This window comes from Anopheles nili, chromosome 3, assembly GCF_943737925.1.
Source record: "Anopheles nili chromosome 3, idAnoNiliSN_F5_01, whole genome shotgun sequence".
Lineage (NCBI taxonomy): Eukaryota > Metazoa > Arthropoda > Insecta > Diptera > Culicidae > Anopheles > Anopheles nili.
The window spans coordinates 63,250,905-63,530,172 of NC_071292.1; the positions used below are offsets into that span (position 1 = coordinate 63,250,905).

At 49.5% G+C, this 279,268-nt stretch overlaps 11 protein-coding genes across 12 annotated transcripts; 2 read left to right on the forward strand and 9 right to left on the reverse strand.

Moving 5' to 3' along the window:
- Window positions 1-588: 588 nt before the first annotated feature.
- Window positions 589-1,136, reverse strand: LOC128722778 (endocuticle structural glycoprotein SgAbd-2-like). Its single transcript, XM_053816459.1, has 2 exons — window positions 1,128-1,136; window positions 589-1,059 (listed from the first exon to the last, which is right to left on the reverse strand). The coding sequence occupies exons 1-2, from the start codon at window positions 1,134-1,136 to the stop codon at window positions 589-591; spliced, it is 480 nt and encodes a 159-aa protein (XP_053672434.1).
- Window positions 1,137-3,603: 2,467 nt separating this feature from the next.
- Window positions 3,604-4,113, forward strand: LOC128724803 (endocuticle structural glycoprotein SgAbd-2-like). The gene is made up of 2 exons (XM_053818524.1): window positions 3,604-3,612; window positions 3,673-4,113. The coding sequence occupies exons 1-2, from the start codon at window positions 3,604-3,606 to the stop codon at window positions 4,111-4,113; spliced, it is 450 nt and encodes a 149-aa protein (XP_053674499.1).
- A 5,454-nt stretch (window positions 4,114-9,567) lies between these two features.
- LOC128726486 (all trans-polyprenyl-diphosphate synthase PDSS2-like) lies at window positions 9,568-11,411 on the reverse strand. The gene is made up of 3 exons (XM_053820299.1): window positions 11,107-11,411; window positions 9,907-10,634; window positions 9,568-9,839 (listed from the first exon to the last, which is right to left on the reverse strand). The coding sequence occupies exons 1-3, from the start codon at window positions 11,409-11,411 to the stop codon at window positions 9,568-9,570; spliced, it is 1,305 nt and encodes a 434-aa protein (XP_053676274.1).
- Window positions 11,412-11,958: 547 nt separating this feature from the next.
- LOC128722470 (all trans-polyprenyl-diphosphate synthase PDSS2-like) lies at window positions 11,959-16,128 on the reverse strand. The gene is made up of 3 exons (XM_053816134.1): window positions 15,478-16,128; window positions 12,954-13,714; window positions 11,959-12,877 (listed from the first exon to the last, which is right to left on the reverse strand). The coding sequence occupies exons 1-3, from the start codon at window positions 15,810-15,812 to the stop codon at window positions 12,606-12,608; spliced, it is 1,368 nt and encodes a 455-aa protein (XP_053672109.1). The 5' UTR covers window positions 15,813-16,128; the 3' UTR covers window positions 11,959-12,605.
- Window positions 16,129-17,150: 1,022 nt separating this feature from the next.
- LOC128724903 (all trans-polyprenyl-diphosphate synthase PDSS2-like) lies at window positions 17,151-20,235 on the reverse strand. Its single transcript, XM_053818624.1, has 4 exons — window positions 19,916-20,235; window positions 17,966-18,292; window positions 17,486-17,898; window positions 17,151-17,422 (listed from the first exon to the last, which is right to left on the reverse strand). Exons 1-4 carry the CDS (start codon window positions 20,233-20,235, stop codon window positions 17,151-17,153), a joined length of 1,332 nt encoding a protein of 443 aa, XP_053674599.1.
- An 8,033-nt stretch (window positions 20,236-28,268) lies between these two features.
- LOC128724804 (serine/threonine-protein phosphatase 6 regulatory subunit 3-B) lies at window positions 28,269-34,291 on the reverse strand. Its single transcript, XM_053818525.1, has 13 exons — window positions 34,218-34,291; window positions 33,575-34,062; window positions 33,418-33,497; window positions 32,887-33,331; window positions 32,661-32,808; window positions 30,795-30,939; window positions 30,582-30,723; window positions 30,389-30,507; window positions 30,127-30,307; window positions 29,796-30,065; window positions 29,317-29,723; window positions 28,741-29,205; window positions 28,269-28,665 (listed from the first exon to the last, which is right to left on the reverse strand). Exons 2-13 carry the CDS (start codon window positions 33,629-33,631, stop codon window positions 28,269-28,271), a joined length of 2,856 nt encoding a protein of 951 aa, XP_053674500.1. The 5' UTR covers window positions 33,632-34,062; window positions 34,218-34,291.
- Window positions 34,292-43,255: 8,964 nt separating this feature from the next.
- LOC128724805 (protein bric-a-brac 1-like) lies at window positions 43,256-158,858 on the reverse strand. The gene is made up of 6 exons (XM_053818526.1): window positions 157,266-158,858; window positions 68,204-68,261; window positions 44,921-45,330; window positions 43,924-44,608; window positions 43,831-43,875; window positions 43,256-43,746 (listed from the first exon to the last, which is right to left on the reverse strand). The coding sequence occupies exons 1-6, from the start codon at window positions 158,856-158,858 to the stop codon at window positions 43,256-43,258; spliced, it is 3,282 nt and encodes a 1,093-aa protein (XP_053674501.1).
- A 43,933-nt stretch (window positions 158,859-202,791) lies between these two features.
- On the reverse strand, window positions 202,792-205,909 carry LOC128726277 (tryptophan 5-hydroxylase 1). The gene is made up of 8 exons (XM_053820074.1): window positions 205,802-205,909; window positions 204,676-205,000; window positions 204,449-204,614; window positions 204,326-204,376; window positions 203,832-204,113; window positions 203,395-203,754; window positions 203,106-203,322; window positions 202,792-203,031 (listed from the first exon to the last, which is right to left on the reverse strand). The coding sequence occupies exons 1-8, from the start codon at window positions 205,907-205,909 to the stop codon at window positions 202,960-202,962; spliced, it is 1,581 nt and encodes a 526-aa protein (XP_053676049.1). The 3' UTR covers window positions 202,792-202,959.
- Window positions 205,910-209,425: 3,516 nt separating this feature from the next.
- On the forward strand, window positions 209,426-216,367 carry LOC128726276 (JNK-interacting protein 1). Its single transcript, XM_053820073.1, has 5 exons — window positions 209,426-209,508; window positions 211,948-212,498; window positions 212,800-213,563; window positions 213,697-213,881; window positions 213,963-216,367. Exons 1-5 carry the CDS (start codon window positions 209,426-209,428, stop codon window positions 214,033-214,035), a joined length of 1,656 nt encoding a protein of 551 aa, XP_053676048.1. The 3' UTR covers window positions 214,036-216,367.
- A 2,832-nt stretch (window positions 216,368-219,199) lies between these two features.
- On the reverse strand, window positions 219,200-252,851 carry LOC128724807 (uncharacterized). The gene is made up of 10 exons (XM_053818528.1): window positions 252,321-252,851; window positions 243,417-243,896; window positions 224,470-224,636; window positions 224,187-224,338; window positions 221,629-221,867; window positions 221,365-221,557; window positions 221,049-221,280; window positions 219,792-220,958; window positions 219,579-219,721; window positions 219,200-219,499 (listed from the first exon to the last, which is right to left on the reverse strand). The coding sequence occupies exons 2-10, from the start codon at window positions 243,686-243,688 to the stop codon at window positions 219,200-219,202; spliced, it is 2,865 nt and encodes a 954-aa protein (XP_053674503.1). The 5' UTR covers window positions 243,689-243,896; window positions 252,321-252,851.
- A 4,284-nt stretch (window positions 252,852-257,135) lies between these two features.
- LOC128725428 (tyrosine 3-monooxygenase) lies at window positions 257,136-265,738 on the reverse strand. Of its 2 annotated transcripts, XM_053819167.1 has the most exons (8): window positions 265,670-265,738; window positions 262,672-262,783; window positions 262,206-262,260; window positions 261,680-261,696; window positions 260,564-261,050; window positions 260,129-260,461; window positions 258,554-258,680; window positions 257,136-257,977 (listed from the first exon to the last, which is right to left on the reverse strand). In XM_053819167.1, exons 1-8 carry the CDS (start codon window positions 265,736-265,738, stop codon window positions 257,576-257,578), a joined length of 1,602 nt encoding a protein of 533 aa, XP_053675142.1. In that variant the 3' UTR covers window positions 257,136-257,575. The 2 variants fall into 2 exon arrangements, with proteins under 2 accessions (XP_053675142.1, XP_053675143.1); XM_053819168.1 differs by lacking the exons at window positions 261,680-261,696; window positions 262,206-262,260.
- Window positions 265,739-279,268: the final 13,530 nt, after the last annotated feature.

Sequence of the window (279,268 nt, forward strand, 5' to 3'; positions counted from 1 at the left end):
AAGCCAATATGATGCACCAATTTGCTCGCCCAACATGTAACCGGGCCCGTTCGCTAATGCACTTGCATCCATGACGTTCGAGTTTACCCTCGGTTTCGAAGCGGTTTTCCAATTTTCCCTCCAAATTGGTCTGGCCCCTTGTTTGATCGATGCATGAACAGCAATCGCATCGAATGGTTGCGCTTTTTTTATGTTGCAGCCACTTACCGCCTGAAATAAATACTCTCCTTTTCGTACTGTCGGTGTCGTTTTACAGCTTGCGGTTGTTTAGGCAGTCATTTCAGGTTTCAAACACGATCATGTTTATTGCGTGATCCTTCAATCATATTTAACAACGAAGCTGACTTCAGCCTGATCGTGGTACTGTTAAATATCCCGAGCTGAGATTCAATCAAGGATTTTCCTCCAAGAAGGAAGGCATTTAAATTTCTCTCCGTTAGCTCGAGATCAAAAACACATGTTGTTTTAGTTTGTTTATATATCACATATATTTGGGTACATCAGCAAATAGCATGCACGGGCCACAGCAGCATCCTGCAGGACCCTTATTCAGTCAGTTGCGCAGCTCAAAACCGCTCGACCGCGACCCTAGTACGCGCTGTAACCATGCGGAGCCTGAGGCTGCGGGTAATCCGGCTCATCGTGGCTCTGAGGCTGGCTAGCGGCCTTAGCGTAGGCATCGACCAGCTCCTTCGGGACCGGTGGTGGCGTCGGAACGTGCGAACCCTGCACCTGGAAGCCGTTCTCATCGGCAACGTAGCTCAGCGACACTGGCACACCATGCGGATCCGTGTACGAGAACGATCCATGAGCGACCTGAACCTCATGATCCTTGGTGCCGGCGTTCTTCACGAATCCTTCCTCCTGTGCCGTGATACCGTTGCCCGATTCGTACGCAAACTTGTAGCTACCATCGTGGCTGCTGTACGACTCACTGTGCACGATCGGGATCTGCTTGGCCGGTGGGTGCTCGTATTCCGGCGCTTGATGATAGTGTTCCGCTGCAACCAGAGCCACCGAGGCTACCAGGACCAGAAGTCCGAACGAGGCGGTCACGTACTGGAAAAGGAGATGATCCAGAAGGTTAAAGCACCTGTCAGGAAACGCCCAGTTCCGTTCAAACTTACCATCTTCATCGTGTTGTTGGAAACGCTTGCTCAAAGGTACGCTGAAGAAAGCAAACAATCACACTCACTCTCACTCGGTCGCGCTTGCAGGTTGCTGGATTGGGTTGCTACTTTGCACCACGATTGCTGCCACCGCACTGATGGCCTTCCGAATTTTGATAGTTCTTTTTATACCACGGGCCATGGCGTTGGGCCTCCCCGGATGGGCTCGGGCTGCCCGGATGCTGCCCGAAAGAAAGCATACATACTCACCTGCGATGACGCTGACGGTGATGACGATGATGATGATGATGGCGCAGAGCTGCCGAAGAGCCAGCTTGTGCCGTGGGGATAATGAGAGCAGACTGGCCCGGGCTGATAAATAGACGTTATGCGAGCGGGGGTTCGGCCCATCGGCGAATGTGTCTTTATTATTTTTATGTTCCTACATTTTTTTTTTACTATCTGCATCAATTTGTTTCCATTTGCTGAGCGCGTGGAAATTGTGTAAACCCATCGTGGGGTTCGGCCCGTGCCGAAACGGGCGCGTGAATTCGAACCGATCGAGGTTTGGATCGATGCTCTAGGCTTTGGCTCGCGAAGGGGTGCGATCGTAACAACGGGGAAGCGAACGAAAGAGCTGAAATAAATATATACATAAGCCAAGCACGTGCGATGCAGGAGATGCATAAAAAAATAGCTGCCAAATTAAACAAGCTTACGAGGAATGCAGTTACGCTATGCTAATCCAGATGACCTGTGGCTCGCTGGCGTAGAGAAATGGGAAATGGGAAGAATAATAACAAAAGTAGGATAAGATCTCGTCGCTTTGTGGCTGACATCCATTTTATTTTTTCCTGTTAAAGATACTTTGAGTTCTACACTTTATTCGCTGCAGAACCGTGCCCGAAAGTTACTATTTCAACTATTAAAATAAAAACTAATAAGCATATAAAATTGTTTAATTTGTTTGTGTGCTTCGCCTATATCATTTACTGATTTAAGCCATTTATACTCAAAACCCTATATAATTTTCCAATTGGAATGAGTACATTCAGCTCACTTGTGTAATTTACTCGTTTAAGTGACCCCACAGCAAATTGACCGCAAAACATGCAATTGTAGGTGATAGAATATTTCGCCAACATTTTTCTCCTCTCAATATTCAAGATTGAATTTCGCCAAACACGCTCAAAGCGGCCCAACCCGAGGCTCGAGATTCGATTTCATAAATCCACTGCTTGCTTTGCTCTTTAATTGACTTTTTTGCCTTTCATTCAACATTCTTCTTTATTTGTTGGCTCCGTTTCGGTGCCGCGCTTTGTCTCAGCAACCCATGCGTGTTCGATTTGGAACAGGCAATTTTCTGCATGCCATCCTTTCCTGGCTTAATGGCGAAAATGCTCGCAAATCCTAACCTTTCCCACATCAGCTGGTTGGCGCCATTTAGCAGGTGTACGTTCCCTTCAACCTCGGGGGGCTTTTTGTGACAAAAAAGCGAGCTCCCAACTCGATCGTCAAAATTAACCAGCTCTGTCGTTAAGGAGGCAGCCAGATCGTTCAGTGAACCAGCAGGATAAGGCAAGCCCACAAAACGAGCATCGCACGTGACATCATCTAGGAAATTCGCCAATAGCCACCCCAAAGAGTGAAGCAAAAAAAAACCCACAATCCTCCATACAAACCTCGCTAATGGACAAGCAAATGGAATGGCCAAAGAAAAGCCTCCTGCGCCCAGAGATCGCTCGCACTCACGTGCTCCAGATTCTACTTCGAATCGACCCGGACCAACCCATCATCCCCGGACCGAGGGGTGGCTGGCGCAACTCTCTTGCCACACAACCGTCCCACCTGCGTTTGGGGGTGACCAACCTCCTTGAAAAAAATGTAGCAAAAAAAAATCGCATGTGTGTCTGGGCGCTGGCAAGGGGTGGAAAAATTAATTGAAAAAGAGAAAAAATTCGCACACCCGCCGGTGTAGTGTTTTAAAGAAAATAATAACTTTCGGTTTCGATCGAAATGGTTGGGGGTTGGAACGGTTTTTTTTTCGATGGCCCAAGAGAGAAGGAGAGAGAGAGAGAGAGAGAGAGTTTGCTGACGTTTCTTTCTATTATTTTTGGACATTCGCGATTCGGTTCGTTTCGTTAAAGCTGTCTCCGGTCAAGCTGTGGCTGAAGAGCTCTCTCTCTCTCTCTCTCTCTCTCTCTCTCTCTCTCTCTCTGTGTGTTTCTCACTCGGTCAGATCGAAACACCCCCAAAAGACTCAATGTGGCCACCGGTTGGGAATGGGGTGAATTTTTGGCGACTTTCATGGCGAACCGATCCTCCACAGCCAAGAGACCTTCTGGTGGCGCGAGCGACCCCTACAGGCCATCCCCGGGCGAAGCGCCCACTATAAATACCTATCGAGCCCAACCAATGGTACGCCAGTGCACCGGTAGCATCCCAAGCCGACAGCAGCTCAATCCAGCCAGCTCCAGCAGCAATCGTATCCAACATGAAAACGGTAAGCATGTCCTGGAAGCACCTTCACGCGGAACAGTGTCTCACCTAGTCTCCTTCACAGTTCATCGCCCTGTTCGCCGTTGTGGCCGTGGCCAGCGCCATCGGTGATTATCATCACTACGAACCGACTGGAGCACCGATCAAGATCGTCCACAGCGAGTCCCACCACGGGCACGATGGAAGCTACAAGTTTGGATACGAATCGGCCAACGGAATCGCCGCTCAGGAGCAGGGCTTCGTGAAGAACGGTGGCAGCAAGGATCACGAGGTGCAGGTCGCTCACGGATCCTTCTCGTACACGGACCCGCACGGACATCCGGTGTCGCTGAGCTACGTTGCCGATGAGCACGGTTTCCAGCCGAAAGGATCGCACATCCCGACGCCACCGCCAGTCCCAAAGGAGCTGATCGATGCCTACGCCAAGGCCGCTAGCCAGCCTCACTACGAGGAACCTCAGCCACAGCAGCACTACGCTCCCCAGCCCACCTACAAGCACTACTAAGCGCGGGGCTGAACAAGCGAACAGCAAACCAGCAGAGGCTAAACAATGAAATGCAAATGTGATCCAAAAAGCGGGCCGTGCCCTTCCAGTGTACCTAGCGAGCGATTGTGAAGACGAAAGCAACCGAATGATGTTTTAAAACCCGGTCCAAATATACCCACGACGTGTACCGTAACTGAAGTCTCGTAACGCTGGCTCGACGGTCTGTTTGGTGTTTCGGGGTGGTTGCAGCAGGTTGTCAGGACTCGCTGTCAGGACACGGCCTTGTCACTGGATTGCGTCACGTGCACGTGCGCACTTGGCCACCCACTTTGGTCCAGGTTGTGGTGTTTGTGGCCGCGCCTGGGACGGGCATGACAAATTGGGCGCGTTTCGTTACGCATCCCATGACACGCATCCTTGTCCCAAGGATATCGTGCTTATTCGGGACTAATCTCGTTCTAATAGAGGTTTGCCTGTGACCTACCGGAACGAGTTCCCTCGGTTGCGGTGGTTTATTTATTTTTTCCCTCCCTTTTTTTTCACTCACACACTCTCTCTCTCTCGCTCTCTCGCTCGCTCTCTCGCTCGCTCTCTCGTGATTGATTCCTAATGTCCTGTGAAGGGTGCGTTCAGGGTGGTGTCTGCCACGCAAGAGAGTGCCAATGGACGGCTCGATGCGGATTAGATATATTTTTTATTCTTTGCAAAAAATAGCGGATGGTAAACCATCCGTTTCGGTGGTGTTTAAGTTAATTTGGGCCTTAGTTGCAGCCTTAGCGGTTTGGTTGCTCGGTGAAAAATCGGTGCATAATGGAGACGCAAGTTTTCCGCGTTGATTACTCACATCATTTAAAGAGATTTCTAATTTTGTACATTCATACAACCTAAATCTGGTTCATGAGCTCTGCTTCCTAAACCTGGCTTGTTCTCGCGATGGGTCTCGAATATCCTGCCGTGTGCTTCCAGCGCTCAATGGCTCCTCCCCTTAACCGGCATTGAAATCACTCGATTGGCCCGTACCGGTTCCTTTTTGTGCCTGTATTTCGGTCGATGGGCTTAAAGAGATTGCATCTGGTCGGCATGGGTGCCGCATTTGTCTCCGCCCCTTGGAGGGATTTTTCCCAACCCCAACCAAAAAAAAGGAGGTCGAACAAGGAAAAGGCATCGCGGGTCCTGTGGTGACGCCGTTTTTCGTCCTGCAAATGCACTTGTCGACCTGGCAGCCAGTCTGCAGGCGTCCACGTGGTGCCCCGACGTGGTCCATTTTCCTCCCTCGTCGTCACGGTGACAACCGGGCCCTGGTAGGTGAATTTTCCCGAGCAGGAGAAGGTGGAAAATGATGCAGAAGAAGAAAAAAAAACCTTTACCCAACACAAAATGTAGTGATAATATTTGAGCTTTTCACGCGGCGTCCATCCCTCCAGACTCGTCCTGCTGAGTGTGCACTTTTCCCCTCGGTGAAATATATATATTATTCTCTCGATTCAGCGAGTTTTTTTTTCTTTGCTTTCCTTTTTCCCCCTCCCAGCCCGCTATGACGGGCCCCTTCATTAGGGTCAGTTTGATTTTCCATTATGAGGAGCCAAAAACATGTGACGAAACAATTATGATCGCCACGAGCGCTCGGGATGTGGTTTTTGCGTGCTATCGCGGGGACTCAATCTGCACGTCCTTGCCGCTTGAATGTGCGGGCTAATGTGCTGCGGAGCAGGGGTGGTTTTTGCGTTCTTTTTTTTTATATCGAAACATATCTAATTTTGCTTTGACACGGTTTGGCACACCCAGGCAACTAGATTGCCTTTTAGAGGCAGCGCAATTTTGCTGCGGTGGGTTTGTTCCAAAGCAAGGATATATGCAATGTGCCACGCGCGCGTTGTTTTATCCTTTGGACGTATGTTAACACACTATTCATGGTTTATTCACAATTCATAGAAAATGTGTCCTTTGCAAAAGTTTCATCCTTTAAAATTTAAAATCGATTTGTAAAAGGATACAGATTATTAACCGAGTCAGCCCGGGATAAGGCTATCTGGGACTGTTGGGAGAAAATGCCTTTCAGCTCACCCAAAATTATCCAAATCTAAATACGGCCAGGCCGTTCTTAAATAAATAACAATAACAAGGATACAGATGAAGAACCTTCATTAAAGGAGGCACGTCAATTAGAGTTCATTAATAGAACACTCTCTCAAAAAGAAAGATGAAACAATCACTTCCGAAAAGCATCAAAATCAAATACAACACTTCTCTGCAATCTGCAAAGAAACTCCGAATAATAATTACTCGCCCGGAAGTGATCTTGACCGCACCGGAAAGCAATGGCTCCACCGAAGGGAACTGATGCTAAAAATTCAATAAACCCGCTCATAAAACAGCGCAAAAAAACACAAACCCACCACAACCCTTCGCGCCCGCACTCTCTAATTGAATCGTAATACAATGTAAACAAAGCTAAACTAAAACCCTTTTTTCGCGGGGGAATCGGATTCGTCCAATATAAAACAGGGGTTTTTCCTTTTTCACGAGCGCCTTTTTCAACCATTTCAACCACCCCTTCCCCTTCGAGAGCAGAGGTTTTCCAGGCGAGGCGAAGAAAGGGTGAACCACCGCCATCATCGGGAAGCCAAAAACTAAATCCCTCCGGGCAGCTGACCAGCGCCGGTCGGTTTAATCGCAAGCCGAACCGACACCGCCACAAGCATTACCAGGCCACAGGTTGCGCCACAGGTTCTCCGACCGACCGGGAACGCGTGGCCCGAAAAACATATGATCCTGACGTCCTGCCGGTTTTTGCTCCTGATGTCGGAGGGTTGCCGGATCCGGGCCTGTAGCCATTTAAAGTGTACAAGCGTGCGCGTACGCATGTCGTCGATTAACCGCAGCGGGATAGACGCGACAGGGATACAAAGAGCCGGGAAAATCATCGCCCTGGAGGGTGCTTCGTCCTTGCGGAACTGACGCTGACCGGAAGGGGAACTACAAGCCCCGGGGACTGATCTTTATCAATTCATTTAAAAACTATTATGCGGTGTTGTAGGGCACGTCCACCCTACGGTGCGACCCTTGCGGAATGCCGTGAGATTTCTCGCACTTGTCGCAGCACGTCCTGGATCCTTCCCCCAACCCTGTGGATGCTGTCGGTCACTCTCTCTCTCTCTCTTTCACCCTTTAAATAAAGGGGCTCGCGCGTGTGTTTGTTCCGTTCTCCGGTGCGGAGTATGTCCCGCATCCGAAAGGACGGGTGTCCTTTCTACACACTTGCTAATGCGCCGAACGCTGCCAAAAAGCTACACCAGGGCGGATTTTTGGTCGTGCGAGCGCACCACCTGATCCTGATGCCACGAGACCAAAAAGGCACGGGGCGTTATCCTGGCGGCGGCCGCGATATAAAACATCCTGCCCGGGAGGGAGCGAGCAGCAGAACGAGCGGCCACGTGGCGATGAGAGGTTGTGTTGCCGTCGACATTTGCTACAAGGACATTGTGAGGAATTCGCACGGGATGTGACACGCGTCCGGTATTGCATTGGAATAGTGGACATTTAGTGAAGCAACTAGTGTGGGACGTTTTGGGATTTGGGACTTCGTTCTTCCGGGAGTGATTTAAATGTTTCCGTCGACCACTTTTGCACCGACACCGAGTGCCGAGGGTTCACCACCGTTCGTGCTCAGGTGCCGGCCTGATCTACACCTGAACCTTAGCCCCGAACCGATGTCCGATGGGTACGAAGGATACACCGAATCAACGTCCTCTGGTGCGGGCGTGCGGCGACCATCCTCACCGACCTCCACGACGTCTGTCTGTGCGCTTGGGTTTCTTCCGATCGATTCCGTCTCGAAAGGATACGTCCCCGAGGAAGTGTGCTTAAGGGCGGCCCATCAATCCGCGATCGGTGGACCATCGAACAGCCGCATCACGCTGATCCGCAAGTCATCCTCCACGGGGTTGCTGACGACGAACGAAGCCGCTAGTGGGATGAAACATTCGAGCTGGATTCGCTCAATTCGGCTCGCAAGCGATGTGCGAAGTTTCAACGCACTGCTGGAGCTAACGACGACGCAGTTGCTGCGTGTGCGATTGACCGGGGACGTGAGTAATGGCGAGGAACTGAAGCTGTGGTTCGCGGAGGACGTGATAGCTCACATGCAGATACCGTTCCTGACGCCGGTCAACATTCAGCGTGAGTTGATGTCCTAACTAACGCCCCTAAAAAAAAGGACGATCTGTGACGATTGAAGTTATGCATTATTTTTTTTCTCCCTCGTTTGCAGGACAAAACTGCTACGTGTGCCACCTGTGCCAGAAGTCGTACGAATATCCGAATCCACTGAAAATCCACCTAGCGACGAGCTGCAACCGAGAACCGATCGCGATCCTTTGGCACCGGTTGCATCAAGCATTAGCCGCTCGTTACGGTGGCCCATTCAATCCGCTGTACGAGTTCCAACCGTGGCGTAATTCCGCCTTTCGACCCGTGCTAAACCCACACGTCGTCAAGCTGGATCACATCTCACCACCATCACCGATACGACGCATCCATCATCCGGCCCCAGTGGAACCGGTGGCAGCGGACGAACCAACCGGAGCGCATCTCGTAACGGCGGCACATCTCGAGACGATCGTCAGCAACATGGGCTCCTCGAAGCAGGGCCACGTGTGCATCTACTGTGGGAAGTTGTACTCGCGGAAGTACGGTCTCAAGATACACATCCGCACGCACACGGGATTTAAACCGCTCAAGTGCCAGTACTGTCTCCGCCCGTTCGGGGATCCGAGTAACCTCAACAAGCACATCCGGTTGCACCGGCAGCACGATGGGTCACTGTACGAGTGTAATTTGTGCGGGAAAAAGCTCGCTCGGAGAAGGGATCTTCAGCGGCATCTGCAAGCGCGGCACAATAGTACGCAAATTATCGACCAGTCGACCACCTCCGAGGACGATGACGATGATGATGGTGATGATGGGGATGGTGTGAGGGAGATCGCGGGTGAGCAGCGAAGAAATGATCCACCAGGTGATCGTAGATGATCGTAGATGATCGGTGGCTCACTCGAAAGCTTGCGTGTTCTAACGGGTGTTTGTTAAGTTTGAGTATCGTTTGGTTGCAATAAACAATTGATAGTTGATCATATTGTAAGAAATCGCGCCGGAGAATATGTTGAAAGAGACATTTATTTTGCTAGTTGAGAACACATTAGCCTCAAAGAGGTTTGATAAAGAAAAAAATATTCGTTCCAGTTAGTCTCTAATCCTCTCAGGCCGTTGCAATCGATCCGAGTTACAGCATAATAACTAAAGCATTAATTTCAGATCGTTTTATCTTCGCTTAGATAACTTCCTGATTGTTTGTGCGTCCTAACATTAAAAGGTTTATTCATTAGAATCCATAAAAAAAACCCCACTCCCATTGCTAGACTTAAGAATACGGTTAACATATAAGTAAGTTATTTGAAATGTCCTTTACTCGCTTCGCTAGATGTCCTGCATGGCGAGAATGATGTTTTCCAGCGCCGTACGGGCATCAGACGCTGGCAGTTCGTTCAGCACCATCAGTGCAGCGATACTGTACTTCTTGTGCAGCTCGTGCGTCTGTTCTAACCCGGGTCCGTTCCGGACTTCCGCGTGAACCTTCGCGAAATCCACGTTTTCGATCGATTCCAGTCCCTTCTCGATTTCGTCGTACAGTGAGGGATCGTAGGCAAGATGGAACAGTACCGGTGCCGAAACTAAGCTGAACTTTTCACCTAAAACGTATAGAAAAAGAAACGTCAGCATAAACCACTTCATGCAGCGACCATCGTCGCCTCTTACCCAACGGGAGTTGAGCGCTGCTGAACGGCTCAAGATCATGCCCAGCCTGCCAGGCCAGCGAAATATGCTTCCCGAACATGTACCCGTGACGTTGCAAATCTTCCGGCTGCTTTGCCAGCATCAACGCACCCTGGCAGCTCTTTCCCAGCAAACTTCCGGTTCCAAGAATATGCCGCAACGCCCACTCATCCTCGGGATTGCCAATCACGCCCGCCACGTTGAATGGTTGCCTGTTATCCTCGGCATCACCGAAGTTCAATTTTCCATGTTCCCCGCCGGTGAATGTGTCCCTGGCTGGGCGTGAAGGCACCGGGTTGTTCTGCTGATCCCGTTCACCGAAAAAGCTCGCTTCGGTCATGTCCCGCATCGCGGACGAAATAAGCTCGAAGACGTGTTGATTCCGCAAATCAGCCAACTGCAGTAAGCTCTTCCCCAGTAGATAGTCTCCGATCAGCAGGGCGATTTTATTGCCATAAGCCATTTCGCTAGCGTTCAGTTTGCCACCGATCTCGCCTAGTGGCGGCAGGTTTACGAAACCGTGGTGCATCAGATGGCCGGAGCGCGCCATCTCCGTTATTTCTGCGAGTTCACGCTGTAATTGCAGCACACCGTCACATTTGTCCCGTTCCAGATCCGCAACTGTTGCAGCATGGCCAACGGCTTTCGATAGCAGTAGTACAATCAAACCATACGGTTGTAGATTTGTTTTGTCCGTGGAGACCATATCCCTACGGGAAGAAGTTTTTACATTTTATTAAAGCACCCTCGCCACATGGCATAAAGATGAGCAAATGGCTAACGGTTTCCTCAATTTACTGTGCAAATGCCTCAATTTACTACGTTGCAGCGGATGTTTTTAGCACGTTCTTGATCAATCCTCTTGGCAGACTTTTCTTTCCCTCGATCGCATAATGCAGCAAGCAGGTTTGGGAAATTTACGAAAGATACCACAGAGAAAGAGGTACACAAATCCCCGCCAAAAAGGGACAACGAATGCCCGATGGGCATGGGCATAGGACGACATTGGCAATGGTGAGACTTTTTGTTGTTGTTGTTGGGTACCAAATTAACCAAAACCGGTTTTGCAGTCAAGTTTCTGGTGCATTGCGATCTTTTAAACGCTTCAACCTACTTACACGCTCCGCCTAAATAAGGAAATCGGGTGTATTACTTCCACGTTCCACGATGCGGCGTACTTACTTTGCCATTTCCAGTAGCGGGTGATTAGAGCTCGCTAGATTCCGTAGATGCAGCGCAATCTCATCGCGCTGCAGCAGGCTCAAGAAGGACGCTGGATAACCGACGATCTTTACCGCCTCACTAACGGCCCGGTTCCAGTCGTGTTTGGGCACGGTTTTTGGTGCCAACTTCTCGTGGTTTGTCGTTCCGGACGAAACCCACCGTCGAGAATCACTTGCCATCGTACGCGTGGTCAGCTGCACCATGTTCTGCTGCAACTGCACCCACAAACGTGCCTGCACTCCGTAGATTCTATTCAGCGACATTTGTACCGAATTTGATCAATTATTTCCACTTTCTTCCCTGGCACACTTGCGGAACAGATTTTAAAAACGTCGACAATCCGCGCGTAACAATGTGCTCCTTCGAATTACAACCTACTCTTCAGTGCGGTAGAACACGAATGCGGTTGCCAAAAAATGTACAAGCTCTCCGGGTGGATGCACTTTTACCATTGCGTTCTTCTCACTACAGGTTTGTGACCTACTTTTTTCGACTCTCAATTCGGCGACAATGCAGCCCCAAAAGAGAAGCTGCAAAAGTGAAAGAAACATCAGCCCTTCTTATTCTTGAGCATGCCGTGGGTTCGCTCATTGATGATAATCGTTTTTTTAGTTTAAATTTAAACATAAACTTAAAACTCAAATTCCTTATGCTCATGGTCGTCCTTTGTTATACGCATATCTCTGCAACAAATTGTTTGAATATTAGATACATGAGCGTCGCTGCGGGTTTGTTATTTTAACGCTCCCAACGACAAGTAGAAAAACGAGAAGTGATATCTTCGAATGAGAGTTCTCCATTTGTTCAGGGTTCCAGCAAACGTCTGGGATTGCACACTTCTTTTTATTTGCTTCCACTGCTCCCGATAAGTCGGATGCCCTAAACTTCGTTACCCCATTCGTCTGATTGAATCTTGATCCTGAAACAGATTCTGTCTGCAGATGCCCGCTACCGCTACTGACAATATCGCTAACATTTTCAATTTAACCTAGTAACGATTCCCAAATCATATTAATGCGTATAAAAAGTAAACGTAAACCACCACATGCCCAACCAGTAGAGTACATCGTTAACAACAGATAAACAATTACCCTAGCTACCGTAGATCGCACTGTCTACATGTCTCCGCAGATTCTTGCCTGCGACACGTGATCGGCACACCTCCTTCTGGCTTAATTTACATTCTCGATGCTAGTCTCCCATCATACACCCTCTAGCTATTTTAACCATAAAAAATTCACACTCTGGACGGAATGGTATGTATGTAGTTTTGTAGCATCTTCTCCTGCCGCACGACATCTCGACCAGCAGCCTGTCCTTATCAGCAAAATCTTTTCCACGGGCGTTCTCTACCACAGTAGAAGCGATACCCGGCGCACGAAAAGAACCCTGAAAAGGTGTGCGTCGACTGGGTTTCTGTTTGATTCCTTTTTCTGTGTGATCGTTTCCGGCGTACATTAGATATCCTGCATCGCGAGGATAATGTTCTGTAGGGCCGTGCGTGCATCAGACGGTGGCAGCTCGTTCAGTACCGCCATCGCTGCGAGGCTGTGCTTCTTTTGCAATTCGCGTGTCCGCTCCAGTCCGGGTCCCGTTCGCACCTTCGCGTGCACTTTCGCAAAGTCGATGTTGTCTATCGAATCCAGACCCTTCTGAATTTCGTCGTACAGTGCGGGATCGTGGTCAAGATGGAAGAGAACCGGTGCCGAAACTAAACTAAATCGTCCACCTAAAGCATGAAAGAGAAGGGTTTTAATGCTTTTCCACTGTATGCGAACTGATCGAGGACGTTGTTGATAACTTACCGGATGGGAATTCGTCACTGCTGAACGGTTCAAGATCGATACATGCCTGCCAGGCCAGTGAAAGATGCTTTCCGAACAGATATCCGCGTCGCTGCAACGCTTCCGGCTGTCCAGCAAGCATCATGGTTCCCTGGCAGCTTTTCCCCAGTAGCGTTCCCGCTCCAAGGATATGCCGTAAGGCCCACTCTTTCTCGGGGTTGCCCATTACGCCCGCCAGACTTAGTGGTTGCATGTTGTTCTCAGTGTCACCGAAGCTAACATCCGGTTCCAATGGGTTCATGCTATCGCTGTTTCCTTTGCCACCGCCCATCGTGGTGGTATTCAACGGCATCGAAGGAAGCGGATTGTTCTGTTGATCGCGCGGGCCAAAGAAGTTCGATTCGGCTAAATCTCGTACGGCAGACGAAATGAGTTCGATGAGGGGTTGATTCCGCAGTCCAGCCAGCTGGAGGCAAGCGTTACCCAGCAGGTAGTCTCCGCTCAGCAGGGCGATTTTATTGCCGAAGATCGTGTCGCTGTCACTGCCCAGTTCGTTCCCAGCGTTGTCCAGGGGTTGCAAATTGACCAAACCTTGATGCACGAGATGGGCGGTGCGTATCATTTCCGTTATTTCCGCCAGACCACGTTGCGATTGCAGTACGCCGGCGCTTTTATCCTGCTCCATATCCGGTACCGTTGGAGCATGACCAACGGCTTTGGATACGAGCAGAACGATCAAGCCCCAGGCTTGCATGTTGTTTTTGCCGTTGTAGATCAAATTCCTAGCAGGGCGAGACGTTCATTTGTGTTAAGTTTATCAAAAAAATTTATCATCTTACGAACCATTTTTATAAATTATTTATAAAATGGTTATTATTTTTGGTCATTATTTAAAAATTATTTGGTCATTATTTTAAAACACCTTTACCGAATAAACATCATCGTTTCGCCAAATGATAGCTTAGTCGCTGATCAAAAGGGAAGACTGCGATCATTGGTGATCATCGCTGCTGCAGAGAGCATGCCAATGACGTCAACTAATGAATGAATCGACGTCAAAGGAAACAGGTTCCAGCATACTTTAGCGACCTTTTAAGCATTTCTCTTTATTTTTTCAATGCATTCGATGCGCTGATTACGACGATTGACCTTCAAACGTGTTGAAGATTTTGAGCTAAAATATCTGGGGATAGGAATTTTGGAATTGCCATTCTGAGATTTACAAATGCGCAAAATCAAGCGTCGCCATAGCAACCTAGTTAGGAACAAGAACTGCATTCTGCGTAACAGTGGTTATTGTAACCAATCATTCAAATTTAAAACTCTGAAAATAGAAATTCCTTCTTTTTCCCATATTTTCTTATAGTTTTAGAAGGCGTTTTCCTAGTAATAAAAACAATTTAGTAGCAATGAATTACAGATTGCCAATCAAATCGGTAACGGATGAACACGTGCTAACTATTACTGCACTTGTAGCGTTATGCAAGATCGTCAGTTAGCTATCAATGGTCTTTTTTTTGCTCACGGCACAATGAGCGGTAACTTACTTCGCCGTTTGAAGGAGCGGATGGTTCGTGTTGATCAACTTGCGAAGGTGCAACGCAACGTTCGCAATATCATCGGTCTGTAGCCACCGAAGGCTCAAAAGGGACGTTGAATATCCGACGATCTTCTCAGCCTCACTAACGGCCCGGTTCCAGTCATGTTTTGGCACGTGTTTTAAGACAAGCTTTCCATTGCACTTTAACCCTGTTGAGACCCATCGCCGAGGTGTATAAATTTCCGGACACCATGGAACACCCGAAATCGTATTTGACATGACACTCTTCTGTACATGCATCCCCAGACGAACCGTAGTTCCGCAAATTTTACTCAGAAACATTTTAAACTCAATTGAAACACCTCAACGCAACTGCAGCAAACTGAAATCATCTAACAATGAACGCGGATTTAGTGCGACCTGCCCGTCTTAGCGGCATCAACTGAATGTGAACTGCAAGTTTTGGCGCGTTAGCCACGTGCAGGCGATTGATCGTTTTTCGAGATTCCTCTCTCTCGATCGACAGTGCTTACTAATAAGAGGAAGTTAGAGAGTGCGAGAGCGCCCAAAGACATCTCGCAAGCACCCGCGAGACGTCCGGCAATAGAGGACTGACTCGTCGTTCTATGAGAGACTCACGCGATCCGAGGATAAGTGAAAGTTTTACGTCAAACTACCCTCGGGAAACTACTGATCTGCGGCTGTGGTAGATAGTGTTTGAATCTGTTCGAAATTTAAACATTAAATTAATCATTTTTGTTTAATGAACTAACTAATGTTGCCGATGATCTAAGGAGGTTTGATACTAGCTTTGAATGAAAATTTAGTACATGATCGCGCGTATGCAGTGATCGTGCTGGGTGATATGTTACTTTTTAAAATATCACACTTCACAGCGTATGTTGAATTCCAACATGCCAACGTCCTTCTCACGTCCTAGAAATGCCACAAGTTGCAAGATGGCTGCAGGACGAAGTGTAATCTACAACTAGGTGTGGTACTTACTTCGCCGTCCGGAGAAGTGGATGGTTGCTGCCGACCAGCTTCCGTAAGTGCAGCGCAACATTCGCAATCTCATCGCTCAGCAGCCACCGAAGGCTCAGGAAGGACGTTGGATAACCGACGATCTTTTCCGCCTCACTAACGGCCCGGTTCCAGTCATGTTTTGGCACGGGTTTTGTTGCCAACTTCTCGTGGTTCGTTGTTCCTGAAGAGACCCACCGCCGTGGGGCACTTTCCCTCGGGTTGCGATGTGACACACTGGCGATCAAATTCACTGCACTTTTTTGCAAATGCGTCCGCAATCGAGCCTGCAGCCCGTAGCTTCTACTAAGCGACATTTTGGAAGCGAATGGCTTTAAGAGGCACGTTAGCAAAACTTCTCCCGTCGATGGCTGGCCGTTGTCTGGAGCTGTACTGGCGTGAAAGTGCCTTACCGACGCGGGACACACCGGGGCTGATCGTGGAAAAATCACGCAATTTAAATGCGCACAACCGCGTGCACGTACCTTTTCGCGCTCACAATTGTTCACTTATTGTAGCGCTCACTCTCCCGCACAAGCCTTACGAATCGCACAATCACTCGTTTGCCGGTTGTGGCTTTCACTAGCTACCCCGTTCAGCGAGGCGTGAACCAACCCTCCACCCGTGGTTCGTTTAGCGCCACCCCCAGAGAAGATCGAGGCCGCCACCCCACTGCACACACGGAAAAAAAGTGAAAACTATACGAGATAAATCACTTCCCTCGTTCGTCAATTGTCGGCACTCACACACGTCTGCTTGGCGCGCGCGCGGGCAAAAGGGTCCCACGTGGCCACCTAATGCACTCCGATGCAACGCTCCGGGCATCCGCTATTCACAGTGCACTGACAAACAAAAAATCTCCCGTTTCTTTACACGACAGTTTGCGCAACACGCTTTCCAGGGCACAAACTGGACGGAAAACCGCGCAATTACTCGACGACATGTGCGCGAATCTCACCGGCACCAGGGATTCACCACGTGGAAGGCCACAAACCACTGCACGTACGGTAACGACCCACTTTTTGTCGACTAGCGCGACGAAATATCGAGGATAAAACAATTTTTCGATGATGTAATCCTTGCTCGGTGCCTCGGTGAGATGAGATGCATTCTGTTACACTGTTTTTTTTTTCTCTCGATGATGGTACTCGTCTACGGTTGCATTTAATTCACTGGCTTATCTCTGCACTCGGTTTGTTCGGTTTGACTTGTTAGTTCCAAATTATCCAGATTATGTGCAATAATCTTAATTTGAATCAGAAAATGTGTGTTTTTATCTGCCGGTGTTGACGTTTCGGTTTGTTTACATCTCGCCCGGTGAAAATGCTACCTGTCATTTTTGACACAACAGTGCCGTGCATGCTATTGCACGTGGTGAATGTAGAGTGGTGAAATAGCTGAAAAAGAGAAGTAGAGTGGTATCCTTAAGTGGTGAGTTTAAATTTCATACCTTTTCGGTTTCGCATTCACTGATGATTTCTTACCTTTGTATGGTTTGTTGAAACACGCTGCCGTTTTCCGAAGGTAGATCGCTTCGGTCAAAACGCTCAATTACATCAGCTTTGGGTTCAAACGTCTTAACATGCTAAGGCTTATGGTATTACTGTACAGCTCCCTGTTTCGCCCCTCTCCCCAACGAACCGTAAACCGTCCGTTTACAGCTCTTGCATGGCCAGAATGATGTTCTGCAAAGCTCTCCGGGCGTCCGTAGACGGCAGCTCGTTCAACACCTTCATTGCCGCGATGCTGTGCTTGCGCTGGAGAATCTTCGTCTTCTCCATTCCCGGTCCTTGCGCAATCGCTTCGTGGAGTGTCACGTAGTCGATGTTATCGACGGATTTGCGACCCTTCTCGATCTCGTCGTACAGCGAGGCGTCATGCTCCAGGTGGAACAGTACCGGTGCCGATATCAAACTGAACTGGGCACCTGTAAAACGTACACATCGATTAGAAAGAACCCTTGAGCGTAAGTTGTACGCATGCTCATTACCCAGTGGCAACTTTGGCAGCAGGAACGGTTGCAGATCGATACAAGCCTGCCAGGCCAGCGCCAGATGCTTCCCGAACTGATAGCCCTGCTTCTGCAGCGATTCCGGGTGGCCACCGAGCATCATAGCGCCCTGGCAGCTTTTTCCGAGCAAACTTCCTCCACCGAGCACGTGTCGCAAGGACCACTCCTTCTCTGGATTGCCAACGACGTTCTCGATCTTCATCGGTTCGGTATTGTCCTCCAGATCACCGAATCCCAAATCCTCCAGACTGTTCACATCCGTCACAAACTCCTTCCCGCTTGCGTTCGGTTTCGTCGGCAGCGGATTGTTCTGCTCATCACGCTCACCGATAAAGTTCGATTCCGCCAAATCACGGAACGCCGACGAAATGAGCATGTTAAGATCCTGATTCCTGTAAACGAAAGCATTCCACAAGTTTTGGAAGCTGTTCACCCGCAACGTTCAAGTACGCTTCTCACCTCAAAGTGGCCACCTGCTGACAAGCGTTCGCCAGCAGATAATCACCACCGAGCAGGGCGATCTTATTGCCAAAGATCATATCACTGTCACCGCTCAGATCGTTGCCGGCATTGTCAAACGACTGCAAATTAAGCATACCCTGGTGGACGAGATGGGACGTACGCATCATCTCCGTGACTTCCGCCAATGTTCGCTGCGAATGCAACACTCCAGCGCTCTTATCCTGCTCCATGTCCGGGATCGTGTCCACGTGGCCAGCCGCCTTCGACACCAGCAGTACGATCAGTCCCCATGCCTGCTGGTTTTTGTCGTTGTAAATGAGCGTCCTGTGGAGAAAAGGGTCACATACCAAAATTACCCATCACCAGTCGCATGGTTGGACTTAAACTTAAACGATTCATTGCACGTTGGAAGAAGTTACATCACGATCACGATTACGTGAGCTACCAAAAATTGGCCCAACGATCGGTGGTGGTGGTTTTTTTTCTCTCTCTCTCTCGGCTTGAATCACGCATTGCACGAAAATGCCGGTCAGATTACGACACTGGTGCATTTTTTAAACCGAGCTTTCACTTTCGCGCAAAATGTCCTTGAAACGTTCGGGCGTTTTGTATTACGGCCCCGGTACTCGAGCGATTAAATTTTTCGTTTTCTTTCGCTATGCTTTCTTCCCATCCCGTTAGTGGAATCTGGTTTATGCAGCTCACCGGACGATGCAGCGAATGCACGCGGAAAAAGGTGGTTGATAAATGTTGCAAAACCAGTTGGGGTAGGTTAGCGTGGCGATAAAGCGCGTGAAGCCGAGAAAAAGCCGTCGAAACACCGTCACAACGAGCGCCGAGATCAAACGAAGCCATTCTTCACCGTGCGCACAAAGAAAAGGAAATCTTTACGTTGCCGCGAAGAAAGCTTAAATTTGCTTGCTTGCTGTTTTTTGTTGCCGCGTAATTTAGTGTTATCGATGACGGGGTGGGAAAAAACGGTCCATGTTTTTTTTTTTTTCATTACAGCAACCAAACGTATCCGTATCGAGCATGAAACTAATTTGTGACTTCATTAGCGCTTCATTAGCGATGGTGCAAAACAACAAAAAAAGTATCAAATCCCGAAAGATATTAATTTAAATCACATTAACACTCTACAGCCATCACCATCTCGTGGAGGTTTAGTACAAAAAGGTTCCAACTGAAGAAAGAAAAAACGCACAGTTCCTCGGTCTTCTTCAAGGGAAATGTAACTTATTTATGGATTGTTTTTACCCTCAAAGCACTCCGCAGGCGTCGTCAATTGGCTAGTTTCGATAACGCATACGCGCTCGATATGATATGCAAATCGTTCGGACAATCGAATCACAAAGCTCGTAGGTTTCGCTATGTTACAGCTTCACCCCAGTACGCTGTATGAACGATGGAACAGGTTTAAGGTGATCGCCCTACAGCGCCCACCGAAGGACAAACGAGCCTGCGCCTGATGCCCAACAGCGCTTCGAAAAGGGCGTAAAGTTGCGCGCGATCGAAAGCCACCGGAATGAAAACGACAACTTTCGGTTCGGAGCGGTTGATGAGTCGTCCACCGGGACTGGTTTTCGTTTTTTTTTTCTGTTGGAAACCACCACAATAAACCCGTCCAGCCCTTCACCGTTTCTCATCGTTGTTACTTAACGTGACCCAATTGTTTTTATTTTCCACTCCCAAACCGTTACAGCGCCATTTTTCGGCGCAGTTCGTCATCGCGAGCTTTTACTTTTCGGGTGAGTTTCTCTCCACCTCTTCGGGCTGTAGCTAAAGCTTCCGATCACACGGAGCTGAGGCCACCAGAGACAAAAACGGAACAAAAATCTCATCCACAGCGTCATTAACACGATCACCTTTTGGAGCTGTGAAGAGGTTTCCCACAACTCATCATCATCATCTGGTCGCTTTCGACCAGGCCCGGAATTAGGTGCTTACTTGGCGGTTTTCAGCAGCGGATGGTTGCTACCGACCAGCTTGCGAAGATGCAGAGCCACGTTGGCAATCTCATCGCTCAGCAGCCACCGCAGGCTCAGGAACGAGGTCGGATAGCCGACGATCTTTTCCGCCTCACTAACGGCCCGGTTCCAATCGTGCCGCTGGACGCTTCTTGTCGCCAGCTTTTCCTGCAAGCTTGCGCTCGAGTTGTTCCGCCGTACGTCCACCGCCAAAGGACGAACCACCGCGAGGGATGTCCTCGCGCTGGACCACTGCCTAAGATGGCCGCTCCACAACCGGACCGCTTTACTCATGGCCATTTGTCACGACAGTGGGCTCTCGTCACACAGAAGGTGATGAGTTTTCCTAAGGTTTTGCGATCACACACACAGCACACTCCACAACACACGCAACGTCCGCTTGATTCGACCACCTGCACGGTACTGCTTCCTCCAGCAGACGAAGCTTTCGCGCGCCCCACCAATCCGTCCCAACAAAAGGTCGATGGCGAGGAGAACTGGTTGTGTGCCTCAAAGGCTCCCTCCACTCGATCGCTCGCAAGGGGGTGCGTACGTGTACCGAATTCTTCAAAACGGAAGGGAAACTCCACCGTGGGGTGGAGTGGGTTTGGAAAAAGGAGGTCGAAATGGAAGCCAAACGCGGACACGGTGTACGCGATTCCTAACGGTCTCGGGCAGGCGTTATTACGCGCGGAAACTGACCAACACCCCCATTGGCCGGTGGCCACGGCTCACGGCGTCCGGCGTCCGGCGTCCATCCGTCCGGCCACTGGCCACGAAGATAACATCGAAATTTCTAATGCCCACAAACACACACACACACGGTCGCTGGTGCTGATTTCTCGGCTTCACGGATCGCGCATATTTACGTAGGACGTCCGCCAGCCGTGGCCAGGTTTTTTCGCTTATCCGGACGACTGTGTGGCTTTCGCCTAAAAGCGGTTCGGTGGGTTTAGGCGTCGATTTTTCCACCCCACCCCACCACACACACACACACACACACACGTGTTCGTGGTTGATCGCAGCGAAAGTTGAATCGTTTGGTGTTGATTTTTTTTTCTCCATGGGGAGGGTGGCTTTTGGAGAAGCTTAGAAAATGCGGACACAACCCCGTGAAACAAACACCAGCACGGTCGAAAGTGGGGTTTGGGGAGGGTCTTTCGGATGACCTAATGGCAGTTAGAAGCATGCGCCACACACAAATACACAGCCGGAACTGGAACCGATACCGATTATCGCCGCGGTCACCCTTTGGGCGGGTGATATGTGCGGTTTTTCTTTCTGCGAGACGCTTAAGAAGCTGATAACGCTATCACCTCGACATTCTCGATATCTTACGGCTATCAGCGTGACGGTTCGTCAGTTGAACCCGCGGTGATGTGTGTTTAACGTTTTTAAAACTTTTTAAAACCACACACACACCCCATTTAAGGGTGGTTTCTCTCTTCGCGTGGTTGGAACCGCTGACCGCTGAAAAAAAAAACAGGGTGTCTTGCAACGTCTTCGGTCATATATGCTTTTTTTGCTTTTGTTCTTGCTCGCAGTCCACACCCTCTTGCGGATGATTAAACAAAGGCGCACATGCAAAATGCGCGCATGATCTCACTCACTCGGTGGTGTGAGCAAGCGAAACGTGGCCAAGACAAACACAAAAACCCTCCCAGCTAGATGGCCATCAATCTCGCACCATCTCGACGCCATCTTCAGCGACCGGAGACCCTGAAAAGATGGCAATCATTTCAAAAACCCACCTCGCTCACTTGCGCCAGGTGGCGGCTTCACTTCCTAGAGTCGTCGTAGATGATATTCTCCCCCTCGGGGGCCGTTTGGGGTGGACCTATGCAAACCGGTTTCCAACCACGGTTTGGATGGTTTCATTTGAAACCCACCAGTCTAGGCACCGGTTTCTTGGTGTTCCGGCATACAACCAGCACCATCCGCTAGGTTCAGGTCGTTCGAACGATCGCTGTGTGCTTTTGAACCGTGTCCGTGTTCGTGCTTCGTACTCGATCGCTTACCGTTGCGATTGCGAAGCAGTGCACGATCGTTACGGCAGCCATGGAAAGGACGCGCTAAAAGCTCGAACCTCACTACCGGGAAATTCCGGGAGGGTGGTTGAACATGACACCTCCACCCACAAACACACACGTACGCTTGGTTATTTTCCGGCGATTGGTTCGCGTGTTCATTTTCCGCTCGCGCAAATAACGTGAACAAAAAAGCGATAATCGATTCGATATTTCGGATCCACGACACGCGAAAGTGAAAAAAAAACGACACCAAATTGCATATACATATCTTTCTGCTGTTTATTTTTTGCTTTTTTGGTTTTTTACACAAACACTCCAAAAGCAAGCCAATCGTCCTGCTTGTTTTTGTTTCATCAACTTCTCCTGCCTTTCTCCGTTTACTTACAAAATAATGCCAGAAGCAAAAAAAAATGGTTTCCATGAAAGTAGCAGTATAAAATAACGTACCACCGTGCGATCGCTGCTTGTCCCACTAGTGGCTCCTGCGCTTTCGTGGCACAGCGCAACGTTCGCAAGCATCGCTAGCATTTTCCCACCCACTGGTGATCACACACCGACAACCGTGATGAAAAACGCACCCCCACTGCTCTGTTATCCTCGTGTCCTCTTTCGTTCTCGTCCTGAATAGACATCAACAATAGGTTTGGAAATCCTGTCACGAACCACAACCAATAATCTGCCAAGCTTGCTAAGCTCAACAGAACGCAGCTTTTGCTCCTGTATCCTTTTTTTTCCTAAGGAGACACACCCTTTCACACACACGCGCACATACACCCCTACGGTACGATACTAGTTACCAAATTCTGTTTATTAGAACAACAAAAAAACGAACGAACAAAAAAAAAAGAAGAAAACACTCCCAACCAAGCCATCGGCAACAAGAGGCACCGTACCACAGTCGTCCTTTTCTCCTACGTTTCTCCAAACATTCAAACTCTCCTATTGTTTCTTCCCTTCTTCTTCTGCTTCTTCTCACCAGGCACCGAAACGCATGAGCAACAATTTCATTTATGTATTTTTTTTCTCGTTTCAAAAATATAATGCGATCACAAAACCAAACGAACAAACCGATGTGGGAGGCGGTGGTGGTTTTTTCCCTCCCCCCCGTAAGCTTTCTTTTCATTGTCTTTTGTCTCAATTAGCTAATCTCTCTTTCTCTCTGTCTGATCAATCATTGTCTCCTGGTTGGTTTCCGTTTTCCCGTCCTGTTTTGAGTGTAAAGTGGTGTATGCAATGTTCATGTTCAAGCGTTTGCTTATAGGTGTAGGGTTTTTTTTTTATTTTGCTTCATTATGACATATATTCCTTTATTCCCATTTTTTTTGTGTGTGTTTTTCGGCTAGTTTAGTTTTTTTGCTTTTACTATTTACCTTCATTGTTCAGATTGCAAATATTGCTTCTCTTCGTTTGCTATTATGTTCAGTTAATTTTCTTCTAACGATACGAATTCACCCATCGTGCAACGCTTAAATTACTGCTCAATTACACGTTGTGCGATAACAACAGTTTTGCTTTGCTTGTTTAAATTTATTATTCTCGCTCAAACACACGCCTTAAGATCTACGTATCGTTTGCCTCGTGATTTTTTTTTTCCTTTTATTTTCTCACCCGTCTCAGAAACAGAACTGGGAATCGAGTAGAAAACTGCAAATGCTCCTTACACCCTGGCTCCTTTCGCACACGCTTGTGCTTGATTTTATTCTATTCCGCGCACAACAAAACAAAATGATAATCAATCGTTAAGTTCTAGTTTGGTTTAAGGCTTATGCAGCACGATTTTTAAACGTGTGTTTCGTCGTCTTTTAAAAAGCTCTGTTCTCCGTTGCCACCGCCGTGTCTGTCCGCGCTGCAGCACACTAAAGGGGATGGTTTTGGGTTTATCCTCGCGATCTCCGCTGGCAGACGGCTTTAGCTTCTTTAGCACAAATTTAACCTACTTCGCAGCGTTACACTTCCACCCCCGTTCTTATGCTAAGCTTATACCCCCGAAAACAACACGCTTTTGGATGCGAATCAGGCGTCTCGGTAGGGAAAATTGCACAACTGTTGAGCAATGTGTGGATGTTTTCCTTTATGAGGGGGGCGGCGCTCACACTGGAGCGCTGGAAATGCGTTCGCAAATTTGAGATTGCGATTGCTGCTGCTGCTGGCCGGTAACGAAAACAGCATACCGTGCTTCTTTCGCAATGTGCATCAAACACTGGCCACTAGAGCTCGAGATCCGAAGCAGCAACGGACTCACGCTTTCGAGCTTATCAATAAACAAATCGCACATGGGTACGACCCCAGCAGCTAACATGTGGCATTTTGTTTTTCATTGGCATCCTTGTAGTTTTGTTTTTTTTTCAGTTAGATTCCCTCTTCCCTAGCCCGAAGGTTGGAGATAAAAAGGATAGAATGTAAAATAGTGTCAATGTTCAGTAAGTGTGCTGGCTTGCGGATGTCCTGTAGAGGTGTATCTAAGTTTTGTACGTTTATTTTTTCGAGAATGTTTAGTGTGTTTGTCTTAAAAAATTGTGTAGCTGTCATATTTAGCAATGTAGTAGCCGTAAATAGGAATAGTAGCATTAATAGTATTTTCTTGCTTTTTTTTGCTCTTCTTCTTCTCTTTCTTCGTCGACGATTACAGCAAACTATTACACTACGTGTTCTTGTGCCGTTTTTCTGCCACCCCCTTGCGGGAGTTGCTCCGGGGGACGACGACGATATAACGTTGGTCCTTCGTGTCAGCATTGTCAACTGCAAAATGCCGCCAAGTAGGAATGAGAGGTTTTCTAATTCTCGCGACTCGAGCTTAACTTAGCCATAGTACATACACACAGATACACGATACGCACAATGTACAAGAATTGAAGGGGAGTTTTGCTAGCTGTCCATCCATGTACGCTTTCGCTTTCCTGCCGAAAAAGCTCTGACCGGAGCGGTTGCTGCCGCGCACGAGGATCACGTGCCGCGGATGTAGCTTGGCTCACCGTTTTTTTTTTCTTCCCTCTCGTCAGCTTAAAAGACACAGACTTTTGTTGTGTGAAATGATGTTCCCTCGGAAGACCCATTATTTTTTTTTAATGTAAATATCATTAATTTATATGTATACTATATATATATAAGTGTATATATGTATTTTTCCTTGTTCATTTACTTTTCTTCACAGACAGAGGCCAAGTGTTTATGTCATTACCATTAGTACTAGGTGTTATCGATATTATTATTATAAGTATTTTATCGGCCACATGCTACTGTGACAGAGTGTGAGTGTGCATAGTTTTTTGTTTTGTTTTTACAACATTGTTCAATCGGTTTACCTTCACATAATTGATAGTAGCTACCACTGTTTTACAATCGGGGCACTTGGTTTAAAAACAAAAAAACGAACGCGATCGTACGCGCGCGCCCACGTGCGTGAACAGCATGCGCACGATCAATCGATACGATCAATATGCGATTGAAACTCAAACGTGCAAGTAACTATGGAGAGCAGGAATGGGGGGCGCGAAACTAGTACTCCGGAATTCGATGGTGAGTGTTACTATTTTATTGTATTCGCTCGTAATGAAGTTACACGAATGGACGAATTAGTTGTTTTTTTTTTGTTTTGTTTTCCAAAAAGGTTGCTTTTACGACGCTACGTTACGTTTCCTTCGATTCCAAAACAAAATGAAAGACAGACCTATCTCTCCCAACGGCAACAACCAACAACAGATCGTTACGAAACAACGTGGTTATACGCAAATTGACCAAACACCTGCTCGCCTTGATTCGCATGGCAATAATAGTTCTGATTATTTACGCGCTGCTTGTGTCTCGCACTACACACCACATAACATTATCCTCCCGAAAGAAGATTCCCGCGGACGCTGCTGCTATCGTGCGGGACGATGTACGCTTACTGTGCTAGATAATGACAAATCGTGCTTCCTATTGAAACCAAACATAATTGGACGTTGCGTCATTGTTCGCGTTTTTCTTCGTTTATTTCACCGCAAATTATACTTTCTAAACACTATCATCTAGCTGAACCGGTCCGTTTGCCTTGCCGCAAACCAAATCGCATTGTACGATTGGATTCTTTACCTTCTGCTATCTTTTGATTTTGAATGACCACCTATCGGTCAGGTTAAACGGAAACGAATCAAACTTAACAGACACAGTACCACTGCTTAACAAAGGGCCATCAAGGAAGGAAGGCAGGAAGGCTGAACTAAACCCAAACGTATCCGAACTACCTTCTGCCACACCGAACCGAACTTATTGTCTCTTCTAAAGTGCTACAACGGGTGCGACGAAGTATGGCGAGCTGGACATAAAACCTGTCGAGGCATTTTAAGGATATTATTCCTTTTTGGATTGAGTGTTTTTTTTTGTCTATCGTGTGCATTTCCTTGGCTTCTCCTTCCCTGTGCATAAGTGACATTCGACTAACGTGGTGCATCTACCCTCCCACCGAATGCTTGATGGTGATACAGCAATTTTTACTCGCTTGTCTATACCAGACTTTTATTACATCTTTACGCCATCGCTAATCGACCCTACATCGTACTGTTGCTTCTTAAAAAAAATGAACTTTCAAAGCATTTTTACCGAGACCCTGTCATCATTCTCATTGCGGATTTTTTTTTTCGTGTCCTGCCTCAATAAGCGAGGATTGCGCATTTCTATTGAGTTATCTATAAATATACATATGGGACAAGCTTTTGCTAAGGTTTACGCATTCCCTATACTTAAATAATATGTTATACCTCAGTAACTACCGTTTTTGTTTTTGATATGACATCAATAGTTTTAGTTTTGGTTTGCATACATTGTGTCCCCTTTAATTGCAGCCATCGTTACTTGACTATTTGACGTGCAGATGGAAAAGGCTCCAAGCCCAAAGAAGAAACGTCAAAAAATACACGCGCGCCACGACGAGTTTCACCGTTTGCGACTCTAATGCATAGATTGTAGTAAAAGAATTCAGTTGAAACAGAAACCCCATTGGGCTAGGAAATGTAGAAAACATGAAGGCAAACATATTCGACAACGCATTCGTTTGCGTTTTGCATGTTCCTATAGGCTATTTAGGAGTTGCAACTGCTGTGCGACAACTCAGCTTCCAGACATTGTTCTCTTATCTCCCCCTGTTCCTGCCAGTCATACGAATAGATCGAAGCATATTTTCACTACAGTTTCACAGCACAATTTGATAAATTTTCTGCTAAACGTGTCATTTCTTCTGGCACTGCGAATGTATTCCGGTGCAAGTATCGATACTTAAACGACGGTACCAAAATTGGTGCCCATCCTCAAATATTACATCTTTCAGCAAATTAAACTGTCGCTAAACCTCGATCGCAATTCCAAGATAATCGGTACGAAAAATAACAGAAGAGCATCAAAAAGCAACATATGTATGTGATACCTGATACACACATGCCGAATGTCTTTGAAGGAAACGATCAGCATATGTGGGAATAGATGAAATTGCAATACTGAGAATACTGTGCCTCTTGACGCAGACAATAATCTCACTGTGGCAAGCGTAATGGCAAGCACTTCGGCATGAGCGTGGTTATGTAAAGGGTGAACCAGAGGCACCAAACCAGATTTACATTAATCCATGTTTGGGGCGGTCTATACAAAGTGAGGTAACAGATTGAGGATCTTCAGACGTCCTGGATCACATTCACATAAGGCATTAAGATGAAAAAGCCTAACATTTACATCATACTCATAAAAAGAAACTCTCACATAGTAACACCACGCTGGATAGAGATATTGTTGATAAACCGGGGGTGTTGCTGTTTGATTTTAATATCAACCATGCGGTAACAATACGAAATAAGATCTTGTCTACATTACAGAAAAAGTTATTTGATTATCTTCCATTTTGTTTCAAAGCTTGCGTTCATGTAACAATGAACAAATTCGTTCCCTTAACGCCATAATTTCATCGAAATGCGACGATTCAAACCATTGCATGCGTTTTTGCTAGTAGCCTGACCGCTAGCTGTTTGTTGTCTCTCGCGTGATTATGGTATAAGCTCTTACCGAAACCACCATTCTAGGTCGAGGTGGATTGATTAGCTTGATTGATAGGTTTTACTTGAAGCTTTACCGAGACGATGAGCACGCAGCGTAGCAATGAAGGGTAGAAGAGCTCGTGTTGACATTCGTGTGCCGAAAATGTCGCCGCTTCTGCCTTCGACGTCGTTGCCGCTGCTTTGGCTGGGTCGATTCTGCTTGTATCCTTGATTGGTGGGGAGATGTTGAGCGTGAGTGGTGCGGGGTCTGAGGCCGATGGCAACATTTGACTTGCAGACGGCCTCAATTATCTGTTGGCCCACTCGAATCACCACCACCCGCCTCGGCGCTGTTGTCGCTGGATGTGGTCGAATCGGTAGTGGCCGAATTGGCACTCCCACTACTCTCAGTAGTGTTTGAAGAACCCGACGAGTTAGCCGCACTACTGGCAGTATCATCACTTGCATTGGTGGTGGTGGTGCTGCTGCTACTGTTTTCATTGCCATTGCTAGTGGCTTCTGTAGCATTAACATCACAAGACTTTACTTCAAGATCCTTTTCTGCTGCAATATTCTGCTCGTTCTGTTCTGTGAAAGATTCATTCTCTGCCGAGTTGGCCGATTTGTTCGTTTCACTGAGCATGCTATCGTCGGCAATACTACTGCGGAGATGTTCATTTTTACCATTATCTGGTGTTTGACTAAAAAGGAAAAATGATCGGGTTACAAAGAGTCATCGCATCGGTTGGGTTAAAAAGAATACGCAACACTCTTACCTCACGATTGCTTCCTCCATAGCATCAACTGCTGGTGTTGCTGGAGCTGAAGCGGCAACTGGAGTAGTAGGTTCACCATGCTGGTCACTCGTGTGATCGACGATTGGCATCGGCGACGGTTCCGGTTCAGGAGATTTTTCCTGCAGGCTGGTCGGTGCTATTACATTTGAAGCACCTTCAAGGTCAACATCAGTTGGAGGTAAGGAGTTGGCATTGAAAATGTCTGCATTTTCCAAATCGAACAGTGATCCGTTCACATTAAACGATGTATCTGTGTTGCCTAAAAGAGCTTCGGTCGGTACTTCGGAAAGAACGGCTGTAGATGTGGGAAGGCTGCTGGCAGATCCTTGACTATCGAACAATTCTACGCCCGAAAGCAACTCTTCCAAACCGGTAAATTTTTCCTCTTGCAAAAGTTTCATTATTTCATGATTCTCGTCATCCAGTGCAGGTTGATTATTGGCACTGTTGATTATTGACAAAAAACGTGATATATAATGAAGATTAGCGAAAGAAAGAAAGAAACATCAGTATAGCAGGATATCAGTAAATAGTTTGGTTATCGTCTATACTTACAACAAAATATCACGCATCAATATATCATGCAGATTGGAAGCATTGTGCGATAAGTTACCGGCGGATTGTAAAGGCGAAAATGGATCTATACCGTCTTCATCTTCATCCGCATTTTCACGATCGTAGCCGAACATGCTGAACGGATCGTCATCATCCTTAACTAGACTGCCCGTAGAGATACCGGATGATGTACCTAACATTTCATTCCCGTACATTTCATTCCTGACATTGAGCTCAAAGGACTTCAAGTTGTTGGTGATTTGTTCAAACAACTCTTCTAATTCTGGTTTGTTATTTACTAGACTGACATCATCGACCAGCTGACGAAGGGGGAATCCCAGTCCATCACTGGGGTTATGTAGTCCGTGCATTCCGTCGCATATGATATGAGTTGGGTCTTCGTCAGCCTGCAACATTGTGGTGAAACAAACCCTGAAGATGAGACCTCTTGAACAAGTATAGAGAATTTTAAACCTTACCAAAAATTTCTTTTGGGTAGCCAATACTTCTGACAGATGATTGCCGGGTAACTCAAAGTGTACCAGCCAGGTGTTCAGCTCTTCCTGTGTCAATGTCGAATGTACTAAGGCACGGATTTCCTTCGATAGCTTCATACTGGTAATCAACGCATCTAGCATATCATACAGATGACCCATATACCCCGGATTGACACGTCTACACGGTTTATAAGTGGAATCATCGTGGAACAGATCCAGCATCTTCGGTGCTACCTTACAATCGGTAATAATCTATAAAACAGGCAAAACAATTAGTTTCATCCATCGAGCTGCTCGTTATCTTTTATCTTACGTGTCGCTGTAGATTTGAGATAACAAGATTGCTATCTCCATCAGCACCAGCTCCTTCATTCTGATCGAACGAACCGACGGCATACTTGATGCATACATTTGCACGACTATGAAGGAAATTATTCCAACAGTATTGCTTAATCAGCTTGAGCAGGATATTATAATAGTTGGTCTCGCAAATTCTGTATGTTGATGAATTAAATTAAATGAAGATAGACAGTAATGCAGTGAGTGTCCATATACGCATTTGCAGTTACACTTACGTTGTGATAACCTCTTTGTCTTCTGTTTCTATTAATACTGTAAATAAATTACAAATCTGAAGTCTCACGTTACCCAACGGTGGTGACAATGTACCGAAGGTAGTAATTATGTCGGGTTTCTAAAAGAAAAAAATATATAATATTTTACAATATCAATTTTCCCCAAAAGCACACAAAAAGATCAACTTCTTACCGCGGGTGGGTTCTCCAAAATTTCAACAAATTCAGCGATTCGCTGTTTGATAACATGCACCATGCGCGTTACGACCAAGTCGTGGTGTTCCTTTTCAGCATCGATAACAATTTGTAACGCTGTATCTGAGACAGGCTCTTGTCTATGGGTGGAAGCGAAACGTATTTATAAAAATATTAGATATTTTTTATAATGTATTATTACTACACGCACATTATCGCGTTTTCCAGCAGTCGCAAAATAATCTGAATTCCTGCTACAATTGCACTTTCTTCGCCATTTTCTTCAAGAATAATGTCCAGCAGTTGCTTCGTTGTGATTTCACTTTCCAACATATCTAAGATAGGGTCCGACGTAACTGTAAAACAAACAAAAAATATATAGAGAATAGATTAGTATGAAACGTGTCTAAAATACAAAAAAAAAAACAAATAAAAGGATACTCCGTTGTTTGTTGAACAAATTATCACCACCTGCTAAACTAATTCCATTAAAAACATTTCGCAACTGCGTTCGTATGTTTTTCTAAACAAAACTCTAGCGATAAAATCACACAGCTTTCTATCGCTGGAATGCATTAAGCTCATTTCGTTTCTCATTTACGATTCTCACTGCAGTCATCGAAATTGTAATGGATTTTAAATCCATTTACTTTAACACCTTCTCTATTCATATTTAGCTATTTTACAGATTCTTTGATCATTGTTTCTAAAGAAACTTTGACATGTTGGGCAAATGCGCAAAAACAGCGTTCGATTATGGATTGGCCTTTGAATAAAGGCATGCTTTTACAAACTTATGTGACTCATTGTTTAAACCAACTTTAGGGATTCTGATAGACTTTTTATTCATTGTCTTTGATCAATGTGGTTGTTATTTGTTTGATCTAGCATAGGCATCAATTTTATAAGTGCTTCCATCTTTAGTTAAAAAAAAACACAAAACATATAACAGGGTCAATACAGCACCGCTCGTGTACAACACAAATCAAACAATCATTATGTATAAGGCAACACCACTGCACAACAAATAATTATATAAAGAAATCACTATTCGAACTGAACACTATATCTTGCTGTTTCAACAACAAGCAAAAACAAATGTAAAACAAATTAAATAGGCAATAATTATTTCAATTCATAGAAGTCAACAAAGAACGAACTACAGACGAAGCAAAAGGACGAACTGTGACATATTAATTTAAATGAAACAGAAATTAAACAAATACTAAAGTCAATTACAAGAGAGCACGTATGGCAGCAGCAAGCACACATGCCTAATTTAGTGGCGTTCAGATCGAGTTACAAGGGAACATAACGATATTTTTAAATGGACCGAAAGTTAAGGAACATCTGTACACGTGTAAATTACCTTGAAAGCGAGACGAAATCTTGCCCAGAATCGACGGAATGGTACTGCTTAGGTTGAAGTTGAAAACATTTTTCAGTTCGTTTGGGAGGATTTTTGATTTCAGATTGTCTATCCGCTTACAAGTACTTTGCAGCTTGAGCGTCCCTTCTGGGGGAGCATAATCGCGATGTGGTGGTGCAAAGGCATGATCAGTATTGCATTGTATTTTGTTATTGTTGTGATTGAAATTTTGATGCATCGTCATTATTTGAATGTTAGTAGGGTGGTATGAAACAATGGTTCAAATTGTTAGAACGAGGGAGAATAATGGAAGACAGTGAGAAGAGAAAAGAAAGAGAGAAACGGTAGTGTTTTAAGAGAATGCAGTTGTGTCATACAAAGTACGAAGATAGTTGATTTATTGGTTCATGGTCGCCCCAAGCTTTGCGGTAAATGAGAGAGAGAGAGCGAAATGGCGAAAAAGAATAAAGGGCGGGACACTACCGACTATCATTTACTTCAACTATCCTAGTTATGCTATACCACTGGCCGACACATTAATACACACATTTAGGTAAGGATGAAACACGGACCAAGAGTGCAAACTTTACGGTGGATGGTACAAAATGGAAGCTTACATATATGCTCGCCTCTATGTTGTGAAATTGCTGCTTGTATTTTGCACACAACAGTTACGTGACGTTCAAACATTCGTCCTTTCCGACCTACCTTTGTTCTGCCGTTCATTTTGACGCTTACACCGGCTGATCTTGATCAGCTCGATCAGAAACTGCGATGCGTTGTAATGTTTCTGCACCTGGCCGTTTTGCTTGAGTAAGGCTATGATTTCGGACACCAGCTTCTGCTCATTGAGCCACTGATTGAGTAAAAAGCAAAAAGAGTTAGGTTAGATGTCAGCTAGAACGGCACAGCTCACAAACATCTCCCGGCTTACTTCGAGCAGTTCAGATTTTAACTCGGCATCCTCGATATCGGTGATGTGGGAGAGCAGTAGATCACTAATGACCTGGTTGCCGAAGTGCTTCAGGATCGTCGGTAGGAAACCTTTCTTCGATTTGATAAACTCTAATACTTGTAGGCACACAGATTTATAGGAAAAATAATCCTGCTCGTTCTGCTTCGTTATCAGCATGCCGAAAGTTTTACAGAAGAACGAGGCCAACAGTGGATTGAGCGGGGGTTCCTTGACGAGGAAACTGTACAACTTGTTCAGAAAGTTCTGATTCTCGACGAGGTGCGTTTTGAAGGACGGTACATCACTGGTAAGTATTTCGCATGCCATGTTGGAATGCATGAAGCGTATATTGTCATCCACATTAGCGGGCGGTTCCTGAATTATGAGATCGATGAGTGCATCGAATATTTCGGTGCGGTTTAAGCTGAAATTGTGGAGTAAAAATAAATTCCAAATCATTAACATGGATCGTCCTCTGGCAATAACGATAGAGCAACACCGTCAACGTACTATTGTAACAGTTTAGGATTCTGCGTTTTACATTCTTGTAGAACGTTTTCATAATCCAGTACCTCTTCAAGGGTTAAACCCTGTGAAACGTAAGAGAGAAAAAAGTTATTATACCAGTAAATTTTGTCGCTCACGTGTATAGAATGCTCTATCTTACCTCTTTGCTAAGCAACGCGTCGACATCGGACGGCGTACTCACTGTGTCCCAATACATGGTGCCTCTTTTGATTCGTATTTTGACGATACTACTGAAAACGGAGGAGATAAGATGACGATCGTCTAGCTCGATGGCAATGATCGCTGTCCAGAGGCAGTACGCACACACGTCAAGCTGTCGAAATGATAGAAATTTCCCGTAGCGACCCACACCGGAGAGCCACTTAGACTAGAGACGGGTCCTTTTTGCTTTTGCTTGTTCTTTTCCAGCAGGGTAAGATATATTACGATTCCTCTGTCTACCGCCAATAGTTACACGAAGAAGGCTCGTTATTGTTAAATGCTGCTAAAGCTGATCTCTACTGGGGATTGGTGGTATCGTTATTTTTGAGGTGCACACGGTTTGGTTCAAGTGTGATGATACAATTTTCTAACGCTTCCGCCTCAAAAGCGATCCGTCCTACGAGAGCAAACTTTGATAACACAGCACTGCAAAAGAGAAATAGAAAACAAAAATACGTTAATTATTATTCCTTCAACATTTATATAAATTATTAAAAGAATCGAAAGCAAACAACATCCAATAGGTATGTGCCTAATATAAATGCACCAAATGCAGGAAAGGGGGCACATGTTGCCTTCACCGTCAGGCCCGTCGATCGATTGTAACAGGTATCGGGTGCTAGAATCGGTGGATATCTTTTATTTTTAACCCCTAGTCCACGGAGTGAACCCTCGTGCACCTTTACCGGTGCCGATTTTCGTCGCACTTCCACGACCGGGCGCGGTTTTGGGGCTAGAAAATCTATTCCCGGGAGGACAAATACTACCACCACCACACATGATAGCCGGTCTCGTTTCGTTTTTGTTTTGCTATTCAATTAGTATTTCTGGTATGCGCGCTACCAATCCGCTGCTTCTCGTTCCCGATCCGGGTGATCTTGTTCCCTACGCTAGCCGCTAGAGCGCAGCTTGTGTCAACCGGGGCTTGTCAAATCGGATTCGCGACAAAAGATAACGTAAAATGCTGTGTACTCTCGAGCAAACATCTCAATGAACAGTGAGGGAGGAGGATATGGTTTTGTTGCCTGCTTCGTCTTCTGGTTTGGTACACCTTCTTTTTCTTCACACTCCCTGACGTCAAGGAAGCAGGACGCATGGTTCGGTGTCTGTGCAGGCCGTTTAAAATACGACATACGTTTTGAAGGGCACCCCGATTCATATTTTTATCAATCATTCAACAAACCACTTGTGACGATGGTCTTGCGCCACCATCCTGCCCTTCCTTTTCATTGACGCTTCCCAGCAATCTAACGAAGAGACAGTCCCAACATCGCAACGGCCACCACCACGTCAACCAGCAGATTGGAGAAGAATAAAAAAAAGGAAAAAAAGCAAGAAAGTGCTCCATCATCGCGCCATTGACAGTGTACTTGGTGGTCTGTTTTCAAGAATATGAAATTTGTGCCGGCACGATGCGTGAAGGAAAAGCTTTTGCAATAAGGCTAACCAGATCGCCTGGATGAGAATCCGTACGGGAAGCAATGGATGCCAGAAAGCCGGCTACTTCGATAAATGCGTGATGCTCAAAATGAGATATCCAACCGCAAAGAGGAAAACAACACGCCTGAAGAGGGAGCTCGGCTACAGGGCATACCGCAGTAGGCATTTCACGGTTGCTAGCTGGTTGTTAAGCGAATCCCTCAACCAGAACGGGCCGTCTGGATCGCGCGGCTAGCTCGGATATGCAACAGGAACCAGAAAAATCGGCCCCGGGGATGCGCGCAATACTAACCTTAATAAAGATCACAGATATTACCCACACAAGGGGCGCCCGCTGCACGCGCAAAAGTAAATCATAAGCCGGACGGTTGTCCAAGGAGTTCCAAGGAGGGCCGGTTTCCCAGGGCAAGCTGGTGTGCTGATGGTTCAACCGTTCGCCGATATGCTGAACACTTGTTGCTTACGGTATAGTTCCAATCGGAAATGATATGGAGAGCATTCGCAGGACGATCGATGATCCGTGTGGCACTGTTCTCTGTCTGGCTCTTCGCTCGTTCACCGCCCGGTTGTGATAAAAGCGTTCTGGAGGCGCCTTCGTGTGTTATGATCTTGCTCTTGGATATTGTACTGCTGCTGCTTCTGCTGCTGCTGCCTTTCCTTTAGGATCTGCCTTCTAATGGGGTTTCGCAGCCACGTGTGATAATGGTTCGCAGCAAACCGCAACTAATCAACAAACTGCACCGATGCACGAAAAGCACACACACACAAGAACACACCTTCCTGGCGGTCTCGTCGTCCTGTGCAGCTCTTGGGAGCGTGTACTTTTATTGCACTTTATTTTCGTTACACTCGGTGAATCCCGCCATCGGTGGCCAAGCAGCTAGCGCACACCCCGACCGACGTTTACACATTCGCATACGCACGCGGCACACGTACACTACGCAAACACACAGAGCTGCACGCACTTGCTCAAGCGTTTAAGACGTGATAAGAGGAGTGAGCGATGGCGCTGTGTATTCGTGTCGTACTAGAAAATAGAAAATAGACGAGGAGGGGTTTATATAAAAAAAAACATCAACCACGACGGCGACGACGAAACGAAAAACACCCATCTCTATTCGATTATGTACGGTGGTGATTCAACGGATACCCGCGTGGTCGGTATAATTTTAGGATATCGTATATATTACATTCCCCTGCCGTTGCTTCGAGAGTTCACAAGTGGCCACTATGCCTTGATATGCTGGTGCGAGAAAGTGTAGGTGTTACGCACGGCAGCCAAAAAAAACAGACCTCGCGTATTATCGGCTGTACAGTGGATGTTTTTTTTTCTTTTCTTATCTGGCGAGCCTAAAAAAGCCCCTTTGCAGCGTACCAAGAAGTGCACTGTCGTCAATTTCTTTAGCACTCGGATAGACACAACTACCGAACCCTGTTGACCTTGGGTCCTGTGTTAAAACAAAAAAAATCGATCCCCCTTTTCACTGAGCACACCTCACCGGAGGTACTCCAGGAGCACACAAAGCGCACCCAAACCAGTACGCGGCAGTTTAGGAATGAAAACCAGCTCCCTTTCTTAACTGTCGTCCCATCACCAGCTCACCACCCCAAAACCCACTTCCCACTGTACCACAATGGCCGAGTGTGTTTTGCACTGTGGAAAATGTGTTTGCACCCAAGCAGGCGGATCCATTGGATCGCGGCACACGCACGTTCCGATGGAGAAAAACGACGTTTGGCTGATCGCTTTTTCGCATTGTTCCGCCCAAGATTTGCACCACTTCACCACTGCACCATACCCAATGTGAGAACGGTTTTGAGCACGGCAGAAAATTACCGTGGTTTTCCTGGCGACGGAGCACTTGTGAGTCACAATGGAACGCCGCGCGGCATAAATAAAGTCGTCACGTCGTTCCCGTACTGCACGGGGTCAACGAAAAGGCTCCGTACCTGCACAATTTGAACCGACGGGATAGACTATCGCACCGGATTCCCTTTGAACGCGATACGATAAGAATCCTTGCACAATTCTTGCTTCTTTTGCAATTTTTTCGTTGGCAAATAAAATGGAGGAACGCACTGCTCCCGTCCGGAAGGATGACAGTTGGCATAAGGGAATGGAGAGCACGACCACGCCGTCTGGGGGATATGCACTTATTTTTCTCTTAGCTCTAATGGTGTCAATTGAATGAATTGAACGAGATTAAAGCACAAACGTTAATTCATAATGTAGTTTAAAAGCGTTTACATCAGTTTTTATGCTAAAAGTTGTGTTTTTCGCACTGAAATCTACAGTTTAACCCAAAGGATATGTTTTACCCTGTACTCCCTTAACGCACTGCACGTCATATGGTAGATGACAGCTATAACCGAGCTGCTTGCTCAAACGAACGGTATTGCTTTGTAATGTTTTGCAAGGCGTTTTGTTTAAGACCTCAGGTCCAGTACTTGCGTAGGTATCAATACGCAACTGATTTTTGAACTAAATAGATTAATTTTCATTTTAAGAGATGTCTAGTTCCCTCTAATTGCAAATAAAAAGCTGTTCAATAATTTGAATTGGCTATACTTTGTTACATTACTAGAACTTCCTTGTATCCTTGGCGAATTCAATAAAGTAGGGATGTTTGACGCAACTCTGCTAAACGTACTATACGCAGTATCGTTGTATATTTCTGACACGTGCGATCAAGTTCTATGATCTGGTAAAATATAATTAAATTTGTATTAAGTACTAGTAATTACTCAATTATAAGCCTATAACATAGCTGAAATAGCAAAGAAACAGAGACTTTATCAAAGGTTGCAAGTTGGAGATAACGAAGCATTTTTTTTATTATAAAACATCACAGTTTTCTCAATGCATGAAACATGAAACACACCAGAAGCGTGGGTTGTGTATTTTTTAAACTATATTTTATATCGAATAAATTGGTACACTGTGACAAATAGCCAACTAATGATTATGATAAACTGTTTCTGTGTGATTTTGCCAGCAGCAGGCATCTCCTATCGCTGTTTCGCTGATGAAATGTATGGTTTATTTGATTGGTTTGTTAATTCGGTTGCTCTCGGTCGTCGCATTCTTCCGGTTACTTGATTTCGCACTAGTTGCTTAACCTGCCGGCGGTGTACATTCACCATTGATTCGTTTTCGCAAACAATTTGCACACTAAAGTTCGCACGGTAAAAATAGTAGCTACCCATCGGTTGGAAAGAAGTCTCTTTAGCTGCGCATCCGTTAGATCTCCTTTCCTAGCCATATTTTAACTTTGAATGCGCTCGAAAGCAATAAAAATGTGCTCTTAATAGTAGGTCGATAAAAAAAAATACATAATAACTTAGAAAATAGAAAATAAAATTCAACAGACACATAAATAAATTCCATGAAAAGCTTCACCAGCATCGCACAAGAACGAACATCTACGGAAGGACAGCGGTCTTAGCTTTGATAACGATTTATCGTTCTGATAACGATGCCCCTCATGCACCTCATCCCGTGTAGATGTATGTTTTTATTTCTTTTTCTTTGAAACTCCAACCCATCCCGTTCTGTTTTGCTTGCGCTGTAATGCTCTATTAACTATTATCGGTATACACGTTCTCCAGCTGCTCCTTGCTTTCGCTAGTGTGTTACTAAAGCAATGTTTGGAGTTAATAAATAAACATCGTCCTACGGATTAAAAAAAAAGAACAGAAAAACGTTACGTCCTTCTAAACCATTCCCTCAAGTAAATGTGTGCTAAAAGGTGTCCCTCCGCGAGGAGCAACAAAAATCCATAGTCCCACTGCCGTAATGTTAAAAAAAAGCATAATGCACAAGGCTGCATACCAGCCAGTAGCGGGACAGCAATAGCTTAGTGTGCGACCAGCTCGTAGCGCATGATTGCGAACTACATTTGTACAATGAATGGAACAAGGACGCTGTTAGGGATAGAGCAGGGAAGGATCAAGGATTCGCGGACGTACGGTCAACTAAACTAGCATTAAAATTATATTTTTCTATTTCCTGCACGATCGCTACGCTTCGTACGCCTCTCTCTAGACTCTTGTGTTTTAGTCTGCTGCGGTGTAATGGGGGTGGTGGTGGTAATTTGTTTAAATTAACCTAAATAATGTTACGCTACTACTCCGTAGTATTTTCCTATCGCGATGACTTGCTTCGCCATTTATTACAGTTATGTGGTTTGTTTTGTGTTATGTTTGTTTGTTTTGTTATCGTATATATATATTTCCTCTCTCTCTCTCTCTCTCTCTCTCTCTCTCTCTCTTTTTAGTGCTGGGTTATGAACGCAGGCCGGAACCCTGTTGCATCGTCAATTAGTGATAGCGATTTCGTTTAGTTTCCAGCCACCGGTGAAACTAATGTACACAAATAATAACAAGATAGGGTTGGCGGCTGCTGGTGTCAAGAAATAATAGCAATTCAACAAAAGAAAAGATGGCTACACAACCCAGCCCAGCAAGGCGATTGTTCTGCAATCATTCGTTACATCGGCAAAGCACCAGCGCGTAGGAGGCTTATGAGCCCGCATTTATCCACAAGGGTGTGAAAGGATCGACGGCACGAAACGCTAGCTTCATCGACACCTATGACTTCAATTAAGTTTTCCACAAAGAAAATCCACCCACTGTGCCTCCTCTCGCCAGGTTTGCTGTTTGCTTTTCCGAGTCACTTTCCCATCGGTCAGTTTGCTTACGTGTACATCTCGCGTCTTCTCGCCCGTTTGCCTCTAGCTGCTCTATTAAGTATTTCTAGTCCATTTTACACATACATTCATGGGGTTTAGGCTAATATTGTGTGATGCGCCAAGTGCGGTGAATGGTTTGGATGATTTCTTGAGTTGCACATTCCTATCGCTTTGCTTGCTTGTGGTAAGCCCAAACCCGAGGATACTAAGGTCCTTGGTGTGGGCAATATTCAGGAGAGGTTTTTGCAGAAGAGTTTTCGAACGGAAGCCTCAACGCGCCCTTCGGTGAAGGCTTCGCGTTTTCCCGGGTTTTGAGATCATGCACGGGCATTATTGTGGGATTTGTTTAGTGGAGCTTTTTCTTCTCTCTCTCTCTCTCTCTATCTCTCGCTCTTTCTCTCTCTCTTTCTCTTATGTTCTCGTTCCCTCTCGCCTCCCTCATAGTTAGCTGGTGGCGTTAAGTGACGTGTTCCTAGTTGATAATTTTTGGTTTCCGTATACCACACCGACATCTACACAGCGGTTAATTCGTATCGTCCCGGTTTTTGTGTTTCTCGTTTTAATTAATGATTTCGTCCTGCGATTGGAGAGGATGCGTATTTAGAGCGCCATCTGTCGACTGGTGGTAGCTGCATGTCTGAGACTCAGTATTGTGAGGGAATTATGTTAAAGGAGTGTTTTCAATCATCTCATTCTGCTGGCTCTACCGTAGATAAGCCCCTGCCTCTTTTTGTGTAGTAAATTGTGTAAATTATTCTACCGCTTTATCTGGGGTGTTTTAAATCACCTCGCATCGTACCTGAAAAGATTCTGCATATGAGTGTTGATCGGTAAATCGATCAGGAGGTCACATCCCACGCAACGATCGGTGGCAACACGTTTGCGACACTACTAGGATCTTCTTCTCTTCCCTTCGCTTTACTGTCGAACAATTAAAACAACCTTTTAAAACGGGGACTCGCGGAGAGGGTTAATTTTTCTCGGAACGGTTACTGAAGCAAACTTTTTCGATACCATGATGATCGTGTGTCTTAATTTCCCCTTGTTTTTGTCTCTCCCGCATTCTCTACTTTTGTAAAGATCTCATCTCCAGTGCACTGAACAACCAACAAAAAAAATAAGGTAAACGCACCCATACACATCTGATTTGATTTTGATACATAGACTTATCCTTGCCAAAAGTTTTGTAACGTGTTTTTTTCTCTTTTGTAATTTTTTGACTATAAAACTAACAACTACTGCACCGCTGATTCGTTTTGCTGTCTATTTGTTACGTTTTTTTTTCACCCTCAGTTCACCGTTTCCGGTTTGTTTGTTTTTTCTTCTTCTTCAGTTTCTCATACGCTTCATAAAAGGAAGTGGAAGGCACTTTTCTCTTGAATTTATTCCCTCTTTTCGTTTCTCCATTGTGCTCTTTAGGCTATTCCTGCTTTGTTGTCGCTCGTTCACTCTACCTTTTCTTGCTTCTCGTTATTCCACACAATTAAATATACTATCACCTACTATGATTTTTTGCTTTTTTGTCGCAATAATTTTGTTTAATTTCGCTTAAAATTTCGTTACCATTTGTTTTGCTTAGTTTTGTTTAAATTTTTCTCAACTTTTCCTAAACATTCTTAGCGTGTGTTTTTTGTTTGTTTTCTGAACACATAGGCCGAAAGGTTTGTGTATTGTTCCTTTTTCTATTCGCTTCTTTACGATCTCTACTCATATTGGGAGGTTTTGCCTAAACGTTTTTTTCCTGAATGTGTTTGCCAAAAACGGGTGATTCCTAAAAGGCGGGGAAAACGGGCTTTGGATACTTCGGGTTAAGAGGACATCTCAAAGAGAAGCTTACATCTGGCCAGCAATGATCACAATTGTTTCCTTTTTTTTCTCTCTCTCTCTCACACACTGTCGTCTCTGTTTCTTCCTCGTGCTAACATGCTACGAAAGAGCAAATTCGAAGGTGAAAAGTACGCTTCCTTTAGCGAATCACTCGCAACCATTGGGGCCGTCCGTTGTGGTTTTATCTTCCGGTTTCCTTTAGTTTCACCGTATTCGTCGCTTCATGTTTGATTGACTTTCGTCAGCCATTGGTCGATTCAAGTAAAATAAGACTCATGTTTGCCAACATCCATGTACTCCCTCAACATACACCGATTACACACGTGTTACAACACGCATCACTACCGGTATAGAACAAATGTAAAATGAATCCGTAATTGAACGAAATGCAATCAATCAACATTTGGTTGGTTTTCACTCCGAGGTTGCTTCAGTTCACTAGCAGAAAATACAATCTAAAGGCCTAAATTGTTGCATTTTCTTAGGTGTTTTACGTTTTGTGTGTATGCATGGGATGCGTTTTGTTTCCCCGCGTTATGCTGCATCCCCATTTTTTGCGCGGTATTCAGTTTGCCTTCATCTCCGTCCCTTTGTAAGATGCCGAAACGTTTAAGAGTTAATTTAGTTTAGCCGTGGTGGTTGGGTGTCGAAAATTTGGCATAAAATTTTTCACTATACAAAATATTCCCTGGAGGTTGCGTGTTTTTTTTCTCCTCATTTTCCCACGCTCTCTTTCCCACGTGTCAAGAAGGCAATTCAACTGCTGTTCTCTCGTATCCTGGCCGTTTGGCCGTGTGTCTTTGTGTGTTTGCGTCGCGTCGTAGAGGGCTTTTCCAAATCAAAGTAGCCCAGAACGTTTACGTTGTAGCCCGCTCGATCTATATCTGGCTGCGTGCGGAAGAGACGACGCAGCCAGTTTCATCAACCACCGGAGAGAGGACATAAAGTAAATTTCCCTCTGTTTCACACGTTTCTAAACGTTGAATTTCACTTTGTACACATAGTTTGCATAGACGTTCGAGAGCCCCCGACAGCAGAGGCTTTCTTTCTTCTGCCACCATGGGCTTTTCCCGACCAAGGACGTGCATCAGCGGGCCATTTGCACTGTGCCTCCGTTGGAATGTAACATGGTCGTGGTGTTCCATTTCACTTTTTTTCCTGACCGGCTCCCCAATGTCCCTTTTTGGAAGGGCTAAACCTCACCCATTCGTTCGTTATATTGCACGCTAATAGTGTCGGTTGCCTTCCGCTGGAAGGCTTGCCTTGATTTGTGTGTACGTTCGCGGATCATCGTTACGTTTTTGCTTGCATTTTTTTTCTTCAAATAAATACTGCGTAGTACAGGTCACAAACACACACACACGCACCCGCCTGGTGGTGCTACACGTGGAAGGGAATCCTTTTTGAGATGAGGATGAGCCTCCCACCCCCTTACTCTCTCTCTCTCTTTCTCCTAGCCGGCTTAAATATATCACATATGACAAATTCACTAACTTAAAAGACCAACCGATAGATGGAGCCAGTGTTTGCGGGAAACGTGCTTTGAGCCCGTGAAACGAGTGTTCGGGTGTGCGAGTAAGTGTGTGCGTTTGTGTGTGTGTGTGGGGGGGGGGGTACTAAGGGGGTGATGGCCCTATTGCTTGTCCGGCCCTTCGGGGAGCCTAATCGCCGCGGCACTCCGTCAGCGGTTCGACCTTGATAGAGGTCGCCGATCGCACCGGGCTATCCTTGTAGTCGGGCACGCGACTCGGAGGGCAACCGCGTGTTGTCGCCACCAGCGCCGCAATGTCCTGATCCTGGAACAGGTGCTCGGGACGTGGTGGGGACACACCAACTCCACCGTACCCGGCCGAGCCACCCCGAGATGGTGGTTTGCTGCCGTAAGGTGGCGGAACCAACATCCGCACGTCCTCTGGTGGCTGGCCACCAGCTCCGAGTGCCAGATTGACGGCTGGTTCCAATCCCAACCCCATCGGGGACGAAAGTGGGCTCGCCTCATCCGGGCTGTTGCTGATGCGCAGATCATGCGCCGATCCGGGCGATCCGAGCTTCCCTAAGCTGATCCCAGCGGATCCGGAACCACCGACACCACCACCCACCACCAGATGGCTCATTCCGGCGTTGTGATGCGGAAGTCCATGGCCGTGGTGAGCCGCTACCTGTTGATGGTGGGACTGTTGCTGTTGCTGGTGCTGCTGTTGTTGTTGCTGCTGCTGCTGTTGCTGTTGCTGTTGCTGTTGCTGGTGCTGTGAATGATGATGATGATGCAGGTGTTGATGGTGTGCGGGGACGTGTGGTGGCGGTGGAGGTTGTTGCTGATGATGATGATGATGATGGTGGTTCATGTTGGACGTTGCTGCGTTGCTCGATGGTGAAGCACGATGCGCGTTGCCACCTGATGAGCTGCGGCCGGAATCGGGTCGTGACGTCATCGCTCGTTCACGGGCTCCCGGAGGGGTGGCCCGTGAAAGACCACCTGCTCCGAGTCCACCCGGTCCACCTGGACCACCACCCGCAGCACCACCGTGGAGCTGCATCTCGTGATCGGTCTTGGAACCGGATGCCGGAGAACCGAGCCGAGGCATCGGGATACCTCCGGAACCGCCATTATTGTTGCCATGGCCCGCCGAAGGGACAGCCGGGGATCCGAGCTTGGGCAGAGGGATCCCCCCGGTCGAACCAGAGCCAGAGGCGGCTGCTGCAGCAGCGGCAGCGGCCGCAGCAGCTGCAGCACTGGCCGCATTAGCTGCAGAAGCCGCCGGATGAATGTTGAGGCTCGGTGGGTTGCTGCAGTGTGACGGCAGGTTGAAACCGGCCGCTACCAGATTGGCGGCGTCCGGGTGGTGCTGGGCGGCTGCCACCATGTTGCACATTTGCTGACGAACGGCTGCCACCGTGGCGGCTGTCAGCGCATCCGGAGACATTCCATCTGGGACGGAACCGGTGGTTTGGAGCTGACCGTTCGGGGGTGCCGCTGGGGCGTAGCTCAGAGGGTTGTCTTGAAAGGGAAAAGGCTGGAAGAATGCGCAAAAATTTATTAAAAACAGTTGCTTAAATCGAGAGGATCATCGTACAGGGGAATGGTGTTTTTTCCAGCCACCGGTGGCCTTAAATGCGTTAACTCTAGTGGAAATTTTGAAATTAAACAGATAAATTAAACACTTGGAGATGTGCAACAGGACATCTGCAACAGTTCTGTTCAGGATGATCGCAAGGACACCTCAGCTGAAGTCCCAACATGCTCAGGTGTGTGTTAGTGTGCAACCATTCCCCGTGCTTCCGACAATATTCCTCGCTCAGACCACGAACGAGTCCCGGGTACTTACAGAGTGTCTTCCGTACATTATGGGCTCCTCCTTCATCTCTTTGGCATCGCGGAAGACGACACTCTTGATGACGCCCTTGATGTGATCATCCGGCCAGATACCGAGCAGGATGCGCTGGGGCCGCCCGCGTCCTTTGGGTCGTAGATCCGTGCCACCGTCGATCGAAGGACCAAGCATGTTGTGAACGCGGTTGGCATACAGCACGAACGTCGGGTATGGGATGTCGTACTTCCGGGCCGCTTGGGACAACGATAGGCCTTCTTTGAGCACGCTGAAGATGGCTTCGGCCATCGTTTCCGGGCGCCAGGACTTTAACGGGCCGCGCTCGCGAAAGCGCAGGTGGTGGATCAGGTTCTGACTGTTCCAGCACTTCTGCCACATCGACTGCAACTGATATTGGTAACTTTCCGCTGTTTGGGGGGAGAAAAGAACGAGAACAAACCATCAGAACAAACAGCTCGATTATGAAGCAAAACAACAACAAAAAATGTGATCCTTCTGAAATTGACGCGAATTCACACGGACTGATCAATTAATCACTCGATTGGTGTCAAACATTCGGTGTCACGGATGTGCATAAAGAGTGGCAAACAAACGTAAGAAAATAAACCACACAAGCTTCGTATGTGACAGCCGAACGACCGAACAAACGGGAATATCAATCGCTTGTCGGGTTCAATAAATTTTCCCCAGCAAAAAATAAAACAACGTGGTCCAGTCGGAAAAAATCGCCACAAAATCATGCGACACTTGTTAATGTTGAATAAAACAATCGATTGAAACAACAACTGAGCGCGAGAGAGAGAAAGAGAGAAATAAAATGAAAAAAAAAGGACGAAATCGGTCTACCACACGACCCACGTCAATCGCGTTTGAGGAAGCGGAACTTAAGTGGCCGCGCTTTTGACACATTAGCCGAATTAAAGTCATGAAATTATAATCGCATGAAATATTGCGGCGTCGCGAGAGTCCCGCGATATTTTGTTATTTGGCCATGCCCGTTAAGGGCTGCCGTCGTTGGTTTGGTCATTGTTTCTGGCATTTCGCTGGCGAAACGTTTGTGCGGCGCGTGTTGCATTATAGACGCAGCCCGCGTGTGTATCCTTTTTTCCGTTTCCCGTGACCGGCCGTCCGTTTGCTCCTTTTGGTGCAGCTTTTATTTTACCTCTTCTTTGCATGCCAGCCCGAAAATCACTGAAATTTGACTTTCCGCCGTTGAATGGCGAATCGGGAAGCGAGAAGCGAGAAGCGAAGTGGTGGTTGGAATTTAAAATTCACCAATAAAAGCATGTGCTCGTGCGGGAGGCGAAAGATGCTTAAACTGTTTTTGGGGAGGGTCAGGCTTTTCGGTAGCCGCACGTGCCCGTGGAGATTAAATGTGCATACGAGCCGCGGTTGTCAAACTATTTCCCGTGAAACAAACGAAAACCGCAACCGAAAAACCACAAAAACGCCGGCTGGAGGCTGGCGCTACAGAGTGGCTTTGTTGGGGGGTGAATAAATTGCAGTCGCTTGGTGTGTGTGAATTTCCACAAGGATAACGTTGCTGCCGAGCGCCTAAATTCCTCAAATAGTTGAGGTTGCTATGGCATTAACGGAGTGGAAAGTGAAGTGGATTTTTAATTAACAGTTCTAGTTTTCTTATTAACATTTCAGGAAATTAATTGCAGTATTTAGAGGCAAATTTTCATATGTTTTAAAGATTCCTTTTTTCCTATCGCTAGCACATGATCAAACACAACCCAATCTAAGGCTAATATTTTATGCAAACCCGGAAAAATAGCTTGGTCTCCTTCAGCACATGGACAACACATGCTTCTCTTATTTTATTTCCACTCGATCCGCATCTGGCCTACTGTGCGCGGTGTATGTCTTTATTTTTAGCCATCGAGCATCATCAAAGCAGGCACCCGTTGCCTTGGAGAAACATTTCGCAGCCGAGAAGTTTTGAAAGGGCGTATTTGAAAGCGGCATGAAAAAAAAACATGAGCACATATTATTTCATAACGGAAGGTCGAATTCATTCCCGCTCGCGATTACATTCCACCCTTCGCGAAAAAAAGGGTTACGCAACCGGCAGCGCCCACGATTGGACGCTTTCCACGGACCTTTTCCGTTGCGCTCGGTACCGAAGCAACGATTCCGCGTATTCATCGCGCGAATGATCATTCAATTCCGCCAAGCTCACCGGCACGATCGATTTCGCATGGCCTTACATGTTTTAGATCCCCCGGGGGGAGGCTGGTTTTGTGCGTGTGTAAAAATTAAATAATAATTAAACACCCCTGCCACACGAGCGCATCGGTGGGAAAAGCGCGTGCGGGTGTGCAGTTTCGTGCGAAACAACGTACCCGGGTGAAGCAAACGCACCTTCAACGCATCGCTGTCGCGGGATGATGCAAACCCATTCTCCCATTAGCGGCAATGTACGGTGCGTTTTCCTTCGGTCGTTCTCGCGCCATCGTTGTAAAACATATTTTACTCTTTCCATTCGACGTGCATTCGATCGAACCCTCCTTGAAAGCACCCGGTTCACCATCACCTCAACCGTGTACCGGTGCATTTTTACATTGCATTCGTTTTTTTTTGTGCTCGCTTTCCTTCTCTCTCTTTGTCTCTCTCTCTCTCTCGCACTCCTCTTTACCTCACAGACGGACGTATCGCATCATTTCTCTCAACATTATTTATATTCCTTCAACTGTAATCAATTATTATCTCTAATTGCTACATTGTGCATTGTGCAGCAATTTTGATCGGGCTCTTCAGGGTCGTCCCCGACGCTCAGCTGTGTTGGTTAGCCGATTCAACCCACAGCCACATTTTTTCGCGCTCAAGCGAGTGGGAATAACGTGTATTGGCATGTGGCGAGACGGGCACAGCAAATGCAAGTAAATGTATGCATACGTAAGAAACGGCACGAAAACCACGTGCCAACGGTGGAGTGGAATCAAATGCACGCTATTGTATGTAGTGCTCTGTGGCATTTAAACACGATCGTTATATTAGAATTAAACAGCAGTAGCAATCCCGCCACCGCTGGTGAGTCCTTGACCGGGTTGCTTTTCTTTTCGGCGGGTTTCATCGCGTTTGACAAATGGGAAAATCGGCCTACTACAGATGCGTTAGTTAGCGCACACCGCCACCGAAGGAGAACGAGTAGGAAAAGGCTCCCAGGCGGCTACTTAATGGCACCAAACGCACACGCTTTCATTGGCGCTCGAATAACGTGCCATACCGCGTGCGGACAAATTGAGGCATTAAAAGCGTTCATTATCGTAGATCGCAGCCACAGACAGCCACAAAAGCAGTTTCGTTCGTATTAAACCTCACCGATGGTGGGCAGTTGTCAATTCAACCCCCTTGCAATGGCGGAAACGGCCAGTGATGGAGTTGTACGCTAATATGGAACTGTAAAAATGAGCTTTTTACCCTCTCGCACACCGAACCCGGCCCAGCAAGTACGTTTGCTCGCATTCGGACTCGGAATTGTGGTGCAGTGTGTGCGGTTGGCCCCATCATTTCCCGCGGTCCTTCCCCTTTTACTCTCTGGCGGTCTCGGCTTGGCCCTTCGATGCACCCGTGTTGGTATGCCATGCGTGCTGGCTTTTATGGGGCTTGTATTGTATTGCTACCTCGTATTCCTCTCTCATTTATTATAAGTTACACTTCGCGTGCACCCGAGACTGGTTGGGGTTCGGGTTGGGCACTGGAAAAAGGCGCCCCTTTTCAACCCTCACACCCAAACCTCCACCCCCACGCCCACCGGGACGAGATGGACCGATAGAACGCTTCCAACTGATACACGCGGTAAATAAATATTGCGTGCAGAATGTCATAAATAATTAATATTATGAATATAGTAATGACAATGTTACTTTATGTCCGGTTGGGGGAACACGCCGACTCAAATGGCATCGTGACAGGACGGGCGTGTGTGTAACAAAGTATGCGCCATCACATCGCATCGCCGTGTATCGTGTTACGGGGTGGATTGAGGGAATAAAAACGAAACGAAAAATAAAAAAAAACACCACACTCAGAAACGCAGCACGAGGTTCGTCGCTTGTTGCCGGTTTGGTGTGGTGCAGTTTTTCGTTCCGATTGCTCGATCGCGGCGCAACGAAACGCCAAGGCGCATCGCACCGCTCGAGTGATTGATTATCCTCCCGAGTCCCACGACCGTGGGGTAGTCCAAGAGACGGCTTAAATTGGACGTCGACAAACCGACGGACAGGGTACGGGCTACCGTTTAGCTACTAATTTGCCTTTCTGCCAGCCAGCACAAGGCTCGATCACTCAACCGCAACGCTACGAAAGGGGCGCCCGGGAAGGAGGGCCCTTTAAACGCGAAGAGAGAGAGAGAGAGAGAGAGAGAATAAAAAAAAAACCCACTCCCATTACTGTCGGGATCCAAGCGTCAGCGAACCGTACCGTACGGAACGAATTGCAAGTGACAGCAAACACATGTTCGATGCGTGGTTTTCCCGATTCGCGCGCGAGAGTTCCCGCGAAGCATTGGCGTGGCCCATTATTCATTTATACACCTGAGCCACGATGTGACGCTGTAACGCGAGCATGTGGCACGTGCCGCGGCACGCAAGAAAGCCCCGCTGGTTGGGGTGAATTAAATGATTGCGATTCCTTTTAGCAAGCGTTAGACCCAAAATGACCCAGTGTGGGGGTGCGTTTTTGGGCAGGGTTTGTTTTTTTTTGGGAAGCGATTTATCAAAACCACACCAAACGAGGTCGGACGCGCTATCGTTCGATCAGTTCATTTGGCGTTCGAAATTGGATTTCGATTTTGTGCACGTGGTGAGCAGCTGATTTGAAGCGGATGGGTATGGATTTAAATTATGTTCTATTCTCTTACGGGATTGTAGAATGCAGTGTACCTTTTATGTGAAACTAATCCACCTTTTTGGATGCAATTCGTGATGTTTGACGTTATGTACCGATTGCATGGCAGCTTGAAACGAGCTCTTAAAACTGCATCAAAATCAATCGATTGACCACTGGCTTACGAGCTCTAAAAAAGGCCCATATTTTTTTCTCCACCGTTCCACTCAACCATATCAACGCTCTTTCCCCGTTGCAAATGTTCCAAGTGAAGAAGAGTGACCAGCTAGCATCCTTACGAAGCACGGTTCCGATGACATCCTTGACATTCCATCCACGTCCCGTTTGATTCGTGCCGAGCTCGCGAACGCATCGACGCGTCTCTGTGAGCCTCCGTCGAGCCGTCGGTTGTAACCACGGAAAACGCCACGGAACGGCTTGTTTTGTGGTGTTGAAAGCTTGTTGTTTGGTGCATCGACGATGTGAAAAAAAGCCGCATCCACACGCGAGCAGACCGGGAACGTTCCCTTTCGAAGCTGGTTGAGCGGCGTTGTCGAAAATGGTTGACTCTTTGGGAGGCTTTTGTGGGCATTTTTTTTTTTCGTCAATATAGCTCACAGTCGAATGGGAAAAAAGCTCTTGGGATGGCTCGAGTGTCCATGAATCGCTCCGTACACAAGTGACACAATTTGGTCCTTGTTTTTTTTTCTCTGGTATAGGAGCACCCGACGAAATGTGCAACTGTGTCATGGTGGAGTGTTGCAATTTTCGTACACGTTGTCGAGGACGAAAGCCACCGAACTTCACACACCCATCAATCTCTCTTGCGCGATGGTGGCATTCAAAACCTTGTCGGTGCATCCAAGTAACCGGGTTTGCTTTTGACAGCCAGGACATTCACACTCTCGCCACGTGTCAGTGTTGAGTGACACAAACAGCGAGACGATCGATAGCATGCCGAGCAGCTGGATTGCGTTCGTGCTCGATTCCGTACTACGTGGCGATTCGTTCATTTCTCAATTAACCAAATATACTGCCCAAAAGGACACCCCAAGGCCGGTCGGGAGAGAGACGTGGCAACAATGGGACGGGCAGTATTTTCAAACCACAAATCATCCCCTCCCGATGCAGCAGGATTTCAATTTGTGGTTTTTCAAGCGTCCCAGCAACAGGTTGGCCTTCTAAATTTGACCCCCATTGAGCGGGCGAGAGGGTTTCAGACACAGGGTGCTCTTTAACGGACAACGACAGTGCCCAATTTTCGTCCTGCGATGCAATCTAGCAGGCCGTTTCCATCGCAACCGGGCATCCATCTTTCTCAGTGCTGCTGCTGCTGCTGCTGCCAGCATTGGTCCAATTAAAACGGCGTTGGGTGGGCCCGTTACTGACCACTAAAATCTACAATCCTGCACCCGCAGATAAAGCATTGACTGCCCACTTTGGGTGGCACACCTGCGGGTGGGCTTTAATACCACCGCTAATGAACGTTTATATCCGGCGGGGTCGTGTGAGAATCGCAGCCGAACGCGAATTGATGCCACCCAAAAAGCGTCCCCGAATGCAGCTCAAACCGGAGTTAATTTACGCACACTCCCACCCAATCCCAACCGGGTAGTGTGCTGGTAGTTCAATGGAAAAACACCACCAAAACGCGTGTCCAGGACATCCGTGCGAGGCGCGAACGGACAAACAACACACGCGCACAGGATCACGGGTCGCGTTTTTCGTTTGGCTCGGTTACCGATTCCGTCACTTTTTTGCCTACCTTTTCACGTGCGAATGTGCCCCGTAACCTCATAAATCGCGCGCAGCATCAATTTTGGTCCGGCCGTGGGCACGTGGCATGATTTCATTCAATTTGCACCCCAACCCCAAAACCGGGGTGGGGGCGCAACCCACGCGAATGCACTTCGACAAATGCACACCCCAAACGCATCCCCTCCCAATGTGTGTGTGTGTGTGTGTGTACCTCGTGGGGGGGTGTGAGATGGAAAACCAGGAGACAGGAGAGCAAATAAACCGCGAGAGTGAGAGAGTGCGAATGAAAATCGTGTATTGCGCGTTTCCACGAACGTTGCATCATAATTTGTGCCACAATCTGGCCACCGTTTTGCAACGGGAGAGGGTGGCTTTGAGAGGGATGCGGGGGCGGCGGCGGGGGCGGAGGATGCAGCCCCGGGAACCCGCGTGAGGGTGTTTATTTGGCTGTGCGTTTGCGTTTTCACACTCGCGAGCGTGTGGTTTTTTCTTCTTCATGTTGTTGTTCGACCCGCTGCTGCTGTTGGGGGGAGAATTGCCATAGGTTTGGGGTGGTAGGTGGGAGGGGAGGGGGGGGGCGTAAGGGAAGGGAGAGAATGCACCCGAAGGGCTCGATTGAGCTGACCGATTGGGCGATATCCCTCTCGTTGCGGATCCCACCCACCCGGTCGATGTGCGGATTGATACGATTATCGGATAATCATTTACATGCCGACGTGGCGACGTCGTTGGGACGCAACGGTGGTAGGGCTGGAAGGGTGGGCCCTGTTTTTTTGTTACTCCACCCACGCTCTCGATTGCGGTGGCCCTTTCGGACGTGACGCGTGCTGCACTTCCGCTGCAACAGGTGGGAAATTATGGTGGATTTAGCGTCGATTACGCTTGCCCGCGGTGACGTAGGTTTTTTTTTCGTTTCTGTTCGTTTTCTGTTTGTTTTATGCGACCTATTATTTTTTTTTTGCATCCCTTTCCCCGGATGTGATGGAATTAATTGTGTTTCGCGGGCAACAATGGCGTTTACACGCAAGCCATTGTTTGCAGGTGTCCTTCCGTTGGTTTAACCATCCATTTTTAGCCGAACCATTACTCATAACGTTTTGCTCCCAAAAATCTTCACCATGACCGCACGTTACGCAAAACGCGTGCCAGCGTGTCGTAAATTATGCTTTTTTTCCTTTTTTTGCCTTGCTCTCTCTCTCTCTCTCTCTCTCTTGCCTCCGACCCGGAAACATCGAAAGGCGATCTGCCCTCCGGCCGGTCGGTGTGTATCACTGTCAGCTCGCATCACATGGATCGCACACACGGGATCGGGGATTTTATTTCCTTCGAGCGTTCGCCTTTGAAGTGTCCCGGCGATCCCGGCCAAAGCGGTGGCAGGGGGGGAAAGAAAACAAAGAACACGAACACGAAAAAAAAATGCCCCACCAAGTAATAGCAATAATCAGACACCGCGTTTATGTAACTGTCAGCAAACATATTGCACGATCGCGTTGGCCTTCCAGCTCCGGTTTCTTCGCGTCAGAAAAAAAAGGGTCAATAAGACCCGACCGTTTTTTTTGTAGAGCAAATCAGCCAAGAGCAACAACAAAAGAAGCGGGAGAGAAGAAAAAAAAACAACAAAATAATACCCCCAACACCTTTCGGCAGGGGAATGAGACATTACGCGCGGCACTAGGCGCTGGGTGGAACATAAAACGGCTTTTCTTTTATCTTCGCACCGCCATTACTCATTAAAAGCATGAATAAAAATTCATCATCACCACGTGGTTTGCGAGGGTTGAGGGTGGGGGAAAACCGGCGAATGGGTGGGTGGGTGGATGGGAGGCACTCACACGCATACGCAGTACGCCGGCCCTGTGATGTCACGCTTGTGTGGGGCCACAATTGTGAAGTAATCCAGCGCATCGGGCAGCCGCATCTTGGGGTGGTGAAGAAAAAAATACACACACACACACACGCAGACGGCTTGAAGGGCAGCCTAGCGAACGATTGGGAGGGGGTGGTGTTGCAGTTCGCAGCACCCCAACGCAACCCCCAGGGACGGGTGGAAAATTACTTTGGATTCTCCCCGCCTGGCGCCCTATTGTGTGTGAGCCTGGGGTTTCCGTCTCTCTCTCTCTCTCTCTCTCTCTCTGTGTCTCTCTCGGTACGGCATTCATCCCAGCTCGCGGATATGTTTATATGTTGTTTACCATTTAATTTTGCCGCTTAAAAAAATGGGGAGAAGAAAAAAGATTGCCTAAAACAAGGCCTTCGCTTTGAGCTCTTGCTTGGGCCTTGGGAGGGGGGAGAGGGGTGGTAGGGGTGGCCTCTTCCCCCTTCCCTCCCCCTTCCGTCCCCCCAGGAAGGGTGGCACCGAGGGGGGGGCAATGGAGCGGCTAAACATTTACGAGTTTTACTCGCTTTTGGGGCGGCAGCAGCAAAGCCGCTTGTGTTTTATTCCTATCTTTATGGGGCTCACTTTTGTGCTTTTTTTGTGGGTGTGTGCACGTTTGTTGGCAGGGCCAAATGTGTCATGTTTGATCAACGACCGACGTATGTGTGCGCGTATGTATGTGCGCCGGCTATTTGTCTATTTCCTATCGCTCCCTGCCGATCGGGCGCCCTATCTCTGTCGTGCACCAAATTACATATAATAAACAATATAGTAATTATCGTTAAATGAACATTCATCTAGAAGGGGAAACCCAAGGTGTCGGTGGAAAAGTGATGAGGAAAAAAGTAGAAAACGCACTCACACACACACACACACACACACACACACTCCCGGCAAAACTAATCACCTGCACCCCGTCGTTCCTGATGTCACGAGGAAGAGCCGCTCAGTTGGTTGATTAACGAAGGGTGGGTGGGTGGAGATGGGGCTGGTTGGAAGGAAGAGAGGAGGGGAGGTATTTCTCACCCCCCATTTCTGCCCACCAATCACCCAGCCAACCCTTCGGCAAGGGCAGCTTCTTTATATGCCGATGGCGAACAAACCATTCCCCTACGATCGCGCGTATGAAAATGGCGAAAAAAAAAACCCGGCAGTAAACAGAAGGAAGAAGAAAAAAAGAGAAGCAACAAAGTGTGTTACGATCACTCGATCTCTCGCCCTACCTTACGCCGCCGGCATGGGCTGCTAGGCAAAAAAAGGGGGTTGGCTTTTTCGTTGTGTTGTTGTTTGTAACGAACAATGTAATAAATATTCGATGGCAATGAAGATGATGATCCAACCGCACAGGGTGTTACGGTAAATGATATTTCGCCCTTCCCATTCATTTGCCACTAGAAGGGGAAAAGGATGCATGAAAAGGGATTGTTTAAGCAACTGGGCGTCGGACTGGTTAAACGATATTTAAATTTCATTACATTTTAACCGCCTTCCAACCGCCTCAAAACCAACACGATCACAACCCTTTGACGATCGCTCAAAAGCTCTCCCTTTCCCGGCGGTGATCGCGTTGCGTCACATCCGGCAGCCTCCGCCAAGGGGCCTAACTCTCGTCTCACTCTGCTGCCTATCTCCTCGCCTCACGAAGGGACGGAAATCAGCGCTCAAACCGCTAATCATTGCACCACGGCCATCATGACGACGCTTATCGCGTCCCCCACGTTCGCAGCTCGGTTGCTGTTGCTGGAGCACAGGTACGGCGTCAAATAGATCACGTGTTGCAAATTAATTGCAAATAGTTGTTATTTATAGTTGCTCGCTTGTTGCTTTTTCTTTTTTTTTTCTTCTTTCGTTTGTACGGCTTTGCCTGCACAACATCGGCCGGTTATCAGTGGAGATGGGTTTCTTTTTCATGCACGCGTGTGCACGATCATGCCTTTCGGTCACGTAACCGATCGTTTGTTGATCGGGGAGGTTTTCACTGGGGTTTGGGTGGTTTAATTGCGCTTTTACGTTGAAAGCAGTTACACACAAACACACGCAGACTAATCGAACCGATTGCATCCTCAAAAAGGAACAAAAAGGGGAGCTCCTCTTGCAAGGACACTCAAGCTCGCTAGACAAATTCTTCTGCTTCAATCCTTTTGATCCTCAACACACTTGACTCTGCAACGGTGTGGTTTGCGAGGGTGGGGCGGCGAGATCGGTGACCCAAAACCGGATGGGAGGTATTGCGGGGGGGGGGAGGAGGCAAGCCTGCCCGGGTGGGAGGTAAAAGCTTTTTACTCGTTCATTTACGCCACCTGCCACCACCGCTGCCTAAAACACAAAACCCATGGTGCACAATCATTACGGGGCGGGTTTTATCATAACGAGCCCACCCTCTCCCTCCCACCGGGCTACCCCAACCCCCCTCCCTCCGCCCACACTCTCACCCAAAAAATCATCTTATTTTAATGCGCTACCTTCTGTTTATCTGTACGCGCGCGTGCGCCCCCATTTGTGTGTGTCTCGTTTTATGAAATTGAGCCTCCTTTTCGTTTCATTTAAGCTGTACGAGGTGCGTGTGTTCTTTTTAGTGTTTTTACTGCCTCCTCCTCTGCTTTCTCTCTCTCTCTCTCTTTCGTTTTCTCTCTCTCCTTTGCTCTCTTTCTTACGCTAGCTGGCTCGTCCGATTGTGCATTTGTTTGCGCGTTTGCAATTAAGCGCTATATCGTTAATGCTTCGGTAATCTCTAACAGATAGAAATAAATATACCCCGATGCTCATTACCCTGCCGTGGAGTGCCTTTGGGTGGGAGGGGAGGGGGGTTCACAAACCCCCATCCTCCCCCTTCCCCCACGCAGGGAGTGAAGCAGATGATTGTGATGCTAGTGCGGTTTACGTTTTCTTTTTCTGCTTCGCCCATCGCCGCCGAATGTTTGCATGGTATTTTTATAATAATCTCGTTGTTTCATGGTTGTTGCTCTTTTTTTTTCTCCCTCTCTTTCTTTTTCGGACATTCTTTCCCTCCTCCTGCTGGCCAACACGGGAGGCGCGACGAGGCGAGTTGGACAAGCGAGGAGGCTCCATTTCGTTTCTTGCCGAGGTTAACGACTGCTTAATAAATGAAAGAGTAAGTGAAACGAGATCGCACATTGCCCTCCTCCGCTTGCGGTTCCAGCGGCTGATGAGGCAACGGATCTCACGGATGGCGAAAATAAAAAAAAAATATATATATGAATTTCGAAACCAACCCGGCCCCCCCCCCCCCTTTTCCTGGCCACCATCGTCTCGTGAATTTCACCGTTCGCGAAAAATCGCTCCCCCCACCGCCCAAAAAGCCTCGCGAACAAAACTCTCAACGCGCGCGGCCACTCGACGAGCGCGAAGTAATGGAAGGAAAAGCATAAAGCCAAATATATGATCGTTATTGTTATTATTATTGCTCTTATTGCTATCATAAATAAAGCGAAATAATAATCATCCGCGCCGTGTTTTGTCTCGCCCCTGTTTTCCACACCCGCTCACACGTCCCACGCGCGTCCGAGCCTCCTTTTGCTACCTATTTCTCTCTCTTTCTCTCTCTCGCTTGCCTTTTCCGTACCGTGGGGGGAGGTTTTTTTTTTTGTTAAATATATTCCTTTCCATTCTTCACCACACGAGGGGGGGAATTGCGGGAGCGAGCGAGCAGTCGGTGGATGAAATAGGGAAGTAATCCGCACACATCGCGCTTGACCGATGTTGACTTATCCGGCACTAGATCTGTAGTGCGTTTCGAGCAGATTTTCAACCCTCAAATGGCAAAAATGAAAGGGGTTTAGATACACCGACCAGCCAAAGGGGCCACGTATTTAAATGAAGGTATTAATAAAAATAAAATAAATAAAAGCATTCACCGCTGGCTTCCATTCGGCCGTGATCAGAAGCCCAGCATGCGGTCAGCTGCTGAGTGCGAAAGAATCCGCGGCCAGCGGTACGCAAAACAATCGCACCCATCTTCAAAGGGAAGCGGAGAATCGAGGGCCGCCGCAGAGTGGGTGGCAACTTGAGATAAATGTTGAAATTTTAGGCAAACAAATTCAAAAACTCCCCAAGCGCCCGATACGGCAAGCGTTATGATATTTGTTCAAGCCGTGCCGATCGCCGCGATATGTTGCGTTCGCAAGCGTCCTGGGCATGAATGCCGTTCCATTTTAATGTGCCGGCTCTCCCGGGTTCCTTTCACTCGTGATCGCGTCCGGCCGGTCGGTCGGTGGAATCGGGCAACGACCACCAGCATCATCATCATCGGCGGGCGATCGATCGTTTCATCGGTGCCACTCCATGGGCGGGCACATGATCAAAGCAGCTCGAACGCTCGAAGCAAAGGCGATCGTGTGGCGATCAAAAGAAAATTTACACCCACCCTCCCCCCATTTGAGAGTGTGTGAGAGGGTGCGCTTTTTAATACATTGGAACCTTCCCGGCCCAAAACCATGACACACCGTGCCCGAACGGAGTGAAAAAAAAACGCATCCCTTTTGATCGAGTGATTCATTCTCGATAATAAACAATCCCACCCGAACAGGTGGATTGTTTTTCCAGCATTTTATTTCCACCCTCCGGTGGGTTGGGGTTTCGTTTGAAACGCTGAAAAAGGTGCGAGTGAAGTATTTTATTGGACCGGGGTTCACCTTCACCGATCAGGGAGGAAGCAAGCGTCTCTCAATGGGGCTGGGCATTGAATCGATGGGCCGCGACAGGTGTTTCGTTTACCGCGAGCACGCCGAATATTTGTTGTGTCGAGATGAAACCCGATGGAGAATTTTCGCCACAAACGGGGCCATGTTAAATGCCATGATAGCAACCGATTCGCATGCCAATGGCTCTCGAATGCCTAGCGGGACTCGAAGCTCGAAGGGGCTTCGAAAGGGTTTTTTGTTGCTCCTTTCTTCAGAATCAACCGCAGCTACAGCCCTCGATTGGTTCTCGATTGTTAGCCAATTGCGGGGGACGGGTTTTAGCTACGGTCGGCTCAATCGATGAGCGTTCGACAAGGTTTAGCGGTTTTAAAAATAGACCCCGAAATCGATTCCGGAATGTGACAAGACTTTTACGATGTGAAGGAAAGAAAAAAAAAGACATGGAGAAATAATGCATTTTACAACGACCGTACAGCAGCTAGTCTAAGTGGCTTCCTGCTACAATATTCACCGCCATTAATTGTGGCAAATGTTTCGATCGCGTGTCCATGTTCATGCCACATGATATGCCACGGGTTCTGGGGACGAAATCCGGGACACGGTTGGAAAATCAATTAAAAGGTTCATATCCTTATGCGCTAATTACATCCCCACCGATCGGTTTGTTTCTAGACGCCTGAACGAAAGCTGGAAACAATCCAACCGGCGGGATTCCTGCGCTTTCGGCAGGCGATTTGTTGGGAAAAAGTTAATTACTTGACAAATGAATCAATCGGCGCATTCGATTGTCGGTAATTACTTGTAGGTCGTCGAACGGTTTTCCCCGGCCAGTCGGTCGGTCGGGCTAAACAATTCATTCCCAGTTTTTCTTCAGTTCAAGAGGCACCCATAAGCGGACTTCGAACGTGGAACAAGGGCTGCGTCGTTTGTCGGCAGTTGGTTGGAATTGAAATAAAAATGAAAAATTACACCCCTGACGCGTGGAAGGTGGGTCAGCCGGTGGTGGACCGGTTCCTTGCAGACGGAGAGCTGCCAGCTTGGCAGTTCCAGACACCGACAGCAGCAGTCGACGGTTGCAGCCGAGCATTCATCACCTTCCGTGCGCTTTGGTTCATTTTAATTTTCATTAATATTTAATTAAAAGTAAATGTAAAAATGGAGCAACGGTAAGGATGTGGAAAGTTGGCAAACAGCAAAAAAAAACAAAAGATCCTTCCTTAAACACACACACACATACAAACGAAGAAATAGTATGCAAAGAAAGTATAAATCTCATCACCGATGAGAGAGGGAGAGAGTCAAACCGGCACTTTGGTGGTGTAAAAGAGTATTAAATAATAAGTACATATAGTTATTACATAGAACAGGCTGAAGCGTCGAAACAATGGAAAAAGGGAAATAAAAATTGCCAGATGAAGTGATGCTGGGGGAATCGTAGAAAGGTTAATCTTGGACACGATAATGGAAAGTGCGAAAGATAAAACGTAAAACTTGGAAGAACAAGAAGAAGAAGAAAAAACAGAACCCCGCTGAATGTAAATAGAGCAACGGTAAGAAGGTAGAAAGAAAGTTAGAAAGTAGATGAAAAAAACCTCGCAGAGGAAACAAGAAATCAAGCGACAAGGAACGGCGGGCAGATTAGCGGAAACGGAGATGGAAGGAATGGTTTTTTTTTTGTTTTATCCCTCTAATTTTTTTTCCACCAGCACCGGAAGAAATCATGAATATTTTCGTCCCTTTGCTCGTCTCCGGCGACAGCCAAAGGGCGACCATTGGCTGATGAACGACGAAAGAAATGCACAAGGCTTAATGTAAATAATTGATTAATGAAAAATGAAAAATTTAAATGAAACGGATGCCGCCCGTGCCGGTTTCTCTTGCGGGGTCACAGTACCAATCTCTGGCGGGTCTTTGGTCAGTTCTGGAAGGGCCCGCCAGAGAAATTGGCCAGTAGGAATACGGACTAATTTCGTTAGGCATTCTTTCAACGCGGTGAAGGTGCCCAATTATTTGTACGTGCGGCACCAAACCACCCTTATTAAGGGGGTTGCTTCTTGGGTGCGTGCGATGCCTACTGCGATGGTGCACGCATACGAACAAAATGCCTGCAAATAGGTTGCAAAGTGCGTGACAGGTCCGTTAATCACAGCAGGCATGGCCGAGGTTGGCCCGATTGAGACATCCTCCCGTGGAGACAGCGAGTGCTGCCGGCGCCACAATGTTTCCAACCCGGCCGTGGCAAAGCAATGGCAACGGTGCCGAACCGAAGATCGGTGCCATTTTTTCCAACAATCTTCTCGTTTTCCGCTTTTCTTTCCCCCCGAACACACCGCTTATCTCTCGTTCTCTATCTCACGCGACAAATGAAAAATGCCTCCCCGACGACGGACGGAACCGCTCCCCCCGTCCGGCTGTGTGAGGGTTAGCGGGTTAATGGTCCGCAGAGCTGACGCGGAAAAGTGAGAAAAAGTTCACCAAACACATGCACATGCACATGCATTCGGCGATGCAGAACATACCCTTACGAAGTCTTGTTACACCTTGAACAATACGAGAAATAACAGAAACACGCCGGCTAACCGGCGAGCATGCAACTAACGGGATGCTGGGCAAGGTGAGGTGGAGGCGGAAGGAGCTGAAGGGAACCAAAACGGTCCCCAGCAGAAGGAAACAATCTTCAGAGCCTCAACGAAGCCCAGACGAGTCAACAAAACTGCACCACGAGCACCGGGGACCGAGGACGGGCGCAATCGAGTGGGGTGGAACCGGTGAAACGAGATGAAAGTAATTTTGAAATGACAATTGATGGAAGGGAAAGCGATACAGGACCGGCGAGTGGGTCAGCGCAGTGGGTGTGTGTGTGGGGGTGTGGGGAATGAATGTAAATAATTACTCTGCCGCGTGTTACATCAAAGTTAAAGAAACTCCGAACGTTATGGCAAGCGAAAGGGGGTGTGCGAAAGGCAACGGGAGGTGGGTGGCGCGGAAGTGGAGGAAGACAAAGTGACAAAAGAAAAATTAAAAATAAAAGAGCGAGACGGCACGAGACTTACGGTGCTGACTTACGGCAGGGCCGGAAAAGCCTAGGCAACACACAGTGAGCACAAAGAGCGAGGCGTGTAAAATGTGAACGAAATGGTGTAAGTGAAAAAAGGCACCACCCCCCTCCCCCCCTCTGTCTACTCCTTCCTGCCTTCCTCTTCTTGTCCGTCCCGCTGCACTCCCCCACAAACTGCAGTCTAATCGGCGGGAGATCACGGCGAGGACAGACCGAGATGCGGATTCGACGGGAGGAGGAAAATCTCGTGGAAAAAGTCCACCATGGGCCAAGAAAAAGGTTGCCGCACTGGGGGTGGGTGGGTGGGTGGGCGGGTGGTTTAGGTGAGGGTGGAAAACTGAGAAGGCCAAAAATAACCGTCGGTCTATGGCGCGCGAATGCAGGAAGACGCTGGAGCCGGGACTCGCGCTCGGATGAAAAATATTACCCACTCGCTTGGGAGCTCCAGCCTCCTCTCAGACACCCCCCTGCCACCCCCTTCATCGTTTGGTGGGGGTGGAAGGGATGAGGTAAGTGAGAACAAAAAGATAAACACGTGGGCTGGTCATTGTTGGCCCTGGGCTGGGAAGCGGAGGGCTGGTTGTAAAAGCGAGGCTGGAAGAAAAGGAAACGAACACAACGCCGGGGAAAAAAGTCGAGTTATGAAAAAAAACGCGGAGAGAGAGAGAGAGAGAGAGAGAGATAAATGAAGAATCCAAAACGGTCGCATACGAGGCTGAGGGGGTGGCGTTTTGAACGGGTTTGGAGGCGAACAAGTGTAAAATTTATATACACGGGACGCGCGGAGTTCCGTGAGTGTGTGCATGTGTGCGTGTGTGTATGCGCGAACGCGGCTTTGTGTTATTTACGTGAAACAAACGGAATCGACGCGCCGCCGCCCGGTCCCGGACAATGGCAGCTCATGGGAAGACGACGTCGAGGACAAGGACGAGGACGAGGACAACGGCGGTTCTGTTCCTTCTCTCACCCTCCTGGGGTGGCAACCCCCCCCCGCCCCTCATTTAGAGAGGATGCATTGGAGGATGGACGGGGGTTTGTTTACAAGAAATCATTTCGAACCGCGAGCAAACGAGAAAGCCGCAAAAACGAAACGGCGGGCTACATAAAAGGAAAATGATGAAAAATATATTACAAATATATATATACATCACCGCGCGAGGAGGTCGACCGAGGAGGATGGCCTGGGAACGGAAGGGTGGAATTTTCCTTGCCTTCCGGTCGGAGGCCCTCAGTGGAAGCGTGTTATTGCCTTGGAAGAGAGTTGCATTTTCTTATACACGCTGCATTGCGGACAAAAAGAAGCTCGTGTTATCCTGAATCGATTGCGATCGTCAGGCGTGAGGTGGTTGCAATTGCACTCAAAAAAAAAGGAAACATCCAACCGGTGCAATAAATGTAACATTTGTGTCAATAAATCGGTGTCCCATCACCGTCGACCGTCACAGCTGTCGGTGGGACGTTTGATTTTTCGCGCCCACTTTTACCGGCTGCGATGCTGGCGGATAATTTGTCATTAAACGTCACCGTAATTAAGCCCCACCCGAACGCAGTTAACGCATCGGAGTGAACGGGACACAGCTCCATCAGGAAGTCTGCACTGAAGTGACAAAATGCAAACACAACCTTGGGTCTGGGGGGGGGTTAGCGAACGTGTTGGGGGTAGGATAAATCACTTCGCAAATTTAATTTATATCATTTTCCAGCTCATTTGCATTCCAAATTGGATGTTTATTTCATTTATCGCAACCGGCGCGACGTGGCAAACCCCGAGCGGCGAGATGCACCGGGTTCCGGTTGCATTGGCTGTGCATCGGTTGTGCATTGAAATAAAACTAATCACTATAATTCTGCTCCAATTGCCGTACGGCGATCGTTCGCGGGAAGGCAGCGTTTTTACAACGCCTTTAAATAAGTGTAAAGCGTAATATGGCTGCTCGGAAGCAATCTCCCAACAAGCTGTTTGCCTCGTGTTGCATCCTTTCGAATGTCATGCTTTATACGGCACAATCAACCGATGCTGAGCCAAGCCGTTCCAAGGTCAAAAATAGTTCCAGCCACCTAATCACGGCAGCAATTGATCACAGCAAGCGGAAGAAGAAGCGGAAAAAAGTACCCATCCAAGATGGCGAGCAGGAAGCAATGGGCATGGGCAAAAAACTGCATGTATAAAAATATAATAAATACCCCATCCCCATCTTGGCGAGATATGCTTTGTGTTTGTAGCTGTGAAGCCCATGTATGTGTGCAAATGGTGGAAAGGGCACCCGCGAAATGAGCCGAGCACAAACTCAATCAATAAATTAAACATAATGAAACCGGGCTACGCGGAATTGCGATACCGATACAATGTACCCGCGCCATCACCACGTTGCCAACCATCGTCGTCGTCGTCATCATCATCACCGTCATCATCATCATCATCAGCGCAGCATCGCATTGCACGGGGCTACTTGGATGGGCGCAGGAATGCGAGCATCGGAGAGCGAGGAAGGTAATTTTTTCATCCCCTTCGCTTCCGTGCTCAAGAGGGATGCTTTTGCGCGTGGCCGTTTTTTTCTTTTTTGCTATTTTTTTTGTTCACTCTCGCGCCTCCCCCCACGGCGCACGTAATATTATATATTGTTTTGCATGAAAAGCTTCCGGGTGCCGGTGGGGCTGCGAAGGCTGCGCGCGAACTAGACGCGGCGGGGGAGTTTGTCCTAATTTTTATTTTCTTCCCCCCCGGTCTTGTTTTGGGGCGGTTTTTGCTACCGTTGTTGTTGATGATGATGGTGGTGGTGGTGGTGGTGGTGAACTTTTGGGTCATTTCGGTAGCACGGCTTCAACCTGCAGGTTTGCAGCTCGCGCGGAGACGGCAGTGAGATTTGTTTTATTTTATTTTATTTTCCCACTCACGTTCATTCTTTTCCTTTCTCTCTCTCTCTCTCTCTCTCTCTCTCTCTCTCTCTCTATCGTCTCGATTTTCCACGGGTGGATTTAAAAATTGAATCGAAGCATCAACGGCAAATGGCGGCACGGTGGTGAAAGATTTCATGGCCAAGAAGAAGGCGGGAAAAACCCCTCGGACCGGGACGGGTAATTGTAATAAGCGTAGGGATGAAAAATGGAACCACGAAGAGGGCGCGGATGACGGAAATGCCCGAAAGGAATGCTTTTCCGCCTTTCCCTTTTTCCTCCACCCCCCCGACGACTCCGTGGGTGGAAGAAAAAATTCTAATTAATCAAATATTTATTGCAAGTCCTCGGTGGCGTTTTTTTTATTATAATATTTCAACCTGCCCCCTCTTGGTTGGCTGCCCGCGTCTCTGGGCCGTTGCTTACACTGCCCGAGGCATTAATTTGGCGTCCGTCGCTTGCCGCCTGCCAGTTCCTACCGGTCGTACGTACTTTAATTGTTCCCCCGTTCGGGTTCGGGAGGGCGAAAATTAAGAACCAGCGAAAGAAACACCCGTCGCGCTGGGTGAGGCGGCGCTGAGTTCCGCTGCAAGCTGGCAAGAGGGGCGTGAGTTTCCGCGAATGGGTCGCGGAAAAATCGAAAATCATCTACACCCGCGAGATGGTAAATGAGTTTTGAGTTTTTCTGTTGTTGCCCAATGGAACTGGCGCATTATTTTTTTTTGTTTTATTGCACTCCGTAGGGCGAAGGTGGTTTTTTTTTGGTAGAAATTTATGGTACGGAACAAAGAAGGAACGAAAGGGAAATGGAATTTGTAGAAAAAGATGCAAAAAATAATACGTAAGTCAGAAGCAAAAGTTGTGTTATTTAACGAATGTTTCATTCCAATGCCCGTATTATATGTTTTTTTTTCTCTCTCGCTCAATTGAGAAGGTTTTCACCGTTTGGAAAAAAGGGCCCCTTCGCAATTAATTATTGCTATTGTTGGCACAATGCGAGCCACTTGTTGGGTGGGTTTTGTAGCAAAACACATTTCCACACATTTATGCCCACCCAGTTCAGCCCGTGGAAAACGGATGGTTTTTGAGTAATGCAATTGATTGAAATTGTTCACACCAAACAACGAAACATAAACACCACCCTGGAATTGGTTTCATCTCGTGAGGGGAAATTAACGATACATTTATGCCGAAAACAAATTCGTGCCACTAACAAGTGGATGGAATTGCACGATTCGCAATGGGGTTTATTTGTGCAACATTGTTGCGAATTTCTTTTTTCACGCACAAGAAACAAATTCCAATCAATCGATACGAACAGCCTGTATGAAGATCTCATACTGAGCAAAAAGAAAAAAAACAGGTCTCTGAAACGACGCAACGAACCGACAAACTGGACATCCTGGTGGAAAACGAAAAAGGACACAACCAGGACAAGAAAAAAGACACCGTGTCGCTGCTCGTGAGAAGAGCAAAGCTTCTAAAACAGAGTTTACTAAACGAACCGTACGCTAGACGCACGCCTTTCGGTTGGGAGACATTTTATTCCCAGCGACAGCGGGTGCGTTTTTTTTTTCGTGTGGCACGTCGTTGGCATCCACCAAAACGACACAGAAAAACACACCCCCACCCCCACCCAGATGGGGTGCAGTAAAAGGAGCAAAAATAAAAACACACCAGCAAACTGAAAGATGCAAATATGTGCAAAAGGTTTTACAATTTTCCGGCTCCAGGCTCCCCTATGCTGGCGTGCATTTTTTTTTGTGTGCTGTCAATGCTGCTGCTGTTGTTGATGCTGCTGTTCGCTCTCATCTCGGGATTACGCACACGCCCGCAGATGCGTCTCGGGTGCATCGAGGAGCAGCAGTAACGAAACAAAAAATCTCTTTTCCACCAACGACGAGCAGAGCCGCGGGATGATCGAGGTTGGCCATGGCAGAACCACCACCGAGCCACGCCTGGGTTGATGGGATTTAAAGTGAAGCTGGGTAACAACAACAACAGCAAAAAAAAACACCCGGATCCCCTATTTACACGTTACGTCATTTCAATCGGAAAAGAAAGGCCTACTACGCCCGTTACGGCGTTCGTTGGCAGGCTGTAAGTGAAATGTGTCCGTTCGACGGGTTTTCGGAGAGTGTTACCCCGTGACGCTGGGGCCACGGTCCTTTGGTGTTTGCCTCCCTTTTTTTTCTGTTTCATCCCCGGTCCCAGCCGGCAGTGCATATGGTGCAGCCATGTCATGTAACCTTGCCCGGGATTTTGTGCGTCGACGGTGGTGGTGCCGACGAAAAACGCACCAAAACGGTGGTGCGAGCGTTCTTGCGAACGGGCGGTGCGTAAGGAAGTAGCAATTAAGATGCAACGTACCGGAAGGATGCACATAATGGAAGTACAAAGCGGGCCCACGGTGGTGTTTCCGTGCAGCTGGTTGTACGTTGTCGCACGTCGGTTTTTGCGGCGAAAGGAAGATTAGTTCGGACCGGCGCTGTCCGTGTTCATTGAAGGATGTCAAACAGGGTGTGCTCTCGGGGGCGTGAGCAAAAAAAAAACACGTGCACGCGTCCGGCTTTGGAGGTCCTTTTGGGCCCTTGGAAAGGACTTTCCCATATCGCCATGTTGGCACGCCACATGAGCCTCGATTGGCGGACGAGATCGAACGTGAGCGCAGTAGGCGCTGGCTGGAAAATGCGGCCGACATTTTCGTTTTTGCCGGGTTTTCGGAAATGGGCATTTTTCCTCTCAAGATTTGCAAACTAAAACCGACCGAACTGATGGCAGGAAGCTCACCAATATCGTACTCAAAACAAAAAAAAAAGGATACCCTTTGGCGTTCATCCGCCAGCCTGATCAATCACGGGCGGGCGTTTTCCTTTCGCCCTCTTTTTTTTGTGCACAAACGAACGCAGACGTAAAAGAAGCATTTACCGCGGGCGTGTTTCCTTTACATCGATTACTTCGGGACAGCCGGCTCGATATCTATCATCCGTGCGCCACCGGTATGTACCACCGTCCCGTTTGGTTGGGTGCAAACGAAAGCACCGTCCGCTCGTCCTTTTTCCCACCCGGACAGGAGCGAGCAGGCGGGGGGCAAAAAATGCTGACCCGCAGGAACTTCACCCGTCCTTCCTAGCGGGAGGGCTGGTTGGAAAATATCGGCGAGTTTCCCTGCCGACGAGGCGACGGAATGGAAATAAAAATAGAGCAAAAATTATTTGAAATATATCTACAAGAGGCCTTGCCTGTAACAAAGGGGTAGCTGTAAAGTGCTGTTGGGTAAAAAATCTAAAAACACACACACACACACACACACACACAAGTACACAGCAACACGGCCGCTTTCCATCGTCCTGAGGACAGAAAACCGCGGACGGTTCGCGGATCCAACAAGACCGTACCAACCGCACCGTTTCGCGACTTTATTTCCACCGGCCTGGCAACCCAAGGCATGGGTTGGGTTGGGCTGGGTGGCGTGGGAGGAGTGCGGGTGGAGGGGAATTGCAAAAATATAGATTTTTTAATTAAATCCACTGCCGCGATTCCTGTGCGCGCGCGTCCGCAGCCACAGCCACAGCAGATGCACATAAAGACAAAGACACTCGTGCTCGATACATGCTCAAGCATACATTGAAAGCCTCGGCCTTGCGCGAAAGGACGAACGCAAGGACGAACCTGCGGTGCAGCGTGTGCAGGACCTGTGGGAGCATGGTCGAGGACGCGGCGCGGCATTGGCTAGTTTGGTCTTGGTAGTGGTGCGATTAACGTTGCCTACCGGTACATCTTCCGAAGGCCAGGGAAGGCCTCTGATCATTTTTGTGCGAGGTGCAGACTGAACGAACCCTTGCACCGGTGTGGGTGGTTGGGCATGGGCGAGAGGGATGGGACCAAATTTGATGATGTTTGGATTACGGAGTGCAGCTACGGACATTCGCTGTTCCGTACCGGTGAGGCTTTCTCCTTGTAATTCGTTTCAATGAGTTTTTGGTTCATTGGATTGCGAACTTTATCAAGTTGAGCCGCACATTTTTACAACCAAAATGTGTGTTTCATAGTCGAGTGGGAACCACCGAAATGAGAAGTAACTGTTCACAACTTTAGAAGTGATTTCCACAAACAAGTCATACAGTAAATATCGATTAGAGAGTGATTCAGATTGGAATATTTGAGTTTCAATTTTCTAACAGCATTGTGTAACTTACCAGCGATTGATGAAGTAGAAGCTCCTAGCCATGCCTGGGAGTTTTCCAATAGTTTAGCCTGCAAAATTCATGAGAGATGTTGTTAATTTAAAAAAAATGTATTAAAAACACAGTTTTTATTAATACAGCATTCAAATTTACTTATTATGTTTCGATTTGTACTGCTACGAACGAAATAAAAAACGTCTCACAAAATGAAATAAATTGCTTCTTCTATATATTGACCTAAAATTGCCGTTCACCACCAACCAGCAACGTGTTAGGCGCCTCACATTCATCCATGACGCGCCAGCGGAAAACCCCGTGCACTCGAACCCGTTAATGCGCGTTAATAAATAATAAAATAATCCCAAATAAGTATCATCATAAACATCGCACAATCTTGCGAGAGACAATTCCTTCCTGCCGTGGGCTCCTTGGATCCGCTCACCGAAAAGCAGCACGAAAACAATCGAAAGAAGACGAAGAGCACGAAAAAGAAACGGCCTACTCTTTTATCAAATTGTTCTACACCGTTCCGTGAGCCATTTGGCTCTTTTTCACCGGGATCTAGCCCACAGGATCTAGCCCACAGGATCCCGTGGCTGCCGGCCAGGATGCAGATTTGGGCGGCTTCGGACAATCGCACCAAAACATTATTATTATCGTGCGCATCGTTTCGCAACGCGCGCGTTTGCGTTCCAGAAGCTACACACTCTTCGAACAGTCGCCTCCGCGTGGTTTTGTGCCTTTCGCTCAATTTGACCCGTTGCCAATTTATCTTCGATCCCATGATTTATCGTCCCAATCGTCCAACGGCTATCGCAAGGAGCGCAAGGAGACTCGATGCAACATAACGGGCGAGAGATTGAAGCCAAACAAAAAAGAATAACCAGAGAAGCACTCGAAACAAACCAACTCCACCGGCAGCTTTGGTGGGGGTTTCTTCGCTCGCAACGGAGTAAATTACCGGTTTCCGAAGTGCGGGTCCGTATAATTTGCTGTCCCCGTGTTTAGCACCGAAAGTAAAAGGACTCGGTGGCCCGCGGGAAATTGGTGCATTCCGACGGCGGAAACAATACGGCTAATGCGGTGTGAATGGTACCATTTGTGCATGCCCGGTTTCGCCCTGAAGTTTTCCCCTTTTTTTGTTGCTCTTCGTCCACCCGGATTGTCAATTCCATCGATCGTTGGATCTTATTTTGGATCATTTGTTTATTTGGCACCTTTTTTTTTCGCTGCGTTCGTTTGCTTTGTCCGGAATCGGCCACTTCCACGGGGGCTGTGATGATGTCATGTTGTGGGCATTGTTGGGTGGAAATGTTTGAGCCGAATTATATTTGCAATTCTTGGTCCGCTCGCTCCACTCGAGCAGGAGCGGAGGTCGTCCTCAGGAGGTTGGATTGTCATTAAAAAACAAAGCATAAAAACAAAAACACATGGCCCACAAAAATACAGGAAATAAAAATCCACTGCCACTGCTGCAGGAGGGTAACGCCTTCTCGTTCGATTGTGACAGCGAATTTATGCCCCCTTTTTCGCGGAATGTGCAATGCGGAAAGCGAGAAGAAAAGCCACCGGGCACGGGTGCATAAAATATAGTGCAGTTCCAGCCGGCAGCGGGAATGGGCCACGGGAATGCGAACGGGAATGCGAATATAATATTATATTTTATTCGTTCGCATTCGTTTCCATCCTCCACTCCGTTTGGGCAGCATTTTTCGGGCCAATCTCTCGACGACGGCGGGTTTTTGCTTGTGCGCTTGCGTTTCGCCCCGGTGACCGGTACGTTAGGTACAATTAAACAAAAAAAAAAAAAGAAAAAGGAAGCAATAATGTATGCGGGATCAGTTTCGGGTTCCTTTATCGACGCGATTGGTCGAGCTGGCTGTATGGGAAAAAAGGGGGGCTATTTTTTATTTACTGTCCTGCGAAAGTGCCCCAAAGTGCGCCGGTGCTTGGAGCTGGCCCGTTGCAGCTCTCGGATCAAATTTATAAAAATCAAATTAAACCCAGCTCAGAGCCAAGGCCACGCAAAGCCAGCATAATTATCGAATGGTCACCAAACAAACACCATCATTACAACGGCGGCCAAATGGCGGTCCAAATGGGTTTCAGCTGGCTGGCAGGAGAAATGGGCCGGCTTGGGCTCCCTCAAGGAGCTGCGGAGTTCGTTTCATTACAATTTATTCGTTTCCCTACACCCAGCGGGCCACGTGTTGTTTTAACAGGAGCGCCCTCTAGCAGCACGGTGCATGCAAAATGCATTCTACTCCGGTTCGAAATATATTTCTCGTTCCGTAATTGCTGGGTTTGAGTGCTTGCTGTCATGAAATGGCAATAAATTACCACGTTTCTACATTGAATTGTTGTGCACTGTTTTTCTTGCTGTGCATATATTTTTCTGTGCCGCTTCCCGGCCCGTTGCTGCTCTGCTGGCCACCATACCAGCAGCATGTTATTTAAGATGGTAATGAAATTTGTTTGAAAAAGCGTTTTTAATATTACACCGGCGCTTGTACGAAATTGGCGGAACAATTAGCTCGTGACACGCTTGCCACTAATTTTCAACGAATGCAGGCACTTCGACGAGCGAGCGAGTGAGTTGAGAATTTGTACTTCCACGTTGATGATTAATTGATTGAAAGGAAAACTTTTCCACGCTCAAAATAATATCAGGCCAGACTAATTGCGCGCCTCGCTACCATAAAGCATTGCCACCGATCGTCTGGACGCGCATAAATACTAGAACCATCGGCGAAAGCCAAGCCTCGATAGTTGTGCTGGAAGGAGGGAAAAACTATAGCAAAAAAAAAGCACGGGAAAAATATGCACTCATCACCTTTCCGTGTTCCCTTCCGAGTCTCGACCGAAGGTTTCGAGACATTGACCGTAACTCGGTTTTGCACAAATATAACTTCGCCAGTGGAGAGATATGCAGTTTTTTTCCCCCTATTCGCTGTTGCTGTTCGAATGCACTTGTTTTATGCTATGGGGGGGGGCTTTCCGTTTTTACTATTTCTTGCCTCAATCACCAAAATGCAGCTCCTGTGGCTTATGGAGACCGATTCCTTTCTCCAAAAAAAGAAAAAAAACCCATCCCAAATGGCCATATCGAAGAAAAAGCCAAAAGCCAAAATGAGCGGCATGAATGCGATAGAAAAAAACAGCCACCCAGCCGACCAAAGCCAATGCACATTTTCTTTTATTGCCAGCTGCAGTTGCATACGCGGCTGTTGCAGACTCGGGGAAATGCACATTTTTCCTCGTTCCTTCGGCGAAGGGAGACGACCGAGCTGCAGACGGTCGTTCGAAGTCGAAAAAAGGAGCGATGAAGACACCAAACAATTACGAACGTAAAAGTTCGTACGTCTGCGAGCGAGGTGAATTGAATCGCACAAAAAAAGAAAAAAAATGGTCGAAGGAAATTCGTCAAACCATTCATTCGTCCAGCCCGGGTTGTGTGGGTAAACATCGGCCCCCTCGGTCGGTGGTCATTTCAAGGGCAGAGTTTTGAAGGGCCTTAAATGCGTGCAAATATGCTGTCCGAAAATGGGCGAAAAGTTGTGCTCGAGCGTGTCTGCGTGGTGCAGCTGCATAAGGAGCAAGTTTGGCTGGGGAGTTTTCGTTGGTTCATTGTGCGGAAACTTTTGCCATTGATTTTGACCGTTAAAGTTTGCTTCCGTGTGGAAGGTGCTTTTTGTGGGAAAATTTGGGAATTACATGAGCTTCATCGAGTGATTGGGGGTTGATAGGGCAATCCATGCAGAGGTTCAGATCATTAAAAATCGGGTAATTTACTCCTAATTTCAATGGTTCATAAGTTATTTATGATGTCTTCGAGGTGCTTCCGTTCCCATCGACCCTAGGCTTCGGAGTGAATGCGTTAAATGCGGCCCTAAACACCCGAGACATCGCCGAGAAAGCACTCTAAAGGCGACAACAAACAGCACCGATCGAGACACGCACCACTCCAAGCCGATGACACGCCAGTCCCATTAGCATACGCGTACCAGCGCCTGGAGCCGCCTCTTTTTCCCTGGCAAGCTATTTTCATCTCCCAGAGACTCCTTCTTTGGTCTCTTGCACCTTACGGCGCTTTGCCACGAGCGCGAAACGAAATGTCGGACAAATTGCGGATGGTTGTTAATTGACACATTTATTGAAATTAAAGGCCATTCAACGTGGCAGAGGAGAGCACCGAGTGAGCGGCTCAACCAAGTGGCCAACGTCCGTCTCGGGTCGTTTGGGTCGCTGTCCGGATGCAGACGCGTTGCACACTCGAAGCTGGGTGCCTCCTCGAGGACTACTTGAGGACATTTCACCGCGCATAAATAGTATAACGTTGGCGTTCGTCTTAAAGCGTGCCTTTTGCACGCGCTGGCAGCGATGCAACGAAGCATTATTACAGCATCTCGTCATCTCGTCGGCTTACACGTTGCTTCCGGTTCCGGTCACTCGCTCGGCCCCGGCTCGGGTGGCCAAGTGCGCACAACAATTAGTCGCACCGGGGAAGCGCCTGGGTGGCGTTTTCCATTTCGAATGATAATTGAAATTAAATTAATAATTACACCATTACACCATTGCATGCGCCCGATGGCACAAATCAACTAATGGCTTCGCTTTGGCTGCGTCTTGTGAGCATTTTCTTGCGGCGCATCATAACATCCACACCCCAGTGCGATCAGTTTTTGGGGTGGGTGGAAAATCAATTTTTAATAGCTTGAACATAATTTTCATACTAATACACACACACACACACACATACCAGCATAGCAAAAGCAAGAAATACTACTCACTCGTCGCTTGCAAAAGAATAGAAAACATGCACCCCCTCCGGTCGCGGTGGGATGAATTATTTTCGTGCATAAATCATGCGCTCGGAAGGAAAAGAGCAAGAAAACTCTCGTCCGTCCGGCCACCTTGCGCCGCGTGACGTTGAGTTTTTTTTTGCGTTGTGAATATTTTATGATTTTTTACACAACTTTCTTTGGAGTTTTGGTAGCTGTGTGTGAGTGGGTTTTTTTTTCTTCTGTTCTATAAAATACATTCGCTTCCTTTTCTTCGCTTCCTTCAACTTCCAACCGTCCGCTGCACGTGTTCCGTGGTGGGTGCCACGAGTGGTACACGGTTGGCCGAAGAAATCGAAACGCATTCATAATTAATCCCGACCGGATATTTTATTAAAACACACTTTTCCTTCGCCGTCCTTCCCGCTGAAGCCAAGAAAGTCCCAGTCTCTTTCTGCACAGGGTGAGGCAAAGAAGAGAGAGAGAGAGAGAGCGAAAGAGAGACAAGGATAAAAGGAGCCGCGTGCAATAATAGATGAGGAGGAAATTTATACATATACAACCCATAAATTATTCGCCTGAATATAAGCGGGATCTTGGAAACCGATTCCTATATCCTTCAAATTTATATGCACATGGTGTCAGCAGTGTGATCCTGCAAACACACTCACACACACGGTGTACGTGACCGGGTTCGGTTTTGGGTGAAGAAAACGCAGCCTACTGTTCAGTAATTGATGAATGTGAGTTGCGATTTTTTGTACATCCTCGCCGCGGCCTGCTTGGATTGGATTAGGCCCTCCACGGGCCAGTTGTAGCCACTAGCGAGTAGCGTGTGTATGTGTGTGCTCCCAGCATCGGTGCAATTTTCAGTGGCATGTTATTAATTATGGAGCAACACACATCGCGAAACGCAACACTGGCGTCATCGTTGTCGCCGAGCCCGAACCACGTGGCCTTCTTCTGCTGCATTTCCTTCCGCCTACTTTCATTTCTCTTTCCCCTGCGAGCCCACGGACCAATGCACACATACACACACGTCCATCCACGCATCGATTCTCATTCGCGATGCCGTTTGTTGTCTCCCGCGTGGCGAAGCGGACTGATTTTTGTTTCAGTTGATTTTTGGACCGGAAAATCACAGACCCACTCACACACACCCACACCCACACGGACGGACGTAGAGGGGGTGGTTTTCGCGAGGATATGCGCGCCCGTCCGAAAGTAAAGGCCCATCTTTCGCGGGGTTCGCGGTGTGAGGGCCCATCGTTCACCGTGTCGCGGGCCAGCATACGAGTCCACTGGTCCACGGGACAACGGCAACGGCTACGGCCTAATACATGCACAAATTCCCGTCGGCTCAAGGGCAGAAGGAAGAAGCCAGCCAGGATACGGAAATGGACCGTTCGAATCGGTTTTGCCGGCGCACACAAACGAAACGGGCCGACGGGTGGGTTGTGGCAAAAACACAACGTACGACGACGGCGTGGCTGCATATTTCAGCGGGAAAAATGTTTTTAAATATGTTTTGATGAATGATTAATGAAAAGTCTTTTCAGTGCTGCGGAAACAGCGCGAATGGGATTCGCCGTATGTGTTTTTTTTTTCATTTTTCATCGTGCTCTCTCTCTCTCTCTCTCGGTCGCTCGTGCACGAGATTTCCCGCGGCATTTCGGAGGAGTTTTCCGGGCATTTCGTTGGCCCTTCGCCGGTACGGTTGATTGGTTTGCCATGCGAACCTGACGAACGGCGGAATTAGCTTGCGTCGCGGGAAAATCGTGTAGCCTCGTCCTGATAGCGGCGCGCAATCGGTTGAGCGTATGTATACAAAATCCTCACACCCTCACACCGGTTTTTGACTCGGACTCACAGAACCCGGTGCCTAATGGTGCGAGAGCGTTGATATGAAAATGATTACAAAAACCACCACCACCGCTACCACCACGGGCGACGGCAATGCATGGTCGGCCTTTTGACAGACCTGAATCAACCCTTACCCACGGTTGTTGAGAGTGAACACCGAAAGGATGAGAGAGAGAGAGAGAAAGAGAGCGAGGATGTGCTTGTGAACGCGAATAAATAAAAAAAAACACACACCCGAGCATCCTGCCAACCAGCGCCTACATGGATCTCGACACAACCACCACACGTTGGATCGTATTTTACAAGTGCAGCGTGGTTGATGGGGGCGAGTCCTCGGTGAGCGTCCTGCGAGCCGTCCGAGCGCAGTTGATTTGCACCGTGGCATCCGCATACCATCGTCCTGGCGGCTCCTTTCGGTGAGGCACTCAAAAACGTAAAGCACACTTTGGCATAGAAATAGTTACGTATGCATGTTATGTCTCGGCGTATCAATGATAAATGAAAGCCATTTCTTATTCACAACTTCCTACCACCCACCCCCCCCAACCGGCGTGTGTGTGTGGGGGTGGCCGTTCGTTTCGATTGCGTTACCGAGGCCGGTTCAAAGCCTCGGAGGATGGTGTTTCCGTTTTCACCCCTTTCACTCTCTCTCTCTCTCTCTCTCTCTCTCTCTCTCTCTCGTCTCGCCATTCGCGCCGCTACTCTGCTCCGGGAGGTTATTGAAAGAAAAAGGCGAATCAATGAATAACGAACGAGGGCCAGAATTTCGCATGCATTTTTGAACCGAAGGGCAATTTCGCATGAAAGCGGGGGCGCGTTGTAACACGCGCGGTACAACATTTTTGCGCCCGCCGTGGGGTGGCAGGAGGCCGTAAAACGCGCTCCGTTTGCATTTTGCGTTGGGGGTTTTTGGGTGTAACGTTTTATTCTAAATTTAATCGCGCAAGTTCGTGTGTTTTTACGTGTGATGAAAGCCCCCCCAAAAAAAGCGACCAGGTGTATAAAAGGGCCACGAACGGACGGCAGGGATTTTGGGTAATAGATTTCCCCATTCCGAACATGGGGTTGCAAAAGGAGGCGCTGTTCGTTCACGGTCCGGTGCCATAGCAACGACTCTGTGGAGAAATGATCGATTCTTCGAAATCACTCGCTCGTTACTGACGGATGAACGGAGCGATCCAAGACGCGACCAAGACGCCACGTAAAGCATCCCACGGGGTGCTGCACGTTAGGTGCAGTATGGGTGACGCAACACGGCCACCAGAGTGCATCTATGCAAATGCGGTGTATGTAAATTTATTGTAAAATAATCTCCCTATAAACACATCATTAAGCAGCTGGCAAATGGCCGACCGGACTTGGGTGCGAGAGCGGTGCGAGGGATGCCCTTACGGCCTTATTATTGTAATCGGGGTTGTTTTGAAGACGGGCACCGAACGAAAAGGGAGCCATTTCGAACGCTTGACAAATGGCCGCGGTTCGTTTGATGAAGCTTCGTGGCGGCCCACTGGCAGGGTGGCGATGTTAGGGCAGGATTTAAGACAACGGCAGGCCCACCGAGGGCTGATTAGGACCGAGAGAGGGGGATGGAAGGTGGGCGAGTAGGGGGCGCGTGTTGGCAGTGATGGCGCGCGGCATTACATTATCTAATATTTATAAGCTCATTGTTTGTCTTCGAAATGCGGAGCGCGGTCGGTCGCGTTCGGTTTCGCGATTTCGCGCAAGGTGCCCACACGTGGAAGGTGCCGTTAAAGGGCCAAAGAGGGGGGGGGGGGGGGGGGAGCGGATATGGTGATGGTGGGATGGGGGGGGGAATACATTTATTATACCATTGTTGCAAACTTTTCGAATTAAATATGCACATAAACTGCTGGACCGGCTGCCCTCGAAACCGACCGGACAATGGATGCAGTTCCGGCGCGGCATGTGTGTGTGTGCGTGTGTGTTTTTGCATCGGCTGAGGGAGTCACTAGTGGGTGGAGTGGGGTGGGTGGGGGGGAGAAGGGTGGTTTGCACACGCCACCGCGAACGATTGACGATAATTTATTGTAATTATTAGCGAAATATAATTAGAACGGGGCCAACCAAGGGAGCGCTCCTATACCGAAGAAAGTATCGAGCATCGCCAACGACGACGTCTCGGTTTTGCTTTTGCATACACAACCCCGGGCTTCGTGTGTGCGGTGCCATTCTATTAGCGACCAGTTGGCCTATTCAACAAATAAAGAATGCCGGATGGGCTCACCGGAGGGTGAGTTTGTTTGCTTTGTTTGCAAACGATGCAACGGTGCCTAAAGTAATTTTTACCGTAAGCAATAGGATATTTTTTTCTGCACACTGCCCTTACCTGGGGATAAGTTTTGGGATGGGAGTATTTTTGGTAACACTATTTTCGAAGCAGTTCGACATTTTTGCCAAAATTTCGTCCAACAAAGTGCGCTTGAAATTCAATTTCCGCCGCAGAGTCACAGCAAAAGTCAACCGTTTGTTGAATGGCTGCTGATTGATGTTTTTTGTCGAATGTAATTGCATTTACAAAATTTTGAAGCGACACACACGCACACACACCCAATAAAAAGGATACTTTTCCATGGTGGGTTTTTTTGAATCGTGCAGAGAACTCAACGCAGCCTGTTACATCTATCGTTTGTGTGCTTGCGTTTAGCAGTGCGTTTTTGTCGATTTGTGTAAGCCTATGTTTCGCAATCTCGTTTTGCTCTGCCACGTCAACAAGCTCGGCTAAGAGATGCAAGCATTACATGTAATAAAAACTAAACAGAGCCCATTACCTAACCCAGGGTCCGGGCTTGGGCTCGGCTCCAACGGGTTGTAACGAACGAGCGGCTGCACTTTCCATCAAAACGCTGGTCCGGGCGTTAGGAAAGCATGCAAATTACGCCAAGTTTCATTCGCCAACGGCACGCGATGGGCTTCGGTTATCGGGTCAAATTAAATTAATTATAAAATACTTTTCGCTACCGTCTGCATCAGCAAGCGATTCGACAACGGACGGCTTTTGCGCGATTGAGATGCAAAACTAGTTCGAGAGCGTTCCAGTGATTAGATCCAGGTCCGTGATCAGGTCCCGGTGAAGGAATGCCGTTTGTGGGACGAGACTGGAGAGCTCTTCGGCAGCTTCTTCCCTAAGCAGCCTGGTGGCGAAGTATGATTTATGCTTCAGGGACAAACAAATATGACTATAATAACCACTAGCCTAGGCTGGTGGAGCGAGAATGAGCCCCGGCTTTGCAAACAGGAATCTCTGATAATGAGGCACAAACCGCCCAATAAATGTATAAAACCAGTTTACGCATCCCACGTTCCCGAGCGCTTGATTATGATTCGCTAAATAATCATCACGATAAGACGAAGCATCCCATTCTCCCCGTGTGCCCCGCGTGTTCCCGTTATCGTACGTCGTAAACGTGTTCCGGCGCGATTCCTTCCAAATGGCAAGTTCTGCCATTTCAATGTTACAAAATGAACGCAAAAACCTGTCCATGCATTAAGCATGCCGGTGGAAAGTGTTTTAAACGATCAGGTGGCTGCGAGACGCGCAGTTTAGTGGGGCACTTTTGCAGAGATCATTTGTGGAGCGGAAATGATTATTTGTAATAAAATTTACAGCAGAAAAACCCACACGTCGCCGGCTCCCTTCAATGGACCAGTTCACAGTTGAAATGTGTTCCCGTGCCGGCGGCCATTTTGTTGCCGTTATCCATTTGTGTTCAACAGAAACCGCGAGGTGTGATAAGAGCAACACGCGCAAGAAGGCGCGCTGTTTGTCGAGTCACACTTAAGCAAAGAACCGTTCGAGAGGTGGGATGCGAAAATAAAACAGCAGACTCAAAGATCTGCCGGGACGGGGATTCATTCTCGGGTTCGGGCCAACGATAAGCGGCCATTTTTCGTTCGACCAGGGTTGGGTGTAATCCATAAACGGGCAGAGAGAACCAGTAAAGTAAATAAAAGCACCCAAAAAGTGGGAAAACCAACGGGCGAAATTCAGTTCAAATGAGGCCAAAAGCGGTCATACGTTTGTTTTTCAAGGAAGCATTTCGCGTTGTCGTGGTCGTGGTGTGGAAATTCACGGAGCAAAAAGGGCCCACCCGGCGAATTGGAGCTATCCTCTCGGGTAAAAAGGACCATCCTCGCGGTTGCAGGAAATCCACGTTTTCACGTCGTAAAACACCCAAAAGGCCCACCTGCCCCCGAAGTGGTCGGTTCCGGTTCATTTGCCAACGTCACCGTGTCTAGCCGCCGTCTAGTCTTGGGCGCGATATCAGACACACGCGAGAGTGAAAACACGGGCGCGCGCGCGCGCGCTCGCGAACAACTCGTGAACCTGGCTACTTCTTCCCGACGATGATGACGATGTCTTCCGGTTGGTTCCATCCGAAACTCCCCCTCAAGGGCCGAGACAGGGCTCGCAGGCAACAGGTCCCAAACGTCGGGCCCGGGCGACGTGATCCTTATACATAATAAAATCGCTCTAGCGTTCTTTCCACCCCGGGGTTTGGGTGGTGAGAAGAAAATCCCTCCAGGCGTGCCAGGCGCTGTGGTGCCCCGATAATGCGAATCATCACAAAACGGTCGCTCCGGTGGCGGTCGATTGGTGGTTTGGCCTTTCGTCGACACCATCATCTTCAACGGTAGCATCCGTTTTCTCGTCTTTCTGGAAAGCACGCGCGAGCATGCCTGGTGTGGGTGTCCATCAAATCTCCGCCCTAACCAGCTGCGAAGAGCGCGAATATTCGTGCCTGTTAAGGATGCCAGATTGGCGTCAGTGTAGCCGCATGGGGTGGGTGGGAAAATCGCCCACCCCCGAATGAGATATAAAATGGAAACCTTAACCATTTTTATTCTCACACTACCAGGCATGTCCGACACATTTATTGCTTGTTTTTTTTTTGTCTTCTTCTTTCTCTCACTCTTAGTAGGCCGATGAGTAGCTGTCATCGGTTGGCTTCCGTGGCCTGCTTCTGGTTGCTAGGCCTTTTCTGGTGCAGATTTCTACTTCTTCGTTGCGTGACTTTTGTGGATCTGACGATTGCACAAACGGGGTACCCTGATAAGCCGAAGCAAACTCAAGCAAAGAACACATCATCTCGCCCGGCAGCGCGCGTCTCCATCGTGAGCACGTGTCGACAGTTTAACACCATTTAACAGCTGGCATTCACAAACCGGTGCAAGTTGAGCCCCGTAACCCACCCATCCCACCGTTTGACTGTCATCCCCCACGTAAGGGATGAAGCTCGATTCCGTGTATCGGTAATTAAGATCGATTCCATAATTATCGCCCCAAAGATTAGGTGCGGTCGGATGACGATGGCGATGATGCATCGACATTAAAATATTCCAAGAGAAAGCCCGGGGGCTGCTATAGTTTACCGCATGATGTGTGCTGCGGCATGTGTTAATTAAGGTGTTTATTGTTAAAAGGTGTCTGGAGCGTCGGAACGGTGGCCGTCCGGAATGTGTGAGCCGATTCAAACGAGAGCACACACACACACACGAGAGCCACACTGGATTGTGCCATGTTCCGGTGTCTTCCCAGCAGCGGGAGTCTCTGGAGACAGACTGTTCTTTTCCTGCTGCTAACCATTTCACGTCATGTTTTCTGCCCTATGGGGGATGAAACTTTCCACTCGCACTTGACGTTTGGGGGCGGCGATTTTATATTTTTTTGCTGCTTCTTGTTACAAATCACCCTCCAAGATGGTGCAACATTGGCCCTTCGGCATCTGCGGTTTGCTTTGTTTACGACGCTCCTGCACCATCATGGTTTGTGGTCGTATGTGTACCCGAGCTGGCCTAGATACAAAAAGTCACCCCCCAGCAGATTATTCCGAGGCGATGACATGATGAACCACTTCGACACGGCAACATCCTCGAAATGGAGCCGGTCCTTGCATAGGGCGGAGGTTAAGAAGGACCTTTTTTTTGCACCGGGATTATACATCGTTTGGCTTCATATGTTTCCTTCTCACCAACTTCGTGCAGCTGGCAGGCGCAAAAAAAAGGAGTGAATAATTTTTAAAGAAAGAAAACCTCCCTTAGCTACGCTAAGGGAGGTCGCCGATGGTTGGATCGAAATGGCGGGTAATGGCGTGATATTGTTTTATTTGCCCGTTCAAGCAACAACAAAAAAACGCACACGCAAGGGATGCTTGCTCGACCTGAACGGCACTGACTCAAGGCGCCAGGGTTGGCGGAGTTGAAATCCGTTAAGCCGAAAGTTTCTGAGTAAACATCTGAGCCGGTGCTGGTGTCACGGCCGATGTTCACGGCCTGCTTTGTTGCGTTAGCGAAAACTCATTGAAATCTGTTACCATGGTGTTGCGGCGTCGAAGAAAGCACAACGCACTTTCATCCCGATTTGTTTTTTCCTTGTCGCTACTCCCTGCGAGCTCCGAAAGCAAGCTGGTCGCCTAGTGGCGGCGAAAATGGCCGGTCGAAGTGAAAACGGTACGCTTTAGATTTAGATCGGAAAAAAAGTAATAATAAAAGATAAATTTGCTGCTCCCGGGCCAAACCCGGGCTCCATCGGTTCGCGGACACATACGCGAAGGGTCACGGAGGGGGATGCACATTTTAAAGGAGACAAGCTTGAGATAAACAAGAAATGGATGGGAAGTGAAGAAAAAAAACAACGATGCGAGAACACATGAAAAGAAACCGCTCATAACGTCGGTTGAAAGGGGGAAAAGGCTCATCATGAGAAAAGAGAAAGAGAGAGAGAGAGAGAGAGAGAGAGAGAGATAGAGATAGAGAGGGTAACTGAAACTGGGACGCGCCATTGTTGCCGGGGAAACGGGTTGGGATATTTTTGTTGTTTTCTTGTCGCAACACTAGCCGGTGGTCCCGGAGTCTTTGGCCCCCACCCCCCGAGTTCGGTTCGGCCTTTGTTGGGGCGGAAAAAACACCCCTTCATCCCTTCCACACACACGCGCGCGCACGCCAACGACCCATAGCTGGCGGGCGGCAGATTTTGTTTTAATATTTCAATAACAATAATCGTCATTATTATCGGTGAATTATTCAAATAACTTCTTCCATCAACAACGCCCGAAACTGTGCTTGTTGGTTGTGGTTTTGCGGAGAAAGACGTCAATGCGCGGGAAAAAGGAACGACAAAAAAAAAGTCGACAACAACGACAAAACAAAAACAAACCAAACAAACGCGGCTCGAGAAAGATAAACAATCGCGCCCCGTTGTGGGTTTCGTTTTTAAGGGGGGCGGTGGGTTGGTAGGGGGTGCGTGGGTCAGTGGGAGTCAGGGTGAAGGGAGGAAAATTTTTACTTCTGATCTCCACGACGGCGGCAAAAGGCGGCTCCAAACACCACCAAAACGTCGATGATGATGACAACGATGATGGTGGTGATGATGATGATGATGATGATGGGAGTCAAACATTTTTCTCTTTCTTCGTTTTGCGCAACTTCTTGCGGGCCTGCGTGAATGGAAGTGGCATTGCATTCCTTAAGTCTTAAGAGCCGCCGGTGGGGATTTCTACGAACACTTGCGAAAGTGTGAGCTTTCTTCCGGGAGACAAACGCACTCTTTAGGCATTGTGCCATTTTTTTTGTTTGCCCTCGATCAAGATAGCGCCTCATAACTGCTTGCGTACATTTTATGCTACTAGTGGAGTTGTTTCCGTTTTGCTCGTCGCTCGCGATCGATTTGACATGGCGAGAATGCCGTTATTAATAAACGTACACGGGAGAAAGCTCGCCATTTCCGGTTGGGAGCTCAATTTTCGCACCCCCAGAACCACACATTTTATGTTTTATTGGTTTTCAGTTCGAAATTGAAACATTGAGCCATCGAAGGCTCGCGAAACGACGAGCCGGCCACACATTCTGCACTAGTTAATACATTGCACATGCTCGAGCCGGAAAAGCCGATAAAACAACAAACAAAACTCCCAAAAAAAAAAACGGAGAAGGAAACACCTGGTGCCCTGGCCTGGGCTGCTGATGGTCGCAAGGAGTCCGAAGCGGCGGACTGCCAGCAAAAAGGGCTCGACGGTGGTGCGCGGTAATTCCGAACCGATTACAACTTCCGACCACGCCGGTTGGACGGGGAAAAGTCGACGAATTTCGAGCGAACGCACCCGGACCGGGCAAACATAAACAACGATGACTCGGCGGCTGCGATGAATTCCCGCGGGTCAGCGAGCCCATCATCGACCCAGCGGCCCTCGGCCACCTCGGCGGTTAATGATGCCCGTAATAGGGCGCGCAATTGGCGAACCACGGAAGGGCTGAACGGAGCGAGAAAGAGAGAGAGAGAATTGCTTCTGGTGGGGGTGGAAAATTATCGAAAACTCGCTTCGCCCAGATCGCGTCCCCGGAAATGGCGGAAGAACTCTGCTGACATTTTGTAGCTCAAGCCTCCGGGTGTGTGGATGAACGGGGAGGCGGTTGGGTGGTAGAAGGGGGACCGGTAATCAGCCGCGGGTAACATACGCAATTGAAGTTTACCGACCCGCCGGGGGACGACTCTGCCCAAATGCCGCAAGCCACAAATTTGTCGGTCGGAAGTTGTAATTGGCGTTGTTTTCTTGGAAGATTTTTGATCCTCTCTTGCTCTCTCTCTCTCTCTCTCTTTCTGAATGCCCAATTTTGGAGTGTGGAGTTTTGAAGGTTTACCGTTATCTTATTAGGGCGCCAGCAACGTGGGGGTGAACTCGGATGGGGGTTGTGATTTGTGAACTATTTTGTGTAATGTTTGCCTATTAATATGTCGCTTCCGATCGAGCCCCGTTAAACCCTCGTTCACGAGCAGAGGCTCAGAAATGTCAATAGTAAAAGTAAGCCAGTTTAATAGGCTGCAAAAAAAGAAAAAAAAAACCGACAAAAAATGACGGAAAATGAGATCGGTTCCTGAGTACGAGGGCACACGTCAGGTGAACTTAGTAGGCCGTGCATTATGCTCCAGTTTGAGCTCACACTGGCAAACGTTCGAGCATCACTAACTTGATGACTGATCGCGAATGGAAGCTCCATCGTCATACGCGTAGCCCTCCTAACTGGTTAGATCTATATTTCATGGTCGAAAGGCCGGTGCCATTAGTATTCCACGTAGCCCGTAGCAGTGATACCAAATTTTAATAGTTTATGGCGTTTATTTCTCCGGCGCACTATCCAGCGTTGCTTAAAGATATTGTATTACCCCATCGTGGGGGTCGTTTGGTTTCGCTTAAAACGGACATTTAGCCGCGTAGCTGGGGCGCGTGCGTGAGGAGCGTTAACAAATTGACTCTGCTATTAAAGTTTACTGATCGTTAAAACTGAAATGCCTCCCAGAGAGGCTTCGGTGCTTCCAAGCCTAGCAAAGGGATAAATTTGGGTTTTTTTTAAAGTTTTTCTTCTTCTTTTTGGATATGCAAACGGTTTTCCCTCCCCGCAGAATACGTATTTGTTTTGTCATATTTTAGTCATCGAGGAAAACAACGATCACCGCGGAGGGGCGTTCACTCACGTTCCGGTCGTAGCCGCGCTCGCTTGTGGTCAGCAATTAAAAAGTGCGTTTTACGACTTGACAAATGACGCGAATGGATTTGAAGTTTTATTCGCTTCAGCTACATAAGCACTTTGGCCACCGGGCCGAAGGGGGTCTATCGGCGGAAAAAGGCAAAGCAAATGTTCCACGCATCGTCGAGAGCTTTACGACCCATTGTACCACCGGAACGAATGCCGGAGGAAGCGTTTTCCACGTAGGAATATGAAGCAAAGCGCCAGTGTCGGAGTTGCATTCACGGACGCAAGAAGACAATCATGTTCCGCTGCACTTTGAAAGAAAACATCCATGCAATTGTGTCTCATATGTTGGATGTCGTAAAGCAAAAAAAAATGTTACCAACATACGGCAGAAGAAATGAAAGCCCGCTATGGTGGCTTTGGGGGATGAAAAATAGTGCGGTACTCATCCTGATCTCCGATCGTGTACTGCCAACCGCGAGGGCACGTTCCACCGGACGTTTCGGGTGGTTAAATTGAAATCGTCAGCGCACTTACCTGCAAAACGGGAGAAAGCGAGACGGAGGAAAACAATCAGTAGGTGAATGGAAGAAGAAGGAAGAAAAGTAAAAAGAGCATAAAATACTTGCGCCACGTCGTTCGCGGCACAGAGCAATGGCAGCAGAAATGAGTTTCAATTCAGCATTAACCCTAAATCGACCTCATTTCCGCAACTTATTTGAACCAGGAAGTGCAACGGTTAACCGGCAAACCGGAGGGAGGAGTACAATGGGGACGGGATCGGATTGACTGAGGGTGAGGCGGGAGAGGTATGGACGGTTGGCGCACCCAGTCGCCGCATCAATTTGGCAAAGCACTGATGATGATAATTATGAAGCTTTTAATTAATCATAATGGCCCAGCCCGGTCCGTTTGTGAGCAATTATGCACCGGTGTGCCCCTTTTGTTGTGCGATGATTTGTTGAGAATTACACTAGTTTAGCGATCGTCTAGCGGATGTTACATTGTGCAGTTGCGTTTGCGAGTGTGGAGCAGTGGCTTCGAAAATGGTTGAAAAGGAAAAACAAACGCCAAAACAAACCATCACGCGAATGGAGCCTCACATAGAAGCCAAGTTGGGAACTGTGAAAATAATTTCACCAGCCCTTAAGTGTCTCCGAGGAAGTGAAAACGAACAAAAATGTGGTTCCCTTTGCCAACAGGAAAACAATCTAAACTATTAATAAATCACAAAACAAGCCCACATTATTCGGTGCTTGATAATTTTGCTCGCGCGACATTCCGTCTCGTGTTGCTTAGCGTGAATTTGCGAGCCAACATGCGAACCCTGGGCATTTTTGGAAGGCGCAAACCGAAAGTATTTTATTTTTAAGCCCACGGCCACAGCGCGGGCTTGTCTCTTGAAAGCCATTACATAAATTGTTGTACAACTCACCCGGTGGGTTGGTTTTATCGATCGTATGTAGCACGAAGAAACCGTTCGCGCACCTACCACTCGTAGTAGGCTGGGATTTACATGCGACGAGCCGGGCAAGAGCAAACTCAAAGGCTACTTTGCGCATTTTGCGTAACTGATTTGACGCGAACTCACAAAGGCCCGTAAGCTGACACACACTTTTCTGCGAATGTGATGCGATTTTCATGGGGAAGATTCCGATGCAATGCGAAATACAATGCACTCCGGCGAACGAACGCAATCGATGGGTGGGGTGGAAAAATTGGAAACAATTTCCCATTGCACATCTCCTCCTCTCCTCACCCTCACTTTTCGTTGCATAAATGCATTGACAAGAGCTCACCGTGCCTCCCACCGATGCAACCGGGAGAAATGCAACCGAAACAAAGCCCCAAGAGTGGTGGATGCATATTTTCTGACAAAAAGTAAAATAAAAATAAAATCACCGTCCAGACGAAAGGGTATTCTGGGTGTGCGGGGTGCAGGGAAAGCGAAAATGAAAGACTTGTATAATTTCTTATTAAACGTCAGTCGATGATCGTCGGGGTGCATGTTTGCGCGGGCAAGCGAAGACACACCGTTCACGGTGGGGCCTATTGTCGTGTGGCCCGGTTGTGTTTCGAATGCACGCGCGGCTTACGATTTTCCATTGGCGGAAGAGGGCAAAATAAAGAAGAAAAAAAAACGAACGAAGAAGCAACGTAATACCGACACAAAACTGCAGCTGCATATAAAATAAAATAAATGCATTCCATTTTTCCTAAGACACATTTCTTGCCACTTTCACGCTCTTGACACCGGGGGAAAAGCCTGTCGTGCCAGTTTGGCTGTGCATAAGTGTGTACATTTAATACGGTAGCGTCCACTCCCCAGCGGAAGGATGTTTGATCGAAAAGCTAATTTCCTTCGCGCGCCCGAAGACACCGGAACCGGGAAATGCAGCTCTGTGGACGGATGCATATCGCGTTTTGTGCGCCACCGGATCCTTCGAGACGGCGGTGGTGGCAATGTTTAAGAATTTTTATTTAATAGAACGGTGACCGAGCGAAGGTCAAACCTGGTGCTGCGAGGTCGCCCGGGGGACGGAAACGGAGCACGAATGCCGCCGCCTAATAATATATGCACGCTTCCGGGTCATAACGATGCACCGAAACACGCTGACAGCGGTGCATCGCTGCCGTTTGTGAGGCCAAACGGTCGGTGGCATTTGAAGCGCAAGGCATTCAAAACGACGAAAAGGCGTTCCGGCCCGGTGACATAGCCTCATTCTTGGCTTTTATTCACATTTCGTAGCCCTCGCGTGCCCTCGCATCCGGGTGCTGGCGAGAGGAGAAAAAAAAACCCGCCGGTGGAAAAAATGCTGTTTACTATTGTTAGCGTTAAAATTTACAAGCATTAAATATTGTGCCTATTTGGCACACCTATTCAAGAGCATGAGCCTGAGAAGCGGTTCACTCTTGAATGGCAATGTAAATTCAGGGGGATTCAGATGCGAATAGTTCTTCTGCGCTCCTTTTTGCAGCGTCTGTAGTTTGCTGTTGTTGTTGTTGTTGTTGTTGTTGATCGCCATGAACAAAAAGAAACAACCCCCAAACAACTCACCCCACGCGTGCAACCACTAACACACGCGCAACCCAATTTATGAATCCGAGCGAAAGAAAGATTGGAGAAATATAATAATAATAAAATAAGACGATTAATGGCTGCGAACCGGTGTGTGTTTGGGGTAGGGTGAGAGCTGGAGGGAGAAGCACATTTCAATTCCGACGCTGGGACGGTCGGCCGGTGGCAACGGTATGACCGTTTTCCGGTTCAGACGTTCATTATATAATAATTTCCTATGACTGGTGATTTTTTTATGATTTTTCCCCGCGTGGTCCGCGGCGTTCCTACGTCCGTTCGTCCATTCGCTCGGTCGTCCAACACCGGCTATGAGTTTATGCTTCCCCTTCTATGTTCCATTTCGTTTCAATTCCAACGGCTGGGGAGCCATTCTTGGAACCATGGCCAACGGCACACAAAGTAGCATCCTGCCGTAGCATGGCGGTGGTGCGCTAATATAATGACAGTAAAACATTTCACTCGCGGCACAACGCCAAGCGTACTGAGCCGAAATGCGAGATCAAATGGACATTTTTGGAACGAAAAAAAAAAATGTCGCTTTCACCCACTCCAACAGTTTACAATTGTCACGAAGGAAGGCACACCGGAATGTCCACCCGGTTCCGGTTATTGTAGTATCGAACATTAATTGCTTTTCAGCGCGGAAATGAGCAGCCAAGCGCCTGGCCAAGCGCCCTGGCAGAAATCTATAAATATAATGACCAATTACGGGTGCTTCGGATTACATCCTCTTCAAACGGTCATTTCCGGTTGGGGGGGGGGGGGCCCAACACGGCCAGCGGATATTGTTTCGAACTTGCGAACTGCTGGTTTTGCCGCAAAACCTGTGGCCCCCTTGGCGATGCGCCCTCGAGCGAATAAGGATGGACCTTTGTCCATCCTTCCAATCGTAAAACGATGAACGACAAAAGAGAAGCTTCCGGTTTAGGCAAATCTATCAGAGAAAACACCGGAGGCAAGCTTCTGGGGTCCATTCGCTCGTGCATGCGTGTGTGTTTGCTTTCTTTAGTCACATTTAAATTTGCACCAACCCAGGCCCAAATCTAGGCTAGTATGGTGATGGAGGAAAATGCTGCAAAAATAAAAGACCGCAAGGCTGAGACTCACTCATTCTCGGCTAGATTTTATGGCTCACCTCTTCTCGAGTTCGCCAAACCCGTGGCCATGAGTGACAGCAACGATGGCGAGAACACGCCGAGAAGGACGGTGGAAAAAAAAATACAACAAGCACTAAAGCTCATCCGACCTTTTCCCGCTTGGTGAGGGTCTCTTTGCTGCCTGTGGCTTGGTTCCATCGGTTCCGTCTGCATTCAGCCCTTTTTACACCCCCACCTGAAGGTGTCATTTTTTATTTTTATCCATTTTTTTGTGTGCTACCCTTTTCCCTTTCCAGCGTCCGCTTCCGCTGGTCGCTCGCATCAATCCACTTATGGCGTTTCTTGCCGCCTCGGCAGGTAATTGCTTAAAAATGTATGAAATTTACATAGAATAACTATGTCGAGTGGGAGACTCTCCGCACAGCGCTGAAGCATAATGCACCCGAGTCGCGGGTTTTTGGGTGTGGGAAAAAAAACCACGGGTACCACTTCCGTTTCGGTGGCTTTCGTGGGTTCGTTTTTGTGCTTCAACCACGCCGAGGGCGCTTTTGGGCGTTTGAAAGATTGAAATTATTTGCAAAATGACATCCTTTAGCGGTGGAATGGCGGACAGGGATATATTTTAAAACGCTCTCGCCAATAAAAAAAAAACGAAGCACAAGAACGAGAGCGAAAAATAGATGCATGATAAATATTTAACAAGTCAAGTCCACCTTTCGGTAATCTCGCCCCAATGCGCCGAACCCGATGGAGCGCATATGCAGCGGCAGCATGGCAGATCCAAGCAGGCTGTGGAAAACTGCATCACAGCAGGCCGATAAAATCAAAGCGAAAAAGCCCGCTAGCGTGACATTTTATTCGGCTTCCTGTGGTTGCATCGTCGCAAATGCAGCGTAAGGAACACCGGGAACTGCACGTGGCAAGGATATGCAAGGTGCATTTTTTGTGCCACTGGGATCTACTTTGTATGTGTTTAACCGGGAGGTTTTTTTTTTGGGGACGCGATACAACACCATGAGCTGAGGTTTTTCGGCAGTTTGTGTGGTTGTTTTGCAGGAATGCAAATGATATGATGTAGATGAAAATGCATCGGGTGCATCAGTGCTGGTTTGCAGCGGAGAGAGCGATAATTTTGTGTATGATTGCAAAAATGAACCGATTTTGCACAGCTCTCTAAAAATAGCAGGATAAAATGCCAACCCAGCAATTGGCCACGGTTAAAGCAAGAGAAGATGGAAGAACTGGAGCCACCGCCACCGCGGCTCGTGGTGAAGTTTTATTCCTTTCATCCTTCCAACCGCGACACCAGTGCACTTTACACGGGCCTCCGGAATCGCGTCTAGCCGTGGTGGCACTCACACTTGAAGGGGTTGCAAATGATAAGTGGGTAGGAAAATGAATAAAATATATATAGAAGCATGATTTTCCGTCCCGCCGCATTCGTTTGCCACGGTGCCACGGTGCACTGGGCGACGAAGGATACCATAAGCCGGTGGGAAAAGGCTGGATGTGAAAAGCAAAAAAAAAAAAAACACACTACCATCTAGCTTCCACGCGACGGACGCGCGCGCAAGGGAAAAAAATGCGACGCCGCGCTTCGTGTGGCTCGATGCGCCGTGGAGAGCTCTTGGCCTAATTAAAATTAAAGATAAAGCATGCTCCTGTAGCGCCATCGTGGCTGGTTGCATTTTGGAGGATGCAGTTTATGGTTAATTTGGAGCGATCCTGTGCAAATCGCTTGTTTGGTTTTTGGCTTGCGAATTGTAGGCTTTACAAACGTGTATAAAATTAATTGAGCTTTAGTTCCAAAATAAAAATAAACTGAATACTGAAGTTGAATCCAATGGATGAGTACAAAATTTATTCTTTAGTTCTGTTAAACGTGAGATTATTTTGTTGGGGAAAAAGCATGAAAACATATTAAAATCTTATACACTCATGATGAATTGCATTTCTTATGGCTGTTGTAGAGTAAAACCACGCAGAGGAAACTGATAGAAATCAACTTTCATGGACATCAAAAATTAAAACCAACCGATTAGCCCCGTCTAAGAGACGGACAAATTCGTTTAGCTTTTCTCGATTATGGATCTCTTCATTCTCTCTGTAAGCAGCTCTCGGCGCGATCCATACCATAGCCACAAATAACGACACACTGCTTCCGGTCCGGCACGGTTTTGGGGACGGAATTATATGTTTTTAATGCGCGATAAACACCGTCAATGTAGTGCGTTGTTTTTGTGCGTCTAGCCTCGGGCTCGATTGGATCGGATATTCTCCACAACTCCCCAAGGTTCCACCGTTCGCAAGCCGAAAGGGTTGTGCGGAATTTTCGCACCCTTCTTCCAAATTTGTGCATCGCAAACGATGGGCAAACGAGACGCAAAAGGGGCCGAATATTCAGCGTGCACGAGTGGCGCGCGTTTGGCCGCGAATTAGTGGGATTGAACCACGCGTTCCGCGCCGTGGTTATGGTGGTGAACCGCCAGCTTTTGCCACACTACCGCTCGGCCAAAGCCACCCAAACGGGAAGCGCATTTTGCATTGCATTTTGTAGCGTCGTTTTTGTGCCTCCAACCACCAAACTTCCGGTGCCGGTAGCGAGAAGGTGGGCAGTTTAATTGATTGAAAAATTGAAATGCAGTTCTCTCGCGTTTTCCGGACCATCGGCGATGGAAAAGCGTACTCGGGAGTGTGGTGGGTGGTGGTTGAAAAGCCGGGAAAATCGGTGGAGGTGCAAATTAGGATGCGGAATCGCTGCCCGGATTATCGCTTAATGGTTTCCAATTAGCTCGCATTATTATAAGAGGGTGCATATAAGTACGACCGCATAAGACGCACGGTGGAAGCTTTTGAATGCGAATACATTGTTTTAGAACGTGCGTGTTTAGTGGGTTTATGGTTTTTTTTCTGCATCCATCTTTTTCTTATTTAATTTCTCAAATTCTACCATTATTCTGGGTGTGTTTTCTCGCCGTCATAATGGCGCCAGGCAATAAAAAAGAACCACTGTGTAGCCATCGGGTAGCCTGCGAAAGGCCTGGAATGGGATTGCAAAGGGCGAAGAAACGCCAAAGAAAAACTGCCACTGCAATTTACGTCCGGGTTCTGGGTTTTTCGGCGAAAGCAGCCGCAACCAGGAGGAACCGAGAAACGGCACGATAAGCGCCGTGTTGACGGGAATGTTTTCCGCGTGTTTTTCTTACGCCACTCCGCACTAGACGGGGCACCAGAGTTTTCTGGCATTTCCTCCTCCGGGAGCTGGCTGCAACGGGCTCATAATAATAAGGTTTAATGATTTTGTTTATAGTTAAATTATAGGCAAAGTTTTTTGCTGCCTTACAACTATCGTCGTCTGGATTTTCCCCCTTTGGAGGGTGGCATCATTTGCGTTCCGAGGGAGGAGAATGAGCGTGAGGTATAACAAGAAAAAAATGTGACGGTTTTTATAAATACTGCTTCAATAAATTGTCGCCAAAACGTAGCAATAAAAATGCGAAAATATCACCAGAACTAACGTCTGTGTGGCCAGTGAAGAATCTTACAATAAAGCGATGAGCCAGAAGAAGGCAGTAAAACAGGACAAACTTTGTAATTCAAAACGAGGCGCCAAGATTAAGCTATCGCTTTGGAACCGACGATTTTCCAAGGGGTTTAAGGAATCAATCGTGCCAATGGGGTGGCAAAGAAAAAGGTTACGCCCCGGGTGGTGTCGAAAGTGAGGGCTAAAATACGGGAAATGATTGTTCGGGCGGGTTTTTGGGCGCCCACTTCCGAGCAGACATTTGCATAATATTCAATCATTACGCTCGCGGCCAAACGGGTCGTAGGTGCTCCCACTTGTACACCGGGGTGCATTATCACGATGTTTAGATCCATTCGTCAACCATACTGGCCTCGAGAAGGCACTCGGTGGAGTACTTTTGTTCCCAACCCACCTAGTTCCCGTCTGGGAGGCATTTCGTTTGACGTAAATTCGAGCAAACTGCCTTCCGGAGAACTATTTTTGCCCGTTCCTGCCATGAGAAGGATTTGCACGTTTGGCAAGGCAAATTATGTGGCCAGAAAATGATGATGTAAGTGCTTCCCGTGGAGCACTAAAACCGGCAATCAAAAGCTAGCCGCGTGTTTGGGATTTGCATCCTTGCGGTGTTGCATTCGGATTTGGCTTCCGGTGTTGGGGTCGGGAAACGGGACACGTAAAATAACTCAATCACGGAAGAAGGAGAGCGTTTACGTTTGATTGCAAACGGAACGGTCGCAGTGATAAGATTAATAGGCATTTTTCCAACGTACCGTGCTACCAGGAAGGTGAATTATAGCACTCAATTTTTGGGCAATTTGAATTGTTCCACGGAAATGCACACTTTCTGATGATGTACTATTCACATATTTTCTTGAAAACTGTAGTAGAAAGAGTTTCAGGAAATGTTCAAAAAGATGGATTTATGATCGAAGAATTTCGTTACGGCCATTTTGTTCGCCCTGCCGGATACGAAGCCGCTTAATAGTAGGCGTTGAAAATGTTGATTAGCATGGCTTCGAAAGCTGACCCGAGACCGTTTAGCCTACTTCGATTGCTGATCGCAGTCATACGCTTGCAAGGAACTCGATTCGAACACAGCTCGTGTGGTAAAGCGCCCGGAAAAGTGTGACATCCATTCAATAATAGTTAAAATCAATGTTTTACTGAATTATTTATCCATCCCCCGCCCCGTTGCTCGGGAAGTCTTCTGCATAATTCCCACTGGTGGGAAAGTCCAACCGATACTGATACAGAGACAAAAACTTCGCCTCCCATCATCCGATAAGACCGACGGATGGTGGCCTAGACAAGTGCCAATGGGGCCGGGAAAACGATGCTGGCAAACGACACTACTCCATGCCGGGAAATTGCACCGGTCTAGGACGTCCTAAAGGCGCGCCCCCCAACCGAACCAAACCGAAGGAAGTCGAAGAAGTTCGGTATGGAAATTAAGTTATAACTGTTTTCCTCCGCCATTGTTTAAAGAGGATGTTCGGGGTGTCTTTACGTCACGCAAGGAGTGAAGTGAAGCGAAGTAGTTGAGAAAACACTCCAGCCAGCCAGCAGCAGCAGTACAAACACGGGCCAGCATTCCGTTCGGTTCCAACTCCCTTCCCGGGTGGCTTTTCCCTTGCTTCTGCTCAATGTGCCGCCACAAATGCGGCCGACTTCAAGTGAGTGAGAGAATGAGAGAGAGAAACGAGAGAAGCGGACTAGCAAATTCGATCCGATTCAGTAGAGAATATAATATTCCACCCCTTTTTCCGTTTCGTTTCGATTCCGTGTCAATGAAACCCTCAATTAAGTGCTACCAATTGCGTTACGATCGGGCGAACGAACGGACGAGAGTTTTCCTTTTTGCATCGCCCCTGGGTCCATCTCACCCTACGTCTCTTCCTTGTGCCGTTTGGTGCCCCCCCCTGCCGAGGGTTTGGCTCTCGAGAGGGCGCGTCTTGGCGAAAGACGAGACGCCAATTTACTGCTCGTCCCGTTTTAGCTGGTTTTGTGCGGTGAGGGGGAGGCAAAACAAACACATTTCAATCAATACAACTATTAAATCGATGGCTTAAAAGCCATGTTGAAGTCATGGGCCGCGTCGGAATGGGCAGGCAGTCCCGCGTCGGTTGGCAAATGGTGGTGATGTGAGCATAATTTTAATTACCACAACCGCAAAACCCGGGCGGCGATGAAGAAGCGGCTTGTCTTATCCACCCTTCGAGCACGTTAAACGGTACACGGTAAGGAGCGCCCCGCGAAGGAGTCTCGTTTGCTCCGGGAATTGAACGGAAAATTCGACTAGACGAACGTCGATAATTTTCGATCACTCGTTCATGCAGTGGAGTTTGCCCCATTTCTGGTAGGGGAAAAGAATGCAGAGTGAAAATTGAACACAGAAAAAAAAAACAAACGAGAGAAAAAAACATTTGCACTTCTCGACTCGATCGTCGGGACGGATGGGTCGTGCAGACCACGTGCGGACCATTCACGGGCGGTTTATTATGTTTTAAATTGTTTCGTTGCTCTAATTTCAACAACGTTATTACTCGCGCGCGGTATGCGAGAATCCCCCCAAAGCGTCAATATTTGCAATGCGCTGCGATCGAACCAACGAAATTGCAATGAACAGAAAGAAAAAAACAAAGGAAAAACGATCGCAAACACATGGGAAAGGCAGCAAAAAAGGGTACATTCTCTTTTTGAGTTCATCAAATGGATCGAACATAGGTAGCGATGTTATCGTAGCGTGTGTTCTTATGAAAGGGCCCTTTTTTTCCCCCGTTTCGAAGGGAGCAATTGAAAGAGAGGAGCAACAAACAAATAAACAAAAAAAACCCCTGCTGCACCGAACAACAACGTAACGGAGAGAGAGAAACATGACGCGAGTGTAGCAATAAAAAAATGGTACACCACAACCACGCGTATATTTAAAATTAATCATATCAATTATAAAACAATTAAACAAATTATCAGACCAAATACAATCCCCTCTTTAATTGTTTGCGCGCGAGAGCGGGAAGCCGATGCAGCCACCGCGATCAATTGAGCGAAAAGGAAAAGGGCTGGGCTTTTTTTTTTGCGGCATCTCAATCACATTTGCGGTGAGCTCGACAGAGATGGAGATGTACGAAATGGAACAAAATAGACTGCGAATGTGTGGCTGCAATGATGGGCGTTTTTCCCCATTTTTTTTTTCGTTAACGCAAACGCTCTCCATATCCCTTCGCAGGGCACCCACCTCCAGTTTCGCGTTGCAGTTTTGCATTGATGCGCAAGCACGCACGCACGCACGCACGCGTGCATGTACTGGCACTGCAATTTTCGTTTTTTTTGTATGTGTGTCCGATCGCATTCAATCGAAAAAACAGGGCACGAAAGCAAGGGACTCGCTTGTGGTAAACGGTACCGATGCAACCGATGCACCACGTGTAAGATGATGCACCGGCTGCATCCCGTTTGGGTTGGGCCACGATTTGGCGGTTCGATTGCGCTTAACCACCCGTGGGTGTGAAGGAATAACAAAGGCACGCATGCAATTGGCTCGCAAATTGCATTCAAATACGACTCCCGGGGTTTTTTTTTTGTATCGAGGACTTTTTGAACGGTGGATGAATGAAATATGAAAATCGAATCAAATGATTCGATGCCTTCACTGAGCCATAAATCATCCGCAGAAGCTAAGCGTTGATACGCAATTATGAAGACGGTGAGTTATCAGCCTAGGATAGCGGGTATCTTCTTGAGCCGTTGCTCGTGCATTGCTTCATAATCTTATCAGCCAGCTTCTGTCGTTTGATTGATAGACCAATAGACCTCCGCAAACGGGATCCAAACACCTCGAGTCAGTCGCATTAGAGGACGAGTTTTAAGAAGACATGCTTACAGAGACTTTATTCCTTCTAGCAAGTGCCGTTCTGGTGCCGCAGCTTCACGGACAAGCTCCACCAAACACAGACTGGTGGAAAACGGCCGTTCTGTACCAAATCTACCCACGTTCGTTCTACGACACCGATGGCAATGGAGTCGGTGACATTAAGGGAGTAACGGCGAAGCTGCAGTACCTGCGGGACACGGGCGTCGATGCCACGTGGTTGAGCCCAATTTTCAAGTCACCGCAGCGTGATTTTGGCTACGACGTGAGTGATTTCCTCGCGGTTGATCCGTTGTTTGGTACGACGGCTGATCTGGAGGAGTTGTTCGGTGAAGCGCGAAAGCTCGGGCTCAAGATCATACTGGACTTTGTGCCGAATCATTCGAGCACCGAGCACTCGTGGTTCCAACAGTCGGAGTTGGGAATTGAACCGTACCGGGACTACTACGTGTGGCACCCGGGAAAGCCCGTGGAAGGACAAGCGCGTCCTGACGTTCCAAACAATTGGGTAAGAGGGTGGATGGGTCATAAGCCTGTGAGACGAGCTGTTCACAAGCATTTCGTCCCTATTAGAACTCAGTGTTCTACGGATCGGCGTGGGAATGGAGTGACATCCGGCAGGAGTACTACCTGCATCAGTTCGAAGTGGGTCAGCCGGACTTTAACTTCCGAAATGCGCGAGTCGTCGAAGAATTTGACAACATTCTGCGCTTCTGGATGGAGCGTGGCGCTAGTGGGTTTCGCGTGGATGCGATCAATCACATGTTCGAGGATGCGTTGTTTCGTGACGAACCGATCAATGATGCGTCGGATCCGCTAAGCTACGGGTACACGCATCACATCTACACGAACAATTTGGTAAGTGAAACCTACGGGAAGCCGGTTTGAGACGTTTTTATTTGTGACGGCTTGTGTATTGCAGCTGGAAACGTACGACGTTATCGCCCACTGGAGACAGGTGATCGACGATTTCGTGGCGCAAACAGGCTCCGATACGATGTGAGAGAATGCCCACTACTTTTTGCTGCCTATCTGTAGACTCCTCACGCTGTACTTGTCTCCTCTTTTTCAGCATAATGCTTACCGAGGCGTATACCAGCCTGGACATGCTGGTGCGCTTTTATCAGTCCGATGATGGCACCGAACAGAGAGCACATTTTCCTTTCAATTTCGCTCTACTTGGTGATCTGAACGGGGGATCAAACGCACACGATTTCAAGCGCGTCATCGATCGTTGGCTGGAGAATCTCCCACGCGGCAAAGTGACCAACTGGGTGGCGGGAAACCACGATCAACCACGTGTTGGCAGCCGTTACGGCCCGGAACGCATCGATGGCATGAACGTACTGGTGTTGACACTTCCCGGTGTTGCGGTGACGTACAACGGAGAAGAGATCGGTATGGTTGACTACCGCGATATGTCCTGGGAGGATAGCCGAGATCCACAAGGATGCAATGTCGGGCCGGACGAGTATCGTGAGAAATCACGCGATCCTCAGCGCACTCCGTTTCAATGGGACGACTCCTACAACGGTGGATTCTCGACGGCCAACCGAACCTGGCTGCCTGTGCATCCTTACTATCGCCAAACGAACCTACGCAAGCAGCTCGAAGATCCTGAACGGAGTCACTATCGTGTGTACGTCGAGGCGGCTCAATTGCGGCGGCATCACGTGTTTCAGGAGGGTCATTTTCGTTCCCGAGCGTTGAACGATCACGTGTTTGCTTTCGTACGATATCTACCAAGCGATACCAGCACGTTCTTCATGGTGATCATCAACCTCGGGGCGCAAGCGTGCGAAGTTGATCTACGAGATCTACACGACTGGCAGGACGATGAAGACCCGTTCCGAGTGGAGTTAGTTGGATCCGTTTCACGTCACAAGATCAACGAAACGATCGATCCTTCCCAGCTAGCTATAGGGCCATATGAGTCGATCATAGTAGGCCACAACGTCTCATCGTCTAAAGGCACAAAAATCGCCGATCACCGCCTACTATTGCTATGCTTGCTGGCGCTTACCGCAGTACTGACGAAAAATATACGCCAATAAGCGAGAAAATTGGATGCGGAAAGCACGTTTCGTTCGCTAAATCCTTCCACAGGACCACCACGGTATGCATAATACACAATCGCTTCTCGTGCGTTCTCGGCGCTTGTCACAGTAATCGCTGCCAATCAGGGCACGAAGCGTTCAATTATGTATCACTCGAACTGACCGGTTGAGGCCACTAAGCTGCCATAGTTGCCGGGACCGACTGAAATTATTAACGCGGCAAAAGTCTATCACTCACCGCTGGAGCGCACATAATGCAAAGCGTTGACTTCTTTCCATATAATAATGACCTGCACGTCCAGGTGCGCGGGGTTTTTTTCGGTTTTTGAAAAGGCATTCCGTGCCTCATATGACGTGCTTCATCGGGTGGTGGTTTTAAAAATTGATAGCCGGCTCTGCACCATCGAACGCGCCTGTCTAGAAATTGCGCGGAACGCCCTGTCAACTGGTGCGATTTTTAGTTTCTTTTCCACCTACACTATCACGTGGGACGGTGCGGGCAGCGTTGTAAAGAACGCAGAAAATTGAAAAGGACTCAAACTGCACTAAATTATGCACCCGATAAAGTCATTCCGGGCGCGAGGTACCGGTGGTGCAGTCGCCGAATGACTTATTATTATTTTGATATAAATTTTCGAAACCCAACCGTCGTCGGGCTGAGTTCGTTGGAATCCTTTCGGTGCGATGCAGTAAATAGTTCAACTAGAGGAGTATATGTGTGTGTGTCTGTGGGAGGAATAATTCACTAAAAATGCCCCAGCTCGATGCAACTTTTATCAGCCAGTTCCGGTTTGACGTTCGCCGACTCGTGCCATCGTGGATCATTTATTTAGAACGCAAAATGCACTAGAATTGTGGCAATCGATAAAAGATATCACCCATCCAATCCCATTGCGCAAGGACAAGCGCACGGGCGGATGTAATTGATTACCGGGTGGAGTGATCCGTTTTTATGCCTCGTTTTGCTGCGAGCTGCATGCATTTTGAATGGACCGTTCTGGTGCGATTACTAATTTTTGCTTCGTGTGTGTAATCGTGCCGTTCGCTCGAAATAAGCATGTTTGTTCGGTGGTATTGAGGAAAAGAAAAAGAGCATGAATAAGCGTGAAACATGACGATGCTTATCCTTTCCGTTTTTTTTTGCTAACCCTCTCCTGTTTCCAATAGAAATTTCTCACCCTAATCCTTGTCATGGAAACGATTTCCAACCCACGCGTGTGCGGTGATGCTTTCCATCTTTTCCGGGCATGTTTTGTTATTTTTTTTTTCTTTATCCGCTATCTGCTCCCATCGGAAAAAAACCCGCGAGAACGGTCAGCCACACAGGAAGTGCCGCAAATTGGAATCGCGCGGGTTAATTGTGAGAAAACATTTACACAACCGATTATGTCGACGTGGCGCAGCGAAGCCGTACGTGGCAATCGCTCGAGATGATTGTTTCGTATTGTTCTTGCGCGGAAAGTTGCCCGGTACGGGTCTTCATCTATCGTACTTCCCTGCTGAACCGAAACGATGGCTCACCTGCTGGCTGGTCAGCCACGCGAAATGAAACGGTCGAACGGCACAAACCGTTGGCAAGGATCAGACCCAGGCCGTGGAGAAGAAGTTGCTCCATCCTGCCCGAGAGATAAGCAACGCGGAACCAGCGTCGGCGAGACGAGCTCTCGGGCCGGCTTGTCACTCGGTGCGATATAAATGTACGCCCTAGTTTGTTTATAAATATTAAATCCTGCTTTATGTCCCGCTTTTTTACTTTTTCTCCCACCTTCTACGGCTTCCTTTCTTCGTCCTGGCCACCAACAGCGAAGAGCGTGTGTGAAGGTGTGTTTGTGTGGGGGTTCTTCTTCTCATTCTTCTTCCTCCTTCTTTATCCTTACACCACTTCCTATCGCTCGATCGCGACAGCCTGCCAGCCCATCTGCTCCATATTCATCGTTCATCTAATATTTATGATTTTATTTCTGTTCTTTCGCTTCATTACTAAACCAGCAACTATTTTCTACTCGCTTCGGGCCACTTTGGCCGGGTTGTTTCGCGTTGGGGTTGATGAAACACTCGTTCTTGGTTTTAGAAGGAGTTTTAAAGAAGAAGAAGAAATAAAGTGGAAATATGTTTTTTGTCCACTCCTTTCTACCGCGACATCCAGTGCCACACTCGAGGCAAATGGAAAATAATTATTTTCTGTACACTGGTACAGAAGAAAGCAAAAAAAAAAAAAACGGACAAGCCCCTTTCGCGCACAAGGACTGTTTTCGTGTGTGTCTCCAAGAAAGTCCTCCAACGTCGACGACGACGACGACGACACCAGGAGCTGAAGGACAGCGTGGAAAAAAGGAAGGAAAATCCTCCCCCAAACCACCCTGAATCGCCCATCGTGGAGGCGTATAACGAACGAGAAAAGTGTCGGCTGGCAGAAATGGTCGGTATGAATGATTTATTTTCCCTACATTGTTTATGGTCACAACATACACATTTTCTCGCTCTCTCACTCTCTCTCACTCTCTCTCTCTCTCTCTCTCTCTCTCTCTCTCTGTTTGGCCGTATGCCGCCGTCAGTGGGCGTAGATGTCGGCGGACGTGAGGGTTGTAATATTTTGCCCGCTCGCCCGTCGCCATCCTTTTCGCGGTCGCAAAGTTACAATTATGGTGCCACCGAAAGGCTCCCACACATGCAACCAACCACCCGTTTGTCCCGTTTGGGGGCCGTTTGGGCCTGTGAAACTCGTGATGGAATGGTGACGTCATGGGAGCGATTGGTCATACGTTAAATTTAAATGAGCCAGCTACACGGACCGCCGTAAATGAAGCAAGCGAATCAAAAAAAAAACCACACCAACAAATGGAGAATGTAAGCATCAAGAACAGCATCATGAACAGTGTAAGAATTACCATTTTTAGCACGTCGCTGCTTGGTTCGTGTACAATCTGTGTGGAATCATTCAGCGAATTCGCCCAGGAATGGAATAGAAGAGAAGAGAGAGAGAGAGAAAAAAAAGGGATCGATGATCAGAGAGTGTTGTGGCAGGATTAAAAACATGGCGAGGAAAGGCAAGCATGTGTGTGAGGGGAATTTTCCAAAACCAAAAGCAAAAAAGCGCGGGAAAAAAGGATCCAGTGCTGGATGGGATGGATGGTAAAGGTACACGCTACAGGCCTGCTTTGATGCAGGCTGATTAATGTTGCACAAAACTAATACTCATCAATGCTGGTGTCGTTTGCATCACTTGGCGCGTGTGGTTTAAAGCTAAGGCGCGACATACCTGAAACGGGAAAAAGAAGCTCTCCGTTAGTAATCCGAGCGATATTTATTTGATATAGAGCACGGCATAAAATCAATTTATCGGCAATGTATCTTCACCAAACGCATGCTAACTGTTGGCTCAATCTACGGGCCCTTCCCATCCCAAACCGGAACCACGGAGGCACGGAACGGCACCATCGGACAGGATGTAATAAGAGCATAATTTCCAGCATTTCAATTAAAATATGTTCGGTTCATTGCGCGCTGGCCGAGCGCGAGATTCGGCTGACGCGGGCTCGCGGGTGGAAATAATTTACTCCCGCCGACGAACGTTCTAAATTTGTTTCACCCAAACCGTGCTCCAACCACCCACCCGGAGGCCCAGGTGGAGTGCAAATATTTACCGTTTGCAGAAGGGAAATCCGATCGCGGAACAGGCTCACAGGGTGGTGGACCGCGTGGACGATGGGGCAGTGACAATTCAATTCGCCCGTACACATCCGAGCAATTTCCACACCCTCCAAAATGTGGGTGCGAGCACAAGGCACTAGCGTGCCGCGCCGGGAAAGTGACACAGGAAGTAAAAGTAATCGGCTCGAGGGCTGGGAAATTCGCCCACCGAACGCTTGAGACGTTTCGACGCGGCACGATCGAACCGGTTGCGATTGGAAAAGCGGTGCAAAAAACATTCCCACGTCAGCGCAAGCCGCATCGGTGGGGTGGAAATTAAAAGCGGATGCGCTGGTAATGGATTATTTCGGGAAAGTCACCGAAGCGACACGTGGAAAAACTATCCAGGTGTTGTCGCTTGTTTTACAGCGATCGAGGAAAAGCGAAACAAAAAATCATCACCACGAACAAGCGTCCTATTTCGAGGAGCAAATTCACCATCAAGGACCTGTAATAAAATATTGCAACATAAAAACAAACTCTCACCGGGAAATTCACGGGACCCCGGGAAAAGCCCCCTTCCTCCTCCCAGCTCAGTTTGCGATGCCAATCATATCAGCCGCCAGGCGCGCTTCTCTCGATCGCGTTCGTTCCAGCGAGTGAAATGGCAAAAGTAGACGGGATTTAATAGAATTACAAGCAAACGGTGCACGGGTTTCGTCACCCGGCGTGTTGCAACATCGGAAAACCAGCCACCCTCACTTTTCCACCCACCACCGAAACACTGCGCCCCCTTTCGAAGAGAAGCCAATAAGTTGTGCTTTTCCGCACACTGATTGATGCTTTACCGGTGCGGCAGTATATTTATATTAGAGGCAATATCCTACTCCCATCCCGGGAACTCGGCACAGCTCAGTTCAACGGAGGTGACGAAAACCCAATCAATGAGTAAAATATTAGAAGTGCAAATTGCCAATCAGTAATTCTCGCTTCTGCCGACACTCGAGCGGCCATATGTGTGCCCTTTCTCGTGTGTGAGCGAGTGGCAAATGCAGGTGGTGAGGCGAGACTGCATTTATCAGTTCGAATGCGCACCGGCCCGGTTACATTTTAACTTTTACCATTCGAACCACTGTTGCGCGCTGAATTTTGCCGCCACCGGTTCGGTGTTGGTTTCAATCAGCGCCGCGTGTAAAAGAGTTCGCCATTTGCCAGATTCGATTTGCAGTTTTATCAACTTTGTAATTAATCGCTTACAATACTTTAATTCATTTAGCTCGCTCAGGCAGAAAGTTATACAACCCGTAAACCACGCACTGTAGACGCGCTTCGATCGAGTAGGCTGGGCGCTTTCGTTTTTCCGTTCGGTTTGTTAGAATCCTCGAATTATCCCCGCGCGATGGCCACGCTGGTGTGCATATGTATGTGGGTATGTGTGCATGCAGCGCCGGTGCATCGCTGCATCGGATCCGGTCCGGTTCGCTCGTTCGGTTGGTCCGTTCGCTCGTACGTGCTTGCTTGCTCGCTCGCACAGGACTACTCCTCCCATTCGCTGTTCGGGCGGCTGTTTGCGCAATTGGATCAATTTCTTATGTAAATCGATGCATTATCGAGCGTGTGTTTTCACACGGCACCCCAAAACAGGGGCAACTGCAACGCAGTGGCAGAAGAAAATGAAGTGAGCTACAAAAAAAGTGAGCTTGCTCGCTTACACACACACACGGCGCAAAAGAAACAACCGCACACAGGTAAAGGCAAATGGGGTAAAAAAAATTGCACACACTCCCATCATTGCGATGCATTTTTTTGTTGCGCCCAAGTGCATCCTTATCGCGTTGTGCTTACGTGGAGAGGTGCTGTGTGTGAGTGCTTGTTGTCTTGTTTCTGGTAATTCAATTTTTCTCCTCAATTTGAGACACAACATAAGGTTTGCGAAACTACCCGCGATGGTCGTTACATCGACACCGATCGACGCCACCATGCATCATTGCACCGCTGATAAGCAGGAGGGGAGCAAAAAAAGCCCGCAACCATCCCGTGGTGGCGAAAGGTGTTGTGTATTACACGCGTATTTTCTAATAATAATTATTGTTTTCGCTCTCCACCCGCAGAGTCGTAGAAATCGATCAGTTGGGAGGGAGTTGAAATCGAACGAAAAGAAGAAGAAGAAGACGAAAAAAAAAATACAATCAGCCGCACATTCAAATCAAAAGCAGCTCAAAATACGATCGTACCTCGTGGCTGGGAAGCTCACAGAGCAATTAGACAGAAACTAGCGAGCGCTTCGCCGGAAAACGCGTGTCCGCAACGCGAGAAAGGGTGAAATTAAATTTTCAAACCCATTCCCCGCCCCCAAAAGACTAAACACCAAACGTTGGAACCTCGCGCAAAGTGCCATCATTGGCCCCGATGGTTGCCGATTATTTGGGGGGTTTTCCACTGACCGGGCCACATTGCACATTTCGGGTGGATTTCCAGCGGTGCACGCGGTGATGTATTGACATCCATTAATCCTACGCGCACTTAGCCACATGGCTGAGGGACAATTCTAAGGGCCCCCCCCTACCCATCCTACGCACCCTTGCTACGTGGGTGGAAAGATTCGCGAGTGTGTGCCCATTTATGCGATTACGCCTCACGGACCTCTTGGCGCGGTCTGGCAGGGCAGGGAATCCGGGTCGTTAGGGCCATCGCTGGCGAAGGCGTCATCGTCGTCGTCGTTCTGGTCGCCTCCGTTTTGCCGTTTAGCCGTATTATCGAAATGAAGAGATTGCGAGATGATGATTTATTAAGCGATCGCTCGCTAGACATTCGCCTAATTCGTCCGTGTGTGTGTATGTGTGTGTGTGCTTGTGGGTGTTGCGACCCACCCCTTTTGGTGACTCTTAATGTGCACTAATTTGCACACACACACACACACACACAGTCGTGCTAATGCCAGCCTTCGCGCAGGAACTTGAACGCGCAGTCGCGGAGTCACAGTCGAAGGGCCGGTTCGCTAATCTGGCCGTCATTTAAATTATAATTTCCTACATATTCAATTAGACGGTTCCATCGCTGATTTGAAATGAACGTATCGGTGGTGTAGGTGGTGAAGGCGGAAGGTGGTGGAAGAGGGGGACAATTTGCCCACGAGGTCGCAATGTTTGATGTGTGAGACCGGAACGAGCCGACTCACGAAAAGCCTTTAGTGTTGTATCAAGCTAAATTATATCTATTCAATGCTATGTATGTATATTAAATAATCTAAAAAAAAATGTGTGTAGCTCTGGAATGAGGTCATCAATCATCAATTAAATGTATGACCGTAGAATAATCGTAATCCATCACGCTGCCGATGGAAAAGCAGCTCACTATTGGGTCTGATAAACATTCCTTATCATAGATAAATACGACAAAAAAGAGGAAAAGCCGACAATCGCTTGCTAACAATCGAGAACTGTCCCTTGAGAAGGTTTCCGACCGAAGGTTTCGAAACGCCCAACCCGCAAGAAAAAGAAAACCTGAAACTGAGGTCCCACTTCAACGTGCCTTATCAACGGGGCACCACACATCACCGAGCGGTCCGATCCGGGCCGCGGTATGTGGAAATTACTTATCTATTCCGATGCTTTTCACATAAATCATAATGAATAAACATAAACTAGCGGTTGTTGCAGCACCGGCACGGATGTGGCGTGACACATTAAGAAGGCGGAATGAAGTGGCGGACCGGCCGACGGGACGACAACAGCCGAGACAGCGCATAAATCGGCGAAGGGCCAGGGCTCGTTACGCAACAACAAAAAAACGCTACGCGAAGAAAGCGACGATAAGCACCGAAAAGTGACATGGAAGGTGTTGAAGGAAAGGCCGGAAGTAGGTGCCCTTTGGGAGATGAAACAACGAGAAAGCGAGAGAGAGAGAGAGAGCGAGAGAGAGAGATAGAGAGAGGGAAAAGAAAACCTACCAGACATCATACATCATGCCGAATGGCGCGAAATCCACATATTGTCCACATCGGTGCTCACAGGCCGGGCCCGGGCAATATGGAAAATATTCCAATCCCACTCCTCCATCCCCCCAAGGGACCACCACCATGGGGAGGATTTAAACGGGGGCGGACGAGCGAGATTTGCATCTGAGACTTTTGCATTTGATACATACGATGGGCGATTTATAGGCAATGTATGCAGCGAGCATATGTAATGAAACAAAATGCACCGACTCCGGCATCGGCCCCAGGGAGGAACTCGTGCTGAAGACCCCGGCGGGCTGGGGGAATGATTTCGAATTTTCACCCACCTTCGGGGTGGCGGGAGAACCCTCCAGCACACATTAGAAATCAGCCTCGCGAAGGGTTGGCGTGTTTGTGCGCCCCGTTGTTTGTTCAATCCGCCCCGGTTGGCAACGTCCCGGGGTCTATCTTATGCCATGGAGGACCCCGACCGGCTCGTGTGTGTGTGATCGCATGTTTTTTACACCTTCCCCAACCAAAGGGGGACATATGTATGCATGACCGCGCTTCTTTTTTTCGCGCTGCGCCATCCGTCTGCTGTCCGTGTGATGATGCATTATTTGGCACGAAATTATGCATGCATTAAGGACCCGCGTGAAGGTTCTCTCGGGGCAACTCACCCAAAGCTTCACGCGGGGCGTTTGATAATGTATGTTTAAACTTTCCACCACCCACACGATCCCGCTCGTAATTGTATAAAATTAATCTCAAGAACACTTCCAGCCGGTGGGCGCGTGTTCGTAATTCGCGCGTTACGTCTGCAATGGAAATTTCGCGCGCATGCAATCGCACGTAAATTACGCCCGCGGCCAAATTACGCGCCCGAAAACTATCCCGCGAGGGGGTGCGCGAAGCAAAATTACTTTTCCGAAAGTTGCTTCCGGTTCCGTAGCGCTTGGTGCAGGATCAAGTAGGCCGGTGCAAGCGTCTTGTCGTTTTGACAGTAGCGAAGAACGGACGAAAACAGACACACGCTCGCCCATTACAAAGCGTTCTCTGACCGGGTCGAAGTAGGCGAGGACGAAATGTTTGTTTCAAATTCAAATTAATACCCATTTTTAATGGGCTCAGCTAGGGGTGTTATAAATGCGCGATTGTACGATCGTGTTTTTTGGCTCTTTGCGCGAAATAATAAAGGCAATCAAAGTAAAGTTTACAGCTCAAGCAAAGGGCATGTTTCTTTAGACGGCGCCAGTCATGGCGGCGTAATGAAGCAAAAATCACACTCCATTACCCACCGTCGGATCTGCTTTTGTAGCAGATTAGAAGCTTAGCAGATCGTCCTGTTTCCGTTCGGCAGCAAGCACCGAGATTGTTTTCACCAGCCCCAGGAGGGCTAATCGGTCTCACCGAACATTGCCCCGAGAAAGATCACTTCTCACTTGCACCCATTCGAACGAGCAGGTGTCCGATGGATGCGACCCAGAGTCACACGAACGACCCACAAACCGCTCCTTACATCCTTTCGGGCTGAAAGAAAACACGAACCCACCCATGAATGGAGCACGGATTAACTCCGGTGTGACGCCTCACCGCATTTAGGAGATGCTTCACAAAGTTGTGTCTTCTCGGGCGAGCTCCCGAAAAGGAGCCCCGTTTGTGACGAAGGTGCGGTTAGCTTCCGGCAAACGTGGCTGGGAAAAGTTTTTCTTTCCACCACCACTCCAACCGACCGGGTGGATGGCATTCGTCCGCTGTGATGCTTCCACCGAGCGTACCTGCTCTCGACCGGACCACCCTTGTTAGCTCGTGCCGCTTCGTATCCCTTTCAAGGACGTTTATCGTCTCGCCATCGCAACCAGCCGGCAGAAGGAGCGAAGGAGCGAAAAACCACAGAAATTCAAACCGACCACTTGTACGGCGACAAAAGCTATCAGGACGAACAGCTCCGAAACCAGCGCAAGCAGGAGCGGCAAAAAAAACACACACACGCCCTTCCTTCTCGTACGAAGGCGACCCAACGAAGCCACCGACTCGGGGGTGTTGGGGGTGCATTAAATTTTCCCATCCACCCCAGCGGGATGCTTCGGACCGGAGCGATTTGCGAGTCCGGCGAAAAATCGTCCCCCCGTCCGATGCTCAAGATCCGAACCGAGGAAGGTGGTGGGCGTGGGTGGGTGGTGTGAAAATATTTTCCCCACATGTTTTTCTTCCGAAACGTGCGGGAAGGTCCTTTTTTGGGGCAGGAAGCCGACACGAGCCGACCGGGAAGCGGCCACATGTTGCGTTCACCGGACGGTCGCTCGGAGGACAATTCCAGGATGAGCTTCCGTGCACGTGAAAATGGCGTCCGGACTGTTGAGTGGGAGCTGTTGCGGTGGGTGTTGCAAGAACCGAGAATATGATAGCCTTGCTGGTTGTTCGAGCCGACGTTCAACAGCGTGTGCGATATGTTTTCCTTTCGTGCTCGAGGGCGTCTCGTTTGGGTGCTGCGATTTGCTTTCTTAGGGTCCACCCGCTTTCCCGAGGTGGAGAGTTTTGATAAAAGCGGGGGAATGGATTAAGCTAACGATTGCCGGATTAGGTGGTGTAAGGATCGACCCTCAACAATCACAACCCCATTCTCTGTGAGGAAAATCGCTATCAGGTGGAAGAGAGAGAGAGAGAGAGAGAAAACACAGGAACTCAATGCATATTTAATTCCAATCGAGGAAGGACGCTTTCGTGCTTCTTTTTGGGAGCTCCGAAACTTAGCAAATGAACGCAAAAAAAAACCCACACACCCACATTGGTTGCATTTTCAACACATTTATTTTTCCCAACCCCGAGGGGGGGGGGGCATTCCGAGATTAGCAGTGCTAATTCTCCACAATCGTACGTGTTCACCCAGAACCCGGCCTAATTCCAATTCGCATGTGAATCGGCCATTTACAAATTGCCGTTTCGCCGATTCGAAGCCTTGCACCGTCCAAATGCACCCACGGTTGAGGGTTTGCATTATCCTTCGAAGCGAATGCATCCATCGCGGGCTCGCGTAAGGCTCTCCGATTACATCCACCTTCACGGGTTGGTTCGCTTCGGTTTTTCGCTTTCCAAATCACCCACACCAGTTTAGCCCGGTGTTCGAACGTTCGCACTCGCGGTATGGTCCATAAATTGGTAAAGATATTATTAGATAGCCCCGTTGGGGGAATGGGTGGCGTAAAACTTCATTTATTATCCGGCCCGAGCGGAATCCCTCCCCCTGGGCCAGCAGAGACCAATTTGTAAAGCGTAAATAGAAAGAAAAAGAAAAGCCACCCACCGAACCGAAGCCTTATGCCGTACGAAAGCCAATGCAAGGGATGGAAGGGATGCAATTTCGGTGCAGTTCCCGGTTCCGAAAGGGTGCGAAATAACGATACATACGCGAGCAATGGGGTTTTAGGTTTCCATTCGCAAGCCAGCACAGAACAGAAAACCCGTTCCGGCCTGTGGTGGTGGAAATAAAATATGTTTGATTAGCACGCAACTCGCGCGGTCTGGCGTCCGGTGCAGGCTTTTCTTTGCCAGCGCCCACCCACCACAGGATGCACGTCCTTGCGAAAGCCATGTACGACCGAACCATGTCCGTGCCCTTGCACCGGAACGCAGTTCGATCGTGGAAAAGGATACGCCAGGAGCACCATTACGCATGGCGCGTGCAAGGTATCGTCGAAGCATCGGAGCGCCCTTTTGTCGGTGAATCGGATGTGTTGGGTGGAGCGAAAAAAAAAAGAGAGATGCAGTAGGCCCTCTTTTTTGCTCGAGATGCACTCACACAGCCACACACTGCAACGAGCCCAGGGTTGTGCGTTGCGTAACAACAATGTTGCTGGCGCAAATCCTGCCCCACGCGTGTGCCCACACGCAAAAGTGGGCCCGCTCGGCTCGCGGAAACAAAGCGGAAGCGATGGGGCGGAAGCAAATAAATGTTTATTTTATTATCGGCTCACCCTCCCCTCCCCAGCGTGCTGCTTTGCTCCTTCCTGCATTAGCGATTGAAAACATTTTGCAACGAGCATCGATGCACTGGCGCTAGGGCTTCTAGGGCTTCTTGCGTACGTACCCAATTGCCGATAAGTTGCGTTCACTTCCGAGCTGCAACAGAAACTTGCCCGTTGGATCAAACTGGTGCCGGTTTTCGAAAGGGGGGCGTGGAGGCTTTTCGGGACAAGGGTACGATCGGGTATCCCGGCACCGGTTTGTTTGGAATGAGAAAACTTTTCTAAACTCAAAGTTATAATGTGTGCGGCTGCGCTCCGGCGCGGCACCTTGCCATTTGCCATTTGGACGAATTCCGTGGCTAACCGGGCAGCCACGCAACCACCACGCGGGTTGGGAAAGTTGTTGCAATTTTAGCCACCCACCCGACAGCAGACGTGGGTGGGATCGTAATTGTTCGGCTGGTTGTAAAATTAGCGGAATCGGTGTGCGCGCTTCTGCTGTTGGCCTTCCGTGGCTCGCCTTTTGGACACGAATACTTGGGGTTTGAAGGGGTTTCTTTTTCTTCCCCCAAAAATCTTTTGCCATGACGCCACACGAAACCGCGCATTTTCATTGCATGCTCTCCTCATGCACGGGCCTCATTTGCTTGCGGTAATTGTTAGGAGTGTCCGTTGAGACACCGAGACAACCGGCAGTGAGAGCAGCAATAACGCAAAAAAAAAGATTGTGAATAAAAGGTAAAACTAAATATAATAGCTCCCCTACTGGCCACCCCTAAAGAAGGTGGGGGTGGTCTAGGAAAATAGGGAAAATTAAAAATCTCATTTGCTCGCCCGTCCAGGGCCGGGACCCGATCCGGTGCGCCCGAAGGGTATCCGGCATCCAGGGCCAGCGTGCAGCAAAACGCGTGCAGAACGCAAGTGTATGTAATTTAATTATATTTTTATGAGAATAAATTAATTTAAGCATGAAACACGGCACCAAAGATGCAAGCCCCGGTGGGAGGACGATCGCTCCAGTTTCCCGGTCCCTTTTCTTGCTGGCGTTTTTTTTTGTGTGTGTGTGCTGTTTTTACTTCTTTCTTTTGGTTCTTCGTTTTGTTTTTAGCTTGCCCTTGTCCATGTCCCTGTTCGGTTCGGTTGGGTGGGTGCTTTCTACCTCCGCCTGACACTAGAATATGAAGTCCATGTCGTCCCAACCACGGTCATCATCATCATCATCATCATCGTCGTCATCGTCATTTGTGACGATGGTCATAATTTCCCATTTCGGTTCACTTGTCCGCCAGCCGGTCGTCTTTTATGATTGCATTTTACTTCACTCCCGCTTGTGCTCTTACTATTATTATTATTTTCCTTTCCTCTCTTCTTTTGCCAGCATTTACATGCCATCTACCCACACACTCTCTCTCTCTCTCTCTCTTTCTGTGCATTTTTTAATTATTCCCTTTTTTCCCAGCCCATTCACCGAGAGAGGGGGTGGCTTATCCTTCGCTTACTCACGCTGACCGTTTATGCTATTAGTATCAGATGTAATTCCATTTTCATGCCGATTTGAGGGACCTCACTAGCTCTCTCTCTCGCTCGCTCATTCTTTTCCACCAGTTAATGAGAATGTAAATTCAATTACCATCCGGTCCGGGCCGGACAACGGAGTCCCAGACCGTGGTACGGTTTTTGCCAACTTTTGATTTGACTTTGAAACATTCACCCGCCCCGAGAACACTTGCAAGAAAGCGAACCCAACCGCGCGCCTCTTCACACCTACCACCTCCACCATCGCCACCGGGAATCGATCGATATCCCCCGTGCCAAATGATACGGAACCGTCCCGCGGCTCTATCATCATTAGTAATGGCTTCGGTGTTACGTTTGAAGTGAGCTCCCGCAAGTACACCTTAGCCGGGCCAACCCCTTTCACTAGTGTACACGTGAGCCAAACCCGGCCGGATGATCGATAAAACTCAAACCAACAGGGACACACACACACACACAGTCGGCAAGCTGGCCTCGGCCGCACCCTTCGTTCATATTTTATGATTATGAATACTCCCCTGCCATTCGAGTGGGATTATTTATTATTCATATAATAATACAATAAAATATATTTGTAATAATATACACCGCGCTCCGGGCTGGAACCGGTGCTGGCTGCTAAATTACAGCTCCCACACGAGGCGCGGTGGATGCCGGCAAAATGCCAAGGCCCTTCCCTGTTCGTAAACCAACCTCCAACCGGGTGCCGCCTTAGCCCTGGCGATTGAACGCTTTATGTCGCGCGCGCGTTAAAGGCACCCGGCCCTTCCAGGAGGCACGGGGACCGTTTGAGGCATTTCGATAAAATAAATTAAATATTAAAACCCGGTAATTATTGATGTTTCTCGTCTGTCTGCCGCCCGATGCCGGCGATACAGCGACATACGACTACATTGCATTCGTTTCGTTTCGTTTCGTTCCGTTTTCCGTTGCGAGGCGTTTTGTATCGACCCTTCGAGAGCTGTGTCCGTCCTGTTTGTCCGCTCGGGGTGGACTTGTGTGGGGGCGCAAAATGTATCCCGTTTGTTGTGCCACGGCCACCCCATGATTTATGTCTTCTTCAACAAGTTCCTTGAGTTGAGTTGAGAAGCGGGGGAAATAGGCGGTGAGATGCGATCGCACCCGGGCTCCCGGTTTGGTTTGGTTGATATTATTTTGCGCATGTCAAGGCAACCGGATAAGCTAACGAAATGATTTGTTACTCGCGCCGGGTGATTTACCACGGTTGACGTATGCTAATGAGGTGGACAGCGGAAAATTACACCCTGCGAGATGATATCAAACCTTCCGACGGACGTTTTCTAATCAGCCATCAGCGAAGGAAGCGCGAAAAAAAAAGGAAACCTCTCTCACAAACACGATGAATTCATTTCATTTGGCGAAAAGTTGAAGCCCAGGTCGCCATTTCCACCGGTAGGCAGTTTTAACTCGTGCTCACAGCCTGAACAAACACACGGCTCCGGCTTCCGGTGGTCGATCGGGCGCGACAAAGTCTATTAGCCGGGTTGGAAATGCTATAACTCGACACAAACACTCCCCTGGGTGGGTGTTTGGGCAAATACGACCCTGTTTTTTTTTTGCTGTTGCGAAATACCCACGGCGCGGCCATCGTCAAGCCTCTCATCGATCGGAGCGAGATGAGCCACGTAAAGGGCTGCCACCGAAAAAAAAGACAAAAAAAATGATCGAAAAGAAAGCAACGCTACAAATAAATTCATTTTCCACACGTGCAGACACGCGCGCGTGCACAGAAAAAAAATGCAACCGTCTCACGTGGAAGAAGAGAGAGACAAAAAAAAAACCGAACAGAAAACCTTTCCGTTCCATCTGTCTGCCATCCGAGTAGGCGCATCCGGGGGTATGGGTTCGTTCATTTTTCCCTCACGACAGTTGCCACGGTGACGACGCATGGGCTCTTGAATGCGCCAGCGGAAGTATCCGTGTCCTGCCGCCAGGTGCAAACGATGCAACCGGCATCGGATGACCGACCAATCAACAGCCGAACCGCGGATGCAGACGGCTGGCGTAACGTGATCCCCCCCTACAGTACTCCAGCAAGGGGGCTGTGAGTGGGCATATAAATTTCCTTCCCATTGCTACTGGCCAGGCGACGCGCAAAATATGACGAACGATATGGGCGCGCTCGTGCCCTTCGGCGTGGATACGGTGCCCATCTCGCGCGCGCACAAACACTGACCACCCGGATGGTGGACGAAATTGCACTTGCACTTCTCTTGCACCAAACGCACCCGTCTTCGAGCGTCGGAAATGCCGCACACACGGGCAAAGGCACCCCAAATGGATAGGTGTAATTGTGCGGTGCAAGAAAAATGCAACGGCCCAGCGAACGAAGTAAAGCGAGAATGAGAGAGTGGATGAGAGCAAATGAGAGTTCAGTAAATTGCTACAACACGTCATGTCGGACGAGCCTACTTGCATCCTGCATCCTGCAACCAGACCAGCAAGAAGCTGCCCCCCCCCCCCACGGGAATCCCGGAACGCCAGACGTACAGACGAACGGACAGAACGATCATCACTCGGGCAGTCGAAATGGTGATGCATCGAGTGAAATGCAACCCACCGGCACGGCACGGCACGTCCGTATGCATCCGTGTCCGGTGGACGAGCCACTCGAGAAAAAGGGCACCATTCGGGGACGGTGACATGGCGACCGCTCGATGAAGTTGTCCACTCGTCCGAATGCCCTTGGATGGACGGTTCTCGGAACACCACCAGAGGACACCCGAAACTCGTCCAAGGAAGCGCAACGGAACGCCGCACCCAGTGCCCGCGAGGGATGGGTATGAATTTTGATGAAACTTGTCAACCAGACCGTCGAGTGCGTCGAGTCTCACCCATCCACCCACAGGGCAGGGTCCTTGTTTGCCCTGCCAAACGATGGCTGGCGGGTTTCTGGCTCCCATCTAGGCAAAGAACGCACACCGTACGAGGGGGGCCTTTTAAAATTGAATTATATTTTATATATTTTATTTCCACGTATCCACGTACCCACGTGGAATGCACCGGGTACTGGGGTCGGTTCGTCGATGCCAACCGGCGATGCATGGGAAGGTTTTTCCCGCCTTTTTCCCATCCATCCCGGCGAACCCGGCGGCTAATGTTTGCCAACTCCCTGGACTCTCGGTCTCGGGTCGCGCTGCGCATCCATGCGCCATTCGTCATTGGCCACCGGGCATCGGGTGAGAGGAGCTGGGGAACCATCCGATGGGAGGAAACTTTCCCTCAAAACGCCCTAGAGTGGCGCTCCCTTGAAGGGGCTCGGGATTTTCGGTGGCGAAAGAAGAAGCCGGAGCTCCGGTGCATTCGGTGCCTCGGTAGCGGGTATATAAGTGGTGTCAATTTTGACAAACGATCCAGCCGACCATTGGTGAGGGAGAGGGGGGGGGGGAGTTGGGTGAAAGAGGAGGGTGCAGGGACACAAATGGCACGGGATATATTGAAAGTTGGTCCGGTGCAGCTCGGATGCGGTTTCCCGGAAACCGGGACTGGGGACTGATAATTGCCATTGATTGTTGCAGCAAGGCCAACCGTGCATTTCTGTGGGTGGAAAGGTGGGCTGAGAGAGGGTGGTAAGCAAGGGGGGAGGGGGGTCTTTTGTTACGCACCGACGATGCACGATAATATCGATGAATTTAATTATAGGTTATAGGTTTCTAGATGCCACTTCTAGTTCTAGGGCGTGTTGGCGTTCCATCCTTCGGTGCAGCGAGCGTTCGATTTGGGGCCAAAAGAAGCACATGTTTTTGACGAAACGAAATAAAAAAAATAAACGCACCCCTCAAAGGGGCAACTTTTGGCAACGAAAATATGTGCCATAATCACTTTTCATAGTTTAGTTGCGGATGGACGGTCGATAGTGTTTTGGAACGAATATTTCATAGGTGGGAGTGATTGAGCAACTTTCAGAGGCGTATGGTATCATCGTGCACTTACCATGCCATTGCAAAAAGAATATTTAATCACGTCAATCAAGCCCAAGGATAACACTCACCTGAAACGAAAGAAAAATATAGTTATTATAAACGTAGGGCGGCAAATTTATATTTCTAATTGATTTCTCCGTACATGAACATGATCGATATTGCTGACTGATTATGTGGCAGAAAAATTTACATTTCTACAACAATCCCTTTTTCAACCGACAATAAATGCTGAATTTCACAATCCCACTCATACATATTCAGTGCATCACTCTGCCAATCCGTTGCCAAGATACGGTGATGGTTGCTTCAATCCCGAAATAATAACAGCTTCACGCTCATCGCGAAGCAGCAACCATTGGAAATGGCCTCATCGGCTCGGTTTGCGCGTACGTACGTGAATGCATACGTATGTTTAGCATTACATATATTATCAACCCCAAACTCCCGCCATTGGATCCGTGGGGAGAAATTCACAAAAATTAAAAACGCGATTTTCCACTTTCCACCTGCTCCACTTGGGGCAACACCCAAGGGTCCTGCTGAGCGCCTCGTGTAACGCGTGTAGGAGTGTTGCGCTTTGCGTTTTGCTTGTTTTCCGCATGGCGTTTTCCGCACACCACCCTAAGGTTGGAAAAGCGCCTACGTACGTTCGTCTCCGCGCACAGGGAAACGAAACAGATGAAACAAAATGCAAACCCCCTTCGGTAAAAAACGCGTACCTGATATATCTTCCGTGTGTGGGCGTATTTTGTTTTTTTTTTGGCTCACTCTCTTTTACCCGCTATTCCATCGCGCAACGGTCGACGTTTTAGATGGGTCCTTTGGTCGGTCCTCTTACTGGCTTACAATGTGGTGCTTGGCTCAGCACGAGCGCGGTGAGGTGAGAATTAAACCAAACAAAACACGCAACAACAAAAAAAACCCATCGACGCAATTCGGTGCCATCGTCGCGGCCAGCATCAACAGCTTTCCGAACGATGGAGGCGCCCGGTGGCGCCTGTGACTTTTGTGGGGTGATCGTTTTTTATCCCTCTCTCCCTCTATCCGTGGGTGGGTGCGTGTTTTTTTTTCTCGTTGCATTATTTTATTTTATTCCCCACTCGTAACATATCCAGTGCAGCAGACGGTCAGCGAGAGCCGTGGCTTTGTTACGAGTTGGGTAGAAATTAAGACGCACCCAACGGGAAGCGGGATTGCGGGAAGATTGTGGAACGATCGGGCTTCCACCGTATGGGGACGATGAACGACCGGCGCAGGCAAATAGAATCAAACGAACCTTGTGCCAAAAACGCGCGGCGAATGAACACCCAAAAAAAAGCCGTCCATACCCTCAGCAGGAGACCGAAAGTACCGCGAGGTTCCTTGTCGTACGTACGCACTTTTTTGTTTCTCCATTTGTTTTTTTGCTCGCCGTTACAACAGTCGAGTTTCATCACCTACCTCGCGGTACGCAAGCACGTTCGGTTTTGCAGGGGTTTGCCTGCCCAGTTGGAATGGGCTGCACAAAAAAATGGAGACGCCATTCGCGAACGAAGAGCGAAAAAATCACGACCAGAACGACGGCTGGGGCTGGTCACGACGCAGTGGGTGGTGGGTGGATAAAAATTAAAAAGTGTTATGTGGGTGACAGGATTCCCTTCAAACAACCCCAATCCCGGGTGCGATCAGCGGTGCTAGCCGATGTGGTGCGACCCTCACCGAAACAGGGAACCAGAAGCACCCGGGCTTGTTAGCTCGAGTCCTTCCCTTCGTGGGTTGGTGCGTGGCTTTACCCCCAGTAGTACACCTTCCTCGGTGGGGTGGGTGGTAGCATTTTTTTGTTGTATAAATATCTCCCCAGAAGAGAGACGAAGCCAATGCAGCGCCACCAAACGAAAGGATGGCGTTGTGTCTGATGTTGGCCGCAGGTAGACGTGCCCATTCCGATCCCGGTCGTTCGATACTCGCGCGTACGGTAGCGTTTGTATCCTTCGATCACACCCACACACCCACACACAGATCCACATTTATGCCGGTTTTCATCCGCACAACTGACCAGCTCTCGTGGAAGTAAATGAAGTGAAACATGGAAAGTGCATTTCTCGGACGGTTTTTTTCTTATTATTCCGCGATCTTTATACGCGCGTAATATTGGGTTTTTCGAAACGATTTTGGGTCTGAAGATTGATTCTGAGCAACTGCTTGGAGATCCTTTTTGTAAGAATGAGTCCTTTTCTCTTATTGAGGAAATTATACCTTAGGCGGCACTTTGTTCACTTATTTTATATCTTCATGAAGAAGTTTTGTAAAGTATAGAATATTAATATATCGACGTATCGGCAAAAAATACTTCGAATAGTTTGTAAACCGCTTTAAAAGACCCATTAAGCTCATCTCATACATCCTCGATCCCCCTTTCGAACCGCCAATGAGCAACAAAACGCTCTCCTCAAACTCCAGACACGGGGACCATTTCCGCTTCGCCTCGTGTACGGGCGCTTTCAACATTTTACCCAACCCAGTCGGTTACAATTTTTTTCACTTTCCCAAACTGCTTCTCCGTCCCCCCAAAAAAAAAACACACCCGAATTCCCGGCTCCCATCGTGCGCTTCTGTCCACATATTAGAAACTTTTCTGCACCGGCAAACGTGCAGCTGGCCTCCATCGGGTTGACGAAAAAAAAAAACAAGAGCGACTCATCGCACCGTGGGGGACGAGGCTTTTTGGTTCACCCACCGAGCCGAGGTGAGATTCGCGATACATCCCAATTTCGTTTGACTGGCCTCGAGCGGGACCGAGGATCTAGCGAGTCTTTACTGGCTAGAGTACATCTGGGAGGAAACAAAAAAGCAGCAAAAAAAAAAACAATACCAAAATAAAACATCGACGAGTTGCAATCGCTTCTCTTTGGGTTGCAGTGGGTAATATTTTTTTTTCATCACTCCCTACTCCTTTCTAGCGTTTTTCTCTCTTCTTCTCATGCCATGAATCCTCGCCACATGAGTCGCCTCTTCAGCACACGCCGCGTGAACGTGTAGAAGGGGGTTTCATTTTATCTTCCATTGTCCACAGACGTGGTGGTGTGGAAGATTCGCGTTTTCCCGAATGATATTTAATATAATATAGCAGCGACTGGCCTTCCCGAGTCCGGGTGCGAACGATAACGTGGGGTTTGTGGTGAATTTGGTGCCTTCTTTTTGTTTTGGATTCATTTCCCCACCCATCACGACCAACGAGAGGATGGACCCTTTGTGTTTCCTCCCGAAATTCCGAATCTTCCCGGTGCCCGGTGCTGCATTTGCTTACGTACTCACTCTCGCGTTCTCTTTCGTGTCCCTCGGAAAAAAACATGGCACTAGCCAGAGGGAAAAATCGGCGTGGTTGCAAGTGAGCCAGCCTAGGCACAAAAAAATAAGCGAACAGAAAAAAAAACCGCTACCTCAGACTCAGACCTGGAATGGGGTCCGATTTTTATTTTCACGTATTTTTTTATTTTGTTTCGTTTGATATTATTTCGCCCGCTTTTTGCAGGAGACGCATCCTTTACCACGCGGCTCCCTGGGCCCCGTGTGTGGGTCGACGTTTCGTTAGGGGGTGTATTTTTTTTTGTCCGTTGTTGGTTTATTTGCGCCTTTTCCCCTAGATTCACCGGCATCGGTATCTATCTTCTGCTTCACTGCCGGTTGCGATTTTTCTGCTGCAAAAATGCTCTCCCTTTACCTGCGCGAGGGTCCTTGCGCGATCGGAGTCATATCACGGATTGAGGAGGGATCCGTGAGGGATGCCGATGAGCGGGTGGTGTTTTAAGTTCTCTCTTTCTCTCTCTCTCTCTCTCTCTCTCTCTCTCTTCCCTTCGGTGGGAGGTTTTATTTTCGTTCGATAGGTGGTTAGTAGAGCGCCACAGAAAGGAACCGCGAGCTGGCTAGACCTCCGTCGTGTGGCCGTGCCATTCTGAAAACACACCACCAGATCGGATTTCCCGAGACTGAGCCAATGCCGGGATGCAGCACCGTTGGGACCGGGTTGGGTTTTTCGGGATTCGTGTTTTCCTCTTTCTGGAGAATTGATGAGTAACGATGGATAGGCGTTTTTTTCTTCACCACCCGCACTCGCACTCGCACGAAAAAAAAAATGAGTACACCTCCTGCACAAATATCCATACAGGCAGACAGACAGTTGGAAATGAAACGAACCGACCGGCCGAAAGCGATAGCGATTTTTTACCGCCCATAGCACCGGAGTCGTCCCTTCGTGGGGGAGAAAGGCACGTTTTTTTTTCTACTCTCACGTACGAGTAAAAAAAAACACCCCCGAATACGCCCGTTACCGAAAACGTGAACGGAGACCGGATATCCTTCCGAATCGCATCCGAACGCATAATGCTTGATCATCATTAATTGCGTAGCTTTCTACCGCACTTGCTTCTGCACGAACAACAAACATTGCACCCTGGTGACTTGAGTCAAAAAGATCAATTTTTTATATTTCAATGACGACCTGGCCGTATTGTGCTCAAAACTAAATTTCTAGCTCATGAATACAAAAATCATTCCTTCTTATTCTATAATTTCGCATGGTCCATCATGGCTGGTGGGCATTTCCTAACATTAACAATTTGTAGAAATTTAAAAAAATTAACAATCGCAATGCAATTAATCATGGAGAAGCTATGCATGCTCATGAAAAATAAAGAAATAACAGTGCACAAGGTAAATGAGGAAGAATAAAGTTTAATCAAAACATGCACATGCACTCAATGTGCCCTAATGCAAAAATACGAAAAAGGTTAAGCTCAATAAAATCTTTCCAAACCCAAAACAAAATGCATACGAATCCGTCAATCCGATAGTTTTCAGTCATGCCAAACGCCGGCCGAGTTGCAACAAATGCACAAAAATCAAAGCCCACATGGCTCTCGTCGCTAAGCGGTATCGATTCGGCGTCGGATTTTGAACGCCAAAATCGGCTAATCTGAATTCGCGAGTAACAGGAGATCATGCGTCGAAGAGGTTGCATGCACCAGACGAATTCCGTTTCGAACATCACTTGTCACCTAAGGGTTACCAAATTTAATGGATTTCCCCTCCTAATGTTATCAGTACATATCGCCGATCTTTCCGGCGCATGATAATCAGCATCCTATCTCGTTTGCTCTCGTTTGCTATTGATCGCATCGTTCTAAGCACACTGTAGGAGATTATTGAGCGTCGTATCTTTCCGGTCATAATTCGGTCGCAGTATTTTGTCGGTAATAATATATTGTCTGGCTGCATACATTAAATGCTTTTTTAATACAAAACATAGTAGCAAACTGTGCACGATAAATTTATGTTATTTAAACCATCGCTCTCTATATCATTGAGCATCTTTTTATCACAAAACTGTATGAAACTAGCGGGATTATCAAACACGGTGTCCAGCTAACACGGCTCATTCCATAGTGCAAGCAATGGCCACCTCCTACGCGCGCCTGGTACAAAAAATAGCAGCTTGTCCTTGTTACGCTCACGTGCTGCTCCCGTTATCCGAAATAGTAATCTTTAAGCCCATGGCGCACGTGTTTTATCAACAGTGCCAAATCTGGCGTCGTCACGGTTGTTTATTGCGCACGAGGATATCGCAGAAAATTCTTTCGATTAGCCACCAATATCGGAACAATTTGACCGCGCGCTGCTAATCGGGAGAATTTCGAGGGCGATTTTGAACGCCAAAATCGACAAATCTGAATTTGCGAGTAACAAGAGATCATGCGTCGAGGAGGTTGCATGTACCAGCTGGATTATCGCACTAAATGTAATGGATTTCCCCTCCAAATGTTATCAACACATATCGTCGATCTTTCTGGCGCATGATAATCAGCATGCCATCTCGTTTGCGTTCGTTTGCTATCGATCGGATTATTCTATGCACACTGTAGGATCTTATTGGGTGTCTTATCTTTCCGGTCATAATTCGGTCGCAGTATTTTGTCGGTAATAATATATTGTCTGGCTGTGTACATTAAATGCTTTTTAATACAAAATATAGTAGCAAACGGTGTTCATTGCTTACACTATGGAGTGATGCGTGCTAGTTACACACCGTGTTTGATCAACCCGCTATTTTCAGATAGTTTTGCGGTAAAAAAATGATCAATGATATGGGGAACAGGGGCTTAAGTAACAGAAGTTTATCGTACACAGTTTGCTACCATGTTTTGTTTCATAAAAGGATTTGATGTTTGCAACCAGACAATTTATTATGATCGGCGAGATACGGCGACCGAATTATGACCGGCAAGATACGACGCTCCATAATACCCTACAGTGTGCATAGAATAATCCGAGCGATAGCAAACGAGCGCAAACGAGATGGCATGCTGATTATCATGCGCCAGAAAGATCGACGATATGTACTCTTATCATTTGGAGGGGAAATCCATTAAATTTAGTGCGATAATCCAGCTGGTACATGTAACCTCCTCGACGCATGATCTCTCGTTACTCACAATATCAAATTTGGCGCTTTTGGCGTTCAAAATTCGACGCCAAAATCCTTCTGGCAGCGCGGTTTGATAGCAAAATCGTTAGAATTTTGTGAAATTCACTTGCGCAAGAAACACGCGCAACGACGCCAGATTTGGCACTGCTGATAAATACCGTGCGCCATGGGCTTAAAGATTACTATTTCGGATAACGAGAGCAGCAAGTGAGCGCAACAAGGATAAGCAACTATATTTTGTACCAGGCAAGCGTAGGAGGTTACATTGCTTGCACTATGGAATGAGGCGTGTTAGCTGGACACCGTGTTTGATAATCCCGCTAGTTTCATACAGTTTTGTGATAAAACGATGCTCAATAATATAGGGAGCGATGGTTTAAATAACATAAATTTATCGTGCACAGTTTGCAGCTTTGTTTTGTATCATAAAAGAATTTAATGTATGCAGTCAGACAATATATTATTACCGACAAAATACTGTGACCGAATTATGACCGGTAAAATAAGACGCTCAATAAGCTCCTACAGTGTGCTTAGAACGATGCGATCAATAGCAAACGAGAGCAAACGAGATAGGATGCTGATTATCATGCGCCGGAAAGATCGGCAATATGTACTGATAACATTTGGAGGGGAAATCCATTAAATTTAGTGTGGTAGTCCGGCTGGTGCATGCATCCTCTTCGACGCATGATCTCTCGTTACTAGCGAATTCAATTTTGGCGATTTTGGCGTACAAAATGCGACGCCGAATCGAACCGCTTAGCGACGAGCGTGGGGTTGATTTTTGTGCAATTGTTGCATGCAAGCGTGTATTTACTGATTTGCCCAAGCAGCTCGGGCAGTTTTGATTAAACTTTATTCTTCCTTATTTGCCTTGTGCACTGTTATTTCTTCGTTTTTTATAAGCATGCATAGATTCTCCATGAATATATGTGTTGCGATTTTTTACTTTTATGTTTAAATCGTAAAATATTTGTAAATTACTACGAGTTTTTTATGGAAAAAAACACCAACCATCCAAGGACTATGCGAAATTATAGAATAAGAATGAATGCTTGTTGTTCGTTTTTATTTGCAAAATTTGTTGTTCGGGCAGAAGCAAGTGCGATGAAAAGCTACGCTAAGAAACTATATATATATAATTATAAGACTCTCCTTATAAAATTAATTGCTCCAGGCAAAAGAAAACTACGATGAAATTTGAATTATGGTATGATCAAAATAATAGAATTATTTGAAATGGAAAACAATCAAGCAGTTTTTTTACTAATTTTCTGAAACACTGAACCATTTATCATTTTTGAGCATAAAATCCCAACAAGAAAGGATACCAGCTTTCAACATTTTGAAGTTTAGAGCACGGTTTTTCTAAACCCCGAATATAAAAGGGTGACAATTTGTTGACCCTTGTATTTAAAATTGAAGAACTGTGAAGGGGTTAATAACGCAAATAAATACTGTACAGATTTTTATTACGGTTGTTTCGAACGCGTAAAATGTTTCTAAAACCCATTCGTGGTGATGTTTGGAAACAAATCCGGCAGCGGGTCCAACGAAACCCAGCAAACATTTGTTGTTAATCGTAGTTTTGATAGTAATGTCCTAGCACGACTCACGAGCCATGTAGTCGTCTCGACGACGGGATGAGTCGAACACCATCAGTAGGAACTGAAACACGGCATCCGCGCGAGAGAAAATTCCATTTACATGCATTTGCGAATGCATCACCCCGGGAAAACCTGGGAGGCTGTTCATGCGTGCGTTGGATGCACCCGAACTAGCCTCAAGGATACCGACAAGCGACCGTAACATGTGAGACCGTGAAGAAGCAACGTCAGCAAGCAGAACAACCATGGCGACGATTGTGATATCCTCGTTCCAGCCTGCCAAACCTTGAGCAGCCGGGAAAACGAACAAACGGACCATCAGACCATTGCCCCGAACATAACACCGAGGATGCTGCTTCCGCGCACGCACAGACGCCAGCAAAATGCATTTTCACCGCAAAAGGATGCGCACACCGAATCCGGCTTCGGGTGGAGCCAATTTTTCGGTGCACGCAAAAACCGTCCACGAGGCGAGCGTTGCGTCACGTTTCCCGACCGGGGAACGGGCTGTTTGGCAAACAAAACGCCCCCGGGATTTCCATTTCTTGCCACCACAACTGGAACCGAAACCGTGGACGGGTCGTGAAGATGACAACGGGCGCGTAAAACAGCCTCTCCCACGTGTGGTTTGTTGGTGAAAGTTTTCGCGACTGATATTAAACAGGCTGCAACTAACGAGAGACAACGAAAAAAAGACCATAGCCCTCCGGTTTATGCATTGCGGAATGCATATGAAACGAGTGGTGAATTAAATTGGCTGGCCAGTCGGTGCGATTGAATTGGAATTGTGCGTGATAAGCCTGCAGCAGACCTGAGTGTGTGTTTTTTTTTCACGTTTGTTCGTTTCACGTCCCACATCCCACATCCCACAAAAGGTGTTGTTTCACACGGGGTTTTCTTAGAACCTGCGCAAAAGTACGATCGGAATGAGCGGTTCCTTAAGCCGCATCAAACACACACACAAAAAAAACATGAAATGCCCCAACCCAAAGCGAACGAAATTTAGATTCGTACTCGGGCCGTCTTCATCGTGCAGTTCGAGCCGTTTGCGCAGTCCGGTAGCACGAAGTAAATTAATAAAAATGATAACCTGCGGGGTTTGCTTTGGTTGCGAGCCGGAAAAAAAGGGCCCCTTCCGAAAAGGATGCGCTGGTCTGGTCCGGCAGGGATCGACCAAGGGCCGCGGAAATATCGATATGAAAATAATGATACCCGAGAGCGGCCGTGAGGACGAACGCCGTAAAAAGAGAGCAAAATATCGACCGGCATAATAATGATCATGTGGTTTGCGTTTGATCGGCGGGCCGAAGGACGATCGAACGTTTGATAATTTGCATACGAACCGGGGCCCGGGTACGCTTAATCAACCTCAAGGTCAGCGATCCTGCATGCGTGCGCCTGTGCTTGTTTTTTTTTTTGGTTTGCGTCTCTTTGCGACTACTTTTGATACGCAAACCGAGACGCGAATCGCGCACACATGCACGGGCGGGAGATTTTCACCAGAATCAGACAGGTCCCTCTGGCGGCGTATCAGCCCGGCCGAACCGATCGATAGGCTAAATTACGTTTAAGCACATAAACACTACCTTTGAACTTCGGTGCGGTGCAGCAGCAGGAAAATGCCAAGCAAATGGCGAAGGAAGACGAACGAAAAAAAAAGCCACCCTTCCTGCGATCGCGTCGAGAGTCTTCGTTTCGGCGAATTGAAAAGGGCGCTCGCTTGCATAAGAAAATGATGCTCCTGCCGTTGGTTCGCTTGTACCGTGCGAAGTGCACGAATGCATGAAGCCCGCCGGTTGAGTTGGTGCATAAAACCGGTAGCATTGTGTGGTTTTTGTGGCACCCTGCCGAAGGTGCAGCATAAAAGCAAACCCAACCCGGGTGGATGGGCCACGCTGAAGGAGAAACTCCCAAAGCGAGACTCCACAGAAACGTCTGGCTAGGCTTTCGAGAGACGATCTGGTGGATCGGTGCGGATAATTTGCGATAATGTTGCTTATGCTGATGCGCGTAACAAATGATCGCCGACCGCATGGACGGGCCTGTCGCGGGTGGAATAGACAACGCAAAAAGGGACGGCGGCGAAAAGAAAAACCCCGAGCCATCATAATGGAAAGCTTTTCTGGTTTGACGTGACGTTTTTCCCTTCTTACCAGGGCAGCAGTGAATCTGTGCCAATGGTACTGCTGCTGGCAAACCGACCGGAAGGTCGATCCTCAGGCCCAGCTGCTTGTTGGTTGTTCTCGTGGCTCGACAACGACGGCCCTTCGCGCGCGGAACGTCATCTTGCGGTACAATACTATTTATGCTCGGCGGTGAACCATAAATCTCGTTCCTTTGGACCGCCATTCACCGTTTGTGGTTTATCGCTTTCTGGCCGGTTTGAGGGACTTGCGCGAAGTTGAGGAGTAGGAAGCATTTAGTTTGGCACGCAAAAAGCCGTTGCATCAGTTTCGCAAAGCGATGAATTAGAAATGGATGCGTCAAATGTGGTAGCATCTAGCTGGAAAACCCGGCACATTGGCGGATTAAAAGCCACACGAGCGAGAAAAATCAATCCGAGTGAAATTATTTATTAGAAATAAACCAAGCCGAAGAAAAAGGGCCCGTTCCTTTTTTCTCGAAGCTCATTTCGATTGCGGTTGTTCGTGGCCGTTAGTTGGGAGATCGCGGGATGCAACGTGAAATTACAACATTTACTCCCAACGTCATTGGCGTTGTCGATGGCCGCACTTACTCACGGCTGGGTGGCCGTAATTTATTTCTTTATTATTGTTTATGATCTTTGAGCATCGTGTTCCGGTGCGCGCAGGTTCCGCGGTTGCGATGCGCTATTCCGGGCGAGATGTTGTAATTTCTAGCCGGTTCGCGTTATTCTAGCCAAGATCCAAATGCCGTAAATTGTGGCCGTGTGTTCGCGTGGTATTCCCAGTGCATCGTGTGCTGGTGGAATGGGCGTCAGGTTGCATCGTAGCGTAGGAAAATTAGCTGCCGCAGAAGAAGTGAGAATTATCTCGCAATCGGGTTGCTTCAAACGAGCTTCGTTTCAGCTTTTACCTCTGAAAAAAATCAAATCAAACAGATGTTCCGCGTGCACGGGATGTTACGTCGAACAACTGTGTTAATCGTTCTATTTCGTCATATTTCAAATGCATCTAGTGATCGAAGTAGGCTCTTAATATCGTTATTTAGACGCTTCAACACGATGTCAGGTTTTGACAGTTTACAGTTATCGTTAAACAGTACAAAAATAATGCAAAAAAAAAACAAAACTAATTCGCAATTATCATCGCAATATTTGCTGGACAAACATGCTCGCGCCGCTTGAAGGGCTTAATGGGTTGAAAACTGCATTCAATGGAGTGCTTTAACTCTCATGCCTCAAAAGAAAACAAACAAAACGTCCACGCGGGCAAAGTGTTCTATCGCTGTGGGACTTTGTGTAGTGAAATATTTACTACCCCGATGGCAATGTTTGTGGAAATTACGCGTAAATACACACGCGTTTTTTTTTTACTGTAAATAAAAAAAAATCTCCCGAAGAATCGCTCGCCTAAGACAACGCTCCGGTGCACCCTTCGCGACATGTCCGAGCATTTGTGAGCTGCTTTTTTGCCAACCGTTTGTTGGACGCACGAACGATGCACCTGCATGCTGTCCCTGTCGTGCTGGTCAACCCCATGGACAGCCAGTCCATATGGTCGTCCATTTCCGCCCAGTTTCTACCGGTTATCGTGATCGGCCAAATGAACCGGCCCAGTACCACGAAAGCGAGCAAAGGGGTGGGCCCTTTAACGGTGGAAAACCGCCTTCGAAGGGAGTACCACGTCCGGCCGGTCGGGGTGGAATATATGTTTACGTACATTTTCGCACACTCGAATGCGTCCGGGAGGGAAAACGATTTCCACGAAACAATAATAATGCCTCTCATCACGACGACGACGACGACGACGACCACGCCAATGCCGACAATGATGATGATGATGATGATGATGGCGGTGATGATTGTGAAAACATTCCGCTCTGCACCGAAACGTGTATTCAAATTTATAATAACAATAAACATTAGCAAATATTTATTTACGATCGCTAGGGCCGTTCGGTGATCGGAAAACCCTCCGGGGTAGGGCTTTGCGATGAAAGGGGTTGGAAAATGGATGAATAAAACAAAAAAGAAAAAAGAAAAGGGGAAAAAGGAACAACACACTCCCCGAAAACGGGCGTCCCTTCGTGCGAGGCCACGCGGCATGTTGCAGCTCATTTTCCGATGCATCTTGAGGCACGCAATATGGAATGGACAATAAAAAACCGCCACCGCCAAAGAGCCACTTGGAACGGGTGCGAGTGCCGCCCCCTGCACCCGGAAATCGATCCGATCGCCCCTTCAAGGGGGCGCATAAAATTCGCAACATTAGCTTCCGCCCGGAGCTCGGGTGTTTTGACTGCGGCCCGTCAATCATTCGAGCCGTTTGCGAGCGGCGCAAGTGTGTACGAAGGTATTCGGAGCCGGTTCTTGTTTGGATTTAATTTTTGTACCGACGCAACTCGCGCGCCCGTCGTCCCCGCTGGCTCGAGGTTTATTCGCAACCGAAATAACAAATATTAAATTACATTTACATTGCAATGCATGGCGCGTTTGGGAGGGCGAGGAACTGCGTGAGGAGGCGCATAAACACGAGTCCTGCGCGTCGGTTTCGGTGGGCAAACAGTAAAGGTTGTGAGGAGGATGCGTGTGTGCGTGTTTCGCTGGAAAACTCGCACGTGGACCCTTAGCGCACATACGGGTTGGAGGAAAATCCAACGAGGAAGCAAAAAAAAAAACCCATTCGTTCGACGTAATACCTTTTAGATGCGTTATGAATTTTTCTTCCCGATTCACCATCATGAATGATTTCATTTTACCCCCGATTTGATATTCCGAAGGGCGTTACTTTGCGACCATGGTTTATGTAACATTCAGCTTACCATGAAGCCATGAAGCCCTTCAGAGATTGCCACAAGAGCCCACAAGAAACGCTTGCAGCCTCCCTTTTTTTCTGCAAATAGCTGCATAACGAAAGGTGCATCGATTCGTCAACCCATCCAGCCCAAGGGGTCCGAGAGTGGGGTTTTTGTTTCGAAAAACTGCACCCGCCTCCCAACGCAACCCACCGTTCGCCAGGGGTGCAGCAAAAAGACAAAATCTCGATAAAATATTTACCGACATCTGCGAGCAAACAAGCAAACGCCTAATTCCGGGCCCAGGTCGTGCCAGACCGAAACCGTAAGGCTCTGTTCCGGGTTTGCGTAGCCGGTCGGAACGCAACTCGTAGCGGCAACCAAACCGGTACACCTCGTGCCATCAATTATGCAAAATGCAATTTCAAAAACGTAATGATAAAACTTCATCGTCGACTGGGCACGGCCGGGAGAGCGAGTGTCGCAAGAGCAAGTCAACTCCGAGATCATGTCCCAAGTGAGTGAAAAGTGTTTTGTCCCGAACCCGTTGGCCACTGGTTTTGTTTGTCCTGCCCGAAAACGCATCGTGTCCGAGACCGTGAAGGCTTTTGATTGGGTTGGGTGGAAAAAGTGTTACACCGGGAAGGCGGGATCCAGCTGGTGCAAGGTGTGCATTTGCATGGGAAATCTAATTTCGATCGTGCGTTCTTTTCTCATCCCCTCTCGCTCCGAAGAAAACCGGCTGGACAAACCAAATACCAGGCCCAGGAAAGATGCACATGTCGGTTGTGCATAATTTCCCGTCGGTGTGTAAGTATCGGCGAGGGATTTCTCGCACACGCGTTACATCTTGCACGGATGCACGGAAAATGCGTTTTCCCGGTGCCGAGTGGTGAAAGCAATTTTATGCATTATTACGCACCACCGTCGTGATGTGGAACCGCGGAATCAGCGAGCCAGGATGTCGCCCACCGCTACGAGGCGTGTGGGAGTTTTTGGTGTTGAAATTCGCCCACAAATTGCCCATCTCGGCGGGTGTCTCGATCGCTACTCGAACGGAGAAGGAAAGCTTAGTTGGGTGGTCTCAATCGACATCCTAAATAAACTGAAATTTTAGGGGAGTATGTTAAATACGTGTGTGAAATAAAACATCCCAAAACTCGTCGATAACGGAATTTTCCGAGTTTTTCATTCACATTTCACTCGCGTTGCGTCAGCGAATTCAACACGCAACACAGGCAGAAGAAAAACACACACACACGCTCACGTGCATCCTTCCGATTCCGACACCGAGTCCCAACGGGACCACCCACCTGCCCCCCCCCCCCTCCCCTAAGACCCCACGCCACCGCCCTCGACCAAAAAACGACAAAGTAAATGAGCTGGAAATGAGTGTTTATGCTCTGGGCCACGTGCGCGGCTCGTGCGTACAGCGCAAGCGAAACACGCACATGCAGTTTTGAGTGCGTTCGCATACCAAGCGGGTGTATTAGGCCGAACCGGACCACGATGCAGACCCCGTGTGCAGTGCTACGGTGGGTACGGTGCGTTCGCGCTTTGATGAGCTACGCACCGCAGCCGTTTGCGTCGAACGGTCGCAATGTTGGTGGACACAGAGAGAGTGGGGTATTTTCCCGGCCTTTCTCCACCGACCGGACGCGAAGGGTTGGGTTGTGAATGGTGGCAAAAAAGACATAAATCTAAATGAAGTCCCCGAGCCCGTCATCTGATGTTCTGATAAATAAGAAATCAACCTTCTGCAGGGGCTGGTGCAACGTTTTCGCCTAGCTCGAACCGGCCGGCCAGTCGGTGCTTACTTGCCATCGTTTTTCTGACAAACCCGCTCTATTTTCCACCCACTTTCCACCCGGTAGGGGCTGGGTGTTATTTAGCGAAAACGATGCACACACACACGGTCGTTCCTTTTCGCGGAAAGGCCCCCAAAAAAGGGCCCAGTTTGCCGGGTCAGTATCGATGGGTGGGAAGGTGAAACGAGTGCAACAAAAAAAAAAAAAAGAAAAACAAAAATAAAGAGGGTGAGAGACACACCAACCCCACATCCGTACGCGCCATTATGCACCGAGACTGAACGTACGCCCTGGCCTGGATATCGAAGTGCATTCTCATTAGGAGTGCATTTCCGTGCGAAGTGCCGATCTTTGGTGGTGGTCCCCAGTTCAGCCCGGTGGCTAGTTCATGACGAATTCGGCTCCGTGCTACGGGTGCTCGGGTGCGTTTTGGGACACGTCGTTGTCCTGTCCGGAGCTCCCAGGGCCGACGATACCGACGACGACAATGGCGAAAAGGATGACGATGGTCACACGGTTGCGAACGGCGTACGGCCACGGTGCCGACAAAATTTTAATCAAACTATCCTAATTATCTATTTATCGATGCACCGATGCGTGGGTGTGTGTGTGTGGGGGGGGGGGGTGGTCCTGTGGCCGAGAGTCCTTCGTCGGGCTCATTTTCTTCGCGTTCGTTTACGAATTTTGCGCCATCGCTCCCCTGAGAAGACTACGTCGGTGGGGTTCCGATCGTGGGGCTGGTTGGGGGATGAAGGGCAGTTGCAGTTTTCATTTTCCGCCAGGCGGTGTGACGAGATGGTGTGAGATCAGTAATAAACTTTGTCGTTCACAGGAGCTTGTCGTGTTTGGTGTGTGTGTGTGTTTTAGAAAAAGATGAAAAAACGCTCCAGGTTAATTTTCCCAGTGAATGGAAATTTAGCAAAAATTGCTTAATTTTCCACCACCATCACCACGCGCACGGTGGAATCGTTTTCACTGTAAACCGAACCATGGTCCATGCACTAAAACGCACCACCCTGTGCTCAAGAACGAACCCAAATTAGTCCGAACCTCGGCATGGCACTTTCCATCGCTTTGTTTCACCGTTTATATGTTTTCCTTGCACCCCCACCCTGCCATTCAAATCAGTCACAACATCTCACGGGTTGATGGGAGCGATTTCGAGTGTCTGCGTGTCTGTGTGTTTGCCTGAGTGTTCCTCGTCTTTCGTCGTTTGGTTTTATGAGAATCGGTTCTGACCGGTGGAAGGTTAGGAAACTTTTCAATCACCCTGTCTGAGCTGTTCGCTCGCTAGTTTTTCTTTTCCCTTGGCCCAGTAGGCCGTTGATCGTTCTGTATATCTCTCTTTTCCACGCCTATCTTGCTCTCTCTCTCTCTCTTTCTTTCTTTCACTCACCCGAGACAAGCGTTTTGCCCTATCGAAGCATGCTGCGCTCACCGACGGCAGCGACGACGATGATTGTGATAAATTAATTCCGGATGATATAAATTAAACAAATAATTAATTTCTGTCTTGAAGCTAGCCCGTCCGTCCGTTCGTCCGTCCGCACGTTCGGGTACCTCCGGATCGGGGTAAGGCAATTTTGCGGGCGTATGTTCGTTGCGCCACACAACACACACTTGAGAAAAGGGAAAAGAAACAACGCCGTTCCACCGCTTTGTGGCCCATTCAGCTCCCGATGGATTACGTTAAACTATCGTCTAACGCTTAGTGGGTGCACCTAGAGGTGGATGGATCACGAGCTCACGGGAGGGAAGCAAAAAGGGTTTGAAGAATTAGCACCGACGATCGCGCTTGACGTTATCTAAGATGAAAACGCACGTTTCCCTGCGGGTGTGCGAAAAGCTGCCCACATTGGCTACCCTGTTGACCTCCTCGCGTGTGAGTGATTGAGTCGTTGGCATCAGAAAAATTCGCTTCACAAAACCCGCTCAATAATCATCACAACTAATAGAACTTATGCACCTCTGGGAGCGGGTCCGTTACGAAAGCTGCCCAGTTACTCGCAAATGGCATCTGCTAGCTTTTTGCACGGTAGCTTAGGCTTCTGTTCAACCTCCCCGGGGCCTGCATGCAACCTTCGCACTGTGAACGAAGCTGCATCGGAATGCACCCTACCACCCTATTCACCCCCCCCCCCCCCCGGGGGCGTTGTAATTGCGGGCTTTGTTGCTTTGCGGGAGTAATGAGTAAAACCGTGGAATGTAATTTTGTAACGAAGGCACAATCGCGCGACGTTTGCTTTCCGGCTGCCTCCGGCTGGGGTGGGTGGGCTGGGGTGGCACGAACCCACCCCCATCCGCTCGGGTATTAGCGCATTTTACGAGGAAAATAATTCGCCCGGTTCGGTTTCGGAGCCAGCCAGCCAGCTAGAGGTGGCTCGATAATCAGCGGCAGGCAAATTGGGACGATTGCATGCACCGATGCACCAACCCACTACCTTTTTTTTTGGGTGGGGTGGGGGGGTAGTCTTATCCGTCACAAATAGGGGTACGAATAATGAAGAGGAAAAAGAACACACACACAAAAAAGAACACAAGCTGAGCTAATAATCAATCAGCGCGGATGTCGTAAAAGGTGCATGATTTGTGGTTGTTTTTTTTTTCGAATTTAATTTTGTGCTGGCTTTTTTTTCGGAGTATTAATCGCGATGCCATTTCATTGCTACATTAGGGTTTTATTTTCGTGTTGCTGTCGTTTGATGAATAGGTTTCCATGTTCAGCTGCAAAATGGGTTTTTATTTTGAAGGTGTTTGATCGCTTTTGAAGAGAGTAGACAGGGATTTTAAAACGTGTTTGCCCTCATTTTTGATCTTTTGCAGCAAAAACAACATTTAGTACTTTTTCGACTTATTTCAAAACACATTTTTTTTTGCCAAAGCGCACCTTCATTCATTATGCAAGTTAAGGACAAACCCTTGCAAGGGGCAGCCAGTGAACGGCGATAAAGACCTTCTAACGAGTATTCCGTGACCTCGTGTATCGATTCTTCTTAGTTCCCTGAAATCGGCCATTGGCAAAGCAACCTAACCAACCGGAGTTGATTTCGGTACCGCGATCGCATCGTTAACCCGATTCCCCGCGTGCAAAGTGCATTCCGTGGCGGTGCATTGGCGTATGAAAACGAGCACGCAAGGTTAGCGGTGAGGCTTTCCCAATCCACCCAGCGGAAACGACATTTGCATCGGTCCCATCCCGGCATCCCATGATGCACTGAGAGATTTACAACGCGTTTCGGGCTCTGATGCTTTATTTTCGTTTGCTGCGTAGCGCGGATCCTCTCTTTTTCTACGCCGAGCATCTGCTCGCACCGTTCGACGAACAGTGCCCGTGGCAAAGAAGCCCTGGTCGGTGACGTGACGACAACGTTGGCCACCATGATGATGATGATGATGGTGCAGCAGCTACGGGAGCCGGGAGCCAGATAAACCACCAGCCAGGATACCGAACGCCTGTGCGCGTCCCCAGAAAGCGCATCCGGCACGTATGCATCGGCAACAAGGACGCACTGGCGCGACTGGCGATGAGCATTGAGATATTGGTCCGGTGTCCCGGGTACCACGGCTCGAAATGTGCAAATTTATAATTCCATGTTTATTTAAAACAAAATAAATCCTCCCTCGGGGGCGGTGGCTCGAACTCCAGGGCCGGTCCAGGGACCCGGACTTTGAAGAATTGGATGATCCTTTCGGCCTCGGCAACATATCATTAAGCCTTCAGGAGGCTTCGCGTGGCCAACTCGTTCGATAGCTCAGTGCCCAATGCCCAACGCCCAAACGACAAGGAAGCGATAAGGCCAACGTTGCCGCATTTCGGCAAAGGACCATTGAATCAAATTCGTCATCAAATAATCATGCGACGAATAGAAATAGAATGCATGCCATCGGGACGCGGTACGCCTCGGAAAAGCCTCCGGGCCGTTCTCGACCGAGCCTGGTAACCAACCCGTCCATCGGGTCCTGAATTTCTCTGGCACGCTCGATCCACCCGGTGCCGGAAGCGATCAGAAATAATGGCCGCTAGGTTTTTGGCTAGAGCCACCCTCATGGACGGTTACATTAATCTTTTGTGTCGTCCGGCCACCGTGTACAACCGAGATCACCGTTATATTGTCGCGGTTTGACCGAAAAGACATTTGCACCGCCGGCTCAGACGTTTTGGTGCGGGTTTTTCGCAACCGTTTCCCTGGCAACCCCAAAGGCTCCAAAGGATACCCGGGTGGGGTGGGATTTTCCAATCATAGCATGCGGTGCGTGAAAATGGCCGCCCCTTTTGTTGACTGCGTTTGAGCGAAGCAGCTGCAAACCAGATATTTATCATCGGAGAAGCCCGCTAGCTATGCAATGGAATGAAATTTATTTGTCCTATCAGCTGCGTTGAAGCGCGCTAAATAAAACAAAAGACCTCCCGCAAGGGCGTGGGTGTGCGATTTTCGCTCATTCTTTCCATTCAACCCCGGAATGTATTTAGACGTTTCGGTGACGATCGCTCCATCGAACGGCATCGTAGCGAATGTGCTTCGCACCAGAAATCTAAATTGGATGACGAAAATCTAAAATTCAATCTCATTAAATTTGCAACGCAGTCGTACGCGCTTTCCAAAAACCCGAGGGGGAGGTTCTCTTCTTTTCGCAAGCCCCCGTGTGCGGGTTTGGGAAGCCCGTGAGCCCCAGTGGCTCAGCGCCAGGCGGCAGATGGTTCACTTGGCGATGCATACGCATACGGTATGCTAGAAGACCACCCGCCGGGGCTCGTCTAAAGCGAAATAAAACGGCGTTAAGCAATGAGAGCAAAAAAAACACACACACACACACAGACACCGAACGAACGCATTTTCACCAACGACCAACGACGCTGATGCGAATCTTCCGGACGCGAAAACAATCACGCGCGTAGCCAACGCGAATCGCAGCTCCGTCCTTGCGCCACATTGGCCGCGCTTTTTGGGGTTCCGGAGGGTGGCATTAGACGCCCTTTGGTCGACGTCAAGCCGACGATGATACGCATCACGACCGACCTCGGGGAGCGCGGAGTGCACGCGCGTAAAAAAAAAACTACCCCGAGATCGTCTAATTTCGTGCTTTATGGTGGCTTGTCGTTGTTGGGTGGCTGTGTGTGATGCATACCGGGTACACCAAAAGCTTTGCGGGCAATGTACGGATGAACGAATCCCACAACATGAAGAAATTCACACGCACACGTGCAGGCATGCCACGTGGGATGGAAAAGGGCTCCGAGAAAGGGCCAAGGATGCGTCAGTGGCAGCAACCACCTGCACGGTCGCGGTAAAAGCGCATTTGCGGTGCGATGGTTGGGATGTTCCTTTACGAACTAGCCGCTAGCTGCCGACGACAGACGGGAAAACTCTTGGGAATGTTTCCAACACGCGTGCAATGAGGGAAATTTGATGCCGCGTCTGAGAGGAGCCAATTAAAGCAGATCGCTAATCAAGGAATGCAAATTTAATTAATATCTTTCCATTTTTCATTGCTCCTGTGCCTGAAGCATTTTTTTAAAGGTGATTAAAACAAAGAAATGTTTTGTTTTGCTTTTGTAAAAGCTAAATTAATATTTTTTTTTTGCAAAAAAAAACCTCACTCGAAAGCTAGCGGAGGACAAAAACGAGCAGTACCTACTCCATCGAATATTCGGCTCGGTGGTATTATTTGTTCGATACACACACACACACATTCTGGCCACCTACACCCAGCGCGCAAATGCATGTTTTGCTATTTGTACATAAATATTTTACCCATCCATCCCGGCCAATCGGCTAGGCAACCGATGCACTGGGAAAAAACCGCGAGGCGACGTAAGCATCGAAACACCACCATCAGAACCATCGATCGTTCCGGAAGCTGGTGGTCTCAAAGGCGCCAGCCAAACAAAAAAAAACAGGGGAGAAAGCCAGAGAGGGAGGCCAGAAAAAAGGCAAACAAACACACACAAAAAAATGCGCAACTAACCAAAGAGAAGATGCACATGTGTGGCGGCTCGGCGGTAAGCATCGGTTGCATCGTTGCACCGTGGCCGCGTCTGCTGATGAAAGAGAGTTTGCCGAAACGCCCTTGCACTGGCGCCAACGGGTGAAAATTGGCCCGCTAACTCACACACAGTAAACGGGCACGGGTGAGCGGGTTGATTCATCAACCAAACCCGGCCAGGTCAGTGACGGTGGGATGTAAAACATCGACTCGAAAACCCTAAAACCCGCTTGGCCACAAACGATGGCCCATGCGCGCCTATCGCGGCTTGTCTTGTCGTGAAATGAATAGCGAAATTTTCCGCTCGCTTTCCCGCGCGATCGGTGCGAACGTCATCGCAGCATCGGGAAGACTTGTCGGAGGCCGGAGCGACCCGATGAATGACCCGTTGAAAGGTGGCTGATTTCGTGCTTCAAAAGGTGGCCCGTTTGGATGGGAGCATATTTTTTCGAATATCCCTTACCGAGAATTGATTTTTTGGGCAAAGTTTTCCAGCAGCCCAAAACGGCACATTTTTGCATACATCGGTACATGAAATGCAGTTGCAGAAAAGTCACCGTTTCAAAAGCACTGCGACGAACTCTGGTTTGTGATCGATGAAATATTCATCGGCTAATCGAATCAAATCCACCGTCCAATTGACGGCCGAGAACGAGCGCGCGAATGATGACCGCCTCGGGAAGGATGGATTACAAATTATTTGAGGTCGAGTTTCCGAATCCTCGTTCAAGGACGATGTGGTACGATGGAGAGGTGCATGATTTGTCAATCGTCACGAATATTGCTTACACGCACGTGTTCTACATGACGTGGTTTATACGAGACGAAGCTTGTGATTAGTATACTGCTCGATTGATATCGAGAATGATGAGCCATCCTGAACATGTTTTGTTCTAATATGAAACTTGCTACCCGATTGTCTCATTGCAATGCGATATAAATGGCTATAGTTCGAATACCTACACGAGTAGCGTGCATTGTTCAGCCAGCAACCTCTATTCCAACAACCAACATCGATGCATCGCGGATCATAAAAGATTTTTAAGGAAAACACCCGTACACGTGCAGCGCACCAGAATGCATCTCATCGCAAAACAATTCCCTCATTTTGAGCAAACCCCACTACACGTCCCGATGGTGCAGCTTCTTTCATCTTCGGGGCGCCTAATACCGGCCCATAATCCGATCCGCTCGAAGAAGATCGACCCGACGTCATCAAACATCGATCCACCATCCGAACATCACAAGAAACGACCGCAGTGGTTCGGCAGTAAAGCAAGCAAGCCGCGGTTCAGCCCCGTGGATGAGTCGAAATTAAAACACGGTCCGGTCGGGTGCACGATACTTCACCGCTAGTACTTGAGTGTCCGGTGCGCGGACGGTCGAGGACGAAGAAATCCACCCCGGGCAACGTAATGAAATGTTGATGGAGCGCACCAAACAATGGAGCCTGGAAAAAAAGGACACGGACATGAAATCCGTGGCATCGTTCTAACCGAATTTCCGGGACTCCGAGGGACTTCGAGGATTCCGGAAGATTAGCCAGAACGCACTGGCGCTGGAATCGGGAAAGGGAAAAACCCGTGTCCACCCGGGTCGAAAACATCCTGCGATATTACGCATTCACCCCGCAGTTCGTCGTTCGCAGGTGGAGACGTGTCCTAGCACTCCTCCGAAACCCCGAACAGGTCAATCATTGAAGAAAAAGCCCCATCACCGAGCGCCCGACGGTGCTGGTGAGCGACCCTTTTTAATTTAGACGAGAAGTTTCCATTTTCAACCCCCACAAACGCACCCCCAAAAACCCGGCTGCTTATAGCGTTCTCGAGCTCGCTTCGTACGCGAAAACATTCTTCCCGTGCGTACGAGTGCACACGCACCAGGATGGGGGTGGTGGCCATCCCAACTCACCCCATTCGAACCACAATCGAACATTCGTCAATAGCGCCACATTTCGCCAACGGTACAGGGCATTCGGTATTGAGTTTCCGCTGCACCGGGATTTGGGCAATGCTGCACCGTCAGATGCAGACACACATCGGTGGGCACATCCTTTCGTGAGACCTCGGCCAGTCCTTTTGCGCCCGAAACACCGGAAAGAAACACACGCACACACACCAGCTGGGTGCCCGGGAAAAATAAATATCCCCAATCCCGAGTCGGTCCCGAGAACCTTTCCGGCGCTGTTGCCGTCGTCCTGGACGACGTCCATCCATCCATCCGACTGTCGGAATCGCATCTTCAAACCCGGGAAAAGGCTTTCCCAATTTCGGCAGCCCATGTGAGGGCGGCTTTTCGGTGTACAGACAAACGCACGGTGCCTGCACTGCGGTCGGCCCGGGCTGGCAGGGCTTTTGTTTTGGCTGAGCCGTCCAGTTCAGATGCAGTCGTCTCCAGGACCTGCAGCGTGATTGGTTCGAGCTGGCACGTCTGACGCAAAGGCACCAGTTTCCGTCCAGAGTGCGTACGGAACGAAAACGGATGGGTGGGTGGGTTTTTTAATTGAAAGAAAATAGAATTCTTGATTAATTTTTCACAAAATCGATGGCGCCCCCTGTCGGAATCGGCACAGGGCGACTCGATTTTAAGAGGATTCCGGCAAACGACTGGCAAGCTTTTCCGGCTTCCGAACGAGGTGGGGCGCTGGAGAAAAGAACCGACGGCGCTTGTGTGTGTTCCGCCTCCCGGTGGGATCAAGAATTAGGGCCCCAGTGCCGTCGGCGTCGAGCTCATAATGTCCCACTCCCACAGAAGCCTTCCATCGGATATGGGGGGAGGGCTTCCTCTTTTATTCATTTATTTATTTGTACTGGTGCCGGTGTCCCTTCGGGAGCGGGATGGGTCACATATGTTTAGCCGATGCATATTTTAAAATCATTATCCCACCCGAAAAGAAGTGCATCCCTTTTTGGTCCCCACACCAGCGTGGGATGGATTTCTTTTGCAATTAAATAATTCACCACCCGGTTCGTGCTGCTCCTTCGGACTGTCTGTCTGGAGAAGAGCGAAGCAGCCAAAGGGAGCAAAGTCTTGGACTTGTTTTAATTGGAGCTGGGATTTATTTAATCGAAGCGCAAAAGGGCCATCTGTTGGCCGGAAGCGTGCGCCCACCACCTTTTGAAGGTACGCACAATGCGCTAGGTTCTATTCCGAGCATTGTGTCGGATTGCGATTTCCCGATTTCCCTTGCCATCGTCAGACTCACGCACATCAAACGGCCGCGTGTCAAGCGAGAAGTGAGCGCAGGAAGCGAAATACCTGTGTACCAATCCGGTGCCGAGGTGAATGCAAATTTCCACGCACTCACAGCGCGGCTGGCGCGACGACAGAAAGAAGCAGCAAAACACAAAACTACGCAGCCGTTCGTAAAACGCGCACCGTCTCAGTAACGTTCAGGCCAGGATGAAAAGCTTCCTCCCAAAAAGGCCGACGACGAGGTCCGACGTGCCCAATTTTTGCCACCCATTCTCGGACCGACCACCGTCCGATACAATTCCAATTCCGGGGTGTGTTTGTGCCCTGTAGCAAACGAACCCAGGGGCCACCCACGCCACAGTTCTCGAGTGTTTCCATTTATTTATTTATAAATGCGCAGAGAGATGCATCCGGTCCCGGTGTTCGTTCGCTCGCTCGGCCCACTCGTTCTCGAGCGGTGGCACGGATAATTCACCACCGGGATGCGAGCAACTTGCTTCTTGCAAAATAGGCCTCGGCGTTTTTCCGGCCAAAAGGATGCGAGCGGATTCGCATGTGCGAAAAGCGAGTCCTGCGGTTTTGCACATCAGCGTCTCGTGCTTCGATCTCCCCCGGGGTTTCCCAAACGGAATCGAACGCACACGGGGGGGGAGTTTTTCCCCGGGATTGCCAATTACCCTGGCGTCCCTGGTTCCTCTGATCCGGGATAAACCGGGACGACGACGACGACGACGGCGATGACTCCAACGACGGTGATGACGACGGCGCATCCGAATCGAGAGACGCATTGTTTGGTTATCAAAGACAAAACAAAATAAATACGAGAATGCCCGAATGGCCGGGGCGCCTAAATTTCGCCCCGTTTGCGCGTGTGAGGGGGGGGGGGGAGGGGTTGAGGAGGGGGGGAGTAGCGAAATCGAAATCTCGGATGATAAATTTTATATAAATTCCGTCCCGATGCGCTCACCCCTTGGGGCCCTCGGGACGTGCGCGATTCGGGTGCACTTTCCAGGACCGCTACGAACTGCGTCGTTGCGTATGCGTTCCGAGCCTCTTTCACACACACACACACGCGCGTACACACGTCCAGAAGTGCACTCGTGTGGCGACAGGATCCGTTCCATCTGGATCTTTTTGGCACCGGTATCGGTGCAGGCACCGGTATCGCATCGCAGCAAGATAAATTGAAAAGAGCGAACGTCCCCGATTTTGCCCCCCCGAAAATTCGGATGTGCTCGACTCGGAAGGGAGGCCCGTACCATGAGCGAGGACGAGCTGGAAAAGGATGCACCCGGTAGGCAATCACACGGTGCACTCGAACCCGTCATCATCATCATCATCGTCGGGTGCCGGTTTTGCGCTTGGAAATGCACCTCAGCGCCCGATGGGGCCGATGTAAAACTCCTTTTGCGGTGGCATTTCGAGAACACCGGGAACTGAACGAAACGAAAGGATGGAATGGCGCCGGGCCGCCAAAAATCGCACACGCAAACGCGCGGGCTGCCGAGAAAAAGGGACTCTTCGACGCGCGGACACGGGTCGTGGCTTACAGGCCGTGCCCTTGGGGGGGTGATCGACGGAAACAAAGACACGACCCGCATGCCCGCTCGAAAAGGTGGCCACTCTCCTGCGTGTTGGAGAGCTGGATGGTGCCCTTTTTCGCCAGTGGCAGCGTGAAACTATTTCATTCGGCCCCACCCAAAACCCCGGGGCGCCTGGAGAAAACAAATATTTTATGCCGCTGCTGCTGCTTCCAGGATGCAATCGAAATTAAGCAACGGCAGCAGCAACACGGAGTCCGGGTTGCATTGCGAACTGTGGCCCCGGGATAGTGAGTCTTACTCAGGCGTGGACGGATGGTGCACTCGAATGCGGGATTAGTGCCAGGATTCGGTGGTGGGTGGTGCTGGCCGAAAACAACCTCCCCTTCATTCGAAAAGTAACAATCGACAAATTCACCCGTAACGAATGGTCGCTTGGATGCGGCTGTTGCCTGCTGCAGGGATGGCTGCGTCAAGGATTCAACAGTTCGCAACCGTTGCCATGGTGAAAACGAGCGGCCGCCTTTTTTTATGCTTTCACATTTGAATGGGCTCGCGATGCAAACGGCGTAATATTGATATAAATTTCAGTTCTAAATGACAATGTGGATGCACTTTGTACAAATCTCTAATATTTCAGTGATCTAACTCTTCACTCACATGATCCAAGGTATAATGGTTTACTAAACCTTCGTGGTCCCAATTTTATGTTGTACATACCTGCAGAAAGAAGAAAAAAAAAGGAATGTTACAACTCATATATGGATGATATTTAGCCCAAGTATTCCTTGTAGATTCCAGGTTAAATTTCCTTAAATTCAAGCCACTAAGCCCCAGTGTGTATTCCCACTAAATTGATATAATTTTCCCACCGAGCCTAATAATTCACCTTGGCCTCCCCGACTGAAGCCTTCCAAGCGTGCGATTGTTAAATGCATCCTTATTAGATTTGCGGTGCATTATTGTAACCCTTCACCGATGCACCGTGACGCGCTCGTAAACTGCATCAACTCGCACTCCCCCTTCTCGGGAGTTGATTGGACGGCCGCTTTCCGTGTGTCCTCGAGTGCAATTCAAAAGCAAACGACCCGGTACCGTATCTAGGACATCCCGGGCCGTACCGTGCGGTCGAGCATTTCTCATTTATTAAGATAATAGCTAAATGACAAAGTATTTCCTTTACTTATCGGCCGGTGCCTAATTAAATAATGAATACACTGAATTAATTAACTTATGTGCAGGCAGCCGCCGTATGTACGCCGACCGTGGGTTTGTGCACTCGGGTATGTATTCACAAGCCTCCCCACACACGCGCTCACGAATTATTATCCTTGCCAAACATACATTCCTCATCGGCAATGCATTTCCAGTGATTCGGCTGCCATTTCTCGGCCATCCACGGCGTGTGTCTAGATCCTTGGCTGGCACATTCTCGCTTGATGATGGCTGATGCGTAAGGTGACATCACCGCCACCGAGAAAAGATGATGCCAATGATGACGATGATGGCGTACGGGTCGAAAGATCATCCGAAACACGGCATTCGATAGATTTTCCGGGCCGTGTGTAATATTGTGTGTTTGTGTGTGCGCGTATCAGACACGACTCTCATCATGCGCCTTAGAATGCGCCTCTATTTAGAGGATGCACCGGTCAGGCTGCACCAACGGTAAATAGAACCCACCGGTGGAGCTTTTATGAGATTTAGTTAAGAATCAAGCACGGGCATGAATTATGTTTACATCTATTTTAACCAAACCGATACCCCGGCGTAAGGCTTCCCGGGTTGCTTGCCAACGAGAACGGCTACTACGATCGGGCTGCAACGACCCTCGGTCTACTGCGATAGCTTATAATATAATATCCGTCCCGGTGGCCGGTGATGGCGACGACCCCCGCTCAAGATCATCCCTTGACTAATAATGTAAAGAGGAAAATCCCCCAGAAAACTAATCGCCAGCGCTTGCAAAACCCCTCGGTCGTCGACGCTTTTAGAACGAAGTTCAGTGTTTGCGGCCGGTGAAGACTGAAACGGCGCTAATACAACGACGGAAAGCCAACCACGGATACGTTGTGGTAGGAAAAATCTCTTCGTCGTACGGGGAACATGGAAAAAGAGCGTTTTGATGGCATCAGCGCTGGTATGGAGCTTCCATGTGATTTTTAAATATTCATATTGAGCGTAATTTACAGCGGCTGCCGGTGAGGTTGCTGATGTTCATGAAGAGAAAATTATTTTACAACCTCATTTATAGTAAATTTAAAACTTGGCTGTTACAACAAATGATACAGAATGTACACTATAAGCTTGTTCAATAAATAAGCTTCCTGGAATGTTCCAGATCAGAAACGATATAACGGAAGAGAATAATCTTTACATTTTTTATTGCTTCATTTTACTCTACTGGAAATGGATGGCAATTAGACGGAGCATTGTGAAAAACATTCGCAACTAATTATGATAAGCATCCCGTCAAGTATCCAAAGCATCGACACACGCAAGCAAGAGTGCCGTTGGGATTATCGGAGGCTCGAGACGAACTTGCTTACTCGTCACTCTGAACCCAACATGATGCGCACAGAAATCCCAGCCCTTTCATCACAGGACGGTGAAGCAAATAAAAAATCCCATGTATTCCACGCAACAAACCCCCCACACAAATGCTAACTCCCTTTTTTTTCTCCCACATACTCCCTACTGTCCTGGCTCGCATTGACATGGAAAACGGCACGATTTGCCACCGATCGGCTCACGCGTTAAACGCCACTTCACGCCACACGCCCGGGGGGAGTCCTGTTTTGTGGCGTACCAACCCCAAACCCGCCGAGTGCGTGCGATAATGCGTGCGGCAATGCCCTTTTGTCACCTCGCGGATTTTCCGGCCCAAAAGGCCGCCCTCCCTCCAAAGCGTAACGGGGCCCTTGCAGCTGCTCGCTTCATCACGCGAAAGGGCACATATTTACGCGCATCACGGCTCCACATCCCGAGCTGACCACACGTGCCGCGTCAATGGGCAGTGAAGCAACAAGTGTGTGTGTGTGTCGTTACTGAAAACGTTGGGGAAATGTCGGGTGACCCAACATGCACCCTCTGTTCGCATTTTCCACCTGATTCGAGCCCCGTATCCAATAACCGGTGCATCCCGAATGCATCCGGTCGCGCGGTGCATATTCGAGTGCAAATGGGGAGGGAGGGGGGGTGGGGGTAGTTCGATTTTTCTCCCACCCAACTCGTGCCCGATCGGCTCGTTCGATGAATGATTGTTGCTGTCCACCCTCTTTTCGGGTGGAAGCCGTCAGTGGGTTAACACGGCTCATGCTCAGCTGATTGGTTTGAAGAGGGGTTGAATCGGGGTTAGAAAAACCCCTATTTTGAGTTTTCCCATTTTTTTTTCATTTCATCCAATTGCTTGTTGGCGTTTTCCTTCAATGCCAGATGCAATAGCGCGCTCCTGCCACGTGTCCTTATTGCATCGAATGAGGGAATTGCTCGATGCACACACTCGCAAAAAAAAACGCACCACTTCCATTTGGGGCAATTGGGGAAAAATTCACCTCCAGCGCGTGGGTGAATGCATTTTTATGATTTTGTTCAAAAACACCCCACCACGGCGTCGTGTCACCCACCCGCAGCCACCAATAATAGGCGCTTTGAAAACGCACCCACTCGCGGTGAGAAAGCAAGGATCGGTAAAGCGTCACGGCACGCCAAAAGGCTCGGGAGCCTTGAGAATTGTCGGTCGTTGCGCTGGTGCAGTAGACGGCGTAAAGCATAAGGCGTACGTGTGGGTGGGAGTCGATGTCGCGCGGTTTCCAGGACCGGCGCGGCGTATCCTGCGAGGACGTACGCTCCAAGGACACCGAGAGCGGAATGCGGTTGGGTTGGTGCGCATATTTCTTCCCATTTTTGTGTGTGTGTGTGTGTTGTTATACCGCCACACCCACGGTAGTGTGCGATTCGTTCTTTCGCCCATAGGCCGCCCTTTATCACACGCTAAAATCGTCGCCCTACAATGTGGCTGTATGTTTCGGGCTGTACTGGTGTACCAAACACACCCCACCAGCGGTATGCACATATAATTTTAGCAAGAGCAACATTTTCATTTAATATTTATACTGCTCTAAATATTAAATATTATTTTAGAAACGAGCACTCGGGCCGTCCTTCGCTCGACACACGTACGCTCTCGGTTTTTTTTTGCTGCTGCTGCTGCTACCGTTGGGGTGGTGTAGGAGGAAGATCGGTGTCAGTTCACACCCCGCGCCTGTACTCCTACGCTCCCTTCCACATGGGGTGTGGAAAGCGCGAAATGAAAGGACGAAAGGGTGTAAAAGTAGTACTTCTCGGCCTCGAAGCGTGGGCTGATTTTCTTTTTCCCATCCCATGTGGTTGGTGTGCTTGGGTGGAATGTTTTTTTTTTGTTCAACACTGTATCCTCCATTTCTTGCCGTTCTAATGCCTCTTGCCGCCTTTCTCATTCGTCGTGTAATGTTGACCGTGATGGAGCCGCCAGGTTACCAGCTGCGCCTGGCCCCGCTGTATGTATGCATGAGGAAGAGATGCTTTTTTTTGTTTCTCTCATGCAACCACCCTCCACTTCGCACTTTCGGCCGACTCATCCTTTCTTATCCCAACCGAGCGTTGGGCGAAAGCGAAAGCAGAAAGTTTTTTTTCTTTTTTGTTTTTGCGCTGTTGCTTTTCGTGTCGGCGTGTGCTCGGGAAAAGCGCGCCATTCTCGGTGTACCACCGCTTGGATTTTCTTTTTGCAACGAAGAACGGCGAGAACAAAATGAAGCTTATATTCACGCCAGCAGCGAACGCTGCCCGGTGGAAGGATGGGTAACAGCATCGGCGTAAGAAATGCAGGAAGGAACATAAATATTACACCCGCCATCAATGTTTAACGAATCTCACCGAAGAACAGCGCGCCTCACAAGCGAGGCTGTCTGAATGGGTCAGAAGAGAGAGAGAGAAAGCGAGAGAGAGAGAGAGAGAGAGATGAAAAAGGACATCCATCGGCAACGAGATCAACGAGATCCGCCACCACAGGATTACGGGAGGCTCCAAAAAGGAGGTCAAATTTATAAAGCAAGCCCGCTCGTCAAAACGGCCCAACAGAACAGGAAACAGCTGGGATGCTAGTGGCACAATCGACGTTCGATCGATCGCTGGTGACTCGAGACGACCCAAGGGGGTCCCAGGAAGGTAGGCCCCAAAAGGGGCCCAGACCAGTGAACCCACCCTCGAGGGTATTAGCGGCTTCCGACGCCACACCGATGGGCAATTTCGAAATGAAACGATTGCGAACGGGACCGTGAGGTGCAACTGCACCTTTTCTGCACGGCCAAATCCGTCCATCGTCACACACACACACACACACACGGAACCGCATGAACGAAGGGCGGTAAATATCCGAACTTACGCCGGTGTGGGAGTGGGGAGGCCATCGTCTGGCAGGCTCCCCGATGGTGTGCCAGTAAAATTGAACTTGCCTTCGCGCTCGGTGGCTTGGGCTTCGAAGCAAATAGCATGAATATTTCATTTGCGCCGCCTTTCACTTCGCCGAAGGAAGCGAATCGGGTTCGGGGGGTGAACATGGGCCGGCCGGGGTGGTGGACCGGGCGCAAAGGATAATATTTTATACATTATGCACCGTTTCCAAATAGTAATTTCAATCTACCAGCACCGTTTTGGGGTGGTTATTTTTGTGGCAAAACCGTTGCGAACGTTTCGCATCGTGTGCTTCAGATCGTTGTGCACTTTGTTTTTAAGGTTGAGTTTGTGTAAAATTAATACAAAAAAGAGCCGCGAAAACAGGGCAACAATATGCACTCAGTTGCATTTCGCCAACGCAACACACCACCAATCAAAGACATTACGACGTTGGGCCTGCTGAAAAAGCTCATTTTTTGTTCACTGCCCATCCAACGAAAGTAATTCTCGAACACGGCCATTCGCAAGATCGTGTGTGTGTGTGGGCTTTTTCCCGCTTCTCCTTTTTATCCTCCTCACCCACTACAACCTCCAAAAGACAATCTCGTACCGGTGTTGCAAGGAACGGCACCGGGTGGCTTCATAAACATTTCAACAAGCTCGCTCGCTCGCTCGCGTTCTCTCTTCGCCGGGTGCGCATGTATCGCACCCACACAACCGTACCACGTGCTCGTCCTTGTGGTGTCCTGCGCGCGAGATAAACCGACACACACACACACGCATACCGACCAACCAACCGACCGTTCCACTCTCGGTTGAATCTTTTATGTACTAATCCTGCACAATTTATGTGTGTGCTCGGCTCGCTCGCACGCGCTGTGAATCGATTGGTGGAATGAAACGCAGGAGCGTGGGTGGTAGGGTGGTCCCTTCGGGAAGCCGGTCAGCTTGGTCAGGGGGGGTGGCAAAAAGTGGCGGGAAAATTCGCCACGTCTCGCCCAAAAACCACTCAGCGCGAGCTCAGGCTCTCACGAAACAAACACACACACACAAACCAGCTCACTTGCCGCTCGGGGCTGGTTTTCCCGCCAAAAGGAAAAACCCGTGCTCGAAAAGGGAGAAGAAGTAGAGCATGAAGAAAAGTGCGGAAAAACAACCACCCCACCCACCGAGAACCGAGAGGAAAATCACGCGGATTCCCGCCGTTCGAAAGGTTTGGTGTTTTCTCGCAGACGGGGTTTTTCCGACCCGTCCACAGGACTCTCATCGTAGTAAGCCACGACGACGTGCTCGACGACCACGGTCACTGCTAGCAGCACGGCCTACTCCGTCTGTAGTGGTTGAGGGACGAAAACTAAGCGATGCTCGTGGAAGGTTCCATCGGTTTACAGCGAAACCGGTTCGAATCGCGAAAATCCTTGCGCCGGTTCGAACATTGTATCAAAAATACGCACGCCCGCAAACATTTGCATAATTATTTACCCGCCACACACTTTATTCGCACGCATTACCGTGCACCGAAGGCTCGATATTTCTCCTCATTAATTTGTTAGATAAAATTCAATACAAATAAATACCGACCGACCGACCGGTCAGGACCGGTAGCTGGCATTGGCATTGGCCACTGTAGCACGTTGGCACCCTACACCAGGTGATCCTGTTGGCTCCAGCGCAACGTTCCATTCCGGGTTCCGAGTGCAGACAAAACAGACCCAAGCCCGGTGAGCTGGGATTTTCCTCTTGCTCAGCAAGGTGTCGCCCGTTCACCGTTCACCGACGGCTGGCCATGGTTGGGTTAATTTAGCAATCCTGCCCACGCTTATCCAGCTAGCAGAGGGTCGGAAAATCACCACTCCCAGACTGGGGAAGGTACATAAAGTCAACGGATTACGGCACCGCCAAAGATTAGACCAGAGGGTGGTCGCAAGCAGGCACGGTCATGGCTCATTAAAAATCGATTTTCTATCCCGGCCCGCGGAAAATGCCCATTCCGGGGCGCCGTGGTACAGCAATGCAACGGTTGTAGCGGTCGGTTGGGTGGGAAAAACAAAAAGAAAAGAGCCACCACTGAGGGGCGTTAGGAAATGCCCTCTCGGTGTTTGTTTGTACTTTAGACGCATCAGCACACACGGCCGCGTACGATCGTGGAGACGGACGGATATGATCGTGGGGCCGAAGCAAAGCGGGCTGGAAACCTTTGGAAACGGAAAAAGGGCGCCCTTTCATTTTTGTATCAATAATCGGGAACGGCGCGCCGCCGGTTGATAGAAATCCGCCCGATTTGCTTTGCAAATTCGCTTCAAAGTCCTCCACTCCATCAAGCGGCCAGAGAGTGGTTCTCTCTCTCTCTCGCCTGCGCTCTCTCTTTCTCGCCTCTGTAACACCTCCTTAACCTTTAACCCGGTGGACCTCTCGAAGGCTCGATGCAAGCTGCCACAATCACTTCGCAGCGAGCTGCATTCGGTTGCACATTCGAATCGAATGGGGCCACTGAAAATAAGCCCGATTGGTGAAGTGATGGTAGGGTGACAAGGGTGGCATGTAATCAGCATGTTACGTAAAAAAGCGACACAATCACACCACCGTGAGGGGTTTCTTTCCAAACGCAAGCAAATAAAATATCAAAAGCCAATGTCAAGAACGACCCCTTCCGAGGTGATTCCGACGTGACGAAGCTCGCAGAACGTTCGACGGGTTTGACCTTTTTTTTTTGGAACTCTGGTGAAACTTATGTGACATTTCGCACAATGTTATCCAAACCCCACAAAGCCCCGAGTGCCCTTGAAGTGCAGCCGGGCTTTTATTTAACCCATTTTCGAACACCATCGACGGACGAACGTCTCCCGTCCCGTTCTGCTCAAACCCACCGGGACGTGCCATTGCGAAGGTTTCCCAAACCCACCCGACAGAACGCACGTGGCGACACGTGACGTATACGCAATAGTGATGGGTTTTCTCTGCACGCGAAGAGACTCCATAGCCAAACGCGGCTCAACTCGCGCTCCAGGAACGTGCCGTGGAGTTCGTCATGATGTTTGGTCTAGGAGCTGGTGCAACCCGATTAAAGGGCGAGAACACAAACAGCCAGCAGGTGGAGGTGATAGGGTGATAGGGGAATGCAAAAAAGAAAAGGGAAAAGCAAGCAAGAGGAAAAAGAAAACAAAAGCAACAACGAATGCTAATAAATGTGGCGATTCGATTGCATCGTGTGGTCGCGCTAGAATGCCTTAAGTGTGCGCCACTCACATCCACATGCACCGGGGCGCGATCACGACCCTTATGATCCCCCCCCCTCCCTCCCCCCTCCCCTGGACACCTATCCATCACGTAATCATCTCGCTCGATCTCGTATTTATTATTGCCGCGATCTGGTTTGCTCACGTACTCGGTATACGGTGGGAGGGAGAGCATGTGTTATTATTAATAATAAAGTATTAATTTTGTTTACAACTAAGCGCTTTTATTACGTACGTGGAGCAGGGTGGGTGGAAAGGGTGCGCTCGTGCACCGGTCAGGCGTGGAGCCCTTTTCGTCGTTCCCGTTCCCCGTTTTCCCAGCCTCGCTAATGGCCAATGAAGACGAGAAAAGGCACGACGCCAGGAGGGGGGGGAGACACAAGAGGCAGAGTGCATTAGAAAGAGTGGAAGGGGGACGGAGGTGGGTGGGTGGAAAAATGGGAGGGGGTTGGGGGTTGCATTTGAATAATGCAGTCGTATTGTTTCCATGCGTTTCCCTACGCCAGATTGTGGCAGGTGGCGGTGCATTTGCAAGTGCATGTTGCATGTGCATGTGCATGTGCATGTGCATACGTCCCCCGGCTCACAACCCACTTCACCCCCCCCCCCACCCCCATGGCTTTATTATGGCCCTGGGTCAGGGCACGAGGCCAGGTGGAAGGGGGATTTCTTTCGCTAACTAGCCACCCCGCGAAACCACCCGGCCGTGATTATCATTTTTATTGCAAGCATTGATGGCTCGCGATCGATGCTAAGGGTTGCATTCCCCCCCCCCCACCCTCCACCCCTCAGCTAGGTTGCCCCCAAAACGCCTCTCTCCACAAGCTCGATTCGAGGGCGTTCGTATGCACAATTATTTCCCATTTTATTTATGGTTTCGCTGCCGATGTCTGCCCTTTTCGATGTTTGGTGGCGTGCGCGTGTGTGTGTGTGTGTTCGTGTGTGTGTGCATGCTCAGTTATTGTTCCACTTTCTCCCCACACCTCTTACCTTCCCTTTCTTGCCATTTGTTGTATTTGTTACTTTTTATTCTTTTTCCGTTGCCCTTCCAGTCTGCGGTTCGCTAATAGCACTCGTAATAGCGGACCTCGCATTTGATAGCCGTGTGGGCAAACACACACACATACACACATTGTATATGTGTATAAAACTAATTATTTCACCTACCCCTGCATCAGCACCCACCCAGCGACCCTTTGACCGTCTATTGTGCGTGTTAGCGAGCCGTGTCGTTGTGGGCCCGTTTCGAGATTTGGCGCTTAATTTGTGGCTGAGCTTTCGAGGCGACGAAACGAAGTGCACAAAAGTGCATCAGGCTGGTTCGTAAGTTCGTCAAAAGGCGAGCACCACCATTCGCAGTATTCGACCATTTCTTTTGTGGTCGTTTCTTAGAGCTCTCTCTCACTGTCCTTTTCATTTCTCTTTCTCCTCAAACTCAGCTCCCCAAAAGGCGTCATTACAACGTAATCAAATGAAGGAAAAATGCACCCACATTGAGCGGTTGGCGTAATGCAATTGGCAGCGCGAACAAAAGCAAACCCCTCGCGAATGGCGACAGACTGGAACTTGGAGGCTGCTGGTGTGCTTGTGCAAGCCCTAGTGCAACCCCCGAGTGCGATGGATTAATAATGATGGGGGACCTTCCGCGAGCCCTTCACCGGTCGCTCCTTGACCGCGAGGGCGCTCGGAAAAGGTGAGAAATTAGTACGAATGATCGTTTTAGCGATTCGTTTTACTGATTGCATTGCGCAAAAGGCAGCAAAAACAGAGAGAGAGAGTGAACACGGGTGACGACGGGGAAAATGACGCTAATTCGTACGCTAATTCGGCACCGGTGGAAAATAGTCCATCAAACGACCGGTGGTTCGGCGGACGGCTCCAAATATAGACAATGCGATCGTGCAACTCGTTTCCACCTCGATCGTCGATCGCTTGTAATTACTGTCGCGATTGACCTCGGCTCCGATTGGCGTATTTTACATTAGTACATTGGTTCACCCCCGGGGCGCGTTCTAACGCAAATGAAAAACGCTTTCACAATCAAACGCAAAGCCGAAGGCGCGTTGATTGAATATCACAGACAAAAAAAACACCGAACCGGTCTGCGATTGCGCCGTGATAGCATTATCACTGACGGAACTGACCTCTTCCCTCGGTATGGCTTTTTCTTTGGTAACATTCACGAAATTGCGCCAATAAATACGGCGAACAAAAACACACGCCCGCGGGGTCGCGCGAGGTCGTACGATTTGTAGAAGCAATGTCATTCGTTGCTTCTTTTTGTTTTCGGGCACTTTTTAATCGGAGTTTTTATTTCAGCTAAATAAAAACAGCCAACAGCACCGATAAGCTAACAATGTGTTGAAGTACAAAAAAAACAGAGCAGACAGGAGCCGATAGTGCGCGTAATAAAAGAGCATTAATCTAACAAAAAAATACTGATTCAACCAACCGACCGTGATGAGGCAAATATGAATGATTTTTAATAGCTTCACAATTGGGTAAAAATTAACATCCCTAAAGATGGAAACTCCTGTTCTTCTCAAACGACAAAAAGCCGTCGGCAATTGACCGGGCTTTCGTTTGGCGTATTATTTATTTTACTTACAAATCACATGATTTGACTCTATTCGACGCAAACATGTGATCTTTCAGTGCAGACAAATCAGGCCAAACAGAGCCGTGTCGTAAAATGTGATCTCTCTCTCTCTCTCTCTCTCTCTCTCTCTCTCTCTCTCTTTCGATCCACGATCAGCGCACTTGTTGCTCCTAACGACCGATCAAAGTAACCATCGACAGCGATTAGCGGCAGTGTTGTTTATGGTTCCTTATATTCAACAATCTTAGTTTTCTTTTTATTATTTGCATTATTTTCCACCCCCAGTTCAAATGGGCTGCTCTCGTTCTTCTTCGATTGATGACTGTTTGTTTTTTCCCAGCGTGTCGCTAGACGGAAGCAAGATTCATTCTTTCTTGCGCGATCAAAAAGGTTTATTACCCAATGTTCCGAAACACGGACAGCGGAATGATGCAAACTAATAAAACAAAGACCCGGGAGGAGGAAAACGAAAAAAAAAATAACGAGAAGATCACCCTCTGTTATCAGGCTGCCAAAAAGGGCCTCCCCCCCTCTCCCGCTTCTACCAACCCACCCTTCCGCGTCGATGATCGATGATTAACCAATTGAGGGGCACGTTTTACAGGCCAACCCGACCATACCGCGTTTCGGACAATGCGCGCCGGAAGACGCCTGATTAAAAAGACGTCATTTTGTCCCGTTTCGTCAATTGTCTCTCCCCAACGACGGTGTGTGTGTGTGTGCATGCTGTACGTGTGATGGTGGTGATGTGGTCTTCGTTTCATCTTCTTCCTGCGGTCGAGTGGGTTGTCTTCGCGGCCACACAACCCACTCGGGCGCGACAGAGCGATCGTAAAAAATAAATTGATTAAAGAATGGAATTTAATTGTCGCTTATCAAATTTCCCAACATTTCTACCAGCGGTTCTCCTTCCGCCTCCATGCTTCTTCCCTCAAACTCACGCTCCGAAGGCCCCCGTGTCCGATGGCGATGATGATATTTATTTTTACATCGTACCCTCCCGCTCGACGCCCGCTCTGGTGTTTGGGGCTGGAACGCGGCATTGATGTAATATTTTATATTTATTTGAGCCAAGGGAACGCCAGCCCGGCTCCGACCCACGGGCTGGTTAATTATTTTATGAGATGTCGATAAGAGACGGCAAAAAGCATTCCACTGGCTTGGTAACGGCAAATCGCACCGAACCATCGACACACATGCTGACATGCTGGTTGGTGTGAAAAAATAATAAAAATATCATTTTAAAAGTGAGACATAGCAAAAATGTACACGTTGCCGTGCTTTTCAGCCTCGCAGCGAGCTGAAACTCCCTCCCGAAGAGGCTTGTAAAAAACGGGGAGAAGGTTGCAACGGAAAAGTTGTTCAATTATTTTATCTTATCTACGAATTATGTTCAATTACCCACCGCCGCGTCCCCGTTCGCATTGGCCTTCGGTGACAAAAAAGAAAACAACATTCATTTGTGTTATTTTTTTCAAATTCACCTGTTGCATCTCCCCCAACGCTTTGGGGAGCCTTTTTTTCCAAAAAAACAACTGCAACCCGCGTTAAAACAAAAAAAGCAGAACAATTGAATGCTCCATTTGAATGCCACAAATGCTCGAAGGTATCGAACATTCCCAAATCTGAACAAATACGCGATCGCCACCGGAGGTTAATATTGAAACAGCCCGCCGGTGGGTTGCCGCATCGGGGCAAATATTTTTAACAGTCGACCGTTCAAGCATATGTTGTTATTGTTATATTCGTGCATTATTCTCGCCAGCTCGCGGCGCGAGTGTTTAACTAGCGTGCGGCCAAACCAGCTCGAAGCTGTCCAAACACCCGATTCCGGTTCGGTTCCAGGAACGGGCGGTGTTTTTTTCACGCCACGGCACGATCTCAACTGCCGATTGCCTGCGGCAGGCCACTTTTATTCCGCTGAAAGCGTTCGCTGCAGCAAAAGAAAAGCCAACCCCACTCTCTTTTGGGACGGAGGCTAAAGCCCGAGTGTAGCGTTCTTCTCGGGGTCGGTGACATATTTAAGGAAGCGCGCAAAACGCGCCAAAAAGAAAGCAAAAAAAAGGGCACCACCGCGCATTGGTAATGGTGAAGGTGGGAAAAGCCACCCCGTTTTTCCACCACCCCCGGTGCTCGGTTGAATGAAAAAGACAAATTAAATGTGTGGGCAAGGCTCGTCTCTCGCCTCATGCCCAACCGAACCCATGTTCTCGTCGCTTTATGAGTCATTTTTCTCGCCATCCACCCGCTATCGCTTAATGACATCTGGAAAAGGGGCAATCGCACGGTGCAGAGGAAGAGTGGGAACGGTCGAAGGGACAAATCGGACAAAATGTAACGCTTAAACAAACGCGAACCAACGAGACCGCGATGCGTGATACAATCTTATATATATATATAAAATAAAGCACGCTCGAGGGTTTGACGAAATCAGCGCCGGGAAATGGTGGAAAATGGGCTTCCTCCCACCGCGAAACGATGCGTGATAATGCCCCCTCATCCTACCACCCACCACTCACAACCCTAACCCCCGAAAGTCGAGAGGCCATTTGTCGTTTAGTTCATGCTGTTTTTTTTTTCTTTCTTCCTCTGTGTGTGTATGCTGTTTGTTTTATTTGTAATCGCAATGTGTTTGGCGTGCGGATGGTCGGGAGGTTGTTTAAGTTTTGCTCACAAAATGCACGCTCCATCCACCGGCGATAATTTTCACTTGCCTCTCGGCCTCGAAAACACGCGGCCACGCACGCGAGGAAGGCAGGGCGACACAAACATACAAAAACGAAAGAAGAAGAAGAAAAAGCAAAAAGAAAAGGGTCGCTCCGTTATGCGTTTGTTCCGATGCGTTTGCCGTTGCGCGTCGTTGCGCTAGCTCGCGGCTGCTGCTGCTGCTGCTGCTGCTGGAGGGCTGCCTCGTACCCGATACTCATCAGCAGATCTGGATCTCGACACAGAAAGTCTGTTACAAGGCGTGTACGCGTGTATTGACAGGCGCGGCAAGTGCGACGGGCACTCTTTCGGGTGAGGAGCGCGCAGCGAGTGACATAAAAAGTAATAAATGAAGTCGAACGGCAGCGCGATGGAAAAGGGCTAGGGGGTGGTTGCGGGTCCCACGAAAGGGCTGAAAGTGGGTTGTTTCGACGACTAGCAAGCGATAGAAATGAATACATTTCCCCTCCCGGGGGCTGCTTTTGAGAACGGGTCGCGGTCGCGCAGGCGGAAAACAAGAAAACAGCATAAGAGCACTTACTTTCGTAGGCATTTTCATTAATAACATCATACATTTTATTACACCCCATCGGAGCCACCCCCCCCTCCCCTTTTGCCACCCCTAGTGCTGGAGTAGCGCCCAATTCCCTGCCCGCGAGCTGCTCGAAAACGGAACGAGCGCTGGGGTTTTTTTTTCTTATTAATAAATTATAATTTATTTATTTTTATCGTCGCACCGAGCGTTCGTCGAGAGCTCGAGAGCTTCCTGCCACCGGCACCGCATCCACCGTTGCCATCCGGAGCCAGCGGAACCTCCACCAACCACCACCACCACCCTCTGTCACTCCACCCACTCGGCGGCACTTTAACGATCGCCAAGAACGAAACGAAACGGCTTGGGGTTGGGATGGGAGAAAGAGACTCCTCCAGCGGGCCCGATCTTTGCATCTTTTATTTTATTTTTCCAAACTCCGCAAACAAAACCTCCCCTCTGCTCCCTGGTTCTGGCGCCCTTTCCGCCTGCGTTTTTCCCCCACCGAGCGGGTGGTTCGTGGGGAGAATTTGGGCACAGGGTGGCTCGTAATTCGTGCATTCGGAATTAGGAGCTTTTATTAGTGGGGGTGGGTAGATTGCGAGAAGGTTTTATGCACAAGATGAAGGTTATTAGTATTTTTAAATATTTATTATGCAACAGTAAACAGCCAATAATTCGAAGTAAAATATTCATCACAAATCGAATGCCACGCGATCACCAAAGCAAACCAATCGGTCTCAGCAACCCGTGTTGCGTGTTGCGAAACCTTCACCCAAAAGCGGGATCACAGTAGGCCTTGCTCTCTGGCCGATGCGTGGACAATGCGTTGTTCAATTTATCAATCGCGCGTCCCATCAGCCTCATAAACAGGGGCGCGATGACGGTTTATCGGTGCCGTTTTTCCGCGATAACGTGCCTCCAAAGCCGCACACGCACAAACTTCCGTGGAGCGTTTTTTCTAGTCCGAATCTCTCACAACAACCGTCTCGTTTCGTGTTTGAACGAAGCGCCGAAAAAAAACCGGTACACTTCCACCGGCTGATAAGACGATAAAAATCATCCCCTTTCTCGTTCAGCAAAAAAAAAAACCTACCAGACAGACACCCTGTAGACGCGGGCACGTTGTGCATTCATTTCGATTGCCAAAGTGGGCTGCCTCTCGTCGGTTCCGACCAAACCCCGCTCTCTTTTGAATAAACGAACCCACTCACGGAACCTGGGCCTCGCTGGTGATGGTGCCACGGTCGCGTATTTATATTAGTGTTATTATTTTTATGATTTTTTACGAGACCAAGCATCCGAGACCGGCGGCAGGCAGACGGCGATGGTGGTGACGGCGGCGATGGAGAGCATAAAGTAAAAATGTACACATTTTATTTATTTTAATGTGCGTGCGGCACTCCCCGTGCCATGTTTGCTGGTGTTCCCGTACGCCCCCCTATTCCCTCTCAGCCCTGCCACACTCCCTCAAGGTTTGCCATCGACCACGCGACATGATATTGTTAGGGCGACGTGTGAAGGCACGCATAAGACGTTATTGATATTGGTCCACCGCCCGAACCGGGCATTGTGGCGTGGGTGTTTTCTTATTTTTGCTGCTCCTCTTCTTCCTCCTCCTCCTCCTCCTCCTCCTCCGGGGCTAGGTGGGTGGAAAAACAAATACCCACACACTGCTGCACGCGAAGCACCAATATAATATATATTTAATTTCCTTCACCCGCGCGGGCTCAACTTTAATCTCGCTGTTTGTGTGTGGCGCGAAGCAACCGAGCGAACACGTGTTCCGGCCCGCGGAAGTGGCTTGGGGGTGGAGTGGGTGAGAATGAGCTTCCCCCTTCCAGCCACCCCGTTCTGCTTTTCTTCGAGGATCAAGGGACCGAAGTGATCCCTTACGGGACGTGCTTCTGGCCGTGCCTTTTGGCCGGCTGCCGTTTTGCGTTTCCGGGGTCGTTTTCCAGGCACGAAATTCAAACTAAATGTTTCGCTCACTCACTCTCTCGAATGGTGGGAGCCTTTTCTCGCTAGAAGGGCCTTTAGAAAGGGCCCTTTGGCTTCCAGGCGCAGTTTCCAGGCAGTACTCAACGCCAGAAACGTGCTGGAAAATCGATCTATTTTTAGCTGATATATCGCCACCCGCTTTTTCCAATACCGAGTCTTCAAAATAAGCCCTCCGGAAAATAACCCCTTTCGAGGCGGTTCTGCTTTTCTTTGGAACCCTTTCCCCCCCCCCCTCCTCTCCCCATCCCTCTGTGGACTTACCCTTTCTTCTTCGCGGATCATCTCGGCAATGCCCGGTTTGATCTCCATATCGTCCGGATGGTTCGCGATCGAGGAGGACAACGACGACATGGCCATGGCGGCCGAATCGAGGGGCGGTGGTAGCGGAAACGAAGCGAGCGGATTGCCCGCACCCCCACCACCCACCACCCCTGGTCCCATGCCGGTGGGTGGGATGGGTGAGGGCACCTCCAGCTGATCGGGTGCACTATCCGCCGGGCTTCCAATGCTGCTACGCTCTCCCGAGGGCCACCGCCGTTTTCGGGCACTTTTGGGGGTGGAAGCCTGAACGGCGGCCACAGCTGCCGCCTCAAGCCCTGCCGCTCCCAACCCTGGCCACTCGCCAACCGCAAGTCCTGCGGCAGCCGCCGCCGCTGCTGCTGCAGCCGCCACACTGCTAATATCGCGCGGTGAAATGTGCGGATCCCGCGAAAGATCTCTCGCAAATTCGCTCAACCTCGCGTCTAGCCGGTGTTCTTTGGTGGCTTCACGATCGGCTCGATTGGAGCGTTGCTTTTTCGCTGTCGCTGCTGCTGCTGCTGCGGCCGCTGCCACCACCGAACCCGGGCCAGTGACACCTGGGCCATTCGCGCCCAAATTGTTGCTTCCGTTGCCACGGTCGGGACCATTTCCAGCGGCTCCAGAGACACCGGCGGCTCCATTCGCTAGCAACGAACCGTGCACGATCGCGAGCGGGTTCAGCAGCTTGTGATTCAACGCGGGCAGGATGGATCCACGCGGTGACTCATCAACACCGGTGTCGTCGCGATCATCACCCCCATGCAGGGCAGCAGCCGCCTCGGCGTCTCCACCGACATCAGCCAAACCGCGGATTTTCAGCATCTCCGCCACCTTGAGCAGTGGGCCGATCTGCTCCTGGCTCACGTTGATCTCACCCTTGTACATAAACTCGACGATCGCCTTCAGCTCAGCCCAGCTAACATCGCGCATGATCACGATCGGATGCTGACAAGGATTGTCACAGAACAGCGCCTGGAAGTAGGGGCTACAAGCGGACAGCACCATCTTGTGCGCCTTCATCGATTGACCATCACAAGCGAGCGTCACATCGACGAAGGATTCACTCTGCAGCAGCTGATCGAACACGCTCGTCAGATTTGTCTGGTAGTTGTTCCAGCGTAGGCAAAACTGTTGCCCACCGGTGGCGCCCCCTGGTGGCAGGGATCCGGCCTGTGGTCCTCCTCGAACCGGCCCTTCACCTCTCGAAACCCCCCGTGGTTCCATCGCTAGTGGGGAACACGCTGGGGACGGTGCTTTGGTGGCAAGCTGCGCCGGAAGTTCCTCCGGTGCGAGTGAACGCTTCAGCGAGGAAAGCGTCGAAAGCGTCGAGGACGCCGAAGATACGCAGGATGACGAGCTGGACGATGAGCTGGACGACGAGCTGGACGGGATGGTGTTGGTGGCCAGGTGGCCGGGTGGATCGGACGGACCCGGCGTACCGGATGGGGCGCCCGTGTCCGGTTCCGGACGCACGTGGCCTGAATCCGCTCGGTCCGCTTCCCGTTCGTGGCGCGATGCTACTGCTGGTGGAGGCGGTGGTGTGTCCGAGGGCATCGCGGCTGTTCACACACGGACACACACGGAAGGTGGGGGAGGGGGAGGGGGAGAAGGCGGTGGTTTCGTCCTTCACAGCCACAAGCCACTCTTTTCACGGGTGTTTTAGTCACGATCACGGTCTGTGTTGTGGTGTTTCCTTTCTTTTCACGGGTGTTTTGTTTTCGTTTTCTAACAAACACCTCCAAAAACCGGAGTCTTCTGGTGGGCGGATTTTCCTCTCTCTCTCTCTCTCTCTCTCTCTCGCTTCTTTTCACACCACCCACAAGTACCACTTTCGCTTAACGGTTACGGGGTGGATTCTGCCCACAGACGAAGTCACCACGCGTATTCACTCTCACGTCCTGCGCCACGTGGAAACACATGTTTGCGGTGGCGAACGACACACGCGGACACACTCTCACGACACTGCAGTTCCAGCTTCCGGAAGCCTTTTGTTTTCTTCTTCTTTTAGACACACTAGCGCGCACACACACACACACACTCACTGGCACGGAAACGGATCCTGCGAATGGAAGGACGAACGTCGACGTGAGTGCCTGCGCCCAAGACGTCCCAGGGCAATGCAATTAGTTGCGCAAGAAGATGCCCGAAGATGCCGACGACGGCTCCGAGGGAGAGCTCGTCCGAAGATGAGCTGTTGCTGCTGAGGTTGTGGCTAAAGCTGAGCAGCACTCAAACGTCGACGAGAGCCAAAAACACACCCGAGAACCCACGGCACGAAACAGGAACCACGTGCTAGGACACACGTTTTCCGGCCACTGCGAAAACTGCGTTCTCGGATCTCCGGGGAAAAGGAAAAACCATCTCCCCAACTCACGGCCTTTTGCCTTTGACGAATGCAAATTAAGCCCGCGATTAGCTTGCGATCCGTGGCCCAAGAAATCGGATCACCTCCAGGCAGGTCGTCACTCTAGGCGAACAAGGTGGCTGTCGAGCGCCCCAAAATTGTCAAATGTCGTTGGACAGTTAATCGCGTTTTAATGTCTCACTTTTCCGGCCCCAACGAGCCCGCGAACGGGGCGGACAAACACACACACACACACTTAAGGCACCTTAAATTGTCTTATAGAAACGCCATTTGGATGTCCCGCGGACAATTGGATTGGGTCTCGGCGTTTTTTTTTTTCTCTTTGGTTCTGTTTTTCTTTCGCGTCGTATATTCTTCCCTGGCCACTTTTCTCTCTTGTTCCGGCCGGCTTAGGGCGTTCCATCATTTCCTTCATCATTTTGGTGGCGTTTTGCCGTTCGTTTGTTTTATTCCTAATTCTTCGCTTCCGCATCTGAGTGCGATTTATTTCGTGGTTTCCGATTCGTGGCCGCGTCCAACGGGCGGCTTATTTTGGGATTTTTTTTTATTATTATGATGGCTTTGTGCGTCTGTGTGTGTTCTGTGTTTCCCTATTTTCACCCCCCCCCCTGTAGCTCTTCCTTCGCCTTCACCCGCGTCCGCGGAGGGCTTTCTTTCCGGCATTCACCGGATTTGTTCGTCTGCGCGTTTGTTAATCGAAACCCTTTTTCTGGGAGGGCGGTGGAAGTAGCGTCCCTTGAGGGCCTCCCGTTAGCACGACGTTAATACTCGCAAGGGGATTTCTACGCAACCGGAGTGACTTAATATTTCCCATTTCATTTTTGTTTTTTGGTTTTTCTACCCTACCTTTCTTATTTCATTTCCCGCCCGATGGTGTGTGTGCGCATCCTGCATATGCATGCCCACGCGTTTCAATGCACCGGGCCCTTCGGGACACTTGGGTACATGGGTACAAAAGGGGTTTACGAAACCGCTTCCCCGGTTAATCAGCCCGTTCAAAATGCGCTTTGATTTTTTTTTGTTTCAAATTCCACACACGCAGCGCTCGTCTAAAAAGTCACCGAACCTCGAGCGCTCGGGGTTGCCTAGCAACAGGGAAAACGGTTAAACGTCAACCAAACGATCATCACCCCAGCACCTGTTGTTGCTTGCTCGGACAAGGAAAAGGCAAATTAACTTTGCTCACTTCTGGAACCTATCCCAGGGCTTCGCAAGGGATTCCCTTTCGCTTCACTGCCCTACCGGTCCAGCTCTTCCGATTGACGTGCGTGCTTTTATAAACCTGGTTCACTTTGCCTGCACTGCCTTTGATGGCGTTTTAATAATTATTACACGCTGAGATCTCGAGCTACACCAGACCGGCGTTTCGCAGTCACAACTTGCAGTCTCACGTCAATCTTGCCACCAACTCGAGCTTCCGGATTGGATTGTGTACGGCCCGGCAACCGGTCGGCCGGATTCTGAAACGCGCGCGAACCCTTTACTTGGCCCTTGGCCCGGTCGACCTCTCCACCAAAACGCTAAAGGGATGCTGCCGCTCTCGGGGGTTGTATTGTTAAAGAAACTGCACTTTGCCGCCTATTCCTCCTCACACACTCACACGCAGTCCCTCGTTCCCGTAGCACGTGTACACACACAGCCACACACACACACACACCGTTAAAGAACCACCCACAAGCCCACCCACCCCCACACACAGCTGGCGAGAGATTTGCCGAAAGTGCGCGCGCGGAAAACGTGAAAAACTGTGCGAGCGCCCAGCGCGCTTGGAAACCGTTACCCTTGGTTTTGGTTTGTGCCTCCGCACGCTACGGCATTTCAAACGATTCTGCCCGCTCGCTGCGAAGGCCGGCCGAACCGATGCTGCTGCCTGTACGCGCGGTTCGCCTGTTTACTTTTTCATGCACGAGCATTTTTAATTCAAAACCCCCCATGCGGTGGCCGCATTTTGGCCATCGCGTGGCCAACTGTGCGCGAGCGCGCGCGCTCAAAAAAACCACCCCACCGACGAACCTAGCGCGCGCGCGAGCCCTTTGCGAGAGAGCGAGAGAGCGATGGTGTGCCGCACGGGTTCGGTGGTGTGCGAGAGCGAGAAGGAAATGGTTTGCTCGCGCTCTCGCAAACGTTCGACCGGTTCACGCTCTCGCGCTCCGGTTCGTACCGGTTCGGAAGGGCTCGGTCTGTGAGCGAGAGAGTGAGCGAGAGCGGCCGTGATGGAAGGTGACTCTCACTCACTTACACACACACACAGGACCCGCGGGTACACCCTTAAACCGGCACTATCAACCCCCTCTCGTAGCGTGCACTGGTGTGCGTGAGTGTGTGTGTTTTTGGGGTGGTTTTCCCCTCATGAAGGGTTGCGGGCGCGTAGGCTCGTGCTGTCTCGTTCTCACCACCCACCGTGGGGGTGTAAGTTAGAGTGAGCCAACACACAGCGGCAGGTGAACGGGATCGAGTGCCCCAATGGCGAACGGCCTCGTGCTAACCGTCCGGATCGTGGTTGGACGGGAAAACAGTTTTTCCCCACCCGGTCTCGGCGTGTTTGGGGAGCATGCCTTCGCGGCAGGATCACTCGTGCCGTCTCGTTCACGTGCCAGTCATGGGCAACGGATCAATTTTGCGAATCGCCGAAAAACCCACCCCAACCGCACACCCCTTTCGCCCGACGCCCGAGAACCGCGCGGTGGTGTACTTTTGCGAGAAGGCGGTGCTTTGGCGTGTGCGAAACTTCATCGGTGGCGAAGAAAAGTGCCGCACGGAGAATGCGAAAGCAGACACACGAAAAAAAAAGCGCCCCCAACGGCGCAAGCAAAAGAAAACCACCGCAGATCGATCGCAGCATGCCACGGAGAAACGCACGTTGCGTATTTGCGGGGTTGGAGAAAATCGCGCGCATACGCACACGCGCACACACGCGATTATGTGCATTCGATCCTTCCGCTGCTGCTGCTGCTGCAAGGGTGGAATATGTGCACCGATCCGATGCAAGGTGGTGCATTTTTGTACAAAGTGAAAGACATCACCAGTAAGGCGTAAGAATGCGCACAAATCTCTCCTAAAATGTGACCTTTTGTCATGTGCACAATGCAATCTGCCACGGATGCACTTCATTGCCGTTGCATCGAAAGCTTCAACGGTGGTTAATTAAGGAAAAAAAATATGCAAACCTATTACAGCGCGAGCGGCCATCGTGCAATTTATTGTATTAGCGCGAGAACCGGCGGGTTAATGCATTCTATTTGCATCACTGCAATCCGTTCAATCGCAGCCGATTGCAATTATCGCGTGAAGCAACCGGGGGGAGGTCGACAATTAAGGGCAAGGATTTTCCCAGCGGTACCGGATCGCTGAGTTGCTTCCTGGAAATGGCGTCCATGAGGGAAGGAGAAAAAAAACAAAAAGAAGCTAAATGCACAGAAATCGATACGCTCATTGCAGTAATGAGTGCGCGAGTAATGCGACTCGCGATTCGGCTTGCACAATCGTTAACTAAACCTTCTGTCCCGGGGCCGTATATTTTAAACAAAACTGTTCTCATCAGTCGCTCTTCGGCATAAGCTCTGTAATCGATCGATACACTCACCGATCGCGAGCGGTCGGATCGGAAACCATGCCCCCCATAAATGGAGTCGTCTGGGCGAGTTGCAATTGCACAAATGAACAGCCCATTTGCGGTGGCCCTTTCGATGAGACCGTTGTCGAGTCTCATTGCAAAATAAAAAAAAGTGTGTGTGTGCATTTTACATTTCTGTTTGCCCGCAAGATCGCCCGACCAGCGAGGGCGGAGGGGGCACTGTTTATCGAGCATCAATTAAAGCGTTATCAATAATGCAACCCTCGTCAAGGGGCGCAATATTTTGAACCGTTTCGACGTGGGACTACCCCCGACAGACGGATTCGTGTGACTGATTTCAGCTGCCCGTGACGAAGACGAGAAGTCCCTTTCTCGAGTCAACGGCGAAGGGCAACAATTAAGCCAATGGGGGGTGGGCTCGTGATATAATGTGAGGTTAGGTGCACGAAAATGGCGCGCCGATTGAAATAAACACGAACGCGAAGGAAATCATTCAAACAAATCGATCCGCCCAAGGGCACCATCGGACGAAGGGACATTTCCTGTCCTCCTTTGGGGGGAAAGAGGGTTTAGGGGGGGGGGAATCCCTTGGCCGGAAATGAGGGTTCCCGTCCCATTTCACGGCGATGATTGAATATTCACTTTAAAGTTTGATTTATTAATTGCAAATTGATCGGTGAATTATGGCCGCGAAGGATATCCGATCGGTGGGCCCAGCCAGACGGTGCCCCCGATGGGTGGGAGGTGGGTGTCTTTCCCTTTTTTCCTGTCCCCCCCCTCCCCCCCACCTTTGTACACGGTAGCCCAGGGACCACCTTTGGTTCTCCGCACTGAACCGTGGGGTCTATAATCAAATATTTATCCCTCAGAAAACTACCCCCGGCCGCGAGCGGTCACGTTGGCGAAGCAATTACGCTCGGTAATATTCTATTTTCTTTTCGTTTTCGCTGCTTTCACCCTGCCCGGTCTTTTCCTCCCCACCCTTGGCACTCACCATGCGCCCCTTCCCAAGCGACCACAAGCTCCCCAAAAACATCCTGCGGAGTTGGGTGTTGTATTTTCTTTTCCCCAACCGGATCAGATGGCTTGCGGTTTGCGCAACCCGCGGTTACGCACGCAGGATGAGCCCCCACCGGCGATCCTCGCACGTCTCTCGCTCGCTTCCTGTTGCTCCCCAGTCGAGCGGGAGGGGGGCTCACTAACGATATAAACCAGCAGTGCCAACTGGGGTACCGAGCCGCACCACATGCCGGCTGCATTTATTGTTTATATCAACACAATTAATTAGCCTTTGATATTCGGATGTGTCCGGGCGCGTCTGTGTGTATGTGTGTAGGTGCGTTTGCAGTCGAAAATGTTGAAAAATCAATTTTTCATTTGAAATAATCATTCCCGGCCGCGATCGTGCGGTGGTTCCATTTCCTGTGGTTCGTGTCCCCGCTGGGAAGTGTTGAGCGATCGGACGATCGATTGGAATGTTTTCTTGATCTGCATCCCTTGTTCTTCTGCTCTTCTGGTGGCGCGTTTGAAAGGCGAAATTGTTTTCCTTAAATCGTATAGCCGATTTACCGGAGGATCAAAACGCTGGAACAAATAATATAGCACTCATGTTCGATTTTATCCTCTCCATGACTCTGTCTTAGCTGGAAAACTCGGCAAAGATTGTGCTGGAAATAGCGGCGACGATGGTGATCGCGATCACTCGATCGATCGAGCATTTGGTGAGACATTTTCCCGGTAATTTTTTTGTTTCGGACCCCGGTTTTTCGTGATGAACCGTACCGGCTCGAGGCCATCCGTTCTACCGGAAGTGCATCATTATCAACACCATCAGCCGAGCAGCCGAGGACCGAAACGGAAGCCCCAGCCAAGGAGCACGAAAGCGTGGAAAACACCCGAGCGTGTTTATTTTCCCGTCCAGGTGGCAAAGACGCGAGAAAATGGGGCTGTTGGGGATTTTGGCGGCATGGGCCTCGGCTGAGCAGTAAAAATATTGACGTAAATATTGAAGAATTCATAAATCATTCGTTCGAGTGATCCGTGGCGGTGTTCGCTTGCTGGAAAAAAAGGTATGAAGAAAATATCTCGAGGCGGCTTCTTTTTGGTTGAGAAGGGAAAGTAGAAAAAAGGGAGTGTAAACTAGGTCAGATCGGTCATGAATTTACTCAATTCAAAGAACGATGAGCCGATGAAAACATCTATGGCACATATCAAAGCGTTTTCGTTTGTATAAGCTAACGTTCTGCTGAAATATTCCATTCACTTAAAACATTCAAAAAAGGTGTTACCTCATGGAGAGCAAATTCAAACGCTAATTAAACCAGTCCACCAAAACCCCACCGAACCTTCGGAAAGTAACCAAACCCGCACAGGGTCGATAATCCGTCAAATCAAGCACCGGAAAAAGCGAAGCCATGGGAAAATCGTCAATAAAATCCCGAAATTGAAATTATTACTGTGAACTTCCGATTCACTTCCGATTCCTGTTGCCAGCGCCGGATCTTATTGATCATTTGGTATTATTTCTCGTGGCTTGGTTCCTGCTTTCGCTGGTCACTTCTCTCGGCTTCTTACCCTAATCTCCTTCCACACCCAACCCACTACCTTGCGGGTTTCCATAAAAGAAAAAAAAAGCAAAAAGAAGAAAAAAAACAAAGCGATGATTTGTTCCGTCGCGCTCGCTAAATCTTTATTAACATTAATGAACCACCTCGCGCTGGATTACGTGTGGGATTTTTCTTTCTGTTTTTTGCTCTCTTAGGCTCCCTTTCTCTCTATCTCTCTATCTCCCTTCCCACGCCAATGGGGACCTCCGTTATGCGCCGTGTGCTTTCAATAAGTATTCAATATTTTGACACTAAGTACCGCTCGTAATTGCACTTTTCTTTGTACGCATTTCGCTTTCTCTCTCTCTCTCACTCGCTCTCTCTTTCTCTCTCTCTCTCTCTCTCTTGAGCCCTTTGCTTTTTTTGGGCCTCCCCAAACCTAACCCAAATGCCCACACCAGCTCATTGATTAGCTTCATCCCTTTCGCCGCTGTACGTCGGTGATTAGTTCGTTCAGTTTTCCTTCGCCGTTTTGTTTCAGCTGCCCCACGACGAAAGCTTCCCTGGGCTTTGGAGCTTTCTCGTTGACTCACCCCACCGAAAGGGGCATTTTCTACATGATCACACATTCTTCCACCCATTGCGCTGGCCCCACGCAAAAAGGGTGGCCACATTAACCCCACCAGGGAAAAAGTAGCCCCTTGAGGGGAGGGACGCTCGCGCAACAACCGATACAATTTCTTCGTTTAATTCATCAAAATTAGATGCCCGGAGCGGAAATAATTTATTCGAGGTCTTTTTCGGAACTGGCCCTGGTAGCTCGCAAGCGGAACTACCGCGAAATAAGCGGGTTCGGGAGCCAATTCGGTAGCACGGCCGGTCTTAAGGAGTAGGGCCTTTTTTTTTCCGCAATTTTTCCCCCCAGCGACCTGAAGGTAATCATTCAATCAATGCCTGCAACGACGGGCAATGACGACGACGAATGGGGCGAAAAACCCGCACCGAAACGCAAGCAGGAACTGCAAATTTTGAGCCCCGTCGCCCTGTCTTTCTCTGAAGCCAACAGGGAACCCGTTAGCGTGATCGGATCGGAAAAGCGGGGTCTCCGAAAATTGGAGCGAAACCCCTCGAATTTTGCAACATTTTTAATGACGCTTGTCTCCGGCGGGCGGCGTGAGATCAGCCCTTGGGCCTGGGCTTCGGCTTCTGGCGTTGACGCACAATCGCGGCCGGCGATCGAAGTGTTTTAAGTACGGGGATGGGAATATAATTTCCCCCGAATACCATACTTACGGTGCTGGGACTACAAAGTATTATTACAATTCGCCGCGATCACGCTGCAAAGGTTGTGGCACTCAGAAAGGACACACGATCGGTCCGATGAAGGGCCTTCCCAGCGAGCAAACGTGCACAGATCGCTCCAGCGTGAAGCTCGAACTTCGCCACCGGAAAGAAAAACCCTCCCGATGGTGCGATGCGATCGTTAGGAACCGGCTCATGCCCGCTCCTAATTGCCCTCTCAAGGCTCGAGTTTGTTATGAAAATTATTTATTTTCTCTTCACCCCGCTGCTCGCGGCCCCAATGGATGGGATCCGCTAGGGCGCGCGAGCTGCGGAAACGTAATAATATGTGTAATGTTGATTCTAATGCCGCGGGACGCGCACTCCTGCGGCTTGCCGCCTCCGGCCTGGTCGGATTAGAAACCGAACGAATTAGCCACATCCGCAGCTGGTTTGTTACGGATGATGAGTCGTTAGTTGCGCGATCGCAGATCAACTGTACGTTGACCAACGATTACCGAGACCGAGCAGCAGCAGCAGCAGCAACAGCAGCCGAAGCAGCACACATTGTACGGTTGGAATTGGAATCGTAAGTATTATATTTAGCTTTATGGCGTTCTTAATGAAAATCGCCCTCGAACGGGCGTTGAGAGGCCTAATGATAGTTATTTGAAATGAGAGAAACAAACGGAAACGCGTCGTTTGGTTGCAAGACGAGTGTGCAGGAAAATCTGGAACCGGTTGAAGCCTCGGTTTTGTCTTTGCGGTGGTGTTGGAAAACAAACCAACCAGTGGGTGAAGAGAACAGCGAAGGGTTACAAAAGAAGAAGACGCAGAGAGTTGTTTGACATTTGAGCCTTTTTTCCCAGGTAACTAGATCAAATTAATTCAAACGTCACACTTCAAACGACACCCACGAGCATGACATATTAAAATAATGCAACAATTTTGAATGTTTTTTTTTCTTTACAACAAAACACTTTTGCTTGCTCATTTGCTGCTCATCGATAATGGTGGACTCATTTTTCATTTTTAAGCTCCGCACAGACCTAAAAAAAGTGCTCCAAAATGTTACGACCCTCAGTAGAGACAATTTAAGCCATTGCGGCAGCGAATGAGAGCATAACGAACGAAACAAATGCGGATATCAACGCAAGCATCAACGGAGAAGACGCATAAACATTAAAAAAAGAAAACCCTCCAGCTGCAGCCCACTCTCACTCACCCGTTTTATGAACAAACCGCAGATAATTTTTACGCGACTACGGTACATTTCGGTGGTGGGTAAATGTAACCGGCCTCAGTACGGCTCGGGCACGTTCTGAATATTTTTCCATGCGATATAAACCACCAGATAGGCACAATTTCTTTACATACCTCTTTCTTAACATCATAAACGGAACACGAGACGCCTCAGTTTAAAAGAAAACCCGCTCCAGTTTGAGCCGTGAATAGGGCTGCCGAAACGGACGAGTTTTTATTGCAATTCCGCTCGAGTAAAGTCCCTTTAATTGACCTCTTTCTCCGGTGAAATGAACCCGACACATAGTTGACTCATCCTCGCCACACTTCAAGGAGCTGACCCGCAAGATCTCCCACAGCATCATAGGCCACCACCGATTAACACCGTGTCGATGGAGCACGTGCCGACCATGACGGTGGTGATGATGATGATATACTTGTTGAAGTACATAATCTCCCGCTTTCTACCGAACCTCGAACAACCTTCGCACCGGAAGAATGCCAGCCTCCAGGCAAGATGGCACGGTTGCCAGCTCAGGAAGTTACCGCCACACTCGACCACGGGGCTCGACACGAAGTGGAAAACTCCCCATTCTTGGCATACCAACCGAGCCAGGGAAAAGCGAGACTGCTTCTCCACCCGCCAGGATCAACGAGCGAACGAATGTAGCACGTTTGCTGGTGCTGCTGCTGCTGCTGTTGCTGCTACTGCTGATCCTGCCAAACCGACCGGCTACCGTGTCGGATCGTAGCGTGTGGTCAAGGTGCCCGTCCAAGGAAGTTGGTCGGTTAGCTAGTCGAAAAACCCGAACAAACTGGCGTGCCGGATCCCTACCCTACTAGCCAGCTGGCCATCGTCATCGTCATTATCACCCTGTCGCTGTCGTAGGTGTCGTCGACGGATTGGCCTTTTGCAAAACGAAAGCCAGCTGCCTCCTTGTGCCGGTGTGTCTGTGGCTGGGAAATGAGCCCTGGCTCTTTGCGCATCCCAAACCGTTCCTCCCAACCAGGGGTGCATTTAAATATACAAACCGATTACCAGCCCACACCCCCAGGAAAGGAACGGTCCGGTCGGTCGGTCGCTCGGTCGGTTGGGACTTTTCCGGAAGACGATGTAAGGAATGCGATAGTTGTTATCTTAGAATCTAGGGTGTGGATGCTCGCACTCGTGGGCTCGGTCGAGATGATCCCGAGCACCGAAAAGGGGTGGTTTTGTTGCTTCAAGCCTCTCGGTCGGTCGGAAAATCGGTTCCCCGGGACGACAGGCAATTGCGAGGCCATTGTTATGCTGTTAACAGGCTGCTGCTTTGGTTGCCCTCTCGGTAAGGGTTGCAACAAGTGTGCCATGAATCAATTGATGCGGTCGAAGGAGGCGGTTTTCCTTTCCCCACCACAACGTCAGGTTGACGTTTACGTTGCGTGCATTTAAAGATTTGCATTCATTGCTCTTTTTGGGGGTGGCTTATTCTGCAGGCACTGTTCAGAGCATGATACCTAAAGCATTGACTTTTAGATAGATTCTTTTTTGTATTTTTACATTCACTAACCACAACTAACGATCTGTTTAATGTTTCATAAAAAAATTAAGCATATTTCTAAAAGCATTTCCTAACCCGTAAAGATAATTTTCATCGTAATTAAACTGCCCTAAACACCCATCGCTGGGGAGTTCTACCATCGAGAAATGCCATTCCCATTCCACCGCGCACGCTTTATGGAGCATAATTTGGTGGATGCATAGCATAGAAAAATGGAAGAGCAGTAGAAGAAGAGAGAAAAAAATCACCACGACAACAATGCAATCAAAAAAAAAAAACGGGCCCAACCAAAACAGGCGCGCACAGACAGACACACAACCGAAGCGGAAAAGCTATTCCATCTCATGGTTTTGATTGAGCGAGCGAGGACGGAGTGACGACGCCACAACAAATATTATAACGCATAATCGTAAAAAATAATAATAACAATAATCACCACGCCGCGGGGGCCTCTCCATCGCTATGATATGTATATGTGAAAAGAAGGAAAATACGGAGGCACCCGGAAGGCGAAGGAGATGAAAACGACGCCACATTGGGCTTCGGCAACGGGCTAACAACGCGCAACGCAACAGAAAAACGACACATCATGCCGAAACTAATCCTGGCCAAATTGTACCCCGAAACCCGTCGGCCTTATGGTCGCGGTGGGTTGTAATGATACTTATATATATTTTTTTTTGTGTGCGTGAGTGTGTGTTGAAGAAGAAGAAAACCGGGGAAAAAAATGTAAGGAAAAAAAAAAGCATTAAGCCTCCCCCGGACTGGGTCCCACGGACCGGTGCGAACGCTCGAGCGCACGTGTAATATATTTAAAATCCGTACTGCCGGATCCGTACAGCTGTAGATTATTGTCTTAAAATTTGATACACATTTACGACCGGATGCCATTTAAGAAGTCATTTATGGCATGGCTTTGCCCCAAAAGCGGGCGAAAGGGCACCGAGCGACGAAAGTCCGAAACAGTGCTGGGGAGTTCTAGCGTCGGAAAAGGCGCATAAAAGTGGCTTGGTTGGGGCTGGTTTAATTTATTTTTTGCTTTCGCCTGTTCGAGTGTACAGGTCCCAGTAGCAGCCAGCCCCGTTTGCGCACATATTGGCAACATAATCGGCAAACATGCACCGGTCGGTGAAATAGACGCAACATAATCTTCAGTTCCGCTTCGCCGTTCGCCTCGTGCCGGTTTCTAATATATATATATTGTTTGTATGGGGGCTTTTTGTTTTTGCTACTGCTGTTCTGTTTCACTTCACCATGCGCTCTTTTGCGAGAAGAAATGGAGCAGAAACGCTAGCACAAACCCTTCGCCCAACGTCTACATCTGTCAAAACTAAGTTCAAGATGTCGGCGAAAGAGAGAAATTTTCTGTGTTTGGTTTAAAATCCCCCCCGGGTGGGTGGTGGGGTTCCACGAAGGGGGGATGGGATGGTTTTGTTGAGAGCATATTTATGTTGCCGTGCCGTTGCCAGCATCTTGCGGAGCCCGGGCATTAATGTTTTTGTTTTGTTGCATCCGATTGTTTCCCGGTTGCCATTGTTTGTTGATCGTTTCATTTCGATTCATTCCGATCGGACCGATCTGCTACCGCGGCGTGCTTCCGTACCGGTGTAGGAAAATGAGGCACCGACAGAGGGAGTGAGCGAGAGAACAGCCACATCTTTCTCACTCTATCCTACGCGAACGCCCAGCACCACCAGAAACGAGTGCCCTCCGGGGTCTCGAAGGTCCATGGATGGATGGTTAAAGTAGCGTAAAAAGCGATTTACAACTTAATCGCCCAAACGCTCCCGAAGCAAAGGAGGGGGGGGATTTATTTCATAACTTGCGTGCCTTTTTTTTTCTGTGTTGCTTCCTTTTTCCCCACCCCCCACCTTCACGCTCCCAACTTCAACTCTCCACCAGCTTGGCTTTAATGTCGTTTATGTGGTTGGATAGTGCGTGTTTCGTTCGCTCCAGCTGACTCTCACTGTTTCTGTTTCTGCGTGGTATTTTTCCTCCCTTTTTTTGTGTGTACCATTTTTCCTGTGCTTCCTTAGCGCCCGCAGAGTTCCTTACGATTTCTATCGTAAACCGAACGGTGCCCATGGCAACCGTCTAGGCAGGCGCAGGAAAACCGGAGATTAAAGATTAAATGGTGCAATTTTACACCTCATGATGGGCTCGATCAATGAAGCGAGCGCGCGCGCGTGCGTACGAGAGAGAGAGAGAGAAGGAGAGTGATAGGAAAAAAAACCCTCCCCAAACAGCAGCAGAAAAAACACCCCTTATAAAGGGCTGCGGACAGGGGGTGGAAAAAAAATGGAAAAGAAAGGCACAATATAAATCTTAAAGATCGCGGTCATTGTGGCCGTCAATCGGTCTGAGCGGTGATGCGCGATGACGCTGTCGATTCCGTTGTCGCGCCCCGGGCTGGGTTTGGCGTATTTTTTTCTTCCTTCTATTTCCAACCTTCTTTACGCTGCCACGATCAACGCGGGCGATGACGGCGAGATCGCGCTAGCGCGATCTGTTTCAAATTCTTCGCCTGATTAGACAACTAATGACTCGTACGAGCGTTGTCATGATCGCTTTCTAGGCGTGCCGCTGGGTTTCGGTCCGTCAAGCCGTGTGGGAACCGTGTGGTGATCGTGCCCAGCTCTAGGGGGATTAGGGATCATCGCTGGGTGTGTTTTTATTTTAAGAAAATATTTTATTCTCCTCCATACAAGCCCACAATGTTCAACGTTTCGAGAGGTCTTTAAACAAACGTCGTGACGTTTAAAGACGCAATATTCGCATAGCTCAACAAAGGCGGCATCCGAAGCGAAACACACCGCATAATATGGAAACGAGCTAACGGCGCTGGGCGCTAGACTGCATCGTGAAATCGAATCAACGAGGAACCGGTCCTATCCTTGCGCGCGTCCAGTCCTCAGCCAGAAGGACACAACAAACGATGAAATGGAGCATTGGACAACGCGCGCGGCCTCATAATCGAACGGGGCGAATCATTTTGAATATTCTATCGACAACAACTGTAATAATATTAGATTGCAATTTTTCACTGAAATCTAATTACTGCAGCGGACCGCGGAAAGAGACCGAACGACCGGTCCGGGTTGGACCTCCGGGCGACGGATCGAATCGGGAACAGCAATCGAAAGGTGTCTTCCTCAGTCGCCTGAGCCCAGAGGGCCACTCGCCAGGACCACGTTTGCCCCACTCGAGCGTCGTTACATGCAGCAGAATGGTGGAGAGAGGAAAAAAAAACGGGCACCGAGTGGCCATCCGACCGAAACCCAACCTCTTGTATTTGGGATTTGTCGAGAACAAAATCGTACCGCGGGGCAAATGATCGGCTTCCTTTTATTTTTTTCATTCTTCTCTCCACCCACCCCATTTTTTAAGCCCTACGTGGGGAAGACTCGTTGGGTGAATCTTCTGTGACTTGATTTGCTTTTCGTTCTCACGAACCGCGTGTCAGTGTGTGTGTGGCTGAAGGAACACGTGTCGGTTCCGGTGCGCTTGAATAGAAACGGAATTCAATAACGGGATTGCAAGGAGCTAAATTAGGATGAGTGGCAGATAGCATCCTGGCGGGCAATTACGCGAATGAAGGTGAGTCTGTCGGTGGCTTTAGCCTCACCCTTTTTGTTTAGTTTCATCGAGAAAGCTAACACACAGTCTACAAAATATGCATTCGAAGCCCTTAAACATTCAAACTCGCAGCTCTGATATTCAAAGCTGACCCATTTCGGGACGATTCATTTATTTTGATTCCAACACACTCACCGAGCGTGTCCATCATCGATCATAACCACCGCGCGGTGGGCTTGATTGGATGATTAAATTGGAAAGATGGCACTCGAAAAAGGGGAAGCGCACCCTGTGGAAGCTCTCTATTCCGCGGAGCACGCCGGGGGGGGGGGAAAGCGACCAAGCCGAAAGTGGATCAAAAAGCCCACAATTAGCAACGCCGGGTTGCGGGTTCGTCCGGAAAAGCGAGTGAAATATTTATATCAATATTATAATTAAACCTGTCATCTCGCCAACTTCTGATGGGTTTCGAGAGCGACTGTGAGTGTGTGAGAAGGACAGAGAGCCTTGTCCCGGTGTTGGGCTCCAAAAGGCTTCCAAACCGCCCCAAAACCCCAGCCCAATATTGGCTGTAATTTAATCTCGCTCGTGCGCTTATTATCATATTACTCAATTGATGGAGATTTGACACACGTCAGGGCGCGTTTGGCCGGATGAAACTTTGTGTAAATTATAACTAAACGATTATAATTGTGTTGTCACCGGGCCCGGGACCGTGTCCGGTTCCGGTTTCCGACCGCTCCAACGCTCGTGTGTGTGTGTGTGTCTGTGGGCATTATGTTGTATTTTATTAGACTGCCCAGGACTGGTGGCCGTGCATTTCCGGGTTGCATTTGCACTCGCCAGTTTGCCCGTTTCCGTTCGATGCGCTTTCCGTTAGAAATGAGTCTGGCTTGTGTCTGGTTTGAAAGGGCTCCATTCCGCATCAGCATCGCCAGTTCGTCGCCTCCCACCGGAACCACCCGGTAGTGATCTAAATTTGAATAATAATCTCATTGGCGGCACACAAACTACGACCACCGGCGCACGGGCACCGTAGCGTAGGGCCATAAATGAGCGCCGCATAAATATGTGACCGAACGCGGGCCGATAAATGGCTCCCGGTTTCAGGCCCGAAGGTCCTGCCCGAAGCCCGCGTGCCGGGGAAAAGCGCTGCAAATTAAAATATTTGCGGTGTGAAATGTCACACAGATGTCTGCTTAAGCCGTGGCCGGTGGAACCGGTTGCCCTGGTGGGCGATGGTGCTGGAGGGAAATTTATTGCGAAATCAATTCGCGTTAATCGCAAAGACCCCAGGCGACGTTTGGCAGGATATTATAGCGACAGGACATTAGCCGGTTGCATTAGGCAGGTCCTTCGATCGACGCTGCTCAATTAGTTGGGTAAGTTTTTGTGCAAAGTGATCGGGAAAGGACGTGTGTGCTTATTTTTTTTTATTATTTCCACGTATGCATACGTTACAACAGCCGTTTTTTTTGTTGCGGTGGCGTTGCAACAAAATGTGTGCTGCACATTTTTGCACTAATTACGACGCACAAAGGCCAACGCGCGCATGTGTTGCGTTCCCCAGCCGCGTCATTAACATTGCATTGGCTCTTAACGCGGATCGACGCCGGTCAGCACCGCCTCAAATCATCGTCCGTGGATATATCTCAATCGAAACGGGCCCCGTTTCGTGGGTGGAGACCACATCACCCACAAGAACAACTACAAAAAGGTGGAAAGAAAAGCAAAGAAATCACATTCAACTCCACAATGACTACGATTTGCGTTGTGAGAGGCAACAACGAGGCGTAGCAAAAAAGAAACCAAAAAAAAAGCACGAAAATGAAAAGAAAAACAACAAAATCGCCCACCGCGAACCGCCCCATTTGTGCGGTGGTTAACTCGTGCCCGCAAGTGTAATATAATATTCCGTTTGAATAACAATCACAACTGTTCGCTCAACCCCAGCTGCAGTTGGGGAGAGTGCAAACACATGAAAAAAAAAAAAGCAAGAGAAACATCACCAGCAAATGGAGCACGGCCCGGGGAAGTAACAACTTCATCCATTTCCCATAAGGTTTGTATATTTCAGGTGCTTTGATTGCGTATTTTTCGCCCACACTCGAGCCTCGTTAGCCTGCCGCGGGTTTGTGCGAAATGAAGAAGTGCGCGAGTGCGGGCAAAAAAAAAAAAAGAAATGAATTCGCTTCACTTAACCGGCTTAGGGGGTTGGAAATGCAATTTTGCACCTGCACGAGCCCGCGTGTTGCCCCGTTTTCGTACAGATTGGAACGGTGCGCGTGATTCACACGATTCATCATTCTAGGGGTGGTTTGGGGCGTTCATTAAGGCGTCAAATGGTTAATTCATGGCGACACCTGATCGCTGCCCGTACGCAACCGTACGCAAGTCTGCTGGCGTGAGGCTCGGGCTCGGGTGCTCGAAAACTAATTACTTTATTAGCGTGGCTCGTGGCTGAAGACGACGCACTGGTGGGGTGGGATTGCAATCGCCCCTAAAGTGGATCGGCTTTGGGGGTGCCAATTGGGGGAGATGCATCGTTTGAATTGCGAACGTTTTTAGTCAACTGGTGTAAGTTAAATATGCACGATGGAGCATAAGCAATGTAACGTGTCAGTCAGTAAAGATATACCGTATCGCAATTTTTTATGATGAAATTGGAGTTTTTTGAAAACGTTTAAGTCCACGATAAATGGTGCTTTTTTGTAAAATATTTCATCCAGATTAAAATGTAGTTTAAAGAATCATTTGATCACTTAAATTCCACACCCCAAAGGGTTGGGTTTCCCATAATAGTTGCATAACAAAAATAAAGCTGATTAAGCCTTCTAATAAGGGATTCTACCATCGCAATTTCAGCGCAGAATTCGAGCGAGAAAAAGCGTCAGTTTCACCAGAATTTGCATCCATCCGTTATCACCATCGTAAACCCCTTGCTCGTTATCAACGCCCAACCAGGAAACGGGTACCCGATATCAGCTATATTTCACCACGCAACATCTCGAAGCACTCCGTACCGTTCCCACATGAAAAAAAAAACCACAAATCATCTGCACCGTTACTATCCTTGCTGCTGCTCGAATGCACCGCGCGCGTATTTGCGTTTCCTACGCCCGGGCATCTTTCTGCGTGCAGCTGCGCATGCAATACGCGAACGCATCGGGAGAGTCTTTCTTCTCATATCCACCGTCCCATTGCAACCGAATAAACCTTCCCTGTGCACCGAGGCAGCAGAGGGCAGTCCTACCAACAACGAAAAAGAAAAAACGAAGCTTGCACCAGAGATGAAAATTAAAATCAATTTGTCCATCGACAAAACACCGTCCGGTGAAGCCTTCAATCACCGGAACCCCCGGACGGTTTCTTGTTCGCTCGTGCTCCACAAAGGCCTCCTCCCAAGCAGGGTTTCGTGTATCCAGCAAGGATTCATCGCTCTATCCCCGCTCTTCTCCATTAAAAACCACCCACCCAAAGCTCACCGATTCGACGGGCAGCTCCTCGAAATTGAGTCAGCTCAGCGGCACCAAAAAACGATCGGTTCGGTACCGAATGTTTGAAAGCGCCCTCGCCGTTTGCTCGCTTCCACACCGTGCGCTTCTGGAAGGCGCTGTGAATAAAATCTAACGTTCACGGAAAACTCGCCCAATCTCCCGATCGTCTCCCGACGCCACCCAGGACCGGGCCGCCCACGCAGTTCGTATAATATTTGTTTGCACATATCGTTTCAACATTGCATTTCCAGGTTTGTTGCGTCCGTCTACCCCCACAAACGCCACAGGACGGACACACACACGCACGCACGCAGGAAGAAGCGGCCATTCTTCTCGTTTCTCCACCCAACCATCCTCCCTCATGGAAGAAAAAAGAACCCGCCCCCACCCACAATCGCCACCGTCGACGTGCGTCCGACGACGGGTGTGTGTGCATTTACCGCAAAAGCTCAGAAAAAGGGATTTCTAAGCCTACCCCGAAAGGATGCCGAACTTTCCCGGGGAAAACTCACCACCCACCGTGCGTGTGCGCGCGCGTGTGTGTGTGTGGGCGTTCATTTGCAATCGAATCCCCCTTTCGGTTCGGGAGGGAGTTTTTCGCAATCCCGGGTTGCGGCCGGTTGGAGAGAAAAACGAAAATCGACAAATTAGTTCCACCCGGAGCGCATTCGTACATGCACCCAGCCGTGGTATGCTGAATCGAATGCACAAACCTTCCCTTCAGCACGCAAAAGGGAGGAGTTTCCCTACGCAGCAGCATCGCAAAAGAAAACCCCGGGACCGATTTTAAAATATAATACAATAACATACGCGCCCGGGACCGAAATGCGCCAGTGGACGCATTCCGTCGCCGTTCTCGTCCTTTTCGGTGTCCTGTCATCCTTCCCTTCGCTGCCAGGTGTGTGCCGTCTCGCTCGCACGCGAAGCGCAACCGCTTAAGCTTTCATCGTCACCGGCATCATCGTCATCGTCCTTGTCGTCGTCGTCGTCGTCGTCGTCGTCATCGACGGTCCCGGGGATTTCTTTTAGGCTGAAAGGACGACAAACTGGTGGTGGTCGTGGTGGTGTAGGTGAGGAGCACAGTTCGCGCAGCATTGATCTCTTATTCGGGAGCGCTTTCCCTTACTACCCCAACTCCCCCGAAAATCGAGACCGATGCGAGCATCCTCGAGAAGAAGCAATAATGATGATGGAAGAACGCGAACCCGGTGCAGTTTCCCAGGATGTGTGTTTCTCTCCCCACACAGACCCCAGCTCGTCCCAAACGCGCGTTCGTTTGCATCGTCCTTGTCGGTGGTGGAAAAGGCCACCCACTCACCCACCCACGCACACACAATCGAAATACGCCGTCCGAGCAAGCAAGAGCTACCGAGAGTGGCCCGTGAGTCCGAGCCGGCTGGACGGTGCGTGTCGTTCGTTCCAATTTCCACCCTTTCCAGTGTGCATCCTTCTAGCCACCAATCCCCCCCCCCACCGGTCACAGTTCGGATCGGTTCGGGAACGCATCCTGGGCACCTTGCCGGCTCGCAAGGACGAAACCAATGACCGGTCCGGTGCTGATTGGGGCTCACATGGCGTAGGGTTGTGTGGATTGAAGCGAGCGGGTGTGGGGCATGCACACACACACCCCCACGCACACACACGTGCCACCCGAGGATATCGCATCCTTTTCGGGTTTTTGCGCCGGCTTGTGGCGCAGTGTTCGCCTCGCGCACCGCGTGCGTATGATGGAGCCGTACGCCGTGCGCCCGTTTGCGTATGTTTTCTCTTGCGGGGCCTTCTTTTCACCCATCCTTCAAGGAATTCTACACGCAGGGACGGGGTGGTCCATCCCGGCCGGGTCCTGGGAGTTCGCGCTAAGGATTCAGCGCAAGCGAGACAGCGTAACAGTGGTCGCGTGAACGGACGGCCGAAACCGACGGTGGACCGAGGGTTGCGTTTTTTGATGGAAAGAAAGCAAACCTCCGGTGGCCGTGGCCGTGTCCGTGCGTTTCCGGACGATCGCGATGGTGGGAAGGAAGCGGAGAGAAAGCAGGGGTGGTTTCCCTTTCCTCACGAGCCTAACACCAGCGCCCCCCCCCCCGGCCGGGTCGAGCGGATCTCGCAACGTTGGAAAATCGAACGTTGAAAGGAATTTCGAACCGACGAATAAAATCGACGAAAAACGAAACCCTCCTCCTCCTCCTCCTCCTTCCACGGACTTGCATACCCTTCCCACCATCCCTCCCCCACCCACACCGGTGAGGGGCGCTCAAATTTATCGTAGGCTCGAGAACGAGCGCCCATCCTTGCAAGAGCAGACCGCGCCGATGAGGCGTTCGCGATTATACGGGTCTTGAGGGGGTTAGCAGGGCCCGGGAGCGAGAGGGAGAGGGCCAGCGACCGTGGCCACCGACCGAGGGCCGAAACAGGACACCATCGACGGGCACGGACTCGCCTGCATCTTGTGCCTGCACCGGGACGAATCGGCGGCAACCCGATTCGGTGCTTTATAAATATTATTTTGCATTCGCTTGCCGGTTCCTTTTTCTTCCAGGATCACAGGACACACACACACCCATACCCACACACGGCATACATTGGACCGGTTCGGACAAAGGCCTGTGGGTGGTTTTCCGAATGGTGTGCGCGCGGGCGCTCCATCCGCTTGTTTCCCATCCCAAAAAGGGGTTCGAATTCCCGGTGGTTTCGCGCATTTCACCCCCACTCAAGTGGGAGGCTGGGCATGGTTTACTTTCACGAAAAATGTTTTATGCTACTACCGAGCGTCTACCCACTCTCTCTCTCTCGGCCCGTCGGGACGGCTTATTTGCGTCCGGGACGATTGCATTTTCGCAGGGCGAGCGCGCAGTGCATCCTTACGGTGGTGAGTTTTCGATCCCCAAAATCCCAAGCAGCCTAAAGTTCCAGCGGGTTTCCGCCGATTGGCTACCGGGGCGCTTTGCGCAAGAGGAATTGTTATTTCCGTTGCGAGCCTGGTTTTCTAATATACGGAATGATTTATTTATTTTCCTTGTCACAAGAAACGGGCTCGGTTCGTTTCGCCAGCTTGTAGCGCTTCTCGTCTCGATGCGCGTAGGGGGTGGCGTATTTTGGTCGCGTTTGTGCACGTGCGAGTAGGTTTCGGGTACGATTGGAACCTGGCACCAAGCGCACCGACACGCCTGTCAGCAATAATTGGACACCCGAGCCCGCTCTCGGATTCGGGCGAAAAACCCATCCCTGGTGCGCATTTGTGCCGGCGGCGGCGGCCAGGACTTCGATGGCTATCGACACGGTTCCGCCCGGGCGGGCTAATCTGGGCAAGAAACCCGCGGAAACGGACACCGTTGTGCTAGCGTTTGGAGTTAGGGGAAAAGGCCGAAATGCGATGACTGAATTTACCCAAATCATTTCGGGTTTGGACGGTTTGCTGGTTTAAGAAAATTACCGGTCTGAGGGACGGGCTTTGTTTTGTTTGCGGGTGCAATGGCTCGGTGCATTGGATGCATTTTGGGGCGGGGGCGGTGGAAAACCGACGTCTGGATTTTGTTGCCGATGGATTATGAAGTAAGCAGGTGCGTTGAGGAAGGATACTTTTAATCCTTCCATATATTCAAGGGACTCGTTCGGGAAAATTTGTTCATGTTGATTACTTTGAAACTTATTATGCAAAAAAGCGGCATATCAACAAACGGGTGACATTTTTTATAAATCCTTACATTCAAGATGTATCATTAAAATGATTTTGACAGCATCAAATCACCTCAATTCCATCCGTTAAAAATAAGGCCTGCATTCGTACAAAAGCAATCGAAGCTGGCCATGCGTGCGTCAACTCAATCCCGCTCGGCCTCAGAATCCATCCAAGAGCTCCCATGACCGATGAAGCTTGACAGCTGCGGGATTGTGATCTGACTCGCTGTGCCCGAGAAATTAGTCTGCTGCCATTTTCCGAAAGACGCGTGTGATGGTCACTGTGCCTTGTGTCGATTGTGTGTGCGCGAGTGTGTGTGTGTGTGTATAAGGATCAAACGAACGTTCACATCCGAGCCACGGGTTTTGGAAACGCCGTATTTCAATATTAGGTAACCATGTTCCAAGTTTGAGCAAAAGAAAACGAAAAAAAAAAACAACCATCGAACGAACGTCACAATCTAACATTTCCGAATTGCATCCCCGGCGTGTCTGTAAGTTTTTCCGAGCCTTCTCTCTCAGAGGGCAGACCCTCAGCTTCGGGTGGATCGTGGTTGTGAAAGCAAAAAAGAGGAAGTCCCATAAAACCATTCCCCGAGGCTGGCAAGACATAGCCCCGGAGCAGAAGCGGCTGCGCCGACGTGTGCAGTCGCTTGTACGCTTATTTATCTTTCCGCTGATAACAAAAGCAACCCCACCTGAGCGACGGTTGCGATCGAGGCGCGGAAACATCGCGCAGGTTTTATTTGGACCCCCTCACAGCCCACGGAACCCTTCGGCGGATCATTGGCCTTAGAAAATATGCATGTCATGGGTGGGGTGTGTGTGACCAGGATCGGGCGGGAAACTCGGCAGGAAAAACAGGCGCCATCAAGTCAAACGAACGCCTACCTCCGAAAATCCTCTCCAGCGTACCTCCAGCTTCAACCATCAAACGTGCACCTCTCTGTCCGGGCCGATTGTGACTTTGAATGTGTATCTAGCGAGCGACAGACGAGATACCGAAAAAGAAAAAGAGATATACCTCGTTTACCCGCATTTTCACCTGCATCTGCCCTGTCTGGAGGTCCTTTAGGACCTTTGGGCCCACGGAAGGAGAAATGCACTCCCCCCGGGTGGTGTAGCGAAAAAAAAAAAGCCACCACCCACTCGAACCGAACTCGCCGGCAAGTGCAAACTGGAAGCGCCCGATGATGAACACCCTTCCGGTTATGGATTGTAAACAAAACGGTGCGATTCGCGCGCCGGACAACGAAGCCAATTGGGGGTGGAGTTTTTTTTTTTGCACTCCCTCGCTTTTTTTTTTCACGAACCAAAACGTCCTGCAGCGACCGATGCAGCGGCCCTTGTCACCGCGGACACTGGACTCGGTCTCGGTTCCGGTGAAAGATAGGTTCAATTTCTTCACCAGAGCCGCCATCGTGTCGGCAGTTCGATTTTCGGTTTGGTTTTATTTCTTAAAACATTGCGCCCTTCCAAAAACCTGGGGGGGTGTTTGCCTTTCAGATTAGTAGTTTTGCGCGAGACCGTCGCGTGGTGTTTTGTTACGGCTTTTATCGCGAATGCACACGGTCCGCTTTTTCCTGGGTGCTGTTGGGTGGGTGAAAAGCTTCTTTTTCGTGGAAAACCTGCGCCCTTCGGAACGGGAATTACCAAACGTTGGCAGATCGATTTCGAAGGGATCGCGCGTGCTTTTAACATGCACAAACTGCAGCTACGAAGGCAACAAACTAATCCAGCAAAAGAAAACCTCAAATGCAACATCTCGAAAGGGATCTGTGCCGTTTGAAGCAAACGGAATTATTGCACCGCCAAACCGCTGGCTAGATGGTTGGGGAATTAAATTGTCTCCATTATCGTCGTTTGCTTGCTGGGGTGCTCATGAACCATGAACCATGGGCTTCATCTGCAGGACCACCGGGAGAAAAATCCCTACCAGCTACCCCGGTAGCATCGTTGTTTGGCCACCAGAACACGATTGTTACGGTTACGGTGCTTCTGTTTGGAGCACCGGGACCACATAATCTGCCCACGAATTATGTGCCGCGACGTTTCGGTCACGACGAAGGGCCACCGGAAGGGCTAACCGAACGAACACAATGGCTCTGGGCTGTTGGGCCGTTTTTTTTTTTGCTCCCAGATCTTCTCGCAGGAGCTCTGTGTACTTTGTCATCACAGGACGGGCTTTTGCATGCTAATAAACATATTGCTCGTAATATGATTATTATAAATAATCATGTTGATATAAATGGGCGAAAACACGAAGCAGAAGCTGAGGTCACGCTGGGAGGTCAACCCGTTCGTTTGGTGGCTCGATGGCTCGGTTGGCACGATTTCGTGGCTTCGTGTGGGATCCTTTTGCCTGTTTTGCACGGTTGGGAAACATGCATAATGCGCTGCTTGCCGCGATTAAACGCCCTTCCCTTGGTGGCTCTAGGGTGCTTGGCTTCTGGAAACGATCGCGCCACGATCACAAGGGCCCAATAAATGTCCTCCAAGTTGCGGCTGCAATCTGAACGAATTCAAAAACACGTCGTCAGATGTCTCTTTGGTTTGTTCTTTTTTGTTGCTACCACGGCACGACTTTGAGCAGCGCACGATGGCATCCAGATTCGGTATCATTTGGCTACCACAAACGTCTAGTCGCTCGTCTGTTTAGCCGCTGGAATTATCATTTTTATTTCGCTCGTTTTTTTTTTGCTTCTTACGACTCCACCACCATCGCCACGAGGCAGTTAATCTGGCTGATCGATAAACGGTAGCCGATGGATTTTGAGCTCAAGAAAAAGAGAGAAACACAAATCGATCATCGTGCAGTTTGGTGTGTTCCTTCGGGCGGAATTGCCATCGTATTAGCAGCACAGAAGCCCTCGTCCTCGAGCTTCGAGGGGAAATTATTTATTCTAATCAAATTATAGCGCCCGCCGGTGGTGGGTGAAAAGTATTTGGCCGAGCGCGTTGGAGGAGCCAATTTGGCTGCCTGTGGAATGGGTTTCCGAGAAAATGCACCCGTGGCTGGCACTTGCCGTGATTTGTCGGGTAATCCGTTAGTTCGAAGAACCGAGCTGAGTTTAAAATATATTCATTAGTTCAGGCATCAGGCAACGCATTGATGAAGATATAAATGATCGTAAATGAAGGATTGAGGGAGACGATTAGGCATTAAACAAAAATGCATATAACTGTTCGCTATTCAACACCAACGAACAACCTTTCCCGTGTATCGGATTTTTCTAAAAGATACGTTCCCTCGTCATGTAACACCAGTTATCGGTTTGTCTACGCAAGGACTCACCCTTTGAGCGTGCGTTGTTGATTGAACGAAACAAAAAAGAACCTAGCATTAATACACACGTGCTCAATTATGAGCGGTCGATGGTGCACGCGAAAGATCAGCCCACAAACGGGGTTGTAGGGTGAAACACGTGCTCATCCATCCCGTGCTAATCCCGTCGGAAGTGTGCAATCACTGAGCGACACCTCGCCACGTTCCGGTGCACAGCACGAGCCCCAGAACGGTGCAGTGGCTTTGTTGCAACGCATCCATTTACCCACTGTTGATGCATTCTCGCGTCGCGAATTACGACAGTGCCATTAGGCAGTTAGCCAACGATACCGCCGTCGCGGATCGGCACACGTACGCCAGTGCATTCCGGGTGTCCTGGCGTATGGTGTGAACTGCACATGCATTTCGATCGCCTGCTTGAGCCATGGTTGAGGCGTGGATTCATGATCACGTACCGATTATCAGCCATGGTGGCAATGCTGCTCAATTTCACGCCCAGCTGTAGCCCTAGCGCAAGGATAGCATTTTTTTTTGTTGTTCTCCCCGCAGGATATTACACGTGTGTTATTGCCTTTATGAATAAACAATGCGCCAAATCGACTGCACATCAATCGTGCATGACGCGTGTGGTTCGCTCGATGGCGGTGGGTTTTTTTGAGTGATTTATTTACGGTGCATCAAATCGGTGCACTAATGCACCTGTGTTGTAAGGATTGGTTTCGATGCAATCGACGTTACCACGTGCGCTGAAAACCGTCACCGATTAAGTGCATCAATTAACTGCAACTGTCGGCTTAATTGGTGTTGACGGTTTGTATCGATTTTTAATCACTCGTCTGTTGGAGGGAAAATCGTTGTGCAGCAAAAAATAATAACTCGGTAATAAAGTGCTGCCATAAAGTGGAAAAAGCGAGCCAATAAACGACTGCCAAAAAGCCCCAAAAAATTTGCAACTTAAATAATTGACCCAACCGAAAATAAAACCATAAATTAACACATGCACAAAAAAAAGGGACGGAAAGAACCGAGACCCCCACGCAAACGGAAAGCGAACAAATTAATTAAAATGCATATTTAATGCCGACACTTCGCCATCCCAACGCGAGTGGATTTACTTTTGTTGCGGGGTTTTTTTTTGGCTTCGGCTTCGGCTTCCAAAAACAAGCTCCCGAAAAATGGCGAAAAAATTGCACAACTCCACGCTCCCATCCGGGGCATTATGCATTATCATCCCCCCGGTTTTACGGCTGTCACCTTAATTCGCCCCCCAAAGCCCTTTACGACCTGCGGATGGGTGGTTCGTTGGGTGTGCTTTTATTTTCGGTTTACCAGCTCGGCTCACGCGACATCCCGCGAAAACATGCGTTCGAACGTGCCGCCGAATTTTGACACCCGCTCGAGTGGACGAGCAAAAGAACCTAGAGAAAATCCAACCAGAGACAAAAACAAACCAAAAAGGGGTGAATTCCAGCGCGACCTCTCCCCGATGCACATTCATTTGCATGGAAAAGTGGCGTGTGATGGCTGACAAATAGAAGCCAGCCACCGCGAGGGAAGCCAACGAGCATCAGCAATGAAATGAAGAGAAAACAGGGAAGAACAGAGAGAGAGAGTAAAGGCTATCAATGATTTCCGGACCGCGTGGAGAGGGCGGTGGAAAAAAAAATCAAATTGCCCTTTCGCCAAAAGCGCGACCGGGAAATGGCACGTCCCGGTGCATCCGGGTGCCGTTGCAGTGCCCGCAAAATAAGGAATTCCCACACAAAGCAAACACCGGACGAAAGCGAGTGAGAGAGAGAGAGATAGAGAAAAACCACGCACAGCACCGGCTCGGGTGCAAGTGCAGCAAAATTGACTCCCACCCGCACTAGTGGCTGCGTTCGTCGAGTGCGGGCGTTTGATTGCATGTAAAACCACCGAGGATAACCTGGGCACGCACTGCATCGCTCGTCTCGTGGTGTGGGGAAGTGCATTCATTGAATGTTCACCTCGTTCGATGGCACCATCCACGCCCGTGTGTGGGTGGGTGGATTGTAGGGCCATCCATCCGGGTGAAAAGTGATCAAACCGGAGTGTCGAGTGAGGTGTTATTTTCCATCGGTTGCATCCTCCCGTGGCTGCCTGGGGATGAGCGCCGCATATTTTCGGTCGGTAGGGAATTCTTTTTTTGTTTTTGCCAGCCATTGCCCTGCTTTCACACATAAATCACGCCACCCGCGCACACACACACACACGGTCGGCCGGAAAAGTAAGTGAATAACAATTTTACACCATGCACCATGGGCTTACAATGCGCGTTTCCCGCATAGGTGCATGACTTTTTTAGTACCACACGCGACACGGCGTTTGTTTTGTGTTGTTTTCGTCCGTTTTTCCAGCGACACTCCATGCTCGCGTTTTTCATGGGTGAATGCAACTGCAACTGCAGCGCCCCGGCGGATGCAGCCGGTTTGTTTACTGTCGCAATTTTATATTTAACCAATCCCAAGCGGATTCACCGAATCGAATATGACTTTTGACAGCACGCGGTCAGTTGGGTGGGGGCGTGGGATTCCGGATGCGTTTCGTTTTACTGGTGCGTGCAATATGCATCCACGTTTGGGTGTCCGTTTTTGGGAAGCGTTAAACTGTCCCACCACCGTACCATGGGCAGGAGACTTGGGGGCTTAGATTGGTATCGAATGGCTCGGCAAATCACTGGCAGTGGCGTTTTTCGACGCCAACGATGGGGGAGTTTTGGGATGGGATTTTGACTGGCTGATGCAACTGGTGGGCTCGTCACGGTGCACTTGCACCGGCGAAACACGACGCGTGGCTGACAAGTGAATTAAACGGGCGCTCCATCGCCATAGGGGGGTGCGTGGTTGGTTTGGTTGCGTGCCGCGGATTTCGCCGCGGGATTAGAACCATGAGTTTCCCACGGGTGGGCTAGGCGAACGGGGTGTTTGGGAGAGAGAGGGGTGGGGGGGGGGGGGTTTGTAATTCACACCTTCGATGCACTCTGCGGATGCGCTTTGGATGCAGTTGAACGTGGTTGGGTTGTTTGGCACTCGGGAGAGTAGTTGGCACGAACAAAAAAAGGACATCTCTAGGATGGAATGTTTTCCACGGAGAACATGCAGATGCCGATGGCTTGTGTTGCAGTTTTTCTTACCCTGACTTGTTTCACCACACCGTTTGTATTAGAACGACCTCCAGCCACGGAAATGGCATCTTATTTAGCTTAAAAATCGATAAAAGCATGCAAATGAGCAAGCGAAGCGAACGAAGCGGAGAGATACGAACAAAACGATCGCACCAAATTACAACGCGTCCCGATCGAACGCAAATCAATGCGCACGTAAAAAGCAGAAGAACACCCGCGGCCATTTCGAAATGCAACCCTTGCCGCGGGCAAATGGCCGCATTTGAGCGCGCTGCCGAATTTCTCACTCGCCTGAACAGAGAGATTATGCCGCGCAGATTGGTGCACCGGTTTGGAGGGATTTTCCCCGCGACCGAAACGCCACGAAAATGCGAAATCTTTATTGCATGTGCGTGCGTGAAAGCCAACAAGGAAAACAGCAAGAACAACGCCACACACCGGGAATGGTACGTAATCACAATGTTCCCCGCGAAAAGGGAGCCCCCAGTGGCCAGCCAAATTGATACGCGATTGCGCGAATGCTTATTATGGGATATTTTAATCGATGCCCGGCCCAAGCAAACGGAACAGCTCGCTTGAGTTCGGTGCGATGAATCTTGCCCCTTTGCGGGGTTTGCGCATATTTAATATTATATTTCCGCTGCTCGAGATCGGCGCGGGAAAATAAAAATGCCCGTTTAGGTATCCCTTTTGCCCCTTTTTGCCTGGCCTGCTGGAATTCGCCGTGTACAGGGACACCCGAGCCGAGGGTGCGGGCATTTGTGCGTTTGCTGCCTTCCATTTTGAATAAATATATAAATATATACATATGTGTGGGCAAAGAAAGGTGAGCTCTCATTCCACTGCTCATTAATTCGCACGATTGACTTAATGATGGCGATGATGATGGTGGTCAAAATGAACGGCAACAATCGAGGGCAGGCGATACCTTCGGCGGGTAATTCAGTGGCAACAGTGGCTCGCTGGTTGTGGGCCGGCATGGGGCAAGCAGCACGTGGTGGAGGGTGTAACATATTTTTTTCTTTCTTTTTTTGTTGTTGTTGCTTCGTTTAATAATTGAGCTCTCGCCTGTATCATGCGCGGACGCCAGTGGAAGTGAAACAAAAATGGCATAAAACATCAGCATAAACACTGCCACAAATAACGGCTGCACTGCATGCAATCGCCAATCTGCATACATTTTCCTGAACCCTTGCCTCATGTGCACCCGTTTGCGTGTTGCGCAATGCGTGCTGCAAGTTTACGCGAGCGAGAGAGAGAGAGAGAGAGAGAGTGGATGAGAGGGAGAGAAAAAAAAAGGCAAATAAGTCCCACTCTGCCTCAGGCCGACCGAGAGGCGTACAGAATAGTTATTTTATATTTTTATATACACAACAATGCGATATTCACACATGCGATCCGTGGCAAGGCTTTCCAACCAACCCCCCCGAACACGTATCGAACCCTTCTCGTTGGGTGAAGTGGAGAGAGCGCAAGAGAAGCGAGAGAAAGAATGAAAAAAAAACCAAACTCCGCCTGGGACGAGGACAAAACGGGCGAGCTTTTTCCCCATGCACTTGCATGTGCACGTGCATTTTTTTGTGCTCCCCCCCTCTCTCTCTCTCTTGCGTGTGCGCTCTCTCTCTCTCTTTCTCTCTCTGTGTCTCACCCTGTCTGGCTCCTTACGCGTGGTGCGTCTTCAGGAGGCTTGCGTACGCGGTCTTCCTTGTCGCGCGGACGGCACCAAGTCGTGGACCTTGCCGGCAGCAATCCTGAGTCCGGTCTCGGGTTGATCGCGCGCTGCAAAAAAGCTGCCTCCGAAACGAGATCACGCGCGTGTGCGTTCGTGCGTGCGTGCCCGAAAGAGAGACCGTTTTGCAACCCCTGCCAGAGCGAGAGGCCAGCGTAAGAGGTGGGTCAGCAGAGTGAGAGAGCGCCATCACTCAACGATTATTGGCAGCCGCGTGGAGCCGATAGCCGAACGTCGATTCCTGGGGCGTTTCTTGGTTGCGTACGCGAGGCGCATTTGCGTGTGCGGAGCCCAAGGTGTGTGCGTGTGTGTGTGCGTGTGTGTGCACCGGGTGGGGCGCCTTTTTCTGTCCGATGCACAGGAGATGCACATCGCGATGCACAACCGGAATGGAAGATGTTCGGCTTGTTTGGGGCGACTTTTCGGGCACTTGGGTGTGTGGGTGGAGGCGCCCTTCTGCGTGTACCACCCTCTGGGGGTTTCGCTCTTCGTATCCTTTTTGCACGATGGCACGATTTTCACGCAACCAACGACGAGTGGTGCGTTACGCGGACAGTTGCGTCGAGTTTGATCCTTCTCAGATGTGCCCCGGGCGGGATTCGCTGAATGTCCTTTTTTTTTTTGGTGCAGCAGTAAAAGAAGATGAAAATGGCATTTTTTTCTGAAAGGGCCCCAGACCGGCTTGAAATATATAATTAAAACAATGCTGCTCAAAGGCAGTTGCAAATCGCAGACGCAAATTGCGGCAGACATCGATCTATCCGAAGCGCATCGAACAATTTCAATAAAAATCTCATCTCCTAAAATGCGTCCCAATGCGCTGTTGCATGTCCTTTTGCCGGTGTCAGTCGGTGCATAATTCGATGTCGCACCTGAGGGGGTTTCAGAGCGAGAACGAGAGAGAGAGAGAGAATGAATGCTCATTCGAAAGCAGCCTTGCAGCGGACGCCGTGATCGACAATCGATCGAATTGAGTGAGCTTCGTCTCCCGGGCCGGATCCTTCGTCCTTTCGCCCGCTAACGTCCGGCGACCGGTCCCAGGCTATCAAAGGGGTTCGATTAAACTAAAATGGCCCGCTCCCTACTCCGCACCCACCATCGTCGCCTATACCTGCAGCCGATTATTAATGCAAAGTGATGGACATAATTCGACATTTTATTTTATAGCGACGTGTCAGTGTCTCGACGTTACGGCGTGACGTTTGCGGTCAGTGTTGGTGCTGGTGCCCATCCTGACCCAAGCACGTAAAGCCCCTCTGGCTCTCCCGGAATGGTGGAAAATGATACCGAAAAATGAAGCAGCAAAAAAAAAACAGAAAGAAAGAAAACTACCTCACCCATCCAGCCGTACCAGTAATGAACGCCTCGAACCGGTTCGGTGCGGCATTCGGCACCGTTTGGCCTTTTGCATTGTGCTGGAAGGGGAAAAAAAAGCTCCCATTGCTGTTATTATGAGGCATTATGCTTTTAAATTACGTTTCGTGCTTTTCACGATGTCACGAGTCGGTGCCGGCAGGTGGGGGAGGGCGAGACAAAACGAGGGCCAGATCGTGTCTCGGGGATGCTGGGGAATTTTTGCATGAGATTTTTGCAAAACGCCACTCAAACCGAACCCAGCGTCAATCGGATGACGTTGGATCTAGTTTTTTTTTTTCAATTTGTCATTGCGATTTGAGTTGCCGATTGAAGTTTAAAGCTTCACTGCATCTGGAGGTGAATTTAATGCAACCCTCGATTCGAGTTTTAAATGAATCAATGTTTCATTTGCCAACTCCAATCGATTGATGGAATGGATGGGCAGTTTTGCTTTTTCCCCGTGCTGAATCCCACCGATCGATTGAAGATGACCCTATCCTTCGCTTCCGCGGTGCATTAATTGTTGGCTCCAGCACGGTACACCAGGGGAAAACAAACTGCATTGGCACACTCGACGGATTTCAACATTTTCATCCCTCATAAAGACCATCGAAAGACCACACCACCTACCGGCGTGTAGTTCTGGCTCAAGTGGCAGCTCATTGAGTGTTGGCCGCTCGACCGTACGGGAAAAAAAGGGGCCACCATTACCAGGGTTCTCACTCGTCAAGTGTTGCGCGTTGGCTCGGAAATGTGGCGGAAAATATACACTCACACCAGCACGCGGGAGGCGTTCTAGCTTGAAAGTGGCCCCCCGTTCGGGCAAGGCCAGTAGATGCAAGGTCGGAAAAAGGTAACGTATGTCCGGCGTACTAGCAATAATAATAACAATAATCATGCTGTGAAGGGTGAAAAGTGAGCGAGAGAGAGAGAGAACGAGAGAGTTGCTGCCGCCGGCAGGACGAAAAACCCAACCCACCGAGAGCGACCGTAAAATCATTAAACTTACATTTAATTTGGTGCACGTAATGGTAGCAAGGTTGCAAAAAAAAACACGATGGCGTATAAAATTATTTCAACCGAGAGGGGAATAGAATAAATAGCGAACATGCCTTCCAGCGTTTGGGTGCGTTTTTTCCTTATCCCCTATCCAACTCGCATCACCTGCTGATTCGAAGGGCACTCGAAATATTCGCTCTAGCAGAAGTCCGCGTTAGCCCGAAAAAAATTGAAAGCGCATCATGAAGCGTAACCCCAGAAAGAGCTCCTACTGTGGCTTCTTTGTGGGATTTGCATCGGCTTGCTCGTGAAGGGCACGGACGTTTATTTGTCGTATGATTTCGTTATTCAATTCCACCAACTCGCGCTTGGATTTTGCCATGCATAGAAGCCTTTTATGAGGTGGGTTTACATTTGATTTTTATTTCGATTTACATCGAAAATGGAACGAAATCAATCGCGATAAAAACGCTTCCAAATGCTGCGCATCTTTCACACGCGCCCGGGAAACGAACACGGGTTCCAACATTTTTCCTTACCGTGGAAATCTTCCCTGCCAATTGCCCGGAACGCCCGTGGGAGTGGTCTCGAGTTCCGTGCTGTTAACGTGAAACCCTCTTCGGTGGAATCGTCAACAAGAGAGCAACAAAAAAAAAACACCTAACAAGAGACATGTCTGGCGCACAAACCCGGTGTGCTTTAGCGCCTTGGAAAGTAAGTGGCGTTTTGGCGTGTAAACGTGTACCATTATCAGCCACCCGGCCACCCACGTTTAGTTACCGGCATAAATCTCGTGGTCGGATGCTTTCCATCCGCCCACAGGTTTCCGCCTCGTAATCTCATAACCATCCAGAGCCGGGAAAACGACCTTGCCCAACGTTTTGCTCCCAATGGTGTAAGGGAAAATCTTAATCTTCCGTCTCAATCGGTGCCGGTGGCCTTCACCGTCGGTTGAATGAAGTCATCGTCGTTGTGTGCCATATCCGTCTGCCACCGGTGGTAAGGAAGCAACCAGCTGCTTCCAATCCCAAGCAAGAGAGAGAGAGAGAGAGAGAGATAGGGGATGAGTGAGTCCTTGCGGAAAGCGAAAGTAAATTTTCACTCAATGAAACTGGAAGATGGGTTGCCCACAGCTCGAAGAGATCCGGAAAGGGGCCGCACGCAAGTGGAAAAGTGAGACAAATTCCTCCCCCACCCAAGAGGGGTGGGCACACACACACACACACGCTCACTGTTGGCTCCCACGGAGAAGCAACAGGACCGGTTGCCGGTGTGCCCACCACAAAAAGGGACGAGAAGCAAAACACATTAGGCGCCCGACCCAAGACTCGCCCCAGGCTGATCCTTACGCACCCCGGTGGGCAGGAGCGCAAGGACGTGTCGGTTGGTGCGGTTCATTTGGCCTTCGTCGTGGTGTTCGGCAAGAAGGCAACAGTTTAAACACACTTTTGCCGCTTTAGCACCATTTTGTCGGTTCCGCTCGGTTGAGCAGAACCGCCAGGAGTCGAGGGTGTCGAGATTTCTTGTGAGATCAGCCATGACAGTGTTTACTCGTCCTTGTGCAGCAGCCGTCGGAAAGGAAGGATGGGTTTTCCGGGAGGAGGTGAAAAGGATGTTCGACTTGTTCTTGGGTGGGGAGCGAGTGCATGAGTACACCCAGTACCGGTGTGGTTTGGAATGTTGCTGATTTGAGGGCAATTTTAAGCATGTCCTGCACACAAGCAGCCTGATGTTTTTGCGTGTCATTTTAATCTTGTGCTGTTTATTGAGAGACATTTTTTTCCGTCTAAATTTGTTTGAACGTCCCGAAAAGACAATCGGTGAATCTGACGGCTGCTGGTGTGCTTATTCTCCCATATTATCTCCCTCAAAAACAAGCGCATGCAATACGTTCGATTGCATATTGTTCGGCAATCGAAACCGGCGACCGTTGACAGCCGCCGCTTGACGAGAAGATTGCTTTTCTTTTGTCCGAGGCACACTTGGATGCGGAAACGCTTCGTCACCGACCGTTTGCCGACCCCAAAATGTTAGCGCTTTTGCAGTCGAACAGATCCAATGGCTCCTTAGACGAGCGATAATCGATGACAGAGGGCGCGTGCAAAACGGACGGCGAGTGCTAATTCCGGGCAAACAAGTGATTTTGATTGAAAGCCAGCCCTCTCCAGTGCGCCATTTTGTGTTTACCGTATCGTGTGCGGGACTCTCTTTTTGCTTCCTCTTCAGACCACACAGGCTTTGGGGTGGTCAGCAAAACGAGGAAGCAAAAAAATATCTCGTCCTTCAAGGGCAGCCAGACAGCGCCAGGCCGCCACACATCAAACGAAAGCCATTTCTTGATGAATCGCTTTTCTCTAGTGGCCGCTTTTGGCTTTTCGGGCAGGCCCGAGCAGGCGGCATTTTTAAGTGGGCAGTTTTTGCGTTTTTCCTCCCTCTCGCTCCCCCGATGAGGATGCGTTTTGGAGATGAAGTTTTCCCATGTGAAATCATGCGAGATGCAGCAGCTCGCGTATGGAATCGCATTGAAAAGCGCCGAACCACGCAAGGGCGAGCGTGTGTCGGTGTAATTCATCGCCAGCGCTCGGAAAAAGGGACGCCCGGAAGCCTCCTCTGGTACCGGTGCTCACAAAAAGGACGCTGGCTTCCTTTGCCGGTGGTTCTCGAAACCGATGCGCGATGGCGTTGCGTTTGAAGATCTGTTCCAGAGACCGGACCGCGAACCGAAACCGTGCGTCTCCGCACGCACGGGATGCATTTCGATTGCATGTTTTTGACAAACGATTCCGTTTTCCTCGGACCGGCTTTCTCGGCGTCGGACTGAAGCGAGAGTGTCCTGGTGCAGGTGCCGTGTGAGGAAAAGCCTACCCATTTCGTTGCGTTATGCATTCGGCGTTGCGTGGGGATTCCGCCAACGGGCTAACGGTTGAATGCGATGCAACGGCATCCGGCGATGGTGGGAGTTTTTCCGGAGGTGGAGGTGGCTGGTTCGTTTTCCATTTTCCTTTTTGTTTGCGCGGGCACCGTGTTTGACGTGATCTGGATCCACTCCCGACCTCGGACATGGACGGATCTGGTGCTTTGACGCGAGCGGGCTAATTTTCCGGGCTCCCGTGCAGGGAAAACTTGAAACAGGAACCAAAACACCCTGACCGGAGCAGAAGTGGACCCGGCATTCGTTCGCACGCATTCGCAAGAACGAGGGCTCAGGATGAACGGCAAACATGGCGTTCTCAAGATCCGAAACCGCGGTCCCGTTCGCGCCCGGAAGCACCATTCCTTTGGCTGCGTTGGACGGGCTGCCTCTCGCCGGGCACATATCGTGCTTTTCCCGGCCACCGACCAGCCACGGGGCACTGTGTTTTCCCAGCACGGCACACTCGAACGAAGCGAGGGCTCTTATGCGAGTTCACGGACCACGGTCGGGTGTTCCATTTCCGCGGGTGTTCTTCCGGAACGGCCAATTGAAAAGGCACACACACACACACACACGCACACGAGTGCCGTCATGGTGGGGCTTCCGGTTTCGGAGCGGATCGCGCAAAGATGGCCGTCGGGACGTGCGTTGGCATTTCTTGGCCGTGTCGTTTCAAGCTACGGCTTAGGCAAACCCCCAAGCGAACGCCGGGAAAGTGGGAAAAGCGCTCGCGTTTTGGGATTTCAATTTCATTTCCGGCACCGGACTCTCGGGCCACTTGGGCCGCACGATGTTCAATTACCGAACGTGCGCATCTGCGGTACGGCACGGAAGCGCAAACAATCTAAAATGGCAAAAATTGAACATCCAGCAGCAACCTGGCGGCGGGTCCGGTTACTGTGGAAAAGTTCCGCGTTCGGTTCGATTCGGTTCGGGGGTGGGTGGGTGGGGTTGGATAATTCCAACCTACCTCCCACTCCCCGAAGTTGGGCTTTGTTTCTTTCGGACTCGAGCAGCGGCCCGAGGTTCGGAAAGTTGGATAGGTTTTTCGAAAGGTAAACGTGGCCGTGCGCCTTAAATGCGCGAATGCGCGGATTGTAAGTACAGATTTACCCTGCCGGCGGGGTGTATTGGTATGGGTGTGTGTGTGTGTGCCCGTGGTTTTGAATGTAATCAGCGAGGAACAATGGGCTTCAGAATGGATGCTTCAACTTGTGGTTTGACGAAGGCTTAAGCCCACCGTTTTCCCATCCATCGGAAGCAGACATCGCTGGAAACCCGCAGCAATTTGCCTGACTTGCAGCGCTTGATTAGGAGGATTGATTTGTTTCGATTACATTACATGCAGCCTGGAAGCCTGGAAAAGGAGCTATAATTTGAGAGTTTGCCCCTTCTCGAAAGCTACTCGAGACGTGTTCGGAACACGGCTGAACTTACACGGCTGGTGGCATGGTGTTTGCTAATTGCATTTGTTAACGAAAAATGGCTATCAAAGCACGCACGCATTTTTATTTTCTCCTTTTGACCATTAAATTGCCAACCCACCTGCACCGGAGCTTTTGTAAGCCAGGGCGTGTGACTTCTTGTTGCTGTCCCGCACGCACGTTGTACAAAATCAATTACATTACAGCCCAGTGTCTGGCCCTTTCCTGCGGGGCGTTTTTTGATGCTTGAACCCAAAAGGTCCTTCTGCTCAACGAGCTCGACCCGGTAACGCTCGAAAGACCTCTGTCTCAACTTGGTCCTACACACAAAAAACTTCATGGCTCGTTCTCTACTCCAGTTCCAAGGCTGGAGTGAAGGCAGAAGTGCTTTCGTTGCCCAAATGTGTCCGTTTTACTTTTTTTTGCGTTCCATCTCTCCTTCGAAAAAGTGCATTAGATGAGCCCCGGTACAGCAACGGAGAAATTGCTCACCTTTTTTTTTGAAAATGTTTTTTTTTGTTGCAACCCAGAGCCACCCCCTCCCCTTGCGCACCGCATCACAGTAACACGCATAAGCCATCGGAAAATTCGTTTCGCATCGTGCGTGCGTAGTAGGCGCGTCCGTTTCCTAGGAGCCTGTTTTTCTCCTGCGTCACCGATGGAGGGGATGTGCAAAAAGAAATGCCAAAGCGAGAACGGGCAAATTTACACATGGGAGGGCAAAAAATAGGCTGCACTTTTTGCTTCGGTGCACAAATTAAAGGCAGTTACGGGGCGATCTTTAGTGGAAGGTAAATTGGGGCAGTTTCGTGCAGCAAGCAAAGACGGTGGGAGAACGGATCGAGCAGCAAAAAAAAATCAATCAAGTAAAATTTAACGACGCCGTTCAAAAGGGGCCTGTGAGGTATTGAACGTGATTTAGTTACATAAAGAATAGAGCTTGTTTCGAGCTGGTCTCAGACACAAAATGATGTGTTGCTTTTCGGAATTAAACTTTACATTTCCTTTTTATTCAAACGAGCGCTTATACCTGATTATTGTAGTTGAAAAAGGATGCTGCAATAGCATGAAATTCATGTAGAAAAATGCCATTGCGTGGAAGAGTAGGATATGTGATCAAAAATATGTGATCTCTCTCATCAAAATCCTTATTTTCAATTACACTTGTAATAAAATCAGGCAGGCTCTAAAACCCGCGCCCAAGTCCTGGAAAAGTATCATTAATGCTCAATCGCACAGTACCCAAGGTTCATGCGTCCGTTTGCTTATTCTCGCAAGCTAAAACGCGGGAATGAACGCGAGAAAGCTGCAGTTTCACCCCCATTGCGTTTTATAAAACCTCTCGCCTCTTATTTTGCCACGTTGGCCACAACGCAATCGCCTGCCGTCTTCATCCCTTGTGGAAGGTGAACTTTATTTCCTTCCTTTTTTTTTTGAACATCGCGCTTCACTCGGACGCTACAAAAATCGAACCCTTCGCCTTCTTCCTGGCTCCTTTCTTCCCTCCCGATCACGGTCACACGTCATCCTCGTCGCCTGCATGCGGCGCCAAAACCCCCAGCCCCAAGCGCTCTGACTCTTTTGATGATGCGTTGTCTTTTTCGGGGGTGGCATAAGCAGTGGGCTAAGGTGGGTGAAACAACGGGTTCTGGTGTACGTGCGTGTGTGAGTGTGCGTACGCGCGAGTATGCAAAATAGTGAGTGAAAAGGAAAAAAAAAATTATAAGGTTCCCCACCTGCCGCCGCCTGCAGTCACCGCCCCCGACACTCGACAGAAAGGGTGCCTTTTTTCGTCCTATTTCGGATGTGGAAGATGGAAAAAAACTTCGATGCCCGCTGGAAACGAATCAGCGCCGCCGGAGCCCGAGAAAGGAGGATGCGCAAATGATCGAAGCATCGGAGAAAACGATTTTTCTTTCCCCGGGTGGTGGCGTGGGAGTTTTTTGTTGTTTTTTTTTTGTTGCTTGAAAAAAAACAGAAAAAGAAAATTGTGTACCTACAGTAGAAAAAAGTGCCCGATCTATGCCCGAAACCTTCTCCAAGCGCCACGCAACACCGACGTCAGACTCCGAGAAGCGCAACGAGCGAAGAGTGAAAAATTAAACCTCGTCCACCCTTCGGTAGATGTGCGGGAGTGCGTGTGTAGGTGTGTGTGTCACACACGTCGTTTGTGCGCAATTTTTTGGAATTCGAATTTCAAACCTTCCCCCAGTTCGGTTCTGATGACTCCGGGACCGGAAGAAACCCTTCGGTTCCGCCTGCATCAGCTCGCGCCCGCAGCAAAAGGACGTGCCCGGGAATGGACCACAAAAAAATGGATCGCCTCATCCTAGGGTTTGAAAATACACACGTACACACATGCACACATACACCCATCCCCCAAGAACAAGAGCACCTTGCAATCGCGAACCGTGCCGGGTGGCTTCCTGCACCGGCTTGGGGCTTTATTTTTCCCGGACGAAAAATTCTTCCCCCGCGAGCCGCGATCGATGTCACGGATGCGGATTCGCGGCACCGGTGAACCTTCTCGATGCCACCGTTGGTGTCCTTTTTTTGGGGGTTCTTTTTTTTTTCTTCCTCTTCTCTTTGGCCTAGCCCTCTGTGAGCGGGAGAATGACTGTCTCCTCGGTTTGCAAACCGGGCGCGAGGTTTGGGTGGACGCTGGCGCCTTGTTTCCTAAAAATGCGCACGATTGCGTATCGCTCACCGGATGCGAATCAGTCACAGGACGACGCTCCCGGTGCTGGCCCTTTTCTCGCTCCACCCCACCAACCCCGGGGGATGCTGCTTTCGCACCGGAATCAATCTAATCGCGAAACGCGCGCGGCCCCCGCACGACGAAGCGCATCGGCGGGCATTTTCCGGACCAACCAACCCCTTCCAAAGGACACAACCCTGGGTGGCGTCGCACGTCATTAAGAGGAAAGCCCCGGGTGGTCGACAGGGGCGGCAAGGACGAATGCCACGGTTCGCGCGAGATCGATCGCCACGAAAGGAGCGCACGCGTTCGCGAACGGTAAATTTATTAAAAAAGGGGAACATTTTTCCGCGGAAAAACCCCTGCGTGATGTTGGGGGGGAGGGACGCGCGAGCTCTTTCGCGAAGGATGCGTCGTCGCGTTTTCAGGACGACGATCGAGTTTGGCTTGTTTTTTTTTTTTGTGGATTTTGTACGCTCGCTGGTCCAACCCTTTCGGTCCTTATGACGTGCCATCTTTTGTGCAGTGCGACCGAAAGCTAAATTGTGCCCCGGTTGGCGTATGTGTGTGTGTGCTTTGATTTTTCCTTCGTTTTGTGTTGGAGCATGTTTTCCGATTCATTTCTTTTGTTTTTGACACACGGCGGTAGCGAGATGGTTTGATTCTTCGAGGGTGCAGTTTTTTTTCGCCGGCTGTTTCGCGGCTGTTTTGACGTCCACTCGACATGAGGGACATGTGGGTGCAGCTTTTCTGTGTGTTTTTTTTTTGCTTCATTTGCAGTGTCGATTAATGGATACTTCCGACGATCTAACGTCCCATTTCGAGGGGGATAGATTCCGAATCATTCGCGTAACATTCAAATTTTTGTTTCCGAATTTGGTGTCATTTTTTTCTAAAATTTATCTCAACATGCGATACGGTATTTGGGAGGATGTGCTCGTCCATTTCAATTTGCCTCGCTTTCTAGCCGCTATTTGAGGAGCTTAGTTCTTTCACGTTTAAACTAACGATGCTGCTATGTAGACTTATTCCACGTTCATGAAAGTCGATATTAATAACAAAATTGGTTCTATTTTTGCTGGTTTAAAACAAACTTTTGCGTGAAAAAAAACACACACACACATAAAACATTTCTCAACTCGATAATTAGCTTTCTCGTTCGTTTGCTTATTGGTGCAAAAATCGCCATTTCATTTGCATTACAGAGCGCGTCGGTAGCTCATACAATATATAGCCGCAAATAAAACAAGCAAAATTAAAACTCACCCCCGGACTGGCCTCACGGTCGCGGATGTGCCAGGGCCTGCGAGGGTGGCAACATCGAAAAAAAAAAATACATCGCTAAAACACGAACCAACTCACCTCACCAACCGATTGGATTTCGCCAAAAACTTCGCGCGTTCGCTGACCGTTGGCGCTGGCTGAGAACGGAACGGAATTAATTTAAAAATAATGGAAATAAAATTAAAACAAGCATGTTACACAATACAATGCACAGCGCGCGTCGTACCGGGTGCGCTGTAAGCTAAACGGCACCAAAATATTGAGAGAGTAAGAGAGGCGAAAAAAAAACATGAGTCAAAAGAAAAGCAAACTGTCCCGCGAAACAGCGGGGCTGTGGAAATTAACCACCCCTGCACGAAGGGGTGCAGCCCGCGATTGGCGAAACGTAATCAAAAGCAGGGGCCAGTCTGCTGCCAGCATGCGGGGGGAGTTGGAACGAACGCGACCCGGCTGGAGGCAAGAATTTAGGATTAAAAAAAAAATCTGCACACCAACAGCAGCAGCAGCAGCAGGAATAAAATTAAGCGAATACAGAAGAAAAAAAAATAGAATAACAAAATTAAAACAGAATCAAGCGGCGAACAAAACGGATATTACATAAAATATGTACATATTCCGCTGGCCGCGAGGGAAGCTGCAAATGAACGCGCCAGCAATGGGGTGGTGGGGTTTTTTGGCTACTGCACAGGAGGAAAGCATGGGGGTGGTGTGCAACTCAAGGGGTGGTAGTTCCGAGTGTCGGAGAGGGTTGTAATATTGATTCTAAAAACCCGCTTCTCCGCGTGTCCGGTTGCCAGGATAAGCCGACAGGCCGAAGGTCCTGCGTCCTTGCCGGAGCCGCAAAAGGCGTGAGTGTGTGTGTGTGTGTGTGTGTGAGTATGTGAGGGAACGGAAGCAGCGGGGCAATTGTTTTGTTTCGGTTTATTTATTTTCCGTTGACTCAACGTGCACACACCAACACAAGGTCGAGAGCGTTTTGTTCCTGTGGTTCTTCTTACTCGACTTCCTGTCAGCCCGTCGACGCGACCACGATGTGTTGTTTTGTTTCCGCGAGTTCCTAATTGAGATCACCGCCACCATTCACACAAACCCTTGCAGTCCTTGCCATCCGTTCGTCCTTCGTTGGCCTTCGAGTGATGTCATGCGGTGCGGCGAATGGTCGACTGGGAGGAGTGCGTTTTGTGAAGCCATCTGGTCCCTCATCCGTGACGTTTCCCGGTGGGTGGTGCAGGAGTCCCGCATCGGTCCCGAAAAGGGTGCGAGGGATGATAAGCGTTCTGTAACCCCTATTTCTGTGGGCTGGGTTTGGTTGGCACCGATGTTTGGAAGGGCGGAAGGGTTGAAATGCACTTCCGTTGGGCACGTCGTGTCCTTGAAGAGGATTTGTGGCTTTAAGTGGGTTATTATTAGGCTTCGATAGATTACTTGTGGGTTGGAGTTTGGTAGACATTATCACTGATTAAAGCCTAGAAGATACCTCCTTTGATTAGTAACATTTCTTTCAATTTCATACATTCTATGGCTGATTGTTTGAAATTTATACATCGTCTATGATTGATGAGCGTTTGAAAGGCAATACTCAAAGGATAATCATTCTCGAACGTACATAACTGCTCCCATAGCATAGCATAGCTGCTGCAACATAGCTGCTCGAATATGATTTCTGCCATGGGTATGTTTTCGAGCAAAAGTTTAACCGTGAACTTTCTGATGATGTTCGAATTCGAGTAGTTGCATAAGCTTGCGGCGCTTATGCATTTGCCAAGCGCCCTTCGAAAAAGCATTCGTTAAATATTACATGTCGGGCAAATGAAGAGTGGACCAATTATCCACATTTTATATTAAATAATAATCATCAAAAGCAGTTTATTCACCTTTCACTACACAATACTTTTTACTTCTTCTCAACACTTCCCCTTATTTTGCCCAAATTGTAAATTAATACCAAGTTGTAGATTAATGAAATCGTCCATTGCATATTTATTATACATTTTAACGATGATACTTTTTCGTAGAAAAGGAAAACATAGCTCCTTTTGGATCTGTTCATAACTAATAAATCATTTGGATCATAGCTATAATTTAATAGAAAGTAACTTAAAGCTATCTAGATACAAAAATCCTATATTTTTCGAGACTTTCTCTAATAATCATGCAATGACTTGCTGATAAAATGGTGAGAACATATTTAAAAAAATAAATAAACCCGATTGCAACATGACCTCGAAAAAGAGTACACACGCCGCCCGCAGATAAAATGCGACGAAACGAACATTGTTGCGATTTTTACCAGGGTCGCAGACGAAAAAGAGATAGTCTGTTGTAATCGTCTCTTTTACTCCGGTTACACTAATCGTATCAGTAGTATTATCAATAGTGGGAGGAGCCTAGCTAAGCCAAAACGATTGAACACGTGCAGCCTGCTTGGCTCATGATCGCCTGGTAGTAGCGTTGGCCGCTACGGTACAAAATGCTCTCAAAAATGCGATGAAAAAATGCTCAAATTGCCGCGGCAGCGAAATATTTCCGTAATATTTTCGCATGCAGATACTGTTCACGACGATGCCACGTTTGCTACTGATAATAAAATCTATTTGTATCGCATTTAAAAACGAATATTCTAGATACGGCGGTAGGCGCGTGAGCGCGAAAGAGACCAAGCGATGGAGATAGATCGGCCCCGAAGCGATGGCGATCAATGGTCGGTGATAATCACGCCCGATAAGCGCGAGAATATGGGTTGATAAGGCTAGAGGGAGCTAGCAAGTAAATTGGCAAATGCGTGGAAGCGGGAAAGCAAATTCGAACATCATTCGGATTATCCCTTGAGTGACAGGCAAGATCAGTTACGTTGGTGGACCAGCTTAGTGCAGCCTCCTTGGGCCATGTTCTCCTGTTACCTGTTACCGGTTTGGCTGCGAAATCTGACATCGAAATCGTCTCGTTTCGCGGAGCGTGTGCCTCTAGAAATTTCATGTCTGGATCTTTTCGATGATTGATTTTGAGGGTTGTGGGTGAAATGTGTTGAACGGATATTGATTCTAGAGTTTATCAGAGCGGAAAATTACCCCTCGATAAGAAAAATATACAATCCATTTTTTTTTCTTATGCTTGCGATGCTAGCTTTATGGTTTTGGTAATTTGTTTTCCCTCCTTTTACGGATACAGGAAATTTCTTCAATTCTTTTCGGATAAAGGAAAATTCTATTTCTTTTCTCACATTATTTCTACTTGGGAGCGATCAATTTATTCAAAATCAATAGCGGATTTGATAATTACCGTTGTATAAGCCATTTCTTTCCTTATTCAAATGAATATAACACGAATCAAGATCATTTATAGTTTATACTTTCATGTGCATTTATTAACGGATTTTCACATCGAGATTTAACATGTATTTAGGGACATGATTGGCTTTTAAAAGCCGTTTTCACGGAAACAAAGTTTGCAACAATTTCACGATTTCCAATGGCCTTTTCACCCAAGCCATTAGTTATTATTGTACACGATATCGTATCCTTGCGCTTCACTTGCCATCCAGCTCACTCGCCTTCTCGACCGCGTCAGGACTCTCGGGATTCGGGCTCCTGTCGCTTACCTAAGGACGAATAAAACAACAAGAAGTGTCTATACTCATGCGGAAAAAGAAGGATCTGCCGCATCCGAACGTACATGTAGACTGCTCGAAAGCAGCCGTTCGATCGATTCCACGTCGAGGTTTTCGTCCAGTGCCGAAACCTTCTTCAGGGCAGACGACACGATGCTCAGATCTCCCCGCAGCTCACTCACGACGGCCGTGATCTTCTTCGCGTTGCTTAACACCTCCACGGTCTGTGTGTACGGGTTGTACCGTACACCGAACGGGCGCTGGATGTTTTCCGCGAATGCCCTGTTTAGAGGGAAAAATCCCAAAAAGCTTAGCTATGGTTATCGAAAAGCACCAGCTCTGGTGGATCTCTACCGCATCTTCTCCTTAGCCTCCTCGAACGAATCGGTGTAGTAGTACGCGTTCTGATACGCCGTAATGATGCACTCCTCCAGACACGTCACCTCGGGATCGAACCGCTTGATCTTGCCCGGAGCCGTGATCGCATGTTGCAGCTCAGCCACCGACGAAAGCAAACCAGCCCCAAACACCTTAAAAGAGCCATCACCCTGCCGACACAGCCCGAACTCAACCGTGAAGAAGTACAACGTCGCGATCCGGTTGATATCGTCCTCGGACGCACCGAGCGAGGCCAACCCAATCTCCTGCGAGAACTGGGCAAAGCTCGAGTTCGCCAGCAATGGCATATGCCCGAGCAGCTCGTGGCAGCAGTCGCTGGAAATACAAAACTTCAAATTATATCCTGCGGTGGAGGACTCCCAGGCACGGTACAAGTTGAAGTTTCAATTTACGGTTCGGGTGTGTAGAACGGATCGGACGAGTGACGGATGTACTGCGTGCAGTGGAACACCCGGAATGCGAGTCCTGACAGGAAGTCGCGCGGTGACAGGTAACCAGCGACCGGTCGAATCTGGAAGCCGGTCTTGCGCTTCAGGAACACATTAATGTCCTGCAGCTGCGGTAGGTTATCCTCACGGTAGCCACAGTACTTCACCAGTTCGGGCCAGTTCTCCAGGTACTCTGGGACGGCGTGCTTTACGTACAGCTTGTGAAGCTCACGAAAAACCGTGCCCCTGTAGGAGAAAAAGAGAGAGAGAGAGTGAAAGGAGTCAAGAACACCGTCTTCGAACGGAAGAAAGTCCAAGCTCAAGCCAGTCCTCGGGAAACTCAATTAACCCTTGCTGAATGGAGCACTCGTTAGGCAAAGGATCGATCCTCCGGATGTTATGCGACACCCGAGAATTGAAAGATGGCTCGCTGGAGTGTGGTGTGAAATTAAATTTACCATGTTTTGATTTCCTCCGGCGTATACTGAACCCTCGGGATGGGGCTGCCACTGGAAACGAGAAAGATAGAGAGAGATATTTTGAGACAGAAAAAAGATGAGACTTTGGTAAAGGAGACTCACTGCTTGTAGGAGTTGGCGATGGCCGCAAACTGCTCCCGGCGCTTGCGGTACACCGGATCCTTGAAGCCCGGATGGTCCGCATCGAGTTCGCTTCCGTACATGAGCACGTTTTGGGCCCGGTCCAGGTCGGAGATCTTCCTCGGGAACCAGTGCATTTCGCCGAAATCTAGAGCAAGCCAAATGTCTATTAAGCAACGTGCCAATGCAGGACCTTTAAGGACACTTACCGAAGCTACCACACGCGGATAATGGCGTCGGTGGCGGTCCATCACTGTGAGCCGGAGCCGCGTAGTTGACCGATTGGACTTCGCGCTTTAGCAATCGCAACACCTGGTCGAGTCGGTTCGCGTCACACTCGATGTCGACGAGGACGTCCGCGTGGTCACACGCTTCTCCACTCTTGTTCAGCTCCACATGCAGGACGTTGATGCCGAGCTCCTGGAACACACGCAGGGCACCCGCCAGTCCGCCGATTTGATTCTTCAACGTGAATACGATCGAGGTTCGGTCGATGCCCATTCGTCCGTTTCCGTTGCTGTGGTCCGCCGTTTTCTGTGCCGAAGGAAATGCGAGTTTATGGTATGAGAGCCGTAATGGGAGCGAACCTAACAAGCGTTTTGCCTAAGATTGGCAGAAACTATCGCCCATCGAAACAAAGGAATGTTTTGTAAATTATAAGATTTGAGAGCCAATGATTTTATTACATCCAAGGCTGATTTAATTTCCTATCCAAAGATGAACTTAATGGTATCAAAAGGGATGGAAATTGTAATGAACTGATTTTAAATGCATCGACTAACAACGAGAAACAGGTTTACGATCACATCCTTCAGTAAAATAATGAATTGCAGGAAAAAAGGTATCAAAAGAAAACGTTTTTAAAGATTTTCCTTCTTATGTTGAAAACCTGCGTTAAGGTTTCAATAACAACATGCATTAGTAATCTTGGGCAAAACTAAACGAGAAGTAGCTAGTCCTATCTTATCCTATCCTAGTTCAATAACTGGGAAACATCTGCATAGACTCAGTGCAAAAAAAAGTTGCAGTTGCAGTTGCAGAAAAATGCCCTTTTTGCATCCATCTGAAGAAGCTTTAGTAGTTAAACAGTTTGATGTTTTTTTCTCAAAAAAAGGATACTTCCGAACCAGCCACTCATCACGGCTTAGTGGGGTGGCCTCTTCAGCGAAATGTTAACCACTCGTCACTTGATGGAACGCGAAGCTTCACACGTTAATATCTTTCCACCTGACGGCTTAATCCTTTTCACACACACACACACACACACACACACACACACACACACACACACACACACACACACACAAACACACAGATTCTGCCAGAAATAATTACAGCAAATTCCTTCCGCCGGTGCAACGGACTGCCCTCCTTCACGGCCCACTCCTGATCGCCGCTGTGATACAGCCATAATCCGAGTAATCCTTTGCCGGAACCACTCATCGTGCACACGGGGAAAAACGAAAAACTTCAGATTCAGGTGCACAGATTTTTTGATAAATCACAACCAACAAACACACGAGTCCCCGAGTTTGGGGAACACTTGACACTGCTGCGATGCACCACCGGATGCGACACGGCACACAGGACGCTCGAGAATCAACTGGTGTGCCGACCGATCGCTAATGGCGCTTTTATAGCCCAGAATCCGGCCCCTCTCGCTGGGAGGTGGGATGGCAGGATGTATCCTTCGTCCCACGCAAAAACCCAACACCCTGGAGTGGGTATGGGCTTTCGAGGAGGCGGAGAAGGCGCCAGAAAACTCAAGAGATGGGGCGCCTCCATTGCGGAGAAAACCGTTCTGGCCTGCTTACGATTCATTCTTCTTTACTTTTCCGCTCCAACCCAACCATCTCGAAAACGTTCGCTTTCCGTTTAACCGAACCAGCATAAAATCGTGTCCTTTCGACACATCCATCCCTCCCCCCCCCATCCCCCCGTTCCACCGTGTTCTGGTCCTTAAGAAAATTTTCCCCACCCGATTGGCTGAATCACGATAATGTCAGGGAATAATCTAAACTTTATCGTCGGTGCGATTTCATGCTGGCGGCCTTTGGATGGAGGATGAAGGTTTTTGGTGAGCGTGACAAGGGAAGGATGCTTTGGGTGTCCATCCCGCAGGACGTCACTGGATCATGTGCCGATGATGCCGTCGTCGGGTTTGTGCTTGTTGCATGCGAGACATTCGCACTTCCGCGAGCGTTCACTTTCTGGAATTGAAATAATCGACCAAAATCGGACCACCGGAGGAAGCACGTTAAACGTGGATGACGTCGTCCTTCGGGAGGCCATTGTTACAATGTAGATTAATGCGCGTCCCGCCAGAACGGTAGTTAATGGTGAGGCTAAAGGCAGTTCTCTACCGCACGGGTGGCTCCAAGGACACCCATTTCTGTCGGGAGCCGGTCGTTCGAGTGTTTATCGCCACTTCACTCCACTCGCTTCTGTATGGGCGCAGACTGCTTCTGTATAAAATCACTATTTGTTTCGTGGCTTGGCGCCACTCGGCGCGAAGAGGCAGAAGACAACCAGAGGCAGTGTTGAAAAAAGGACCACCAAACCCGTTTACGACGACGTCACGCGAAGGGGTGTAGAATTAATTTCCTCTTCCAGTTCTCGGCCTTCTCGGTTCCTTCCGGTTCCGGTTGGGCTGATGTGGATTTTTTGGTGGATTTTCCACACGCACGTTTTCGTTTTTTCTTTTCGTTCATTCCGCTTTGCTGCGGTGCGGATCGTAAGGATCCATCCTTTGAAGCGCCTGAGCGCCTCTTCAGCACACGAAAGCGGGCAGCCCACCAGACAAACAGACACGCTTCAATCGCACCATCACGTTGGCCTTCGGTGGCGGTGGTTTTGTGGATAACGATAGTGATGATAAGGGAAAACGGTGCAACAATGCGACCGACCGAGTGGTTTTCACCCCACTTGTTGCTGGGCCTCCCAGAAAGAGGGTGGATGATGTGGGAAAAAGGACGAGTTGCGGGTTTGCGCGGAAAATCGGGAAATAAAACCCACACAGGCGCTGAGGTGGCATTCGCGCAAGGTAGAGAAATCGTAGAAGCAATCAAACGTGTTTCTTCTCGAATCTTGCAAATAGACGGAGTAGATTGAAAAGCACCCAAAAGAAGAAAGGGTGTCGCTGGAGGACGCATCCGGGTGGGAATTGCGTTGCAGCGTGGCTATCGTGGCATCGATTGATTGCGCATCGGAAGCAGGATGGGAGCGAAGGATCTAGAAGCAACAGAAGCCGCACCAGGAGCAGTAGAATCACCGTCCGGCATCGATTCGCTTAATGTAACGATTTAGCATTGGGGAGATAAGCGCTGTTTCATGAATATATTCATCGAGAGAAGCGGGGGGTTAGAGAAGTGGCCAGTGGGAGAAATCGTCCGTGGAAAGGTGTTGATGAAAAGCGGACACACGTTGATTGATGAGCTGAATGTGGAAGCCACCGATCTGAGGATGTGGGCATCTTGAAAATCTACTCCAAAACGAGATCTTGAGTGGCGTTCTACGTAAGAGTCAGTTTGGCATGTTACAATGGCGAGCTGCCAGGTTTAATCTTCTTCAGCTTTCGACGCTATCGGTGGTGGGAATGATTTAGGATGTTTCCAGATAAAGGATCGGCCGATTGCGCCACATAGCACAGAAGAGTTTCGTAACATCGTTGTGCATCTTTGGAGAAAGAGTTTCGTAACGCTGACACAAAGAACTGATTTGATCTTTTGCAACGAAATCTTTTAATTCATATTCGTATTGATTTGATGGAAAAAATAGAATCCTTTAAGAGCAAAATATTGTTTAATAGGTGCTGTTGCACAATCTTATACCTTTACGCAATGGGAATGCTGACAGAGAGTGTGGGATAATTGCAATTCTTTGTAAGCTGCTTCCCCAAGAATCTAACGAATATCTAAATGTTAACGTAGTTCAAATGAGGCGTAGAAAACCCATTTCTGGAAACTCGCGCTACCCTAAATGATGTTCAATATCGCGTGAATCCTTAGAAATGCCCCCATGTGATTCATGCTCGATGTGAAATTCAAATCCACCATCGAGTCCCGTAAAAATCGTCGACGAAAAAATCCCATCCAACATCCATCGACGTGTCTTGCTCGACACCACGGAAATCAACCCAGCGTCCCATAAAAGAAAACGCGTTTCATCGCCGAGGACGACCTGGAAAAACCAACGTTCCATGTGCGCATGTCCTGCAGGTCACCATGTTCCCCTTTCGGCTTGACGTGCCATAATATCGATACACAAACGGCGCCTGCCACATGGTTACGGGGAAATTCTCTCGCTCTCTCTCTCTCTCTCTCTCTCTCTCTCTGTCAGAGAGCGTGTGTGTGTGTTTAATCCTTGCCATAACAGTTCAGCTCTCGCTCGAATTCAGCGGAAACGTCACACACCAGGGTTGCGCGTTTGCTCTCTTCTCTCTCTCTTCAGCTGTCAAGCCGCAAGGGTGCCCCGTATCTGTCGGGTGGCTTCTTCCCAGCCTACTACTGCGCCGGGAGCCTGCGTTTGACTCCTTGTGCCTGGGACTTCAAACGTCAAAACGGGCGAGCGAGCGTTTTGCTCTCACTTCGACGAAGCCAGTCCGTCACACAGTTGGCACAGCTTCACCGTCACCGTGGTGGTCCGCACCGACGGTGGTTTGCACTTTTCGGTTTGGTTTGTGGCAAAATCTCGAAACGTCCCGTTGGTGGGTCGTGTGGGTGGAAAAATCGCACCCGAGGCAATCGTGAATCCCGTCGCTGGCGTCGGGCTTCGGTGCTGCCACCTTGTGGAGGAGTTGCGTGTGTGAAAATTGGCGATTCCTCCCACCAGCGACGGTCCTGTGAAAAGTGTACCTTGCAACTGGCCTGAGTGTGTGTGTTTCAGTGTGTGAAGCAATAGAAAAACGGCACTTGCCTATTCGCGAGCTGCAGTAGCAACAGCCACGGCCATTACGCCACCATGGCCGACACGGAGTTCGAGGAGCTCCGGCAGAACCTGGACGCGCTGCCCACGTTCCGGAAGGCTCCGGCCCCGTTCTACTCGTAAGTAGTGGTGGAATAAATGGTTCAAAAGGGAGAGTGAAAAAAAGTGGTGCCTGAGCATGCCGCAAAATGGGTTTGAAAAACAACCCGTAATTTCCATAAACACGAGCCCGCATGGTGGTGAGCTCACTCTGGAGCCTTGCGGAAAAACCTTGTGCGAAGGGAAAATTCCTCGTGTGTGTGTGTGTGTGTGTGTGTAAGCGGTGGTTAGAAATCCGTGCGTGCCCCTTCAGAATCAGTTCCCGCAAGTAGGCGACGGAAAGTGCTCGCGTTCACCTTCATCCATCGCCTACTTCACCACGGCCATCACGGCATGTCATCATCCTTGTGGCACGTTCGAGAGTGGAAAAAAAAAATGGGCGACCCAATAGACCGTGTGGAATGGCGCATGCAGCCCGAGGAGAGGGGGAACGTAATCGGCCGCTGCGGGACGATTTGCGTATTAGGCTGACAGTCGCAGGACAGAAGAGTTTTCCGCGCGTGTGCTCTCACTCTCACTCTCACTCTCTCTCTTTTCGGAGACTCGATGGAAATGGAAATGGATGCAATAACAGCTTCATCCTGCTGCGTGTACGACCAAAGGTGTCCATGTGTGTGTTTGTGTGTGCGTGTGTGTGATTTTCTGTGTGAGGATTTTCCGTATCTCTCGCCGATGTCCGTGTTGCTGCGTGGCCACGGTGTTGTTATTTGCCATCACCCGAGAGCGCACAGAGGATCCGCGCAGCATCAGGATGCAGGCGGTGTACAAAAGAAGGCAGGCCCCGAGCAGAGAGATTTATGGGGCAAAGTTTTAAAAATAGGCGCCAGCACTCGGCTCGGACAGGTTTTTACGATGGCAACAATTTTACAACCCACCGGCGGCTGGCGTCAGCCGCGGTACAATGCAAACAAGGATGCGCCCGCGGCACGTGAAACCATTTTTACTCCCGTGCACGTCATCCGATCTATAAACGGGATGCCCACTCGTGGGACACACGGTGGGCTCCCAGGAAGCAAGGACAAAAGAATGAAAAGCAAGAAGAAAAAAAAAACGCCGCCTCTCGACGGGAAGCAGCAAACCAAAGTCGTGCTCCTTTCGAACGCTTAAACGAAAAGCACGGACGCGCAAGCACACGGTTTTTATTATAGCCAAAGGACACGGCGTGGCGTAGCAAAAGTGGTGCTCTCGGCCGGGCTGAGCACAAAAGGACGCAAGAGAGCATCCTTTTTGGAATTAAAACACACTTACACCAACCATCCATTGCATGGCCATGGTGCGGAGGTGACACGTGCATTTGCTTAATATTCTTTCAAACTAATGAGTCACGTTTGACTGCAAGGACCTCCGCCCCGAGTTTCGCCCCCCCACGTGGACGGCCATTTTTAATCACCTACCGAGGTGCGCACCCAAGTGGGCAAACATTAGGAAGGTCAGGTTCCTCTCCCGAGAATGAGGGACTACGGTACCTTCGGTTTGTGTGTTCTGTTGTTGTAACTTTGCTCTAGATCCACCCCGCAGGATGCTTGCGCTGGGTGGCGATGGAGGCGCATGTCCTTACGCTTCCCAACGTTTGTCCTTAGCAGCTGCAGCTTTTTTTGTCACCAGTTGGAAGCACTGGAAAGTGGACCGATCTGGTAGGGTTTATTATTTACCAAAACCCAGCAACATGAGAAACCGCTTAGCAGGATTAAGCTCCGTACGGATCCCTTCCTGATCTGGCAGAATGTGGAAAAGCAAACGGTAAAATGTCAGACCGAGCTCTCAGGCGGACAAGAGAGTGGTGACTGGTGGGTGGGTGTGTACTAAAATTAATCGAATTTCCACTGCCGGCAAATTCGTTCCGAGCCAAATCGAGTTTGCGATCCCTTGCGGCATGGGTGGCCGAGGATGGATATCCTTATTTTTTTTTTACTTTACCTTTTGCCACAGCTCACTCTCGACAGCAGGCTTCACCATAAACCTTCATTAGATGCGTACGTTCTGGGATGCGTTCGTACTGATGTTCGTCCTCGTGCACTGTACAGAGAAAGAGAGAGAAAAAGAGAGATGGAGCTTGCGAGAGATGATATAACTTATATCACTTTATGACGCCGGCAAAGCGACCAGCAAGGCGGACGTGATGTCACTCGAGCGGCCGGAAGATAACAACGATCCGATCAATACTTACCGTGGCTAGAAAAGTTGTGCGCTCGCGTTCGTCTTCGCTCCGGCACGGTCCCGAGAACCATTTGTCGCATTCGAGAGGTCTTTTTGCCGACATTTCGAGTCTGCAACTGGCATGGGAGAAAATGGAAAATGGGTCATCAAACGTTGGCGGTGGATTTCATCTGTCTAATGGCACATTTTCCGCCTCGATTGCTTCTGACACTCTGGTGCCCGAGTTTGGGGGTGGAAAATGAACGCTAAATCAATTACCACGGCTGGAGGCTAATCACTTTTTTTCCCCCATCCATCCGCAGGCTGGTGGCCGACGTAGATCTGGACGAGGACACACCATCGTCTAAGAGCGACGCATCGTCGGATCACGAAGAAGATGGCCCATTGTCGGTCAGCGACGGTACGAGTGCCGAGTCAGTGCTCAAGGGAACACCCAGCAAGACGCAGCAGATCATTCAAACCATCAGCACGATCAGCAGTGGCAGCAGTAGCACGGCTGAGGACGACGAGATTGGCGATGGATTGCGGACTGTGACGCTTGGTCCGGCGCGGCAGTCCTCGATCGGGCACGGTGTAGTCCCTGAGGACGAGCTGCTGGTCGTGTCGGCTGGTTCTGGGCCGGAAAGTTTGCTCCAACTGCAATTGACTCAGCTTGAAGCGGCGAAAGCTACCATTCCGGGAGCAGGAGGTCCACCTGAGCATGTGGAGGTGCCAGTTGTCGAGGCGCTAGGTCATGCTGCTCCGGTTGCATGTTCGGGAGCGGCACTGGCACGAACGAGCTCGTTGCCGTGGATCCCTGGGCAGGTGGAAAGACGAAGGCGCAAACTGCCGGAGATTCCGAAAAATCGTAAATGTAAGTAAGCTCCATGAAGGGTCAATCATACTAGAGCTTCTTTTAATTTGGTAGAATTATCTTCTTCCTAGAGCTCCTTAGACTCCTTTAGAGTCTAGGAAACACTCACCTTAGGAGTTTGCTCTCGTAGAATTGTTTCTAGAGCTAAAGATATCCACGTAGTTTCTTCATACTGGAGCTCCTTTTGAACCAATACTATTCCATCATCAATTCTGCTTTCTTGATCTCTTCCTATAAGATTAATCGACTTGACAGTTGATCTGCCTGTTGGTTCTAATGTTCGATCTTTTCCCTTTTACAGCTTCCGTGCTGCAGGTCCTAGCCGGCCAGACGTCCCTGGCGGACGAGCTGAACGCAAGCCACCGGAGGCCACCGAGTCACTATCCTCATGCACCTCAGCAGCACCCGCACACCGGTGCCACCAGCGCCACCTTCTTCAAGCAGAGCTCTCTGCTCGCCCTCAAGTGCAGCTATCTGCTGGACGAGGACTCGAGCCCGGATTCCGAGCGGTTGCAAAGTCTCGGCGACGTCGACAGTGGCCACAGTACGGCCCATTCACCGAACGACTACAAGAGCATGTCCCCGCCGCCACCACCGTTGCAGGCCGCCTCACCGGTCACGTCACCCTTCCCACCACCGTACGGGGGTGTGCCCTTTAGCCAGCTGGAGATGCTGGAGGCCACACACCGGGCTCTGCACAAGTTTGTGCCGCGGCATCACGATGAGATCGAGCTCGAGATCGGTGATCCGGTGTACGTGCAGAAGGAGGCCGAAGATCTGTGGTGTGAGGGTGTCAACCTGCGCACAGGTCGGCAGGGTATCTTCCCGTCAGCGTACGTCGTCGATCTGGACTATAATGACTTCGATCCGACGTCGGTTGAGATGAAGCGAGAGCGCTATTTGCTTGGGTACCTCGGTTCGGTGGAGACGATGGCTCACAAGGGTACGGGTGTGGTGTGCCAGGCCGTGCGGAAGATCGTCGGCACTGGATCTGAGTCACCGAAGGCTCAACCTTGCATACTTGAGATCTCGGATCAAGGACTGCGCATGGTCGACCGATCACGGGTGAGTATCATCGTCGTTCGAGATCTCCTCAAGACCATGATCCCAAAATATCGCAAAACAAAAGTTGATCCTTCGAGTTAGCAACATTCCTCTAACCATGTGCATTCGTTTGTTCTTCATCTCACGTGTTTAGAACAAAAAGTCGAAGGGCCCTTGCATAGACTACTTCTACTCGCTGAAGAACGTCTCGTTTTGTGCGTTCCACCCGCGGGATCACCGCTATATCGGCTTCATCACGAAGCACCCGACGGTGCAGCGGTTCGCGTGTCACGTGTTCCAAGGGACGGAATCCACCAGGCCAGTGGCGGAAGCCGTCGGGTAAGGACCCAAACAAGGGCTTATTCTAGAAGGTAACCTTTCTGTAGTAATGACTAACTTTTTGTTTGTTCTTTCAAACAGACGAGCGTTCCAGCGGTTCTACCAGAAGTTCATAGAAACGGCATATCCGATAGAAGACATCTACATAGACTAAAGGGCGCGTGGTGCGTCCCATGAATAATTCCGACGCTGTATGGGCGCTGTACACTCACCCACAGACACGATATATCACACAAAAATGAGTATATCCACGGGCACGGAACAGTCTGTCACGCACCGCACCGGGGTCTGATGCACGTTCGGTAGCGATCCTGAGAATTTGTGTTCAGTTCCAAACGATGTCCTGCGTGTTTCGTTTGTGGCACAGCGTCACCTAGGGGTGGGGTTTCGTTTTAAATTCTGTACAGTTACTAGCACCAGTACCGTAGGACGTTATTTTTTAGGACATTTCGCACCGGCGTTAGAGACTTCTTCTAAACGCTCGTCGAGCTACGAACGCAACCAAAGACGAATAAATGTTAGAGACACGGCCCTAGGCACCCGCGGCTACGGCTTCGTTAGTAGTTTGTGTTGTTCTGTTTCTGTCTTTAGCTAAAATCAAATGGAAATCAACAGAGAAGAAACAAATATGGTGCTTTTCGGCGGAAAATGCTACACGGTTTTCGTGTTGCATTTCAAGTTCTTTCTTGATTCGTGTCAGCATTTTTCTTTTGCGATTGGATATTTACGACACGCTGTGGTAGGGTTAAAACGGGAAGGCAAAATTAAGCATAACACTAAAGTAAACCTAAAACAAAAGAAAGCATATACAACAAACTCCTTCACGCACCCGGACCGAGGTGGAGACACTGACTCGCGCGCTTTCTGATGGCTTTGTACATTTTGTAACAATTTTTTGGAGGATGCAGCAACGTTTCGCTTTTTTGCAAACGAATAGTAACGGGGCCGCGTAGAGAGCACAACGGTAGCAGCTAGAGTAGCGACTAGACAAAAACAAAATGACGGGGATCGATTTTTCTGTGCGATGCTCAAGGGATGTTTTCGTTTTTTCGTTGGTTCTTGTTTGAATCCGGGGCATCCGACTATGGACTAGCGCGATAATACGCTTGTGATTGGGATACTCATGAAAGCAGCAATATCTCGTACGTAGGAAAGGAAGCACTAGTTTTGGTTTCTTGTAGATGTAGGGAGCGATCAATCGGATTGATCGACATCCCATTGGAGGCATTTTGCATCGATTGGGCAATCCTTCATATCGGGCGAATGGAGCTCCATTCCCACATGCTTCCAGTGATGTACCGCTCTCGAAGGCCACCCAGGCTAATGATATTCGAAGAACCGAGTTCTCCTGGAGCTCTGGGCTTACACCTTCAAACGGGTTTGATCGCAATTGTGTTCCACCGTAGAAAAACGGTGAAAAAAAGAAAGGCAAACAAACGTTAGTAGCTTTTCCCAACTTCAGACATAAACACACTAAAGATAAGAAAAAAGAAAACTTTTCCGCTAAACTACGCGACATCACTCTTTCTCTTCTCTATGCTCTATGCTCGTTGACCATTTTCGTTTTCGCCTGTACATATGGTAGATAAAAGAAAGGCTGTCGGGAAGAGGGTAAGAAAGCAGATCAAACAGCAACTATACGCGTGATGGGATTAAATGATGGAAGAATCTATATTTATAGCACTGAGAAAAGAGAAACAAAAACTAAACCAGCTTGCATGAAAGGGATAAAGAGCCCGCGAGGAAGGATGGCTTTCAAAGTAGAAAAGAACGTACACAGAGAAAGGAGTTGTAGAGCCGCTTTTCTTCTTGAATCTCATTCAATACATAAAACCCGTACTACTCCGCTGAGGGCGCAGTTTTTTCAAGCCCTGGCGTAAACGTTAATAAACCAAAAGTAACAACCTCTCTCACCCTTCGAAAGGGATAAATGCTGAACAAAGGCTGCGCTTTATCGTTCGTTTACTTTCGTGTACTCTACTGATTCCAACACCCAAAAAAAACGTAAGATCACGCATCAACCCGTGGCACGCAGATCGGCTTTTGATTTTGATCCTTTCGATCGCTCGGTGATCCTTGTCCGCTGCGAGCCAGTGAGCGATGGTGAAAGAAAGAAAAATAGAAAGGCTAGCACTGATCCTTTTTCCAGCAGGCACCAGAACACACAATACATTTGCTAGTTAAATCGATCATTATTACATCTGCTACACTAAATAATGTTCTTCAGTGACACGTAGTTGGGCCACCATCGTGAATTTATGGCCACGGTGGGAAAACAATAAAAACAAAACTATACAACAAAAAAAAACGCAAAATCACAAGCAAACATAACAAAAAAACATGGTGAAACAAACTAACACTCGTTGTCGTTCTACTATACTCATTCGGGTCGGAAGGCTAATGACAAAAATTGTACCAAGAAAAAAAAAAAAGAAACGTGAAGCTAAACACACAGATTGGATTGCGAAGCATTTACACGAATATAAGTACGCATCTAAACAATATATACATACATAAATATAAACATATTCCAAATGTATCGCTGGGGGAGGGCAAAACACATGTGTAACACAACTCGATAACTTGTTGAAGTCTCACAACAACAATCTGATGAACAATAAAACTGAACCTGCAGAACGACGGCACCGAGCTCACCACCCCTCCCGTCAGGCGTGAAGTGGGTGGGGGCAGAATCCTTTCTATTGCACAACCTTGCGCCTGGACAGAGCATGCGTTAGTCGGTCGGTGGGGGTGGAGCACTGATATCAGGGAAACATGGCGGCGATGGGTTACGAAACGATGAAAAGTGTCTTTTACGGTTTAGGTGGAAAATGTTTAGCTGGTGGGGGTGGACGACGCGATGAAGAAAGTGCGAGAGAGAGAGAGAGAGAGAAAGGAGGAAATGCATGAACAGCAAGCCTATAATGTTAGTGCAAACAATGTACAAGCAAATAAACATAACTGTGGGAAGCCAAACATGAAGATAATACGTACGCGCCTTTCTGTTTGATTCATTTTGTTTTTGCTTCTTATCCTTTTGCGTCTGATGCCTCCTCGGCGATGCCTGCGTGTTTCGGAGCACGGGAAAGTGCGCGTACACGGCGGTTCGATTTCAGTTTGCTGTTTTGCGTTTTATTTCGTTTCTTTTCAGGTGTTTGTTAATTTGGTTTTTCTTTGTTTTTCTCTCATGTTTGCATAACTCCGCGGATATATAAGCGGCGCGAGATGCGTTTTTGGAACGCGTTGCTGTAACGGAAGTCAGAATCGAGGGCTCGCGTGTGGAGTGATGGTAAGAAGGAAATCGGGTTGGTTTGTTACATTAGCTTATCATGGGGCTTTTATGGTGTGACCGTCGTTAGTGAGACCTGACGAATTAAAGCCTTTCCCAGCTCTCTCTTCCTGTTTGTAGGGTGTCCTTATTTTTTTTAAGCGCCACAGATCGCACATGAGCGAGAAATCGTCTGTAATCGTTCCTGACCATCGACAACAGAGTGTTAAGGTGGAGGGCGGAGAATCTCAATCATTAAAACTGATTCATTCTGGTCGCGCTTGAATCGCTGCAAATCACACATTCCACGTGAGTTGAATTTAAATTTTACCGCAAGGATAATCCTTCCCATGCCGAAGGATTCTGATACCCCAAGTACATGTTCTATACACCCAGTATACTAGAGAAACCATCCATTGGAGCCCATTTGGTTGTGTGAAGTATTGTTATTTTGCCTTTGCTACATCTGGAATGGAGCTGGCTCAAAAACGGCGGATCACGCGCTCGTTCACCGCAATGTAACGTAGGTGGAAAATGGGGTATTTCCTTTGCACTTTCCCTTCAAACATTCCGCTCACATTTTCAACACGCATTCACACACAAACACACACACACACATATATAATATATAAAAAAACAACGTCGTTTCATTTCGCTAATAATTACACCTTATTCGATATCAGTAACTGTGTTTTTCTTTGTGTGTACCATTGGTCTGCTTGCTTATCGCCCCGCTTAATTTCTTAACGTCCCCATCCCATTCGTGACTGCTAGAAGAAGCAAGACTTAATCATTTCAACCTGTTTCACTTTCATTTCTAAAACAAACAAAAAACGAAATAACCTGTAAAACTATATCAACTGCGTGGGCAACGGTACACCCGTAGGCGAAGTACGACCACATTTAACCTATTTAATGATAAGCACAATAAAACGGGACAGGGAGCGGCCGACTACCGGCAGGGCCCGCTGGATAAATTATGGTAATATAGGACTTGACTGCTACTAGCTCTAAAAGAATCGTCACACGGCTCGTGGCTCGAGAGCGGGCTTGCCATCGAGTAAGGCCATTTTAAAAACGCATAAAACTTCACCACCCAAAACCCTCCCATTGCACAGCGATTCTTATCGTGATCGTGAAACTAGCTAAACTAACGTTTGGTTCGTTAAGATGGAAACTATCCACAAATGTTTTTGTTTTTTTTTTCTTCTTCATCCTCGATTCGCCTGCTTCCTCTTGCCGAAGCGCGCGCGCGCGCGCAGCTAAATTTGATTTGCTACCGTTGGTTGGAGTATCTAATTGTTTTTGCTTCACCGAACGTGGCAAACAAAACTGAACGTGAATGGCTAAAAAAAAAGGTTAAAAACAAACAAAAGATTTAACTCACTGCCGCGTGAGAGAATACTTTAAATCATCACTTCCCAATCGTGTAAATATGTGTATAAATATATACATTCATAGCGGAAAAGGTTAGTTTATCATTGTATAACCACACTAGTATGCTGAATTCGTTGACTCGGGTGCGTGCGTGCAGGTTTTTTTTCTCTTCCTCCAGTTAAAATTAGCTCCTATCGATTAACACATCACCTTCGATCGATCTAACATCACCTCCATTCAAGAACATAGAAAATTCGTACCCATCGCCACGGCTTCGCCAGCTCGTCTGAACGGAGGTATGACGCTCCACTCGCTACAATTGGGTCCAATTGGGTTAGTGCACATTCGGTCCACCTCAAGGTGTACATTGGCTTTGGCTAGCTATAGCGGCACGTTGGGAGTACGAAGAGTACGCACTATTTTACTCAAGGCCTTAGCGGATTCTTTACCCATCTAGCCACCGATAGTGCAGCTGCTTAGCCGCGTAAATGACGTGCTGGTGCACCACTTTCGACGGACGGACGGACGGGCCTTGGTTACAGCTGGAAATGGTACGAGCTGATCGAAGCGGGACACTTCGAATGCGGAGACATACGAGTAAACACGGCGACGACGATAGACAGTAGATGGGGAAGGAACAGCGATTGATGACATTCCACGGTGGACACAGGTATTAACTACCCGGATCTAGCTCGGAACCAGTGCTGGCATTCGGTGCCGGCCGCTGGACAACGTTGGACGTTATGACAGAAGGCACCATCGACGCCGCTGTGGTGGTGTTCGTGCACCGACGTGTGGTTGGACCGGCACTGAGCGAATTACAGAATACCACGTCCGCCGTCGTGGTGGTCGCAACAAGCTCCCCACTGGCGTCAGGATCGGCCATCGCCCTAGTCCCACCGTTGGACTGCAACTGCATCTGATATTCTTCTTGAATTGACTGTAGCATCTCACGCTGCTCCTGGTGCTCTTCCTGGTGGACGAAATGACACAGAGAATAACGTTAACGTCGTTAATCTCCTTCTCCTGCCGCGTCATCCACGCATACGTACCACTATCCTTTCTAATCGATCCTGCGAGTCGTGAAGATTCGAGTAACCGCTAACGCGATCGCGGATGATCGTTGTCGTCGTTTCCATCGTCAGCAGGGATTGATCCAACGCATCGAAGGAACTCGGCAAGAAGGAGGTAAGATCTGCGGGAAATCACGAAAACGCGAAAATTAAACATTCGTCCACAAGTACACCGAGGACCAGCTTCGCTACCTGTTCCAGGATTGATAAGGTCGTTGAAGCACGTAGTCAGATCAGGGGTCCCAAGGTTCATCCTAGTTCGTTTGTTCTCCACTGCGCCTCCGACGAGCGTATCGTTGTCGCTGAAGTTTTCCACGGAATTAACACTGCTTATGCTGCTGTTGCTGTACGTGCGCTTTAGCACCGTCGTTGTTCGACTGAACGAGCCTCCACCACCTGCAGGACCTTCGCAACCTCCAGCCCGCGTGTACACCGCTGCCGGAGGGGATGAAACGCTTCCACCACCAAAAGGACTGCGGACATTTCGTTGGCCATAGTGCGTCGAAGCAGGCGAGAGCACGGACACGGGAACAGATCCTGTACCGTTCGATGGTGAGAACGGTTGCGTAAAATAGTGCTCCGAGTTGGGTAATGGTGGGACGCGCTGTTCTACACCCGCACGTTCACCACGTCCCTCGTGGGTCGGAAGTTGCCCCACCGGGTCCGTTTTATGCAGCACCGTTGGTCTTTGGGGTGGCGCTGGTGACACAACACCCGTGGGTGATCGCGAAGGTGCCTGGGAAGGAGAAACAGGATCACCGGATGATGCCAACCCATTAGGACTGGCCATCCCGGTGGTGCTAGTGCCACTGCTTCCGTTGCTGCTCTGCTGATCCTCGCTCAGCGGTGACCATTCACCTGCCACCGACGAGCAGCGATTTTCACGCATCGTTTTAGACGCGATCGACACCACGTTGATGCTTTTCACGATGGCCGATTTGATGGAGTTCTTCTCCGGTGCTACGATCGCCAATGGTGCACCTTCACCGTAACCCGACTTGACGCTACTCGCCGGTGAACCCGGCATCGCCATCAACAGCTTGTCCTCGCTGTCCGGCTGCAGATTGGTGATCAGATTCATCACAGCTTCCTCGATCTGCTTCGGATTTTCGACCACCGGTTCACCGCTTTCATCCGGTAGCTCCACCTTGTCAACGATGACGGAAAATTTGCGCTTCATCTCGCGCACCAACCGCTGGCCTTCCTCCTCCGATACGAGTGTGTTGATGCAGACGAACGACTGCACCACTTTGGTATCGCTGTCCACCTCCAGGTAGCCGCGCGTTTTCAGATAGATAAAGTCCCCGGTGCGCGACATCAACCGGTAGCAGGATTCGCCGTTTTGGTTGTAGTCGTACACTGTGTTGCAGAGGAGTTTAGAGAGAGAGAGAACGGTTGTCGGTTTAGACAGCTGAAGAAGTGCTACTGTAGGGGGCATGTGATATTTACTCTGTCGTAACGCTACGATCACCCACCGGACGTCGTCCCGGTGCATGAATGTGAACGGGGACAGACCAGATACCTCGTCGGTCAGGTAACCGGCCACTATCGATATCCGCTGATCGCACTGCACTATTCGCCCGTCGATCAGGTGGCGCGTTTTGTACTCATATTTGCAAGCCTCAATCAAACGATCACAGATAGATGGCACCTTCATCACACGCGCTAAGCTAATTAGTACCTGCAAGTAGAACGAACGGTCGGTTGTAGGTGAGCAAACAGATGAAACAAGAGTCCTTTGTGGGTGAATAAAATCGATACTCACGATATCATTCCCGTTGATGCTGTGCAACGGCATGGCATCGTCCCGGCCACGGGCTCGCCGGACCATTTGCATGCCGGAAGACGAGCCCGCCTTCGGGGAACCCCGGGGTGCGCAATCTGCCCGCCGAAAGCACCCATCGATCGTGACAAGCTCGTACGCCGTTGTCTCGGATCGTGGTCCAGCTCGTGCCATCCTAAAAACGAGAAGGTCCTTTTGTTATTCCACTGTGTCTGAATTTGTACTGGGTCAGATCTTATCACATACCTGATGGTGAATCTCCGATGGTCCTGCCGTAACTTCCGGTCGATTTCTTCCTCCTCGTCATGAGATCGCTGGTACTCGGTGTCCGCATCGTTGGAGCTTGCGCCCTCAGATGTGCTGAGTAATGCGGCTGTTCCGGCATCGAACACGTTGCCCAGATTCGACGGTATCAGCTGCTGCTTGAGCATCGCGTGATCGTCCGGGTGCGTTAAGTTGAACAGATTCTGCCCGTAAAGATCAGTCTGGGAAGGAGAAAGCGAACGCGAACGTGATTAGCAAATCAAGCAGGGTGGTCTGTTACAATTCGACGAAGATCGCACAAACGAGCAGTTTTATAGTTTCCTAGGAAATAAACCCCATTTTCAAGTACTATAACGACGCGTCATAATTGTTATTGGTGGAGTATATGTTTTTATTTCGCCTCCCCTCGCAAAATATCGCATTGAGTCGAGCAAAAAAAAAAATGAGTAGTAAAATTTTTATGAAGCTAATCAAAAAAATGATCGATTGTCAAAGAAATCAAACAAACGTTTGTGCTTTTTTTACGACGCCACTCGTTAGCCATTAATCCCGGCTGCCTGTTGATAAGCCTTGGGCAGCGTATTTTGTAGTGACCGCTCACTATCAAACCCCCGTCACACGGACACACAGAATATGTATAACCGACCTAACGAAAGAAGGACGACATGATGCGCAGATAGGCTCGGGCCCGGGGATTCGAGATGCATAGATTGGGTACGAATTACGAACAAATTTGCGACATAACACGATGGCCCCATGGCCAGCCACCGTGGCGATATGAATTTCCCAACAACCAAGCTTTGGTACGTCATACCCAAACACAAGCGCCGTCACCAACGCCCAGTTCCTATCGGCTGGAATCGTTTCGAAGCCATTTTTTTTCGCTACACGCACTTGCCCTCCCGCCAAAGCATTGTTACGCTCTGGTGGAACGCAGACGAATTAAATTGTTAATGCTTTACAAGCAAAGATGCCTTTCTGCGCTAAGCGGAAGAGTGTGTCTCGTCGATTCGCGGCCCGGGTCGCAAAACGGGCGCGACCTTGACGGGGTGGTTCGCGACAGCCCCTGAAGCATCGAAAACAGGGGATAAACAAACAAGCGAATGCATCCTTCCGTTGGGCACGTAGTCACGAATGTTTATGTTTTCCCGCCATCAGGCGACACGACGCGTGCAATCGCGACCGAGTCTTCTCGCCGTTTCCCGATAAGGATGCAACTGACAAAGTGCATAAAGGCGTCAAGAGCCGGGAAAACTGCGTGCAACGGTATGTGAGGGAGATTTGTTTTAAAATATCCCACAAGAAACTCGCTCTCGTGAAGGCAACAGGACGCTCGGTGGTGGCAAGAACTCGCGTCAGATTATTTGCGGTTCTCCTTCGATGCCATCGCATGCTGATAATGGAGGCTGGTTGGTTCGATCACTTGTGTTTGTCCATTCGTCCCCACCGTCGCCGACTTGTTGAGCGAGGAGTTATTTCCGTTCCATGGAGCGAGCGATAAATCGAGATCGCGCAGCTTTACTTGTCGTCCTTGGCGTCCTTTTATTGTCGCCCTTGGCACTAGACACCTTGGCACTAACAGTGGAACAGTTAATATTTCTGTTCGCCATCACAAACGACTGGGGTGGGACGAAAACGCATTGTAAATGTTGCAACCGAAAACAAGCATTTATCATAAAAATGCATTTCGAGCATTCGTACGGCGTCGATCGTCTACCGACAGTTATACAACCCTTGTAAAGTTGCGCTAAAATAACATGAATGGCACTCGAACGTACCGGTTCCACCGCACGAAACACATTTCAACGGAATGTCGTTTCCATGGTGTGGATTGTGAGCGAATCAAAAACACATCAGGTCGGTTTCGCACAAAGCAATGGCAATAACACACCGCTAACATTCGGCATTTGCGAGCAGCTCGAAACATGTGATTGTTCGGAGGTATTGGGGTCATAAAAATCAGCAGCGATGCATTCGTCAGAGAGAGAGAGAGAGATAGAGAGACCGATGGAAAGAGAGAGAGAGTAAAGCTCCGAGCTGTGGGCAAAGCGTTTTGGAATTCAAACAAATTCGATAGACATCGCGACGGCGACGGGTTTGCCGGAAGATACGTCAAAGCATTCGGCCTCCGGTTTGGCACAATCAGCACAGCCAGCTGGCAAAGTCATGGATCACGCCATACTCCGGTGGTCCTACCAGAGAAAGCTCAATCGAACCCAAAACCTGCACGACGACCTTAGAAAACATGTGCCACCAAACTCGTTTCGAATGCAATAGCTTTTACAAGTGTTGGTCTGACACGACTACAACCTAAACCAGCTCACTCAAGTAGCAGCGAACCATTGACACACCGAGTGACATGATCGAGATAAATTTGATACGAAACTGTCGGAAAGCCTTACCGCGATTGTCTTACATCCATCCCAAACGAGCTGACCCGCTAATTACATCTCATTAGAGTCATAACACATATTCCTACCGAACGGGAGAACGGCTCTACTGGAGCATCGGTGGCGTGGCGAGAAGGCACGTCAACCTACCTGACAGTGTCCCAGAAAGTGTTCCACGGACGGCGATACCAGCACGATCTGACCTCGGCACGTCACCGTCAGCAGAAACCCGTTCAGCATGCGAAACAGCGAGTCCTGAGCTTCGGGTTTGACCGTTTCCTCTGGTTTCGATTTGCCGAACACTGCGAATGACACAGAACAGGCGTCGATTAAGGGGTTTGCTAAAGGCGTCGGCTAGAAGAAGGAAATTTAAATCGACTCCACGAGCCCATAAACTGGACGTATGTAAGGACGCCCGCGATCGAGAACCTACCGTAGTCGACACGCAGCCCGTGGGCCGAAAACCGCAGGACGGCCGTTTTGTCCACTCGGCGAGGTGATTCGGCCACGTGCGGCACCATAGCCGAGAGTTCCTGTATCGATCCATTAAGCTTGTCGCGTCGGTTCTTTTCCGCGCGGTTGCGCGCCTCGCGGCCATTTCTGTAAGACAAAAGAGCGAAAAATAAATGGGGTGTGTTTCAGTGCGATTGTTATTTTGAGGGCAGCTGTTTTGCCACCCCCAAACCTGGTACTGCGCTGAAACTACCACCGTTGTGTGCTGAAAACATGTTTTAGTGGCTTGCGATCGCGATCGCTACCCTACCGGAATAATGACGCTTGGAAAGGTACGCGTGATCATTAGTTAGACATTAAGGCACAAACGCTTCGTGATCGATGAGCTAGGAATGGAATGTTCCATTCCCAGTTCCCCGGGAATAAGCTAACCAGAGGTCTAACAAAGTCGCACACCCACAAAATGGTAACATAAACCGGAACCATGGTGCGAAAATGATCACCTTCGCGCGGCGAATGGGCGCTCAATTTGCTAACGATTAGTGGCTTCAAAGGGTTTGAAAAGCTCATTGTTGAGCTGCGGTCACGCCCGAGACGCGGCACCGAATCGTTGACCATTCCAACGGCAGCAGTTGGTGGATTTTTTGAGCGATCTTTACCGACCAGACACAACTCCAACAGAAGCATCTATCTCCGTGGCTGGTATAATAGAAAAAGCTCATCCCTTGAGCATCGCACAATGTGTTCGATCGAAAGTAAACCTTTTTATCAAAGTCGCAGCCCGCGAAAAAAAGACATCCCCAGGTCGGAAACCTTATATCTAATCAATCACTGCAAAGCACCTCACCGGAGCGGTGCGCAAATGGTGGGTTTCCAATGAATCCTACTCGCAGCACGATTGGCTTCGCAAAAAAAAGCCGCTTCGAGATGATTATGAAATGCGCAACGAAATGATGCCAAGAGCGGCTGCCGAGAATAAGCGATGGAATGGAATTAGAAATAGACATCTTTCTTCCGCGTCGAGGATGCGTGTTTCTTTCTGTTTTCTTTCTGTTTTCTCGACCCATCTATTTGCGAGCGGGAGGAATTGCTTCCCCAGGTACGGTGGCCGAGCATTTGATGCTGAAAAGCAAATCAATGTGTACGTACTTAGTAGCTGAAATACATTGAACGGGAAAGCTTAATGCTACTTGAAAGCGACGGCTTCAGAATCGTGATCAGAAACGGTACGCGACGACGGCCATTTATCAGGCAACAATTGTGAACCCGAAGCTCGAAGGATACCGTTCTGCCTCAGCCCGTGCGAGAACATGCGATGATATTGCGCAATACAAACAACGCCACGTTCGGTGGAAATGAACATTGCGAGCTGGAGAAACAACGTTACGGACGGGAAATCGATAATTGTACCCCGGCACAAGCCTTCGTGGCTCTTTGAAGCAATTACACCAGCACCAAAATAACGTCTCGGTACACATCCTGCGAAGGTTATTCCCATCGCTATCTATTCCGTATTTTATCTCCTTTTTTTTTTGGTTAATCCTTCGGTTCAGCGGCAGTATTTTCAAAGCGGAAGCGAGCGAGCGTGCCAAAGGATACGCTGTATCCTTGGGTAATTAATTCAATTCCACCCATTATTGACATTCCGTCGATGTGAAGTGATACGCCGAAGCAATCGGTGCTTCCTAGGAATTATAACTCAACTTCGAGGAAGGATTGATTTTACCATACGTAAGAGCGTGCATCGTTCCGCCTCACTTGGCTGCAAAATCGAGGAAACGGTTTCACAAAATCGCGCCTCACATTAGTTCCTGGCGGTTCCGGGCGATGGCTTAATTAAATCAGCCTCATTTCTACCATCCGGGCTAATTATCCCGGGGTTTTGGAGAATTTATGGCCTTCGAAAAACAGCACTAGTGAATACCACGATCCCCCGTTACACGATCCGTGGGAAAAATAATAAATCATCCATTTTGTGGAACGAAAGGATAACCGAGTCGCCCCGGCAGGTATGAAAGCCTGCCCCAATGAACATCAAACAGATCCTTCCGCAAGCCGGTGAAAATTGGGATTTTCCCCATTTTCGCTTTCACAAACCGCACAAACCATTTCCGTGTTGAATTCCCGGAACACACGCAATAAGCGATAATCCTTCATCCAGCTGAGGTGATCATCGTCCCACGGTGTTGTGGCCCAAATTTTTCGGGTGTTGCGGCCCAAAACACGCGTTCTAATCACATCCGGTCTGGGCGTGCCTCAACCACCGTGCGCTTCAACATTGTAATGTGAGTCCCATTTCGAGAAGAAAAAAAAAACCCCCCCCCGAGTTTATTAAATGCAATTCCCTTCGAGGCGATGAGTGGTGCCGAGTGCCTCCCGTTCGATGGTTCTCGATGGTCAAGGAAGGGACGAAGCGGAAAACACGTGAGTTGGGTCGAAGTCTAGACGGGGACCGGCGGGTTCAAATATCAACCCCACCGAGTAGTTCTCACGAGTACCCGGCCATAAGGGGGGGGTTTAGAAATTGTCCCGGGATCACGCTCAAACCAGGACGGAAGGGAACGCCTGAGAAGGAAGTTGGCGCCGAAGGAGGGTGTTGGAGTGTTTGTTTGCGGTTGCAGTTGCACACCGGCATCGAGTGATGATGGTGCAATTGGTGCATGGCCAGCTAGTGCAATAACGGCCGCGAGAGGGCAGACTCTAATGCGCTGCACTCGTTGCACTTGCACCTTGTTTGGACGGTGCAACAATGTTGCGTTCCTCGGTGGCGGCATTCGCTTTCTACCCGCCAATTTTCACCCCCTCCCGAGAGGAGGGTTGCGATCGCGGCACGCGGCCAGGCACGGGTGAAAATGGCAAGCAAAATGTAAGCAACGCCAGTCGGTGTTGGTGTTGGGTTCGCCTGTTTGTTTAGAAGCAAACCCTAAACCGCGAGGGCTTTGTTTTTCCAGGCATCGATTTGCCGCCAGCGGCGATGTTTGCTGCTACCTTTCACTCTCTCTCTCTCGCTCTCTCTTTCTCTCTTATCCAACCGGGTGTCGTGTTGCGCTGGATAAGGCCCCAACATTCTGTCCGTCTGGGAATGTCAGGAGGAGTGTATAGACGCTGCGCTAAACAAAACTATCCGAAACGGGGACAAGGTCAACCCGCACGTCCAGCTTCTTTGCCTGGTGTTCGTTCGGCTTCTTGGTGTTGGTCAGAAGCCGCGATGCACTTTGCGATCGCAACCGGGGCCACGGTATAGGTCCGCGAGCACGATAAATCTCACGTCCGGCACCGTGATCGGGTGCCATTTATTTTTAGCACCCGCGCAAGGGTTCGTGCAGTCCGCAGATCCTGCGGTAGTCGAATGCATCTGCAAGCTATATTTACACACGGCACTCGTGCCCGTTCCCGGCGGTTCTTTCTGCTCTCCTGCACACATTTCAGCACGAAACCACGACGAAGAAACCTTGAACGTTAGCCGGCCGAGGTGGCAGGAAAAATGCCATCAAAACCAACCCCGCGCGTTCGCGTTGCAGCTGGATTCCGGAAATGGGTCCCAGAGGCGATGGAGGAAAGTTTTGTTGCTTTTATAAGTATGTCTCACAAACAAACTAGCGCCATTGCGAAGACATTGTGTTTTGGTTGATTCATTCCGCGCTGGTGAGATGATGGGGCCGTGAGTACGCAAAAACCACCCCTCAATTGTGGCGCAAGGAAACACATTCAAACAGCAATTAATCTGAATGATGTCCCACTCATCTACTCGACAGCAAGCTCTCTCCGTTCCCGAGTCCCAAGATGGGATATTGTTGCGACAAAATTAGAGATAATATCCCCCGTCTTATCAAAGCATCTCACGATAGCCGCTCCTTCATCATCGAATGTGTTGCCCCAATTCATCGGTTTTTATTTATCATCGTTCCGTTTCATCACGGTGGAGCCTAAAATATGAATGCTGCTTTCATTGCGCCACCTCGCGAGTAGCCACCAAGCGCGACATTCCATTACGACCGATTTCTTACTACGGATCCATGAAGCATTTCCCCGAAATGATCCATTTTTCTCACGCCACGGTCGCGCCAAAACCCCGGGATCGGCTCGAAAGCCTCCCCCCCCAAAAACGATGTAAGCTCACGGGGGTGGAAATTCCACGGAAACGGCTTACATCATTCAGATGGTTTTGGCGAATAAATTCGATGATTAATTAAATGTCTCATTCAAAATTTCCCCCATCCGCTTCCGGGCGGTGCTTTCAATCCACTGGAAAAGTACATGAAAGCAACGCTCCTGAATCCTTCGGATATCCTTCCCACAAAGCCCAGCTCTCGAGATCGTGTATCCCTGCCCTGCTTGAGTAGGTAGGTGAAGTTCGCGAGAGAAAGCTGCTCCTCGAAAGAGGCCACCGCCACTTACCCTGACCACAGCTCTCGTCAGACAAGCTGTTTGGGAATCATAAGGACGCCGGAAAAGAGTTCCGAGAACGGTCGGTCGTTGCCGGGAAAACAGACGCACCAAAAAGAACGCTTGCCTTCGTTGGAGCGGAGAAGGAGAGCAAGCAAAAGAAAAGCAGAACGCGTTACACCATCGTTCGAGTGTCATGTGTCGAGTGCGCTATTCGGAAAATCCTTTCCAGCAGCATCACCCCATTCAGCTGGAGCAGATTTTTCCCGCAAATTCATCTTCAACCAGCGATGACGCGATGGCGTAGAATGCTTCGACAAACGCTCCAATTGATGAGCGTTCCACGCATACCGAGCGACCGCTTCCGGTGAAAGTAATTTTTTCTTTCTTTAAAAGAAGCAAAAGCATGGAAGAGTGACGAGACCGGCGTAAACACGGCGGAAAATCATCTCCTCACTAATCCTCGTCATGTCCATCTTCGGCAGCGCCTCCATTTGCTTGATTCCGGGAAAATTCGGAATTATTTTCACTACATTCCCGCGGCACATGTAACCAGCTATTCACGCTAGTCAAAGAAAGCGAGCGAAAAATAAAGCTCCCAAAACGTGCGGTAACTCAGCACGCGTTACCGAAATAATGCGACAGGAAGCATGGCGAAAGCAACCGGCAACATGATGATCTCCCGCGGTGGAGCACGATTGCTGTAAGAAGCACACACAAAAAAAAACCGAGCCTTTTCGTTCTCTTGACGAAACATCCGGAAAGACCGAGAACATGTACGCGGGAGGCACCACAAACGGTCGGAAAATACTGGAAAAATGGGTCTCTCACTCTGCACAACCCGAGACACGGAACGGAGAGAACGAAATGGGACGAATTGATACAACTTTGAGACACGGATGTTTCGGAGCAGAACGGATGGATAGAGAGCGAAGTGAAGCAAAGTATCTCCCCAGGAAATACTGCCGTTTTGAGTGCGCGACGGTTTTGAATAGAATTTGAAGAATTCGCAAATACAAGGTCACATAATCGGTAACGAGATCTACTCGGGAAAGCGCCTGGCAACACAGCAAAGCCATGGAAAAACAACCAACTGAAGTCGCCTCCCACGGAGCGGTCTTTCGATGCCCGGGGAAGCGCAAATTCTATCCCCAAAGAACGCCCAACGACGGTGGCTGCGTATCCTTTTCTTTTTTGTCCTGTTACAATTTTTTTTTTCCCAACACACATCCATAACCGAAGCCCTCCAATAGAACACGCGTGGCCGGGGCATTGTTCCGCCGCAGATAATATGCTGTGGAAAAGGCGACATATTCCTGTTGGGCAGAGCATCGCAAAACGCTGGAACCTGTCGATGAGCGCGTTGTTAGGGGCGGCCCTCTTGAAGCAGCGTGGGCGCGAGTGGATTGGGCATGACAGAAAAGGCACCCATCGAAGGGAAAGAAGAAGAGGAAAAAACGTCGATAAGCAAACGCTATGCCAATCTAGATTAAATGGCGTATTCTAATGCCGTAAGTGGTTCGACAGCGCTAGGTTCGACGGTACTGGCCACTTGAAGGAAAAGCGCCGCCTTCCGAAGGAGGGAAAAAAAGGCAAACCCACGCCCACCCGAGCACACCATTGTTCGCCGATGGGTGGATTGTTGTTGTTAAGATCAGCGAAAAATAATGCCCATTCGCAAAGGGGGACGATGAACGAGCCGGGTAAGCGGGACAATGGCAAACAAAATTCGCCAGGATAAAAAGGAGCCAGGTAAAAGTGGGCTCGATTAATTTCGGGGGATTTTGATAAAATGTTTCCGTGCTGGTTGCCTGGTGCGACAGAGCGATCAGGATTACGGCAACGAGCGAATAATTAAGTGACCTTCCAATTATCCTTCCGTACCGCGTACCGGATAAAGAAGACGCTTGCGGAATTCAAGCAATCAATTATGTGCCATCCTGATGCTGTGAGCGGGCGAAATATTCCGTAATAACGCGGCGGCAGTTGGCTGAAAAAATGATCAATACTCAATTTGCTTATTGAAAGCACATGCTTGAATGGCATGAGCAAAAATTAAAACCCCCATCGCGGAAGCATTATCGGCATCGTCTAAACTCATCGCCACTCACTCAAGCTGGCCGTAATTCCGAAACCAAACCAAACACTGCACTTCGGACGGCATAACAACACACACACACACACACGCGAGGGTGATGGCGTGCACCAGCCAAGGGTTTTGACGCAACAATGTAACACCATATCAACACAACGAGCGTCGCCTGTGACGCTGATAATTAATCAACCTCCCTCTAATGGCTGAATCCGCCATCAATGGGCGCCGCGACGCGCAGGAAATACGAATCAGTTCTCCCTCGTTCCTGGCCCGTTTCCATCATGCATAGGTCTCGCCCGGTTGAGGGTCACACACGCGCACACACACACACACACACAGCGCCATCAACCGATCACGTTTGTCTGCTGCTAGGTTTTGGAACCGAGTGCGGAAATAAATGCATGCGATCGCGGCACCCAACCCAATCGCGCCTCGTCAGTTGGACTTATTAACGCTTCGTTTCAAGCTCACAGGAAGATAAGCCTCGATAAACTCGTTTACCTGTACCAACGAGATGGTCGAGAGGGTTAAAAGAAAGAAGAAAAGACCCACTGCAAAGCACCCTCGAGTGGGTTAGGTACAGGTTTACCGCCAAGTCGGTGCCTCGATCGGGATTAGGACGCTCTTACGTCCCACTCGAAATCACATCCGGAAGACGCAACCCCCAGGGAAAGCTCCACCTTCTGAGTTTCTCCACCGTCCCCGTGTGTCACGTGAAGCTACCGTTCGTCTGGGAACGGACGGAAATGGCATAAAAAAAAGCCACCGACGAATGGCGAAAGGTCCAATGGAACCGTGATGGAGGCGCCCAAGTCCTCACTCGCTTGCTACTGCGCAGTTTTTTTTTTGTGTGCTGCCAGCGAACATGAAGTGACCAATCGAACAATGGTAACACTAATTACAGCTTATTACATTTGCGCTCAGCGTGGACTGCGAGGGTGGGAAGTGAGCCGTTACAAATGTAACACACACACACACACACACACACACACACACTTCACACGTCCCTCCCACCCATCCGGAAGGGCCACACACGGCGCGCGGGAGAGCCAAATGACGCGGATGGGAATGCTCGCTTGCCGCTGGGATGTTGATTATTCAAATCCTTCAATTTACTGCATTGCTTCCAGATACGGGACGTGAATTTTTCCCCTCCCACACCACCGTTCTGTCAACACCTTCCCACCTCCTCCTCGTTGGGGTGGCCACCTTCGCCGTTCCCTGACCAATGACGCGGGGTAACATTGTAAATATGCAAATAATTACTGCACAAACAGCAAGCGTCATGGCGGGTGTTGCGAGTTGCAACGCGCAAAAACCCTTCCCAAGGGATACACACACACACACACGTGTGATTGCGTGCGTGCGTGTGTGTGTTTGTTCGAGGCCAATACGCGGTCACCAGGAAACGGTGGAGTCGTTGCAGGAATGAATGCACAAATGCCTTGCGCCTTTTCACAACTCGCACGTCGGTTCGAGGTCGGTTGGGGTCGGAGCGCATTTTCGTGCACCGTTCCTTGCGTCCTGGAAAACTCGCTGGGGAGATGGCCTCGGAAGTGGGACGAAAATTTGCAACAACAACAACAACGGAGGAACAACAAAAAAAAAGACCACGCCAGCAAACACATAAACACACCCACTCGATTGCTTGGTTGATGGCAGCGATCGGTGCCGGAGTGGTGCAGGATACTGTATAACGTTTAGCTTATGCCCGATGCAGGCGCCTGTTTCTCGGAAACAGAGGGGCCTGGTCTGGTCTGGCCATTGGTTGGCAGCAATTTAAGCGGCTCGGCGGCGCTTTATGGGGAAACGGTTTTTCCGGTGAAAAACAAACTACCGGCGAAGCACCACCAAGCGACCGGCTTACAATGTACGCGACGGAGTACACTTTGTAGCCGTGGAAGGCGTACTGCGAGCATTTCCTCTCGATATCGAGGCATCATCTTAACGTGTTACGGTGACATAAAGCAAATGGAACCAGCTCGTAATTGCATTACATTTCTTCTGCATTGCAGCCTGGGCGGTACGATTTGTCTTTATTTTGCTATTTAACTACCCAAACTTATGGGCGCTTTGGGGAAAATTTCTGGAGAATTGCAAGCGTGAATTAAATTACCCAACGTCGCATTTTCTCAACCAAATACCTGACCTTGCTTACATACTTATCCGGCGCTAAAACCTCCTTAAAGGTCTTGACCTATTGCCGAAAGAAACCTAATCCGCTTGCCGGCCAAAACCACTCATCTGCCAACCGTTAATCTCACCACCTTTGGCAGACGCATCACCGTTATTAGTCCACCACAATTTGAGCATACCGATTCTCCTATTTCTTTGTGGGCGGCATGTAAGGATCTATTCAAATGACTAGTCCACCCCAGCGGGCCCTGTTTTGTTTTTAGAGCTATTGTACGCCTCTAAGAACTCGTCATTGTAATGGCTTTCCCATTGTCCTTTCACACATGCAGAGTTCTGAAGCAATACACAACCTAGCTCGTATTTTACCGTCAGTAATATCACCATAACCTGACCTTCAACAAAATATTGGGGGAAATTTTCGACACCTTCCAAAGTACCGGTCACCCACCCGTAAATAATTGACCGGAGAACTAAAAGTTCTCGCACTCTGAAATCCTCCTTTAATTTATTGCAGCTTTCTTGCTAAAGTGCCGGGTAGGAGATGATGTTTCAAAGGACGACAGATTACCCAGGATCCTTTGGAAATGAAAGCGCAGGTCCCCTGCAAAAGGGCTTGCAGCAGGAGAAAATTGCTCGCAACACGCTCGGAACACCTTCGCGCAAGGGAGCAAAAGTAAATCTAATCACTTTACGACCTGCCCTCACAAGCAGCGGCGCCATTTGCTAAACACTTGACGCCCCGGTACGACAACGTGGGAGTTTGTTTTCCCCCGACGAGACGATCAACGAGGATTACGGACGATGCCGGTGTCGGGAAAGAAGGGGGATGATCTTACCTCCCCACCCACCCACCCACCGAGCGGGTTGGAAAAGCAATAAAATTTGGCTGTAGTAGTGGGCCGGGCACTTGGGCTGCAACAATGTTGCCCGATACGCTTCGAGTGGGGTAACGTATCATTTTGCAATCGATAACCCGATCTAACCCTGGGGGTGGCACGGCCTCATTGAGGGGTTCCAGTTCACCCCCCCCCCCCCCCCCTTAGTTTCCCACCCATTGTCCGTGTACTTCTCGTCCACGCTCTCAAACAGGATTGTGCACGGTAAACAATTTCCTCGCGAGCGGGACCAGTGAGATTTCAGTTGTACAATTTGCGAAACTATTAGCCTAGTGACAAATTGCACGTTGTTTGCGCGTGGGGGTGGAGGTGCATGCAGCGTAAAGCTATTGATTTGTAGCTCGCTGATGCGTGGGCGGATGAATTAAAAATTATTTACGACCGGATTGTTTCGACGAATGCGACATGCTCATACTTTTTTCTCTCTCTACTCATCTTTCGATCGCTATGATCCTGTGAATCGAAAGTTTCCCCGAAGTTATCGGAAAATTTCGACAACAGCCGTATTACGTAACACGATAAGGCAGCAAATTGAGACGCAAATTCTCGAAACGATCCATCGAGACGCGTCTTATCATGCGTCCATTTCCTGGTTGCTTTAACGCAGCAGCAAGGTGAAAGCGTCAAACAAAAACCTAGGAGGCTTGGGAGCTTTAGCAAAATACGCGCAATAAATCGATCTACTTGTCATGGTTTGCTGAGGTAAAACATCGTCACACATTTAAAACGAAACGGAACGAAACAACAGAACCTTCCGGCGAAGCAACAAGCCTCAAACCGAGAAGCCTCAGGCCGCGGGCCCGATATGAGACGTGATTGGCAGGCAGCAAACGGGTCTATCGTTCACCGCACACACATATTGGACCTGTTCGCAGTGTCAGGCATCAGACCTCCGAGAAAAGCATTACCCCAACACCGATCGCTGGAGTCGACAGCGAAAATTGGCGAAAGATTCCGGCACGACGGCGAAAAGTCGCGCTACCGTGAGGTTAGCCGGAAGGCGAAAGAGCTCCTTTCCAGTCGGAGACGCAACTCACTCTCCCAGCCTCTCTCTCTTTGACATTTTGACGAAATTTGGTACCTTCCGAGAAGCGCTTTCCTAACCGTATTTGCATTGCATGCTGAGGCTGCAAACGTCCGGAAAGCTTATTTGATGTTACCGCCAGGCTCACGGGCGTCCTTTTTCCCGCGTAGAGCTGGCGCTCTTCCGAGCGTGCATCTGTTGCGCCGAAGCGTCCTTGAACAGTCCACCAGCACACCCGCATGGGGGAAAAAGACTTCTGCTGCTTCCCCAAAATCTATTGGTTCATGGAACGCCGTGGCCTCCGTGGAAGAATATCGGTTCCCGTAGCCCGCCTGCCTCGAAGTAGCCGTGTTGTGGCGTTACGAAAATTAAAATAGATCAACTTTTCGCCCAGCTTCGCAGCACTGTCGAAACGGGGGCTTCCACCGAAGATAGTGATTGGGCAATGAATTACGGGAAATTTTTCGCTCCCAAAGTATGCCGCGTATCGGTCGCGCGCCTCAAAGTTGGTTTCTGGGCAGGAAAAATGGCGCGCCGAAAAGTTGCGAGAAAGGAAGACTGTTTTCGCGAAGAAGCTACGCGTCTCCGTGGGATGCCCATTTTCGCACGAATAAAACTCGAATCACTTAATCGCACTGACGTCAGCCAATGGCCGGGACCCGTTTTCTAATGTGCGCAGTCCCGGGAGAAGAGTATTTTCAAATAAATAAACGAACGCGTTAGCGCCCTAATGGTGAGCAGCGAAACGCTCACACGTGACGAAGCACAACAGCGGTGTGCAAAAAAAAAAAATCAAAAACGCACGTCCACTTTTTGCAAGAGAGCTCTCTTAGCTCCACTTTTACAAGCAGCAGCACCACTCTCAGCTCGTCATCGGTAACGGAAAGCGGAATATAAATCAAACAATTACAGGCAATGCCCAAAAAATGGCAATCGCACGCTTTTTGAAGCGCGGCTGGGCTTGTTCCCAAGATCGCTCGCGAAATCTCCAAAATTAAACGAGTAGGTGTTCTTGAGCGCCACATTTACGTCACAGCAGCACACAGGAGAAGACAGATAGGTTACCTGTTAAAATTGAACATATTGTACATATGCTCCGGTGGCATCGGATAGCATCTTGGTGCCGCGGACTGGTGATGATGCTGCTGTTGCTGCTGCTGCTGCTGCTGAAGATGATTATGATGATGATGGTGGGAATGCGCATGATGATGGCCGTGGTGGTACGATGGGTGTTGCTGGTGGTACCAAGGACCGGCGGGTCCAAAACCACCACCACCACCACCACCGTACATGCCTAGTTCCTGTGGCATTCGTAGCGCTCCCTGGTGGGAATAATTCGGACCACCGTAGCAATCGCCCTGGAAAGCCCCTGATTGTCCTTCACCGAGCGTGGCCATATAGGACGGTCCAGGGGCTGAGTAAAACGACTTGTCACTCGCAAACGCCTCTGAAGAATTCCCACTGAAGCCTCCCAGCGCTGCTGGACGATCATGAAACCGACGTGCCAGAGGCCCAGGATCAAGTAGCCCATCATCTTCGAGCTTTGAGCTCATGCCAAAGGACGATACGTGCGATCCACCGGCTCCAGCAGCGTAATACCGGCCATAGTACGAGGACGATCGCGGGTAAGATCGACCCGCCATACCATCGGTCATGCCGGGGCCGTACTCGGTGGAAATGTTCATCGCGAGCCTTTCGTCCGGCTGGTGACGTTGTTGGCGGATCGAATCACGCATTCGAACCGCACGATCGGCTGATACGGTGGACGGCCGGTCAGAGGAGACTGCACATGACGTCGATTCCGCGTGTGGCTCTTCGGACGGATCCAGTTTGGGGCACTGCCTGCGAAGGCTGCTGCTCACCACCTTCGCTGTACACACTCACCGGGCCAGCCTCGAACTGCTGGCGATGATCATCGTCTCACACACTGCCTGCCGATCAATGCCGGCCGGCAAAACACTGGCGTGCTTTTACGCGTCCCGGGGCAACAGAAGAAGAAAAAAAAAACACAACACACACAAACGCGGTTCACTCTTCACGCGAGTTTCACAAACGGCAACAAACGGCGGCTTTCAGGGGTGGCCGTATCTGAATGATCTTCATTTTGTCACCGCACAGCATCCGCAAGAGCAATCGAAGAAATGTAACCATTTAGAACGTGCTCAATAAGATCGATACCTAGTGTTCTAGGCCCACGGTGGTGCGGTTTTTCGTGTCTTTTCACGGGCGTTTCATCGGTTCCGGAAACTATCACCGCAACCTCGCAATACTGCAGCCGAATCCAGCTCTGTTTCGTGCAAAGTCTTATCCCGCGCGCCCGAAAACTGACCGATAAGCCACCCGACCCGAAGGATGGGACCGACGAATCACGTCCCGCACAAATCACCGTGCCATTTCAAACATCAACACTATCAACGGAACATGGCTGTGTCCTGAGCCAGCCGGGTTCCGGTGGATGAGGGCTGATAAGAAATACCGCAGCGGTTTGATTTCAATAGGCAAAAAAATGTTTGACAAAAAACAAAACAAACAAGCTCGGGCGAAGCAAAAAGAAATGGACATAGGAATAGGTGAAGCTCGCGTGGAACTTGTAATCGCTGTGGATTATACAACAAAAACCGGTACAAGAAATAGATAAGAGCATTCTAACGAGCGAGTGGCAGGTTGAAAATTGGCACATTACCGGACAGCTTTTTTTTTTGCGGTTTTGTTGCAAATCCATCACGTCATCCCAGCGCCTTGTTGGCCATCATTGGGTCACCCACAAAATTGTTGTCCATTCTTATCTGAGCTCGCTCAATTACAGGATTGTGGGTTATTAATTTGGGCACCCCTCATGGTCGAGAGTCCAGTGGATGGTTTCCAGTCTCAGCAACGGAAGCTGCGAATGGCCATCCATCGACACTATTATCACCAAAAGTTTGTTGTCGGGGTGGTCCGACTCGATGGGCTCCAGATTATCAACCGCTTTCCGGTGACCTTGCCACAGTCCGTCCATTTCTACCTGACCTGATTGGGCGGCGAAAGCAACGAAGCAACAAAAAGCGTCCTGAAAATGAAAGGGGTCAAACTATTCCAGCCCCTGAAGCACATGCGGCATTTAGCGAGAAAAGCTCGCTTAATGAAATGAGAGGGATTTTATTTTTCTTCAAGCATCGCTTTAGATCCTAGAAGTACCTGACAAGAAACCGTGATGCTTGAAAAACTTACAGCCACCGACCAGGTTGCCGTTTACTGGTGGGATCAATTAAATTAATTAGACATTTTCCCGAAACTTTTCCCCCAAAGGAAGGCATAGCTTTCCTTCGCTCGGGTTCAATTACGTCCTCGTTCACCCGTGAATGTCAAACAGTTCTCCAGAATTTGCGGCAAATATGACTCTGGATTCAAAATTCCGCGCTCCAAGAAGCTCGCTGTAATGTGGCGCTCAATAAAGCGCTTCTGAGGTGACTAGCGATTTAAACGCGAACGGTCGCTTTGGAGCAGAAAAAAAACTTCAACTCACTCCCAGCGCAGGTACGCTCGCCGGTAAGGTTGATTAATTTTTGTTTGCCTCGTGAATAACCAATATCGCTAATATGCGCCGATTCCGATTTCCAGCCCCCTCTTCGAATAACCAGTTCCGCGGCACGAAAACGCCAGCAATCACATTCACTTTTCGGCGATCGCGCCGCATGTTCAGGGCCGAGGCTTTTAGTTTGGGTCCACCGCCGGGGAAGCGCGGAAAAGCACAGCACAGCTGCGCAACTTGAATTCGCACGCCAGTTCGCGTTGGTTCAGACGGTGCATGAAAAAGGGGCAACAAAAACTATATCATCACGGTTTTTTTTGTTTTTAAAAACATCCATTAACACGCCACACATGTGCGTTTTGTTCACGCACACTTGTTTCGGTGCAAAGTTTCCCTTCGATCACGCGTAGGGGCGGAATTTGGGCAGCACCTTATCCATTCAGGGTGTCGTTTATCTACGCAACGGATCGCACAATACGGTCCAATTTATCTCGCGTCCACGTTGCGCTCGCTTTTTCGATGGATCGTTTTCGGGCTTCTTGAGGTGCAAATCTTTGCTGTGCGCGGTTTTTCTTCGCACATCGAACAAAATCTTGCACGTTCCACGTCGAAGTCCATGGCGAAGCACGCGGCACGTACTCAGAAACGCGAAATCCCACAAGTGCCGCCGCGTTCCGACACCCAAAAAGGAAGCGTTCCACACACATGCGAAGCACAGAGCCTTTTTCTACATGAACAATGTACCACCGATAAGCCCCACAGGGCGGTGATTGACGCTAACGGCCTCTCGTTGGGCTAGGCTTTCGCTGCCTATTTTCCGAACATTGAGCGGTAATGAAATAATAACCGCGGTTTGAACATATCGCTCATTTGCCGTTCCTGTGCATGCTGCCCTGCTACCCTTCGCGAGCACGGTGAGAATTTACCGCCTTGGGAAGCCAAAAAGCCTTGTCACACACGTGGCTGCCTTGGTAGCGCGTCTGAAGAAGCTTTCCCTTGCAGAAGGTTTGAGCATTTTCTCACGCGCTTCCCAGTCGCCGGGAGATAGATTTGGCGAGTATACGCTAACAGAACACAAGTTAGACGCAAACACACAGCAAACAAAACACTCAAAGCTGGCCGATTTCGAGGGCGTGTTGTTTCAGAACACGCAATTCGCAAACTATCTGGATGTGTACGAACCGCACAACATAGTTTCACTGATAAGGCACCAGAACCAGACACACATGGACATTGTAGTTATCAAATCTCTCTCTCTCTCTTTCTCTCTCTTACGTGCTTCTCTATCTCTTACAAATGCGCTCTCATCATCGAAGATGTTAGCGAAGAGCAACGTTCAACCTGTGGAGCATTCTTGCTGATTCTAGAAGTAACATTTCGCAACATTTCATACTGAGGTCCTTTGCTAGGATTTTTCCCGTTTCACCACCGACTGCGACCCGTCGGCGTACGATGGAATTTACCGTTTCATCCACCCAGAAAGTCACAAACGAAAGAACGAGTCTATCGGTTAGTAGAACGCACCAACCGTTTACACGCCGTACTAGCAGGTGTTCCTAATACACGGCAAACAAGCAACAACGGTATACACCATACAAACAACGGGAGAAAAAAAACACACTCGCTAAACCTAACCACCAGGGAAAAGGCACGAAGTAAAAGTGTGGCTTCGAAGCGGCGTCACCGTCGCTAACCTTCGACGGTACGTGTTTTTTTGTTGTTGTTTTCTCGTCATTCGCGAACACTAGAACTCTCGCAAGGCAACCACCGGGGAGTAGGAAAATGTTGGCCCACCCCGAAATTTCCCTCACGAAAAGCACTCTCTCACTCACACACAAACACATACCCTCTACAGCTTATGCCGTTTTTTGGGGGTAGGATAAGCGGAAAAGCGACACGGCACCACCAACACGTCCTGGCTACGTGCGCCGATGAAAAGACACTGACCCGGACACCGCGAGAAGCGTGGAACAGGCACAGCAGCATACACGAGGCATGTAAAAAGGACACTTCTCTTCTCGGAACTCGATCTGCGAGCTTTATCGTAACCAGTGACGCAACAGGTGGTGAGTTCCGGTAGCCTGCTTTTCGTTTGTTTGTTTCCCAAATTAATTGCGGGCGCAATTTCACACTTCGGGAAGTCAGAAAAGGCGCACAACTATTCGCTAATCACAGGAAAATGAGCTGACCGGGTGGATGAGCCGTACCGTTGCAAGAGCAAATTGACACCCTTTTCCAACACTGGCACCGGTCGGGCGAAATTCCTCCCGGCAGAATCCAAAGGGAGGCTTCACTTGAGCCACGAAAGTCGATACGGTGAAAGGCAACTACGCACGCTCACCCACCGAATGGTTCAAAAGGCGATCGAACAAACACGGCTTTCGCGACACGTACGAAACGGCGGAATTCGATTGCGATTGTGGCACGAGCGGCGCGAACGTAGCTTCCTGATAGTACCACGCGCGAGATGCGACTGAGAATGGCAGCGGTCTGGTACTCGGCACTACAACGCGCCCCAAACCGAGTCCAAACGAACTCACGGCGACTTGGGGCTTCCGCTACGCGCCGTGGCCTCCCTCGTATTCGGATCTCACCACTAGCTGCGGGAGCAACAGCGGTACACCTTTGGCACGCGGGGACGGCTGATAACACGCCGTGTGGATCGAAACGCGCGCGATAATAATGTGAGCTCCCGTGCTTTTGGTGGTGTGCGTTAAGGAGGCCCATCCCGGGAGCTTCTCGTTGTCAAAGCTCGCGGTGCTATTTATATTTCTAATTCGCTTCTCGGCCAGCTCGAGCCGGGTGTGCTGAGTTGATTGGTTCGGTCCCATTCAAAAAAGGACACTCTTCTCTCCCAAAGCGGGCCTTCGCTGTCTCTCTCTCTCTCTCTCTCTCTCTCTCTCTCTCTTATTTATCAGCTCCCCAAGGTGGGGTGGTTTGGTCACCCAAGCGCTCCACTCATGTGGGGGGTGGTGCTTAGAAGAAAAAAAAAACGTTTGTCACTCCGCTGAAGGATCGAGCGCCTCCATCGGGCACTCATCGGGCGCCATTTCGATGGTGGAGCAGCCTGGCTCCGATCGGAGGGTGGCTGTGAGAGATCACGCAATAAATTCATAACTCGACTACTATGTAGTCATTCGATGGCGAACGCCAGTGTGTTGGGTAAACATCAGCTCTCCGCAAGGCCTACTCTTCTCACGCTGACGCTTGTTGACCTGGCAACCATGACCAGCCACACATACACACTGGTAGAGGTGGTTGAGATGCTGCACCACGGATCCGAGTGAGTGGCGCGGAGTCTGGTCTGGTTTAGGCACGGGAACTAAACAGGTTGATGTGTCTCGCTCGAGTTTGTCTATTTGCTCTACGGTCTGCTGATGCCATCACCATCATTCACCCTCTCTCTAAGGTTCTCTCTAAACGCTCTCGGTTGACGAAGCATTTGAAAGCTAAAATGACGGTTGGAAGCTTTGATTTTACTTTGATTTCTTTTGAGTTCAAAGAAACAAAAGGGCAAAACGATCATCCTAAACAGCGTTTTTAGCGCGTGTCGTTTGCGATGTGACGGCCTTGAGCCAGTACATGACTATTGTGAAATTGTGTTGTGAACATACGAAACCTTCAAATTTCAAAGTGAACATACGAAACCTTGAAATTGTGTTGTGAACCTGGCTTTCAAGTCAGACCGAACGGGAGCAGCAGAACCAAAGACACCGTCGTCCTTTTTGGCGCTAATTGCATCGATAATACGCAATCATCTTCCGTACGACGATGACGTAGGTTCTCCATCAACTCTGCGCGCACTAAAGCATTTCTGAAAGCTTTGGGCTATTTTAAACCATAAATTATGCCTCATCCCTGCATCGAAGGGGGGATGTAACATTTACATTTTAAAATGTTGCAATTTCGTTATTTCCGTCCGCCCATCGGGTCGGAGACAACCAATGATCGTTTATTAGTGAGGCTATTCTCAGAAGTCAGGCCATAACCTCAATGTAGTATTTGCTTACGCCTAGTGCTTTTTAAAACGAGGTGAGCTTTTTTTACATACGATGGAGGCGGATGGTCGTTCACGTGAAAATAAGCCGTTTTTAAGGAAAAACGAAAACATATACTCTAAGCTTTGGGGAGGTCGATAAGCAATAATAAATTGATGATTAAATTGACTCTTTTAATATTTTTTATTTGCTATAAAAAAAAATTCCAAATGAAACGTGTGTTTGATGCGTATCAATAGTATCAAGGACAGGAATAAAAGAAAAAGCATAGCGTTGTTTATTGCTACTCCACGCGTCGATACAGCAGCAAAAATCATCCCATCATTGGCCAGAGAACTGTCGCTCAAGCGGCAAGACGTTATTTGCAATTCATCTGCATATTCAACGCAACTCGATTGGATCGATAAATTAATGCAAATTCCGCCCGCCACTCGCCCAGGAGGCCAGGCGTACACCGAATGAACACCGCCAGTATTATTGTGGTGCGTTGTGCAAAACTTTAAACAAATTTCATTTACATTTAAATCATTTTAAAAAGCAACCGACACTGCAACAATGCAAATTATGAAGCATTGAAGCGATGTGGCAATATAGTAGATGTTCCCGGGAGGATCATTGCCAACAGAGCTTCTAGCTTCCAAATGCTTGTCAATTCACACGAAAGTGCAGCTTATTGCATACGTCGTACGATCCCATTGCCTGGACCGATGCGTTACATTGTGTGGCTGCTTAAACTTCCGGGAAACACCCCTCACGATGGAGCCGATCCAGTGGAAAATCTCTAACCCCGGTCCAAAACCCATCAGCATCATAATAGACCAACGATAAATAGCGAATTGCGAGGAAGGAAGAAACCCCTCCCAATGGATTGCACAACTCACCTGGAAGAGCTTGTATCGAGCAGGTCCTTCGCGTTCAGCTCCGTACCATCACCGGATGTGGCGCCCATCGACGGGTCTTCTCCGTCCGAATCGTAGCTTCCAATCGAACCCCCACCGGTCACCCGGTCACCGGTTGCACCCATCCTTCTAGCGGCCGGCGGGTCACCTTCGATCAGCATTGCACCGGTTCCATTTTTACTGGCCCCAGCGTGCCCCCGAGAATCGCCCGCAACACCTACGACAGGAAGCTGGCTTCGTCGAGGTTCGCTCATTCCGGAAATGTGGCCAGCTTCGCCACCAGCAGCCGCCTGCTTCGAACGTCACCTTTTCTTTGCTTGCCTTCCTTGTCGTCCGGTTCGGTGCTCGGAAAAGGACGATACCCAAGGATGTCGGTTGGCAGCTCGGGGTCCTTTTGTCAACGTTGGCGCCGACTACATGGCCCGCGGGGGCGCTCGATCGGGAGCTGATTGGCGTTGGTTACTGCAATGATTAAAAAGAAACGTACAATCACAGCGATGTGACACTCACACACTAATGGATATCACGTAGCGACGACGCGTGGGAGTGGACAGCGTTAGCCTACCGACGCAAGGTAAGCAACCCCCGGAAGGATTCTCGGGCATGGGATTCTTGAGCCGTACATACCCGCACACGCACTGATTAGAACACCATGCTGTGATTCGCAATGCGCGTCTAAGGATGATTCCATTCATCCGGTTAGGCTCCAGGGGTTGTTAGCCAGCGGCACTGCCACAAACTGCCAGCTTATCAGTGTTGGGGGCTAGTTGGCGGTTTCCAAACGCCGACGAGATTCTAAATGAGGACACAGCGAGCACAAAATTGACCCGCAATCAGAGGCACATGCGATGCGCCACGCTGCGGCACAAATTGCCTGACGATCTGGCCCGCGCGACCCCGGGGACAGGATCCAACAACTTAGGATACATGCCGGGGTAAGCTTGCTGCCGCCGGGTCGCCGCCCGTTCAAGGCCTAGTTATTTGCAAACAAACAAACAAACAAACAAGGAAAAAAACCACCCCCGAAGCAGCCCATTTTTTTTGCCAATCGGTATGACAAATATAGCACCGTGATGAGCCGATTCGTAACACATTACCAGGCTCACGAGCCGCTTCAAGGAAGGCGCGTACGAAGCAAAGGAGTTTGATTGAACGCGCATTTTGCGGGGGGGGGGAAAAAAACTCCCACTTCCTGTGCGAAAAGTGGCCGGAACGACTGTACTTGCTGCTGTATTGCTTTATCGGTCTGCTTGTGGCTGGAAAGGAATGTCATGGGTCCTCGGGTCCGTTGGTGAATCGGCCTGTTGGTCACGTACGCGGTAAGCTGCGGTGTCCAGGTTAGAGAGCTGGAAAATTGTATCATTCTCCACCGTGGGGACGCAATCACTCACGTACCGTATTTTAAACGCAACAATAGCCAAGCTGACGCAGCAACGCGTTTCGAACAGGAGGGCTGATTTTTTTGTTTTGTTCATGTTTAACGTACACCAGACCATAAGGTGTGCATGGGACACGAAACAGTACACCAGTTGGAGACAAAGAAAACAAAAATTGTACTCTTAACGACGCTACGCCATTTTATCGAGGCACGAGGTTCGACGGAGGGCAGCAAACTCAAAGCTAGCTGTTTTGTGAGCTATACAAACAAGTTTACGTACCCTCGGGGGCTGGGAGAGAAAAAAAAGGCTACCATTCCGAAGCGATCAGTAATTGTCCTCGATCGCTAATGTGACTGAACTGTGCGTGGCGCATGTAGCTAACATCGGTGAACGGCCTGAGGGCACTTGAACTCAACGACGCGGCCAACAGCTTTGAGGAATTCACCCGAAGAAGGACAGATAAATGAAGGTGTCAGGCGAGAAATCAGTGCCGAGTCAGGCTTACAAATGCATTTCACAGATCATGATCGACAAAACGCATGATACAAAGGCAATAATACCAACATCATGCACCCATTTTACGATTATAACCGTGGGGGAACGTTATCTCGCTTGCGGTAACATCGAACCCTTATTGTTAGAGCTGAACTGATCGCCATTTACTGCGCGGTTTTGAATGTTATCGCAAACCGGCGATGAGATGCACCCAATTTTGTCAATCTTTGGCCCATCAATATCGGCTGATGGCACGGACCAACACGGCACCTCGTTCCCGTTGCTGAGCTCAGCGTTAATTTAATCGTACGTTTGCGTGAACAGAAAAAAAAAACACAAATATGCCATCCCGAGTGGAAGCGATGTCTCAGCATTTGTTTCCGATGCTTGATAAGCGGGGCTAGGATTTCCAGCAGTTGATAAGCCAACCATGCCGACGATTTGCACATCTCTAGGTCTACTGGGGCCAACGTAAGGACTCTCGAATGTCGAATGATGGGAAAACTTGAAAAGTCGCAAGATTACGGCAAACGAAAGTGGGTCCGAAAGTGGAGATTTATTTGCGTGAACGTAAGGCGTAATAGGTTCTGCTGAAGCCACCGATTGAAGCCTGTGACGCGTCCGGGGAAACTTACGCTTTCCTTGGGCCTGGTAACAGGAAACTCGCCGAGAAAAATGAGCACCCAAATGACGGGGCGGGTGAAGGTTCTCTAGACACCGGGGAACCTGCGCACGTTGAGCGAAGCGTGACCACGATACCATGTTTACCGATAATGGAGGCAAATTGTTAACGACGAAAAAAAGAAGCAAGAGCGATCGGTGGTTGCAAAACATGCATAGGTTAGCTGCAAGGTTTGCTGTGTCAACTTATGCTGTGGCGGGGTTTGCTTTGCGAGCCAAAAAAGTTCAATTCTTGTGCCAACGTACAAAGAAGACTAACCAAAACGGGACAACAGAACCCTGTTTAAGTCATCTGGAATCACATTTGGAACACATGTGAAACGAAATTCAGCTCTATCAAGCGTCTAATATGTTCATCACAACCGAGAACTTAAGCGGTTGAATAATAAGTGTAAGAACCATATCCACATGCAAACAAATGGCAATTGAGTAACTGCCAACCCACAGCGACAAACTCAGGAAAACTGTGTCATGAACGTTCCAGCAAATATCCCACGTAAGCACCCGCTAGACTTCCCTAAAAGGCGGGCAAATGAATGTTGCAAATTTTGCCTACGTCATCGGACTCTGGTGCCCTTTTTTCACCCTACCGGCGATTCACTCCGACGATCTCGGACGCCCTTCGCGTAGTTATGCCCCTCTGCGATCACGTACGGGACGGGGTTGATGGCGATAGTAATAATAATAAATAAGGGAAGCGAATACTGTTAACCGTTGGCAACAAAACCAACGCGCCCTGGTGGCTGGAAGCAATTGAAGGGACATTGTGTCTCGACCTTCGGTGGGTTCCGGTGCTCGACCTGCTGGGTCGATCACACCAGATGGGGGATTTGCTTGGGGATTAGAGAATCTCCTTCCCCGTGCCGTACGATATTCCTTCGTAAGCCTCAGATGCTTCGAGTTGCACGCATTAAAGAACCACCAAACGTCATCATTCAAGCCGTACACTCACAAGAGCACCACGGAATTTTGCACGGATTTGCGAGCCCAAAAAGACGACATCGAGGAAAATATTGCAAAAAACTGCAATACACCGTATTTCGTCCTGCTTTGCACAATTGAAAGTCCAAGTTCCGGTGGCGGTTTCCCTCGATTACGAGCGCATTTGGTTTTCCATCAAAAACACGTCAGGCGCATCGAATTGCGCCCAGTGTGCGTTTGCGGCTGGTCGAACTTTGAAGCACGGGAAGCCCTTAATGGAGGGTTTTGCGAAACGATCGTCTTATATTGCCGTGAGTTTTCGGGAGGTAGTTTTTCCAAGCCACTCACAAACACACACGCACATGATAAGGTTACGAAATCGAACCCATTATACAGAGCTACAGCTTGCCCTTTTCCACTTGCTCGAACAGGTAAATCAGTCCTCCGGACACCCCGGGTGTCCTTGACGTCTGCCAGGACTCGGGCAGGTTCTTACGTTTTCCGGCGTTCCGCACACCACTTCCACCAGGTTTGCCTTCACGAAGGGTTACTACTTTTGTTACTCTACACCCCGTCGCTCGCGGGGACACACCAGCGATCGAGTAGCACACACGCACGCACACCGGACACACAATGGCGACCCGCGGAACCCGACCGCAGCCAAGCGGTCCAATTGCTTTGCTTACAGTTTTGCCTACGGTGCACGTTTTGTTTGGTAAAGGGGAAACGAAAAGCCAGCCTCGTTCGGTGGAGGGTGTTGTTGAAGCATGGATGAAGGCCCAACACCGACGGTTAAGTTTTACCCAACCACGCACATATGCAACACCTCGTAGAAGGTGTTTTTTTGAAAGACGTCACTAGCTCAACCGGCACGCTTTGGTGAAGCATTTACTTGCCGGATGCGGGAAATGAGTTCATCCAGATTCCATGAGATAATGAGCAACGTTCCCGCTTATGCAATGCATCTCCCGAAATGCAGTTCTCTCATGCATCGAACAGTGCGTGCAGCGTGTGCATCCACTTGCTGGGAACGCATCAATTAGCCTTACATTGTAGCATCGTTACAATGTAACTCGTGGCGATAGATCGACGGGTAAACAACGACCAACACAACAACAACAACAACAACCAGGGCAAAAAAAAACGAGCAAAGCATAATTTTAATGGCATGCTCCTGGGAAATCAAACTGATTCCGAATGCAACAAGCGTAGACGCTAGCGTGGCAGTGCTGTCTACCTTCATCGTTGCTTACACCATCGCTTTAAATGAAGCACACGTCGGGTAGAATTTACTTCCGCAGCGAATGTCGCTAGGGGATTTTAATCCATTTCAACTGTCAGTTTTTCTTCTGACAAAAAAGCACATTTACGATTATATTTATTTGTTTTTATGCAAGCTAGCAAAAATGATTAATTTTCGGCACCATAACGCCATCATAAATCGACAGCATATTTATTTATGCCCGCCGTGCAAACCGCAAACGCGAGCTTCCCGAAAAATCTCCTAGATGGCGCTGCTCGCGGGAAAGGCCATGTTGCTACTAACGCCATATTGCCATCAACGCCGGCTAGTGCACGCGAAAGGATTGAACTCAGCTTGCAGTGTCCGAGGTTTGCGTTTCATCCCACCCCACCTTCCCATCCCAGCCACCCTCGCAACCCCTCAGGACGCGTTCATTTCCAACCAATTGTTAAGTGCGAAATTTATTCAAATGCCGCACTAATCAAGCGTCCGACTCCTAACACACGGCTTGTGCGCTGCGACACGCGAACGCAACGAGATGCTCCACATGTATGATGGGGCGCTGTGATTGTGGCGGGTGTTGGTTGGTTGTTTTTCTTTTTTATTTTTCCTGCCAATTTGCCCCGTTGCTATTTGCTCTAGGAGCGCACGTTTGGCCTATCATTTCGCGCTCGCAACCGTGTGGGTAAAATGGCTCGCACCCGGGCACGCTCGTAGTGATGCCGGCGAAACTCTACGCAAGTGTGATTGTGTTGAGTATGGTCGAGAACGATAATGGTGACGACGTTCGCTGGTGTGGCCGCCTGTTTTCCTCTCCTACATGGGGTGGGAACGCGACTAAATGGGGTGGGAACGTGGCACGTACGGGCGCACACGCAACCATGAGGGCGAAAAACAACCCTTCCTTACCGTACAGTGGACGTATTCACGCACTTGGAAAGGACACAATTCGTGTAAAGTGCGAACAAATGCATGTTTAAAGCATAAGGAACTTTTTAAACACCTCCATCACATGCAAAGTAGTATGAGTAGACAAAGGGTGTACGTATTCCGGGAATAATCAATAAAAACAATTCCACAACACCAGATTACAACACTCTACGCCTTTGATAACCTCCCATTTAGCCGGTGCAAACTCGATTAGTCAAAAGCTTGAGTCACTGTGAACATGACGCTTCAAAATTTGACCATCTCGAATCGGTCGTTTCGCGATAAGCATGCTCGGGGTTGCGAATTATCGCGATACAATCACCACAAGCTGGGTTTATGTAAGCGCTTGGACGGTGGGAATTGATGAACTGGCGCTACGGTACGTTCAACTTTCGAAGCAGGTTCCGAAACATAGCAGAATTAGATCGAGAACTCTAATTCGCACAGCAAAATCGTGTGCGAAAAATTAACCAAACAACACGTGGTGCAGATGGAGAGATGAATTTCCACATGCTGAGGTGAACGAAATCGTTCTAAAATGCCTAAAATGCCACTAGCTGCGACAACACGAACATGACAAAAGCTTCCTTGGTTCCGTGAAGGCATTTAACTGACCTATGACTCCAGCCGGTAGACTCATCCTCCTTGCTAACGGGAGCGAAGGAATCCAACCAAGAAGAAACGTGTGTCGGAAAGCTCGCCCGTGGCACGTACAGCACACATACTCTCGTCGGCGAGAGAGAAAAAGGCAAACGCAAAACTGTAGGCCCCCACAGTACCTACCACAACACCATTTGCCACGACGGGCGTAATTTGAATAACGAACGTGAAGGGAGGAAGCAAAACCGCGTCGCAGCGTGAATAATTAAGCTGAAATACGAAGTACCGGGAGTTCCATGAAAACGCTCCTCTAGACGGACTAGTTTTATATTACGAAAGAGCGTAGAGCGCAGAAGTCTTGTTTCATTATTTCTGTCCATAGCGGCTATTAAATTTATCGCACACCCCCAGCATGCAACTGCGCCATAATTCTGGCTCGGGAATCGCTCGGAAAGTATGTGCTTTTTTTCCTCTTTCTCTTCACGCAAAAGAAAAACACGCTCATCACAATCATCGATGGTCCAATGAGCTGGCGGGGAGGGGCATTAATTGCATCGCGACCAAAAATAATTCCCATTTACCGGATCCCTACCGGATTGATGCCCGAAAGACGTTGCCAAAAAACGAAAACTGATTGCCCGCCATCCCGTTGCACCGTTACCGTCGTCCTCGGGAGCTAGGCTTGGCGATCCAGCGTCTAGCCATTTTCTCGCCGCCGTCGCATTGCCGACAGCGGCACAGCGAGACCTTGAAATGAAGCTGAACCGACAACGGGCCTTGTGAGTGGGGGATGGGGGGAAGACAACACAAAAAAAAAGAGGGAGAAAAATAAACGCCCACCGCGGATTGCATAAAACCTCCCTTGACAGTGATATTGCGGGAGTTTAATTGGTATTTGTGCAAAGGGAAGCGCACGACTATTTATACTACGCCGGCCGGGCATTTGGCGTGGAATTGCAGTTGCAATGGCGCTGATGCAACGGCGGGTGCATTCCGTCGATGCACCGATACACCGGCACAGATGTGTTCGCTGTCGCTTTGCCCGTGTGTGAGTTCTCGCGCAATGGGCGATGCCGGGTGCGATGCAACGTTTCACTACGCCATTTGTTGGGGGATGTTTTTTTTTTGTTTTTTTGCAACGAGATTTTCCCGCTCCCGCGATGTGTGTTTATTTGTTCGCTCTCGAGGGAAAATCATCACGGTTTACGGGAGAGCCACATAAAGTTCGACTCATAAAAGGCGACAAAATAACAAACGCTCCCAAACGGGGGAATGATTTATGTGGCATTTGCGAAACGATGGCATTTCTAATATCAGTTTATATTTGCGCATCAGCCCCTTAAAAGCAAGCACTGATAAGCCGGCCGCGTATAAAGTAGGCCAACCGATTTGGGAACAATAAACCGGGAGCCAATAAACCAATAAATTGGTGTTTTCACGTCAAAAACAATCCCAAAGACCCCCACCATTGCTTGACCAGCAACCCTCGATTGTGGCAGGTGGATGGCGGATGCCGCACTCCACAACTTCCGGGTGCCCTTCTCCTCGTCCCCGCCGCCTGGTAATGACCTCCACCAAGATCTGCATCGCATTTGCATCGAAATCGGAATCGATCGGAATCGTGCCGCTCGATGGTTGGTTGTTTGCCAGCGGCGAACGACGAACGCCATCGAAGCCGCCGCTCCATTCTTATGCCCATGCTTATGCAACCGACAGAGCAGGTCTCGCAAACCCCCCACCCCCTCCTCCCCCCTCCTTCCCTCCCTCTCTCCCTGCCTCCTGGGTGACGTCTTGTCTTGGTCAGGTCTCCGGGACGATTCCTTGTTCGACGATCACGCGTCTCGGTGCTGGATGTTTGCTCAGCCGCTTTGCTTGATAAACGCGTCAGGCGATTGTTTCCTGCACAAGAGGGAGCTGGGTGGGGAGGCCTACACAAGGGGTTGGAAAATATTTAAATGATTTCACAAGCATAACGCGTCGGTCGTGTCGCGTTTCTCTGCTGCGACATTTTTTGCATGCTGGCGTGGTAGAAGAGGAAAAAAAGAGAGAGCCCGCTCTGTCACCCTTCTCGCACTCATCCAACAACCCCGATGACGATGGGTCGACGTTAATCTACGACGATCGGGTTCAACTAAAAATAAACAAACATTCATCCCCTTTCCCCCTCCCCCTGGCCAACCCACGATCTTCTTTCACCGCTTTTCCTTTGGCGTTCGTGCGCAATGGACGCACCGGACCACCCTCAGGGACTCGCGTGGGAGAACGCTACTGCAAGAAGGGCGAGCAAGAAGGGAAAGAAGAAAGCAGAAGAAAAAACACGCAACCCATCCACCCACCCACCCACCCACCCGTCGATAGGCGAGTTAGGCGGGCGCAAAAATGTGCCGAAAAATGTTGAGATAGGTTCGAACAATGGCGCTGCCGTCTTGATGGCGTCCCACCCGACCCACCCCACTACTAGATTGGGGTGGTGGTTGTGTGAGCCGCGATGGAGAAACGATTCCCCCAAACCCCCCTTTCCGATCCGAGGGTGAATCGGATGGGGTCGCCACCGACCGGGAAAGGGGAAATGGCGGCAGAAGCCGCACGGCACCACACAAAAAAGCCACCCAAAACAACCACTCCCGAATAACTGACCTTCTTTTCTCGGTTTCGTTTGTACGGGTCCGTCTGCTTGATGTGTGGGGTGGGATGCGCCGATGGTTGCTTGGATGTGGAGTGCTTGGGGTGCTTTTTTTTTTTCTCTCGCGCTTTTTTTCCGTTCCTCTTTTATTCGTGTTTGATTTCTCGCGCGTCGGCGTCGCCTACTGCGGAATCAGCATCTGCACTATCAGCAGATGCTGTGCGGGCCGTAAACGGTTGAGCAGACGACGACGGGTTGATAATTGGAATCGAGAGCGGGGTTGTTTGCACCGATTCCAATGGGGTAATGTACCCCACTTCTTCCACCGGACACACACACACACACACACGAGGCCTTGCGATAGTTTCGGGGAGGATAACACGCACGAAAAGCGATTTTAACACAGCACAAAAATACTTCTCACTGACCGCAGGATAAAGCACACACTTTGGCCACCTAATCACGTAGCACTCAGGCACCAAACCGGAAGGTGCTTTCGAGCGACCCAGTCCGATCGACGGGCATCACAAGCGTTACGACACATGGTCCCCGAAAACCGAAAGGACACGACGTTGACGGAAAATTTTGTCACATTTTCAAACACACCGAGCCCCCAACGGGCGCCATTTCAAGCGAGCCTTTTCGCGGGTTTAGACAGCTAGCAGTGGTGTGCCCTTAAAAAGGGATCGAACACAACACACGTACGCACATACACACACACACACACACGAGCGCGTTCCCACGCAAAGGTACGATCAGATCTCACCCGTAGAACAACTGGTTGCGACGACTTGAGGGCAACATGCAGCCTCTGTCTAAGCAGTCTCTCGTAGTTTCTATGACGCTCGCGGAATGATTGTGTACTTTTGCTTCTTCTTCTTCTTCGTGTTCTTGCCTCACGATACTCCCCACCCACCCGCTGGGTGGTGGTGTGTGCGCGCCTCTGTGCTTTTGTGCTCGTGATCGTTTCTTTATTTCGCGGCTCGCAACATTCGCGCTCTCGTCCCACGGATGCCCGCGGTTGTTTTGGTTTTGGCTCCCAAACGAAGGAGGCGTTGGGAGGGAGGAATAGGGCGTGGGGGACGACGACTGGCCAGTCGGACCAGTAGGAGGGGCTGATTCACCTCACGGCCCTTTGGAGGCGGCTGAAGGGCGACATTCTTGTCCCTCACTGTAGACACGATAAACGCAGCTGCATAGTTACGCACACGCACGGCACCGCAGGAAACGGACACATTGGCGATAAAAGTGGCTTCCAGCGGGTCCGGAGCTCAGCACAAACATCCAGCATTTCGAGCAACGGGTGGCATCGGTTCCGAAGCACTGGTCCGTTTTCAGCACCGGCAGCTAATGGCCATATGTCGATCAATCCCGTCGAGGAAAACACAGAACAAAGGCAAGGTTGCAGTGGACCGTGCGATGGCAAACTATCGCCGGACTTCAACACTGAGAACTTGCGAGCATTTTTCACAGCAAAGCACAATGATACGGGGCCATTTCGAGCAGTCGCACCAGCCAACGGCACTGCACTCGCGAGTATGGTACGATTTTAATCACAATCAATAGTAAACACTCACGGTTCATGTGTACACACTAGTCGAGACGAAAATGAAGGAACAGCTTCGTCAAACTCCGCCAGTTTCGGTGGGGCTAAACGGGCGCGACAAATTCGCTTACACGCTGGTCTCCGTGTTTCGCGGCACCCTTTTTCGCTTCGTTTCGTGGGGCCACAGCGTGCGGGCGATTAAAATACACCTTTAGTTGTAAAAATAACAAAATTTTAACATCGTTCGTCTCATGACAATAGTAAACACAAACAAAAAATCTTTGCTGCAGACACAGTCGCTGTCGAAAAAAGGCACTGCAAGGACCTTGCTCGAAAACTTTTTTTTCAAGGTTATTTGAAATTCTTATGCATTTTGCGTTGTCACAAAATCATCAAACAATCTAGTTTTTATTTACAATCGAATGTTCAAGCACTAAAAATATGTTAAGTTTACCCAAAACTACACGGCGGATCGCGATGTATTGCGCTTGTGCCTGTACCACCAAAGTGATGTCATCCGAAACGTCAGCTCCATGGGCATCGAACGTCAACATTCTTTTAAATTTTTATACAGTGGAAAGAGCAGTTGCTTATCACGCTTAATATTTTTTTCTATTAAAAACCTATTTCAAGAATGAAAATAAATTATTTTTGTTACTCTGATTGTCATTTTATGGTGTAATAAAATAGATTTCCGGTCACTGGTTTTCATTGTTTTGCTATGCAAACCGACATTGCTAGTGGTGGCATGGAACAGAGTGCAGAGTAATCCAATCCGATTTGAATTCATTTTACAGATTCGTTAGAAATCAGGATGATGCATTGTTAAGTTTAAAATTACATATAACTATAAACGTTTAGCATAATGATGTAATTTTAATCACTAAAAACATACTTTTCACTATAGAAGTATATCATTTTTACATGAAATCATTGTAGCCGTCAATCAACTCCACCCAATTTTTTTTCTGTTATTATGATATGAAACATTTGATTAACGGTGTGTCTTTACATGAAACAATTTTGAATATAAGTTGATAACAGCAATAGTTACACCATTCACAAGAAATTCAGAGTTTTAAACAATGTAAAACACCTATAATTGTGTCATTATTCAGCAGAGTTTTCATCAAAGATACGCATACGATAGCGTCCCCATATCCTTTGAGCATGATTCAATTACTTTCTCAAATTCATTTCATTCACGTTGTTTTCTCCCCTCCCCCAATACAGAAGATCAGAAACAACTAGAGCTTGTGTGTTTTTCTCCTTTTCTTTTATTTGCATCGCTACTTTGTGCTGGATAGCTTTTACATTTAAGTTTCTCATGAAGACGGAAAATTGTTACCTGCATCATAACCTTTTTTTTAACGTTTTCTCACTTTCTTATACGTGCGCGTGCTAAGATTGTCTCGTATAAATATAAATAGAATTTTCCGCTCATGCTTTTGTTGCTTTATACACAATAATAAAAATACACAATTATAAAAAAACAAACATGAGATTACAGACAGTCGAGGATGAATTTTCGTTGCAGTGTGCGCTTTTTTAGGATTTTTTCTTCTCTGCTGCTAACCTGCCCCGGTCGGAAAAAGGGGGGGGCTACCGATTCACCCGGCTACCGGCTACCCCGGGCAGACATCGGAAGGTGGCTCTACTAAACCTAGCTTACTGCTCGGCATCCCTACATCCCTAGCACTCGCGTAAGATAAGTTCACTAGCTACCGCGATCGAATGGCGCCGGGATGGTCCCGGGTCGGGAAAACCTTGGGAAACTCCTTGCCGCCTCGCTCGGTGGCCATGGCTTCGGTCCCTACGCCGTGACGGTGTTGGTGTGTATGTGTGTGTCGTATCGAGCAGTCACTCTCTTTACGACAGACGGCGCAAGGACATTAGCGGGGCCACCGGGCGTGTGCGGGAACGGGGTTTCCCGATCCCTAGCCACCCGGGGACATCCGGGATCGCAATCGCGATCGCGATCACCCTCCAGTCGACGATAACGGGTACGTCTGGCTGCGCGGGGACCTAAACAGGGGAATCCTTCTAAGCCTGCCCTCTCTCCCGGGCGGGACTGATGCTGCTTATAACGAAAAACAAAGTGTCTGCTCAAGTCAAGTGAATAATTTAAGTTTAAACACTAACTTTAAATAGTATACAATACTTAAATTATTTTAAATAAAAAAATATGTTCTCTTCCAAAAACAATACTCTTCTACGCTACGTTGACAGGACGTACACATGCGGGGTGATACGAATTCGTTTTTGTTTAGGGATAAGTGATGGTGGGACGGAAGCGGGAAAAGGAGGAGGAACGGGACCTGGATGAGCGAGAGAGCGAGAGAGAGCGAGCGTGTACTAAGGGTGGGTGGGTGGTGCTGGGGGGGGGGGGGGGGGCTAAAGTGGGGACGTATCTCTCGATGCTGGAAAAGCGGATTGGAAAATCGGTGTCGATCGGATCAGGATGTTCGGGTACCAGATGGCAGTTGGCGGTACCGATCGGGTGGCACTGTGGGGGGAGGAGGGCGTGGGAGGTGGGAAGGAACGGACATTGGAATTGGTGGTGGTTTGGTGGGGAAAAAGGAAAACGTGTATGTTCGTCACGTGGTATCGCGCTTGGCAGGGATTCGATGTCGGAATACTGTTGAAATGTTCCGGAACGCCGTGGGTGCGTCGTGCCGTGAGTTTTGCGTTCCCAGGTGGAACGAAACGTCCAGGACACGAGCACCGGGGCGTGTCCTTCGATTCGCTTGACCACCCCACCCCGGTGGCCAGCGGAAACTCAAGGCATGTCGAGCGCGTGCCAGCGCACTAACGATTCGCTTTGATCGAATCACCTTCGGCAGATTATCCTTCTTCCGTTCGTTCTTCCGTTCGCCTCTGGGAAAACCCACCAGGGGGTGGGAAAACGGATCACCAGCGAGAGAACCCCCGCCGGGGTTCCGTTTCCCTTCTCCCAGGCAATCTACCTCCTTCCTGACGCTTTTGCGAGGGCTTTGCGAGCTTCGAACACCGAAGCTAGTACAGCAGGGGAGAATTCGTGGCGTGTTCGTTTGGAGCGGGATACTCCTTGCACGCTGTTCTGGTTCGTTGGCGGTGCGGTGTCCGTATCTTCCGGACAACACGGACGCCGCATCGTCCTTCCACGCAGCCTCATGGTGGGCTGGTGGGTAAATTTGTCGTCGTTTCGATCGCAACAATACTGAGATTGCGAGACGTACGTCGTCGCAGGCGATCATCGTGGGGAGTCAATACTGTTCGTAGTAGTAGTAGTGGTTGGTGTAGTACTAATAGTGGTGCTAGTGCAGCAATGCAGTTTTCTAGTATACATCGAGCACAGCGTTTTTTTTCCGCTAGATGGCGCTAGTAGCCATGCCATGCGTCCTTTAAAGGGCATCATCCAGGACGCTCCTTTTAGGGCGCTGGGAAGCCTGCGGGTACGCGTATTGTCCTTGCTTTTGCTGTAGGGTCTCGCTTTTCTCTCTCTCTCTCTCTCTCTCTCTCTCTCTCTTCTGCTCTCTCTCTCTCTCTCACACACACACGCTCGTTCGCTCGCTTCTTTCGCTGGGGCGCGTTCGTCCACCTTCTCGCGCATTTTCATCACACGCATCAGATCACATGCTGCTGATTTTGTTTCGCTGCCTTCTTACGCCTCGCCCGGAACAAAACGGGGCTGCTCCCCAGTCAAAGGGAACAAAAACCCCGAACCCGTGCCAGGCGCGCAGCTTAGCAGAACGGCTGCTTCAGCTTAGCGATGGCGTTCGTAAGGTGCAACACCTCGGTGTTGAGCTGCGAGACGAGCGTTTCCAGCTTGTCGACCGAATCGAGCACCTCGACGCGCTCGGTGTGCGGGTTGAAGCGCACCTCGAACGGTCGGGACATGGTCGAAACCCAGCGGCGGAACTTCTCCTTCGCGTCCTCGAAGCTCTCCGCGACGTAGTAGATCGGCTGGTACTCCTGGTCCTGGTACGGCTGGACGGCGGTCGAGGCCGGCTCGAACGCACGGTGCTCCGGTTTGTCGCTGATGGCGTGCAGCAGCTCACCGTAGGCGGACAGCAGTCCCGCACCGTACGCCTTCACTTCGTCCTTCTCCTTGCACAGCCCGAACTCGACCGTGAACCAGTACACCTGCAAAGGCAGCCCGGGAGAAGAGTGATCTCGTTAGCTTTAAATCCGTCTGATTTCGCGTCTTGAGTGGGGGCACGATTTGCGCCGTAGCTTTGCGACCGATCGAGTGACCGATCGAGTGCCCTCGATACTCGTACACCTGCAGCAGGTGATTAGGTCGCGAGATGGACATAAATCATCGTCGATCAGATCGCGAGAAGGGCCCATCGGTGGGTAGGCGAGTTTGTGGGCTTTTTTCAGGCTCTTTTTTTGTTGTTGTTGTTGCTCAGCTTCGTTCTACCTCCACAACCCACCACGAATCGATCTCACGGTCGCGGTTCATTAGACCCCCCCCATGGGCGACCGTCAAAATGCGCGCGATGGCCTCGAGTGCGGTTTTCGCGCAAACGGCAAAATGCGCCGCATCGAAAAAAAAAACACCGAAGCGTTCTGCTCGAAAACCGAACTGCTCGAATCGGGCTTTTTAACCGAACGCTGCGAGGCCAGCGTGTGATGGATGAGCCAGCGAAATTGCCCCGCAAACTGCCTCGCAAAGGCGCAATTACGCCGCTCCGTACGTATTGCGACGCTACTTACCGTGGAGAGCTTTTCAATTTCCTCATCCGAGGCACCGAGCGAGGCTAATCCGATTTCTTGCGAGAACTGGGCGAAGCTCGGATCGGCGAGCAGCGGCATGTGTCCGAGCAGCTCGTGGATGCAATCGCTGGAGAGAGAGAGAGAGAGAGAGAAAAAAAATGGCGGAGAAAAGCGGTTAGTGTGTGGAAGGATGATGGATCGTAGAATGAATGGTAAAAGAGCGGAGTGTTGTCGTGGGTGTGGTGGTTTTTTAATTCGCATCGTCAAAATTCGAGCCCCGAGCTTGAAGATCCTGTCCCCTCCGGAGGGAAAACGTCGCTAGGATTTAAGGTCCTTTGGGAGCTGTAAACTGCCATGGAAAATCACCCGACATGCTTGGAAACAGGTACCATTCCGGGCGGATCGATCGACCCCGTGGCAACCGGAATGTCGCACCGGAAAAGTCAATTAGCTGCCAGGATCGCTTTTACCCAACCCGGGGGGGGGGGGGATGGTGTTTTCCACCCGTTGAGCGATCCGTTGCCTTTTTAATTGAGTTTCCCTTCGGGAGCGGAAAAGTTCACCCCGAGTCGGGTTCACCCCCGGGTTCTAGCGTACGGCCACTTGTTGCTTTCACCCAACCAGGGACAATGTGAATTTTCTCACCGCCGCGCGTGGGTGATGAAAATTGCCTCCCAAGCCACCCAGAAAAGAAAGGAGAAAAAAAAAGCACATCAAAAGCGCTTTACGTTGCTGCGTTGCAAAAACGTCCCGCTCCCGAAGGAAATGACCCATTTCAGGGCACACCCGACGAGGACGGAAGTCTGGTGCGGGCAGACCGGCTGTTAAAATCATTTTATTCTATTATGACATCTTACGCTTTTTGCAGCCACTTCTCGCGCTGACGGCGCGCGCTCACGAAGTGTGCAAATGGCCGGAACGAGCGGGAGAAAAAAAAAGCCGGCAACACTGTACTTTCGAGGTCCTTTTTGTCGCGCCAAAGCTCTTACGGAGCGTTGTGATTGAACGGTAGGGTGAACCGAACAATACCCACCGGAGAAGGCGGAGAATTGCGCCATTCTTATTCGGGGGATATTTTTAGGATTTTTTTTTCGCCTTTTTTCACGTCCACCCATAAGCTGGTTTTTGGGTCGGGTTTAATGCACCATTCGGCCTCTTTGCGTCACGAAATTTCCACTTTCCGTGCCTCATACATCAAAACAGATGGTCCACATCTTCGGATCTTCGTGTTGAGGAAACTTTCCATCCCAACGAAAGCCTCCGGGTGCGTTCGGGGCCACATAATGGGCCACCATGCGAAAGTCTTAAGCCACAGCGAATGGCACCACTCTAGATTGTGGGGGAGTGTAGGGGGGAGGGGAACACCCCCGCCACCCACACCATCAACACAAATGGCACAAGCCATAAATTGTTCTCCGTGCTTGCAGGACGTCAGCGACGCCACATCCGGTGCGCATTCAAAGGAAGAAAAGCGCCGGAAACGCTCGGTCGGGACTCTTTGGCTTTTGACTCTTTGTCGTGTGTGAAAGTGTGTGAGAGAGAGAGAGAAAGAACGAAAGGACAACAGCAACTTACGGTTCCGGCGTGTGGTAGGGCGAGTTGATGTGCCGCACGTACTGCGTGCTCTGGAAGATGCGGAACGCGAGCGATGCGAGAAAATCGCGCGCCGTCAGCAGACCGGCGGCCGGGCGAAGCGTGAAACCGGTGTTCCGGCGCAGGAAATCGCTCATTTCCTGCAGCTGCGGGATGCGCTCCTTCACGAAGATCTTCTCGTCCTCGAGCTTCTTGAAGACGGCGATGTACTCCGAGCAGGCGTGCTTCACCATCAGCTCCTTCACGCGCCCGAACACGGCCGACCAGGTCTTGTTCTCCGTCTCGGCGTAGTCGATGTGCGGGATCGGGTCTCCGCTGTGGGTGGGAGTTTTTTGTTTTTGTTGTTTGTTTTGGGAGAAGGTTACCAGATGCATCCACAAAAAAAAAACGGACACTTTTGCCAGGCGAGATACTCACTATCGGTAGGCGAAAGCGATCTCGGCGATCTCCTTTCGGCGGGCGCGGTACACCTGATCGGCGAAACCGGGATGGTTCATGTCCAGATCCGGTTCGTACTTCGTCATCAGGTGGTTGCAGTTGTCGAGCTCCGAGGCGTGCTTCGGGAACCAGGGCGCCTTCACGTTGACGTTGTTCTCCGACAGCAAGCTAACGCTACCGAAGGACTGCGTCTGGCGCAGGGAGCGGATCAGCTGCAGCAGGTTCGAGCGCGCCATGTCAACCTTGACAAGGACATCGAACAGGACGCCCTCGCTGCGGGACTGGCGGGACTCCAGGTGTACCACGGTACCGTGGTACGTCTCCACCGCCTTGAGGATGCGTCCGAGCGAGCCCATGCCATCGCGCAGTCGGACGACTACCGCGGCACGGACCACCTCCTTTTCGGCTTCGGGCGATTCCGAGGCGGCGTTCTGCAGTACCACTTCCTCCTCGGTCAGCCCAGCGTCTAAAAAAAAAAACGATCCATTTTAACGCCGGTTCCACCGTTACAAGTAAATCCTTTTTCCGAAAGCGCGAAAAGCGGTGGTTTTCCACCATCATCATCAGCTTCCCAAAAGGGCCGGCAATTTATGAGCCAGCTTTGGGATACGTGCTCGGGATGGGAACGGTTCTACGCTCCTAGTGCCTCACACACACACACAACCACCCACACGATTACTCGAAATGGGTGGTTCCGTCGCGCTTTTCCGGGCTCGCTCGCGGTGGCGAGAACGAAACCGGAACCGAGCGGACAATGTTTTATTCGACCAGCCACTCAAACCACAAAAGCGGTCGTGCATTTGACGTTAAGGATGAATTATGCGCCCCGGCGGTGGAAATGCTTTTCCCGGCTTTACGTACCTGTTGCCTTCTCCTCCTCGTCGGCGCTTGGAGCGTGCTGCTCTGGCTTCTGGGGGAGCTCATCAACTGTCGGGGGTGGGCGGGAACACAACCATGACAACAACAACAACAAGCACATCAATAAACTGGTTCATGCGGGAAAAAGGACGTGTGGGGGGGGGGGGGGCTGAACCTACCTGCGACCATTCGGATTTCCTCTTCGTCATTGTCCTGATCCTCGACTGTCTGTTGAACCTCTTGCGGAATTTTGTCTGCGCGGGCGAGGATAATTGCCGGAATCGCCGAGAAATCAAGCGATAATGAACCAAAGGCAACAACAGAAAAAAAGAAGAAAACCAAACGAAATAAAGATTAACGAAATAAGCTTTAAATGAAAACAACAAGAAAAAAAAACGTATGATCGCTACCGAACAAAATCGCAAACGCACAAAGAACCGAAGCGCGAAACGGGGAACTCGGTTCGATTGGGTGGAGGGAAAAATCGCGCTCCAACCGACCGACCGACCGGCAGAAAAAGAAGAAGAAGAAATAATGAAACTGAGAAGAAGAAGAAAAAGAACTAAGCAGCCAGAACCAGAATCCGAACGAAAGTGAACGGAACGGTGACCTTCGGCTATCGGGTCGAATTTATCGAGCAAGCCACCCGTTTTGCGGGCCCGTGGCCGTGGTTCTAGGGCGGTCCTTGCGCGGTTCTAGGGTCCGTGACACACAGGTGTAAAAGACAAAAAAAAAAAAGGAAAACCACCCTGATCGTAAGGGCTTACCTTGCTGATGCTGTTCTTGGGCCTGCAGAATGGAACACTCCAAACTAGAATCTGCGCGCGCGCGGTCAGTTTTCGCCGGTTTCGAAACAAACGACAAGGACGCGATGCGGAAGCGCAATGACAAAAAAAAAAAAAGTTCGTGGGAGCAGCACGTACCGAAAAACCGCAACCCGTGCCACGGTGGGTGGGGAGAAAAATCATAAAATAAAATAGACAAAAAAGGACAAAACAAAAAGGCGTAAGTTAAACAGGATTTTCCACTTTGACGCGCCCGCGAGCCGCTAGGAAACAAAGGCACGGGCGCGTCGATGAGGACAAATATGGACACACAAACATGGGTACAACAATGACAAGAAAGACAAGAAAAAACGACAACAACTACTAAATGACCATTCACACTAGACATCGGAGCTGCCGGAAGACATTCACCGGGGGGGCGGCTAGGGCGCCAGCTCTACTTACCGTTGGCCTTTGCGCGGGCCTCGTCCAGAACGGTTTGTTTGGTTTGCTTGACCACAATCGTCTCGAAGCGGGCATCGTCGACCAGAGAACGGCGCCGGGATGGGTATCCGTTCTGGAAAGGGAGCGGAGCAGAACACACATACACACGTCAGCTAATTGTCGTCGATCATCTCGCAATCTGGTTTGCATGGAAATCGAATCGCATGGGGTGCCTTAATTGCAAGGAGAGCCGCAAGGAGATGACCGCTAAAAATGGTCAAAGCCATCCACCGGTCCATCGCGCGGTCTCTTGAGCAAACCGGCCAGGTGGTCGGCAGGTGCTGGTAGGGTGTTTTACGAGCCTAATGGCCATCGGGCGATCGTGCACGCGCGCCATCTAACGCCTTGGTGGCTGCGTGATTGAAATGTGCAGCGCGCATATGCCCCAGCGGCGTGCTGATGCAACTACGCCGCAATGACGCAACCGCTCCGCATAAACCGGTGTCCAGCGGTGTTGGCGTGCGTTGGGGGGTTTTGATGGAAATATCTGCCAACACCGGAACATACGCGTGCGGCCACCGTGTGTGTGTGTTTGTTGGAGCGGTTTTTACGCGGCCAAAACCTTGACATGATCGCGATCTACCGGTGCGCAACGGTCGGGCCGCCTGTTGACCTGATTAGCGAGGCTCTGGCGGAGCGCGGAGAACAGAAGCTGCCTAATGCACGACGCAGCCCTGGCGCTTTGCTGTCGATTCATTTCCGCGTGCTGCGGTTACGCGGGCGCGTATCTGCGACACCCGAACCCATGGGTGTAGACGCGCTGTGGCCCTGGACCGTCACTTTGCGCTTCCCGCCAATGACAGCGTTGTGCGCACGTGTTTTGTGTCTTTACGCACCTGCTTTTTATCGTGCGTGATGCATTGCGGGGGGCGTGCAAAAAAGAAAAACGCACAAAAAAGGGAAAAAAAGAAGGGCGTCTGTCGCTCTTGTCGGTGAAAGAAGAAGAAGCAACAAAAAAAAAACCGCCCTGACCGATGCAAATGGTGTGCCATGGGCCAGCCGGTATGGTTTGCCCTCGGCCCGTGCGCCCGGGCTCCTTGAGCGCGATCTTGTCCAAGGATCCGCCTGGCAGGCCAACCGGCGGAAGGTTAGCTACCTGTGAAGCAAAAAAAAAACCGCTCGTAACGAGGACCGGTTTAATGACACCCCGAGGCCCGAGGCTCCCGGGCACATTTCTGCCGAATTCAATGTCAGAAAGTGGATTATGTGCCGAGTGAACGGAGGTTTTGTGTGCTCGGTGCTTTTCTAGTACCCGGCGGGGAGGGGGGTGGGGGGAGGTCGACCTTGAGGTAGAGTAGTCCCGCGCGATCGACCAAACCCGCCCCGGTAATTGTGGGCCGGTTTTTACCGCGCATTTTCGGTTAGCACGGGGTGAAAGGAACACGAGTCTCTCACTTCCGCAAACCGTTGCTCGAGCGTCCAAAGACCGACCTGTTCCCTTGCGCTGGACTGCAAGGGGAGTGTCCCTTAGGTCTACCGACCCTTGATGGCGGCAACCCGGGGGGCCTCGAGAATAGGGCTTTGTTCTGTAGTGCGAGGGAAAATTGGCATGACGAACACGGTCGGTGCCATTTTCCATTTGTTTGCATTGCGCCGCGTTGACATAACGGGCTGTGGAATGATCGCACTCGATCGCAGGAAATGGACTCACGCTTGATGCCGCAGCGAAGCAAACAGTGACCAGAAGGCTGCCGACAAAGCGACGCCAAAAAGGACACCCAACTAAGCGCGAGTGAAGCGAGGAAAAACTTTGTAACGCAAATTAAGCCCTCGCGGGCGCGCGTTGCCCGTTCGGACGGGGTGCCGAGTGGGCCAAAGCAAATGGGCGCTCAACCTTCGGATGGATGCATTCGTTCGTCATAGTTGGCCGGCGTCGATCGGTGGGCCGATTTTCCTTCCGTTTCCCGCGGTGGCCGCGAAACGGACGGCCTTAACCTCAAGCGCCGGTTCGAGAAGGAAATTGGCCATAATTAGGTTGGTTCCATTAAGGGGTGACCGAATCGATGATGAATCGAATTCGGCAGTGCTGGTGGGTGGGGGTTGCGATCGAGCAGTAGGCCTTTGACGATCGTTTCCTTTTTCCTGTGCGCCGCGTTCGAAGCCGTGGGTTCGTTCGATTTTTTTTCTGTCCTAACCATCCATCCGATCTGTTGGACGTTTTAACACCGCACGCCAAATGGTGGGGGAGTTCCTCAGTTTTTCCTCAAAGAAAGAGCCAAAACCTCGCGATCGAGGATCAATGCGGTGATGATCGGAAAATGATTATCACGCGTGTAAATCATTCGACTCATGGAAGGATGTGATCGATCGACGACCCTCGCTCGGGTTTAATGGGCACAAATCGATTGCAATTGGTTTCAGCGGCCAAGTCCACCTTGAGAGAGCAGCTTTTGCTTCAAAAGCAAAAAAACAAAATCCTCAAAAAGGGAAACCAACAAGCGCGAAAGCTATGCAAAACGTGCGCCTTGCACGTTCTAGAGCTCGGGCTTATGCAAGGAAAAGACGCACAAATCGCAGCTCCGATCAACGCGATTACGGTGAGAGGGCGATTGCGAAAAACTCACTCGCACGTAATGCGGTTCCCAGCAATTAAAGCCAATAAAAAGGGAGGCCGGTTTAATGGAGGAAAAAATAAAACAAATGGAAGATCGATGAGCAGCAACCCGTCCCCAAGCAAGGAACGCGCAAGTAATTACACCAACTGCCGATAACACACTCGTCCGCCTAAACGGTGAAGCGTTACATTGTAATAAATGCGTGCTGGATCGAAAAAAAAGGGCTACCACCTGGCAGAAGGGTTGGTTGGAAAAAAGGCCACAACACACGGCACACACAGACACACACACGCATTCGGGCGGTACACTCTACACACGACACATGCACGCACGCACAGCACTGTTGTCCTGGTTGATCCTGGATTGTGTTTTTTTAGGCACGCCAATGAAAGAAAAAAGCTTACCTCGATGCTGTAAGATTTCTTGATCGCGAACATTTCACGGTTCTTCTGGGCAGCGGCGACGGCCATCATTGTTTGCTTATGAGTTTTAGGGGATGCGTGAGCAAAACCGTTGGAAAGGATTTAAAGGTTTTCGCTGACTCGCGGTTTGCAAAGTGCGCTACTTTTTCGTTTCGCTGAAGAGCTTAGCACGCGTCTTTCAGGGGATTTTTTTTCTATCTCTCTCTCTTCTACTGCGTCGGTTCGATCGTCTAATCAAGCTTGTCAAGCGGTGTGTTTGTTCTGCTAAATCGTCTAGCTGGAGCGACTCCCTTTGTTTTTTTTTTACGTTTGGGGATTTCGGCTACGCTTGCTCGATCTGTCTCTGTATTGACCACAGGATATACTTGCTGCTCGGTCGGGTGCTGTGACTGTTGAAGCTACACCGATCGCTGTTTCCTGTTTGTCTGTTCTGATGCTGAGCACACAAAAAAAAAACACCGTCTACTCAAAAACGCGCACGGGGGGAAAACGCACTGTTTTAGCTTTAAAATTACTACGAACGAACGGACTGTCTCGCAGGACCTGCTGTCTCCGAAAACTTCGGCACTTTGCAAAAACGCAAGCAAACCAATGAATGGCCGGCAATGGTGCGCCTCAGTTTAAATACCCGCTGGCTCCGATGGGCGAACGTACGCTGCGACCAACGCTGCGGCCTGTGATGTTGCACGGTTTTTCTCACCCCCACCCACCACCCACCGGGGGTGGTTTGTTGATTCACGAACGCGGGCGCGAGAGAGAGAGAGAGAGAACGAACAAGCTTACGAACGCCGAAGCTCGCTATATAGCGAAACGACGTGAGAGAGCTTTCGTGTTGGGCTTCGGATTTTTGCTCTCTGTCGCACTCTCGCGATCGTGCGTGTTTTGTTACACCTGCACAAGCGGCGTGACACGGTAACCGTGCGGGTGTGAGCGAGAGAGTGCGCTTGCGCGCGCCTTCCACATTCCGTGCAACATGCGAACGTGACAAAACAATGGCGACGGGGTAAAGCCTGCTGGCAACAGGTAGACCGGAGCCAGGGCCCAGGATCGGCAACTCCGGGCGGAAATGGACCGGTCGGGGGTTTGAACTGGGGATTTTTTTGTTTTGTGTTTTTCAATCGACCAGCCCTGCGTCGACTGGCACTGCCCCCGAAAATTCGCTCCTCCTTAATGGTGTCTGCGGAAATCGGGCGGAAACAGGTTTGTCTCGCCTCTGGCAGGATGGTGTGCAGAATTGAGCACTTTCTTGAGTGGTGCCATTTTTGGGACCTTTCCGAGGGCTGTGACTGAGAAAGCAAAAAACCCACGCGGGTTTACCGGAAGGATTCGTTACCCCTGGGTGTGTGGTGCGATTACCCACCGTGAGCTGTTCCCGCTGATTTTACAGCGAGCAGAGACATAAACACCGCTGGCAAGGATGCAAGGACGCTAAAACAACAATAGTGCGTCAAAACAAAAAATATTGTGCGTGTCCCATTTTTTCTTTTGCTACCCCAAAAGCCCGGGTCGCACGGGTCGCAAAAGCCTAACGTTTTATGTCATGTCCCGTGTTTGGTGGGCTCATTTACATTCCCGGGTTTTGCTGGTTTAAAATTAAACCCCCGGGGGCTGCGTACGGGTGAAAATGTCATCCTCCGGGGTGCGTCAGGTAGTCCGCAATAATTTGCCAATATTTCGTCAACCTCACCCACTTAAGGGTAGTCCACGGGGGATGCGAAAAAAAAACGACAAAATAAAACAATAGAAACATCGTTCGATGGCATCGAGTAATGGCCCCAAAAAGAGGCCATCACTTGACCAACAAACGAAGCCACCCTTACGTAAGTGTGCCGCGAATAGTTGGCCCTTTTCTGCGTGTTGCCGTACTTTCTGCGTGGCGTGCGTTCTTTCGGAGACGGTTTTTTGGGGGAATTCCCTACACCGGAGACCTTGGAATCTCCCTTGGGCGCAACCGATGAATCATTTCACCCTGCTCCCGTGGCCGATGAGGGTGTGATTTATTTAGCACATCTCGCGCCCCGTGGGATTCCTTGTGACGCCCGTCAAACCGTCGATATGCATTAGCGCGATCGATTAGGCGCGTTCGCTCTGACAGGTGTTCCCACGAACCGCACCTGAACACAATGGAGCTGCACCTGAAGCGTTAGATAACATCCGACCGGAATCGATGAATGAAGGCGAAAAATGCTGTTTTTCCTCATTCATTACGCCTTCCGCCGGTCGATGGTTTGTGGCTTTTGCGAGTAACGCTAACAAGGGACTCCTCGCGATCCCTATCGGTTCCCCGTAAGTGGCCGGGTCGCTTTCCCAGACCCGATGGCCATTGAAATCGATCAGCCCAAACCGGCCACTACCGGGGAGGGAGACCGCTACTTTCGTTCATTCATGAAACGGAGCGGAACAAGCGCTCGTTCGAACGTTCTAGACGCACCGTCGCAAGCGTCCAGAAGGCTGCCCGGAGGGTTTGACCTTCGGTGGCGGAGTGACGCTCGCGTACGCGTGCTTTCTAATTGAGGCAACCCGCTATTGTTTCCATTGTGTGTGCTTTATTTTTGCTTTTGCTTTTCATTTTTGCACAATCCGCGTGTGAAGGAAGTAGTCTCGCAGCATCCAAGCGTGCGTTGCTTCACGCCAGCATCGATCCGATCGAGCAAACGATCGTGTATGCAACGATCGTGTAATTATGCTGTCTCAAGCTGGGCGTCTTTATGCTGCACAGACAACCCGTCAACGATCGCTCAAGATGCACGTGAGAGAGAGAGAGAGAGAGAGAGAGAGAGAGAGAGAGAGAGAGAAGGTGTGGTTTTTATTATTATTCCACCATCGCCCCAACCGGTGAGGTCGCCAAACTCGCGGTTCGGTTGTGTAAATCCCCTTTTTCACCCGATCACGCACAACCTACCCCGCCCGGAAAGTGGCCGTAAATTCTGCATAATTATGGACCCGGCGTGTGTGTGAAGATGCGACGATGGGCACCGAAATTGCGGCGAAAGTCCACCCGGCCAGGATTGATTTGGGTTTTTGGGTGGCCACTTGAACGAAACCGGGCGCTAATGGGGCGCTGTCCCCGCAGGACGGCAGGGCTTAATTGATTTACGAGAGTGCGTTGTACACGGGGCGTGAAAATGATCACGTCGTCGGCCATTCTGAGGGTGCCACAGGTGGCGCCATAACCGCGGAAGACACACCAACCCCGGCTAATGGCCGGTTAAGAGGCTCACGTCTCTCGAAGATTCGCGTGGTCTCATCCCAGGCCAGCGCCTGGGGCAGGATGACGACCAGAAGCGAAAGTTTGCATCATCCCGTTTTGTTTGTGGATGTTTTTTTTTTTTTGCTGTTGCTATGTCATGTCCTTCTCTCGCGCTCTTTCGCGGTTCGCTTCGTAAAGCCAGCCAGCCCAGGAACTCGCCCCAAAAGCCTCACACCGCGCTCCGGCTCGATCGTAATTAGACGTAGTAAAAACAATACAGCCCGCTCGGAAAGCAACCGTACGTGTTGCGGTTCATGACTGGGGGATTTTTTTGTTGTTGCACCGTGCACCTTGCGGGCAAACCCTCTTTGGTTTCGCAAAAAGGATCGCGATCGGTCGCCCCGGTCGATCCGTTAAGGCAGAACGCGGGCCTTGACGGAGGACTTGAACGAAAGCGGCCACTTTGTGGCTGCCAGATCGTTGACCACCGCGTGCGTTTGGGGCTGCAAGAACCGGTGCTAAGGAATCCCCCCACGGGTCGGCTAGCTAGCTGAGATTGGCTGACCGGCTGACTGGGCGCTTTCGACGGTGTGGTGCGTCATTGCAAAATGCACGAACCGTAGCGAGCAAGCCGCGTCTTCGGAGATTCCCCGATTCGGCTCATTGCCTTAGCCGGTTGTCGCCACCGCGGTGGTGAAGAACCGGTTCCGGGTAATTCCAAACCCAGCCCTAAGCCAACGCGTTGGGCGTTTCGTTCGAGCTGAATGCACCCCGCGATCGTCCAAAATTTCCAACGCAACGGTTTTCCACCCTCACGCGTGGGATTAGGGGATGTTTTTGGTTTCTGCTTTTGCTTGCTTGCTCACGGGGAGTTGATCTCATTTCATTCGCACCTGCGTAGGAATTCCCGATCGTTGATGACGTCGGGAAGGTTGGTTTTGTTTTTGCTTATCATAAAAATGCCCTTCCGGATGCATCGATACAGGAAGGATGTACTTAAGGCTGTACCCCGCTAATCGCCCTCGGAAAGCGGCTGGAGATTTAAATACAGTCAACCGGTTCCCGATCGGCAGAACAAACCACCTTCTAGCGGGGTGCAACGGCGCAACACCAGCACCCCGTAACTGTTTTAAACGGTTTCAATTAACCGGCGACACCTGCCACACGGAGGTCGGAATGGTAATTTAAGAGGGGCACAAAGTAATATAAACAAAATGCTAGACTATGGCGCGGTTTTACGCAATTGCGCGCGTTCGTTTGAATTCTGGTTCTCGCGTGCGTGCGTGCTAGCCTGCGTTCCGTTTCGATGTGGACTTAGCGGCACCAACCCAACATCGAATGCTCGTGGTTGAACGCGCGACCACGACAAGGATGTGTCCAAAAGGATAACTGATACAAGCCCGAGGTTTGACAGAGCTGGAGATGGTGCCGTAAAATAAATTCTCGCCCGGCGCAAGGTGTACCGCATTGCACCGTGTCAGCGATCGATTCACCTTATCATTCACGCCGGGCCGCTTGACGTTGATTACATATTAGCGCGGGCCGTCGGAATGGAATGGAGCGACTTAACCTACTCGATCGCGGAAATTCCTGGGGCCTCCCCTTCCCGGATGCCCACAGTGTTTGGTTTCAGCGAATCGCGGAGCGTAGGTGCGATGTGGCCCCGTTTTTGGACGAGGTGGGCACGGGGGGGGGGGTTGCGAGGAGACACCCATAAAAGCTTCTTAGTAACAGGTGTCTGAAACCGAGACAACCTCCTTCTTGGGAGGGAGAATTTCCGCGCCTAGCAAACGGCTCTAATGGAATAATATGCTAATGGTAAGAACGGCGCGCGAGAGTGCGAATGCGCGAATTATACTTTTATGAGCTGACTGGCCGGGTCACCTGCTCCCCTGGGTGGGTGGTAAAGGTTAGGGGAGCTGTAGAACGGAAGCGAGATGCACGCGAAAAGGTAAGAAGCGCACGATCGCAATCCCAATTCGTGCGTGCCGGATCGATCTCGTCGAGGTCAACGCAATGCATTTCATCGTCAACCGTTGTTCTGGGCCCTTCTGTGTTGCTCCCTGCCAGGGTGGGGGGTGAGCTGGTGGGTGGTGGAATGTCAGAAGGGGAAGGTGAGCCGCAGGTTTAATTGACGATTGCAGAAATAATAACATTATGATCCGCGGAACCGCGCGTCAATCACAAAGCCCTCACCTGGGTGCATTAATTGAAGAAGCCGATGAAGCGACCCATTCGCCCTAACGAGCACCCTTCTGACTCTTATCAGCCTTACCTCCCTCTCTCCCTCCCCTTCGGCCCCCCCCTTTCCGATGATCTCGCCATTGTGTGGCGATCGTTCGCGCTAGTTCGCTTTGTCAACGCGCGCAAACGTAGGAACGCAAGATAAATTACACCCCAACGTGCTGGCTGGGTTCAAGAAAATGCAGGCATAGAACTCCTTACTTTCAAGGTTCGTCCGGGTCCAAGGATTGCCCGGTCGGTGGGGCCTGACTACACACCGTCGCCACCCGGCATTGTTGTCCCGGCATCCTTTCCCATTCGCGATTTACCCGCGGGTTCTCGATCCCGATCTCCGGCTAGAACGTTCTCTCGAACCCGCGTGCAGGCTGTTGGCCCCGTCGACCGTCGCTCGATGGTGGCCCTTGGGAACGGGGGGGGGGGGGGGGGGGGGGCTAGGGCATGAGGTGGGCTACTAATTAATTCACCCCGCTCGCCAGAAGAAACACGATCACGGATCTCTAGCGGACCGCAACAACGCCTGGATAAGTGAAGCCCAAGGCCTCGCACCTTTAGCGAACTCCAGGCTCCGGGTTCCGTTTGGCCCGAAATCAGCAGGAAGTGTGGGGACTAAAAATCAACCACAAAACTTGTTCCGAAACACACACACACACACACACCGCCAGGACAGGCAGGAACTTGGTTCACCAATTTGTGGCTTTCTCGAATGGGACCTTCCTTTCCGGCGTTTCAGGCGAGTCAGGTGGTGGTGTTTTTTTGCTGCTACTTTTGAGCCCGTTGTTTCGGCATCATTGTCTCACGCGGGCGATTGCCCACGTGCGTGCGTGTGTGCGCCTGGTTTTTTTTCTTTATTACTATTTGTCCCCTCTGTCACCGCTCCCCTCCTCATTTCGGATGGTGGCTTTGCTCCGTACGTTAACCCTCGGAAGGCGCGCGCGATGGTCAAGCTGTGGGTAAGGCCGCGGAAACCCACCGGAGATTGGAGATCGAAGCCTGATCGTGCAAACGTGACTCGCTCGGATCGGGGCCTGACTTCCCATTCGCCATCACCGTCACCATTATCGACGCCACCATCGCAAGCGCGAGCCTTACCGACGCGAGTCCACACCGGCACTGACATTGAACTTCGCCTGCCAGTTTTGCTGACGGTCCGTGCGTGTTGGCGTGCCATGATTGTGATGGACAACTGGCCCCCGGAACTCGGATGCGCTTCCGTGGCCCACCGAAATGTACAAGAAGCAGAGGAGGGGGTCTCCCAAAAGCCCGTTCTTCCACCACCTGTCGATCATGGGATCAGGAATCCGCGATCGTCCGCGATCGGAGCTGGGATTTTTGTCATTTTTCGGCACGGGAGATTAATCGCACGCAATCAACCGGCGACCGAAAGTCGTCGCATCACGGGGCCTGTTTTTTTTTCCAGCCGCTATTTCTTCCGAGATTTTTGCCACTTCCTTCGCTGCGAGTGAGTAACGAGTCGAACGATTGACTGTGGGTTTTTTTCTTGCTTCTCCTGCGCGCTCATTTTGTTCTGCTGTTGTGGGGTGGCTTTTTTTGTTGTTGTTTCTCTATCTCCACTCGCCTTGTTGTTGTTACTGTTGCTGCTCGGTGGCTTTGTGTGGCCGAAACACTCACCCCCTTTCCACCCCCGCCCCCTCCTCTCCCCCTCCCCCCTCATTCCACTCCTATCACCCCACTTGTCCACTCTTTCCGCATGCGAGAGCCATGATCCGGCTGAAGGTCGACATAATAAACATGAAAACGAAACCGAAACCGAAAGCCAAACCGAATGCGATCATGGTGGGTTGGCTCGTTGGGCTGGAAGGGTGCGAGGGTGAGAAGGAGGAGGAGGGGGGAGGGGGTTTGGGTGGTGAAGGGGTGGAATTGAAAGAAAAAAAAACGCCAAGACACTCGCGTACAAACCGGCACCATAAGCGAAGTACGAAGCCAGCACTTGCAAGTCCTTACGAGGGTCCGGAATCGGTGCGATCGTAGCTGAAATGAAGCCGTTCAATGTGATCGCGGTTCAAGAAGCATTACCGCATAATGGTCATAAAAGCGGGCCGAATGTTAAACAGCGGTGGTGAAACAGAAAATCCAAACCACTCGCAAATCAACGACAACAACAAGCCTCGCCGTCGTATCGCCAAGCCATCGGTGGGCTTTTTCTGTTCCGATCGGGTGTCACTAAAGAGAAGATCACTCGAATCACTCGAACTGCCAAAAACAGGTGGATTTGGGATGAGCTTTTCAGTGAGCTTTCTCAGTGGCGCGCCCTTCGAGGTGGTAGTCTTTTTTTCCCTTACTGCTTAAGTTGCTACTAACAGCACGATCACGCGATCAACCTTCAGATAAGGCTACCTTCGTGTTCTCTCTCTCTCTCGCTCTTTTTGCCATCTTTTCCAAGATTCAAATCGACGCTCGTTTTACATCGCCAACGACACGATGTAACGGCCACCGGCCAGTGCCAATTAAAAGCAGGTTACGTCCGATGTACAACAGACGACCACCGAAGGGAGGTTTAATGAGACACCGTGCCCGGTAATGGAGGTGTCGAATGTTTAACTCCATACCAACATGTCACCGTCGTTCACACCGTCGTCGGAAAACCGCCACCCGTTTGCGGTGGAAAAGCGCCATAATCCCCCCCACCCACCTTACCGCCCACATCTGCCCGAACTCGACCGCCATTGAACTTAACCTCAATAAGCCGCCTTCCGTGCCACGGCGCTCGCCGTCCGTTGCGTGTGCGCATGTGCATATATGTGCGGAAAATGTATGCCGATGCCTATTGTTTCGTGGTGCGTTGTGGTGAGGGGATGGCGGGCCTTCAAACGGCGCTTCCCGAACATGGCCGGCTCGCGGTCGCGATTGTAATGGAGGTGGGCAAGAAATGAATTTATCGTAATTAGCCGCTGTTACAACGCCGCAACACCGGAACTTGCCCGGTTCGGCTTGAAGCTCTCGGTCTTGGTAACCTCTGTTTGAGCCTCTTTCCTCACGATCCATCGGAGACGTCGGCACGGAGCAATCGTAACGTTACGTAACAGCGGCGAAGATGATGAAGATGACAACGCCACAACGCGGAATCGGTAGCGTGATGTGGTTATGTTCGGTTTTGGGTTTAAAGCGACGACACCCCGAAACCGTCGACGGGGACCGTCGGGGTGGTAATTTGTCGAAAGTTGCGCGAGAAGGACCCTCGACGCGTGAGCCGACGTGGTCAAATTATTGCACCAACACCAGCGTCGAGGGGACCGCCTGATATCGGTCAAGTGCTATCGAGGCATCGATTTTTCGTTACGTTCGACGGACTTTCGGACGTCCCTAGACCGGGGGGGCTGCTTGGGAAGGTTCGGGGAGGGGAAGGGGGGAAAGTGGTTCCTTCACGTGTGCCCTCCTGGCACCCGGTGTGTCTGGTGGTGACGGTTTTTGTTGTGCGCCCGTTCGCTTTCACTCGTTCAACCCGTCATCGGTTCATGGTTGGGGCAAGAAATGTACGCCCGAAAGGACCGCTCCAGGATTGAGCAAATCCCAATGCAGGTGGGGGGGGGGGGGGAATACTTATTGCCTTGGAAAGCTTGTGCGTTTATTCAACGGGTGGCATGGCGGCTTTGGGAAAATGTGGCGGCTCACAAAATGGGGCAGCAAATCGGTAGCTAAGAGAGCGTACTAAATAAGCTCCGCTTTAGCGCGTCTTTAATCACCATGGCAACGGCCGCACGGTAATCGTTTGCCGTGGGAAATTCACCCCAAAAACCGTGCCCAATGGCTAGAACGAATGGTACGGCCATTTTGTACGCCCTTCCCTTCGCGGGAGGACGCCATTACGGAGGCGGCCATTCGGAAGCAATTCCGAAAGTCATCGCGATTAGCAGGGCGCGCCTTAGGGGCAGTTAGATAAGTATATTTCAACCCTCCCCATCCGCTTTCGTACTGAACGCATTTATCGCGTGCCATTGAAGCCACCCCGAGATCGAGATCTCGTCGAAGGGCGCGACAATTGCATGCGCCCGTGATGCGGTTCGCGTGAGGGCAAAAGCGAGTTAAATTGCATGTGGGGAGAGCGCAAAAAAAATGGAGGTGAGAGAACGAATGGAAAAGGAACAAAAAAAGAAGGTAAAACAAAAACCACTTTGGCAAAAGAAGCAAAACCCCACGCTAAGTCGCTAAGTTGAGTTAAATCTCCGATTCCACAGGGTCAGGGTTTCCTGCGGCCAGTGGGTATGAGCGGAGAATTAGATTTTTAATTCGCTTCCATTCCGTTCCGTTCGGTAGCGCTTACGGGCAAGGCTAGCCGGGTGGTCGGGTGACCGGTGTGAAAGAAAGAATAACAAAATGGACGCAAAGCCGCGGGTGTTCGCGAAGAATAGTTAGGACTCATTTGTCAGATTAATATCCGCGCTCAATTAGCACGTGGTGAAGGATGGTTTTCCCCAAAGGTGTGTGAAAAATGACGATAAGAATCGAGCTAGAAAATACTATCGTCCAATCGCCCTTTTTGAGAGTAAAAGCTAACGCCTCGACTTACCTCATCGCACTCTTCCAGGAAAATCTGGATCACCTGAAACGGCATAACCTTGGACGGTGAGGTGTGCATGTTGGCGAGATTAGGCTGCTGGTATAGAATTGCGAATTCCGCAAACCGAAAAGGCGACTTAGAAGAAGCTCGCTCACGTAATCGGAGGCTCTCTTTCAGCACGCACGAGACGGCTTCGGTTCGCTAAAGGCGCACACACTCTCGCTTAACACACGTACGCGCACACGCACAACACGCACACTCCCCGGGCAGGCTAGACGCTGAAACGCAACGTTATCACTTCGCTGGCGATAGCAGAACGAATGACGAGAAAGCTCTCGGATGGGACACGTTTTTGACGCGCGAGAGTCCACCCGCGGGACAGGATGTGCGAAAGGATCTAGAGCGAAAGGATCCGCTCTAGATCACGTGATCGATCTAGATGAGGTTTTGGATAGTTCTTTTCTACGCCCCGTGATACGAACGATCGCGTCCGATCGGTCACGAAGAACGAATTTATTCCACCGTAACGAGCGAACAAAACGACCCCCTTTAGCTTAACAAGCAATCTAGAACCGACCTAAATTATTAAAAAATCTCTTCCCCACAAAAACCCTACAAGCAACAAAAAAAAAAGGGTGAATGATAAATTAATCATGTCAAATTATTAGCAGCAACCCATCTAGAGCAAAATGTTTCCGAGTGGTTTTATGCGCTTCGAGGGCCATAAATCGTTCGCCAAAAATCCCGCCCCACTCAGGGCGGCGTTGATCAGTTTGCTAATGAAATGTCGATCTGAAATTCGATTTGCTAAATAAACATACGTGCGGTCATAAATTGTGTGCCGATGTGGCGCAAAGATCAGCCGCAGATAGCTCAGAATTCGTGTCCCGCGATCGGGAGTGAAATATTCGCATTCGATTATCATTCTCCAATCCGCGCGTTGGTTAATTATTGAAGTCAGCTAGCTTAAAATAGAAGCAAAAAAGAGCGCCTAGCCTAGGGAGCGGGACTAGCTAACAAGGGTCTCAAAGCTGGCCGTTTATGCGTTGCCAACCGTTTGAAGCCGCGATCCTTTGCGCCGCGTGCGAATTTGCGTTCAAATTGTGCGCTTTTGCTGCGGCCGATTAACGGCGCTGTAAACGTCACATCTCTCCACATCCCGTGCACAACCAGCGGACCGGTTTCGTGTAAGCCGGTAGTGAAACGCCGTGCCCGGTTAGCCAGGGAACGTGTTTCGCTAAATTATATGACGCTTGTCGCAGTTGGTGTTTTAGATACACCACGGTGTGCGCGGAGTGTGTTTCATTTTTTTTCTTCTCATGCCCATACCGTTGTTCTCGCACGAGCACGAGCCCGTAAGTGGATTTGAAATCTGGCACTAGGTTTGCCCTTGACGGGTAGATGATCTATTTTTTCACCTGCCTCTCGGTCGTCGCTTGGGCTTGGGCATCAGGCCGGTAGCATTAACCTTCTGGTCGTGCGAAAAAAAAAAATAAGGCTCCCCAATGCGACACATTGAGGTTGAGGTTTCTTCGTCGAAGCGCTGGTGTAACGTTGTGAAATTAAATGATCGATGATCGGTCGCGATCATCAGCGCCCTCTAGGGTCGCATCGGGCGTTTTGATGCGGCTCAACCCCCTTGGTACCGGGCGTTCGATGCATTCGGCGAACTGGTGCATATCTGATGGCCGTTTCCGTTGCCACCTGGTGTTGAGGCTTTCGGGGCTACTCCTTTTTGCTGCACCGGACGCACGCTGAAGGTCCCTGGTCTTCGATTGGCCGATCGAGTGCTTTATTGGGTGACCCGTACCTTCGGATGTGTACGTTCTCGATTCTACCTTACCCTTACCAGCCGCCTACTACTCGGCATCCTTCTTATGCAGCCCCCAAACCTCCAACCGAGTGAGCTGAGCTGATGGAGGCGAAGACGAAAAAAAATCCTTCTAAAAAGTAAAACAAAAATCAGACCCCCCCCTCCCCACATCCCGTGGTTTATGTGGCTTGCCATTCACCTCTACCACCCCCACCCCCACCCCCCCCGGGGCACCCCTGGGGTGGCTGAAGGCTGAGGGTGACCGGGGCACTCTGCCATCGGCATCGTAAAACTGCTCGCACCTGGTTCCGATACTCGCTCGCTTCACTGGTTCCGCGCTTCCTTAGTCGTGTGAGGTGGCGAGGGCGATCTGGGTTGGGTGGGTGATCTGGTGGATTCCGGTTCGTTTACCATCAATAAAGCATAAATTAACCTGTACTGGGGGTTTTTGCGAGTGCCTGCCGCTCTTCGCCCGGTACCTTTGACCGCGCGAAATCGGTTGCGCACTTTTCGGTTTACTCGTGTTCTGGGTTCTGGGGTGGGCAAACGCAAACAAACAAAAAAGTGAAGCTAAGGTGTGACAAGTGATCGGAAATGATTGGTAGATCCTTTGTTTGTTTGTGGGTTTTTCCGGTGATTTGAAGCGTGTGAATCACCGAAGGCACTGACACCGAAGAAAGGGTATTTTTGAAATTGGATCAACGATCTTCGCTCGAATTGAAAACCATCTGAATTAATAAATATGTTACAATAATCGGTTTGAATTTCGCATTTATATTTATTTTTTTAATGATTATTCGCAGGTGGCAGACATAAAAACTATTCGATACATAAAAGGTTTTGCAGAATTTTTGATTAACTGTTTGTTGTCCTAATGAAGATAAATAGAACCTTCTTGTGATATTTGCACACTCGTGCTATTTATCTCGCCATTACGTTTCGATCCACGCATTAATTATATGATCTCCACGCATCACGAACATGGAATCGATCATTTCGGAATCAATCATCCTCGTTTATCGTTTTCGAGACAGGATTTATGGGGCCTACAACAGGCTGGCGTTTTGCGAGCACCCCCCGCAGGACGACATGATTCGATTTCATCCACCTTTTTTTGCAAAAAAATCAAATGTTTACCCTTGGCAACAGCCCCCAGGGTTCGGTTGAGCTGCGGTGGTCTCGTCACAGCTTGACCGGAACCCTTCCCGTCAGCTGCTCGGAGGAGACGCAGACCGTTACCGATGGTCAGGCACCGCTTTGGGGCCGGTTCTTTTTGTTTTTTCGGTGGACAGATATTATCTCCCAATGATTTATGTTCGCATCAACACGAACACGGTTGTCCTAGGCCTGGGTTTTGCCAAAAACGCTCGCACCTAGCTAAACGAGGGTTAATACTTTGTTGCCGGTCGAACAGGTCGGTGGGAGAATGTTTGGGAAGTTTGAAAAAATAAACTGGCCGCTTTCCATGTTACGTTCGGTGGCCCCTTAAACCGGCACGGCGAGTGAAATGAAATCAAACCGGTGGCTAATGGAATGGCGAAAGAGCGGGCAAGACCGGAAAAAAAAACACTCAATCCATTCCACGAGATCCAGAACGTTCCCGATGGGGGTTATTTTTTAAAAGCACACGGAATCCGGATAGCCGCGAACCGGATTTCGTACGGCTTTCTGTTCGCCTTCCTGCGACTTATCTGTCATTTCATCGGATACATTATTTCGGCACCGTAAACGCGGTTTATGAGACGCGCGAAGTACAAGGGTGATCGGTAGGAAGTGCGATCCGTGTGATCGTGTGACGGGGGTGAAAAGGAAGCAACA

Excerpts from the sequence above, each read along its gene's own strand:
- LOC128726486 (XM_053820299.1), bottom strand. The coding sequence starts at position 11,411 with ATGTCGCTGAATAGAATCTACGGAGTGCAGGCACGTTTGTGGGTGCAG. Across the intron at positions 10,635-11,106 it reads CCGCTACTGGAAATGGCAAA|GGATATGGTCTCCACGGACA; the intron begins GTAAGTACGCCG and ends TTCTTCCCGTAG. Across the intron at positions 9,840-9,906 it reads CAGCGCTCAACTCCCGTTGG|GTGAAAAGTTCAGCTTAGTT; the intron begins GTAAGAGGCGAC and ends TATACGTTTTAG.
- LOC128722470 (XM_053816134.1), bottom strand. The coding sequence starts at position 15,812 with ATGTCGCTTAGTAGAAGCTACGGGCTGCAGGCTCGATTGCGGACGCAT. Across the intron at positions 13,715-15,477 it reads CCACTTCTCCGGACGGCGAA|GAATTTGATCTACAACGGCA; the intron begins GTAAGTACCACA and ends TCGCCCTGCTAG. Across the intron at positions 12,878-12,953 it reads CAGTGACGAATTCCCATCCG|GTGGACGATTTAGTTTAGTT; the intron begins GTAAGTTATCAA and ends TTCATGCTTTAG.
- LOC128724903 (XM_053818624.1), bottom strand. The coding sequence starts at position 20,235 with ATGGCCATGAGTAAAGCGGTCCGGTTGTGGAGCGGCCATCTTAGGCAG. Across the intron at positions 17,899-17,965 it reads CAGCAGGTGGCCACTTTGAG|GAATCAGGATCTTAACATGC; the intron begins GTGAGAAGCGTA and ends TTTCGTTTACAG. Across the intron at positions 17,423-17,485 it reads GCTGCCAAAGTTGCCACTGG|GTGCCCAGTTCAGTTTGATA; the intron begins GTAATGAGCATG and ends TACGTTTTACAG.
- LOC128724804 (XM_053818525.1), bottom strand. The coding sequence starts at position 33,631 with ATGTATTGGGACACAGTGAGTACGCCGTCCGATGTCGACGCGTTGCTT. Across the intron at positions 30,066-30,126 it reads TCTCAAATCTACAGCGACAC|ATTATTACCGATTGTAAGGT; the intron begins GTAAGATAAAAG and ends CCTGTTTTATAG. Across the intron at positions 28,666-28,740 it reads ATGGAGGAAGCAATCGTGAG|TCAAACACCAGATAATGGTA; the intron begins GTAAGAGTGTTG and ends TTTCCTTTTTAG.
- LOC128724805 (XM_053818526.1), bottom strand. The coding sequence starts at position 158,858 with ATGCCCTCGGACACACCACCGCCTCCACCAGCAGTAGCATCGCGCCAC. Across the intron at positions 45,331-68,203 it reads TTCTACTTCATCAATCGCTG|CGGAAAGTTACCAATATCAG; the intron begins GTAAGTTACACA and ends CCCCCCAAACAG. Across the intron at positions 43,747-43,830 it reads TCATTCACAGCACCAGCAAC|CTCACCACGGCCATGGACTT; the intron begins AGCAACAGCAAC and ends AACAGGTAGCGG.
- LOC128726277 (XM_053820074.1), bottom strand. The coding sequence starts at position 205,909 with ATGAGTGGTTCCGGCAAAGGATTACTCGGATTATGGCTGTATCACAGC. Across the intron at positions 204,377-204,448 it reads ATCGCCAACTCCTACAAGCA|TGGCAGCCCCATCCCGAGGG; the intron begins GTGAGTCTCCTT and ends TCTCGTTTCCAG. Across the intron at positions 203,755-203,831 it reads CCGTTCTACACACCCGAACC|CGACTGCTGCCACGAGCTGC; the intron begins GTAAATTGAAAC and ends TTGTATTTCCAG.
- LOC128726276 (XM_053820073.1), top strand. The coding sequence starts at position 209,426 with ATGGCCGACACGGAGTTCGAGGAGCTCCGGCAGAACCTGGACGCGCTG. Across the intron at positions 213,564-213,696 it reads GCATGGTCGACCGATCACGG|AACAAAAAGTCGAAGGGCCC; the intron begins GTGAGTATCATC and ends TCACGTGTTTAG. Across the intron at positions 213,882-213,962 it reads CCAGTGGCGGAAGCCGTCGG|ACGAGCGTTCCAGCGGTTCT; the intron begins GTAAGGACCCAA and ends TCTTTCAAACAG.
- LOC128724807 (XM_053818528.1), bottom strand. The coding sequence starts at position 243,688 with ATGAGCGAACCTCGACGAAGCCAGCTTCCTGTCGTAGGTGTTGCGGGC. Across the intron at positions 224,637-243,416 it reads CTCGATACAAGCTCTTCCAG|AAATGGCCGCGAGGCGCGCA; the intron begins GTGAGTTGTGCA and ends TTTGTCTTACAG. Across the intron at positions 221,868-224,186 it reads ACTTTCTGGGACACTGTCAG|ACTGATCTTTACGGGCAGAA; the intron begins GTAGGTTGACGT and ends TCTCCTTCCCAG.
- LOC128725428 (XM_053819167.1), bottom strand. The coding sequence starts at position 265,738 with ATGATGGCCGTCGCCGCTGCCCAGAAGAACCGTGAAATGTTCGCGATC. Across the intron at positions 258,681-260,128 it reads CCCTACCACACGCCGGAACC|CGATTGCATCCACGAGCTGC; the intron begins GTAAGTTGCTGT and ends CTCTCTCTCCAG. Across the intron at positions 257,978-258,553 it reads AAATTGAAAAGCTCTCCACG|GTGTACTGGTTCACGGTCGA; the intron begins GTAAGTAGCGTC and ends CTGCCTTTGCAG.